This window comes from Salvelinus alpinus, chromosome 16 (genome assembly GCF_045679555.1).
Source record: "Salvelinus alpinus chromosome 16, SLU_Salpinus.1, whole genome shotgun sequence".
NCBI classification, from domain to species: Eukaryota; Metazoa; Chordata; class Actinopteri; order Salmoniformes; family Salmonidae; genus Salvelinus; species Salvelinus alpinus.
The window spans coordinates 32,972,688-33,261,045 of record NC_092101.1 but is presented as its reverse complement, the minus strand read 5'-3'; the positions used below and the strand labels follow the sequence as shown (position 1 = coordinate 33,261,045).

The 288,358-nt window shown below is 43.6% G+C and overlaps 6 protein-coding genes and 1 long non-coding RNA gene across 12 annotated transcripts; 3 read left to right on the top strand and 4 right to left on the bottom strand.

Annotated features, from left to right (window-relative positions):
* Positions 1-14,578: 14,578 nt before the first annotated feature.
* On the bottom strand, positions 14,579-21,179 carry LOC139540613 (uncharacterized). Its single transcript, XM_071344428.1, has 2 exons — positions 21,091-21,179; positions 14,579-15,146 (listed from the first exon to the last, which is right to left on the bottom strand). Exons 1-2 carry the CDS (start codon positions 21,177-21,179, stop codon positions 14,579-14,581), a joined length of 657 nt encoding a protein of 218 aa, XP_071200529.1.
* A 36,675-nt stretch (positions 21,180-57,854) lies between these two features.
* glulb (glutamate-ammonia ligase (glutamine synthase) b) lies at positions 57,855-61,624 on the top strand. 2 transcript variants are annotated; one of them, XM_071345990.1, is made up of 7 exons: positions 57,855-58,092; positions 58,802-58,978; positions 59,251-59,412; positions 59,619-59,765; positions 60,022-60,149; positions 60,352-60,551; positions 60,730-61,624. In XM_071345990.1, the coding sequence occupies exons 2-7, from the start codon at positions 58,813-58,815 to the stop codon at positions 61,046-61,048; spliced, it is 1,122 nt and encodes a 373-aa protein (XP_071202091.1). In that variant the 5' UTR covers positions 57,855-58,092; positions 58,802-58,812; the 3' UTR covers positions 61,049-61,624. The 2 variants fall into 2 exon arrangements, with proteins under 2 accessions (XP_071202091.1, XP_071202092.1); XM_071345991.1 differs by having other exon boundaries at positions 57,984-58,092; positions 58,563-58,978.
* Positions 61,625-63,491: 1,867 nt separating this feature from the next.
* Positions 63,492-64,649, bottom strand: LOC139541389 (uncharacterized). Its single transcript, XR_011668339.1, has 3 exons — positions 64,375-64,649; positions 63,882-63,980; positions 63,492-63,719 (listed from the first exon to the last, which is right to left on the bottom strand). It is a non-coding gene; the product is annotated as an uncharacterized lncRNA (long non-coding RNA).
* A 71,066-nt stretch (positions 64,650-135,715) lies between these two features.
* Positions 135,716-156,990, top strand: znf648 (zinc finger protein 648). The gene is made up of 2 exons (XM_071345989.1): positions 135,716-135,970; positions 147,444-156,990. Exons 1-2 carry the CDS (start codon positions 135,898-135,900, stop codon positions 149,084-149,086), a joined length of 1,716 nt encoding a protein of 571 aa, XP_071202090.1. The 5' UTR covers positions 135,716-135,897; the 3' UTR covers positions 149,087-156,990.
* A 3,956-nt stretch (positions 156,991-160,946) lies between these two features.
* Positions 160,947-212,974, bottom strand: sec16b (SEC16 homolog B, endoplasmic reticulum export factor). 3 transcript variants are annotated; one of them, XM_071345986.1, is made up of 27 exons: positions 212,850-212,974; positions 212,335-212,403; positions 207,035-207,454; positions 205,939-206,030; positions 204,335-204,437; positions 204,160-204,247; positions 203,846-203,987; positions 203,453-203,604; positions 203,120-203,181; positions 202,742-202,880; positions 200,876-200,972; positions 200,526-200,671; positions 198,522-198,619; positions 197,756-197,837; positions 197,382-197,499; positions 195,554-195,665; positions 191,397-191,502; positions 191,029-191,166; positions 178,192-178,311; positions 175,950-176,034; positions 175,269-175,550; positions 175,048-175,076; positions 174,546-174,725; positions 174,129-174,233; positions 171,284-171,395; positions 162,468-162,492; positions 160,947-162,386 (listed from the first exon to the last, which is right to left on the bottom strand). In XM_071345986.1, the coding sequence occupies exons 3-26, from the start codon at positions 207,412-207,414 to the stop codon at positions 162,473-162,475; spliced, it is 2,988 nt and encodes a 995-aa protein (XP_071202087.1). In that variant the 5' UTR covers positions 207,415-207,454; positions 212,335-212,403; positions 212,850-212,974; the 3' UTR covers positions 160,947-162,386; positions 162,468-162,472. The 3 variants fall into 3 exon arrangements, with proteins under 3 accessions (XP_071202087.1, XP_071202089.1, XP_071202088.1); XM_071345988.1 differs by lacking the exon at positions 171,284-171,395; XM_071345987.1 differs by lacking the exons at positions 160,947-162,386; positions 162,468-162,492 and adding an exon at positions 170,410-170,799.
* An 807-nt stretch (positions 212,975-213,781) lies between these two features.
* On the top strand, positions 213,782-216,715 carry gadd45ab (growth arrest and DNA-damage-inducible, alpha, b). The gene is made up of 4 exons (XM_071345982.1): positions 213,782-213,941; positions 214,241-214,342; positions 214,547-214,760; positions 215,813-216,715. Exons 1-4 carry the CDS (start codon positions 213,892-213,894, stop codon positions 215,921-215,923), a joined length of 477 nt encoding a protein of 158 aa, XP_071202083.1. The 5' UTR covers positions 213,782-213,891; the 3' UTR covers positions 215,924-216,715.
* Positions 216,716-218,704: 1,989 nt separating this feature from the next.
* gng12b (guanine nucleotide binding protein (G protein), gamma 12b) lies at positions 218,705-288,139 on the bottom strand. Of its 3 annotated transcripts, XM_071345981.1 has the most exons (4): positions 287,807-288,139; positions 234,628-234,884; positions 227,523-227,631; positions 218,705-221,509 (listed from the first exon to the last, which is right to left on the bottom strand). In XM_071345981.1, the coding sequence occupies exons 3-4, from the start codon at positions 227,613-227,615 to the stop codon at positions 221,384-221,386; spliced, it is 219 nt and encodes a 72-aa protein (XP_071202082.1). In that variant the 5' UTR covers positions 227,616-227,631; positions 234,628-234,884; positions 287,807-288,139; the 3' UTR covers positions 218,705-221,383. The 3 variants fall into 3 exon arrangements, with proteins under 3 accessions (XP_071202082.1, XP_071202081.1, XP_071202080.1); XM_071345980.1 differs by lacking the exon at positions 234,628-234,884; XM_071345979.1 differs by lacking the exons at positions 234,628-234,884; positions 287,807-288,139 and adding an exon at positions 228,634-228,740.
* Between the last annotated feature and the right edge of the window lie 219 nt (positions 288,140-288,358).

Below are 288,358 nucleotides of genomic sequence, written 5' to 3'. Positions count from 1 at the left end.
GACCAGCCTTTCAAAGCACTTCATGGCTACGGACGTGAGTGCTACGGGTCTGTAGTCATTTAGCCAGGTTGCCTTAGTGTTCTTGGGCACAGGGACTATGGTGTTCTGCTTGAAACATTTTGGTATTACAGACTCGGACATGGAGAGGTTGAAAATTTCAGTGAAGACACTTGCCAGCTGGTCAGAGTGTGCTCGCAGTACACGTCCTGGTAATCCGTCTGGCCCTGTGGCCTTGTGAATGTTGACCTGTTTAAAGGTCTTACTCACATCGGCTGCGGAGAGCGTGATCGCACAGTCTTCCGGAACAGCTGATGCTCTCATGCATGTTTCAGTGTTATTTGCCTCAAAGCGAGTGTCACTGGGCAGCTCTCGGCTGTGCTTCCCTTTGTAGTCTGTAATGGTTTGCAAGCCCTGCCACATCCGACGAGTGCCAGAGCCAGTGTAGTACGATTTGATCTTAGTCCTGTATTGATGCTCTGCCTGCTTGATGGATCATCGGAGGGCATAGAGGGATTTCTTAGAAGCGTCCGGATTAGATTCCTTCTCCTTGAAAGCGGCAGCTCTAGCCTTTAATTCAGTCCGGATGTTGCCTGTAATCCATGGCTCCTGGTTGGGGTATGTATGTATGGTCACTGTGGGGACGACGTCATCGATGCACTTATTGATGAAGCTAATGACTGATGTGGTGTACTCCTCAATGCCATCGGAGGAATCGCAGAACATATTCCAGTCTGTGGTAGCAAAACATTCCTGTAGCTTATCATTTGCTTCATTTGCTTCATCACCCCTTTTTTATTGATTGAGTCACTGGTGCTTCCTACTTTAATTTTTGTTTGAAGGCAGGAATCAGGAAGATAGAATTATGGTCAGATTTTCCAAATGGAGGGCGGGGGAGAGCTTTGTATGCGTCTCTGTGTGTGGACTAGAAGTGGTCCAGAGTTTTTTCCCCCCCTCTGGTTGCACATTTAACATGCTGATAGAAATTTGGTAAGACGATTTAAGTTTCCCTGCATTAAAGTCCCGGCTACCAGGAGCGCCGCCTCTGGGTGAGCATTTTCCTGTTTGCTTATGGCGTAATACAGCTCATTCAGTGCGGTCTTAGTGCCAGCATCAGTCTGTGGTGGTATGTAGACAGCTATGAAAAATACAGATGAAAACTCTCTAGGTAGATAGTGTGCTCTACAGCTTATCATGAGATACTCTACCTAAGGCGAGCAAAACCTCAAGACTTCCTTAGATATTGTGCACCAGCTGTTATTTGCAAAAATACATAGTCCTCCGCCCCATCTTACCAGACGTCGCTGTTCTGTCCTGCTGATACAGCGTATAACCAGCCAGCTGTATGTTGATAATGTCGTCGTTCAGCCAGGACTCCGTGAAGCATAAGATATTACAGTTCTGAATGTCCCGTTGGTAGTTTAATCTTCCGCGTAGGTCATCGATTTTATTTTCCAAAGATTTGCTAACAGAATGGAAGGATGTGGAGGTTTATTCGATCGCCTACGAATTCTCAGAAGGCAGCCCGCCCTCTGGACCCTTTTTCTCCGCCTTCTCTTCACGCAGAGGATGGGATCTGGGCCTGTTCACCGGGAATCAGTATATCATTCACGTCGGGCTCGTCGGACTCGTTTAAGGATAAAAAGGATTCTGCCAGTCCGTGGTGAGTAATCGCTGTTCTGATGCCCAGAAGCTATTTTCAGTCATAAGAGACGGTAGCAGCAACATTATGTACAAAATGAGTTACAATAAAACTGAAACATGACATTTGCATAAGTATTCAGACCCTTTACTTAGTACTTTGTTGAAGTACCTTTGGCAACAATTACAGCCTTGAGTCTTCTTGTGTATGACGCTACAAGCTTGGCACAACTGTATTTGGGGAGATGCTACCATTCTTTTCTGCAGATCCTCTCAAGCTCTGTCAGGTTGGATGGAAAGCGTTGCTGCACAGCTATTTTCAGGTCTCTCTAGAGATGTTGAATTGGGTTCAAGTACGGGCTCTGGCTGGGCCACTCAAGGACATTCAGAGACTCGTCCCGAAGCCAGTCATGCTTTGTCTTGGCTGTGTTCTTAGGGCTGTTTCCTGTTGGAAGGTGAACCTTCGCCCCAGTCTGAGGTCCTGAGCGCTCTAGAGCAGGTTTTCATCAAGGATCTTTCTGTACTTTGCTCCGTTCATCTTTGCCTCGATCCTGACTAGTCTCCCAGTCCCTGCTGCTTAAAAACATCTCCACAGCCTGATGTTTCACCATGTTTCACCGTAGGGACGGTGCCATGTTTCCTCCAGACGTGACACTTGGCATTCAGGCCAAAGAGTTCAATCTTGGTTTCATCAGACCAGAGAATCTTGTTTCTCATGGTCTGAGAGTCTTTAGGTGCCTTTTGGCAAACTCCAAGCGAGCTGTCATGTGCCTTTTACTGAAGAGTGGCTTCCGTCTGGCCACTCTACCATAAATGCCTGATTGGTGGAGTGCTGCAGAGATGGTTGTCCTTCTGGAAGGTTCTCCCATCTCCACAGAGGAACTCTAGAGCTCTGTCAGAGTGACCATCACATTCTTGGTCACCTCCCTGACCAAGGCCCGTCTCCCCCGATTGCTCTGTTTGAGAGTATTGGTGTAACAGATGACATTCATATTCTGATTATCTCTGAAACTCACTGAGATAATACCTTTGATACAGTGGTAGCAATACATGGGTATAACATCTACCAAAAAGACAGGAATGCCAACGGAGGCGGTGTTGCTGTTTATATTCAGAACCACATTCCTGTAAAGCTTAGAGACAATCTAATGTTAAATACTGTTGAAGTAATATGGCTACAGGTTCATCTGCCTCACCTAAAGCCCATTCTTGTGGGAAGCTGCTGTAGACCACCAAGTGCTAACAGTCAGTATCTGGATAATATGTGTGAAATGCTTGATAATGTATGTGACATCAACAGAGAAGTATATTTTCTGGGTGATTTAAATATTGACTGGCTATCATCAAGCTGCCCACTCAGGAAAAAACTTCAAACTGTAACCAGTGCCTGCAACCTGGATCAGGTTGTCAGTCAACCTACCAGGGTAGTTACAAACAGCACAGGAATTAAACCATCAACATGTATTTATCACATTTTTACTATCGCTGCAGATATTTGCTTTAAAGCAGTATCCAAATCCATTGGACGTAGTAATCACAATATAATAGCCATATCTAGGAAAAACAAAGTTCCAACGCTGGGCCTAATATAGTGTATAAGAAGCCATACAATAAGTTTTGTAGTGATTCATTTGTTAATGATGTAAAAAATATTTGCTGGTATGCAGTGTGTAATGAAGAGTAACCTGTCAGCGATTGGGTGCAGAGATGTAGCAAAGTCAGGCGCAGGACACAGTTTAGAGTAAAACAAACGAGTTTACTCAATCAAACAAACAGGCAATATTCCAATATGGAAAATACAAAAACTAACACCAACGACAATCACTAAGACACCAACAATCACGGACAAAACAGAAAGGTATGCCAGAGGGTTAAATAAGGAACATGATATGGGAATTAGAAACAGGTGTGTGTAATACAGACAAAACAAAACGAAAATGAAACATGGATCGGTGGTGACTAGAAAGCCGGTGACGTCGACCGCCGAACACCACCCGAACAAGGAGAGGGGCTGACTTCGGCGGAAGTCGTGACAAACCAGATGCTGCACTTGATGCATTTATGAAACTACTTATTCCAGTTACTAATAAGCATGCACCCATTAAGAAAATTACTGTAAAAACTGTTAAATCCCTTTGGATTGATGAGGAATTGAAAAATTGTATGGTTGAGAGGGATGAGGCAAAAGGTATGGCAATTACGTCTGACAGCCCAACTGGCTGGCAAATGTATTGCAAATTAAGACGTCATGTGACTAAACTAAATAAAAATACAAATAAACTACACTATGAAACAAATATAAATTATATAAAGAATGATAGTAAAAAGCTTCGGGGCACCTTAAATGACATTTTGTGAAAAAAAGCCAACTCGGCTCATTCATTTATTGAATCAGATGGCTCATTCATCACAAAGCCCACTGATACTGCAAACTACTTTGATGACTTTTTCATTGGCAAGATAAGCAAACTTAGGGATGACATGCCAGCAACAAACGTTGACACCACATGCAAGTACACTGCTCAAAAAAATAAAGGGAACACTAACATAACACATCCTAGATCTGAATGAATGAAATATTCTTATTAAATACTTTTTTCTTTACATAGTTGAATGTGCTGACAACAAAATCACACAAAAATGATCAATGGAAATCAAATTTATCAACCCATGGAGGTCTGGATTTGGAGTCACACTCAAAATTAAAGTGGAAAACCACACTACAGGCTGATCCAACTTTGATGTAATGTCCTTAAAACAAGTCAAAATGAGGCTCAGTAGTGTGTGTGGCTTCCACGTGCCTGTATGACCTCCCTACAACGCCTGGGCATGCTCCTGATGAGGTGGTGGATGGTCTCCTGAGGGATCTCCTCCCAGACCTGGACTAAAGCATCCGCCAACTCCTGGACAGTCTGTGGCGCAACGTGGCGTTGGTGGATGGAGCGAGACATGATGTCCCAGATGTGCTCAATTGGATTCAGGTCTGGGGAACGGGCGGGCCAGTCCATAGCATCAATGGCTTCCTCTTGCAGAAACTGCTGACACACTCCAGCCACATGAGGTCTAGCATTCTTGCATTAGGAGGAACCCAGGGCCAACCGCACCAGCATATGGTCTCACAAGGGGTCTGAGGAGCTCATCTCGGTACCTAATGGCAGTCAGGCTACCTCTGGCGAGCACATGGAGGGCTGTGCGGCCCCCCAAAGAAATGCCACCCCACACCATGACTGACCCACCGCCAAACCGGTCATGCTGGAGGATGTTGCAGGCAGCAGAACGTTCTCGACAGCGTCTCCAGACTCTGTCACGTCTGTCACATGTGCTCAGTGTGAACCTGCTTTCATCTGTGAAGAGCACAGGACGCCAGTGGCGAATTTGCCAATCTTGGTGTTCTCTGGCAAATGCCAAACATCCTGCACGGTGTTGGGCTGTAAGCACAACCCCCACCTGTGGACGTCGGGCCCTCATACCACCCTCATGGAGTCTGTTTCTGACCGTTTGAGCAGACACATGCACATTTGTGGTCTGCTGGAGGTCATTTTGCAGGGCTCTGGCAGTGCTCCTCCTGCTCCTCCTTGCACAAAGGTGGAGGTAGCGGTCCTGCTGCTGGGTTGTTGCCCTCCTACGGCCTCCTCCACGTCTCCTGATGTACTGGCCTGTCTCCTGGTAGCGCCTCCATGCTCTGGACACTACGCTGACAGACACAGCAAACCTTCTTGCCACAGCTCGCATTGATGTGCCATCCTGGATGAGCTGCACTACCTGAGCCACTTGTGTGGGTTGTAGACTCCGTCTCATGCTACCACTAGAGTGAAAGCACCGCCAGTGTCGGTGTTCCTCAAGGTTCCGTTTTAGGACCACTATTGTTTCCACTATATATTTGACCTCTTGGTGATGTCATTCGGAAACATAATGTTAACTTTCACTGCTATGTGGATGACACACAGCTGTACATTTCAATGAAACATGGTGAATCCCCAAAATTGCCCTCCCTGGAAGCCTGTGTTTCAGACATAAGGAAGTGGATGGCTGCAAATGTTCTGTTTTTACACTCAGACATAACAGAGATGCTTGTTCTAGGTCCCAAGAAACAAAGAGATCTTCTGTTGAATCTGACAATTCATCTTGATGGTTGTACAGTCGTCTCAAATAAAACTGTGAAGGTCCTCGGCGTTACTCTGGACCCTGATCTCTCTTTTGATGAACATATCAAGACTGTTTCAAGGACAGCTTTTTTCCATCTACGTAATATTGCAAAAATCAAAAACTTTCTGTAAAAAAATGATGCAAAAAAAATAACCCATGCTTTTGTCACTTCTAGGTTAGACTACTGCAATGCTCTACTTTCCGGCTACCTGGATAAAGCACTAAATAAACTTCAGTTAGTGCTAAACACGGCTGCTAGAATGTTGACTAGAACCCCAAAAATGTATCATATTACTCCAGTTCTAGCCTCTCTACAATTGCTTCCTGTTAAGGCAAGGGCTGATTTCAAGGTTTTACTGCTAACCTACAAAGCATTACATGGGCTTGCTAATACCTATCTTTCCGATTTGGTCCTGCCGTACATACCTACACGTATGCTACGGTCACAAGACGCAGACCTACTTACTGTCCCTATAATGTCTAAGCAAACAGCTGGTGGCAGGGCTTTCTCCTATAGAGCTCCATTTTTATGGAATGGTCTGTCTACCCATGTGAGAGACGCAGACTCGGTCTCAACCTTTAAGTCTTTATTGAAGACTCATCTCTTTAGTAGGTCCTATGATTGAGTGTAGTCTGGCCCAGGAGTGTGAAGCTGAACGTGAAGGCACTGGAGCAACGAACCGCCCTTGCTGTCTCTGCCTGGCCGGTTCCCCTCTCTCCACTGGGATTCTCTGCTTCTAACACTATTACAGGGGCTGAGCCACTGGCTTACTGGTGCTCTTCTATGCCGTCACTAGGAGGGGTGCGCCTCTTGAGTGGGTTGAGTCACTGACGTGATATTCCTGTCAGGGTTGGCACCCCCTCTTGGGTTGTGCCATGGCGGAGATCTTTGTGGGCTATACTCGGCTTTGTCTCAGGATGGTAAGTTGGTGGTTGAAGATATCCCTCTAGTGGTGTGGGGCTGTGCTTTGGCAACGTGGGTGGTGTTTTATACGGCCTGTTTGACCCTGTCCAGGGTATCGTCGAGGGCCACAGTGTCTCCCGACCCCTCCTGTCTCAGGCTCCAGTATTTATGCTGCAGTAGTTTATGTGTCGGGGGCCTAAGGTCAGTCTGTTATATCTGGAGTATTTCTCCTGTCTTATCCGGTGTCCTATGTGAATTTAAGTATGCTCTCTCTAATTCTCTCTCTCTTTCTCTTTTTCTCTTTTTCTCTCACTCTTTCTTTCTTTCTTTCTTTCTCTCTCTCGGAGGACCTGAGCCCTAGGACCATGCCTCAGGACTACCTGGCCTGATGACTCCTTGCTGTCCCCATTCCACCTGGCCATGCTGCTTCTCCAGTTTCAACTATTCTGCCTGCGGCTATGGAACCCTGACCTGTTCACCGGACGTGCTACCTGTCCCAGATCTGCTGTTTTCAACTCTCTAGAGACATCAAGAGTGGTAGAGATACTCTGAATGATCGGCTATGAAAAGCCAACTGACATTTACTCCTGAGGTGCTGACCTGTTGCACCCTCGACAACCACTGTGATTATTATTTTTTGACCCTGCTGGTCATCTATAAACCTTGGCCATGTTCTGTTATAATCTCCGCCCGGCACAGCCAGAAGAGGACTGGCCACCCCTCATAGCATGGTTCCTCTCTAGGTTTCTTCCTAGGTTCTGGCCTTTCTATTGAGTTTTTCCTAGCCACCGTGCTTCTACACCTGCATTGCTTGCTGTTTGGGGTTTTAGGCTGGGTTTCTGTACAGCACTTTGTGACATCAGCTGATGTAAGAAGGGCTTTATAAATACAATTTGATTTTAAATTGGATTTGATTCCGCTACACAAGAATAGTAAAGCCCCCTTTACTGGCTCAAATATCCGACCAATCAGCCTGATACCAACCCATAGTAAACTTCTGGGAAAAATGGTGTTTGACCAGATACAATGCTATTTTACAGTAAACAAATTGACACACAGAATTTCAGCATGCTTATAGGGAAGGACATTCAACAAGCACAGCACTTACACAAATGACTGATGATTGGCTTAGAGAAATTGATGATAAAATGATTGTGGGGGCTGTCTTGTTAGACTTCAGTGCAGCTTTAGAAATGATCGATCATAATCTACTGCTGGAAAACATATGTGTTATGGCTTTACACCCCCTGCTATAATGTGGATAAAGAGCTACTTGTCTAACAGAACACAGAGGGTGTTCTTTAATGGAAGCCTATTAAATACAATCCAGTTAGAATCAGGAATTCCCCAGGGTAGCTGTTTAGGCCCCTTGCTTTTTTCAATTTTTACTAACAACATGCCACTGACTTTGAGTAAAGGCAGAGTTTCTATGTATGCGGATGACTCAACACTATACACGTCAGCTACTACAGCAACTGAAATGACTGCAACACTCAAGAGCTGCAGTTAGTTTCAGAGTGGGTGGCAAGGAATAAGTTAACCCTAAATATTTCTAAAACTAAAAGCATTGTATTTGGAACAAAACACTCACTAAACCCTAAACCTCAACTAAATCTTGTAATAAATAATGTGTAAATTGAGCAAGTTGAGATGACTAAACTGCTTGGAGTAACACTAGATTGTAAACTGTCATGGTCAAAACATATTGATGCAGTAGTAGCTAAGATGGTGAGAAGTCTGTCTATAATAAACAACACTATCAACAAGGCAGGTCCTACAGGCCCTAGTTTTGTCACACCTGGACTACTGTTCAGGTGTGTGGTCAGGTGCCACAAAAAAGGACTTAGGGAAATTGCAATTGGCTCAGAACAGGGCAGCACGGCTGGCCCTTGGATGTACACTGAGAGCTAATATTAATAATATGCATGTCAATCTCTCCTGGCTGAAAGTGGAGGAGAGATTGACTTCATCTACTTTTATTTATGAGCGGTATTGACATGTTGAATGCACCGAGCTGTCTGTTTGAACTACTGGCACACAGCTCGTATACCCATGCATACCCCACAAGACATGCAACAAGAGGTCTCTTCACAGTCCCCAAGTCCAGAACAGACTATGGGAGGCACACAGTACTACATAGAGCCATGACTACATGGAACTCTATTCCACATTAGTAACTGACGCAAACAGTAAAATTAGATCTAAAAAACAGATAAAAAAACACCTTATTGAACAGCGGGGACTGTGAAGCATCACAAACATTGGCACAGACACACGCACAGACACACGAACACACACACACACACACACACGATAAAATACGCACTATACATACACATGGATTTAGTCATGTAGATGTGTGGTAGTGGTGGAGTAGGGGTCTGAGGGCACACAGTGTGTTGTGAAATCTATGAATGTATTGTAATTTTTTTTAATGGTATAAACTGCCTTAATTTTGCTTTGGCAGCAGCTAATGGGGATCCATAATAAATACAAATACAAATGCTGCAGAAATGTTTTGGTCTGTGCCTCAACACAATCCTCTCTCGGAGTTCTACAGACAATTCCTCTGACCTCATGGCTTGGTTTTCGCTCTGACAACTGTGGGACCTTATATAGACAGGTGTGTGCCTTTCCAAATCATGTCCAATCAATTGAATTTACTACAGGTGGACTCCCATCAACTTGTAGAAACATCTCAAGGATGATCAATGGAAACAGGATGCACGTGAGCTCAATTTGGAGTCTCATATCAAAGAGTCTGAATGCTTATGAAAATAAGATTTTTTCTGTTTTTCAAAAACCTGTTTTCACTTTGTCATTATGGGGTATTGTGTGTAGATTGCTGAGGATGTTTTATTTATTTTGTCCATTTTAGAATAAGGCTGTAACGTAACAACATGTAGAAAAAGTCAAGCGGTCTGAATACTTTCCGAAGCCACTGTATAAGGGCAGTTTTTTACAGTAAGCTCTGCCATCTCGATAGACTGCCTACTATTTACAAGATTCTGTATTTTAACGCAAAAAGTGTTGTGTCTGTCACAATTTTATCTCTCTGAGTCTGCCTCAATACTGTATAATACCTTGTTAAAGCCACTCGGGTGTGAAATAGTGTTTGGAAATAAATGAAACCGACCAGGAAAGCGAGGAGAGGGGGAATATCGCCATGTCAAACTGACAGACAAGCGGTGAAAATGTAACAAGAGCTATCATATTAAGGAAAATCGTATTAAATAAGGACTTACGACCATCGGTGCATCTCCGGCCCTGGTATTGACAAGTCGCTGGTGGGGGCCATTTTTCATTGTCTCACCAAGACCATGCATTATGGGAGATCAATCTCTCTTCTCTCATCTCTATCCCTGCATCAGATAGGCACCTGGTCGCCTGTCGGTGTAGAGTGGCTGGGTGATGCTGCTTTTATTATGCCTGGTGGAGATTCAGTTAAAGCTTAAGACATTTTGGAGTGGATGAATGGTACCTGGCTGTCTCAGTTGTGGTCTCCTTGAGTGCCTGTAGTGTGTGTTGATTCTCAGGGACTCTGTCCAAGCCGATACCAGTCCAGTTGATCTCCTGCAATGTTGCTCCATGGATCTACAGTATCCTAAATTAGTACAAGCGTACTCAGAAGCAGATAATTTTAACAGATCAGATTTACAACTTGCATTACTAGTCAATTGTCTATTTTAATATAACAAATCATTGCCAGTGCCAAGCCACCTGATAAGAGTTAAGAAATTAAGAAAATAAAGACCAAAATCAAGATTCAGACTTAGCCATGTGTTGGCCTCTTCCATTCTGAACCGTTCTGAACCATGAGAAAATAAACCAACCACAGCACAGTCCTAACCAGTCTGTCCCTTCTCTCTATGCTGACATAACTAGCACAACATACCCCGTTACACAACCCTACCAAAACAAAAGTCTTCATTTGTCTTTTGGTCTGTTGGAGTAAGAGGATAGAAGCAGCTCGGCTAAAAATAATTGCGACATAAATTCATATATCATAGGTGTTACATTGAGAACATGTATTTCTTTATATGCTCTTAAAATGATTACCCCAATTTGTTAAAATTTTCACCTAAAATGAATGTATTAGAATATAACAAAATAGATCTGGTAAAAGATAATACAAAAAAAGAAAAAAAAAAAAACATTATTTTGTATTATTTTTATTTTTTTGTATTTAAAAAAAAATGTTACCCCCTTTTCTCCCCAATTTCGTGGCATCCAATTGTTAGTAATTACTATCTTGTCTCATCACTACAACTCCCGTACGGGCTCGGGAGAGACGAAGGTCGAAAGCCATGCGTCCTCCGAAACACAACCCAACCAAGCCGCACTGCTTCTTAGTAGCGGTAGCGTCCCACTTGGCCAAAATCCAGATGAAATGTAGCGCGCCAAATTCAAATATATTACTATAAAAATCTATCTTTCATGAAATCACACACGAAAGACACCAAATTAAAGCTACACATGTTGTGAATCCAGCCAACATGTCTGATTTCAAAAAGGATTTACGGGGAAAGCACACCAAACAATTATGTTAGCTCAGTACATAGCCACAGAAAAACACAGCCATTTTCCCAGCAAAAGATAGTAGTAACAAAAACCAGAAATAGAGATAAAATGAATCACTAACCTTTGAACATCTTCATCAGATGACACTCATATGACATCATGTTACACAATACATTTATGTTTTGTTCGATAATGTGCATATTTATATCCACAAATCTCGGTTTACATTGGCGCCATGTTCAGAAATGCCTCCAAAATATCCGGAGTAATTACAGAGAGCCACGTCAAATAACAGAAATACTCATCATAAACTTTGATGAAAGATACATGTTTTACACATAATTAAAGATACACTTGTTCCTAATGCAACCGCTGTGTCAGATTCTTTTTTTTTATTACGTAAAAAGCACACCATGCAATAATCTGAGACGGCGCTCAGATAGTAACAACATTTCTCCGCCATCTTGGAGTCAACAGAAATACGAAATTACATCATAAATATTCCCTTACCTTTGATTATCTTCATCAGAATGCAGTGCCAGGAATCCTAGTTCCACAATAAATCGTTGTTTTGTTCGATAATGTCCATTACTTATGTCCAATTAGCTAATTTTGCTAGCATGTGTAGTGCACGTGTCCAAACGCTCGCGCAGATGCAGGCAAACGTCGGACGAAAACTTCAAAGGTTATATTCCAGGTCAAATAAACTGGTCAAACTTAGTAGAGAATCAATCTTCAGGATGTTGTTATCATTTATATCCAATAAGGTTCCAACCGGAGAATTCTTTTCAGTCTCTATAAGTAATGGAACGCAAGACGATATAATGAGGAAAGCACGTGACCAAGAACTGGCAATCTGCCAGACCACTGACTCATTCCCCTCCCATCTGGTCCCACAACACAGCATAAGCTTCATTCCACGTTCTACTGACTGTTGACATCTAGTGGAAGGCGTATGAAGTGCAAACATATCCATATATTACAGGGAATTGAATAGGCGATGACTTTAACAACGACCACTCTCAGAATTTTCACTTCCTGTTTGGATTTTTTCTCAGGTTTTTGCCTGCCATATGAGTTCTGTTATACTCACAGACATCATTCAAACAGTTTTAGAAACTTCAGAGTGTTTTCTATCCAATAGTAATAATAATATGCATATATTAGCATGTGGGACAGAGTAGGAGGCAGTTGACTATGAGCACGAAATTCATCCAAAAGTGAAAATGCTGCCCCCTATACCAAAAAGTTAATGTTGTAAATGACTATTGTAGCTGGAAAGTCTCAACGACAACAGGGAAGAGGCGACTCCGGTATGCTGGGCTTCTAGGCAGAGTTCCTCTGTCCTGTGTCTGTGTTCTTTGCCCATCTTAATATTTTCTTTGTATTGGCCAGCCTGAGATATGGCTTTTTCTTTGCAACTCTGCCTAAAAGGCCAGCATCCCGGAGTCGCCGCTTCACTGTTGACGTTGAGACTGGTGTTTTGCGGGTACTATTTAATAAAGCTGCCAGTTGAGGACTTGTGAGGTGTCTGTTTCTCAAGCTAGACACTCTAATGTACTTGTCCTCTTGCTCAGTTGTGCACCGGGGCCTCCCATTCCTCTTTCTATTCTGGTTAGAGCCCGTTTGTGCTGTTCTGTGTAGGGAGTAGTACACAGCGTTGTACGAGATCTTCAGTTTCTTGGCAATTTCTCGCATGGAATATCCTTCATTTCTCAGAACAAGAATAGACTGACAAGTTTCAGAAGGAAGTGCCTTGTTTCTGGCCATGTTGCTGATAATGAACCTCTGTGCGCCTACGTAGATATTCCATTACAAATCTGCCGTTTCCAGCTACAATAGTCATTTACAACATCAACAATGTCTACACTGTATTTCAGATCAATTTGATGTTATTTTAATGGACAAAAATGTGCTTTTCTTTCAAAAACAAGGACATTTCTAAGTGACCCCAAACTTTTGACCGGTAGTGTATATCTTCATCCCTTTTTGTTTGCTCATCCAGAGTTAGTTGTTAAGGTCTTGCTTTTGGCCCTGTTGATCCACTATAACTTATAGGAGGGTACTATAATTACTTTATTATAACCTGTTTCCACAGACAATGATAGTTTAAAAAAACGCATTGCAATACCAGCTCCCCTCCATGCAAATGTGAACACAACATGCTTCTTGGTTCCATCTGAAACATAAACAAACTACTACCCTCATCCGTCTCCACCAGTGAGCTCCACAACCCAGCTATTCCCCAGAGGGCCTGCCCTGAATGTGTCCAAATAGCAGCATATTCACTATATACTGCCATTTGGGAAGCGGCCCCCGACTGCACTACAGACCCCAATGGTGTAAACCTTATAGCCCCACAGGGAGTTAGCCATGGGGCTTTGACTTGGCCTGTTGATTGCACTTTGGCTGATCATTTCCTTGAACCACTCCAGAATGTCACATTCGAGGAGGTTTCTGTTCGTCTCGCCAGAGCATACAAAGCTTTCACTCAGCGCTCTATTAAGTACCCCAAGTCAAAGCACGATCAAAGAGGAACGATCATGTCACTCTGCCTCACTTCACGGTTAGAATGTCATCATTAATCTTTGTATCATTATAGAGGAAAAAACAACATAATTTCCCCGTTGTGTTTAGACTGCACTGCCCGCCCAGCCTACCATATGTGACTAATAAAGACTAAAACATATACCCTCTCTAAAGCAATTACCTATTCATCTGGCATACACTATACTTAAGCAGTAAGGCCTAGGAGGTGTGGTATATGGCCAATATACCAAGGTTAAGGGCTGTTCTTCGCATTACGCAACGCACAGTGCATTTAAAAAGTATTCATACCCCTTGACTTATTTCATATACCACAAATCCCGAGGTGCCTTATTGCCATTATAAACTGGTTACCAACGTAATTAGAAGAGTAAAAAGTCATGTTTGGTCATACCCGTGGTATACAGTCTGATATGAACAGCAATGTTTTTCTGCATTAACCAAAGCCAATCCAGAGATAACCTCTTCCATATCTCTAGACTAGCTACATGTGATCTGTTACACTTTGTAAAGAAAGCATTCTATTTTATTGATGAACATCATCTTCCATCATTCTTTGAAAAACCTTATCTTCTAAAACAGCAAAATCATGAAGAGTTTTGTTCACCATAATAGCTGACAATAAAAGCAACCCCAGCCTGCCCTTCCTGAGCCTCATCTGAGTTGGTTGGTTTGTAAGGATTAAGATGTTTGACAAGCTAGCCTGCAGCTAGCCTGCAGCTTGCCTGCCCTGCCCGACGAGGCGAGGGAGGCGGTTTCTGTCAACAAATAAACATCAGTCTGGACGGTGGTGTCCCAGTGCTCCGGCCTGCACACAGTCAACTACAGGAGCGCATCAATCACAGCTGGGCTGAGCTGGGTCTGGGGCCTAGAGCTGGGGGCTGGAGGGGGGCCTGAGGCTGGGGGCTGAGGCTGGGGGCTGAGGCTGGGGCTGGAGGTGGGGCTGGAAGTTAGGCTTTGGCTGGGGGATGAGGCTGGGGGTTGACCTGGGGGCTGGAGGGGGGTTTGAGGCTGGGGGCTGAGGGCTGAGGGCTGAGGGCTGAGGCTGGGGATGGAGGTGAGGCTGGAGGTTGGGCTTTGGCTGGGGGATGAGGCTGGGGCTGGTGTTTGAGCTGGGGGCTGGAGGGGGGCTGAGTCTGGGAGCTGGGGGCTGGGGCCTGGAGGTGGGGCTGGAGATGGGGCTGGGGGCTGGGGGCTGGAGGTGAGGCTGTGGATTGGAGCTGGAAGTAGGGCTGGAGCTGGAGTCTGGAGGTTTGGCTGGTGTCTAGAGGTGAGGCTGGGGGCTGAAGGTAGAGCTGGGGGCTGGAGGTGGGGCTGGGGGCTGGAGGTGGGGCTAGGGCTGGGTCCTCCCCAAGGCAGAGCACAGGAAAACAGTGTGAACCAGCTGCTTCTTGCTCACGAACCGATGCGCAGACGCACACATACAAAGACAGAGAGATGTACGCATCGGTGACTCACACACACACCCACACACACAGAAACAGATACACACATGTGGCCAGGCTTAATAATACCCTTTCTACGGCTGAACTGATAGACACCCTGTCCCCGACAGAGAGAGAGAGAGAGAGAAAGAGAGAAAGAAAAGAGAGAGGGAGAGGAGAGAGAGGGATAGAAAAGAAGAGGGAGAGAGAGAGGGATAGAAATGAGAGAGGAAGCAAGGGGGAGAGGGAGAGGGATAGAAATGAGAGAGGAAGAGAGGGGGAGAGAGAGGGAGAGAAAGAAAGAAAAGGGAGAGAGAACGAGAGAGAGAGAGTGGAGAGAGGGATAGAAAAGAGAGAGGAAGAGGGATAGAGATGAGAGAGGCGAGAGAGAGCAAAAGAGGGAAATGAAAGAGAGGGAACTAAAATAAAGGAATGGAGAAGGAGAAGGAGAGAGGGAGAGGGGTGATATAAAAGAGAGAGGGAAAGGAGTATCATATGAAGTCAATAGTTTAGACTAAACTAGTCATTAGCGGAAGACTGTATCTGTGGTTTTTCTGTTGCCTATTTTGCTTTCAGTCACCTGCGCACCATCCATTCATTTGTGATCATAATGTCAATGAATTCAGTCAACTCACATCTGATATTGTGGGCTAAATATTTAACAAAAATACCTTTCCATATGTAAGCTATTGTAATTCTGTGAACCTTTTTTTTCTAGATTAGGGTTCACATAATTACAATAGGCTACAAGGGGAAAGGGATTTATGATCATAAATATTGAACAAAATCCCTTATAAATCTGTGAAGGTTTTTCTACCACCTCGCTGAGAAATAATACAGTGTGTGAGATTATACAGTGCCTTCAGAAGTATTCATACCCCTTGACTTATTCCACATTTTGTTTACAGCCTCAATTCAAAATGGAATAAATATATTTTTTCTCCCCTGTATACACACCATACCCCATAATGACAAAGTGAAAACATGCTTTTTGAAATTTCTTGAGTATTTTACACCCCTGAAGTCAATACATGTTAGAATCAACTTTGGCAGTGATTACAGCTGTGAATCTTTCTGTGCACATCTAGATCTAAAAAATTATTCAAGCTCTGTCAAGTTGTTTGTTGATCATTGCTAGACAGACATTTTCAAGTATTGCCATAGATTTTCAAGCCGATTTAAGTCAAAACTAGAACTAGGCCACTCAGGAATATTAAATGCTGTCTCGGTAAGCAACTCCAGTGTATATTTGGCCTTGTGTCATAGGTTATTGTCCTGCTGAAAGGTAAATTTGTCTCCCAGTCTGTTGGAAAGCAGACTGAACCTGGTTTTCTTCTAGGATTTTGCCTGTGCTTAGCTCTATTCCATTTATTTTTATCCTAAAAAAAATCCCTAGTCCTTGGCAATGACAAGCATACCCATAACATGATGCAGCCATCACCATGCTTGGAAATATGAAGAGTGGTACTCACTGCTATGTTGTGTTGGATTTGCCCCGAACACAACACTTTGTATTTAGGATATGAAGTAAATTTCTTTGCCGCATTTTTTGCAGTTTTACTTTAGTGCCTTATTGCAAACAGGATGCATGTTTTGGAATATTTTTATTCTGTACAGGCTTCCTTCTTTTCACTCTGTCATTTAGAGTAACTACAATGTTGTTGATCCATCCTCTGTTTTCTCCTATCACAGCCATTAAGCTCTGTAAAGGTTTACTTCCTCTCTGGCAACTGTGTTAGGAAGGACGCCTGTATCTAAGTAAATTTTTACTGCTGAACTTATTTAGGCTTGCCATAGCAAAGGGGTTCAATACTTACTGACTCAAGATATTTCAGCTTTTCATTTTCAATGAATTTGTAAACCAATTCTAAAAACATAATTCCACTTTCACATTATGGGGTATTTTGTGTAGTCCAGTGACACAAAATCTCAATTTAATCCATTTTAAATTCAGGCTGTAACGCAACAAAATGTGGAAAGAGTCAATGGGTGTGAATACTTACTGAAGGCACTCTAATGTACCCTGATATCAGGGATGTGAGAGAACAATTCTGCTTTGATCAGCTTGATATGATGAAAAGTATACTCGCATACCTCATCCCTTGTTAATTAAAATGATTAAATTAATTCATACAGGAAAATGAAAATATGAACCCACTGTGTTTTCGCTAGCCTACTATGAGTCCTTTTCATTATTAAGTACTAATAAGTAATGCTTATTCATGAATGCATAAATCTGGTCATATTCAGTGACTTAGTAATTGTTTTCAAAATGTTATATCTAATTTGTATTTGATTCTGAACTTATCTCTCCTCCCTCCCTCCCTCCAGATGTTGAACGTGATTTGAAAAGAAAAGGAGGGATGGGGGGGATTGGTGGAGTGTGTGTGTGTGTGTGTATTTATGTGTATTTGTGCGTGTGTTTGTGTGTGTAGCGGCAGCAGCAGCAGCTGTAGAAGACGAAGGGGACATCAAAAACTGAACAAATGAAAGGTATTGTGTTATTTCATTCTGTAATCATATATTGGACAGTTAATAGCAAATGTGAAATTACATCATGATGTATGTCCAAATTAGGGAAATGTATTTGGCCCCTGAATTCTTAACTTCTTTATTTGTTAAAATAGAATTATGCGAAAGTAAACACTCGCCAAAAGAAAAAAAGAAAAAATCCTGATGTGCAACCTTGAGAGCTTTCAAAGAATGTTAACCTATTTTTACTGTATTTGCCGTTTTGAGATAATGTAAAAGCTATTGAGGGTTGTGGTGGAAGACATTGTCACTTGAAGATCTTGGCCTGATGTTCTTCTGTTGTTCCCTGTACTTGGGGTGGAGGAAAGATCAACTGATCACCTCTCTGGGTTATACTGCCCCCTGGCAGACAGACTGTGCAAATGGCCACTGACAGTAGCTGACATTACTATTGCATTAAAAGTCTAAAGAAAAACGAAATTTAAAGTAATATAGAATAACATATATTGCTAATACAATGTATGACCTATTATCAGGATTTGAAACAACAGCCCTTCAGTTTCTTTCACATTATGTAGCGTGAGTATTCTGGTCATTGATCTCTCTCTGGGACTTCATGTTAGCAGTTGCAGCTGAGGAAAATGTGTAATAACGCAAGCAAATTAATCTGTGCAATCTGCACAAACAGCAAAGCTCTACCAAATTGCTAAATATTCAGTTCTCAGAATAACGCAGTGTGAGCAAATTAAAGAGCTGATCTCAGCTACTGCTGCACTGAATTGAAATCTGATTGTCATTGATTGATTGATATCTCTTTGTCACAACTGTAAGTAGTCCTACCCAGACAGACTGAGGGAAGACTTCCCTTACAAACGTGAGGCCGAGGATGATTTAACGCACGATATAAAATAAAGACCGCCGTTATGGTAACAAAAAAAACTTTGGTGTATTTTCATGAATGCACTAGATTTTGCATGTTTTTCTAAAAGTAAAACATGTCATATTTTATATGAAATAGTTATTATGTTATGGATAATTATTACCATGAAGTAAATGTTTTCTATAACCAAATAAATAAGTAAAATGACACACAATCCATATCCCTATGTTTTCTTTATACATTAAGCTACGGTCTCGTGAGTAATGACCTACAAATGCTTTTTACTGATTAAAGTTCTAAAATGGAAACTGGTTATAAGGATACATAATTAGTAACGGATTCTTCCCTCCAAGCTCCCCTAGTATTAACATCGGCCATACAAACCACTTCATGTAATTGATATTGTGAAAGAATATCATAAAATCTACCTAAATCAAATAAAAATTGTTAATTGGCAGAGTTATTACATTCCGGAGTCTATCATTAAGAATTATACTCAATGACACCTCCCTTTCTCATCATTCCTTTCTGAGGCCGGTAATTGAATTTGTAATAGAAAACGTCGTTTTTGAAATGACCTTTTTCCAATAATGGTTCTTTAATTGAAAATGTAAAAAAATATATATATCATTGGATATCATTTAATTAAACTAAGCAATATAGGACAGTCCGACTTTGAAGCTATATGCAGGTCTTACAATCAGATATTTTCAGAGAAAAGAACATCTCAACACCATTGACACTAGACATTTTCAGTTATATTATGTGACACTGACAACCTTGACAATAAAAAATTCTATATTAGGCTATACATTAGCATTATTAGTGATACTAATCATTATTACAATCATAATAATGTTTAAAATGATAAGAGGAGAAATAACTTAGTCCATACTTAGACAAATTCACAAACATATGCATTGAGCATGCAGTTTCAGCCTCTTACAAGTACCCATAGCCACGTCCTAGCCATAAGTTGATAATAGTCTGTTGCCCTTGTCGCTGTACTGAGAGCTACTGTATCAATGACAGCACAGACCTTCCCAGGATTCCAAATCAATCACCACACAAATAGCTACAGTATGACCAGGAAAGGTCCAGGTGTCACCTCATGCTCAATCCATGGACATAATTGTCTCAAACACAAAAACACTTGATAAAAACAGCAGTGTCACTTCAGGACCTTCGCTTACCCCAAAAACAACTCTATCTTTTAAAAAATGCCTCCTATAGCATTGATACATCAAGGACAGATACAGATTTACATATGGAGCCAACAGAAATGCAACACTGTAAAACAACCGAAGCCAACATGTTCCACATCATGTAGTACCACAACAACAGCATTAGTTGTGTGTTTCCTGTTGCTGACAGAAATCAGAAAATCAATATTTAAAGAGAATAATAAGACAAGAGGGTCCCTGTCATGAGGGTCTCATCAACCACAACAAGATCTGACAAACACTTTTTAAATTTAATTAATTGGTCGTTGCAGCCGCAGCCCCAGATTTAGACCTATCTATCTCACAATAATTCCTGATGTCCGCTTCCTCTTCTACAGGTGCTGTTGCTGCCGCTTCACACACACAAACACACACGCACAAATACACATAAATATACACACACACACTCCACCAATCCCCCCCATCCCTCCTTTTCTTTTCAAATCAAGTTCAACATCTGGAGGGAAGGAGGAGAGATTAGTTCCTCGGCCCATAACTCTCTTTTGTTCTCCCCATCTTAATTAGCCAAGGATGCGTACCAAATATACCCTGATACCAATATAATGCACTACTTTTGACCAGGGCCCATGAGTACTATATAGGGGATAGGGTGTCATTTGAGACACATGCCATGACTGGATGCAGTTGAGTCTTTACAGGAGCCTCCATTTAGCCCTAATATGGTCGATGAGTTTCAGGAGTGGTCAATTGAGGGACACTGACTTTTCCTGGGGACAGGCTACTGAATCATATTTTTGAATTTCCCAGGTCAGTTCAGAATGGACTAGACATTATAACACTACATGTATTTAATTCTGTACTGGAACAAGCTCTTACTCATTTTATTAGCTTATTCTGGTCACACTCTTGGGACATAAAAGGGAAACATTTAATGTGATGTTCTACTGCACAAAGCGTCATTTAGCAGATGCTCTTATCCAGATCGATATACAGTAGTGAGTGCATATATTTTTTGCAATGGTCCCTTGTGGGAATCAAACCCACAACCCCAAGGTTGCAAGGGCCATGCTCTACCAACTGAGACACGCGGGACTTATAGTCCCACATCATCCAGTAGCGTATTCACACTGTAATGAAATCAGCTTAATAAAGGGGGCCAACTTTGGTCCCCGAGCTCAAGTCTAAGAGGTATAGATATGTGACAGTACTAACAGGGACTAATAACTAGAGGAAATACACTCTGGATTACAGATCCCAGATCCGAGGAGAGAGTTGTTTGTTTCGGGAATAGGCATTGTATATACTATACTATATCATCCCTCTAAACATGGGATGTATTTACATGCAATCTGACAAGACTTGTTCTATTCTTACCTTCTGCTCCTGTGGCTGTTGGTGGGAGGTGAGGGAGGAGGGAGGATGCTGGTGGTTGATCGCCTGCCTGAAGAAGTAGCATCTGACATGGCCTTCCTCTCCTTTCCTCACTCCTTCCTCTCATCCTCCTCTCTTACTCCCTCTCATCCTCCATCTCCTCCTCCTCGACGAGGAAACACGCAGCCATCTGCCTGAGATCTGCCACTACCCCTTCCTCCCTCCTTCCTTTCCTAACGACCGGCTGCATCACACTGACAACAAGGCAACAAGCTAATTAGGAGATTTACTGTGCTTACTACATATGCAAGACAAGTGTTGAGACTGGAGCTGGACAGAGATTTCTATTTGGGGAATCTGGCTCAGTGGCTCTGTCTTATGTTCTGATTTACCCTGCAATTAAAAGCAAATGTAGCATTTACAAACTGTACGGTTGTCTTCCTTCCTGTCTCAGTGTGACGCTCACTAAGGCCGGCACCTGACAGACAGCTGGAATGGCTGCGGGCCACCGGACTACTGAGGGCTGTAAGGAGAAGATACATCCACTGACCCCTGGTCTCCACAGCCTCTGGCTGGAACCTAAAGTGAGATACTAGTTCACCAGAATGAATGGGGATGGATGCCAGACAATCCATAGACCCTAATGTTCAGATGGTAACACAAAGCCTCAACATGCACCGTGACTATTTACAGCCTTGTAACTCTAGTGCACAGAACACAATTAAGAAATTTCTATGATCTGTGTCAAATCAAATCAAATGTTATTTGTCACATGCTTCGGAAACAACAGGTGTGGATTAACAGTGAAATGTTTACTTATGGGCCCTTCCCGACAATGCAGAGAAAGAAAATAGAGAAATAATAGAAAAGTAAAACACGTAATAATAGATGCACAATGAATAACGATAATTTGGCTTCATACAAGGGTACCAGTACCAAGATGATGTGCAGGGGTACGAGGTCACTGAGGTAAATATGCAGATATAACTAGGAATAAGTGACAGATAAAAAATAGTAGCAGCAGAGTATCTAATGAGTCAAAAAAGTTGGTGAAAAAGGGTCAATGCATGTAGTCGGCATAGCTATTTGGTTAACTATTTAACTAACTATTTAGGAGTCTTATGGCTTGGGGGTGGAAGCTGTTCAGGGTCCTGTTACATTTACATTTACATTTAAGTCATTTAGCAGACGCTCTTATCCAGAGCGACTTACAAATTGGAAAGTTCATACATATTCATCCTGGTCCCCCCGTGGGGAATGAACCCACAACCCTGGCGTTGCAAGCGCCATGCTCTACCAACTGAGCCACACGGGACCTTATGTGTGTTGGTTCTAGACTTGGTGCATTGGTACCGCTCGCCGTGCGGTAGCAGAAAGAGCAGTCTATGATTTGGGTGTCTGGAGTCTTCGACAACTTTATTTGTCACATGCGCCAAATACAGCAAGTGTAGTCCTTACCGTGAAATACTTACTTACAAGCCCTTAACCAACAGTGCAGTTCAAGAAGAGTTAAGAAAATATTTACTAAATAAACTAAAGTAAAAAATAATAAAAAGTAACACAATAAAGAGGCTACATACATGGGGTACTGGTACCGAGTCAGTGTGCAGGGGTACAGGTTAGTTGAGGTAATTTGCACATGTAGGTAGCGGTGAAGTAACTACGCATAGATAATAAACAGCGAGCAGTAGCATTGTACAAAACAAGTGGAGGGGAGGGGGGTCAATGTAATAGTCCGGTGGCCATTTGATTAATTGTTCAGCAGTCTTATGGCTTGGGGGTTGAAGCTGTTAAAACTTCTTATGGCTGCAATCCCGTTAACGGGATTGATATGACAACAGCCAGTGGAAGTGCAGGGCGCCAAATTCAAACAACAGAAATCTCGTAATTAAAATTCCTCAAACATACAAGTATCTTATACCATTTTAAAGGTAATCTTGTTGTTAATCCCACCAAAGTGTCCGATTTCAAATAGGCTTTACAGCGAAAGGACCACAAACGATTATGTTAGGTCACCGCCAAGTCACAGAAAAATGTAGCCATTTTTCCAGCCAAAGAGAGGAGTCACAAAAAGCACAAATAGAGATAAAATTAATCACTAACCTTTGATGATCTTCATCAGATGACACTCATAGGACTTCATGTTACACAATACATATATGTTTTGTTCGATAAAGTGCATATTTCTTTAAAAAATCTCAGTATACATTGGCGCGTTATGTTCACTAGTTCCAAAAACATCCAGTGATATTGCAGAGACCCACATCATTTTACAGAAATACTCATTATAAATGTCGATGAAAATACACTTCTCCTTAATGCAACCGCTGTGTCAGATTTCAAAAAACCTTTACGGAAAAAGCAAACCATGCAATAATCTGAGTACAGCTTTCAGACAACAAAGCAGCCAAAAAGATATCCGCCATATTGGGTAGTCAACAGAAGTCAGAAATAGCATTATAAACATTCACTTACCTTTGATGATCTTCATCAGAATGCACTCCCAGGAATCCCAGTTCCACATTAAATGTTTGATTTAGTTCGATAATGTCCATCATTTATGTCCAAAGAGCTACTTTTGTTAGCACGTTTGGTAAACAAATCATGAAGCGCGTTCCCTAGTTGCAGACGAAATGTACAAAGGTTCCGTTACTGTCCGTAGAAACATGTCAAACGATGTATGGAATCAATCTTTAGAATGTTTTTAACATAAAACGTCAATAATGTTCCAACCGGAGAATTCCTATGTCTGTAGAAAAGCAATGGAACGAGAGCTAACTCTCTCGTGACCGCGCCTCAGAGCCTGTGGCAATCTGCCAAACACCTGGCTCATTCCTCTCTCATTCGCCCCCACTTCACAGTAGAATCCTCAAACAAGTTTCTAAAGACGGTTGACATCTAGTGGAAGCTTTAGGAAGTGCAACATAACCCATATCCCACTGTGTATTCAATAGGGTCTGGGTTGAAAATCGACCAACCTCAGATTTCCCACTTCCTGTTTGGATTTCTTCTCAGGTTTTTGCCTGCCATATGAGTTCTGTTATACTCACATACATCATTCAAACAGTTTTAGAAACTTCAGAGTGTTTTCTATCCAATACTAATAACAATATGCATATATTAGCAACTGGGGCTGAGGAGCAGGCCGTTTACTCTGGGCACCTCTGGGCACCTTTCATCCAAGCTACTCAATACTGCCCCTGCAGCCATAAGAAGTTAAGGAGCCTTTTGGTCCTAGACTTGGCGCTCTGGTACCGCTTGCCGTGCGGTAGCAGAGAAAACAGTCTATGACTTGGGTGACTGGAGTCTCTGACAATTTTATGGGCTTTCCTCTGACACTGGCTATTATATAGGTCCTGGATTGCAGGAAGCTTGGACCCACTTATGTGCTGGCCCATACAAACTACCCTCTGTAGCGCCTTACGGTCAGATGCCGAACAGTTGCCATACCAGGCGGTGATGCAACCGGTCAGGATACTCTCGATGGTGCAGCTGTGATCTGGGGAACCATGCCAAATCTATTCAGTCTCCTGAGAGGGAAAATGTTTTGTCGTGCCCTCTTCACGACTGTTTTGGTGTGTTTGGACCATGATAGTTCGTTGGTGATGTGGACACCAAGGAACTTGAAACTCTCGACCCGCTCCACTACAGCCTCGTTGATGTTAATGGGGGCCTGTTCGGCCCGCCTTTTCCTGTAGTCCACGATCAGCTCCTTTGTCTTGCTCACAATGAGGGAGAGGTTGAGGTCCTGGCAACACACTGCCAGTTCTCTGGCGCTATGGTGTTGAACGCTGAGCTGTAGTCAATGAACAGCATTCTCACATAGGTATTCCTTTTGTCCAGGTGGGAAAGGGCAGTGTGGAGTGTGATTGAGATTAAGTAATCTGTAGATCCGTTTGGACGGTATGCGAATGTGAGTGGGTCTAGGGTATCCAGGAGGATGCTGTTGATGTGAGTCATGACCAGCCTTTCAAAGCACTTCATGGCTAATGACGTGAGTGCTACGGGGCGGCAATCATTTAGGCAGGTTACCATCGCTTACTTGGGCACAGGGACTATGGTGGTCTGCTTGAAACATGTAGATATTACAGACTCAGTCAGGGAGAGTTTGAAAATGTCAGTGAAGACACTTGCCAGGTGATCCGCGCATGCTTTGAGTACACGTACTGGTAATCCATCTGGCCCCGCGGCTTTGTGAATGTTGACCTGTTTTAAGGTCTTGCTCACATCGGTTACCGAGAGCGTTATCACACAGTCATTCAGAACAGCTGGTGCTCTTGTGCATCCTTCAGTGTTGCTTGCCTCGAAGTGAGCATAAAAGGCATTTAACATGTCTGGTAGGCTCGCGTCACTGGGCAGCTCGCGTCTGGGTCTCCTTTTGTAGTCTGTAATAGTTTTCAAGTCCTGCCACATCCAATGAGCGTCAGAGCCTGTAATCCTGTAGTGACGCTTTGCTCGTTTGATGGTTCGTCTGAGGGCATAGCAGGATTTCTTATAAGCGTCCAGATTAGAGTCATGCTCCTTGAAAGCGGCACTAGCCTTTAGCTCGATGCAGATATTGCCTGTAATCCATGGCTTCTGGTTGGGATATGTACGTACAGTCCCTGTGGGGACAACGTCGTCAATACACTTATTGATGAAGCCGATGACTAAGGTGGTATCCTCCTCAATGCCAATGCCATCCCGGAACATATTCCAGTCTGTGCTAGCAAAACAGTCCTGTAGCGTAGCATTAGAATTAGAATTATGGTTAGATTTGACAAATGGAGGATCGGTGTGAGCTTTGTATACATCTCTGTGTGTGGAGTAAAGGTGGTATAGAGTTTTTTCCCCACTGGTTGCACATGTGACAAGCTGGTAAAAATGTGGTAAAACTGATTTATGTTTGCCTGCATTAAAGTCCCCTGCCACTAGGAGCATGCTTCTGGGTGAGTATTTTCTTGTTTGCTTATGGCTGTCACGCCCTGGCTATAGAGAGGCTTTTTATTCTCTATTTTGGTTAGGCCAGGGTGTGACTAGGGTGGGCAGTCTATGTTCTTTTTTCTATGTTGTTGTGTTTCTATGTGTTTGGCCTGGTGTGGTTACCAATCAGAGGTGGCTGTCTATCGTTGTCTCTGATTGGTAGCCTGTTCCAACCAGTGTTTGTGGGTAGTTGTTTTTTGTTTCGTATTCTGTACCATACAGAACTGTTTCGGGTTATCTTTTTTGTCATTTTCGTGTTTAGTGTTCGGTTATTAAATTAAATATGAACACGCACTATGCTGCACCTTGGTCCTCATCATCTTCTCTTGAATGCCGTGACAATGGCCTTATAGAGTTGGTTGAGTGAGGTCTTAGTGCCAGCATCGGTCTGTGGTGGTAAATAGATGGCTACGAATAATATAGATGAGAACTCTCTTGGTAGATAACTTGGCATGCCAAGCAGTTGCCATGCCAAGCAGTTGCCATGCCAAGCGGTGATGTATCCAGTCAAGATGCTCTAAAGGGTACAGCTGTGTAACTTTCTGAGGATCTGAGGGCCCATGCCAAATATTTTTAGCCGCATGAGGAGGAAGAGGTGTTGTCGTATCCTCTTCATGACTGTGTTGGTGTGTGTGAACCATAATGGATCCTTAGTGATGTGGACACCGAGGAACTTGAAGCTCTCGACCCATTTCATTATAGCCACGTCGATGTGAATGGGGGTATGCTCGGCTTTCTGTTTCCTGTAGTCCACGATCAGCTCCTTTGTCTTGCTGACGTTGAGGGAGAGGTTGCTGTCCTGGCACCACACCACCAGGTCTCTGACCTCCTCCCTATAGGCTGTCTTATCGTCGTCAGTGATCAGGCCTACCACCGTCGTGTCGTCGGCAAACTTAATGATGGTGCTGGAGTAGGGAGTACAGGAGGGGACTAAGCATGCACCCCTGAGGGGCCCCCATGTTGAGGGTCAGCGTGGCAGATGTGTTGTTGCCTACCCTTACCACATGGGGGCGGTCCATCAGGAAGTCCAGGATTAAGTTGCAGAGGGAGGTGTTCAGTCCCAGGATCCTTAGCTTATTGATGAGCTTGGAGGGCACTATGGTGTTGAACGCTAAAGCTGTAGTCAATGAATAGCATTCTCACATAGGTGTTCCTTTTGTCCCGGTGGGAAAGGACAGTGTGGCGTGCAAAAGAGATTGCATCATCTGTGGATCTGTTGGGGCGGTATGCAAATTGGAGTGGATCCAGGGTGTCTGGGATGATGGTGTTGATGTCAGCCATGACCAGCCTTTCAAAGGATTTCATGGCTACAGATGTGGATGGTATGCCTCCTGCATACCACACATCCTGGTGTGTTAAATTAAGCATATGACTGTGTCTGAAAAGAGACAAAAATTTGACACTCAATCTAATCAGATAATAGCTGAATACGACAGAGTGAGTTAAACAGGTACTGCTCAGTATCTTGGTCCTGTACATGTCACCACCACCACCGCCATGTACCAGGGTCAAGTAGGCCGACACTGGGGCCAGGGTTATACCAGCAGCCCCTGCTACTATGTAACCATTCTACAGGAGCCACATCACCCTCGTTACTGGTAGTACTAAAGACAATAACAGCCTGGAGAGTGGGACCAGAGACAATGGCCGCTACCCAAATAGCACCCGATTCCCAATGTAGTACATTGGATTATAGGGAATAGGGTGCCATTTGGAACAGACTAAAATAAGGTCTGGAAACACCGCAGGGTCTGTAAATATTAATGAACTCCTCCTCACACAGGGAATTCTATGACAGTCTCACCCCTTTCCCTTTTTCCTCTTTTTATGGTCGTTGGTTTAATTAATGGTGTGTTTTAGGGAAATTAGATGTTCGATGTCTAAAGCCTCTGGCAGGTCCCTCTCTCTCTCTCTTTCTCACTCACCAAGACTACAAACTGGAGACTGCTGATATTTAGCTGAGAAGATGAGAGGAAAGAAGAGGGGGTTGCAGGGCAGACTGACTGGATTGAGGCAAGAGATCACATATGAAACACTCAGTGAGTGTAGAGATCTTTATAGAAATATTCTGTGGTGTGTACTCATTCTGAACATATCAGTATTATTAAGGTATAAGTACACATTTCTAAATACTATAATAATAATAATGTTAACATTTGATGATTTAAAATTCACAGTTATACACACTACTGGCACTCATGAATTCCAAATGTAAATACGTGTATTTAACAGAATACCATATCTGGTAACACTTCATTTTAAGGGGTCCTTATTACAAGTATTGTAATTAATTGTAATAATACATAGTTACACTTTAATAACAACATGTAACTGTGTTACAGTGGCGTAACAACGAATGCTTGTAACCATGCGTGTTACAAATATTACATTTTCCGATTGCATCCCAACCATATTTCAGCCAACACAAACCATGTGATAAGTGTTAGCCAATTTAAAACTGACCACCTCATTGACACAAATTGTCACGCCCTGACCTTAGAGAGCCTTTTTATGTCTCTATTTTGGTTTGGTCAGGGTGTGATTTGGGGTGGGCATTCTATGTTTTGTTTTCTATGTTTCTTTATTTCTATGTTTTGGCCGGGTATGGTTCTCAATCAGGGACAGCTGTCTATCGTTCTCTGATTGGGAATCATACTTAGGTAGCCCTTTTCCCTCCTTTCAGTGTGGGTATTTGACTTTTGTTAGTGGCACTTAGCCCTGTAAGCTTCACGGTTGTTTTCTTCGTTTGTTGTTTTGTTGGCGTCATTTTTCTAAATAAAAGGATTATGTACGCTCACCATGCTGTACCTTGGTCCACTTCTTTCAACGGCCGTGACACAAATCTGCAAAAGGTTTAGATTTTAGATTCTTCAAAGTAGCCACCCTTTGCCTTGATGACAGTTTTGCACACTCTTGGCATTCTCTCAACCAGCTTCCCCTGGAATGCTTTTCCAACCATCTTGAAGGAGTTCCCACATATGCTGAGAACTTGTTGGCTGCATTTCCTTCACTCTGCGGTCCGACTCATCCCAAACCATCTCAATTTGGTTGAGGTCGGGGATTGTGGAGGCCAGGGAATCTGATGCAGCACTCCATCACTCTCCTTCTTGGTAAAATAGCCCTTACACAGCCTGGAGGTGTGTTGGGTTACTGTCCTGTTGAAAAACAAATGATAGTCCCACTAAGCCCAAACCAGATGGGATGGCGTATCGCTGCAGAATGCTGTGGTAGCCATGCTGCTTAAGTGTGCCTTGAATTCTAAATAAATCACAGACTGTGTCACCAGCAAAGCACCCACACACCATCACACCTCCTCCTCCATGCTTTACGGGGAGAAATACACATGCGAGATCATCCGTTCACACACACACCGCGTCTCACAAAGACACGGCAGTTGGAACTAAAAAAAATTGGGCTGCAGACCAAAGGACCAATTTCCACCGGTCTAATGTCCATTGCTCGTGTTTCTTGGCCCAAGCAAGTCTCTTCTTCTTATTGGTGTCCTTTAGTAGTGGTTTCTTTGCAGTAATTCGACCATGAAGGCCTGATTCACAGTCTCCTCTGAACAGTTGATGTTGAGATGTGTCTGTTACTTGAACTCTGTGAAGCATTTATTTGGGCTGCAATTTCTGAGGCTGGTGTAACTAATGAACTTATCCTCTGCAGAAGAGGTAACTCTGGATCTTCCATTCCTGTGGCAGTCCTCATGAGAGCGAGTTTCATCATAGCGCTTGATGGTTTTTGCGACTACACTTGAAGAAACTTTCAAGTATTGACTGACCTTCATGTCTTAAAGTAATGATGGACTGTCGTTTCTCTTTTCTTAATTGAGCTGTTCTTGCCATAATATGGACTTGGTCTTTTACAAAATAGGGCTATCTTCTGTATACCCCCCTACCTTGTCACAACAAAACTGATTGGCTCAAACGCATTAAGAAGGAAGGAAATTCCACAAATGAACTTTTAACAAGGCACAGCTGTTAATTTTAAATGCGTTCCAGGTGACTACCTCATGAAGCTGGTTGAGAGAATGCCAAGAGTGTTCAAAACTGTCATTAAGACAAAGGGTGGCTACTTTGAAGAACCTCAAATATAAAATATATTTTAATTTGTTTAACACTTGTTTGGTTACTACATGATTCCATATGTGTTATTTCAGTGTTGATGTCTTCACTATTATTCTACAATGTAGAAATACTAAAAATAAAGAAAAACCCTTGAATGAGTAGGTGTTCTAAAACATTATAAAAATATATAGAAATCAAAGAAAAATATCTCAAATGAATATGCAACCATTTAAATAACTGCATTAGCATAAGAAGCAACAACATATTTTACTTACAGATCTAAAAGTTGATCTTCTCCTTCCAAAAACACTTATTCTGCGCTGGAATCAAAACTGTGCTCACTCACACAGACCTCATCCATTCGTTCTGTTTCACTCTGGTCAATTTCTGCAATAATCTCATTCAAATTTGTATCCTTGGACTTCAATTTAGCTTTCCACTCTGAGTAGCCATGTTTTCATTTTTTCAGATTTGAGAAAAGTTTGTAGAAGAGAACGAACCGCTGCGTAATGTAAACTACCGTGTGTTCTGTTTGCTTTCACCTGAGAATTAACACTGTTGCGCACAGCTCTAGCATGATGACTGTTTGTCGTACAAAGGGTGTTCATATACTGCTGGAAAGCCCAGCTCATTGGCTATCTAGCTAGCTATCTTTCCAAATGATAGGTGGTCATTGAACCAAGACACTGTCAATCAAGTGAACACCACTCATCTCATTGGTGCGTAATGATGGCTGACCTTCTTGGGCTAATTGACGTGTTGTGTAGCCAATACATAATGTAGAATGATGAAACAATTTTGGTTGGCTTCTAGAGTGTCTGAGGATTGCACCGGAACCGAACTTGACCGGGTTAAACAACGTTTTGACGATTAGATTTCATACATTGTTTTGTTGCAAGTTTAAAGAGTCAGAATTCATGCAAAACATTGTGTACAACATGGATCCTTTTAGGATATAAAAATTGATTTTATCTAACAAAACTATGCCAACTTTTATCTCTGGGACCCTCAGGATGACAAATCAGAGCAAGATTACTGAATGTAAGTACATTACATACAGTCAGAGGTGAATGTATCAAACCAGTTGCCGTGATAAAAGTGTTTTGTTGTTGTGCACTATCTTAAAACAATAGCATGATATTTTTTAGATGTAAAAGCTACTGTAAATTGGACACTGCAGTTAGAATAATAATCATTGAAACTTTCTGACGATATAAGACATGTCTATGTCCCAGAAAGTTGGCTGTTGTTTACAACCAGACTCCCTCTGGTTGCATTTTCTAAACTACCTCATAATATTGTACACTACCCTCATAAAATACCTTTCGGTTTCAAGTCCTACAAACACGTGCTTGTTACTGTTAGGATGGTAAGAGCTGTGGGATTCTGATAATTGTGACTACTACAGAGCCCGAGATACAGCAGATCAAAAAACCAGAAGGATTTACATATGAGAAGAAAGCCTATCCACTGAATTCCCTTCAGACCAGCTTACCTCGATTACCACGAGAGGGCTAAGGTTTGAGGAGAAACCATAAACCTGAGTATAAGCTAAGGTTGTAATGGTTGTTGAAACTCTGAGACTATCGATACCGACAGAATAAGAGCAAATCTTTGATACTAATTACTAGTCTACAGCTAGGAATTCTATACCATTGAATGCGAAGGCCAACAACCGCCGAAACACCTATTCTATAACAACATTGCTGAATGTTACTCTGAACTAACCATTCTAACCACAGAACAGAGAGAAAGAGGGCGGACAAACTCTCCAACAGAAAGACGGACGATCCCAACAGAGATCACGACGACACACTGAGCGTAAATATATATATTGATTGCAATTATTCCCGAATGAGTGAGCGTTCATGTGCAAAGGATTAGCATTTCAATGAATATGATTATCAAGTGTGTAGTGATTCATTTGCGTAATTCCCGCCTTTCTCAGTCTACACCCAATTCCCTTTTGTCCACCAAGCCGTAATACCAGGTTAGCCCACTAGGGCACATCCCCTATCATTTCCTTGTAGCCATATCTACTTTGTTTGTTTGTGTGTGCATTTCTGAGATCATTTACTTAGTTAATAAATAAATGATTGAGACAATTGATGTATGGATGACTTATAGTGAAGACTGGGTTCGTGCAGAAAACCAATAATTTACGACGTTTGGAATGAGTCTAACGTGAGGTAAAGAATAACTCATTAATTAAAAGACTAATTGATCAGATATTAAAATATATTAAGTTATATTAGGAAAATTATAACTTTGTAATCTGAATATTTTCCTTGGTGCCCCGACTTCCTAGTTAATTACATTTAACTGATTAGTTAATCACGTAATAATAATTACAGAGAATTGATTTGATAAACTAACAGTCTTCAGTTTAATGATGCCAAAGACACGACACTGTGTTTTCTGTCTGTCTGTTGCCAGTTCGTCTTGTCTCGTCAAGCATACCAGTGTGTTTTTCCGTACTCCTGTTCTCTTTAGTCCCTGTTTTCTGTACCTTTTGACACTGGCCTGGATTACTGACCTCTGCCTGCCCTGACCCTGAGCCTACCTGCCGTTCTGTACCTTACAGACTCTGCCCTGGATTAATGACCTCTGCCTGCCCTTGACCTGTCATTTGCCTGCCCCCTGTTTTGTAAATAAACTTCTGTGCTTCGAACTGTCTGCATCTGAGTCTTATCCTGACTTCTGATAGTACGAACTGACCATGACTGACCCAGCAGACTCGGACCAGCTCCGCAACGCTGTCTCCTCCCAAGGAGCCACCATTGGGAGACACGAGGAGTTACTTTGAGGTCTTATGGAAGGATTCCAGACCTTGGCGGAACACCATGACCGTGCCTTGAATACATTGCCGGAGCAATTCCACGGATTGTCTGTTAGGCAGCCAGCCACAACAGTAACCTCCTAGCCCCTCAGTAACCCGCTGTCAGCTGCGCATCTCTCCAGGCCACTCCAGCTTCCCGAGAACCCCGCTTACCTCCTCCGGAACGATTCGCTGGAAAGTCAGGAACCTTTCGGGCGTTTCTCTTCCAGTGTCCCCTAATCTTCGAGCTGCAGCCCTCGTCCTTTCCCTCAGACCGATTGAACATAGCATACCTCATAGCGGGAGGGCCCTTGCTTGGGCTATGGCTGTGTGGGAACCACAATCTGCCATGTGCTTCAGTCTGGAGGAGTTCGTGGCTGAGGTGAAAAAGGTTTTTGATTATCCGTTGTCCAGGAAAGAGGCTGCCCGGGAGTTACTCCAGCTTCGTCAAGACTCCCGCAGTGTGGCAGACTATGCTGTTGATTTCCGCATGTTGGCTGCCGAGAGTGCCTGGAACCCGGAATCCCTGTTCGACACGTTCCTCCATGAATTATAGGAGGAGGTTAAAGACGAGCTCGCAGCCCGGGAATTGCCTACGGATCTCGACTTTCTCATCGCCTTGACCATCCGGATTAATGGGCGGCTACAGGAACGTAGGAGGGAGATGAGGTCTGATTCGGGTCCCACTCGCTCGCCCAAGGATCCCACCTCACCTCAGAGGAATCACGGAAGTCCCCAGCGTCTACGTTTCCGAGAGAATCCGAGGTTACCCGAGTTCCCCCGAGAGTCTCCGAGGTCTGCCGACTCGCCTCTTCCAGAGCCGATGCAACTCGGCAGAGCTAGGTTGTCTCCAGCCGAACGTTTACGCAGACTTAACACCAAAGTTGTCTGTATTGTGGGACAACCAGTCATTACGTGTCTACCTGTCCATTAAAAGACCAGGCTCATCAGTAGGTACGAGTTCTCTGGTGGGCCATACAGAGAATTCTCCTTCTTTCCTTACTTGTACCCCTCTCCATGCCATCCTGCGGTGTGGCGACCAGTCGAAATCTCTCAAGGGTACTCATTGACTCTGGGGCTGATGAGAGCTTCATTGACACTACCCTGGTGTCAGAGCTGGGCATCTCCACTCAGCCCCTCTCCATTCCCATGGACGTTAGAGGTGCTGTATGGGCGCTCCATAGGCAGAGTCAGCCACAATACCACTCCTATCAACCTGTGAGTGTCAGGGAACCACAGTGAGACTATGCAGTTCGTGCTCATCAAGTCTCCTCAGTTACCCGTGGCATTGGGATTTTCATTGCTCCAGCGGCACAATCCCCTCATCGACTGGACTGCTGGTGCTATCATGGGCTGGAGCCCGTTCTACCTCGCTCATTGCATGAAGTCGGTGCAACCTGCCCCGGGACGTCTTCTTGTGGGCTCGGAAGAAGCCTCGGACCTCTCCGCTATTCCCGCGGAGTACCAGAACCTCCGGGAGGTTTTCAGCAAGGCCCGGGCCACTTCGTTTCCTCTGCATCGACCCAATGACTGCGTGATTGACCTTCTCCCGGGCACTACACCACCCCGGGGACAGCTGTATTCACTGTCGGGTCCGGAGACTAAGGCTATAGAAATGTATATCGAGGACTCCCTGGCTGCAGGGTGTATCCGTCCTTCTGCCTCCCAGTGCAGGGTTAATCTTTGTGGAGAAGAGGGACAAAACCCTTTGCCCATGCATCAACTACCAGGGCCTCAATGGCATCATGGTTAAGAACCACTAGCCGCTACCACTCATCGCCTTGGCTTTTGAGCCACTCCAGGGGGCCACCATTTTCACTAAGTTGGACCTGTGGAATGCCTACCATCTGGTGTGGATACAGGAAGGTGACGATTGGAAGACAGTCTTCAACACGGCTAGCGGACACAACAAATACCTGGGGATGCCATTCTATCTGACCAACGCTCCTGCTGTGTTCCAGGCTCTGGTAATTGACGTTCTCCGCAACATGTTGAACCGTTCATGTTCGTCTACCTCGACAACATCCTCGTCTTTTCCCGCTCGGCTCAAGAACACGTTCTCCACATCAAACAAGTCATCCAGCGTCTCCTGGAGAACCATCTTTTTGTGAAAGCAGAAAAATGGGAATTATATCACTCCCCAATCTCCTTCCTTGGATACATCATCACTGCTGGTAATGTGCAGATGGATCCCGGAAAGGTGAGAGCGGTGGTGGATTGGCCCCAACTCACGTCCAGAGTGCAGCTGCAACGCTTCCTGGGATTTTCCCATTTCTATTGCCGTTTTATCCGAGGTTACAGCATCCTGGATTCCCCCTTTTAGCACTCACCTCTCCCAATGTCCCGTTCACATGGTCCCCAGCTGCTGACCGGGCGTTCCTGGATTTTAAGCACCGCTTCACCATAGCTCCCATATTAATCTATCCAGACCCGTCCCGTCAGTTGGTGGTGGAGGTCGACGCTTTGGACGTCGGAGTCGGGGCTGTCCTGCCCCAGCGTTCTGCCCTGGACCTCAAGCTGCATCCCTGCGCCTTCTTCTCCCATCGTCTTAACGCCACGAAGAGGAATTACGATGAGGGAAATCGAGAACTACTTGCGGTGAAGATGGCATTGGAGGAGTGGAGGCACTGGTTAGAGGGGGCAGAACATCCATTCATTGTGTGGTCTGATCACAAGAACCTGGAATATCTCCACACCGCCAAGCGACTCAACTCCAGGCAAGCTCGATGGGCCCTACATTTCACTCGGTTCACCTTTACCATCTCCTACCGGATCCATGGACTTCCGGTGGACATGGTTTCCGACCGTGGTCATCAGTTCTCGTCCCAGTTGTGGAAGGCGTTCTGCACACTCATTGGATCGTCGGCCAGCCTGTCCTCCAGTCCAATGGCCAGTCGGAGCAAGCCAATCAGGACCTAGAAAAGACTCGTCGCTGCCTCGTCTCCGCCAATCCCACCACCTGGAGCCAGCAACTCGTGTCGGTGGAATACACCCGTAACACCCTACCCTGCTCAGCCACTGGTCTCTTGCCTTTCGAGTGTTTGATGGGATATGAGCCCCCGCTCTTCCCTGAGCAAGAGGAAAAGGTCAGCATACCCTCAGCCCAAATGTCCGTCTGTCGCCGTACCTGGAAGAGAGCCCGGTCTGCTCTTCTCAAGACCACCTCCAGGTATCTACGACAGGCGGACAGCTACCGGACCCCGGCACCCCACTATTGTCTCGGGCACAGGGTATGGCTGTCCACTCGGGATCTGCCCCTCCGGGTGTAGTCCCACAAACTTTCCCCCCGTTTTATCGACCCTTTCCCCATCTCTAAGATTCTTAGCCCCTCTGCTGTTCATCTTCTGTTGCCCCGCACCATCCGTATACATCCCACTTTTCATGTATCACGGATTAAATCTCTGTCTCCTCTTTCTTGTCTCATCAAGCCTACCAGCGTCTTTTTCCGTACTCCTGTTCTCTTTAGTCCCGGTTTTCTAGTTCTCCTTGTTTTGACCAATCTGCCTGCTCTGACCCTGTCTGCCGTTCTGTACCTTTTGACACTGCCCTGGATTACTGACCTCTGTCTGCCCTGACCCTGCCTACCATTCTGTACCTTACGGACTCTGCCCTGGATTACCAACATCTGCCTGCTACGTTGTGTAAATACATTTCTGTGATTCGAACTGTCTGCATCTGGGTCTTATCCTGAGTGCTGATAATAGCGCATGATATATGGTCTTTATGGGGGGAGGTGGAGGAGGGGGAGATTCTTATGACATTGCCAGCAGTAAGATTTGAGTTCGATTTCCAAAAAGACAAGGCCTGTAGATTTCAAATGATATGGCACTTTCTATTTTCTGATTGAAAAAAAAACACCTGTACAGGTCCCAAAGCAACGGCTCAGTGTTTAACAGGCTAGGTAGCAGGCATAAACTATAGAAATCATGATGATGATAACTAGTATAGTTTTTTTTTTCTCTACTACAGATTCCCACAAGGTTTCACTCTAGGATGGGAAAATGCTTATAAGAAAGAAACAGATGAAGTCAGAGAGATTGTTGATTTCCATTGTTAATTGTAATATTAAAAAAGGAAGAAAAACATAATCCATTTTTCTAAATTAGCTATATAGGCTACTACTCAACACCACTAGAATTGTTTTTTTTATCTAATTGAGTAGCCCGATAGCTTTGTTTCTAATGAATCAAAGTATGAATCTAACAATAAAAATCCTTGTAATTGTGTAAGAAATGTAAGGTCTTTTTACCTGTTGCAATAAAGTTGACTAAAGGAGAAGCATATATTTTGTTAGTAGGTATTTTCACTTGTTAATGAGAAGTAAGTAATTATATAGAAATTGCTCATAGGTAACTATAAGGTTACGCTTAACTTTAAATAGCTAAATCCTGTGTTACAACTAGCGACGACTTTGTACGTGCAGATATGTACTCTGTAGTCTATAAGTGTGTTTGTTTTCTCACTAGGATGGTTCTTTCTGAAGCTGACGATTAGATTGTCAGGATGGGTAACATACTTTGTAGGCAGTGGTGGAAAAAGTATTCAATTGTCATACTTGAGTAAAAGTAAAGATACCTTAATAGAAAATGACTCAAGTAAAAGTGTAAGTCACCCAGTAAAATACTACTTGAGTAAAAGTCTAAAAGTATTTGGTTTTAAATATACTTAAGTTTCAAAAGTAAATGGAATTGCTAAAATGTACTTAAGTATCAAAAGTATAAACCATTTGAAATTCCTTATATTAAGCAAACCAAACGACACAATTTATATTTTTTATTGACCGATAGCCAGGGGCACGCTCCAACACTCAGACATAATTTACAAACGAAGCATTTGTATTTAGTGATTCCGTCAGATCAGAGGAAGTAGGAATGACCAGGGATGTTCTCTTGATAAATGTGTGAATTGGATCATTTTCCTGTCAAAATGTAACGAGTTCTTTTGGGTGTCAGGGAAAATGTATCGAGTAAAAAGTATATTATTTTCTTTAGGAATGTAGTGAAGTAAAAGTAAAAGTTGTCAAATATAAATAGTAAAGTAAAGTACAAATACCCCAAAAAACGAATTAAGTAGTACTTTAAAGTATTTCTCCTTAAGTACTTTACACCACTGTTTGTAGGTACACAATAACTAAATCAAATCAAATGTATTTATATAGCCCTTCTTACATCAGCTGATATATCAAAATGCTGTACAGAAACCCAGCCTAAAACCCCAAACAGCAAGCAATGCAGGTGTAGAAGCACGGTGGCTAGGAAAAACTCCCTAGAAAGGCCAAAACCTAGGAAGAAACCTAGAGAGGAACCAGGCTATGAGGGGTGGCCAGTCCTCTTCTGGCTGTGCCGGGTGCAGATTATAACAGAACATCGCCAAGATGTTCAAATGTTCATAAATGACCAGCATGGTCAAATAATAGTAATCACAGTGAACAGGTCAGGGTTCCATAGCCGCAGGCAGAACAGTTGAAACTGGAGCAGCAGCACGGCCAGGTGGACTGGGGACAACAAGGAGTCATCATGTCAGGTAGTCATGAGGCATGGTCCTAGGGCTCAGGTCCTCCGAGAGAGAGAAAGAGAGAATTAGAGAGAGCATACTTAAATTCACACAGGACACCGGATAAGACAGGAGAAATACTCCAGATATAACAGACTGACCCTAGCCCCCCGACACATAAACTACTGCAGTATAAATACTGGAGGCTGAGACAGGAGGGGTCAGGAGACTCTGTGGCCCTATCCGATGATACCCCCAGACAGGTCCAACTACAAATACCACTCAAGATACTCTTTATTTTAACTAGCTAAATCATGTGTAACACCTAGTAATTATAAAGTACTTATGCAGATATTACATGTACTCTGTAGTGTACTACTGTTTTTATTTTCTCACTTGGATGGTGCTTCCGGAAGATTTACAATTAGGACCTGGTTGTCAGGATGGGTAATGTAATATAAGTACACATTAATTACAAATATGTACTCCTCAAGATATGCTTCATTTTAACTAGCAAAATCCTTTTTAACACTTGGTAATTACATCGTACTTATACAGATATCACATGTACTCTGTGATGTACTAGTGTGTTTATTTTTTTCATTGGATGGTGCTTCCAGAAGCTTTGTAATTAGGGCCAGCCAGGTAGTCTTCATGGATCCACCTGTACCCGAATACCCCAGACCCAATCCTGGACTCGAGTGGGTCCAGCTCCAGAATTCTAAACAATGTCATGGGTCTGGGACGGATCTAATAGGATTGTCACGGGTCTCTGGTGTGTGTAATTTTAACAGATTTTTCTGGAAGGTCCAGATCCGAAAGCAACTGCTTCAGTGGAGAGAAATGTTATATGCTGCTGCTCTTGCTTTTCACGAGAGTGAAGCATAGCGCTTGTTGTTGTTGGCCAATCATAAGTCATCAAAGTGGCAATAGGCTACAGTCATAGAGCCTCCTTGTGTAACAAGGTCAGGAGACTGTATCTATTCAATTAAAATTACGGAATTAAAAGTTAAAGGAGAAGGATAAGCTACAACGACCAAGCGCCAAACGGTAGGCTGCTAACGTTACTTAATATTCTGAAATGAGTTGTTATTTGTAACTGTAGGATGAGAAAGCGCATGCATTGCTTCCTCAATTAGCATAGCTAGCTAACGTTAGGTAGTTTAACTAGCTCCTCACGGTTTGATGCAGTCAAAACAGGTACGACGTTATTATATTTGATGATAAATAACCTAGATATGGCAGTTATTAGTCTACTGGTCTCTCGTCTCTGTCTCCCTCTTCCCTGTTCCACGTGTCACTCGCTGACGTTACGGCCTCTTGCCTGCTAGAGTGGCATTTCTCTCTCCTTCCTCTCGCGCTTTATCAGCTCTGGTTAATAAAGTAGCTTAGAAAACGACCTTTCTGCAGTTTCTGTCACTGGGGTCGGATCGGATCAGAAAGGGTCTAATTGTCCTCAGGTCCGTTCGGGAACGGTCTCTATATTTAAACATTGTATTATTCATGTCTGGTCCAGGTGGGAAAGCCTCAGGTCTATTTCCGAATGTGTGCAACTCTTTGGAGCCGTGAAGACCTCTAGGGCCTGGTTGTCAGGATGGGTAATGTACTATATAAGTACACATTAATTACAAATACCCGTCAACTTACACTTCATTGTAACTAGCTTAATATGCCCTGTAACACAGGTGTAACACAAGGTCTAGTGGTCTAGTAATTACATTGAACTTATGCAGATATTACATGTACTCTGGTGTACTAGTGTGTTTATCCTCCCACTTGGATGGTGCTTCTGGAAGCCTTAAAATAAGGGCCAGGTTGTCAGGATGACTAATGTGCTATATAGTTCACATTCATTACATTTTAACTAGCAAAATCCTGTGTAACACCTAGTAATTACATTGTACTTATGCAGATTTTAAATGTACTCTGTGGTGTACTTGTGTATTTATCCTCCCACCTGAGGAGGACACCCATATGGTAGAACACAGTCAGTGAGATTGACCTACATCTTATCTGTTTTTGTAAACTAAACCAAGTGAACCCAGATGGTAGGATACACTTTATTGAGGCAATTGCGAGCAACAAAATTGAGTGGTAATTTTGAAGAGTGTGCATTCACGGGTAGGTAATTAGAGCCTATCTAATCTTGGGACACCCACAAGAGATTGTGATAGTTATTACTGAATCGGATTCAGCTGAGAAGAAACTATACACTAAATTGGTGAATTTAGTGGTAACAAGCATTTGTTGTTATACCTCTGTAATTAGACTGCAATTACCACCAGTTACAGGTTATTACAGTGTAACTATGAGTCACTCAGATGAACTACAACACGTGTTTCAGTGTAATAAGGACCCCTTCAAATGTTAAAATACATTTTAATTACTACATGTTTTCCCATATTCTAGGCAGAGAACAAACACACAAACTGAACATTGACAGCAGCAGCGCCACATAAAAGTGTAATATGAGGAAGTTAAATAAAAAAAACGACTTCACTATACTTAATAAAAACAGGGCCTAAGGCAGCTTTCAGATTCCCAATGTGCAGACCATCATTTTTAATAACTCTGACAAGGTATCAGACTCATCTTCTCTGTAACAATAATGCACAGAATCAGGATTTCTGTAAATCATTGGCGTCGCCAAGAATTAGTGGCAGGCAGCGACTCTGTTCAAGTGTTCCCCAGTCAAACATTTCCCTCCTCTCAGACTTTAATTCACTCAAAAGGCACAATATAAATGGGCCTGCTCTTTAATTTAAACGGAGTGGGCACTAGGAAATGTTTTTATTTTTCTTTAAAAAATATATAAATTACACGGAGGCGCTGACAGTTTCTTGGAGAATAGAATCACTCAAATCCCCAATGTTTTAATTGCTTTTCAACAGTGGTAACAAAGGAGTTAATTTACAAGGAGCCCAGACCACATACAATAACCATTCTCTACTGGCCTTGCCTAGTTATTACCTGTTTTAATTTTTACTTTTTAATTCAAACCGCTGTGTAGATTAATTTCTGATATGTACAGCATTGTTTTGCACACTGATTTGACATCGTTTTTATTGTTGCAAAGCAAGGCTTTTCACTGAGGCTTAATTAACAGGGATAGTAAGGGATTTTATTGCACATGTTACAGCTGAAATATGACAATTACCATTTATGTTAGCAGGAGAAAATGACCAATGTTGAGTCTGGATTCTCATTTACAGGGCCTTTTTACTGGTTATTAATTCTGCCTTTAAAAAATAAGCTGTACAACTATCTACTTATGATCTTGTTTTATTTAATAGAAATTGTGTGAAACAAATTAGCAAAAGTATGTTCCAATATCTTTGTGATCTTAGCATTTGAAAAAATAAAATAAGAATATCTAATTCATGAGTAAATAAGTATTGTTTTCAACACAACTGGCTGCTCTCATGTTTGTCACTGATCAGAGAGGATCCGTATGTGCTTATGCTGCTCTCTGCTGGTGGCGGGTGTGAACTACAACCACAAAGGCAATGACTAACTAATAATTTAGGCATTCTCTAAAATAAATCAGACAAGTAGCAAGTTTGAGAGTGGTGTGGTACTCTTGTCGACGGAGAGATAAAAAATAAAAATAAAAGACAGATTCTCATGTCACTTCTCAAACGACCAACCTGAGAGTCTTTAGCCAAACTGTTTGTACTCTATACATGTCTAAATATTATCTACAGTGCCTTTGGAAAGTATTCAGACCCCTTGACTTTTTCCACATTTTGTTATGTTATAGCCTTATTCTAAAATTGATTAAATGTGGGTCTCAGCTATGTTTAGCTAAAAACAATTAAACACAGAGTTACCGTATGATATTAACCCTAACACGACATGGGATATAAAAGACACCCAATGGGACTGCAGATGAGAATAAGCACTATAGCTCTAATCTGATGCAATGTTACACTCAACAAATTACCTGTGGCGAAACAGATTCACTAGACAAAAAAAATATAAACATATAAAACATCATATCATATAAAAGTAGTCCTAATCTGAGATTGGAAGATGCTACATCAGAATGCTGATATGCTAATCAAGCTCTTCCAAGCCATCACTGTGCCTGAATCTGCCAGGTACCTAAACCTGCAACAAAACGACAACAACAGAAACAACAACAGGTTAGAGAGGCGTCAAGACACAGGGACAAAACAGGGACAGAAACATACATTAACAGCACAAACATAACTATTAACTTTTAACGGCACAAAACCAACATACACTGGAACTATGCAAACAACACAAATACTAAGCTAAAATTGCTTAAAGGTAGACTCAGCTAAATTACGTTGCCATGAGCAGAACCGGTGATATTACAGTTTTTTTTGATTGCTTAAGCACGATTTTCAAAACAGGGCCCGTGTTTACAAAACACTACACACAATTACCACAACCACACACCCAATTAGCAAAACACTACAGATCCTTTGCAAAATTAAACACTCTTGTAAAAACTATACACTTCTTTTTAAAAACCACACTTTGTTACCATATGAAATACACACGTTTCACATTACTATACTCTGTTTGCACGAGTTACACTCTGCTGTGATAAACCTAAAACACTTTGAGCACTTCTACTTCCCTATGATTAGAGTAGGCTACTATCAACAAAGTACAAATATAATGTACATTCACCAAACACTACACAAGACCAATGTTGCAGACTGAAGAAACTCATTTATTTCTCAACACGCCCAAAATGTTGACATGGAGATTCATAATACTGTAACCAAACGTCACTTTACGTATTGTAAGTTCAAAAAAAAATTAAAAAAAATAACTAGACATTGTCTCTTCGCCTAGCTGGATCTGGCCAGAGAATTTCATCAACATCGCAGGCAATGTTGTCATTAGCAAGACACCTTGGAAAGAAACGTCTTGAATGACGAATCCATCCTTGCATTGCTGCTACCTTCATCTGGTCACAGGCCTCCTTCATGGCTTGGATGAGGGGTACCTCAGCCTGGAGACGGAGATCATATACCTTCCACCGCCATGCCGAGAAAAACTATTCTATAGGGTTGAGGAATGGAGAGTATGGTGGAAGATATAGGACGGTGAAATGTGGATGTTGCTGAAACCAGTTCTGAACCAGAGCAGAGCGGTGGAAAGACACATTGTCCCAGACAACAATGTATTGCATATGATCGATTTGATTTGCTGCTGTTATGTTGTGCAATTGGTCCAAGAATGTAAGTATGAGTGCTGTGTTGTAAGGGCCCATATGGGCATGGCGGTGGAGGACCCCATTCTGTGTAATGGCTGCACAGAGTGTTATATTACCCCCACGTTGCCTTGGGACATTGACTATAGCCCTGAGGCCAATGATGTTTCTTCCCCTCCTTCGTGTTCTCATCAGGTTGAACCCAGCCTCATCTACGTAAATGAACTCATGCTGGATCTCCTCTCCATCCATTCGTAAAACTCTGAAAAACAGTGTCAGGCAAAATTGTGTAGTTCAGTGTAGATCTAGTATACATATTACAGTACAGTAAAAGATTATGAGACAGTATGCAAGATCACACTGCTAAAGTGAATACATACCTCTGCATAATCATGCCGCAGTCGTTTCACCCTTTCGGAATTGCGCTCGAATGGCACTCGATAAATTTGCTTCATTTGAATATGTTTTTTTTTATTTTTATGCTTGCCAGTGTTGATGTTGAGACCTGATGGATATCGTTGAAAATGCCGTGGTTATTGACAATGTTAGCTTGGAGCTGCTTGAGTGTTATAGCATTGTTGTCCAAAACCATGTTTACTCTCTTGCTGTTCTGTGAACATAGGAGGCCTTCCCCCTTGTCGTCCCTGACCCTCAATCCTATGTAGAAAAAAAAACACTATACAATAGTACAGTAATTTCACAGGAAAAGGTAACAGAAGTGCTGATAGTGCATAGAATACAGTACTGTAAGCAGTTACTGAAACCGTGCAGATGTTTTTGATATGATGATATTTTTACAATACCTATTTTCCAGTCGAAATGTTCTCATCACACTTGCCACTGTATATCGGCTTAGATTTGGCTGTACTCGCAGTCCAGCCTCAGGCCGTGGTTGACAACGTGGTCAACCAGTGTTGCGCGGATCTCATTTGTCAGATTCGGTCCTCTTTGAGCACCTTCTTGTCTTCCTCCTCCTCCTCGTCCTCCTCGTTCTCCTCGTCCTCCTCGTTCTCCTCGTCTTCCTCCTCGTCCTCCTCGTTCTCCTCGTCGTCCTCCTCCTCCTCGTCTTACTCTTTCTCTGACTCTTTCCATTGTGCTTGAAGACCGATGAACTCACCTGCTGCTTTTTATAGTGCTTATACACCTGATTGGTGTGTCTACAATTAAGCAAACGAGTGTTTGCACACCTGATGACTGTGTTGAACCAATTGGTTGGACGGTGTGGTAATTTGACAGTCAGTGCTTTGGTATTGCAAGGATGTGACTTCGTGATAGATTTTTGTGTGTAATGTATGTTAAGTGTGTTTAGTGTTTTGCAAATCACTGTGTGTAGAGTTTTGCAACAAGTGTGAGGTTGACAATGTGCTTATAGTTGTGCAAATATGGGCTGATGTTTTGCTTCTTGAGTGTAAGGTTTTGCTAATAGTGTACTACTTTTAATTGTAGTGTGTAAGCAATCCAAAAAAACTGTAAGATGAGCGAGATGCAACACTTCGCTCTCACACGGTCACACACAGTATATGCGAATGTGCACATGTATACAGAGTGGTAGACACAAGACCAAAACAGCTGAGAAGTTAAGCCTTGCGCTTCAGCACTCTTAGTTATTGTGGAAATTGACCGACTATGCTGTTTACTTTCTGCATCTACGTCATATCGCTGAGTCTACCTTTAAGCTCAATCTGTCAATAAAATGTTGACACAAATTGAATGTCAATAATGTAAGAAGGAAAACATATTTGTGAACTTGTGCGGTGGTTCAATCTTACCTCTCACTCTCCAGGTAGAAAGACAGATCGTTGATGAGGAAGTCAATGATAATGTCTTTACAATTAATGACCCGTCTCTTCGTGTGGGATGCACCCCCCTCTTCTTTAGGAGGGGCAGGGGAGTCTGACGTTTGAGTGGTTGGGGTAATCACCTATGCTATAGGAGAGAATATCAACTAAGGGGTGTATACTGCTAGCACCAGACTTCATCCAAAAGGAATTGTAAAATTCTCAAAGCACCTCCGCGATGCTGCCTAAAAGGCCAGCATCCCGGAGTTTCCTCTTCTCTGTTAACGTTGTGACTGGTGTTTTGGGGGTACTATTTAATGAAGCTGCCAGTTGAGGACTTGTGAGGCATCTGTTTCTCAAACTAGACACTCTAATGTACTTGTCTTCTTGCTCAGTTGGGCACCGGGGCCTCCCACTCCACTTTCAATTCTGTTTAGAGCCAGTTTGCACTGTTCTGTGAAGGGAGTAGTACACAGCGTTGTACGAGATATTCACTTTGTTGGCAATTTCTCGCATGCAATAGTCTTCATTTCTCAGAACAAGAATAGACTGATGAGTTTCAGAAGAAAGTTATTTGTTTCTGGCCCTTTTGAGCCTGTAATCAAACCCACAAATGCTGATGCTCCAGATACTCAACTAGTCTAAAGGACAGTTTTATTGCTTCTTTAAATCAGCACAACAGTTTTCAACTGTGCTAACATAATTGCAAAAGGGTTTTCTAATGATCAGTTAGCCTTTTAAAATGATAAACTAACACAACGTGCCATTGGAACACAGGAGTGATGGTTGCTGATAATGGGCCTCTGTATGCCTATGTAGATATTCCATTAAAAATCTGCGTTTCCAGCTACAATAGTAATTTACAACATTAACAATGTCTACACTGTATTTCTGATCATTTTGATGTTATTTTAATGGACAAATAATGTGCTTTTCTTTCAAAAACAAGGACATTTCTAAGTGACCCCAAACTTTTGAACGGTAGTGTATATATCAACCTGCTGTCTTTACCTTACAGACCTCATGTTTAGCTGTGCATATCCACTGCATGCGTGCTCCAGAGGGCAGGGGTCTACGGATCTGCCTGCTGGTGTCACTCTTCAGGAGGCCTACCCTCTCTACCCTCTCTCCCTCAGGTACAGGTAACTGCCAAAATAAAGGAAACACCAACAGAAAGTGTCCTTTAATAGGGAATTGGGCCACCATGAGCCGCCAGAACAGCTTCAATGCACATTGGCATAGATTATACAAGTGTCTGGAAATCTATTGGAGGGATGTGACACCATTCTTTCACAAGAAATTCCCTCATTTGGTGTTTTGTTGATGGTGGTAGAGGCCACACTCCAGAATCTTCTGTGTTCAATTGGGTTGAGATCTGGTGATTGAAAAACCCTTTAAATCCCATATAAGACCCCTCTTTCAAAGTCACTGAGATCTCTTCTTCTAGCCATGATAGCCGAAATAATGGGCAACTGTGCATTTGTATACATGACCCTAAGCATGATGGGATGTTAATTGCTTAATAAACTCAGAAACCACACTTGTGGAAGCACCTGCTGTAGGTTTGTGTGATCCTTCTGGCCACCACCTGTCTACTATCAAGTAATGGATAGTTTACAAAAGTAAAGAGTCATCACTACCAATAACAAATCATTATTAGCACATAAATACAACAATGTTTTTTATGTTAACCATAGCACATTTTACAAGCATACAGTATTTCTTGCTTTGGGTATATTCACAAACTGTGATTTGAATGTTGCATTCAGTATTTTCACAACAACATATAATTTGTTTGTGAATCATTATTCATTCATTTACATTATTTTGACGGCAATCTATCTCCATACCTGAGCACCAGGCTGATCATGACATGCCCCAACTAAACAATCTGTTTATTCATAGGGAAGAGTTGGGTAAGTTGAGCCATTTTTTACATTCAGCATCACTACCTCAAGGGAAATATAGGATTCTTTCTAACAAAGATATCTACATATTTGAAAAAAAAGTATACCCAAATACTCAGGTGCTCGACTGAGGGACTTAAAAATCCCCCAAAACATTCCTTACCCCAGGACACTTCAACTGGTGACTATCATTCCTTACCCCAGGACACTTCAACTGGTGACTATCATTCCTTACCCCAGGACACTTCAGCTGGTGACTATCATTCCTTACCCCAGGACACTTCAACTGGTGACTATCATTCCTTACCCCAGGACACTTCAACTGGTGACTATCATTCCTTACCCCAGGACACTTCAACTGGTGACTATCATTCCTTACCCCAGGACACTTCAACTGGTGACTATCCGGGAGAATAAAGGTAGAATAAAGCACTCTGTTCCTGGGTAAATCAGCAATAATCAAATGAATTGTGGAATTATACCTAGGCTAAAAATAAGCCTTCCAGAAGCAGAAGATAAGATTTAAAGCTGGCTTTTTCTACAGAAACAGATCATGCCTTTCTATAAGCAGTAGGAAGCAGATTTTTCAGTCAACCATTTTTTTCTGTTCTTGATTATGGTCATATGATTTATCAAAGTGCAGCTGCTACTACTCTTAAAAATCTTTGGATGCCATCTACCATAGTGCCATTTGTTTTATTACAGGAGACGGTTTCATTACTCATCACTGTATTCTTTACCAAAAGGTTGGATGGACCTCTTTCAAGTCACGTAGATCACATCATTACGCTCTTTTTGTTTACAAGCTTCCGACTTACCTAAATTCACTGTTAAGATTTAAAATGACAAGTTATCAAAGCTGTTCACAGGGTTGGTTAACTCTGGAGTCTAATTTTTTGTCTACAGAGTTAGGTAAGTCAGCCTTTAGTTTTCTTTCTCTACATGATTAGAATGATCTCCAAAAAAGATTTAGAATTCATGTGTTAGTGTCCCTAGGGCAGTTCAGGCAGCAGACAGAGGATTTCTATAATGAAGAATGTGTTTGTTTTAGTTGACTGGGTTTTGTGTATATTGTGTGTTTTGTGTATATTGTGTACATTTGTTTGTCTGTTCAATATGTGTTGTGCTGTATTTTATTTGTTTTATATTGTATTGTATTTTTTATGCATTTTATGAAATTGTACAGTGCCTTCGGAAAGTATTCAGACCCCTTGACTTTTTCCACATTCTGTTACGTTACATCCTTATTCAGTGGCGATTTTAGCATGTAAATCTTGGTGGTGCAAACTCCACTTTTTTTATGCATGCCAGCAAAGACACCACACAACACATTCATTGCAATATAACGGCGACAAGCGGTGCCTACAAACTGTTTGGGCCTACATAAAGCTGTCTCCATAGCAGAGCTTTCTTTCCAGCACAATGGAGTGGATATTTACCACGGCTACATCTGACTATCACCTGAGCCTTGTCTGGCAGAGAAACAATTCATTCAGCCCCGTTTACTGTATCTAAAAAAAAAAAGCATAGCTGATATGTCTGACTTGCTTAAACAAATGTGCTTTCTACTGACAATTGAGATGTACAAACTGTGGCATAAGGGAACGATGAGTGGATAAGAGGCATTTCATAATTTCGATTAAGACATTAATGAGCTAGCTACAGTAAGACGGACGTAGTCAATATAACTATGTGTTCAGCACTTTTGAAATGTACAGCGACAGAATGCAGACCATGGGCTGCTCTTACAGTATTTTCCCTGTACAGTCGTGGCCAAAAGTTTTGAGAATGACACAAATATTAATTTCCACAAAGTTTGCTGCTTCAGTGTCTTTAGATATTTTTGTCAGATGTTACTATGGAATACTGAAGTATAATTACAAGCATTTCATAAGTGTCAAAGGCTTTTATTGACAATTACATGAAGTTGATGCAAAGAGTCAATATTTGCAGTGTTGACCCTTCTTTTTAAAGACCTCTGCAATCCGCCCTGACATGCTGTCAATTAACTTCTGGGCCACATCCTGACTGATGGCAGCCCATTCTTGCATAATCAATGCTTGGAGTTTGTCAGAATTTGTAGGTTTTTGTTTGTCCACCCGCCTCTTGAGGATTGACCACAAGTTCTCAATGGGATTAAGGTCTGGGGAGTTTCCTGGCCATGGACCCAAAATATCGATGTTTTGTTCCCCGAGCCACTTATTTATCACGTTTGACTTATGGCAAGGTGCTCCATCATGCTGGAAAAGGCATTGTTCGTCACCAAACTGTTCCTGGATGGTTGGGAGAAATTGCTCTCGGAGGATGTGTTGGTACCATTCTTTATTCATGGCTGTGTTCTTAGGCAAAATTGTGAGTGAGCCCACTCCCTTGGTTGAGAAGCAACCCCACACATGAATGGTCTCAGGATGCTTTACTGTTGGCATGACACAGGACTGATGGTAGCGCTCACCTTGTCACCGTGCCCCGATCCCGCAGCTGAATCAACTTTAGGAGACGGTCCTGGCGCTTGCTGGACTTTGTTGGGCGCCCTGAAGCCTTCTTCACAACAATTGAACCGCTCTCTTTGAAGTTCTTGATGATCCGATAAATGGTTAATTTAGGTGCAATCCTTGCCTGTGAAGCCCTTTTTATGCAATGCAATGATGACGGCACGTGTTTCCTTGCAGGTAACCATGATTGACAGAAGAAGAACAATGATTCCAAGCACCACCCTCCTTTTGAAGCTTCCAGTCTGTTATTCGAACGCAATCAGCATGACAGAGTGATCTCCAGCCTTGTCCTCGTCAACACTCACACCTGTGTTAATGAGAGAATCACTGACATGATGTCAGCTGGTCCTTTTATGGCAGGGCTGAAATGCAGTGGAAATGTTTTTGGGGGATTCAGTTCATTTGCATGGCAAAGAGGGACTTTGCAATTAATTGCAATTCATCTGATCACTCTTCATAACATTCTGGAGTATATACAAATTGCCATCATACAAACTGAGGCAGCAGACTTTGTGAAAATGTAGATTTGTGTCATTCTCAAAACTTTTGGCCACGACTGTACACCAAGTCAGAACCGTAGGATAAATAAAGCAGGCATATAAGCAGACAATGAAACCTCTTACAATATTAGATGATGAGGTGAAAATAGACTAAATTATTAGGGTGAGTCACATGGTCTACTAGCAGCTTACTACACAACATACACCTAGTATTACTTTCTTAACTACAGTATACATATCTCCCTAGCATATTACATAATTTATGCAGCAGCATACAAGACATTTTTGGACTCACCTTGGCTTGTGATGTGTTGACTTAAACATGAAGGTGATGCGGCGGTCCTTTGTGGGCAAATTTTGTCATCAAACTTTGTCACCAGTCTGACATTCTCTGGATTTATGGTGGAAACACAGCCACTTCATTGAATAGCAGGCTACTGGTTGCTTTGCAATGCTTGCAGTTAGCCACTGATTCCTTCCAATTGACTCATTGTTGAATTTGCGATTTCCAACTTGTTTAATCTTTATGTCCAATGGCCGATGAGCACCGAAACGTTTTATCTATAATTTCTCTTCATTATTTCTCTTCATATGACAAGGATTAAAAAGGATTTGCCAACTTGTCGACTTGTTTCATGATGTTGACTGCTAGCTAAGACTTTGAAAGAAAGATGTTGACATGATCAGATCAATCAAAGCTACTGTACATATAACGTGATTTCACATCATTTTATCTGTGGCCAATGATCTTGAGCCTTCTTGGAAAGGCACTTGTAATATAACTCTATGGCAGGACCCAAAGGGTGAAATTTTGGATGTCTATGCTTGCTAAGGATTTAAACTTGGCGATGTAGTGTCCCCATGAGTGACAGAACACTGAGCCAATGACGGCGCAATGCTCCTATTTTTGTTGGCTTGCACCACCACCACAGAAAGCATTGAGCTAGGCTGCATTTTGGAGCTGCCTTACTCAAGAAACAAAAAAGAGACCATGTGTGTACATTTTACATTTTACATTTAAGTCATTTAGCAGACACTCTTATCCAGAGCGACTTACAAATTGAGTATGCGGCTTTATTAACTCAATGATCTTTTTTTTTCTTCCGTTGTTTGCAAACTGATATGTGACACATATTAATGCCAAAATAACATGTAAAACAGGCAACCCCACTCCCCATTTTTATATATATATTATAATAATATTATTTATTTATGTTTTCTTTTCTTAAAGATGTGGGGCTCAAAACAGTTGGGGCTCCTCTAAAATGGATTAAATCAAATAACTTCCTCAGCAATCTACACACAATGCCCCATAATGACAAAACAAAAACAGTTTTTCTGAAATATTAGAAAATGTACTAAAAATAAAAAACAGAAATACCTTATTTACTTAAGTATTCAGACCCTTTGCTATGACACTTGAAATTGAGCTCAGGTGGATCCTGTTTCCATTAATCATCCTTGAGATGTTTCTACAACTTGATTGGAGTCCACCTGTGGTAAATTCAATTGATTGGACATTTGGAAAGGCACACAACTGTCTATATAAGGTCCCACAGTTGACAGTGCATGTCAGAGCAAGAACCAAGCCATGAGGTCGTAGGAATTGTCCATGGAGCTCCGAGATAGGATTGTGTCGAGACACAGATCTGGGAAAGGGTAGCAAAATATTCTGCAGCATTGAAGGTCCCCAAGAACACAGATGCCTCCATCATTCTTAAATGGAAGATGTTTGGAACCACCAAGACTCTTCCTAGAGCTGGCCGCCCAGCCAAACTGAGCAATCGTGGGAGAAGGGCCTTGGTCAGGGAGGTGACCAAGAACCCGACAGAGCTCTAGAGGTCCTCTGTGGAGATGGGAGCGTAGCCTAATGGTTAGAGTTTTGGACTAGTAACCGAAAGGTTGCAAGTTCAAATCCCTGAGCTGACAAGGTACAAATCTGTCATTCTGCCGTCTCATTCTGCCTCCCAATCGCTTTGGGTCTGAATACTGATGTTTAAAAAATAAAAATAAAAAAATTATAAATTAGCAAACATTTCTAAACCTGTTTTTGCTTTGTCATTATGGAGTAATGTACATCGATTGATGAGGAAAAATAACAATTTAATCAATTTTAGAATGAGGCTGTAACGTAACAAAGTGGAAAAAGTCAAGGGGCCTGAATGCTTTCCGAAGGCACTGTATATACTGGGCTCCCTCATAAAAGAGACACTGGTCTCAATGTTTACACCCTGATTAAATAAAAGTAAATAATAAGACCTACTAATAATCCAATGATTTCATTAAAATAGTTTAAGGCTGTCTGTCTTTTCCAAGCTTAAAATGATAAACATTCAACATCGGCCATGCTGTCAATCCAGCATGATTTCTGCCACGATCAAAACAACCGTTAACTCAGAACTGGGAAATCTGACTTCAGTGAATTCAAGACAACTGGGAACTCGGGAAAAACTAGCTCCGACTGCCAAAATACGTTTTGAACAGTCAACTCGGAGTTGTAAGTCGTGAACTGCCGCGCCACCTTCATGTTCAAGTGAGCAGAGCACAAGGTGAGTCCAAAAATGTATTGTTGGCTGCTACATAAATGATGTAATATGCCAGGGAGATATGTATGCTGTAGCTAAGAAAGTAATACTAAGTGTATGTTGTGTAGTAAGCTGTTAGTAGCCATGTGCCTCATCCTAATAATTTGGTCTATTTTCACCTCATAATTCTGCCTACTGTTGTGTACACATGTAGCCTATAACCTCTTTTAGAGAAATGTAATCATTGAATATTGTAAGAGGTTTAATTGTCTGCTTATATGCCCACTTTATTTATCCTATGGTTCTGACTTGGTGTACAGGAAAAACACTGTAAGAACGGCCCATGTTCTGAATTCTGTCGCAGTACATTTAAAAAGTGCTGAACAAATAGTTATATTGACTACGTCCGTCCTAGCTCGCTCATTAATGTCTTAATCAAAATTACGGATTGCCTCTTATCCGCTTGTTGCCCCCTTATGCCATAGTGTGTACATCTCAATTGTCAGTAGAAACCCCATTTGTTTAAGCAAGTCAGCCATATCAGCTATGTTTTTTTAAAAGGCAGTAAATAAGGCTGAATTAACTTGTTTCGCTGCCAGACAAGGCTCCGCTGATAGCTAGGAGTAGCAGTGGTAAGGTGTTGGGCTCTGCTGTTTATGTTGGCCCTAACAGTTTGTGGGCACCGTTTGTCCCCGTTATAGTGCTGTCATGACGTTGTCCTGTTGGATGAGGTTTATGACCCCCCCCATAAATACCTTTCCCCCTTTTCTTTCCACTCTACAGAATGGACTCTTGGAAAGCCCTGTGTTACCACAGAGAAAGTATGGTAATATCAAAAGGTTGGGGAATGGAACAATATTTACCTTTCTCAACCAGTTGATGTCAGATGATACCATATGATGTCAGATCAGTTGTTGTCGACATTATATCTGATAGGATTACATAAATTGTGTCTTGGAAAGTCTACACATTCTAGTTATCAGATTCACATAGAATTGTTGTGCAATTTAAATGTTTAAATATTAAACTATTTGTGAGAAGATGAAATGTGATTTTAGCTTTTAAATGAGAGTGAACAGACATTGGTTGAGAACTATGAAACACGCCCTTCTCTCCCCCAGTACAAAAGAAGTCAACCTCAGTTCCCGATGACGAGCGAACTGCTGTCCTAACGTTTAAAAGGGCGAATTTGTATGAACATAACAAGAGTCAACAACTGAGACATAAACTGAACAAGTTCCACAGACATGTGACCAACAGAAATTGAATAATGTGTTCCTGAACAAAGGGGTGGTCAAAATCAAAACTAACAGTCAGTATCTGGTGTGGCCACCAGCTGCATTAAGTACTGCAGTGCATCTCCTCTTCATCAACTGCACCAGATTTGACAGTTCTTGCTGTGAGATGTTACCGCACTCTTCCACCAAGGCACCCCCAGACATTTCTGGGGGAATGGACCTAGCCCTCACCCTCCGATACAACAGGTCCCAGACGTGCTCAATGGGATTGAGAGCCGGGCTCTTCGCTGGCCATGGCAGGACACTGACATTTCTGTCTTGCAGGAAATCACGCACAGAACGAGCAGTATGGCTGATGGCATTGTCATACTGGAGGGTCATGTCAGGATGAGCCTGCAGGAAGGGTACCACATGAGGGAGGAGGATGTCTTCCCTGTAACGCACAGCGTTGAGATTGCCTGCAATGACAACAAGCTCAGTCCAATGATGCTGTGACACACTGCCCCAGACCATGACGGACCCTCCACCTCCATATCGATCCCGCACCAGAGTACAGGCCTCGGTGTAACGCTCATTCCTTCGACGATAAACGCGAATCCGACCATCACCCCTGGTGAGACAAAACCACGACTCGTCAGTGAAGAGCACTTTTTGCCAGTCCTGTCTGGTCCAGCGACGGTGGGTTTGTGCCCATAGGCAATGTTGTTGCCTGTGATGTCTGGTGAGGACCTGCCTTACAACAGGCCTACAAGCCCTCAGTCCAGCCTCTCTCAGCCTATTGCGGACAGTCTGAGCACTGATGGAGGGATTGTGCTTTCCTGGTGTAACTCGGGCAGTTGTTGTTGCCATCATGTACCTGTCCCGCAGGTGTAGATCATCTGGCTTATGGTTAGCCTCATATACATTATCTACTGGTATCATTTAAAATTGAGAACATATAGTTACTGTAGCTCATCAAAATGCAAAAGATGTGTGAGTTAAGCTATTTTCTGCTTCAGATGTACAATGACAAAGGGCACATTGATTGCACATGCCAATTAGGCCAATAATGTCCTCATACTGTATGCCATCACACTGGCATGCATTGGTGATGCATGCTATTATTATAAGCTGAGTGACAATTAAATCTGAGTGACAGAGTGATAATCAAATGAAAAATGAAAAATGGGGAGTGTTGTAATTCTACCTAGTTTGTTTGAGAATGATTTTAGAATACAGAGACAAGATCAGAAGGTCAATGGCATGGAGGAGGATTGCAGAGATGTTGGCTACCAGACGGCTACCACCCGGTTAATCAACCCTGCACCTTAGAAGCTGCCGCCCTATGTACATAGACATGGAATCACTGGTCACTTTAATCATATTTACATACTGCGTTACTCATTTATTATGTATATACTGTATTCTATTCTACTGTTTTTTGTCAATGCCACTCTGACATTGCTCATTCGAATATTTATATATTTCTTAATTCTATTCTTTACTTTTAGATTTGTGTGTATTGTTGTGAATTGTTAGATACTACTGCAATGTTGGAGCTAGGAACACAAGCATTCCGCTACACTCGCAATAACATCAGGTAAATATGTGTATGTGACCAATAACATTTTATTTCATGGTGGGTAAAGAGATATTTGCACAACAATGTTTGCAGGTCAAAGCCACAATTTCCTTTACCCAAAGTTCCCATTCATGTCCATGTAGGCCTATGTATTTTACAGAAAGTGAGCTTTAATTATCAATGTCATGACACCAGTCTAATGAAAGAGCCATAAACTATAATATATGAGAATCGTGTTAAAATACCATAATCCAACAGGTAGCATATTACATGGGAAATTCGTGCTTAGTGTATAATGTACACTGTTATAATGTGTGTTACTGGTGATTTCTACCCTTTGGGGGGCAAATTTCACAATTTAATTTAGTCAACACATTCACAACTGGTGGCTTTGATCGCAGTTTTGAAGTTTAGTTTGCTTGATGTTCATAGCTAGCAGGCAGCATGAACAAAAATGTGTTGTGCAAGTCTCTCTTCACCTACCATCAGCGCCAACAACCTATGCAATCCTACTCCATGCCATTGACTTTATGATTTGTGTCTGTATTCTTACAAAGCAAAATCATATAGAATTGGAAAACCAGACACAGCGATGATTGGCTTTCCTCCATATGTTTTGGGTTGTGCTTGGCCAAAACTAATGACAGGCGGAACTATGTTTTATGAAGGGAAGATTTTCAAGCAAACATCTGCTCCTCACCTGATGGTTAACAGCTGCGGTGGCCGCATGCAATTTGCATAATGTAGAGCAGAGCTGAACTTTTTGTATCGCTCACACCTTCCCATTGCTCCGCGTGCCCCTGTTGAAAATGAATAGGGGCGGCCTTCATCTGGCGAATTCGGAAGAGGTGGAAACCCTATGTAATCTTGATGTTCACAGGCGATGGTGCATGGGACAGAGAACAAAAACGTGGCGCTCTCCTGATTCCTTTCAGCGTCCCAACCTGTGATGTCAAACCTAACGCTTCGAACACACCGACTGTGTCATTGCGTTTCGAGACACCAGAAGTACATTCATTTCCAATGGAACGCTGCATTTGCCTTGCAGCATTGCGTTCTGTGTGGTGCATACGTTCGATAAATCGAACGTATGCATCAAATTGTATGAGTGGACTTGACAGAAAGTAGCAAAATATGAATGTCGTTTTTTTTTTGCATACACATTCAGTAAAAATTTGTGATTACATAAAAACAGTTTGATTGCATAATTTCTTTACATTTTTTATAAATTTATTTGCCAAGTATATTATTTATTCGATGACATCCTCAAATTAATTGTGAGAGCCTATAATATAATTTCCCTCAAATGCAGTTTTGGAGCGAAATGCAATAATAAATAGTAAAGATAGGCAGAGTAGGCTCTTTCAACAATGAGACCAACGTTGAGGAAGGTGGTCTTGATCGCGCTGTTGGGCCGGGATCAGCCCCGCCGAAAGCGCAGGTCTGTGTGGGTCTGCTAGCTAACGCTAACTAGCCACATCTAGCACAAGCTCACTACTAAACTGACCTGGCAATCCTACTATCGTGGACACTTGTCTCCAAGCAGCATTTTGTGTGTTTATGTCCCTGTAGCTGTCAGCAGTTGTGTCAAAAAGACAGGTTTTGAAGATACTGCGAAAATTATTCTCTCCTCCATGTGTCCAACCGCATGCGACCATTTGCAAAAGGTACCTGCATCAGTATAGTTGCCTAGCTGCGCAAAATGTTATGCAGCAGTGATGCCTTACACAGTCGGTGTGTTCGAAGCGTAACCCGCACCCTAACCACATTGCTAACCTAGCCTAACCCTAATCTTAAATGAAGACCAAAAAACAAATGTTTGTTTTCGTGAATTTTTACAATATAGCCAATTTTGACTTTGTATCTGTGATATCTAGTGTAATCCTAATCTTAACTATAACCCTTAACCATTTTAAAGGTCAATTTCAGTGGGGTAGAAGTAGGGAGGTCCCAATAACCCGGATAGCAGGATAGCACGGACAATCATTAATTTCATAAATAATTGTTTTCATGCCGCCAGGGGGCGTCATCATTCATCGTTCCCTATAGTTACCATATTATAGAAATTATTCAATGGATTGTCTTTTTCCCGTTTCATATATTTTTTTTATATCCTAATATTAACAAACTTATTTGAGGTTTAGTTAACGATATTTAGCATTAATTTAGCAAACAAATAGTTGTTTTGAGCCTTTCAACAAAGATTTATTTGGGCTGGATTGTGGCCATGATATTGAAACAAACTGCTGATTTTTCGTGCCGACCAATGAATGCAACCCATGAGCTCTACATTACTTTAGCACGAAGGGATCACGTTTCTCTCCAGCCAATCCGAGGCAAGGGGATCCCATCTCCCTTTTATAAATCGGACTGTTTTTTTTGTAAGCGAATGAAAGGTAACCATTTAGGATTACACAGGACATTTACTGAAGGCTGTACAAGGGTTTTAATCCTATTCTTTACTTGATATAAGGTAATTATTTCTGAATAATTTTCAAAAATCTAGGACTAACTATGACAATTTCATTGTGTATGTTTATCAAATTGCACTAATTGGTGTTTAGTTTTGCATCTCTTAGCCTAATTATTAGGTATTTTATTAAATCCTATTACTATGGTTGTTGACCTCCTAGTTATATGATTGTGTGCCGCTTTTTATTGTGTTAATCTGATGGGTAGTGTGTTCTAGACGTATGTTTGCCTGACGACAGAAACCACAGAGCGCTTTAATTTCCTTTATTGTAAACTGGGATTAGTAACGTTGTAAATAACCATGACCACACAGCGGTTTGCAGCATGCTTTCATGCATGTTACAAACCTTCATGGATTTGACTCGATATTACCAGGATGTGGATAGTGATCTCATTTATAACACGTTGGTGCAATTTTAATTTGGCAGCTACTCTTACAAAACATCCGCATATAAATCCTTTTGTTTTTAGTGTTAAGATTAAATCCCTGGTTGCTGACCAAGCTGTCTTGAAGCAGGATTGTGAAGGAGGGGAAGCATCAGGTGTAGCGCATATGCATGGACTCGTCTGTTTAGGGCTCACATATTGTCTGGTTGTTTTGAGTATATTACATTTTCACTATATCACTGGACAGGCACAATATAATAACTGTAGACCTCAAATGTTTCAATTCTAAGAATCAAATGCATGTATTGCTCTTTGTTTTCAAGGCTCAGTGAAAATGGCCACTTCAGAGAGTGCCAGTTTGAGTAAAGCTGTGAAGCAGCAGTATATGGCTCTTCCTCAGGGAGACAAGGTTCAGGCCATGTACATCTGGATAGATGGGACTGGAGAGGGGCTCCGCTGCAAGACCAGAACTCTGGATTCTGAACCCAAGACCATTGATGGTACATTTAGCAACCCTTTAAGAAAAACAAATGGCCAATGGGAACTCCTTCCCCATAATGTGATGGGATTGAGATGCATAAGATCAGATGTTTACCTTCATAGATCTTAACAAATGTTTAGGCTTACTTCCCTAATACATTCTGTGTTTTATACAGATGGCATACTCATCGACTGATCAAATTCTGATTGATGATAGTCCTTACATTACCCTGAACTTAAAGAGTAGTTGAGTCCCTTTAGTTCTGTTAATTTCACAGTTCCCCCTCTCCAGATCTTCCAGAGTGGAACTTTGATGGTTCCAGTACGTACCAGTCAGAGGGCTCTAACAGCGACATGTATCTGATCCCTGCTGCTATGTTCAGAGACCCCTTCAGGAAAGACCCCAACAAACTGGTTCTGTGTCAAGTGCTCAAATACAACCGCAAGCCTGCAGGTAAGCCTGAGCGGTAAAGTGACCTTGGGACATAAATGTTTGAAAGAAAATTCATATTAGTGTTTCTTATTGGACAAGTTCAGAATTCTACTGACAGTTAATGTCTTTCATTTTGTGCCTACTGAACACAGCCCTCCCTTAAATGAGCATTGAGTCCAGTCCCAATTGGCTCAGTGTAATGTATTCCTATATTTGTCTCCCACCAGAAACCAATCTCCGGCTGATGTGTAAGAAGATCATGGAGATGGTAGAGAACCAGGTCCCTTGGTTCGGTATGGAACAGGAATACACCATCCTGGGCACAGACGGACATCCTTTTGGTTGGCCTTCTAACGGCTTCCCTGGTCCCCAAGGTCAGTTTGAGAGTTGTCTGTGTCCCAAATGGCACCCAATTCCTTATATAGGGCTCAACATTTGACCAGATGTATAGGGGAAAGGGCTGCCATTTCGGACATAGCTTTGGTTTTTCAGCAGACTCTTATCCAGCGTGACTTGAAATTGGTACATTCAACTAAAGTACTTAGGTTTGAGAGTTTAAACTGTTCACTGTTTTAACCAATGCCAAAAAACCACTGGCATTAATCCTGTTGATGTGTTGTTTCTGAACAGGTCCCTACTACTGTGGAGTAGGCGCAGACAAGGCGTACGGTAGAGACATCGTAGAAGCCCACTACAGGGCCTGTCTTTATGCCGGGGTTCAGATATGTGGCACCAATGCTGAAGTCATGCCAGCTCAGGTAGGAAACACTGCACATTATATCAAAATAAATCCTATTGGGGCCAATTCTTACCACAGATACAGATTAAACCTGCCTTTTTAGTCCTGGACTAGGCTTAATTTGTGACTGGGAAACGGCCCAGTGTTCTAAAACCTTTAAACTTTCAAGCTAGAGTCTCTCATCCCTAAGCCTCATGTACAGTCTGTATTGTGTCTTCCAGTGGGAGTTCCAGGTGGGTCCTTGTGAAGGGATCAACATGGGAGACCACCTCTGGGCAGCTCGGTTCATCCTGCACCGGGTGTGTGAGGATTTTGGTGTAGTGGCCTCATTCGACCCCAAGCCCATCCCTGGGAACTGGAATGGTGCTGGCTGCCATACCAACTTCAGCACCAAGGAGATGAGAGAAGATGGTGGGTTGAGGTAGGCATGAATTGAGTTTGTGCTGGAAATGCATTAAGGGACATTTTCCCTGGACCCATATTAATCCTAGGGCTTGACTTCAATGGCATTTTGCTAAATCTGTCTGGGAAACCGGCATAAGGTTTTTAGGCTTAAATCTCTTTAGTGGTGGATTAACCCCCCCCCCCTATCCACAAAGGGCCATTGAGGAGTCGATCGAGAAGCTGGGAAAGAGACACCGCTACCACATCTGTGCCTACGACCCCAAAGGGGGGCTGGACAACGCGCGCCGGTTGACCGGTCACCACGAAACATCCAATATCCATGAGTTCTCAGCCGGTGTGGCAAACCGTGGCGCCAGCATCCGCATCCCCCGCTCAGTCGGTCAGGACAAGAAGGGCTACTTCGAGGACCGCCGCCCATCAGCAAACTGTGACCCATATGCAGTCACAGAAGCCATGATACGCACATGTTTGCTCAGTGAAGTGGGGGAGGAGCCTACAGAATACAGCAAATAAACTAGGTACTCTGTTGGACTGAAATAATCCCCCTTCTCTCCTCTTGAGCTATGCCTCATGAAGTGTCATTCCCAGTACTGTTTTGTCTGTGGCTTTGGAAACCCCTTGTAAATTGCAAGTCTTGACCATCCATGTAGGGCTTGCTTTTTAGCCATTAAAAAATATATATATTTTACTTGAGATGAATGAGTATGCTTGATGTATTCTGCCGTGTGTTCAGGGAAGCGTAGTCCCTACCTTTTTTTAGCTTGATCACTGCCAATATTTCCATATAATTGATGCTAAAGAATGATTCCAGACATGTCAGTTGAGGAGGGTGAAATGTTTCCTATGTAAAGGATACACAAAACTAGACAAGTTGCTACTCATGTTTAACATGATATACTAACCAAGATGCTGTAGATTTATGACTATGCCATGTGTGGTCTGGCTCGTGTGGTACACAAACCCAAAAGGATCCAAGGTGCATCTGTGTTTTTATACATGTGTGGATCTCTATTGTCTACCATTTAGTAGAAGTTGTATCAAGAACCCATTTTCTTATTTGGAAGATTAAAATATATTTTTACAATCTGATTCTTCAATTGTACAGTATATAATTTGTTCATGTTAAAGTAAACGGTAGAGCTCAAACAAATGTATTTTTGTAGAGCTTTTAAAAATATATATATTTTTACATGAAGCAGTTGTCAAAGTGCAGAGATTAATTTTGGTTTACATGCAATCTTTTGTAAGAATTTACTGTAAAGGTAACCTTGTCAGATCAACACTGAGGTGACGTGCTTCTCAATTTAGCCTTTAATCAGGAGCACAACCTTGGCTCAATGTGGTGGAGTCATTTATTTCTTGTCCATTCAGGTGGGTCTTTGGACCGCTTGACTGTTCCCTAGTTTTAAGAGACTGAATGAACTTAGTGTAATGACTTACTGTAGGAAATGTCAGCGAGCAATTTATTTCAAGTCCCTTTTAACTAGAGATGTCTGGGCAGTAGGTAGCCTAGCAGTTAAGTGCATTGGGCCAGTAAGTAACCCAAAGGTCCCTGGTTCAAATCCTTGAGTGGACTAGGTGAAACAGCTGTCAATGTGCCTTTGAGCAAGGCATTTAATCCTAACTGCTCCTGTAAGTCTCTCTGGATAAGAGTGCTAAATGACAAAAGTACAAATGAGATTGATGAATACTTATGATGGCAAAGAACATACTTGCTTAAATTGATGCCTATTTAAGTCAACGTTTACATAATCTCTATTTCAAAACGTTAAGAATCAGTGGAGGAGACAGTATCTGATTATGTGACTGAAGACAATGGGCACTTGGTAGTCACCTTTCTGCAGTTCAGACATTGCTTTTGTCAGAGTTATTCTGCCTTGTCAGCATTATCAGTGCTGCCTAACTGCACATTGCAAATGAACTGCACTGACCCTGACCACACTTTTCTTTTGTTTTTTTTTTCATTTCTAGTGAAGCTTTGGCACAAACTTGTGCTACCAATTCTTAGTATACTTTAACTTTCATGGAGTGCTCTTGGTGATCCTTATCTTAATTTCTTTATCAGTGAAGGTGATGTCATATGTTTGAATGTTCTTGTAAGTGTACATTGTGCCAAGAAGGCTAGTGTTTACTTGTTGAGGACAGGACACGGCACATTTAATGAGAGAGCTTCCAAAGTCCAATTCCCTGTTATGGAAATCCTTATTCCCATGAGACTAATTTGAACCCTGGTACAAATACAGGCAATTACAACACCATTAGGATAGAGGGGCAGGTGTGTTACCCACATCACAGGTGGAAGAAAAAGGAAACACTGCTCCTGTTCGAACTCAATGTGAGCGAGAATCTTGACTGACATGTTTTTGTATAATTGACACCAGAGACGTACCAGTATTTGAACTACCATGTGTCTCTGAGTCACGTTCTGACGGTGAGATTGATACACTTGGCAGGCGAGGGAAGCAGGTCTGTTTTGATACCTTTAACCTACTTCTGCAGGCCCAAAGTAAAGAGAGGTGTGCCTGTTCCTGTACCACCCAAAAGGCTGCAAGGAAACCTGGAAACTAGCCACGGGGAAAACATCTTTCAAACTGCCTGTCACTTTGTTCCAATTTAAAGATATTTTGCCAGGTTCAAGTGTTCACTGTGCCACACCAAAAACAGATGTAATGCATCGCACAGTTATGTGTAGAGCCATCGTGGAATGCTCTGCCACCAGAGGTTACTCAGGCAAAAAGCAAGTTTAGCTTTAAAAAACAGATACAAAAAAAACATATTGTACCACAGAGCCTCTCTAATTTAACTAAACTATATAAGAATATGAATAGTGTGTAAATAGTATTTTTGTTGTCTCTTGGTGTCTTTCCTATATATAACATCTGTCTTATTACTGTCACAAGTTTTCTCCTAATGGTCACCACTGTAACTGGAGCAAAGCCAAATCAGTGAATACACATTTGTTTTTTATGTAACCTTTATTTAACTAGGCAAGTCAGTTAAGAACAAATTCTTATTGACAATGACGGCCAAACCCGGACGACGCTGGGCCAATTGTGCGCCGCCCTATGGGACTCCCAATCACGGACGGATGTGATACAGCCTGGAATCGAACCAAGGACTGTAGTGATGCCCCTTGCACTGAGATGCAGTGCTTTAGACCGCTGTGCCAATATCTCTGGAAACCCTGTAGATATTGGTGTACAGAAATATGACATCACTAAAGAAATGGTAGGGGTGAAAACAGTTACTTTCAATCTTCACACACACAAAGAGAAAGAGTGGGGTTATGTAGGGGTCACGTGTGAAATTAGTAGGATTTGATATAAAATAGTGTATTCATATTTACCCTCCCCCTCATGTCCTCAGGTCTGGTACAGCGCATGACTGAGACGAGACGTCTTTATGCAGTTGTTATGAAATCAAACATTCCACTACTGTAAATAGGCTATGGGACAGTGAAAATGTTAACCTCTATATTCTGATATCATAACGTCAGATGTTTTCCTATCAACCTGTAGTGAACCATGGAAATTGTTACAGAGGGCCAGTCCTAAATGGCACCCTATACCATTCATAGTGCAGCCATAGTGCACTACTTTTGACCAGAGCCCTGGTCAAAAGTAGTGCACTATGGCTAGGTTTACACTGGCAACCCAATTCTGATATCTTTCCACTTATTGATATTTTGAGAATAATTGGGGAAAAGACCAGAATTGGACTGCCTCTATTAACGAGGCCCATGTAGGGAATGTGGTGCCATTTGGAGACAGCTTGCTCTTCTTTGACAGTCTTGTTCATGAAAAAGTCAAGTTTTTGGAAGTGTGTATTCTCTTACTGACCTGAGCTGCAGTAGTTTACAGCTGTGTACTCCTTTGTTCTGTCTCCAGCAGAGGAGTGGAACGTCAGGACTTGTGGGACTGTTTCTTACTGAAAGGGATCTTTTTATCATGGTAGTTTGTTCCAAGTTCTTCCCAACTTGTTTGTTTGAACAGGTCAACAACTCTCACGCTCTCCCCCTCCTTTGGTGTTGTCCACTACAGCTGGGATGATGACATCATCGAGAAGTTATCCACATACACTACCGTTCAAAAGTTTGGGGTCACTTAGAAATGTCCTTGTTTTTGAAAGAAAATCACATTTTTGTCCATTAAAATAACATCAAATTTAGCGGAAATACAGTGTAGACATTGTTAATGTTGTAAATGAATATCTACACAGGTGTACAGAGGCCCATTATCAGCAACCATCACTCCTGTGTTCCAATGGCATGTTGTGTAGCTAATCCAAGTTTATAATTTTATAAGGCTAATTGATCATTATAAAACACTTTTGCAATTATGTTAGCACAGCTGAAAACATTTGTGCTGATTAAAGAAGCAATTAAACTGGAGCTTCAACATTTGTGGGTTCGATTACAGGCTCAAAATGGCCAGAAACAAATACCATTCTTCCCGAAATTCGTCAGTCTTTTATTGTTCTGAGAAATGAAGGCTATTGCATGCGAGAAATTGCCAAGAAACTGAAGATCTCGTACAACGCTGTGTACTACTCCCTTCACAGAACAGCGCAAACTGTCTCTAACCAGAATAGAAAGAGGAGTGGGAGGCCCCGGTGCACAACTAAGCAATAGGACAAGTACATTAGAGTGTCTAGTTTGAGAAACAGACGCCTCACAAGTCCTCAACTGGCAGCTTCATTAAATAGTACCCGCAAAAAAACAGTCTCAACGTCAACAGTGAAGAGGCGACTCGGGTATGCTGACCTTCTAGGCAGAGTTGCAAAGAAAAAGCCATATCTCAGACTGGCCAATAAAAATAAAAGATTAAGATGGACAAAAGAACACAGACACTGGACAGAGATATGGCTTTTTCTTTGCAACTGCCTAGGCCAAAATCCCGGAGTCGCTTCTTCACCTTGAGCAAGGCACTTAACCATAATTGTTCCTGTAATTCGCTCTGGATAAGAGAGTCTGCTAAATGACTAAAATGTAAACCGGTGGGGTATGTCTGTTTGAAGTGCATGAAAAATAGATTTTACAAGTGGTTGGGCATTTTCAACACACAAATGTTTCTTAAGAAGACTAGAAGAGAAGTAGTCAATTTCCCCTCAACCATGAAAGACTATCAAGCTTGGTACACCTGTATTTGGGGAGTTGCTCGCATTCTTCTCTGCAAATCCTCTGAAGCTCTGTCAGGTTGGATGGGGAGCGTCGCTGCACAGCTATTTTCAGGTCTCTCCAGAGATGTTCGATTGGGTTCAAGTCCGGGCTCTGGCTGGGGTAATCAAGGACATTCAGAGACTTGTCCCGAAGCCACTCCTACGTTGTCCTGGCTGTGTGCTTAGGGTCGTTGTCCTGTTGGAAGGTGAACCTTTTTTCCTGTTGGAATTTATTTTTATTTTTTATTTTTTTCTTCGGGTTAATAACCCTAACCCTAATTTGACAAATTAATGTTATCTATTTTATTTATATTTTTTTATTTATATTTATTTTATATTATTTCATGTTAACAAACTATAGTTTTGGCAAGTCGGTTGGGACATCTACTTTGTGCATGACACAAGTAATTTTTCCAACAATTGTTTACATACAGATTATTTCACTTATATTTCACTGTATCACAATTCCAGTGGGTCAGAAGTTAACATACACTAAGACGACTGTGCCATTAAACAGCTTGGAAAATTCCAGAAAATGATGTCATGGCTTTAGAAGCTTCTGATAGGCTAATTGACATAATTTGAGTCAATTGGAGGTGTACCTGTGGATGTATTTCAAGGCCTACTTTCAAACTCAGTGCCTCTCATGGGAAAATCAAAAGATATCAGCCAAGACCTCAGAAAAAACATTGTAGACCTCCACAAGTCTGGTCTATCCTTGGGAGCAATTTCCATACGCCTGAAGGTACCACGTTCATCTGTACAAACAATAGTATGCAAGTATAAACGCCATACTTTGGTGCGAAAAGTGCAAATCAATCCCAGAACAACAGCAAAGGACCTTGTGAAGATGCTGGAGGAAACAGGTACAAAGTATCTATATCCACAGTAAGACGTGTCCTATATCGACATAACCTGAAAGGCCGCTCAGCAAGGAAGAAGCCACTGCTCCAAACCCGCCATAAAAAAGCCAGACTACAGTTTGCAACTGCACATGGGGACAAATATCGTACTTTTTGGAGAAATGTCCTCTGGTCTGATGAAATAAAAATAGAACTGTTTGGCCATAATGGCCATTGTTATGTTTGGAGGAAAAAGGGGGATGCTTGCAAGCCGAAGAACACCATCCCAACCGTGAAGCACGGGGGTGGCAGCATCATGTTGTGGGGGTGCTTTGCTGCAGGAGGGACTGGTGCACTTCACAAAATAGATGGCATCATGAGGTAGGAAAATTATGTGGATATATTGAAGCAACATCTCGAAACGTCAGTCAGGAAGTTAAAGCTTGGTCGCAAATGGGTCTTCCAAATGGACAATGACCCCAAGCATACTTCCAAAGTTGTGGCAAAATGGCTTAAGGACAACAAAGTCAAGATATTGGAGTGGCCATCACAAAGCCCTGAACTCAATCCCAAAGAAAATTTGTGGACAGAACTGAAAAGCACGTGCGAGCAAGGAGGCCTACAAACCTGACTCAGTTACACCAGCTCTGTCAGGAGGAATGGGTCAAAATTCCCCCAACTTATTGTGGGAAGCTTGTGGAAGGCTACCCGAAACGTTTGACCCAAGTAAAACAATTTAAAGGCAGTGCTACCAAATACTAATTGAGTGTATGTAAACTTCTGACCCACTGGGAAAGTGATGAAAGAAATAAAAGCTGAAATAAATCATTCTCTTTACTATTATTCTGACATTTCACATTCTTAAAATAAAGTGGGGATCCTAACTGACCTAAGACAAGGACTTTTTACTAGGATTAAACGTCAGGAATTGTGAAGAACTGAGTTGAAATGTATTTGGCTAAGGTGTATGTAAACTTCCGACTTCAACTGTATTGTTAACCATCTACCAATCACTGCTCTTCTTTACGAGGCTTTGAAAAGCTCCCTGGTCTTTGTAGTTGAATCTGTGCTTGAAAATTCAATAAATTACTGAGAGACCTTACAGATGTTGTATGTATGGGGGACAGAGGAAGGGGTATTAATTCAAAAATCATGTCAACTCCTACAACATCTGAACTCATTTAGGCTTGCCTAAACAAAGGGGATGAATAATTATGCAACAGCTATATTTGAGATATTTAGGTTTTATTTATTTGTAAAAATTTCTAGAATTTTCTATTTACTTTGACATTATGGAGTATTTTGTCAAGATCAATGACCGAAAATGAATTTAAATCTATTTCAAGCCGACTTTGTAACGCAACAAAATGTGAAAAAGGTTAAAGTAGGTGTAGACTTTCTATAGGCCCTGTCTGTAATAGGACACCAGGTCAAACGCATAGCCTGCATCCCCCTCCTCGAACACAAAACCTGCATCCTCCTCCTCTAAACATATAGCCTGCATCTTCCTGATCTAACGTATAGCCTGCATCCCCCTCCTCTAACACACTGCCTGCATCCTCCTCCTCTAACATATAGCCTGCATCCTCTTCCTCTAACATATAGCCTGCATCCTCCTCCTCTAACGTATAGCCTGCACCCTCCTCCTCTAACGTATAGCCTGTATCCCCCTCCTCTAACATAAAGCTTGCATCCCCCTCTCTAACATATAGCTTGCATCCTCCTACTCTAACGTATAGCCGGCATCAACCTCCTCTAACATATAGCTTGCCTCCTCTAACATTAGCCTGCATCCTCCTCGACTAACATATGGCCTGAATCCTCCTCCTCTAACGTATAGTCTGCATCATCCCTCCTTGAACATACAGCAAGCATCCCCCTCCTCTAACATATAGCCTGCATCCCCGTCCTCTATCATATAGCCTGAAACCCACTCCTCTAACAAATAGCCTGCCAACTCTAATATATAGCCTGCATCCCCCTCCTCTAACGTATAGCCTGCATCCTCCTCCTCTAACATATAGCCTGCCTCCTCCTCTAACATATAGCCTGCATCCCCCTCCTCTTACATATATCCTGCATTCCCCTCCTCTAACATATAGCCTGCCTCCTCCTCCTCTAACACATAGTCTGCATCCACCTCCTCTAACACAAAGCCTGCCTCCTCTAACATATAGCCTGCATCCCCCTCCTCTAACATATAGCCTGCATCCCCCTTCTCTAACATATAGCCTGCCTCCTCCTCCTCTAACATGTAGCCTGCATCCCCCTCCTCTAACATATAGCCTGCCTCCTCTAACATATAGCCTGCCTCCTCCTCCTCTAACATATAGCCTGCAACCCCCTCCTAAAACGTATAGCCTGCATCCCCCTTCTCTAACATATAGCCTGCCTCCTCTAACATATAGCCTGCATCCCCCTCCTCTAACATATAGCCTGCATCAATCTCCTCTAACATATAACCTACCTCCTCTAACATGTAGCCTGCCTCCTCCTCCTCTAACATATAGCCTGCATCCTCCTCCTCTAACATATAGCCTGCATCCTCCTCCTCTTACATATAGCCTGCATCCCCCTCCTCTAACGTTTAGCCTGCATCGTCCTCCTCTAACGTGTAGCCTGCATCCTCATCATCTAACGTATAGCATGTATCCTCCTCCTCTAACGTATAGCCTGCCTCCTCTAACGTATAGCCTGCATCCCCCTCCCCTAGCATATAGCCTGCATCCCCTTCCTCTAACATATAGCCAACCTCCTCTAACATTAGCCTGTATCCCCATCCTCAAACATATAGCCTGCATCCTCCTCCTCTAACATATAGCCAGCCTCCTCTAATATATATCCTGAATATCCCTCCTCTAACATATAGCCTGCATCCCCTTCCTCTAACATACAGCCTGCATCCCCCTCCTCTAACGTATAGCCTGCATCCTCCCTCCTCTAACATAAAGCCCGCATTCTATCTCCTCTAACATATAGCCTGCTACCTCTAACATAAAGCCTGCATCCCCCTCCTCTAACGTATAGCCTGCAACATAAAGCCCGCATTCTATCTCCTCTAACATATAGCCTGCTACCTCTAACATAAAGCCTGCATCCCCCTCCTCTAACGTATAGCCTGCATCTTCCTTCTTTAACACATGGCCTGCATCCTCCCTCCTCTAACATAAAGCCTGCATCCTCCTCCTCTAACATATAGCCTGCATCCCTATCTTCTAACATATAGCCTGCATCCCCTTCCTAAAAAATATAGCCTGCATCCCCCTCCTCTAACATATACTCTGCCTCCTCTAACATATAGCCTGTATCCCTCTCCTCTAACATATATCCTGCATCCCTCTCCTCTAACACATAACCTCCCTCCTCTAACAAGTAGCCTGCATCCTCCTCCGCTAACATATAGCCTGCATCCTCCTCCTCTAACAGATAGCATGCATCCTCCTCCTCTAACATATAGCCTGCCTCCTCTAACATTAGCCTGCATCCCCCTCCTCTAACATATAGCACGCATCCTCCTCCACTAATATATAGCCTGCATCCTCCCTCCTCTAACACATAGCCTGTATCCTCCCTCCTCTAACATAAAGCCTGCATCCTCCTCCTCTAACATATATTCTGCATCCCCCTCCTAAAACGTATAGCCTGCATCCCCCTCCTCTATCATATAGCCTGCATCCTCCTCCTCTAACATAGAGCCTGCATCCTCCTCGTCTAACAGATATTCTGCATCCTCCTCCTCTAACATAAAGCCTGCCTCCTCTAACATATAGCCTGCATCCACCTCCTCTAACGTGTAGCATAAATCCTCCTCATCTAACATATAGCCTGCCTCCTCTAACATATAGCCTGCATCTCCCTCCTCTAACATATAGCCTGCATCCCCTTCCTCTAACATATAGCCTGCATCCCAATCCTCTAACGTAAAGCCTGCATCACCTTCTTCTAACATATAGCCTGCATCCCCCTCCTCTAACGTATAGTCTGCATCCCCCTACTCTAACGTATAGCCTGCATCCTCCTCCTCTAACATAAAGCCTGCATCCTCCTCCTCGAACATATAATATGCATCCCCATCCTCTAACATATAGCCTGCATCCCCCTCCTAAAACGTATAGCCTGCATCCCCCTCCTCTATCATATACTCTGCCTCCTCTAACAAAGAACCTGCATCCCTCTCCTCTAACATATTACCTACCTCCTCTAACAAGTAGCCTGCATCCTCCTCCTCTAACAGATAGCCTGCATCCTCATTCTCTAACATATAGCCTGCCTCCTCTAACATTAGCCTGCATCCTCCTCCTCTAACATATACTCTGCCTCCTCTAACATATAGCCTGCATCCCTCTCCTCTAACATATAACCTACCTCCTCTAACAAGTAGCCTGCATCCTCATCCTCGAACATATTGCCTGCATCCTCCTCCTCTAACATATAGCCTGCCTCCTCTAACATTAGCCTGCATCCTCCTTCTCTAACGTATAGCCTGCATCCTCCTCCTCTAACATATAGCCTGCCTCCTCCTCTTCTAACATATAGCCTGCATCCCCCTCCTCTAACATATATCCTGCATTCCCCTCCTCTAACATATAGCCTGCCTCCTCCTCCTCTAACATTTAGCCTGCATCCCCGTCCTCCAACACAAAGCCTGCCTCCTCTAACATATAGCCTGCCTCCTCCTCCTCTAACATATATCCTGCATCCCTCTCCTCTAACACATAACCTCCCTCCTCTAACAAGTAGCCTGCATCCTCCTCCGCTAACATATAGCCTGCATCCTCCTCCTCTAACAGATAGCATGCATCCTCCTCCTCTAACATATAGCCTGCCTCCTCTAACATTAGCCTGCATCCCCCTCCTCTAACATATAGCACGCATCCTCCTCCACTAATATATAGCCTGCATCCTCCCTCCTCTAACACATAGCCTGTATCCTCCCTCCTCTAACATAAAGCCTGCATCCTCCTCCTCTAACATATATTCTGCATCCCCCTCCTAAAACGTATAGCCTGCATCCCCCTCCTCTATCATATAGCCTGCATCCTCCTCCTCTAACATAGAGCCTGCATCCTCCTCGTCTAACAGATATTCTGCATCCTCCTCCTCTAACATAAAGCCTGCCTCCTCTAACATATAGCCTGCATCCACCTCCTCTAACGTGTAGCATAAATCCTCCTCATCTAACATATAGCCTGCCTCCTCTAACATATAGCCTGCATCTCCCTCCTCTAACATATAGCCTGCATCCCCTTCCTCTAACATATAGCCTGCATCCCAATCCTCTAACGTAAAGCCTGCATCACCTTCTTCTAACATATAGCCTGCATCCCCCTCCTCTAACGTATAGTCTGCATCCCCCTACTCTAACGTATAGCCTGCATCCTCCTCCTCTAACATAAAGCCTGCATCCTCCTCCTCGAACATATAATATGCATCCCCATCCTCTAACATATAGCCTGCATCCCCCTCCTAAAACGTATAGCCTGCATCCCCCTCCTCTATCATATACTCTGCCTCCTCTAACAAAGAACCTGCATCCCTCTCCTCTAACATATTACCTACCTCCTCTAACAAGTAGCCTGCATCCTCATTCTCTAACATATAGCCTGCCTCCTCTAACATTAGCCTGCATCCTCCTCCTCTAACATATACTCTGCCTCCTCTAACATATAGCCTGCATCCCTCTCCTCTAACATATAACCTACCTCCTCTAACAAGTAGCCTGCATCCTCATCCTCGAACATATTGCCTGCATCCTCCTCCTCTAACATATAGCCTGCCTCCTCTAACATTAGCCTGTATCCTCCTCCTCTAACGTATAGCCTGCATCCTCCTCCTCTAACATATAGCCTGCCTCCTCCTCTTCTAACATATAGCCTGCATCCCCCTCCTCTAACATATATCCTGCATTCCCCTCCTCTAACATATAGCCTGCCTCCTCCTCCTCTAACATTTAGCCTGCATCCCCGTCCTCCAACACAAAGCCTGCCTCCTCTAACATATAGCCTGCCTCCTCCTCCTCTAACATATAGCCTGCATCCCCCTCCTCTAACATATAGCCTGCCTCCTCTAACATATAGCCTGCATTCCCCTCCTCTAACATATAGCCTGCCTCCTCCTCCTCTAACATTTAGCCTGCATCCCCTCCTCCAACACAAAGCCTGCCTCCTAAAACGTATAGCCTGCATCCCCCTTCTCTAACATATAGCCTTCCTCCTCTAACATATAGCCTGCATCCCCCTCCTCTAACATATAGCCTTCATCAGTCTCCTCTAACATATAACATACCTAATCTAATATGTAGCCTGCATCCTCCTCCTCTAACATATAGCCTGCATCCTCCTCCTCTAACAAGTAGCCTGCATCCTCCTCCTCTAACATATAGCCTGCATCCTCCTCCTCTAACAGATAGCCTGCATCCTCCTCCTCTAACAGATAACCTGCATCCTCATCCTCTAACAGATAGCCTGCCTCCTCTAACATTAGCCTGCATCCCCCTCCTCTAACATATAGCACGCATCCTCCTCCTCTAACATATAGCCTGCATCCTCCCTCCTCTACCACATAGCCTGTATCCTCCCTCCTCTAACATAAAGCCTGCATCCTCCTCCTCTAACATATAGCCTGCATCCCCATCCTCTAACATATGGCCTGCATCCTCTTTCTCTAATGTATATTCTGCATCCCCCTCCTAAAACGTATAGCCTGCACCCCCCTCCTCTATCATATACTCTGCCTGCTCTAACTATTATCCTGCATCCCCTTCCTCTAACATTTTGCCTGCATCCCCCTCCTCTAACAAGTAGCCTGCATCCTACTCCTCTAACATATAGCCTGCATCCTCCTACTCTAACATATAGCCTGCATCCTCCTCCTCTAACATATAGCCTGCATCCTCCTCCTCTAACATATAGCCTGCATCCTCCTCCTCTAACATAAAGCCTACCTCCTCTAACATATAGCTTGCATCCACCTCCTCAAACATGTAGCATAAATCCTCCTCATCTAACATATAGCCTGCCTCCTCTAACATATAGCCTGCATCTCCCTCCTCTAACGTATAGCCTGCATCCTCCTCCTCTAACATATAGCCTGCATCCCAATCCTCTAACATAAAGCCTGCATCCCCTTCTTCTAACATATAGCCTGCATCCCCCTCCTCTAACGTATAGCCTGCATCCCCCTACTCTAACGTATAGCCTGCACCCTCCTCCTCTAACATAAAGCCTGCATCCTCCTCCTCGAACAAATAATATGCATCCCCATCCTCTAACATATAGCCTGCATCAACTTCCTAAAACGTATAGCCTGAATCCCCCTCCTCTATCATATACTCTGCCTCCTCTAACAAAGAACCTGCATCCCTCTCCTCTAACATATAGCCTGCATCCCTATCCTCTAACATATTACCTACCTCCTCTAACAAGTAGCCTGCATCCTCCTCCTCTAACATATTGCCTGAATCCCCCTCCTCTAACGTGTAGCCTGCATCCTCGTCATCTAACGTATAGCACGTATCCTCCTCCTCTAACGTATAGCCTGCCTCCTCTAACGTATAGCCTGCATCCCCCTCCTCTAACATATAGCCTGCATCCTCCTCCCCTAACATATAGCCTACATCCCCTTCCTCTAACATATAGCCAGCCTCCTCTAACATTAGCCTGCATCCCCATCCTCAAACGTATAAACTGCATCCTCCTCGTCTAACATATAGCCGGCCTCCTCTAATATATATCCTGAATCCCCCTCCTCTAACATATAACCTACCTTCTGTAACCAGTAGCCTGCATCCTCCTCTAACAGATAGCCTGCATCCCTCTCCTCTAACATATAACCTACCTCCTCTAACAAGTAGCCTGCATCCTCCTCTAACAGATAGCCTGCATCCTCATCCTCTAACATATTGCCTGCATCCTTCTCCTCTAACAGATATTCTGCATCCTCATCCTCTAACATATAGCCTGCATCCCCCTTCTCTAACATATAGCCTTCCTCCTCTAACATATAGCCTGCATCCCCCTCCTCTAACATATAGCCTTCATCAATCTCCTCTAACATATAACCTACCTCCTCTAATATGTAGCCTGCATCCTCCTCCTCTAACATATAGCCTGCATCCTCCTCCTCTTACATATAGCCTGCATCCCCCTCCTCTAACGTGTAGCCTGCATCCTCGTCATCTAACGTATAGTACGTATCCTCCTCCTCTAACGTATAGCCTGCCTCCTCTAACATATAGCCTGCATCCCCCTCCTCTAACATTAGCCTGCATCCCCATCCTCAAACGTATAACCTACCTCCTGTAACAAGTAGCCTGCATCCTCCTCTAACATATAGCCTGCATCCCTCTCCTCTAACATATAACCTACCTTCTGTAACCAGTAGCCTGCATCCTCCTCTAACAGATAGCCTGCATCCCGCTCCTCTAACATATAACCTACCTCCTGTAACAAGTAGCCTGCATCCTCCTCTAACAGATAGCCTGCATCCTCATCCTCTAACATATTGCCTGCATCCTCCTCCTCTAACAGATATTCTGCATCCTCATCCTCTAACATATAGCCTGCTTCCTCCTCCTCTAACATAAAACCTGCCTCCTCTAACATATAGCCTGCATCCAACTCCTCTAACATGTAACATAAATCCTCCTCATCTAACATATAGCCTGCCTCCTCTAACATATAGCCTGCATCTCCCTCCTCTAACGTATAGCCTGCTCCTCTAACATAAAGCCTGCATCCTCCTCCTCGAACATATAATATGCATCCCCATCCTCTAACATATAGCCTGCATCCCCCTCCTAAAACGTATAGCCTGCATCCCCCTCCTCTATCATATACTCTGCCTCCTCTAACAAAGAACCTGCATCCCTCTCCTCTAACATATTACCTACCTCCTCTAACAAGTAGCCTGCATCCTCCTCCTCTAACAGATAGCCTGCATCCTCATTCTCTAACATATAGCCTGCCTCCTCTAACATTAGCCTGCATCCTCCTCCTCTAACATATACTCTGCCTCCTCTAACATATAGCCTGCATCCCTCTCCTCTAACATATAACCTACCTCCTCTAACAAGTAGCCTGCATCCTCATCCTCGAACATATTGCCTGCATCCTCCTCCTCTAACATATAGCCTGCCTCCTCTAACATTAGCCTGCATCCTCCTCCTCTAACGTATAGCCTGCATCCTCCTCCTCTAACATATAGCCTGCCTCCTCCTCTTCTAACATATAGCCTGCATCCCCCTCCTCTAACATATATCCTGCATTCCCCTCCTCTAACATATAGCCTGCCTCCTCCTCCTCTAACATTTAGCCTGCATCCCCGTCCTCCAACACAAAGCCTGCCTCCTCTAACATATAGCCTGCCTCCTCCTCCTCTAACATATATCCTGCATCCCTCTCCTCTAACACATAACCTCCCTCCTCTAATAAGTAGCCTGCATCCTCCTCCGCTAACATATAGCCTGCATCCTCCTCCTCTAACAGATAGCATGCATCCTCCTCCTCTAACATATAGCCTGCCTCCTCTAACATTAGCCTGCATCCCCCTCCTCTAACATATAGCACGCATCCTCCTCCACTAATATATAGCCTGCATCCTCCCTCCTCTAACACATAGCCTGTATCCTCCCTCCTCTAACATAAAGCCTGCATCCTCCTCCTCTAACATATATTCTGCATCCCCCTCCTAAAACGTATAGCCTGCATCCCCCTCCTCTATCATATAGCCTGCATCCTCCTCCTCTAACATAGAGCCTGCATCCTCCTCGTCTAACAGATATTCTGCATCCTCCTCCTCTAACATAAAGCCTGCCTCCTCTAACATATAGCCTGCATCCACCTCCTCTAACGTGTAGCATAAATCCTCCTCATCTAACATATAGCCTGCCTCCTCTAACATATAGCCTGCATCTCCCTCCTCTAACATATAGCCTGCATCCCCTTCCTCTAACATATAGCCTGCATCCCAATCCTCTAACGTAAAGCCTGCATCACCTTCTTCTAACATATAGCCTGCATCCCCCTCCTCTAACGTATAGTCTGCATCCCCCTACTCTAACGTATAGCCTGCATCCTCCTCCTCTAACATAAAGCCTGCATCCTCCTCCTCGAACATATAATATGCATCCCCATCCTCTAACATATAGCCTGCATCCCCCTCCTAAAACGTATAGCCTGCATCCCCCTCCTCTATCATATACTCTGCCTCCTCTAACAAAGAACCTGCATCCCTCTCCTCTAACATATTACCTACCTCCTCTAACAAGTAGCCTGCATCCTCCTCCTCTAACAGATAGCCTGCATCCTCATTCTCTAACATATAGCCTGCCTCCTCTAACATTAGCCTGCATCCTCCTCCTCTAACATATACTCTGCCTCCTCTAACATATAGCCTGCATCCCTCTCCTCTAACATATAACCTACCTCCTCTAACAAGTAGCCTGCATCCTCATCCTCGAACATATTGCCTGCATCCTCCTCCTCTAACATATAGCCTGCCTCCTCTAACATTAGCCTGCATCCTCCTCCTCTAACGTATAGCCTGCATCCTCCTCCTCTAACATATAGCCTGCCTCCTCCTCTTCTAACATATAGCCTGCATCCCCCTCCTCTAACATATATCCTGCATTCCCCTCCTCTAACATATAGCCTGCCTCCTCCTCCTCTAACATTTAGCCTGCATCCCCGTCCTCCAACACAAAGCCTGCCTCCTCTAACATATAGCCTGCCTCCTCCTCCTCTAACATATAGCCTGCATCCCCCTCCTCTAACATATAGCCTGCCTCCTCTAACATATAGCCTGCATTCCCCTCCTCTAACATATAGCCTGCCTCCTCCTCCTCTAACATTTAGCCTGCATCCCCCTCCTCCAACACAAAGCCTGCCTCCTAAAACGTATAGCCTGCATCCCCCTTCTCTAACATATAGCCTTCCTCCTCTAACATATAGCCTGCATCCCCCTCCTCTAACATATAGCCTTCATCAGTCTCCTCTAACATATAACATACCTAATCTAATATGTAGCCTGCATCCTCCTCCTCTAACATATAGCCTGCATCCTCCTCCTCTAACAAGTAGCCTGCATCCTCCTCCTCTAACATATAGCCTGCATCCTCCTCCTCTAACAGATAGCCTGCATCCTCCTCCTCTAACAGATAACCTGCATCCTCATCCTCTAACAGATAGCCTGCCTCCTCTAACATTAGCCTGCATCCCCCTCCTCTAACATATAGCACGCATCCTCCTCCTCTAACATATAGCCTGCATCCTCCCTCCTCTACCACATAGCCTGTATCCTCCCTCCTCTAACATAAAGCCTGCATCCTCCTCCTCTAACATATAGCCTGCATCCCCATCCTCTAACATATGGCCTGCATCCTCTTTCTCTAATGTATATTCTGCATCCCCCTCCTAAAACGTATAGCCTGCACCCCCCTCCTCTATCATATACTCTGCCTGCTCTAACTATTATCCTGCATCCCCTTCCTCTAACATTTTGCCTGCATCCCCCTCCTCTAACAAGTAGCCTGCATCCTACTCCTCTAACATATAGCCTGCATCCTCCTACTCTAACATATAGCCTGCATCCTCCTCCTCTAACATATAGCCTGCATCCTCCTCCTCTAACATATAGCCTGCATCCTCCTCCTCTAACATAAAGCCTGCCTCCTCTAACATATAGCTTGCATCCACCTCCTCAAACATGTAGCATAAATCCTCCTCATCTAACATATAGCCTGCCTCCTCTAACATATAGCCTGCATCTCCCTCCTCTAACGTATAGCCTGCATCCTCCTCCTCTAACATATAGCCTGCATCCCAATCCTCTAACATAAAGCCTGCATCCCCTTCTTCTAACATATAGCCTGCATCCCCCTCCTCTAACGTATAGCCTGCATCCCCCTACTCTAACGTATAGCCTGCACCCTCCTCCTCTAACATAAAGCCTGCATCCTCCTCCTCGAACAAATAATATGCATCCCCATCCTCTAACATATAGCCTGCATCAACTTCCTAAAACGTATAGCCTGAATCCCCCTCCTCTATCATATACTCTGCCTCCTCTAACAAAGAACCTGCATCCCTCTCCTCTAACATATAGCCTGCATCCCTATCCTCTAACATATTACCTACCTCCTCTAACAAGTAGCCTGCATCCTCCTCCTCTAACATATTGCCTGAATCCCCCTCCTCTAACGTGTAGCCTGCATCCTCGTCATCTAACGTATAGCACGTATCCTCCTCCTCTAACGTATAGCCTGCCTCCTCTAACGTATAGCCTGCATCCCCCTCCTCTAACATATAGCCTGCATCCTCCTCCCCTAACATATAGCCTACATCCCCTTCCTCTAACATATAGCCAGCCTCCTCTAACATTAGCCTGCATCCCCATCCTCAAACGTATAAACTGCATCCTCCTCGTCTAACATATAGCCGGCCTCCTCTAATATATATCCTGAATCCCCCTCCTCTAACATATAACCTACCTTCTGTAACCAGTAGCCTGCATCCTCCTCTAACAGATAGCCTGCATCCCTCTCCTCTAACATATAACCTACCTCCTCTAACAAGTAGCCTGCATCCTCCTCTAACAGATAGCCTGCATCCTCATCCTCTAACATATTGCCTGCATCCTTCTCCTCTAACAGATATTCTGCATCCTCATCCTCTAACATATAGCCTGCATCCCCCTTCTCTAACATATAGCCTTCCTCCTCTAACATATAGCCTGCATCCCCCTCCTCTAACATATAGCCTTCATCAATCTCCTCTAACATATAACCTACCTCCTCTAATATGTAGCCTGCATCCTCCTCCTCTAACATATAGCCTGCATCCTCCTCCTCTTACATATAGCCTGCATCCCCCTCCTCTAACGTGTAGCCTGCATCCTCGTCATCTAACGTATAGTACGTATCCTCCTCCTCTAACGTATAGCCTGCCTCCTCTAACATATAGCCTGCATCCCCCTCCTCTAACATTAGCCTGCATCCCCATCCTCAAACGTATAACCTACCTCCTGTAACAAGTAGCCTGCATCCTCCTCTAACATATAGCCTGCATCCCTCTCCTCTAACATATAACCTACCTTCTGTAACCAGTAGCCTGCATCCTCCTCTAACAGATAGCCTGCATCCCGCTCCTCTAACATATAACCTACCTCCTGTAACAAGTAGCCTGCATCCTCCTCTAACAGATAGCCTGCATCCTCATCCTCTAACATATTGCCTGCATCCTCCTCCTCTAACAGATATTCTGCATCCTCATCCTCTAACATATAGCCTGCTTCCTCCTCCTCTAACATAAAACCTGCCTCCTCTAACATATAGCCTGCATCCAACTCCTCTAACATGTAACATAAATCCTCCTCATCTAACATATAGCCTGCCTCCTCTAACATATAGCCTGCATCTCCCTCCTCTAACGTATAGCCTGCATCCTCCTCCTCTAACATATAGCCTGCATCCCAATCCTCTAACGTAAAGCCTGCATCCCCTTCTTCTAACATATAGCCTGCATCCCCCTCCTCTAACGTATAGCCTGCATCCCCCTACTCTAACGTATAGCCTGCACCCTCCTCCTCTAACATATAGCCTGCATCCTCCTCCTCAAACATATAATATGCATCCCCATCCTCTAACATATAGCCTGCATCCCCCTTCTCTAACGTATAGCCTTCCTCCTCTAACATATAGCCTGCATCCCCCTCCTCTAACATATAGCCTTCATCAATCTCCTCTAACATATAACCTATCTCCTCTAATATGTAGCCTGCATCCTCCTCCTCTAACATATAGCCTGCATCCTCCTCCTCTTACATATAGCCTGCATCCCCCTCCTCTAACGTGTAGCCTGCATCCCCATCCTCAAACGTATAACCTACCTCCTGTAACAAGTAGCCTGCATCCTCCTCTAACATATAGCCTGCATCCCTCTCCTCTAACATATAACCTACCTTCTGTAACCAGTAGCCTGCATCCTCCTCTAACAGATAGCCTGCATCCCGCTCCTCTAACATATAACCTACCTCCTGTAACAAGTAGCCTGCATCCTCCTCTAACAGATAGCCTGCATCCTCATCCTCTAACATATTGCCTGCATCCTCCTCCTCTAACAGATATTCTGCATCCTCATCCTCTAACATATAGCCTGCTTCCTCCTCCTCTCACATAAAACCTGCCTCCTCTAACATATAGCCTGCATCCACCTCCTCTAACATGTAACATAAATCCTCCTCATCTAACATATAGCCTGCCTCCTCTAACATGTAGCCTGCATCTCCCTCCTCTAACGTATAGCCTGCATCCTCCTCCTCTAACATATAGCCTGCATCCCAATCCTCTAACGTAAAGCCTGCATCCCCTTCTTCTAACATATAGCCTGCATCCCCCTCCTCTAACGTATAGCCTGCATCCCCCTACTCTAACGTATAGCCTGCACCCTCCTCCTCTAACATATAGCCTGCATCCTCCTCCTCAAACATATAACCTACCTCCTGTAACAAGTAGCCTGCATCCTCCTCTAACATATAGCCTGCATCCCTCTCCTCTAACATATAACCTACCTTCTGTAACCAGTAGCCTGCATCCTCCTCTAACAGATAGCCTGCATCCCGCTCCTCTAACATATAACCTACCTCCTGTAACAAGTAGCCTGCATCCTCCTCTAACAGATAGCCTGCATCCTCATCCTCTAACATATTGCCTGCATCCTCCTCCTCTAACAGATATTCTGCATCCTCATCCTCTAACATATAGCCTGCTTCCTCCTCCTCTAACATAAAACCTGCCTCCTCTAACATATAGCCTGCATCCACCTCCTCTAACATGTAACATAAATCCTCCTCATCTAACATATAGCCTGCCTCCTCTAACATATAGCCTGCATCTCCCTCCTCTAACGTATAGCCTGCATCCTCCTCCTCTAACATATAGCCTGCATCCCAATCCTCTAACGTAAAGCCTGCATCCCCTTCTTCTAACATATAGCCTGCATCCCCCTCCTCTAACGTATAGCCTGCATCCCCCTACTCTAACGTATAGCCTGCACCCTCCTCCTCTAACATATAGCCTGCATCCTCCTCCTCAAACATATAATATGCATCCCCATCCTCTAACATATAGCCTGCATCCCCCTTCTCTAACATATAGCCTTCCTCCTCTAACATATAGCCTGCATCCCCCTCCTCTAACATATAGCCTTCATCAATCTCCTCTAACATATAACCTATCTCCTCTAATATGTAGCCTGCATCCTCCTCCTCTAACATATTGCCTGCATCCTCCTCCTCTAACAGATATTCTGCATCCTCATCCTCTAACATATAGCCTGCTTCCTCCTCCTCTAACATAAAACCTGCCTCCTCTAACATATAGCCTGCATCCACCTCCTCTAACATGTAACATAAATCCTCCTCATCTAACATATAGCCTGCCTCCTCTAACATATAGCCTGCATCTCCCTCCTCTAACGTATAGCCTGCATCCTCCTCCTCTAACATATAGCCTGCATCCCAATCCTCTAACGTAAAGCCTGCATCCCCTTCTTCTAACATATAGCCGGCATCCCCCTCCTCTAACGTATAGCCTGCATCCCCCTACTCTAACGTATAGCCTGCACCCTCCTCCTCTAACATATAGCCTGCATCCTCCTCCTCAAACATATAATATGCATCCCCATCCTCTAACATATAGCCTGCATCCCCCTTCTCTAACGTATAGCCTTCCTCCTCTAACATATAGCCTGCATCCCCCTCCTCTAACATATAGCCTTCATCAATCTCCTCTAACATATAACCTATCTCCTCTAATATGTAGCCTGCATCCTCCTCCTCTAACATATAGCCTGCATCCTCCTCCTCTTACATATAGCCTGCATCCCCCTCCTCTAACGTGTAGCCTGCATCCTCGTCATCTAACGTATAGCACGTATCCTCCTCCTCTAACGTATAGCCTGCCTCCTCTAACATATAGCCTGCATCCCCCTCCTCTAACATTAGCCTGCATCCCCATCCTCAAACGTATAACCTACCTCCTGTAACAAGTAGCCTGCATCCTCCTCTAACATATAGCCTGCATCCCTCTCCTCTAACATATAACCTACCTTCTGTAACCAGTAGCCTGCATCCTCCTCTAACAGATAGCCTGCATCCCCCTCCTCTAACATATACCCTACCTCCTGTAACAAGTAGCCTGCATCCTCCTCTAACAGATAGCCTGCATCCTCATCCTCTAACATATTGCCTGCATCCTCCTCCTCTAACAGATATGCTGCATCCTCATCCTCTAACATATAGCCTGCTTCCTCCTCCTCTCACATAAAACCTGCCTCCTCTAACATATAGCCTGCATCCACCTCCTCTAACATGTAACATAAATCCTCCTCATCTAACATATAGCCTGCCTCCTCTAACATGTAGCCTGCATCTCCCTCCTCTAACGTATAGCCTGCATCCTCCTCCTCTAACATATAGCCTGCATCCCAATCCTCTAACGTAAAGCCTGCATCCCCTTCTTCTAACATATAGCCTGCATCCCCCTCCTCTAACGTATAGCCTGCATCCCCCTACTCTAACGTATAGCCTGCACCCTCCTCCTCTAACATATAGCCTGCATCCTCCTCCTCAAACATATAACCTACCTCCTGTAACAAGTAGCCTGCATCCTCCTCTAACATATAGCCTGCATCCCTCTCCTCTAACATATAACCTACCTTCTGTAACCAGTAGCCTGCATCCTCCTCTAACAGATAGCCTGCATCCCGCTCCTCTAACATATAACCTACCTCCTGTAACAAGTGATGCATCCTCCTCTAACAGATAGCCTGCATCCTCATCCTCTAACATATTGCCTGCATCCTCCTCCTCTAACAGATATTCTGCATCCTCATCCTCTAACATATAGCCTGCTTCCTCCTCCTCTAACATAAAACCTGCCTCCTCTAACATATAGCCTGCATCCACCTCCTCTAACATGTAACATAAATCCTCCTCATCTAACATATAGCCTGCCTCCTCTAACATATAGCCTGCATCTCCCTCCTCTAACGTATAGCCTGCATCCTCCTCCTCTAACATATAGCCTGCATCCCAATCCTCTAACGTAAAGCCTGCATCCCCTTCTTCTAACATATAGCCTGCATCCCCCTCCTCTAACGTATAGCCTGCATCCCCCTACTCTAACGTATAGCCTGCACCCTCCTCCTCTAACATATAGCCTGCATCCTCCTCCTCAAACATATAATATGCATCCCCATCCTCTAACATATAGCCTGCATCCCCCTTCTCTAACATATAGCCTGCATCCCCCTTCTCTAACATATAGCCTTCCTCCTCTAACATATAGCCTGCATCCCCCTCCTCTAACATATAGCCTTCATCAATCTCCTCTAACATATAACCTATCTCCTCTAATATGTAGCCTGCATCCTCCTCCTCTAACATATAGCCTGCATCCTCCTCCTCTTACATATAGCCTGCATCCCCCTCCTCTAACGTGTAGCCTGCATCCTCGTCATCTAACGTATAGTACGTATCCTCCTCCTCTAACGTATAGCCTGCCTCCTCTAACATATAGCCTGCATCCCCCTCCTCTAACATTAGCCTGCATCCCCATCCTCAAACGTATAACCTACCTCCTGTAACAAGTAGCCTGCATCCTCCTCTAACATATAGCCTGCATCCCTCTCCTCTAACATATAACCTACCTTCTGTAACCAGTAGCCTGCATCCTCCTCTAACAGATAGCCTGCATCCCGCTCCTCTAACATATAACCTACCTCCTGTAACAAGTAGCCTGCATCCTCCTCTAACAGATAGCCTGCATCCTCATCCTCTAACATATTGCCTGCATCCTCCTCCTCTAACAGATATTCTGCATCCTCATCCTCTAACATATAGCCTGCTTCCTCCTCCTCTAACATAAAACCTGCCTCCTCTAACATATAGCCTGCATCCACCTCCTCTAACATGTAACATAAATCCTCCTCATCTAACATATAGCCTGCCTCCTCTAACATATAGCCTGCATCTCCCTCCTCTAACGTATAGCCTGCATCCTCCTCCTCTAACATATAGCCTGCATCCCAATCCTCTAACGTAAAGCCTGCATCCCCTTCTTCTAACATATAGCCTGCATCCCCCTCCTCTAACGTATAGCCTGCATCCCCCTACTCTAACGTATAGCCTGCACCCTCCTCCTCTAACATATAGCCTGCATCCTCCTCCTCAAACATATAATATGCATCCCCATCCTCTAACATATAGCCTGCATCCCCCTTCTCTAACGTATAGCCTTCCTCCTCTAACATATAGCCTGCATCCCCCTCCTCTAACATATAGCCTTCATCAATCTCCTCTAACATATAACCTATCTCCTCTAATATGTAGCCTGCATCCTCCTCCTCTAACATATAGCCTGCATCCTCCTCCTCTTACATATAGCCTGCATCCCCCTCCTCTAACGTGTAGCCTGCATCCTCGTCATCTAACGTATAGCACGTATCCTCCTCCTCTAACGTATAGCCTGCCTCCTCTAACATATAGCCTGCATCCCCCTCCTCTAACATTAGCCTGCATCCCCATCCTCAAACGTATAACCTACCTCCTGTAACAAGTAGCCTGCATCCTCCTCTAACATATAGCCTGCATCCCTCTCCTCTAACATATAACCTACCTTCTGTAACCAGTAGCCTGCATCCTCCTCTAACAGATAGCCTGCATCCCGCTCCTCTAACATATAACCTACCTCCTGTAACAAGTAGCCTGCATCCTCCTCTAACAGATAGCCTGCATCCTCATCCTCTAACATATTGCCTGCATCCTCCTCCTCTAACAGATATTCTGCATCCTCATCCTCTAACATATAGCCTGCTTCCTCCTCCTCTCACATAAAACCTGCCTCCTCTAACATATAGCCTGGATCCACCTCCTCTAACATGTAACATAAATCCTCCTCATCTAACATATAGCCTGCCTCCTCTAACATGTAGCCTGCATCTCCCTCCTCTAACGTATAGCCTGCATCCTCCTCCTCTAACATATAGCCTGCATCCCAATCCTCTAACGTAAAGCCTGCATCCCCTTCTTCTAACATATAGCCTGCATCCCCCTCCTCTAACGTATAGCCTGCATCCCCCTACTCTAACGTATAGCCTGCACCCTCCTCCTCTAACATATAGCCTGCATCCTCCTCCTCAAACATATAACCTACCTCCTGTAACAAGTAGCCTGCATCCTCCTCTAACATATAGCCTGCATCCCTCTCCTCTAACATATAACCTACCTTCTGTAACCAGTAGCCTGCATCCTCCTCTAACAGATAGCCTGCATCCCGCTCCTCTAACATATAACCTACCTCCTGTAACAAGTAGCCTGCATCCTCCTCTAACAGATAGCCTGCATCCTCATCCTCTAACATATTGCCTGCATCCTCCTCCTCTAACAGATATTCTGCATCCTCATCCTCTAACATATAGCCTGCTTCCTCCTCCTCTAACATAAAACCTGCCTCCTCTAACATATAGCCTGCATCCACCTCCTCTAACATGTAACATAAATCCTCCTCATCTAACATATAGCCTGCCTCCTCTAACATATAGCCTGCATCTCCCTCCTCTAACGTATAGCCTGCATCCTCCTCCTCTAACATATAGCCTGCATCCCAATCCTCTAACGTAAAGCCTGCATCCCCTTCTTCTAACATATAGCCTGCATCCCCCTCCTCTAACGTATAGCCTGCATCCCCCTACTCTAACGTATAGCCTGCACCCTCCTCCTCTAACATATAGCCTGCATCCTCCTCCTCAAACATATAATATGCATCCCCATCCTCTAACATATAGCCTGCATCCCCCTTCTCTAACATATAGCCTTCCTCCTCTAACATATAGCCTGCATCCCCCTCCTCTAACATATAGCCTTCATCAATCTCCTCTAACATATAACCTATCTCCTCTAATATGTAGCCTGCATCCTCATCCTCTAACATATTGCCTGCATCCTCCTCCTCTAACAGATATTCTGCATCCTCATCCTCTAACATATAGCCTGCTTCCTCCTCCTCTAACATAAAACCTGCCTCCTCTAACATATAGCCTGCATCCACCTCCTCTAACATGTAACATAAATCCTCCTCATCTAACATATAGCCTGCCTCCTCTAACATATAGCCTGCATCTCCCTCCTCTAACGTATAGCCTGCATCCTCCTCCTCTAACATATAGCCTGCATCCCAATCCTCTAACGTAAAGCCTGCATCCCCTTCTTCTAACATATAGCCTGCATCCCCCTCCTCTAACGTATAGCCTGCATCCCCCTACTCTAACGTATAGCCTGCACCCTCCTCCTCTAACATATAGCCTGCATCCTCCTCCTCCAACATATAATATGCATCCCCATCCTCTAACATATAGCCTTCATCAATCTCCTCTAACATATAGCCTTCCTCCTCTAACATATAGCCTGCATCCCCCTCCTCTAACATATAGCCTTCATCAATCTCCTCTAACATATAACCTACCTCCTCTAATATGTAGCCTGCATCCTCCTCCTCTAACATATAGCCTGCATCCTCCTCCTCTTACATATAGCCTGCATCCCCCTCCTCTAACGTGTAGCCTGCATCCTCGTCATCTAACGTATAGCACGTATCCTCCTCCTCTAACGTATAGCCTGCCTCCTCTAACATATAGCCTGCATCCTCCTCCTCAAACATATAACCTACCTCCTGTAACAAGTAGCCTGCATCCTCCTCTAACATATAGCCTGCATCCCTCTCCTCTAACATATAACCTACCTTCTGTAACCAGTAGCCTGCATCCTCCTCTAACAGATAGCCTGCATCCCGCTCCTCTAACATATAACCTACCTCCTGTAACAAGTAGCCTGCATCCTCCTCTAACAGATAGCCTGCATCCTCATCCTCTAACATATTGCCTGCATCCTCCTCCTCTAACAGATATTCTGCATCCTCATCCTCTAACATATAGCCTGCTTCCTCCTCCTCTAACATAAAACCTGCCTCCTCTAACATATAGCCTGCATCCACCTCCTCTAACATGTAACATAAATCCTCCTCATCTAACATATAGCCTGCCTCCTCTAACATATAGCCTGCATCTCCCTCCTCTAACGTATAGCCTGCATCCTCCTCCTCTAACATATAGCCTGCATCCCAATCCTCTAACGTAAAGCCTGCATCCCCTTCTTCTAACATATAGCCTGCATCCCCCTCCTCTAACGTATAGCCTGCATCCCCCTACTCTAACGTATAGCCTGCACCCTCCTCCTCTAACATAAAGCCTGCATCCTCCTCCTCAAACATATAGCCTGCATCCTCCTCCTCAAACATATAATATGCATCCCCATCCTCTAACGTATAGCCTGCACCCTCCTCCTCTAACATATAGCCTGCATCCTCCTCCTCAAACATATAATATGCATCCCCATCCTCTAACATATAGCCTGCATCCCCCTTCTCTAACATATAACCTACCTCCTCTAATATGTAGCCTGCATCCTCCTCCTCTAACATATAGCCTGCATCCTCCTCCTCTTACATATAGCCTGCATCCCCCTCCTCTAACGTGTAGCCTGCATCCTCGTCATCTAACGTATAGCACGTATCCTCCTCCTCTAACGTATAGCCTGCCTCCTCTAACATATAGCCTGCATCCCCCTCCTCTAACATTAGCCTGCATCCCCATCCTCAAACGTATAACCTACCTCCTGTAACAAGTAGCCTGCATCCTCCTCTAACATATAGCCTTCATCAATCTCCTCTAACATATAACCTACCTCCTCTAATATGTAGCCTGCATCCTCCTCCTCTAACATATAGCCTGCATCCTCCTCCTCTTACATATAGCCTGCATCCCCCTCCTCTAACGTGTAGCCTGCATCCTCGTCATCTAACGTATAGCACGTATCCTCCTCCTCTAACGTATAGCCTGCCTCCTCTAACATATAGCCTGCATCCCCCTCCTCTAACATTAGCCTGCATCCCCATCCTCAAACGTATAACCTACCTCCTGTAACAAGTAGCCTGCATCCTCCTCTAACATATAGCCTGCATCCCTCTCCTCTAACATATAACCTACCTTCTGTAACCAGTAGCCTGCATCCTCCTCTAACAGATAGCCTGCATCCCGCTCCTCTAACATATAACCTACCTCCTGTAACAAGTAGCCTGCATCCTCCTCTAACAGATAGCCTGCATCCTCATCCTCTAACATATTGCCTGCATCCTCCTCCTCTAACAGATATTCTGCATCCTCATCCTCTAACATATAGCCTGCTTCCTCCTCCTCTCACATACAACCTGCCTCCTCTAACATATAGCCTGCATCCACCTCCTCTAACATGTAACATAAATCCTCCTCATCTAACATATAGCCTGCCTCCTCTAACATGTAGCCTGCATCTCCCTCCTCTAACGTATAGCCTGCATCCTCCTCCTCTAACATATAGCCTGCATCCCAATCCTCTAACGTAAAGCCTGCATCCCCTTCTTCTAACATATAGCCTGCATCCCCCTACTCTAACGTATAGCCTGCATCCCCCTACTCTAACGTATAGCCTGCACCCTCCTCCTCTAACATATAGCCTGCATCCTCCTCCTCAAACATATAATATGCATCCCCATCCTCTAACATATAGCCTGCATCCACCTCCTAAAACATATAGCCTGAATCCCCCTCCTCTATCATATACTCTGCCTCCTCTAACAAAGAACCTGCATCCCTCTCCTCTAACATATAGCCTGCATCCCTATCGTCTAACATATTACCTACCTCCTCTAACAAGTAGCCTGCCTCCTCCTCCTCTAACAGATAGCCTGCATCCTCATCCTCTAACATATAGCCTGCATCCTCCTCCTCCAACGTATAGCCTGCATCATCCTCCTCTAACGTGTATCATGCGTCCTCTTCCTCTCATGTATATCCTGCATCCCCCTCCTCTAACATATATCCTGCATCCCCCTCCTCTAACATATATCCTGCATTCCCCTCCTCTAACATATAGCCTGCCTCCTCCTCCTCTAACATTTAGCCTGCATCCCCGTCCTCCAACACAAAGCCTGCATCCTCCTCCTCTAACATATAGCCTGCACCTCCTCCAATCCTCTAACATATAGCCTGCATCCCCCTCCTCTAACATATAGCCTGCATCCCCCTCCTCTAACATATAGCCTGCATCTCCCCTCCTCTAACATATAGCCTGCCTCCTCCTCCTCTAACATTTAGCCTGCATCCCCCTCCTCCAACACAAAGCCTGCCTCCTAAAACGTATAGCCTGCATCCCCCTTCTCTAACATATAGCCTTCCTCCTCTAACATATAGCCTGCATCCCCCTCCTCTAACATATAGCCTTCATCAGTCTCCTCTAACATATAACATACCTAATCTAATATGTAGCCTGCATCCTCCTCCTCTAACATATAGCCTGCATCCTCCTCCTCTAACAAGTAGCCTGCATCCTCCTCCTCTAACATATAGCCTGCATCCTCCTCCTCTAACAGATAGCCTGCATCCTCCTCCTCTAACAGATAACCTGCATCCTCATCCTCTAACAGATAGCCTGCCTCCTCTAACATTAGCCTGCATCCCCCTCCTCTAACATATAGCACGCATCCTCCTCCTCTAACATATAGCCTGCATCCTCCCTCCTCTACCACATAGCCTGTATCCTCCCTCCTCTAACATATAGCCTGCATCCTCCTCCTCAAACATATAATATGCATCCCCATCCTCTAACATATAGCCTGCATCCACCTCCTAAAACATATAGCCTGAATCCCCCTCCTCTATCATATACTCTGCCTCCTCTAACAAAGAACCTGCATCCCTCTCCTCTAACATATAGCCTGCATCCCTATCGTCTAACATATTACCTACCTCCTCTAACAAGTAGCCTGCCTCCTCCTCCTCTAACAGATAGCCTGCATCCTCATCCTCTAACATATAGCCTGCATCCTCCTCCTCCAACGTATAGCCTGCATCATCCTCCTCTAACGTGTATCATGCGTCCTCTTCCTCTCATGTATATCCTGCATCCCCCTCCTCTAACATATATCCTGCATCCCCCTCCTCTAACATATATCCTGCATTCCCCTCCTCTAACATATAGCCTGCCTCCTCCTCCTCTAACATTTAGCCTGCATCCCCGTCCTCCAACACAAAGCCTGCCTCCTCTAACATATAGCCTGCCTCCTCCTCCTCTAACATATAGCCTGCATCCCCCTCCTCTAACATATAGCCTGCCTCCTCTAACATATAGCCTGCATTCCCCTCCTCTAACATATAGCCTGCCTCCTCCTCCTCTAACATTTAGCCTGCATCCCCCTCCTCCAACACAAAGCCTGCCTCCTAAAACGTATAGCCTGCATCCCCCTTCTCTAACATATAGCCTTCCTCCTCTAACATATAGCCTGCATCCCCCTCCTCTAACATATAGCCTTCATCAGTCTCCTCTAACATATAACATACCTAATCTAATATGTAGCCTGCATCCTCCTCCTCTAACATATAGCCTGCATCCTCCTCCTCTAACAAGTAGCCTGCATCCTCCTCCTCTAACATATAGCCTGCATCCTCCTCCTCTAACAGATAGCCTGCATCCTCCTCCTCTAACAGATAACCTGCATCCTCATCCTCTAACAGATAGCCTGCCTCCTCTAACATTAGCCTGCATCCCCCTCCTCTAACATATAGCACGCATCCTCCTCCTCTAACATATAGCCTGCATCCTCCCTCCTCTACCACATAGCCTGTATCCTCCCTCCTCTAACATATAGCCTGCATCCTCCTCCTCAAACATATAATATGCATCCCCATCCTCTAACATATAGCCTGCATCCACCTCCTAAAACATATAGCCTGAATCCCCCTCCTCTATCATATACTCTGCCTCCTCTAACAAAGAACCTGCATCCCTCTCCTCTAACATATAGCCTGCATCCCTATCGTCTAACATATTACCTACCTCCTCTAACAAGTAGCCTGCCTCCTCCTCCTCTAACAGATAGCCTGCATCCTCATCCTCTAACATATAGCCTGCATCCTCCTCCTCCAACGTATAGCCTGCATCATCCTCCTCTAACGTGTATCATGCGTCCTCTTCCTCTCATGTATATCCTGCATCCCCCTCCTCTAACATATATCCTGCATCCCCCTCCTCTAACATATATCCTGCATTCCCCTCCTCTAACATATAGCCTGCCTCCTCCTCCTCTAACATTTAGCCTGCATCCCCGTCCTCCAACACAAAGCCTGCCTCCTCTAACATATAGCCTGCCTCCTCCTCCTCTAACATATAGCCTGCATCCCCCTCCTCTAACATATAGCCTGCCTCCTCTAACATATAGCCTGCATTCCCCTCCTCTAACATATAGCCTGCCTCCTCCTCCTCTAACATTTAGCCTGCATCCCCCTCCTCCAACACAAAGCCTGCCTCCTAAAACGTATAGCCTGCATCCCCCTTCTCTAACATATAGCCTTCCTCCTCTAACATATAGCCTGCATCCCCCTCCTCTAACATATAGCCTTCATCAGTCTCCTCTAACATATAACATACCTAATCTAATATGTAGCCTGCATCCTCCTCCTCTAACATATAGCCTGCATCCTCCTCCTCTAACAAGTAGCCTGCATCCTCCTCCTCTAACATATAGCCTGCATCCTCCTCCTCTAACAGATAGCCTGCATCCTCCTCCTCTAACAGATAACCTGCATCCTCATCCTCTAACAGATAGCCTGCCTCCTCTAACATTAGCCTGCATCCCCCTCCTCTAACATATAGCACGCATCCTCCTCCTCTAACATATAGCCTGCATCCTCCCTCCTCTACCACATAGCCTGTATCCTCCCTCCTCTAACATAAAGCCTGCATCCTCCTCCTCAAACATATAATATGCATCCCCATCCTCTAACATATAGCCTGCATCCACCTCCTAAAACATATAGCCTGAATCCCCCTCCTCTATCATATACTCTGCCTCCTCTAACAAAGAACCTGCATCCCTCTCCTCTAACATATAGCCTGCATCCCTATCGTCTAACATATTACCTACCTCCTCTAACAAGTAGCCTGCCTCCTCCTCCTCTAACAGATAGCCTGCATCCTCATCCTCTAACATATAGCCTGCATCCTCCTCCTCCAACGTATAGCCTGCATCATCCTCCTCTAACGTGTATCATGCGTCCTCTTCCTCTCATGTATATCCTGCATCCCCCTCCTCTAACATATATCCTGCATCCCCCTCCTCTAACATATATCCTGCATTGCCCTCCTCTAACATATAGCCTGCCTCCTCCTCCTCTAACATTTAGCCTGCATCCCCGTCCTCCAACACAAAGCCTGCCTCCTCTAACATATAGCCTGCCTCCTCCTCCTCTAACATATAGCCTGCATCCCCCTCCTCTAACATATAGCCTGCCTCCTCTAACATATAGCCTGCATTCCCCTCCTCTAACATATAGCCTGCCTCCTCCTCCTCTAACATTTAGCCTGCATCCCCCTCCTCCAACACAAAGCCTGCCTCCTAAAACGTATAGCCTGCATCCCCCTTCTCTAACATATAGCCTTCCTCCTCTAACATATAGCCTGCATCCCCCTCCTCTAACATATAGCCTTCATCAGTCTCCTCTAACATATAACATACCTAATCTAATATGTAGCCTGCATCCTCCTCCTCTAACATATAGCCTGCATCCTCCTCCTCTAACAAGTAGCCTGCATCCTCCTCCTCTAACATATAGCCTGCATCCTCCTCCTCTAACAGATAGCCTGCATCCTCCTCCTCTAACAGATAACCTGCATCCTCATCCTCTAACAGATAGCCTGCCTCCTCTAACATTAGCCTGCATCCCCCTCCTCTAACATATAGCACGCATCCTCCTCCTCTAACATTTGGCCTGCATCTTCCCTCCTCTACCACATAGCCTGTATCCTCCCTCCTCTAACATAAAGCCTGCATCCTCCTCCTCTAACATATAGCCTGCATCCCCATCCTCTAACATATGGCCTGCATCCTCTTTCTCTAATGTATATTCTGCATCCCCCTCCTAAAACGTATAGCCTGCACCCCCCTCCTCTATCATATACTCTGCCTGCTCTAACTATTATCCTGCATCCCCTTCCTCTAACATTTTGCCTGTATCCCCCTCCTCTAACAAGTAGCCTGCATCCTACTCCTCTAACATATAGCCTGCATCCTCCTACTCTAACATATAGCCTGCATCCTCCTCCTCTAACATATAGCCTGCATCCTCCTCCTCTAACATGTAGCATAAATCCTCCTCATCTAACATATAGCCTGCCTCCTCTAACATATAGCCTGCATCTCCCTCCTCTAACGTATAGCCTGCATCCTCCTCCTCTAACATATAGCCTGCATCCCAATCCTCTAACATAAAGCCTGCATCCCCTTCTTCTAACATATAGCCTGCATCCCCCTCCTCTAACGTATAGCCTGCATCCCCCTACTCTAACGTATAGCCTGCACCCTCCTCCTCTAAAATAAAGCCTGCATCCTCCTCCTCGAACATATAATATGCATCCCCATCCTCTAACATATAGCCTGCATCAACTTCCTAAAACGTATAGCCTGAATCCCCCTCCTCTATCATATACTCTGCCTCCTCTAACAAAGAACCTGCATCCCTCTCCTCTAACATATAGCCTGCATCCCTATCCTCTAACATATTACCTACCTCCTCTAACAAGTAGCCTGCATCCTCCTCCTCTAACATATTGCCTGAATCCCCCTCCTCTAACGTGTAGCCTGCATCCTCGTCATCTAACGTATAGCACGTATCCTCCTCCTCTAACGTATAGCCTGCCTCCTCTAACGTATAGCCTGCATCCCCCTCCTCTAACATATAGCCTGCATCCTCCTCCCCTAACATATAGCCTACATCCCCTTCCTCTAACATATAGCCAGCCTCCTCTAACATTAGCCTGCATCCCCATCCTCAAACGTATAAACTGCATCCTCCTCGTCTAACATATAGCCGGCCTCCTCTAATATATATCCTGAATCCCCCTCCTCTAACATATAACCTACCTTCTGTAACCAGTAGCCTGCATCCTCCTCTAACAGATAGCCTGCATCCCTCTCCTCTAACATATAACCTACCTCCTCTAACAAGTAGCCTGCATCCTCCTCTAACAGATAGCCTGCATCCTCATCCTCTAACATATTGCCTGCATCCTTCTCCTCTAACAGATATTCTGCATCCTCATCCTCTAACATATAGCCTGCATCCCCCTCCTCTAACATATAGCCTTCATCAATCTCCTCTAACATATAACCTACCTCCTCTAATATGTAGCCTGCATCCTCCTCCTCTAACATATAGCCTGCATCCTCCTCCTCTTACATATAGCCTGCATCCCCCTCCTCTAACGTGTAGCCTGCATCCTCGTCATCTAACGTATAGCACGTATCCTCCTCCTCTAACGTATAGCCTGCCTCCTCTAACATATAGCCTGCATCCCCCTCCTCTAACATTAGCCTGCATCCCCATCCTCAAACGTATAACCTACCTCCTGTAACAAGTAGCCTGCATCCTCCTCTAACATATAGCCTGCATCCCTCTCCTCTAACATATAACCTACCTTCTGTAACCAGTAGCCTGCATCCTCCTCTAACAGATAGCCTGCATCCCGCTCCTCTAACATATAACCTACCTCCTGTAACAAGTAGCCTGCATCCTCCTCTAACAGATAGCCTGCATCCTCATCCTCTAACATATTGCCTGCATCCTCCTCCTCTAACAGATATTCTGCATCCTCATCCTCTAACATATAGCCTGCTTCCTCCTCCTCTAACATAAAACCTGCCTCCTCTAACATATAGCCTGCATCCACCTCCTCTAACATGTAACATAAATCCTCCTCATCTAACATATAGCCTGCCTCCTCTAACATATAGCCTGCATCTCCCTCCTCTAACGTATAGCCTGCATCCTCCTCCTCTAACATATAGCCTGCATCCCAATCCTCTAACGTAAAGCCTGCATCCCCTTCTTCTAACATATAGCCTGCATCCCCCTCCTCTAACGTATAGCCTGCATCCCCCTACTCTAACGTATAGCCTGCACCCTCCTCCTCTAACATATAGCCTGCATCCTCCTCCTCAAACATATAATATGCATCCCATCCTCTAACATATAGCCTGCATCCCCCTTCTCTAACATATAGCCTTCCTCCTCTAACATATAGCCTGCATCCCCCTCCTCTAACATATAGCCTTCATCAATCTCCTCTAACATATAACCTACCTCCTCTAATATGTAGCCTGCATCCTCCTCCTCTAGCATATAGCCTGCATCCTCCTCCTCTTACATATAGCCTGCATCCCCCTCCTCTAACGTGTAGCCTGCATCCTCGTCATCTAACGTATAGCACGTATCCTCCTCCTCTAACGTATAGCCTGCCTCCTCTAACATATAGCCTGCATCCCCCTCCTCTAACATTAGCCTGCATCCCCATCCTCAAACGTATAACCTACCTCCTGTAACAAGTAGCCTGCATCCTCCTCTAACATATAGCCTGCATCCCTCTCCTCTAACATATAACCTACCTTCTGTAACCAGTAGCCTGCATCCTCCTCTAACAGATAGCCTGCATCCCGCTCCTCTAACATATAACCTACCTCCTGTAACAAGTAGCCTGCATCCTCCTCTAACAGATAGCCTGCATCCTCATCCTCTAACATATTGCCTGCATCCTCCTCCTCTAACAGATATTCTGCATCCTCATCCTCTAACATATAGCCTGCTTCCTCCTCCTCTCACATAAAACCTGCCTCCTCTAACATATAGCCTGCATCCACCTCCTCTAACATGTAACATAAATCCTCCTCATCTAACATATAGCCTGCCTCCTCTAACATGTAGCCTGCATCTCCCTCCTCTAACGTATAGCCTGCATCCTCCTCCTCTAACATATAGCCTGCATCCCAATCCTCTAACGTAAAGCCTGCATCCCCTTCTTCTAACATATAGCCTGCATCCCCCTCCTCTAACGTATAGCCTGCATCCCCCTACTCTAACGTATAGCCTGCACCCTCCTCCTCTAACATATAGCCTGCATCCTCCTCCTCAAACATATAATATGCATCCCCATCCTCTAACATATAGCCTGCATCCCCCTTCTCTAACGTATAGCCTTCCTCCTCTAACATATAGCCTGCATCCCCCTCCTCTAACATATAGCCTTCATCAATCTCCTCTAACATATAACCTATCTCCTCTAATATGTAGCCTGCATCCTCCTCCTCTAACATATAGCCTGCATCCTCCTCCTCTTACATATAGCCTGCATCCCCCTCCTCTAACGTGTAGCCTGCATCCTCGTCATCTAACGTATAGCACGTATCCTCCTCCTCTAACGTATAGCCTGCCTCCTCTAACATATAGCCTGCATCCCCCTCCTCTAACATTAGCCTGCATCCCCATCCTCAAACGTATAACCTACCTCCTGTAACAAGTAGCCTGCATCCTCCTCTAACATATAGCCTGCATCCCTCTCCTCTAACATATAACCTACCTTCTGTAACCAGTAGCCTGCATCCTCCTCTAACAGATAGCCTGCATCCCGCTCCTCTAACATATAACCTACCTCCTGTAACAAGTAGCCTGCATCCTCCTCTAACAGATAGCCTGCATCCTCATCCTCTAACATATTGCCTGCATCCTCCTCCTCTAACAGATATTCTGCATCCTCATCCTCTAACATATAGCCTGCTTCCTCCTCCTCTCACATAAAACCTGCCTCCTCTAACATATAGCCTGCATCCACCTCCTCTAACATGTAACATAAATCCTCCTCATCTAACATATAGCCTGCCTCCTCTAACATGTAGCCTGCATCTCCCTCCTCTAACGTATAGCCTGCATCCTCCTCCTCTAACATATAGCCTGCATCCCAATCCTCTAACGTAAAGCCTGCATCCCCTTCTTCTAACATATAGCCTGCATCCCCCTCCTCTAACGTATAGCCTGCATCCCCCTACTCTAACGTATAGCCTGCACCCTCCTCCTCTAACATATAGCCTGCATCCTCCTCCTCAAACATATAATATGCATCCCCATCCTCTATCATATACTCTGCCTCCTCTAACAAAGAACCTGCATCCCTCTCCTCTAACATATAGCCTGCATCCCTATCGTCTAACATATTACCTACCTCCTCTAACAAGTAGCCTGCCTCCTCCTCCTCTAACAGATAGCCTGCATCCTCATCCTCTAACATATAGCCTGCATCCTCCTCCTCCAACGTATAGCCTGCATCATCCTCCTCTAACGTGTATCATGCGTCCTCTTCCTCTCATGTATATCCTGCATCCTCCTCCTCTAACATATAGCATGCATCCTCATCCTCTAACATATAGCCTGCCTCCTCTAAAATATAGCCTGCATCCTCCTCCTCTAACGTATAGTCTGCATCCTCCTCCTCTAACATATGGCCTGCATGCTCTTTCTCTAATGTATGTTCTGCATCCCCCTCCTCTATCATATACTCTGCCTCCTCTAACAGATAGCCTGCATCCTCATCCTCAAACATATTGCCTGCATCCTCCTCCTCTAATATATAGCCTGCCTCCTCTAACATTAGCCTGCATCCCCCTCCTCTAACATATAGCCTGCATCCTCCTCCTCTAATGTATAGCCTGCATCCTCTTCCTCTAACATATAGCCTGCCTCCTCCTCCTCTAACATATAGCCTGCATCCCCCTCCTCTAACATATAGCCTGCATCCACCTCCTCTAACATATATCCTGCATTCCCCTCCTCTAACATATAGCCTGCCTCCTCCTCCTCTAACATATAGCCTGCATCCCCCTCCTCTAACATATAGCCTGCATCCACCTCCTCTAACATATATCCTGCATTCCCCTCCTCTAACATATAGCCTGCATCCTCCTCCTCTAACATATAGCCTGCCTCCTCCTCCTCTAACATATAGCCTGCATCCCCCTCCTCTAACATATAGCCTGCATCCACCTCCTCTAACATATATCCTGCATTCCCCTCCTCTAACATATAGCCTGCATCCCCCTCCTCTAACATATAGCCTGCATCCCCCTCCTCTAACATATATCCTGCATCCCCCTCCTCTAACATATATCCTGCATTCCCCTCCTCTAACATATAGCCTGCCTCCTCCTCCTCTAACATATATCCTGCATCCCCCTCCTCTAACATATATCCTGCATCCCCCTCCTCTAACATATAGCCTGCATCCCCCTCCTCTAACATATATCCTGCATCCCCCTCCTCTAACATATATCCTGCATTCCCCTCCTCTAACATATAGCCTGCATCCACCTCCTCTAACATATATCCTGCATTCCCCTCCTCTAACATATAGCCTGCATCCTCCTCCTCTAACATATAGCCTGCATCCTCCTCCTCTAACATATAGCCTGCATCCCCCTCCTCTAACATATAGCCTGCATCCACCTCCTCTAACATATATCCTGCATTCCCCTCCTCTAACATATAGCCTGCATCCCCCTCCTCTAACATATATCCTGCATTCCCCTCCTCTAACATATAGCCTGCATCCCCCTCCTCTAACATATATCCTGCATTCCCCTCCTCTAACATATAGCCTGCCTCCTCCTCCTCTAACATATAGCCTGCATTCCCCTCCTCTAACATATAGCCTGCCTCCTCCTCCTCTAACATATAGCCTGCATCCCCCTCCTCTAACATATATCCTGCATCCCCCTCCTCTAACATATATCCTGCATTCCCCTCCTCTAACATATAGCCTGCCTCCTCCTCCTCTAACATATATCCTGCATCCCCCTCCTCTAACATATAGCCTGCATCCCCCTCCTCTAACATATAGCCTGCATCCCCCTCCTCTAACATATATCCTGCATCCCCCTCCTCTAACATATATCCTGCATTCCCCTCCTCTAACATATAGCCTGCATCCACCTCCTCTAACATATATCCTGCATTCCCCTCCTCTAACATATAGCCTGCATCCTCCTCCTCTAACATATAGCCTGCCTCCTCCTCCTCTAACATATAGCCTGCATCCCCCTCCTCTAACATATAGCCTGCATCCACCTCCTCTAACATATATCCTGCATTCCCCTCCTCTAACATATAGCCTGCATCCCCCTCCTCTAACATATATCCTGCATTCCCCTCCTCTAACATATAGCCTGCATCCCCCTCCTCTAACATATAGCCTGCATCCCCCTCCTCTAACATATATCCTGCATTCCCCTCCTCTAACATATAGCCTGCCTCCTCCTCCTCTAACATATAGCCTGCATCCCCCTCCTCCAACACAAAGCCTGCCTCCTCTAACATATAGCCTGCCTCCTCCTCCTCTAACATATAGCCTGCATCCCCCTCTTCTAACATATAGCCTACCTCCTCTAACATATAGCCTGCCTCCTCTAACATATAGCCTGCATCCCCCTCCTAAAACGTATAGCCTGCATCCCCCTTCTCTAACATATAGCCTGCCTCCTCTAACATATAGCCTGCATCCCCCTCCTAAAACGTAAAGCCTGCATCCCCCTTCTCTAACATATAGCCTGCCTCCTCTAACATATAGCATGCCTCCTCTAACATATAGCCTGCATCAATCTCCTCTAACATATAACCTACCTCCTCTAACATATAGCCTGCATCCTCCTCCTCTAACATATAGCCTGCATCCTCCTCCTCTTACATATAGCCTGCATCCTCCTCCTCTAACGTATAGCCTGCATCCTCCTCCTCAAACATATAGCCTGCATCCTCCTCCTCTAACATATAGCCTGCATCCTCCTCCTCTTACATATAGCCTGCATCCTCCTCCTCTAACGTATAGCCTGCATCCTCCTCCTCAAACATATAGCCTGCATCCTCCTCCTCTAACATATAGCCAGCCTCCTCTAATATATATCCTGAATATCCCTCCTCTAACATATAGCCTGCATCCCCTTCCTCTAACATACAGCCTGCATCCCCCTCCTCTAACGTATAGCCTGCATCCTCCCTCCTCTAACATAAAGCCCGCATTCTATCTCCTCTAACATATAGCCTGCTACCTCTAACATAAAGCCTGCATCCCCCTCCTCTAACGTATAGCCTGCATCTTCCTTCTTTAACACATGACCTGCATCCTCCCTCCTCTAACATATAGCCAGCCTCCTCTAATATATATCCTGAATATCCCTCCTCTAACATATAGCCTGCATCCCCTTCCTCTAACATACAGCCTGCATCCCCCTCCTCTAACGTATAGCCTGCATCCTCCCTCCTCTAACATAAAGCCCGCATTCTATCTCCTCTAACATATAGCCTGCTACCTCTAACATAAAGCCTGCATCCCCCTCCTCTAACGTATAGCCTGCATCTTCCTTCTTTAACATATAGCCTGCCTCCTCCTCCTCTAACATATAGCCTGCATCCCCCTCCTCTAACATATAGCCTGCATCCACCTCCTCTAACATATATCCTGCATTCCCCTCCTCTAACATATAGCCTGCATCCTCCTCCTCTAACATATAGCCTGCCTCCTCCTCCTCTAACATATAGCCTGCATCCCCCTCCTCTAACATATAGCCTGCATCCACCTCCTCTAACATATATCCTGCATTCCCCTCCTCTAACATATAGCCTGCATCCCCCTCCTCTAACATATAGCCTGCATCCCCCTCCTCTAACATATATCCTGCATCCCCCTCCTCTAACATATAGCCTGCATTCCCCTCCTCTAACATATAGCCTGCCTCCTCCTCCTCTAACATATATCCTGCATCCCCCTCCTCTAACATATAGCCTGCATCCTCCCTCCTCTAACATATAGCCTGCATCCCCCTCCTCTAACATATATCCTGCATCCCCCTCCTCTAACATATATCCTGCATTCCCCTCCTCTAACATATAGCCTGCATCCACCTCCTCTAACATATATCCTGCATTCCCCTCCTCTAACATATAGCCTGCATCCTCCTCCTCTAACATATAGCCTGCCTCCTCCTCCTCTAACATATAGCCTGCATCCACCCTCCTCTAACGTGTAGCATAAATCCTCCTCATCTAACATATAGCCTGCCTCCTCTAACATATAGCCTGCATCTCCCTCCTCTAACATATAGCCTGCATCCCCTTCCTCTAACATATAGCCTGCATCCCAATCCTCTAACGTAAAGCCTGCATCACCTTCTTCTAACATATAGCCTGCATCCCCCTCCTCTAACGTATAGTCTGCATCCCCCTACTCTAACGTATAGCCTGCATCCTCCTCCTCTAACATAAAGCCTGCATCCTCCTCCTCGAACATATAATATGCATCCCCATCCTCTAACATATAGCCTGCATCCCCCTCCTAAAACGTATAGCCTGCATCCCCCTCCTCTATCATATACTCTGCCTCCTCTAACAAAGAACCTGCATCCCTCTCCTCTAACATATTACCTACCTCCTCTAACAAGTAGCCTGCATCCTCCTCCTCTAACAGATAGCCTGCATCCTCATTCTCTAACATATAGCCTGCCTCCTCTAACATTAGCCTGCATCCTCCTCCTCTAACATATACTCTGCCTCCTCTAACATATAGCCTGCATCCCTCTCCTCTAACATATAACCTACCTCCTCTAACAAGTAGCCTGCATCCTCATCCTCGAACATATTGCCTGCATCCTCCTCCTCTAACATATAGCCTGCCTCCTCTAACATTAGCCTGCATCCTCCTCCTCTAACGTATAGCCTGCATCCTCCTCCTCTAACATATAGCCTGCCTCCTCCTCTTCTAACATATAGCCTGCATCCCCCTCCTCTAACATATATCCTGCATTCTCCTCCTCTAACATATAGCCTGCCTCCTCCTCCTCTAACATTTAGCCTGCATCCCCGTCCTCCAACACAAAGCCTGCCTCCTCTAACATATAGCCTGCCTCCTCCTCCTCTAACATATAGCCTGCATCCCCCTCCTCTAACATATAGCCTGCCTCCTCTAACATATAGCCTGCATTCCCCTCCTCTAACATATAGCCTGCCTCCTCCTCCTCTAACATTTAGCCTGCATCCCCCTCCTCCAACACAAAGCCTGCCTCCTAAAACGTATAGCCTGCATCCCCCTTCTCTAACATATAGCCTTCCTCCTCTAACATATAGCCTGCATCCCCCTCTAACATATAGCCTTCATCAGTCTCCTCTAACATATAACATACCTCCTCTAATATGTAGCCTGCATCCTCCTCCTCTAACATATAGCCTGCATCCTCCTCCTCTAACAAGTAGCCTGCATCCTCCTCCTCTAACATATAGCCTGCATCCTCCTCCTCTAACAGATAGCCTGCATCCTCCTCCTCTAACAGATAACCTGCATCCTCATCCTCTAACAGATAGCCTGCCTCCTCTAACATTAGCCTGCATCCCCCTCCTCTAACATATAGCACGCATCCTCCTCCTCTAACATATAGCCTGCATCCTCCCTCCTCTACCACATAGCCTGTATCCTCCCTCCTCTAACATAAAGCCTGCATCCTCCTCCTCTAACATATAGCCTGCATCCCCATCCTCTAACATATGGCCTGCATCCTCTTTCTCTAATGTATATTCTGCATCCCCCTCCTAAAACGTATAGCCTGCACCCCCCTCCTCTATCATATACTCTGCCTGCTCTAACTATTATCCTGCATCCCCTTCCTCTAACATTTTGCCTGCATCCCCCTCCTCTAACAAGTAGCCTGCATCCTACTCCTCTAACATATAGCCTGCATCCTCCTACTCTAACATATAGCCTGCATCCTCCTCCTCTAACATATAGCCTGCATCCTCCTCCTCTAACATAAAGCCTGCCTCCTCTAACATATAGCTTGCATCCACCTCCTCAAACATGTAGCATAAATCCTCCTCATCTAACATATAGCCTGCCTCCTCTAACATATAGCCTGCATCTCCCTCCTCTAACGTATAGCCTGCATCCTCCTCCTCTAACATATCGCCTGCATCCCAATCCTCTAACATAAAGCCTGCATCCCCTTCTTCTAACATATAGCCTGCATCCCCCTCCTCTAACGTATAGCCTGCATCCCCCTACTCTAACGTATAGCCTGCACCCTCCTCCTCTAACATAAAGCCTGCATCCTCCTCCTCGAACATATAATATGCATCCCCATCCTCTAACATATAGCCTGCATCAACTTCCTAAAACGTATAGCCTGAATCCCCCTCCTCTATCATATACTCTGCCTCCTCTAACAAAGAACCTGCATCCCTCTCCTCTAACATATAGCCTGCATCCCTATCCTCTAACATATAACCTACCTTCTGTAACCAGTAGCCTGCATCCTCCTCTAACAGATAGCCTGCATCCCGCTCCTCTAACATATAACCTACCTCCTGTAACAAGTAGCCTGCATCCTCCTCTAACATATAGCCTGCATCCCTCTCCTCTAACATATAACCTACCTTCTGTAACCAGTAGCCTGCATCCTCCTCTAACAGATAGCCTGCATCCCGCTCCTCTAACATATAACCTACCTCCTGTAACAAGTAGCCTGCATCCTCCTCTAACAGATAGCCTGCATCCTCATCCTCTAACATATTGCCTGCATCCTCCTCCTCTAACAGATATTCTGCATCCTCATCCTCTAACATATAGCCTGCTTCTTCCTCCTCTAACATAAAACCTGCCTCCTCTAACATATAGCCTGCATCCACCTCCTCTAACATGTAACATAAATCCTCCTCATCTAACATATAGCCTGCCTCCTCTAACATATAGCCTGCATCTCCCTCCTCTAACGTATAGCCTGCATCCTCCTCCTCTAACATATAGCCTGCATCCCAATCCTCTAACGTAAAGCCTGCATCCCCTTCTTCTAACATATAGCCTGCATCCCCCTCCTCTAACGTATAGCCTGCATCCCCCTACTCTAACGTATAGCCTGCACCCTCCTCCTCTAACATATAGCCTGCATCCTCCTCCTCAAACATATAATATGCATCCCCCTCCTCTAACATATAGCCTTCATCAATCTCCTCTAACATATAACCTACCTCCTCTAATATGTAGCCTGCATCCTCCTCCTCTAACATATAGCCTGCATCCTCCTCCTCTTACATATAGCCTGCATCCCCCTCCTCTAACGTGTAGCCTGCATCCTCGTCATCTAACGTATAGCACGTATCCTCCTCCTCTAACGTATAGCCTGCCTCCTCTAACATATAGCCTGCATCCCCCTCCTCTAACATTAGCCTGCATCCCCATCCTCAAACGTATAACCTACCTCCTGTAACAAGTAGCCTGCATCCTCCTCTAACATATAGCCTGCATCCCTCTCCTCTAACATATAACCTACCTTCTGTAACCAGTAGCCTGCATTCTCCTCTAACAGATAGCCTGCATCCCGCTCCTCTAACATATAACCTACCTCCTGTAACAAGTAGCCTGCATCCTCCTCTAACAGATAGCCTGCATCCTCATCCTCTAACATATTGCCTGCATCCTCCTCCTCTAACAGATATTCTGCATCCTCATCCTCTAACATATAGCCTGCTTCCTCCTCCTCTCACATAAAACCTGAATCCTCTAACATATAGCCTGCATCCACCTCCTCTAACATGTAACATAAATCCTCCTCCTCTAACATATAGCCTGCATCCCAATCCTCTAACGTAAAGCCTGCATCCCCTTCTTCTAACATATAGCCTGCATCCCCCTCCTCTAACGTATAGCCTGCATCCCCCTACTCTAACGTATAGCCTGCACCCTCCTCCTCTAACATATAGCCTGCATCCTCCTCCTCAAACATATAATATGCATCCCCATCCTCTAACATATAGCCTGCATCCACCTCCTAAAACATATAGCCTGAATCCCCCTCCTCTATCATATACTCTGCCTCCTCTAACAAAGAACCTGCATCCCTCTCCTCTAACATATAGCCTGCATCCCTATCGTCTAACATATTACCTACCTCCTCTAACAAGTAGCCTGCCTCCTCCTCCTCTAACAGATAGCCTGCATCCTCATCCTCTAACATATAGCCTGCATCCTCCTCCTCCAACGTATAGCCTGCATCATCCTCCTCTAACGTGTATCATGCGTCCTCTTCCTCTCATGTATATCCTGCATCCTCCTCCTCTAACATATAGCATGCATCCTCATCCTCTAACATATAGCCTGCCTCCTCTAAAATATAGCCTGCATCCTCCTCCTCTAACGTATAGTCTGCATCCTCCTCCTCTAACATATGGCCTGCATGCTCTTTCTCTAATGTATGTTCTGCATCCCCCTCCTCTATCATATACTCTGCCTCCTCTAACAGATAGCCTGCATCCTCATCCTCAAACATATTGCCTGCATCCTCCTCCTCTAATATATAGCCTGCCTCCTCTAACATTAGCCTGCATCCTCCTCCTCTAACATATAGCCTGCATCCTCCTCCTCTAATGTATAGCCTGCATCCTCTTCCTCTAACATATAGCCTGCCTCCTCCTCCTCTAACATATAGCCTGCATCCCCCTCCTCTAACATATAGCCTGCATCCACCTCCTCTAACATATATCCTGCATTCCCCTCCTCTAACATATAGCCTGCCTCCTCCTCCTCTAACATATAGCCTGCATCCCCCTCCTCTAACATATAGCCTGCATCCACCTCCTCTAACATATATCCTGCATTCCCCTCCTCTAACATATAGCCTGCATCCTCCTCCTCTAACATATAGCCTGCCTCCTCCTCCTCTAACATATAGCCTGCATCCCCCTCCTCTAACATATAGCCTGCATCCACCTCCTCTAACATATATCCTGCATTCCCCTCCTCTAACATATAGCCTGCATCCCCCTCCTCTAACATATAGCCTGCATCCCCCTCCTCTAACATATATCCTGCATCCCCCTCCTCTAACATATATCCTGCATTCCCCTCCTCTAACATATAGCCTGCCTCCTCCTCCTCTAACATATATCCTGCATCCCCCTCCTCTAACATATAGCCTGCATCCCCCTCCTCTAACATATAGCCTGCATCCCCCTCCTCTAACATATATCCTGCATCCCCCTCCTCTAACATATATCCTGCATTCCCCTCCTCTAACATATAGCCTGCATCCACCTCCTCTAACATATACCCTGCATTCCCCTCCTCTAACATATAGCCTGCATCCTCCTCCTCTAACATATAGCCTGCCTCCTCCTCCTCTAACATATAGCCTGCATCCCCCTCCTCTAACATATAGCCTGCATCCACCTCCTCTAACATATATCCTGCATTCCCCTCCTCTAACATATAGCCTGCATCCCCCTCCTCTAACATATATCCTGCATTCCCCTCCTCTAACATATAGCCTGCATCCCCCTCCTCTAACATATATCCTGCATTCCCCTCCTCTAACATATAGCCTGCCTCCTCCTCCTCTAACATATAGCCTGCATTCCCCTCCTCTAACATATAGCCTGCCTCCTCCTCCTCTAACATATAGCCTGCATCCCCCTCCTCTAACATATATCCTGCATCCCCCTCCTCTAACATATATCCTGCATTCCCCTCCTCTAACATATAGCCTGCCTCCTCCTCCTCTAACATATATCCTGCATCCCCCTCCTCTAACATATAGCCTGCATCCCCCTCCTCTAACATATAGCCTGCATCCCCCTCCTCTAACATATATCCTGCATCCCCCTCCTCTAACATATATCCTGCATTCCCCTCCTCTAACATATAGCCTGCATCCACCTCCTCTAACATATATCCTGCATTCCCCTCCTCTAACATATAGCCTGCATCCTCCTCCTCTAACATATAGCCTGCCTCCTCCTCCTCTAACATATAGCCTGCATCCCCCTCCTCTAACATATAGCCTGCATCCACCTCCTCTAACATATATCCTGCATTCCCCTCCTCTAACATATAGCCTGCATCCCCCTCCTCTAACATATATCCTGCATTCCCCTCCTCTAACATATAGCCTGCATCCCCCTCCTCTAACATATAGCCTGCATCCCCCTCCTCTAACATATATCCTGCATTCCCCTCCTCTAACATATAGCCTGCCTCCTCCTCCTCTAACATATAGCCTGCATCCCCCTCCTCCAACACAAAGCCTGCCTCCTCTAACATATAGCCTGCCTCCTCCTCCTCTAACATATAGCCTGCATCCCCCTCCTCTAACATATAGCCTACCTCCTCTAACATATAGCCTGCCTCCTCTAACATATAGCCTGCATCCCCCTCCTAAAACGTATAGCCTGCATCCCCCTTCTCTAACATATAGCCTGCCTCCTCTAACATATAGCCTGCATCCCCCTCCTAAAACGTAAAGCCTGCATCCCCCTTCTCTAACATATAGCCTGCCTCCTCTAACATATAGCATGCCTCCTCTAACATATAGCCTGCATCAATCTCCTCTAACATATAACCTACCTCCTCTAACATATAGCCTGCATCCTCCTCCTCTAACATATAGCCTGCATCCTCCTCCTCTTACATATAGCCTGCATCCTCCTCCTCTAACGTATAGCCTGCCTCCTCTAACATATAGCCTGCATCCTCCTCCCCTAACATATAGCCTGCATCCCCTTCCTCTAACATATAGCCAGCCTCCTCTAACATTAGCCTGCATCCCCATCCTCAAACGTATAAACTGCATCCTCCTCGTCTAACATATAGCCGGCCTCCTCTAATATATATCCTGAATCCCCCTCCTCTAACATATAGCCTGCATCCCTCTCCTCTAACATATAACCTACCTCCTGTAACCAGTAGCCTGCATCCTCCTCTAACAGATAGCCTGCATCCCTCTCCTCTAACATATAACCTACCTCCTGTAACCAGTAGCCTGCATCCTCCTCTAACAGATAGCCTGCATCCTCATCCTCTAACATATTGCCTGAATCCCCCTCCTCTAACATATAGCCTGCATCCCTCTCCTCTAACATATATCCTGAATCCCCCTCCTCTAACATATAGCCTGCATCCCTCTCCTCTAACACATAACCTACCTTCTCTAACCAGTAGCCTGCATCCTCCTCTAACAGATAGCCTGCATCCCTCTCCTCTAACATATAACTTACCTCCTCTAACAAGTAGCCTGCATCCTCCTCTAAGAGATAGCCTGCATCCTCATCCTCTAACATATTGCCTGCATCCTCCTCCTCTAACATATAGCCTGCATCCCTCTCCTCTAACATATAACTTACCTTCTCTAACCAGTAGCCTGCATCCTCCTCTAACAGATAGCCTGCATCCCTCTCCTCTAACATCTAACTTACCTCCTCTAACAAGTAGCATGCATCCTCCTCTAAGAGATAGCCTGCATCCTCATCCTCTAACATATTGCCTGCATCCTCCTCCTCTAACATATTGCCTGCATCCTCCTCCTCTAACATATAGCCTGCCTCCTCTAACATTAGCCTGCGTCCCCCTCCTCTAACATATAGCCTGCATCCACCTCCTCTAACGTGTAGCATAAATCCTACTCATCTAACATATAGCCTGCCTCCTCTAACATATAGCCTGCATCTCCCTCCTGTAACTTATAGCCTGCATCCTCCTCCTCTAACATATAGCCTGCAACCCAATCCTCTAACGTAAAGCCTGCATCCCCTTCTTCTAACATATAGCCTGCATCCCCCTCCTCTAACATATAGCCTGCATCCCCCTCCTCTAACATATAGCCTGCATTGCATCCCCCTCCTCTAACATATAGTCTGCATTGCATCCCCCTCCTCTAACATATAGCCTGCATTGCATCCCCCTCCTCTAACGTATAGCCTCTATATGCCCCCTTCTAAACAAAGACCTCTAGTTAGATGGACCATATATTTGACGTTCAAAAACAACAACAACAATATAGTGTCTTTTGTACTCAGCGGGCAGTAGGTACCCTAGCGGTTAAGAGTGTTGGGCCAGTAACTGAAAGGTCGCTGGTTCACATCCCTGAGCCGGCAAGGTGGAAAGATCTGCCATTCTGCCAACTGCCCGAGACAGTTAACCCCCAACAACAACTGCTCCCTGGGCGCTGATGACGTGGACCTCTGATTCAGAGGGTTGGGTTAAATGCGGACGACACATTTCGGTTGAATGCATTCAGTTGTGCAACTGACTAGGTACCCCTTTTCCCTTATAATGCTACAGTAAACAAGATCTACTGGGTTCAAATTAAAGTCAGATAGTTTGAACACAAATGAGGCCCCATCATTAGTCTGGGTCTGTATTTGTATGGAGGAGAAAAGGCTTCACTATGACTGTGCCATTGCTTGTGTCCCGAATGATACCCTATTTCCTATATAGTGCACTACTTTTAGTGGGCAACTAAAGAGCCCTCCAGCCACCACTGATCATGTTGTTGACAACAGACTGGTCTGGTGTTGTTTGTGAACAATCCCCCAGTCCCAATCTCTCCTAGAGCAGTCTGTTGTGAAAATGACCATGGCAGGGCCGCACACACACACACACACACACACACACACACACACACACACACACACACACACACACACACACACACACACACACACACACACACACACACACACACACACACACACACACACACACACACACACACACACACACACACACACACACACACACACACACACACACACACACACACACACACACACACTGAGATAGTTAGTGTTGGGAAACGACAGCAGCTGTAAAAGCAGACACATGTCGTGGTGGTTTGGGAGAGATCAAGGGACAGCTATAACGCTATAGGGGACACCACCACCGACCACCTTACTCAGGACCCCCATAGTGAACATTTCAGCAATGGTCTGAGAAAGCTGTGTTTTCATCACGCTTGAAATACGAACACAACAAATCTTCCAGATACTCTATCTGAAAGGGAAGGGTACCACCATCTTTTTCTTATTTCTTACTCAGGCTTTCTGCTTACTTCGATAAGTCTGGAGTCCTAACTTAAGTTTGCACGTGTAGCCCGAGTTTTTGTACGCATCTCACATTGACCTCAATGCATGATTTACATAAAAGTGATCCTATCTTAGTTAGGACAAATAAAATGTATTGTTGTTTACTCCGCTGTACAGCTGTAAACATCTAAATGGGAGAGGGAGGATGAAGCAATGTGAAAATAAGTAAAGGCATTGTGTTTGTGTTGATACCATGGAGAAGATCTGGGTCAAGTCTGTTGACTGACCACACACACACAAACACACGATGTTGACTGAAAACACTGTAGACCACAGCATGTGCAGCTGACTGACTGGGAGATAAGGGACAATGAACACAAGAGAGGTGAAGGAACACGGTAACATGGTAATGCACACACATTCACACACACACACACGCACACGCACACACACACACACACACACACACACACACACACACACACACACACACACACACACACACACACACACACACACACACACACACACACACACACACACACACACACAACACTTCAATGGAAGAAGGAGAATAGACCTCCGATGCTCTCAAGACACACCTCTCCGGGAGCTTCTGAATGAGAGAAAGATACTGGCATCAAAGAAAGAGACAAGGTGAGAAGTTTTACTCTGCCCAAAATCTGTCCATGAAAAATAAGCCCAAGAATTTAGGAATTTTTCTACAGAGGTCAATGAGAGAGTGTCAAATTTGGTCAACAAAACATAGAATCACTACTTTGCTACGTGAGGCTTATTTTATCTAATATAAGTTTTCTAATGATTAGGTTGTTACGAATGCACTGATATGGAAGTACCTGGAAGCACGTTGCATTTTGACAACTTTAAAAAAACAACTTTATATTGGAGTTGTGCCTGTTGTCATAGAGATAGAAGACTCATCATGGTTATAACCCATTTTAACATGGACATTGCCATTGAGGGCTTCCACCATTTTAAAGTAATCAACTGGGTGGGAATTCCTATGAATTACGAGCAATCAGTTAACGAAGAAGAACAAAATTGACTACAGTAAAATGGAGATAGACACTATTGTGGTGAAGCTGTGGGACAGCTTGTAAGGAAAGATGTTGCCAAATCATGAACTACTTGCCTGCTCCTGCTTGCAAAACTCTGCCCGGGACTCTTAGAAACTGATATAAGGCAGGGCCGAGAGCTAGAGCTCTACTTCCCGACCCGAGCCCGACGGGTTAGGGCCGGGTAGGGTCTGGTCTTTAGGTTAGGGTCTTTAGGTTAGGGTCTTTAGGGTAGGGTCTTTAGGTTAGGGCCGGGTAGGGTCTGTATTTTTAATCAATAACTAGGGTACGGGCAGGGCTCGGGTATCACTAAATTGATCACTAACATTTTGAAGCTGAGCCATTTGCATGTGCTCTGCTGTCCAGTACAGTCATATCTGACTAAGATCATAACATGGTGTCAGAGGTGCTTCAACCTCGTCAAATATAAGACGAGAGATTATTTCACAGAAAATAATAATGTTCCTTGAATTTTGTCTGAGCGAAATATAGCTAACAGCTACATGTAACTGCTCTCTCATGTCTCTTCACTGAGCAGAGCCGTTGCTATGGGCATTCACAGACTCAGAGCCGCCATGAGCTCAGAGCCACCAAGTATAGCCTAGTTGTTGCTCCTGTCCAGTTTATTGTAGCTTATTCAGTGCATCGTAGATACTACTGCCGGTCTGCAACTATCCATGCTGGCTGGTTCAATGATGGAGCACACGCCCAAACCCCATGGGGGAGTCCCGTCAGCTGGAGAAGTGACATTTTTTTAATGAAATGTTAGCAAAAATTTTGCACACACACACACACACACACACACACACACACACACACACACACACACACACACACACACACACACACACACACACACACACACACACACACACACACACACAGTTTTATCACTTTTCTACCCGCCTTGACAATTTCTCGCCGTTCCTCTCCTCCCCAGATTAGAGGGACCTTGGAAGGAGCCTCTTTCCTGTTGTCCTTTGTTCTCTCAACTCTCACATTACTACATAGTAACTCAATGGTCTAGTCACACATATTATGGAACTATGACTCTTAACACATTTCATACAATTATATGATTTCAGGGTGGAATCCTTTAGTCATTACTTTAAACATATACATTCCCTCATCAGTATGACGCTACAAGCTTGGCACACCTGTATTTGGGGAGTTTCTCCCATTCTTCTCTGCAGATCCTCTCAAGCTCTGTCATGTTGGATGGGTTAGTGTCGCTGCACAGCTATTTTCAGGTCTCTTGATCGAGTTTAAGTCCGGGCTCTGGCTGGGCCAATCAAGAACATTCAGAGACTTGTCCCGAAGCTACTCCTGCATTGTCTTGGCTGTGTCCTTCGGGTCTTTGTCCTGTTGGAAGGTGAACCTTCGCCCAAGTCTGAGGTCCTGAGCGCTCTGGAGCAGGTTTTCATCAAGGATCTCTCTGTACTTTGCTCCGTTCATCTTTCCCTCGATCCTGACTAGTCTCCCAGTCTCTGCTGCTGAAAAACATCCCCACAGCATGATGCTGCCAGGTGATGAGTGGTGCCTGGTTTCCAACAGACGTGACGCTTCGCATTCAGGCCAAAAAGTTAAATGTTGGTTTCATCAGACCAGAGAATCTTGTTTCTCATGGTCTGAGAGTCCTTTAGGTGCCTTTTGGTAAACTCCAAGCGGGCTGTCATGTGACTTTTACTGAGGAGTAGCTTCTGTCTGGCCACTCTACCATAAAGGCCTGATTGGTGGAGTGCTGCAGAGATGGTTGTCCTTCTGGAAATTTCTCCCATCTCCACAGAGGAACTCTGGAGCTCTGTCAGAGTGGCCATCGGGTTCTTGGTCACCTCCCTGACCAAGGCCCTCCTTCCCCGATTGTTCAATTTGGCCAGGCGGCCAGATCTAGGAAGAGTCTTGGTGGTTCCAAACTTCTTCCATTTAAGAATGATGGCCACTGTGTTTTTGGGGACCTTTAATGCTGCAGACATTTTTTGGTACCCTTCCCCAGATCTGTGCTTCGAGACAATCCTGTCTCGGAGCTCTAAGGACAATTCCTTTGACCTCATGGCTTGGTTTTTGCTCTGACATGCGCTGTCAACTGTGGGACCTTGTATAGACAGGTGTGTGCCTTTTCAAATAATGCCCAATCAATTGAATTTACCACAGGTGGACTCTAATGAAGTTGTAGAAACATCTCAAGGATGATCACATTCAATTAACTGTATGGTCCCTCAGTCGAGCAGGGAATTTCAAGCACAGATTTAACCACAAAGACCAAGGAGGTTTTCAAATGCCTCACAAAGAAGGGCACCTATTGGTAGATGGGTAAAAATAAAAAAAGCAGACATGGAATATCCCTTTGAGAATGATGAAGTTATTAATTACACTTTGGATGGTGTATCAATACACTCAGTCACTACAAAGATACAGGCGTCCTTCCTAACTCAGTTGACAAAGAGGAAGGAAACCGCTCAGGAATTTCACAATGAGGCCAATGGTGACTTTAAAACAGTTCAATCTGCTTTCCACCAGACACTGGGATATAAATTCACCTTTCAGCAGGACAACAACACAAGACCAAATATACACTGGAGTTGCTTACCAAGAAGACAGTGAATGTTCCTGAGTGGCCGAGTTACAGTTTTGACTTAAATCTACTTGAAAAACTATGGCAAGACCTGAAAATGGTTGTCTAGAATGATCAACAACCAATTTGACAGAGCTTGAAGTATTTTGAAAAGAATAATGGGCAAATGTTGCACAATCCAGGTGTGGAAAGACTGTAATCTGTAATCGCTGCCAAAGGTGCTTCTACAAAGTATTGACTCAGGATTGTGAATACTTACAGTATGTGAATTAGATATTTCTGTATTTCAATTTCAATACATTTGCAAACATTTCAAAAAATATGTTTTCCCTTTGTCATTATGGGGTATTGGTAATCCTTTTTTAATTCAGGCTGAAACACAACAAATGTGGAATAAATCAAGGGGTATGAATACTTTCTGAAGGCACTGTAAGTAGCAGTTAGTATTGCTATTTAGCTGTTTGATGTTTTCCTTTTGCAACCAGGGCAGAAGAGAGCAACATTCACCTTCATAAATACTGTTTACATTGATATCCATACAGAATAAAGCACTTAAGGGACCTCATGGGCACCCTTAACTTTATCACTTAATTTAAGGGGGAAATTCACCTTAATGTTTTATGCAACCGGGCCAAGGTCTCTATCTATATCTATGGCCTGTTGTTCACACAAGTATCTGCCCTCTCATTGGATAGAATGGTCCTACCTGATCTCCTGATCTCCTCCCGCCTACCTTCCATCTTTGAGGACATGTATTTTCATTGTTAGAGGGGTCAGTCAACTATCTTGTCAATATAATAGACAATCTTTGCAGACATCTAACTTGATAGAGTCCGTAGTTACTTGGCATTCTAACAATGGGTGTTAGAGCCCCGCCCCTTTGATTACAGGGTGACACAACTGGAAATGTATAGTAGCAACACACTGATGTATACACACCATAGGAGGCTGCTGAGGGGAGGACGGCTCATAATAATGGCTGGAACGGAGCTAATTGAATGGCATCAATGTACACTATATATACAACATTTTGTGGACACTCCTTCAAAGTAGTGGATTAGGCCATTTCAGCCACACCTGTTACTGACAGGCATATAAAATCGAGCACACAGCCATGCCATCTCCATAGACAAACATTGGCAGTAGAATGGCCTTGCTGAAGAGCACAGTGACTTTCAATATAGGATGTCACCTTTCCAACAAGTCAGTTCTTTACATTTCTGCTCTGCTAGAGCTGCCCCGGTCAACTGTAAGTGCTTTTATTTTGAAGTGGAAACGTCTAGGAGCAACAATGGCTCAGCCCCGAAGTGGTAGGCCACACAAGCTCACAGAATGGGACTGCTGAGTGCTGAAGCGCATAGTGCGTAAACATTGTCTGTCCTCGGTTGCAACACTCACTACAGAGTTCCAAACTGCCTCTGGAGGCAACGTCAGTATAAGAACTGTTCCTTAGAGAGCTTCATGAAATGGGTTTCCATGGCCGAGCACAAGCCTAAGATCACCATGCACAATGCCAAGAGTCGGCTGGAGTGGTGTAAAGCTCGCCGTCATTGGACTCTGGAGCAGTGGAAACGTGTTATCTGGAGTGGTGAATCACGCTTCACCATCTGGCAGTCCGACGGACAAATCTGGGTTTGGCGGATTCCTGGAGAACGCTACCTGCCCCAATGCAAAGTGCCTACTGGAAAGTTTGGTGGACCACGAATAATGGTCTGGGGCTGTTTTTCATGGTTCGGGCTAGGCCCCTTAGTTCCAATGAAGGGAAATGTTAATGCTACAACATACAATGACATTCTAGACGATTCTGTGCTTCCAACTTAGTTTAGTTTATTAATTTGACCATTTGCAAAAAATCAAGCACACATAAAAGTTGAAAAAGCCATACATGCAAATGAGTCAAATCATTGTGGATAACACACAATAAAGTCTGGGACTTATTTCCATTGTGGTCCTCTTGAAACAAGATGGCTAGTCAAGATCGAACACGGTTGAACACAGTATGACAGCGAGATAATAAAACAAAAAACAAAGAAGAAGAATATCTACCTCAACATTGCATTTACATCATAGGGGTCATTCATATGGGCACAGAAGACATCAACCCGTTTTTTACTTTATTTTTAAAGCTGCCCAGAGAGGATCTCGTTTTTATGGGCAAAGGCAACTCATTCCACTCTGAGGCTCCAGTATACAAGAAAGTACCTTTCCCAGCATTACTCCTGAACCTGTATAAGAACACATTAGCAACACCTGATCTGGTGCTGTGATTGTGTGCATCCCTAACATGGGAAAAGTAAACAGTTAGATATCTGGGCGCAGAACCATAAATAGTCCTGTAAACCAAACCCATTGTAATCTGGGATACCCTAGCCTCAACAGGCAGCCAGTTGAGTTCCTGAAAGCAGCTCCTGCCTATGTGAGTACGTTGACTCACATTCTACCCTGATCAGCTTATTCTGGGCTATCTGGAGCTTCCCTTCATAAGCTTAGATAAGCCCCCAAACCAGGAAGTACTAGGTGCTTAACTTTGTGGCAACAGTTTGGGGAAGGCCCTTTCCTGTTTCGGCATGAAAATGCCCCTGTGCACAAAGCGAAGTCCATACAGAAATGGTTTGTCGAGATCGGTGTGGATGAACTTGACTTGCCTGCACAGGCCCCTGACCTCAACCCCATCGAACACCTTTGGGATGAATTGGAACGCGAGCCAGGCCTAATCGCCCATAATTAGTGCCCGACCTCACTAATGCTCTTGTGGCTGAATAGAAGCAAGTCCCTGCAGCAATGTTCCAACATCGAGTGGAATGCCTTCCCCTTAAGAGTGGAGGCTATTATAGAAGCAAAGGGGGGACCAAATCCATATTAATTACCATGATTTTGGAATGTTAGACAAGCAGGTGTACACATACTTTTAGTCATGTAGTGTATATGATACCATTCTACTAATCCCGCTCTAGCCATTACCACGAGCCCGTCCACCCCAATTAACGGGCCACCAACCTCCTGTATTACACACCCATGTTACATCACGTTGATGTCAGTGCTTCAAACTTTATATTTTGTAACTTATGAGTAACATACCGGTATCCAAAAATATTCTGTATGCAACCCAGACTGGTACAGAATACGGCCGGATGGTTCATCCCAACCCAAATATGATAATGCTGGTTCAGCTGTTTATTAAATCACCAAAGGTTTCTCATCATTTGGTCTCTATAGGCTGGTGTTTTTTATGAGAGGTCTGGGTTTTGCACAGTCACACTCTGTTTAGACTTTACAGCCTCAGGGAAACTGCTTATGTTACAGGTTAGAGTTCAGAGGTCTGGGAAGAAAGACGCTAGGAGGTCATTAAGAACAGGTCGTGAAAGGCCATATGTTGTTTTCAGTTAAGCCAATATTTCAATATTTGGGCAAGCAACAAATATTGATGAAAGCAACAAATAGTCTCTCTCTTTCTTCTTTACAGTAAATCTAATCTGTGGTGATAATGCTAGTAGGGATGTCTAATGTCTTCCATACAGGCTGCCCTATGCTCCTTTAAAAGGCTGCTGCCGCCACTGGAGGTTGTAAACATCTATTTCCCTCAACTGTGGATGGTGAAAGTTGACAGGTTGTACTTCTTCTGTTTCTGCTCCTCCACCATCTCCACCTCTTCCTCCTCCTCCACTATCTCCATATTTTCCTCCATCTCCACCTCTTCTTCCTCCTCCACCATCTCCCCCTCTTCTTCCGCCATCTCCCCCTCTTCCTCCTCCTCCACCACAATCTCCACCTCTTCCTCCTCCTCCACCATCTCCACCTCTTCCTCCTCCTCCGCCATCTCCCCCTCTTCCTCCTCCTCCACCACAATCTCCACCTCTTCCTCCTCCTCCACCATCTCCACATCTTCATCCTCCTCCACCATCTCCACCTCTTCCTCCTCCATCTCCACATCTTCCTCCACCACCTCTTCCTCCTCCACCATCTCCACCTCTTCCTCCTCCATCTACACCTTTTCATCCTCCTCCACCATCTCCACCTCTTCCTCCACCATCTCCACCTCCTCCTCCTCCTCCACCATCTCCACCTCTTCCTACTCCACCTCCTCCTCCTCCACCATCTCCACCTCTTCCTCCTCCACCTCCTCCTCCTCCACCATCTCCACCTCTTCCTCCTCCACCATCTCCACCTCTTCCTCCTCCTCCTCCACCATCTCCACCTCTACCTCCTCCACCATCTCCACCTCTTTCTCCTCCACCTCTTCCTCCTCCATCTACACCTCTTCTTCCTCTTCTCCTTCTCCTGTACCTCCCCTTTTCCAGGCAGTTTTTTTTTCTTCCATCCTGTTTTTCTGTAAAACCCCCTGGTGTCAGATTGCTCACCCTCAATGGGAACAAAATGTTCTCACTCATGCATTTGTGTAACTGTTCCCCTTGCAACTGAACGCCTATGAGTTTTCTGGATTGCAACATTGTGTCGGATCTTTGTGAGCCTTACATATACACTGAGTGTACAAAACATTAGGAACACCTTCCTATTACTGAGTTGCACCCCTTTGGCCCTCAGAACATCCTCAATTTGTCAGGGCATGGTGTCGAAAGCGTCCCATGAGGATACTGGCCAATGTTAACTCCAATGCTTCCCACAGTTGTGTCAAGTTGGCTGGATGTCCTTTGGGTGGCGGACCATTCTTGATACACACGGGAAACTGTTGAGCGTTAAAAACCCAACAGCGTCGCAGTTCTTGATACACTCAACTTAATTTTTTTACCTTTATTTAACTAGGCAAGTCAGTTAAGAACAAACTATTATTTACAATGATGGCCTACCGGGGAACAGTGGGTTAACTGCCTTGTTCAGGGGCAGAACAACATTTTTTTTTTCTTACCTTGTCAGCTCAGGGATTCAATCCAGCAACCTTTCGGTTACTGGCCCAACTCTCTAACCACTAGGCTACCTGTCACCCCTCATACTGGGACGCCTGGCACCTACTGTTCAAAGGCACTTAAATCTTTTGTCTTACCCATTCACCTTCTGAATGGCACATACACAATCCTTTTCTCCATTGTCTCAAGGCTTAAAAATACTTCTTTAACCTGTCTCCTCTCCTTCATCTACTTTGATTGAAATGGATTTAACAGATAACATCAATAACATATTATAGCTTTTATTTGGATGTTGTTTTGGACACTCGGGCGGCAGTTAAGAGCTTTGAGCCAGTAACCGGAAGGTCACTGGTTGGAATACCCGAGCCGGCTAAGTGAAATCTGTTTATGTGCCCTTGAGCAAAGGCACTTAACCCTAATTGCTCCTGTAAATTGCTCTGGATAAGAGCTTCTGCTAAATGACAAAAATGTAAATGTAAAAATGTGTATAAAGGCGGGCATAGAGAGGGTATGTGGGCTAAACATACACGACCGTGAGTTCAAATCAAATTAAATTGTATTTGTCACGTGCCAAATACAACAGGTGTAGATTTTACCATGAAGTGCTTATTTTACGAGCCCTTTCACAACAATGCAGAGTTAAAAAGTAAGAAAAATGTGCTCAAAAGGAAATACTAACACAATAATGAGACTATATACAGGGAGGACCGGTAACAGTCAATGTGCAGGGTACGAGGTAGTTGAGGTAATTGAGGTAGTATGTATATGTAGGTAGGGGTAAAAGTGACTAGGCAATCAGGATAGATAATAAACAGAGTAACATCAGCATATGTGGACATCTTCTGCTTCTGCTCCTCAACCATCTCCACCTCTTCCTCCTCCTCCACCATCTCCAATCATACATAGTGTGTCTATGTATGATTGTGTATGATTGTGTTGGAGTGTCTGTGTCAGTATGTGTGAGTGTGTGGGTAGAGTCCAGTGAGTGTGCATAGAGCAGGTGCAAGAGAGTCAGTGCAAATACAAAGGGGGTCAATGAAAGTAGTCAGGGTATCCATTTCAATAACTGTTAAGCAGTCTTATGGCTTGGGAGTAGAATCTGTTCAGAAGCCTTCCTTAGTGTGTAAATATATCATGGCTTATGTGTGTCACACACACTGAAATAGTGTCACCCTTCTAGTTTTTGACACAAAAGAGATCAGGCCTATGTTGACTGTCTGTTTGTCTCTCTTCCTGTATCTTTGTAATAACTGCAGACAGAAATGTTCATAATTTCACTGATGAGTATTGACACCACTCTCAATGCTAAAAACAACCTGAGATCTCCAGTATTTTTCCACTTGCCTTAACTTGTTTTCCTGGTGGATTTTAAAGACAGCCCATCCCCCATTTTACACCTCCCCCTTCATCCTCCTCCTGCTTCCTGGCACCATCCCCTAATTTACTACCAACCCCCCCCCCCACCCACCCCTCTGCCTTGGAGCATGGTCTGCAGATGGCTCAGAGCCGGCTGGAAGGCAGTTTGATTGGCTGGCTGGTTCTTTTTTTTCCTTACTATGGAGTGCAGCTGCAGTGAAAGAACAGCAGACCTCTCAGTTTCAGTTGAGTTAATGAAAGCAGTGCAGAGGTGGAAAATGGCTAGGTAACTGCTGTTTGATTTGACAGGAAACTAAACTAGAGTTTTTAATCCCGGTGCTGAGCTACTGTGTAGCAGTATTGTTGTAGGCTATGGCATGTATTTATTCCAGAATGTTATGTATGTCCCTTAGTAGGCTGTCATTGTAAATGGCAATTTGTTCTTAACTGACTTGCCTAGTTAAATAAAGGTTCAATTAAACATGTAGGTGAGGTGAATGAAGCTACAGCTGTCAAGTTATTTTAAGGTCTCCCGAGTGGCGCAGCGGTCTAAGACACTGCATGTCAGTGCTAGAGGTGTCACTACAGACCCTGGTTTGAATCCAGGCTGTATTTTATTTCACCTTTATTTAACCAGGTAGGCTAGTTGAGAACAAGTTCTCATTTGCAACTGTAACCTGGCCAAGATAAAGCAAAGCAGTTCGACACATACAACAACACAGAGTTACACATGGAACAAACAAACATACAAAAAATAATACAGTAGAAAAATCTATATACAGCATGTGCAAATGAGGTAGGATAAGAGAGGTAAGGCTATAGGCTATGGTGGCAAATTATTTACAATATAGCAATTAAACACTGGAATGGTAGGATGTGCAGAAGATGAATGTGCAAGTTGAGATACTGGGGTGCAAAGGAGCAAGATAAATACATAAATACAGTATGGGGATGAGGAAGATTGGATGGGCTATTTACAGATGAGCTATGTACAGGTGCAGTGATCTGTGAGCTGCTCTGACAGCTGGTGCTTAAAGCTAGTGAGTTAGGTAAGAGTCTCCAGCTTCAGAGATTTTTGCAGTTCGTTTCAGTCATTGGCAGCAGAGAACTGGAAGGAGAGGCGGCCAAAGGAAGAATTGGCTTTGGAGGTGACCAGTGAGATATACCTGCTGGAGCGCGTGCTACGAGGGGTGCTGCTATGGTGACCAGTGAGCTGAGATAAGGCAGGGCTTTACCTAGCAGAGACTTGTAGATGACCTGGAGCCAGTGGGTTTGGTGACGAGTATGAAGCGAGGGCCAGCAAACAAGAGCATACAGGTCGCAGTGGTGGGTAATATATGGGGCTTTGGTGACAAAACGGATGGCACTGTGATAGACTGCATCCAATTTGTTGAGTAGAGTGTTGGAGGCTATTTTGTAAATGACATCGCCGAAGTCGAGGATCGGTAGGATGGTCAGTTTTACGAGGGTATGTTTGGCAGCATAAGTGAAGGATGCTTTGTTGAGAAATAGGAAGCCGATTCTAGATTTAATTTTGGATTGGAGATGTTTAATGTGAGTCTAGAAGGAGAGTTTACAGTCTAACCAGACACCTAGGTATTTGTAGTTGTCCACATTTTCTAAGTCAGAACCGTCCAGAGTAGTGATGCTGGATGGGCAGGCAGGTGCGGGCAGATGCGGGCAGCGATCGGTTGAAGAGCATGCATTTCGTTTTACTTGCATTTAAGAGCAGTCGGAGGCCACGGAAGGAGAGTTGTATGGCATTGAAGCTCATCTGGAGGTCAGTTAACACAGTGTCCAACGAAGGGCCAGAGGTATACAAAATGGTGTCGTCTGCATAGAGGTGGATCAAATAATCACCAGCAGCGAGAGCGACATCATTGATGTATACAGAGAAGAGAGGCGGCCCGAGAATTTAACCCTGTGGCACTCCCATAGAGACTGCCAGAGGTCCGGACAACAGGCCCTCAGATTTGACATACTGAACTCTATCGGAGAAGTAGTTGGTGAACCAAGCGAGGCAATCATTTGATAAACCAAGGCTGTTGAGCCTGCCAATAAGAATGTTGTGATTGACAGAGTCGAAAACCTTAGCCAGGTTGATGAATACGGCTGCACAGTCACTTATCGATGGCGGTTATGATATCATTTAGGACCTTGAGCGTGGCTGAGGTGCACCCATGACCAGCTCTGAAACCAGATTGCATAGCGGAGAAGGTACGGTGAGATTCGAAATGGTCGGTAATCTGTTTGTTAACTTGGCTTTCAAAGACCTTAGAAAGGCAGGGTAGAATAGATATAGGTCTGTAGCAGTTTGGGTCTAGAGTGTCTCCCATTTTGAAGAGGGGGATGACCGCAGCAGCTTTCCAATCTATGGGAATTTCAGATGATACGAAAGAGAGGTTGAACAGGCTAGTAATAGAGGTTGCAATAATTTCGGCAGATCATTTTAGAAAGAGAGGGTCCACATTGTCTAGCCCGGCTGATTTGTAGGGGTCCAGATTTTGCAGCTCTTTTAGAACATCAGCTATCTGGATTTGGGTGAAGGAGAAGTGGGGAGGTTTGGAAGAGTTGCTGTGGGGAGCGCAGGGCTGTTGACCGGGGTAGGGGTAGCCAGGTGGAAAGCATGGCCAGCCGTAGAAAAATGCTTATTGAAATTCTCAATTATTGTGGATTTATCGGTAGTGACAGTGTTTCCTAGCCTCAGTGCAGTGGGCAGCTGGGAGGAGGTGCTCTTATTCTCCATGGACTTTACAGTGTCCCAGAACTTTTTTGAGTTTGTACTACAGGATGCAAATTTCTGTTTGAAAAAGCTAGCCTTAGCTTTCCTAACTGCCTGTGTATATTGGTTCCTAACTTCCCTGAAAAGTTGCATATCACGGGGGCTATTCGATGCTAATGCAGAACGCCACAGGGTGTTTTTGTGCTGGTCAAGGGCAGACAGGTCTGGAGTGAACCAAGGGCTATATCTATTCCTAGTTCCATTTTTTTTTAATGGAGCATGCTTATTTAAGATGGTGAGGAAGACACTTTTAAAGAATTACCAGGAATCCTCTACTGACGGGATGAGGTCAATGTCATTCCAGGATACCCCGGCCAGGTCGATTAGAAAGGCCTGTTCGCTGAAGTATTTTAGGGAGCGTTTGACAGTGATGAGGGGTGGTCGTTTGACCGCAGACCCATTACGGATGCAGGCAATGAGGCAGTGATCGCTGAGATCTTGGTTGAAAACAGCAGAGGTGTATTTGGAGGGCGAGTTAGTTAGGATGATATCTATGAGGGTGCCCGTGTTTACGGATTTGGGGTTGTACCTGGTAGGTTCATTGATAATTTGTGTGAGATTGAGGACATCAAGCTTAGATTGTAGGATGGCCGGCGTGTTAAGCATGTCCCAGTTTAGGTCACCTAGCAGCACGAGCTCAGAGATAGATGGGGCAATCAATTCACATATGTTGTTCAGGGCACAGTTGGGGGCAGAGGGTAGTCTATAGCAAGCGGCAACGGTGAGAGACTTGTTTCTGGAATTTTTAGTAGAAGCTCGAATTGTTTTGGTACAGACCTGGATATTAAGACAGAACTCTGCAGGCTATCTCTGCAGTAGATTGCAACACCGCCCCCTTTGGCAGTTCTATCTTGGCGGAAAATGTTATAGTTATGGATGGAAATTTCAGGGGTTTTGGTGGTTTTCCTAAACCAGGATTCAGACACGGCTAAGACATCCGGGTTGGCAGAATGTGATAAAGCAGTGAATATAGCAAACTTAGGGAGTAGGCTTCTAATGTTAACATGCATGAAACCAAGGCTTTTACGGTTACAGAAGTCAACAAATGAGAGCACCCGGGGAGTAGGAGTGGAGCTAGGCACTGCAGGTCCTGGATTAACCTCTACATCACCAGAAGAACAGAGGAGAAGTAGGATAAGGGTGCGGCTAAAGGCTAGAAGAGCACGTTCGGAACAGAGAGTAAAGGGAGCAGGATTCTGGGCACGATAGCATAGCTTCAAGGTATAATGTACAGACAAAGGTATGGTAGGAAGAGAGTACATTGGAGGTAAACCTAGGCATTGAGTAATGATGAGAGAGATATAGTCTCTAGAGACGTTTAAACCAGGTGATGTCATCGCATATGAGGGAGGTGGAACAACATGGTTGGCTAAGGCATATTGAGCATATTGAGTATCACAAACAGCCGTGATTGGGAGTCCCATAGGGCAGCGCACAACTGGCCCAGCGTTGTCTGGTATCCTGGCATGTCTTCAAGTGAAGACAGCATATGGAGTCCTACTCTTACATAACCATGCTCACACCATGACTGTACCTTCATTTTGATTACAGCATAACTCCGGCCAAACCCGGACAACGCTGGGCCAATTGTGCGCCGCCGTATGGAACTCTCAATCACATCCGGTCATGATTAGGAGTCCCATAGGGCAGCACACAATTGGCCCAGCATCGTCCAGGTTGGCCGGGGTAGGCCGTCATTGTAAATAAGAATTTGTTCTTAACTGACTTGCCTAGTTAAATAAAAGGGGCAGAAAGAATTACAATGGGATGCTAAAAGTCAAGAACTCCGTATGTCGTACTTGAATACAGAAAGTATTTACTTCAAGCACATTAATAAACCTGCTGCTGAGTCTTGCTGTGGCAGCATTTTCCCAAGGTCTACACTCTACGTGATGGCAACATGCTGATAAACCTCTCTTGGGCAAATTCCAGCTCGCCCTGAGGAGCTGGCACATAGGCAGCAGACTTCCAGTGAAACGTCATGTCTGGGACAGCCCATGAGAACAGATGACGCAGGCAGGTGATGCAGGTACCGGCTAAAACAACACATAAGCTCACAGAACTCAGGTGTGTACCAGGACTCTGGTGTGACTGACAGCCTCCGCCAGCAGTTCCTGTTCCTGATGGAGCTAATCAAATCAGGAACACAGACAGACAGAACAGTACAGACCACCACTGACTGACTGATCAATGTGGTTTCAGGTAAATTCATATTATTCTGTATGTAAATCTGTGAACTCCATGTAGTATGATATTTATGTAATGTAGGTTACATTATGAATGGAATAGCGGTCGTACAATATAATATGATTTAGAGGACATATAATGTCATTCGTCTTACCCAGTCGTACAATAGCATATGAATTGGATGGCGTAACTTATCACACGTCTTGGAGGACGTATAGTATTGCACGTCTTTATCTGAGACCAGGTTCCTTGTTACACTGTAACAACAAAGAAGAATTACAGGGAGAATTTACGTTGGCGGCTAATTCCCTTCCAATTGCATAACTACATAAAACCTGTCTAATTTGATATCCTGGCTTGGCTTCAAGTGAAGACAGAATCTGATGTGCAATGTCCTACTCTTACATAATCATGCTCACACCATGACTGTACCTTCATTTTGATTACAGCATCCCTGTGAAAAGACATGGGAGAAAGGTACACTGTGACAGATTTCCATAGAAATATGCTACATTGCAGCAGAAGTCAATTATAATTTTTCTCGAATATGATAATAATCTACAGTATGTTAATAAGACTCCCAACATCTTCTATAAATATATACATTTATGAAATGACAAGGAAGAAGATTACACCCCTATGTCAAATGGGAAAGATGACGTCTGGTCTCCTTAGATGATGCGGAAGGTGGGCTAAAAGCCTTTTGAGAAGGAGAATAATCCTAGATCTAAGAAGACGTACTCTCTTGTTCCCATGACGTCATAGTGACCTGACCTCACAGGCTTTTCTCTCTCTCCTCATCCTCTCTCTGCCTGTCTCTCTCCTCTCTCTGCCTGTCTCTCTCCTCTCCCTGCCTCTGTCTCTCTTTAGTCTCCCTAGACATCCGCTTTGCCTCCCTCAATTTTCAAATGCTCTCTACTAGCTATGTTTACCTCGGCTGAGGACCTTTTCTAGTCTACACAGTGGTTATGTCTCAAATGGCACCCTATTCCGTAAATAGTGCACTACTTTTGACCCTATGGAGCCTGGTTAAAAGTAGTGCACTACATAGGGAATAGGGTACCATTTGGGATACAAAGAGTGTCTTCAGCTTTAGTGAACTGTAGCCATAGCCAGTTACATAACTATTCCTCCCACTCTGTGGTTGTGGCGTTGCCAACAGTGGAGGCTGCTGAGGGGAGGACGGCTCATAATAACGTCTGGAACGGAGCAAATGGAATGCCCTCAAACACATGGAAACCATGTTGTATTTGATATCATTCCACACATTCCACTCCAGCCATTACCACAAGCCCGTCCTCCCCAATTAAAGTGCCACCAACCTCCTGTGGTTGCCAACTATCCTCCGCCTTGCTCCACGTGAGACTGATGATGGTTCACGCCTCAGAGGCGTCCTGATAAGACACGGGATTCGTCCAAAATGGAATCCTATTCCCTATCTAGTGCATTAATTTTGACCAGGGCCCATAGCGTAGTGCACTATGTACTATAGGGAATATTGTGCCAGATGGGACACAACCAGGGAGCAGGAGAGTGCCACGTTTTTGTTCTCCGTCTCTGTCCCATGCGCCATCGCCTGTGAACATCAAGATTAGACTGCCCTCAGGCCACAATGATCAGCAGCCTCTCTGCGCAAACACTGTGTTATACTTCTGTCTTAGATCAATATGGAATCTTTGGCACATGACCTTAGGGGGTACAGAGGTTAACCTCTTGACGCTAGGGGTCATATATACAGTATATATTTTTTTAAGTAACGTTCCCAAGGTAAACGGACTATTTCTCAGGTCCAGATCGTAGAATATGCATATAATTTACAGATTAGGATAGAAAACACTCCAAAGTTTCCAAGACTGTCAAAATATTGTCTGTGAGTATAACAAAACTGATTCTGCAGGCGAAAACCTGAGAAAATCTGACCCGGAGGTGATTTTTTTTTTTTATCTGTGTTTCCTGGCCCGTCTTTCTTCCATTTAAAGGGGTATCAACCAGATTCCTTTTCTAATGGCTTCCTCAGGCTGTGACCAGGCTTCAGACATAGTTTCAGGCTTTTATTTAGAAAAATTTGCGCGATTTTTCAAAACTAGTCAGGTGTCCTCTGATTAGTTCCTGCGCACGAGAGGTAGCTCTCCATTTTCGTTTTCTCTCTTATTGAATAGGTTACGGTCCGGTTGAAGTATTATCGATTATGTTTGTTAAAAACAACCTGAGGATTGATTATAAAAAACATTTGACATGTTTCTACGACCATTACGGATACTTTTTGGAATTTTTGTCGAACGGAACGAGGCTTTGGTTTTCTGAACATAACGCACAACCCAAATGGCGTTTTTTTGTTATAAAAGTAATATTTATCGAACAAAAATAACATTTGCTGTGTAACTGGGAGTCTCGTGAGTGCAAACATCCGAAGATTATCAAAGGTAAGCGATTAATTTTATTGCTTTTCTGACTTTCGTGACCAAGCTAACCAAGCTAATATAAGGCTAACTGTTCTAGCATTGATTGATACACTCTCAAAAGCTTGGATTTCTTTCGCTGTAAAGCATATTTTCAAAATCTGACACGATAGGTGGATTAACAACAAGCTAAGCTGTGTTTTGGTATATTTCAATTGTGATTGCATGATTATAAATATTTTTTGTAATATTTTGCGCCCTGCAATTCAGAAAATGATCCCGTAAAAGGGATCCGTAGCGCAGAGAAGTTAACTAACAGCAACTTGTTTTTGTCTTTCACTCTCATGTACAATAACCACTGAATGCCTTTTACTATCATGTCCAATAGCCATTGAAATAATTTCTTTGAGCACTCTGTTTTGCTTTTAGATCTACATGATAATTGTAAGGATGATGGAAAACATCTTGGCCAACATGTTGACACTCATTGGATGCATCCTAAATGGCACTCTATTGTCAATATAGTGAACTGCTTTTTGCAATAGCCTAACCATAGGGCTCTGGTCAAATGTAGTGCACTATATTGTCAATAGGGTGCCATTTGGGACACAGTCTCATTGTCTAAAGCACAGAGAACTCTATCCTCAAGACATTAGTTGGGGGATAGAAGCATGCCTAACCTATCCATTCCAATGTCTTGTCTTGCATCAACTCTCAATGATACTAACCACCTATTCAAGTTACAGCATTGTTGTTTGGTGGAAGTTTGTGAAACTTGCATGGATTTCGACATAAAGCGTGGGTTGCCAATTCGAGAGAATGTTGTGTCTTGATGAATACAAAATTCAATGTTGTGTGTGTGTGTATTTATTAGTATGCAGGCATGTTGCGCAACCATTAGGCCAACACTGTTGGAGAAAAACATAATTTCAAGATTGGAGGAGATTGTCAGTATAGAGTTGTGTGGTCAACTGGTCATAGTACTTTATATTTCACTTATACCTTAATGTAATCTATTTCTGGTTTTAAATGGTATAGTATTAGGAAGACAAGTGACAGTGTGTGTAGATGTAGGTCAAGGGTTTACGTAACTGCATGTTTTGGTCATTTATTCTGTAATGTACCCCGTAACCACCAATTTCTAAACTGCTCTTGCAGAAGTGGAGAACTGTGGAAAATTCCATTTCCAGGACAGGGTATGTTCTCAATTAAGGCCCAGTCTCCTTGACTGCATAATTCAAGAACCAGCCCTAGCTAGGATGACTTTGCACTTTTTGGTGAGCAATATATTCCAGTATAGCTACTCATTTATGTTTCTTAGACTCTTTCTAACCCTATTTCACATAAACTTCAAGTTAAGAAATGTTTGTATCATTACAAGATGCTTCTAAACCTGAAATTCAACTCACCTTATTCTGTTACAATACATGCACAATGAAAACAAGTCTATACGTAGCTTTAGTCTTGGTATCAAAAATCTAGACAGGTACATTTAAAAATAAAAAAACATTTTAGTCATTTAGCAGACACTCTTATCCAGAGCGACTTACAGTAGTGAGTGCATACATACAGGTGCAGTACATGCAAACCAGTCTGACCAAAACAGCTAGCTGGACCAAACAAACCTGACCAAAACAGCTAGCTGGACCAAACACACCTGACCAAAACAGATAGCTGGACCAAACAAGCCTGACCAAAACAGCTAGCTGGACCAAACAAGCTGACAAAACAGATAGCTGGACCAAACAAGCCTGACCAAAACAGATAGCTGGACCAAACAAGCCTGACCAAAACAGATAGCTGGACCAAACAAGCATGACCAAAACAGATAGCTGGACCAAACAAGCCTGACCAAAACAGATAACTGGACCAAACAAGCCTGACCAAAACAGCTAGCTGGACCAAACAAGCCTGACCAAAACAGCTAGTTGAACCAAAACAACTAGGATCAAAACAAACTCACCTAAGGGTGAACTTTTACTTGACTATCGGACCATGTACAACCTCTACATTCCCAGCTGGCTGTAAAATGATCCTAAGATCTACTAGAAACAGAAACACTCAGTACACTAACACTCATCCATTGGATCTATCAAAACAACCGGGACCTCCTCAATGAAACATATGAGATTTTCTTTCCTGGGCTGCATCCCAAATGGGACCCTATTCCCTTTTTAGTGCACTACTTTTCAAAAGCATGTATGTAGGGAATAGTTTTCCATTTGGGATGCATACCCAGTTGTTAGTTCAGCTTGGACAACTTGCTGAGCTGTGCTTATAGCTGACCAATATGACCACAGAGTCACAGCCCCCTTCTGACAGCTTTGTTTACACAGCTTCCTAATGACATATTCAGCATTGTGGAAAAATGAATATTCTACCTCTTTATCCCTGTTTTTTTATTAATTTTTTATTTAACCTTTATTTAACCAGGTAAGCCAGTTGAAAACAAGTTCTCATTTACAACTGTGACCTGGCCAAGATAACGCAAAGCAGTGTGACACAAACACAGAGTTACACATGGAATAAACAGACGTACAGTCAATAACACAATAGAAAAGTCTATATACAGTGTGTGCAAATGAAGTAAGATTTGGGAAGTAAGGCAATAAATTGGCCATAGTGGCGAAATAATTACAATTTCGCAAAAAAACACTGGAGTGATAGATGTGCAGAAGATGAATGTGCAAGTAGAGATACTTGGGTGCAAAGGACAAAAAATATATATATGCACTGCTCAAAAAAATAAAGGGAACACTTAAACAACACAATGTAACTCCAAGTCAATCACACTTCTGTGAAATCAAACTGTCTACTTAGGAAGCAACACTGATTGACAATAAATTTCACATGCTGTTGTGCAAATGGAATAAACAAAAGGTGGAAATTATAGGCAATTAGCAAGACACCCCCAATAAAGGAGTGATTCTGCAGGTGGTGACCACAGACCACTTCTCAGTTCCTATGCTTCCTGGCTGATGTTTTGGTCACTTTTGAATGCTGGCGGTGCTTTCACTCTAGTGGTAGCATGAGACGGAGTCTACAACCCACACAAGTGGCTCAGGTAGTGCAGCTCATCCAGGATGGCACATCAATGCGAGCTGTGGCAAGAAGGTTTGCTGTGTCTGTCAGCGTAGTGTCCAGAGCATGGAGGCGCTACCAGGAGACAGGCCAGTACATCAGGAGACGTGGAGGAGGCCGTAGGTGAGAAACATCCCAGCAGCAGGACCGCTACCTCCGCCTTTGTGCAAGGAGGGGCACTGCCAGAGCCCTGCAAAATGACCTCCAGCAGGCCACAAATGTGCATTGTGTTACATTGTGTTGTTTAAGTGTTCCCTTTAATTTTTTGAGCAGTGTATATAAATAAAATAAATAACAATATGGGGATGAGGTAGTTGGATGGGCTATTGGGCTATGTACAGGTGCAATGATCTGTAAGCTGCTCTGATAGCTGATGCTTAAAGTTAGTGAGGGAGATATAAGTCTCCAGCTTCAGTGATTTTTGCAATTCGTTCCAGTCATTGGCAGCAGAGAACTGGAAGGAAAGGCGGCCAAAGGAGGAATTGGGGGTGACCAGTGAAATATACACCAGTGAAATATTTGAACTTACATTCACTCCCAGAGTGAAGCACACCACAGACAGACAAGGATTTTGTCCCAAATGGCACTGTATTCCCTTTATAGTGCACTACTTGTGCAAAATATAGAAAATAGGGTGCCATTTGGGATACAACCAATGTGGTTGGTTAAGCTTAAAGTCATTGTCAGTAGATGCTGTGATGAGAATAGTTTAATCTTAATGGTCTAATTGGATTAAGGCAAAGGGCCTAATTGTCATGACATCATCAAAGGAGACAAAGACGCACTTCATTCTCCCCGCTTCAGGTGTTGAGCAACCTGATCTTGCATGGGAAGGGACGTTTCTGGGTAAGTGGTAGCAGTATTGCGAAACAGGGAATCCTTTCTTCAAAGGATGAAAATGTTTTCATCAACCTGTTTGACATGGGCCCTGGTAAAAAATAATGCACTATATAGGGAATTGGGTGCAATTTGGGAAGCATACAATCCATTGGAAAGAGCTTGACAAAGAACACAGTCCTGCTCTCCTCCCTTAAGCTTTAATTGAGTTGTAATTGAGTAGCCTTGTCTCTCTGTCTCTCTCACGGAAAGTTAAATTACTTAACAGGGCCTCCTCCTTGTCTGTGTCCTAAATGCCACCTTATTCCCTATTTAGTGTATTACTTCTGGCCAGGACCTATATGTGATAAGGGCAAGGGTATTTAAGGGTATTTATATACAGGCTCCTTGTGGGGAATAGGTTAGTCTAGTTCCAGATCCGTTCATGATGTCTTGTCAACGCTTGGTCATTGTCACACCAAATGCTATCACGTTTCAGGTAAGACCCAAATGCAGACTGTGTCGAAGTAACAATGTTTATTACAGCAACAGTGGCAGGCAAACGACTGGTCCCAGACAAACCATGAAAAACAGAAACAATAGGCAAGACAGGAGCAGGAGGAAAACCGCTGGTGGGTTTGATGAACAAAAAGAACTGGCAACAGACAAACAGAGAACACAGGTATAAATACACAGGGGATAATGGGAAATGCCCGACAGGTGCTTGGCTCTCCATTGAAGCATTCCGGGGGAGGTAAGCGGGGCTTCCGAGAAGGTGGAGAGACCGATGAGATGGTGCAGCTGAGTTATTGAGGGGCTGTGGGGTTACCACCGTGGTAGGCTGCCTCCCAGACAACCCATGGAATTGCTCCAGCAAACTGTCCAACGCCCGGTCATGCCGTTCAGCCAACGTTTGGACCCCCTTCATAAGGTCACGAAGCAATTCCTTGTGCCTACCGATGTTGGCTCCTTGGGAGGAGATGGCGTCGCACAGCTGGCCCGGGTCTGCTGGGTCAGTCATGGCCAGTTCGCACTATCACGTTTCAAGTAAGACCCAAATGCAGACTGTGTAGAAGTAACAATGTTTATTACAGCAACAGGGACAGGCAAACGACAGGTCAAGGCAGGCAGGGGTCAAAAATCCAGAGTAGTGGGGCAAAGGTACAGGACGGCAGGCAGGCTCAGGGCGGGCAGAAAGGTCAAAACAGGGCAAGACAGGCTCAAGGGGAAAACTGCTGGTTGGTTTGATGAACAAAACAAACTGGCAACAGACAAACAGAGAACACAGGTATAAATACACAGGGGATAATGGGATGATGGGCGTCACTTGGAGGGGGGTGGAGACAATCACAAAGACAGGTGAAACAGATCAGGGTGTGACAAATGCTGCATAACAATAGGAGTTGACTACACAGCACAAAGTGATCTGGAACCAGGCTAAAATCAATTGTGCTTTTTCATGAATAAACTGTTCAATTAATGAATAGTTAAAGATTCTATTTTTCATTCATTCTGAGCTGTCCCTAGGTCTTCAGAAAACAAAATTATAAAAGCCAGATATATTGAAACAGTGAGTCCTCTAGTGGTTATGAGTGGTACTGCATGTTGTTTTCCTCGCCTGTTGGAAGATCCAGAGCGCTTCTGGACTATAACCAAAGTAGGAAACTGTGGATATTCAGAACGGGTGAAACTGTACGGAATGTTCTCTCCATATGGCACAATTCTAGTCTACTGACACCCCTCCTCCTTCCTCATGTTGGTTATACTGTGGTGTAACATTGTTTCTCAATTTATAAAACACATACTGTACCTATGCTAATTTAAAACAGAGACTCTGAATAGCAACCTTGTGGATATAATGTAAATGAATGTCCGAATGCTATGAAATGCGTTGGTCTCATTCTGACATATTGCGAACTGCATTGATTTCTCTATCTTTTTGGTGTGATTAAAAAGAAGGGAAATGAAAATGTATTTCTGTCACTAATAGTTTTGCATATCTTAGTGCAAAACCAGCATGGGAACATCAGCTATGAAGATGCAATGTGTGCCAGAAATCTGTTTTTAAGGCAATTATGTTTTAAGTGAATGATTTATTTATTTATTTATTAAGTAAGTGACTTATTACTGGAATATCTCAAAGGGTTCTCAAAAAGTTTGACTGTTGACACTTTATTTTTTTATAATACATGCTGTTGACCAATTGTGTATTTTTTTAATGTAGATTATAAACAATTCCGCTGTGTAATCCAGATTTTTTCTCCGGAAATGTCTTTATGAAATAAATCCACATGGTGGCAGTCTGTTCTAAGGATGGGCTGCAAGTGTTGTTTTCTTGGCTGAATGTCTCCCTGTCCTCATTAGTAGCTGTAGTACGACAACACATGAGGAGCAGTGACCGCAGTCAGGAATATGCATTACACTGCAACCTTCTAGTTACATGAGCCTGTGAGCCTGTGACATGTCTTCCGCTTTTGGACGTAACAAGGAAACTCCATCTTAACTCCTCCACATTTACTGAATTTGTTGAACAATGCAGAAGAGAACCTCCCCTGAGAGGTTTTTTCTTCTCATATTTTTGATTTACATTGAGTTGAGTTGTCAAATAAAGTGAAATTAACATGAAATCAACAAAACATTTCAGCACGACTTTGGATTTAGATAAAAAATTTGTTGAAAAATGTATTACTAATTAAATAATAATTGTGGCTCCTTCTCTCTGTCAGATAGGATTTGTGGCGTATCATATAGAGCCCCATAGTAGAGGTGTCATAATACCCATAAAACCTAGCGGCCAAATATATTGATAAATGAATGGTGGAAAAACAATTGAAACCATTTCTGCGTTTGACCGCTAGGTTTATGGGTATTATGAAACCTTTACTGTGGGGCTCTATATGATACAACACAAATCCCATCTGAAAGAGAGAAGGAGCCACAATTATTATTTAATTAGTCACACCCTCACATGAAGTCTATGAAGCGAGCACAGCTTCTGCACTGCAAGCCGTACCGGTGCATCATGTCTGACAACAACAGGCTCTTGAACAGCTTTTATCTCCAAGCAATAAATAGCTAACAAAATAGCTACATGGACTATCTAAGTTAACCTTTATTTATTATCTTATTTTTATTTTTGCAGTCTCTATTCACACTCACAAGGCCCTACACACACACTGTCACTTCAACACACACACACACACACGCACACGCACGCACGCACACACACACACACACACACACACACACACACACACACACACACACACACACACACACACACACACACACACACACACACACGCACACACACACGCACACACACACACACACGCACACACACACACACTCCATCATCTGCTCACTCACACATAATATGCACATACATTTATACTGACTCTACACACATGCACACCCACTCACATACAAGTTGCTGCTACTCTGTTTATCTTGTATCCTGTTGCCTAGTCCCCTTACCCCTGTACATATCTACCTCCATCACTCCAGCATCCCTGCACATGTAAATATGGTATTGGAACTGACCCTGTATGTTACTTACTTATTGTGTTCTTCTAATTTCTTGTGTGTTTTTTCTAGTATTAGGCTACATTGTTATTGATTATTGCATTGTTGGGTTTTGAGTTGGTAAGAAAGGCCTTTCACTGTACTTGTGAACATGACATTAAAACTTTCATCTTTAAATAAAGAAAATACTATAAGGTTGACTATTTAGGTCTACATAGTACACTTTGTGATGATTAGGCTATGTAGGCCTAACTGTGTAACAAGCAACATTCATTAATCTGTCTCACTTCTAGGCTATGTATAAATAAAACAATTAACGAAATTGCTGTGAATACGATATATAGAGAGTCTATATACAGTATGTATAAGTTAATACAACCTATAATAAAGTCAATCACTGTAAAAATACGGACAAATGACGGGAGAGACCGCAGTGTCAATATGTCTTCATCAAATATGGGTCAGTGGGTCACATAAATACCCTGGTATAGGCATACAGATCATGAACTAGGATCATGACTTAATGTTGGTGTCGGCTTGCAAGAGTCTAATGGTGCATTCAGGACAACTGGGAACTCGGGGAAAATGAGGTCAAATAATGACGTCAGTGATCTTCACGTCGGAAAGGAGGAGCTCTGGAAAGATTCCGAGTTTCCGAATTGTAATTCCGAGTTGGATGAACGTTCACATGGTTTTTTCCAGAGTTCCTAGTTGTCTTGAACGCTCTAAAGTCGACTTCCAAGTTCCAAATTGTTTTGAACGCGGCATAAAACTGCTTACTAAAGGCGTAAGTGACACTGCTGTCCCCACGTTCTTTCACTTTGACTCCGCCCACTCCGAGTGGGCATCTCTAAATGACTATGGTTCGCACGCCGACAGGAGGATGCTTATGGTTTGCCTACGGGGAGATAGGAGGACGTTGTCGAGGTAAGCGGCAGAATGCAGCCTATGACTGAATGAATGGACAGATCAAGCTCTGATGACTAAACGTTGTAGTGAGAAAGAGATGGCATGTATGCTGACAGTTTATGAAATGGCCTGTAGGCGCTGAGCTTCTTATTTATTATAGTCTTATATAGATTTTAAGGATCACCAGTGCATGTATTATTTATTAGGATCCCCTCCACCCCCATTACTAGGATACCCCTCATCAGCGGTTAAACATAACTTGCCCATAACTTGCCCGGTCTCTCCCGTCATCAGCGCATTTGACTGCTGTCATTATTGTCGTTTATATCTAAGTAGCGTATAAGCAAACAGTAGCCTTTTATTGAGAAATTTTACATACGGAATTAATATTAGCCTACAATAGAGTAAAATCGGATGAAACTTATTAACATCATAGACGTTGCATTATATAGAGTTCATCGCATGGGGTCCCCACCAAATAAGAGTTGGGCAACCTGTTGGTTTACTGTAATTTAAGATATTTATTGTCCAAATGTGATTTATTTCTGCACTGCATTTGACTTAAAGTATGTTATAAATTCTAATTATGCACATTATGTCTACATTGTGTTAGAAATGCGTTGTATGCATTGCATGACTTTGGGCCAGTGCCACAGAAGCTTTGGGAACTGTATGAGGTTACTGTTAACCTCCTAGTCAAAAAATCTAGCCCTGTTAAGAATAATGGCGCTATTATTCCTTACGTCCTAGTCATTGCCATTGACGTCCTGCTCGTGTAACCCTGCGACCATTTCGTACATAAAACATCCTCCATTCAGGCTGTAAAGGTTGGTTTCCTCCTTAACTTGATTTATTAATGGCCCACAGGACTAAAACAAATGGGGGAAATATGCGTAGGGGAGAGTGGGGTATTTTGCACAATTTTTTACATTTTTACATTTAATTTTTTACATCTTTCTAACAAATATATGTACATATATTTCAGGATGTTGTGTATCCCTTGAAATAATCTGAATTAATATAAACATAACAGTTTTGAAAACATAGCTAGTCCCAAAAAAGTGGTCTCTTGGCACAACTTGGTGTATGTATGGTGTAAATTAAGCATAGGGACAGGGTAAATTGAGCCACCTTGGGGTAAGTGGGTAATGTTGTCCTGTGATGCTGCTAGTAGGCCAAAGTTAATTAATGGAATGGCATTATGGTGTATTGCATATATTAAATATATGCCTACGTTCAGATATACAGTGCCTTCGGAAAGTATTCAGACCCCTTGACTTTTTCCACATTTTGTTATGTTACAACCTTATTCAAAAATGTATTAAATATTTTTGCCCTCATCATTCTACACACAATACCTCATAATGACAAAGCAAAAACAGTTTTTTAGAAATATTTGCTAATTTATTAAACATAAATACTGAAATATCACATTTACAAAAGTATTCAGACCCTTTACTCGGTACTTTGTTGAAGCACCCTTGGCAGCGATTACAGCCTTGAGTCTTCTTGGGTATGACTCTACAAGCTTGGCACACCTGTATTTGGCGAGTTTCTCCCATTCTTCTCTGCCGATCCTCTCAAGCTCTGTCAGGCTGGATTGGGAGCGTAGCTTTACAGGTCTCTCCAGAGATGTTCAATTGGATTCAAGTTCAGGCTCTGGCTGGGCCACTTAATGACATTCAAAGACTTGTCCCGAAGCCACTCCTGAGGTGTCTTGGCTGTGTGCTTAGGGTCGTTGTCCTGTTGGAAGGTGAACCTGTGCCCCAGTCTGAGGTCCTGAGCGCTCTGAAGCATTTTTTCATCAATGATTTCTTTTTACTTTTCTCTGTTCATCTTTGCCCCGATCCTGACTCGTCTCCCAGTCCCTGCCGCTGAAAAACATCCCCACAGCATGATGCTGCCACCACAATGCTTCACCGTAGGGATGGTGCCAGGTTTCCTCCTGACGTGGCGCTTGGCATTCAGGCCAAAGAGTTCAATCTTGGTTTCATCAGGCTTTCTCATGGTCTGAGAGTCTTTAGGTGCCTTTTGGCAAACTCCAAGCGGGCTTTCATGTGCCTTTTACTGAGGAGTGGCAAGTGTCTTGCACTGACCAGCTGGCAAGTGTCTTCACTGACATTTTCAAACTCTCCCTGACCCAGTCTGTAATACCTACATGTTTCAAGCAGACAACCAGAGTCCATGTGCCCAAGAACGCCAAGGTAACCTGTCTAAATTACTATCGCCCCGTAGAAGTCACATCTGTAGCCAAGCAATGCTTTGAAAGGCTGGTCATGGCTCACATCAACACCATAATCCCAGACACCATGGATCCACTCCAATTCGCAAACCGCCCCAACAGATCCACAGATAACGCAATCTCTATTGCACTCCACACTGCCCTTTCCCAACTGGACAAAAGGCACACCTACATGAGAATGCTGTTCTTTGACTACAGCTCAGCGTTCAACACCATAGTGCCCTCCAAACACATCACTAAACAAAGTACCCTGGGATGGGCCCTCAGATCCTCAAAAAGTTCTACAGCTGCACCATTGAGAGCATCTTGACTGGCTGCATCACCGCTTGGTATGGCAACTGCTTGGCATCCGACCACAAGGCACTACAGAGGGTAGTGCGTACGGCCCAGAACATCACTGAGGCCGAACTCCCTGCCATCCAGGACCTCTATACTAGGCGGTGTCAGAAGAAGGTCCTAAAAATTGTCAAATACTCCAGCCACCCATGTCATATACTGTTCTTTCTGCTACCGATGCACCAAGTCTGGAACCAAAAGGAACCTGAACAGCTTATACACCCATGCCATAAGACTGCTAAATAGTTAACCAATAGCTACCCAAACTATCTGCATTGAACCTTTTTGCACTAACTCTTTTCACTCATCAGATACGCTGCTGTTACTGTTTATTATCTATCCTGTTGCCTAATCACTTTATCCCTACGTATATGTATATATCTACCTCAATTATCTTGTACATCGGCACATCGACTCGGTACTGGTACCCCGTGTATATAGCCAAGTTATTGTCACTCATTGTGTATTTATTCCTCATTGTAACGTCTGCTTCCAACTCACACCCTCAAACACGTAGATCCCCTGAACGCAGCTCACTTTCCAGCTCACACTCTCAAACACCTCGATCCCCTGAACGCAGCTGAATTACATGAATTACCTGAATTATAATCACCTGTTCACACACCTGTATGTCATTATCACACACAATTTAGTTCAGTTCTTTGCACCCCATCACTGTGAGGTATTGTTTGTTTTGTGACACACGGCTTTCGGAGTTCTGTGGTTTCCCTTGATTTACTCCTCCCGTGTATGATAGTTTTTGCCTGCCTCACTAACGACACCTTTTGCCTATTCCCTGCCTGTACTTTAGCCTATCGGATTTCCTGTTATCTACCTATTGCCTGATCTCCCGGACTACGTTACTAGCCTTTTCCTTGCCTGCACTGTTGCCCTTTTGGACCCCATGTGTATGACCTTCTGCCTGCCCCTCGACCCAGCTACCTGCCTCCTCCGGTGGTCCTTTGCAATAAAAACCAGGGGTCTGGTCCCCCTTGAGGTTCTTGAGAGAGCAGTCAAGGAAGTCAAATCAAATTGTATTTGTCACATGCTTCGTAAACAACAGGTGTAGACTAACAGTGAAATGCTTACTTACCCTTCCTAATTGGAGTTTTACTTATAAGGTTAAGGTTAAGGCCCTTCCTAACAATGCAGTGAGAAATAATATAAAAATAATAACATGAGCGTAATGAACACGAGGGGAGACAGAGAGCTGGTTTCAAGCACAGGGCGATTGGGTAGCTGCGCTTGAAACCAGCTCTCTGTCTCCCCTGCTTGTTTCGTTTATGGGGCATGATAGCTGATCTGTAACAATAAAAAAAAGCACTATCTTGAGTTCATAAAAATTACATATTGCTAAAATACTATGCATATTATGCATAAAACGGATTTTGTTTATCATCATTTGAATGGGTATGGTGGCCATTGGCTCAACTTACCCCATGGCCAAGTGCTCAATATACCCCAAGGCAAACATTTTGACTATATTAGCCCACACAGCTACAAGGATGCACTTTCATGCTAGGTTTAGGACCTCATATTGTAGCTTATAGAGACCCCAACTGATGTATAAAACAATCTTAAAACAATCTACTTTGGTTTAGATACAAGGATCGTGAAACCTATAACACAATAAATTCATTTGACTTTGTACAAATAATTTTGGGGGAACGAACTTGCTTACCACTTTTTCCATGTTTCTTCCATCACAGATTCCATGAAATTATGACCTTTTCCAGAATATTTGGTCAAATTATAAATGTTTTGTATGGTTTCCTAGGAACAATGGGTGGCTCAACTAATCCCTTGGCTCTCCAACTCTCCCTTACTTTCTTATCCCACTCTCCCCTACTTTCTTCAAGTTACAATATGTACATTTTTGGGCGATCCTCCAAATTCACATAGAAATATGAGTTATAGATCTGTCATTATCATTGAAAGCAGGTCTAAGAAGTGGTAGATCAGTCCTATGTGCACTCTTATGTGTCTTTTACTTTCAGTTTTGTACACCAGATTCAAAAAGCTGAAAATACAATATTTGGGGTTATTGAAAATATATGTTTCAGCGGTTTAGATGGTACAATGATTCTGTACACTATACATTGCTTGTTTTGGCCCATAAACTGAAATTAGGCAAACTATTAGAATTTTAGCAACCAGGAAATGGCGAATCAATTTCTGCATATTGCAACTTTAATTTAAAAAAAATGCTACTTCCTGATGTTGCGCACCTTGTTCAGCCAGGGGTAAACAAGACTGCTGCAACTGAATGTCTGAACGTGATATACAACATAAGGAAGCTGGCAGAAAATTCGAAAGCGGTGGTGGAAAATGTTGCATATTTTCTGTTTTTTTGACCAGCGAGCAATTAAATCGAGTTAAGCAGGAAACAGACGCATTTGCAACCCGAATGGAGGATGTTTTATGTATGAACCGGTAGACAGGGGACACGAGTGTATTACCAGCTGGAGGGCAATGACAATGCCATACTAGCCTAACATATGGAATTGTTTTTATTGCAATTTGTTGTACATTTATGCAACGTTTTACTCCTGAATCTATTTAGGCCTTCCATAACAAATGGGTTGAATACTTATTGAATCAAGATAAATAATTACTAGACATATAACGTTGACAAATAATTAGTCAAAAACAACTTTGCCATCATTATGTGGTCAAGTTTACTTTAGAGAGACGGCTATGTTACCATGAGCTAGCAAAGTTCGTCAAAAATAGCTAGCAATCCTAACGTTAGCTAGCTAAAATGTCGGTGCTCTCCCCTTAATCTTAGCCAGCTAGCTAAAGTTATACTGCATCTTCAATCAATCTGGAGACATCACAATGATGACTAAAGCTTGTCCTACTAATTATTTGCCTCCTTTTGAAATGACATCGTGTTTCCAAGCCACAGTAATGCACTTTAGATAAAATCTTCATCAGCATCAATTGATACGGCATTGAGTAGAATGCTCAGCTGGGCATCAGTCCCAAAACTAACGTTCAAACTAAATTGTGACGAAATGTGCAATACATGAATAGATAGTTAATTAATTCCGGATTCCGGAGCCACAGAGACAGCTAGAGCCATAGGCTAATGTGCATATATACTTAAAGTAGCTAGACTGTTATGTATTTAGAAACATATGGAGCAAAATGCCAGCTTTTGGCTTAAGTGACATGTGGGCAGTATTGTTTTGAAATCTGTCAATAAGCACTGTGTAATAAAGTCATTGGTTTTGTTTCAGTTCAGGTAAATTGTGCCCCTTATTTATTTTTATTTCATATGCAGTACGAGTCAAAAGTTTGGACACACCTACTCATTCCAGAGTTTTTCTTTATTTTTTACTATTTTCTACATTGTAGAATAATAGTGAAGACTTCAAAACTATGAAATAACACATATGGAATCATGTAGTAATCAAAAAAGTTAACAAATCAAAATATATTTTCTATTTGATATTCTTCAAAGTAGCCACCCTTTGCCTTGATAACAGCTTTGCACACGCTTGGCATTCTCTCAACCAGCTTCATGAGGTAGTCCTCTGGAATGCATTTCAATTAACAGCTATACCTTGTTAAAAGTTAATTTGCGGAATTTCTTTCCTTCTTAATGTCATGCTGGTATGAATGATTCAGGAGACAGGTGCATGAATGCGTAATAGGCTTTTTTATTTCTTACCCAAATTACGGCGTGCCGTGTAAAGGCACGGGAACGAAGACCAAACAAACACATATACAACACACAGGGGTGAAACCCAAACAAAAGTGCGAGGAGTACCTCAAATAAATAACACTAGCGCACAACACGGGACGAGACCCATTATCATCTGCGCAATCCACAATGGCACGAAAGCCAAAACACACAGTACAGGTACTCACGCACCAACGGACATTGCAACAATAATCGACAGGACACTGGCAGGGAAGTCAGACGCAGGAGAGCAGAACTTGGTAATAGCCGGAGCAGTTTAATAGCAAAACCCACGGCATAAAAATAACAAGAATAATTGGGTACAAAAACCCGTCGCGCACCAAACAACACGTGCACATGCACTTACAATAAACAAATCCACACAAAGACATGGGGGGAACGGAGGGTTAAATACACAACAAATGATTGAGGGAATTGAAACCAGGTGTGAGGAAAAACAAGAAAAAACACATGGAAAATGAAAAGTGTATCGATGATGGTGACACCGACCGCCAAACGCTGCCCGAACAAGGAGAGGACCCGACTTCGGCGGAAGTCGTGACACTTATACAATTTCTAATCACTGGGAATAGGGGTCAGGTGTGCGTAATTCAAGTTTCTGAGGGATCTGTGACACTTAATGTGTTCGAGCCAATCGGTTGTGTTGTGACAAGGTAGGGGTGGTTTTACAGGCAACATCTGCATCGAGCTAAAGGCTAGAGCTGCCGCTTTCAAGGAGCGAGACACTAATCCGGACGCCTATAAGAAATCCCACTATGCCCTCAGACGAACCATCAAACAAGCAAAGCGTCAATACCGGATTAAGATTGAATCCTACTACACCGGCTTTGACGCTCTTTGTATTGTAGCAGGTCATGAAAACTATTACGGACTACAAAGGGAAATCCAGAAAGGTCAAACTTTAAACAGGTCAACATTCACAAAGCCGCGGGGCCAGATGGATTACCAGGACGTGTACTCAAAGCATGCGTGGACCAATTGGCAAGTGTCTTCAGTGACATTTTCAACCTCTCACTGACTGAGTCTGTAATACCTACAGTTGAAGTCGGAAGTTTACATACACTTAGGTTGGAGTCATTAAAACTCGTTTTTCAACCATTCCACAAATTTCTTGTTAACAAACTATAGTTTTGGCAAGTCTGTTAGGACATCTACTTTGTGCATGACACAAGTAATTTTTTTGACAATTGTTTACAGACAGATTATTTCACTTATAATTCACTGCATCACAATTCCAGTAGGCCCGAAGTTTACATACACTAAGTTGACTGTGCCTTTAAACAGCTTGGAAAATTGGATGTATTTCAAGGCCTACCTTCAAACTCAGTGCCTCTTTGCTTGACATCATGGGAAAATCAGAAGAAATCAGCCAAGACCTCAGAAAAAAAAAGTGTAGACCTCCACAAGTCTGGTTCATCCTTTGGAGCAATTTCGAAATGCCTGAAGGTACCACGTTCATTTGTACAAACAATAGTACGCAAGTATTAACACCATGGGACCACGCAGCCGTCATACCACTCAGGAAGGAGACGCGTTCTGTCTCCTAGAGATGAACGTACTTTGGTGCGAAAAGTGGAAATCAATCCCATAACAACAGCAAAGGACCTTGTGAAGATGCTGGAGGAAACAGGTACAAAAGTATCTATATCCACAGTAAAACGAGTCCTATATCGACATAACTTGAAAGGCCGCTCAGCAAGGACGAAGCCACTGCTCCAAAACCGGCATAAAAAAACCATACTACGGTTTGCAACTGCACATGGGGACAAAGATCAAACTTTTTGGGAGAAATGTCCTCTGGTCTGATGAAACAAAAATAGAACTGTTTGGCCATAATGACCATTGTTATGTTTGGAGGAAAAAGGGGGAGGCTTGCAAGCTGAAGAACACCATCCCAACCGTGAAGAACAAGAGCGGCAGCATCATATTGTGGGCGTGCTTTGCTGCAGGAGGGACTGGTGCACTTCACAAAATAGATGGCGTCATGAGGTAGGAAAATTATGTGGATATATTGAAGCAACATCTCAAGACATCAGTCAGGAAGTTAAAGCTTGGTCGCAAATGGGTCTTCCAAATGGACAATGACCCCAAGCATACTTCCAAAGTTGTGGCAAAATGGCTGAAAGACAACAAAGTAAATGTATTGTAATGGCCATCACAAGCCCTGACCTCAATCCTATAGGAGATTTGTGGGCAGAACTGAAAAAGCGTGTGCGAGCAAGGAGGCCTACAAACCTGACTCAGTTACACCAGCTCTGTCAGGAGGAATGGGACAAAATTCATGTTTCAAGCAGACTACCATAGTCCCTGTGCCCAAAGAAGCCAAGGTAACCTGCCTAAGTGATTACCGTTCCGTAGCACTCACATCAGTCGTCATGAAGTGCTTTGAAAGGCTGGTCATGGTTCACATCAACAGAATCCTCCCGGATACCCTAGACCCACTCCAATTCGCATACCGCCCCAACAGATCCACAGATGATGCAATCTCAATTGCACTCCACTCTGCTCTTTCTCACCTGGACAAAAGGAACACCTATGTGAGAATGCTGTTAATTGACTACAGCTCAGCGTTCAACACCATAGTGCCCATGAAGCTCATCACTAAGCTAAGGACTCTGGGACTAAACACCTCCCTCTGCAACTGGATCCTGGACTTCCTGACGGGCCGCCCCCAGGTTGTAAGGGTAGGCAACAACACGTCTGCCGCGCTGATCCTCAACACTGGGGCCCCTCAGGGGTGTGTACTTAGTCCCCTCATGTACTCCCTGTTCACCCATGACTGCGTGGCCAAACACGACTCTTACACCCTCATTAACAGTGGTAGGCCTTACTACCGACAACGATGAGACAGCCTATAGGGAGGAGGTCAGAGAACTGGCAGTGTGGTGCCAGGACAACAATCTCTCCCTCAATGTGAGCAAGACAAAGGAGCTGATTGTGGACTACAGGAAAAGGCGGGCCGAACAGGCCCCCATTAACATCGACGGGGCTGTAGTGGAGAGGGTCGAAAGTTTCAAGTTCCTTGTTGTCCAGATCACCAACAATCTATCATGGTCCAAACACACCAAGACAGTCGTGAACAGGGCACGACAAAACCTTTTCCCCCTCAGGAGACCGAAAAGATTTGGCATGGGTCCCCAGATCCTCAAGAAGTCATACAGCTGCACCATCGAGAGCATCCTGACTGGTTGCATCACCACCTGGTATGGCAACTGCTCGGCATCTGACCATAAGGCGCTACAGAGGGTAGTGCGTACGGCCCAGTACATCACTGGGGCCAAACTTCCTGCAATCCAGGACCTATATAATAGGCGGTGTCAGAGGAAAGCCCATAAAATTGTCAGAGACTCCAGTCACCCAAGTCATAGACTGTTTTACATTTACATTTAAGTCATTTAGCAGACGCTCTTATCCAGAGCGACTTACAAATTGGAAAGTTCATACATATTCATCCTGGTCCCCCCGTGGGAAATGAACCAACAACCCTGGCGTTGCAAGCGCCATGCTCTACCAACTGAGCCACACGGGACCACTGCTACCTCACGGCAAATGGTACCGGGGTACCAAGTCTAGTACCAAAAGCTCCTTAACAGCTTCTATCCCCTAGCCATAAGACTGCTGAACAATTAATCAACCCCCCCTCCATTTGTTTTGTACACTGCTGCTACTCGCTGTTTATTATCTATGCATAGTCACTTCACCCCTACCTACATGTACAAATTACCTCTAACCTGTACCCCCGCACACTGACTCGGTACCGGTACCCCCTGTATATAGCCTCGTTATTGTTATGTTATTGTGTTACTTTTTATAATTTTTTACTTTAGTTAATTTGGTAAATATTTTCTTAACTCATCTTGTACTGCACTGTTGGTTAAGGGCTTGTAAGTAAGCATTTCACGGTAAAGTATACACTGTATTTGGCACATGGGGACAAAGATCAAACTTTTTTGGAGAAATGTCCTCTGGTCTGATGAAACAAAAATAGAACTGTTTGGCCATAATGACCATCGTTATGTTTGGAGGAAAAAGGGGGAGGCTTGCAAGCTGAAGAACACCATCCCAACCGTGAAGAACAAGAGCGGCAGCATCATATTGTGGGCGTGCTTTGCTGCAGGAGGGACTGGTGCACTTCACAAAATAGATGGCGTCATGAGGTAGGAAAATTATGTGGATATATTGAAGCAACATCTCAAGACATCAGTCAGGAAGTTAAAGCTTGGTCGCAAATGGGTCTTCCAAATGGACAATGACCCCAAGCATACTTCCAAAGTTGTGGCAAAATGGCTGAAGGACAACAAAGTAAATGTATTGTAATGGCCATCACAAGCCCTGACCTCAATCCTATAGGAGATTTGTGGGCAGAACTGAAAAAGCGTGTGCGAGCAAGGAGGCCTACAAACCTGACTCAGTTACACCAGCTCTGTCAGGAGGAATGGGACAAAATTCATGTTTCAAGCAGACCACCATAGTCCCTGTGCCCAAAGAAGCCAAGGTAACCTGCCTAAGCCTAACTCTAACATGTGACAAATAAAGTTTGATTTGATCTGATTTGAAATGAATATAGCATATTATGTTATGGTTGAGTGAATGCCAAGAGTGTGCAAAGCTGTCATCAAGGCAAAGGGTGGCTACTTTTGATTTGTTTAACACTTTCTTGGTTACTACATGATTACATATGTGTTATTTCATAGTTTTGATGTCTTCACTATTATTCTACAATGTAGTAACAATAAAGAAAACCCCTTGAATGAGTAGGTGTGTCCAATATTCTGTACATTTAATTGATTTCATAAAGTCATCTATATTTTATTACATATTTCATTTCTCTTCTATTTTGAACCACCACATCCACATCTTCTTCGGCCGACACTTGGTTATTTCACGACAAACAGCACCAGTTATTGGAATTCATATGCTTCATATGAGCCTGTTATGAGCTGCACACAGACAGCTTGTCTCTTCTTAGGCCGTTTGGTATAGTGGCAGTTTTCGCAGAGCACTAAAACTTTAATAAACCCTTCATAGATGCGTTACAAACATTCATAGATGCTTCATAACACTTACTAAACTCATATTTTGCATGTGTGATGAACTCAATAACATTACTACTTATTGTGAAACCTTTGGTCATATAGCATTACAATTTTTATCCTCACTGTGGTGGATAGTTAACTGTATTTGTTTTTGTGTTTTTCTTCCAGGCACTGCCAAGGAGGTGAGTTCAGGGAAAATCCCTTTTCAGCCTCAAGCCACGTTCACCACCTCTATAATATCCAGTATGGCTGAAGAAATGCCTTCATGGACCTCAGAAAGGTTTGTTGATAAAGTGTACATTTCAAAGAGAAGTATCAGGAAAAACTTAATAAACAAAATGCACTACGTTTCCCACGTGCCCTCAGAGAGTGTAAAAGTCAACACTGCTCACAAAGTGGAAAGTGACTCTAACCCATCTGATAATGACGATACTGACTCCCTCTCAGGTAGTAGCTACACTGGGATGATTTATTTAAACCCACAAACACCTACATGGACTCTGGCTGAGAAGTTTGCTGGGCTCAACTCTGGAAAAGACAAGAGACTGTCTCCCAATCAGGACCTCTGTAGTCCTCCAGGTTCACCCGCAGCCATTGAACATAATGTTGCCAATAGGAGAGGTTCTACAGGTCTGGAGGGGGTCTACTCAGACTCGTCACAACAGGAGGAAGGCAACATCAAGAATGGTACTAAAAGACTTCTGCAGAGGAAAGTGTGTAGCGGTGATCCTTCTGATCTGAAGCTGCGTCTGGTGAGAGAGATCAGGCCCAAAACCAAGGAGGTTCTGTCTGATGTTCGTCATGATGTGCGCGATGTACGTGGGAACAAGGGGAATTGGAAGGGTGGAGAACCGCTAGTCATTCCCCCTCCACTAAACAAGGCTATGGCCATGATTGATGCCTGTGAGTATAAGGTGCCTATAGTGTTTGCTGCCATGAAGAAACGTGGAGTGGAGGGAGACACAGAGAACCGGCCCTACAAGTGCACTCACTGCAACTGGGCCTTTAAGAAGTCCAGCAATCTGCAGAGTCATCTGGATACTCATAGTGGCCTGAAGCCTCATATATGTGACCTGTGTGGCAAAGCCTATTCTCACCAAGGCACACTGCAGCAGCACAAGCGCCTGCACACTGGAGAGAGACCGTACCACTGCCCCTTCTGTGAAAAGACGTACATCTGGTCCTCTGATTACCGCAAGCACATTCGCACGCACACCGGAGAGAAACCGTACGTTTGCGAGACCTGCAGCAAGGACTTTGTGCGCTCCTCGGACCTGCGGAAGCATGAGCGCAACATGCACACCAATGAAAAACCCTTCCCGTGCACGCAGTGCGGCAAGACCTTCAACAAGCCACTGTCCCTGCTCCGCCATGAGCGCACTCACCTGGGCGAGCGGCCCTTCTGCTGTCCCATCTGCGGGAAAGCCTTTGCCGTGGCCAGCCGCATGGCAGAGCACCAGAAGGTGCACACCGGGGTGAGACCCTACACCTGCCTGGTCTGCACCAAGTCCTTCACCAAGTCCTCCAACCTGCTGGAGCACCAGGCCGTACACAGCGGCATCCGCCCCCACAAGTGTCCTCAGTGCGGGGTGGCATTCGCCATGGTGTCCCGCCTGGTCCGTCACCAGCGTGTCCATACCGGAGAGAGGCCCTACGACTGCACAGGCTGCAGCATGTCCTTCAGCCGCACGGCTGCTCTGAAGCGCCACCAAGAGCAGACGTGTGCCGGGAGGATCTTTGTCTGTGTGGAGTGTGACAAGGCTTTCCAGTGTGCCTCTCAGCTCACAGAGCACATGGTGAGCCATGAATGACCCTACTGCTGCTGCTGCTACTGCTGCTGCTGCTTCTGTTGTTGAAAACACTGAAGACTTATTTATGCTGTTTGGGAGCTACCCTCTCATACAGTACAAACAGTTGGTCTAATCAACCTTACTGATCTCTACATGCTACGCTCTCAGAAAAAAGTGTTCCCAAAGGGTTCTTCGGCTGTCCCCATAGGATAACCCTTTTTGGTTCCAGGTAGATAGCACCTTTTTTGAAGGAAAACATCCTGCTAGGCTGCTAAGCCTTAAAATACAGTGCCTTCAGAAAGTATTCACACCCCTTTCCTTTTTCACAAGTGCCCTCAGCCGGTATGATGCATTTTGCATCAAATTATGTTGCAATTTGCATCATATGATGCTCAATGCATCATACACGTTGTGTTTCTGTATTTTATCTTGAAGTTGTATATCTTGAAAACTTGATTGCTGACATGGAAAACATTTTGGGACTGTATAAAAAATGGACTAATGAAACAAATACCAAAAGATGGTTTTGGGGTGGAACTTTCCTTTTATGGCTGTGATAGGAGAAAACTGAGGATGGATCAAGAACATTGTAGTTACTCCACAATACTAACCTAAATGACAGATTGAAAAGAAGGAAGCCTGTACAGAATAAAAATATTCCAAATCATGCATCCTGTTTGCAATAAGGCACTAAAGTAAAACTGCAAAAAATGTGGCAAAGCAATTCACTTTTTGTCCTGAATACAAAGCATTATGTTTGGGGCAAATCCAACACAACACATCACTGAGTACCACTCTTCATATTTTCAAGCATGGTGGTGGCTGCATCATGTTATGTGTATGCTTGTTATCGGCAAGGACAAGGGAATGGAATAGAGCTAAGCACAGGAAAACCTGGTCCAGTCTGCTTTCCAACAGACACTGGGAGACAAATGTACCTTTCAGCAGGACAAAAACCTAAAACACAAGGCCAATAACCTAAAACACAAGGCCTTGCAAAAGTATTCACCCCCTTGGCATTTTTCGTATTTTGTTGCATTACAACCTGTAATTTGAATGGGTTTTTATTTGGATTTCATGTAATGGACATACACAAAATAGTCAAAATTGGTGAAGTGAAATGAAAATAATAACTTGTTTCAAAAAACTCAAAAACAGAAAAGTGGTGCGTGCATATGTATTTACCCCTTTTGCTATGAAGCCCCTAAATAAGATCTGGTCCAACCAATTACCTTCAGATGTCACATAATTAGTTAAATAAAGTCCACCTGTGTGCAATCTAAGTGTCACATGATCTGTCACATGATCTCAGTATATACAGTAATCCCTCGTTTATCGCGGGGGTTACGTTCCGAAAATGACCCGCGATAAGTGAAATCCGCGAAATAGAAAACTTTTTTTTTTTTTACAATTAGCAACTATTACATGTATACAAATACAGTGACTCACGTGTAGGCCGTTTCGTCGACATTATGGGTTTAGGAGATGTTCGAAATTACAAGATAATTTGGCCAACTTAATGTAAATTTGCCAAGCTGTTTTATGTACGTACACATAACTGCACGAGACGACAAAATGATAGCACAATTCGTAGCATGTTTTGATACAAGAAGCGGGAGTGAGTTTTTAGCGAATCAGAATGCAGAGCACAATGCACCAAAAAAAAAAAAAAAATGCATTATGAAAATCCGCGAAATAGCGAATCCGCGATAAGTGAACCGCGAAGTGGCGAGGGATCACTGTATACGTATTCTGAAAGGCCCCAGAGTCTGCAACACCACTAAGCAAGGGACACCACCAAGCAAGTTGCACCATGAAGACCAAAGAGGTCTCCAAACAGGTCAGGGACAAAGTTGTGGAGAAGTACAGATCAGGGTTGGGTTATAAAAAAATATCAGAAACTTTGAACATCCCACAGAGCGCCATTAAATTCATTATTTAAAAATGGAAAGACTATGGCACCACAACAAACCTGCCAAGAGAGGGCCGCCCACCAAAACTCACGGACCGGGCAAGGAGGGCATTAATCAGAGAGGCAACAAAGAGACCAAAGATAACCCTGAAGGAGCTGCAAAGCTTCAGAGCAGAGATTGGAGTATCTGTCCATAGGACCACTTTAAGCCGTACACTCCACAGAGCTGGGCTTTATGGAAGAGTGGCCAGAAATAAGTAAACATGTTTGGTGTTCGCCAAAAGGCATGTGGGAGACTCCCCAAACATATGGAAGAAGGTACTCTGGTCAGATGAGACTAAAATTGAGCTTTTGGCCATCAAGGAAGATGTTATGTCTGGTGCAAACCCAACACCTCTCATCACCTCGAGAACATCATCCCCACAGTGAAGCATGGTGGTGGCAGCATCATGCTGTTGGGATGTTTTTCATTGGCAGGGACTGGGAAACTGGTCAGAATTGAAGGAATGATGGATGGCGCTAAATACAGGGAAATTCTTGAGGTAAACCTGTTTCAGTCTTCCGGATTTGAGACTGTGACAGAGGTTCACCTTCCAGCAGGACAATGACCCTAAGCATACTGCTATAGCAACACTTGAGTGGTTTAAGGGGAAACATTTAAATGTCTTGGAATGGCCCAGTCAAAGCCCAGACCTCAATCCAATTGAGAATCTGTTGGATTGAGATTGCTGTACACCATCGGAACTCATCCAACTTGAAGGAGCTGGAGCAGTTTTGCCTTGAGGAATGGGCAAAAATCCCAGTGACTAGATGTGCCAAGCTTATAGAGACATACCCCAAGAGACCTGCAGCTGTAATTGCTGCAAAAGGTGGCTCTACAAAGTATTGACTTTGGGGGGGTGAATAGTTATGCACGCTCAAGTTTTCAGTTTTTTTGTCTTATTTCTTGTTTGTTTCACAAGAAAAAATATTTTGCATCTTCAAGGTGGTAGGCATGTTGTGTAAATCAAATGATACAAACCCCCCAAAAATCTATTTTAATTCTAGGTTGTAAGGCAACAAAATAGGAAAAATGCCAAGGGGGGGTGAATACTTTCGCAAGCCACTGTATACAATGGAGTTGCATACCAAGACGACATTGAGTGTTCCTGAGTGGCCTAGTTACAGTTTTGACTTATATCGGCTTGAAAATCTATGGCAACTTGAAAATGGCTGTCTAGCAATGATCAACAACTTAACCGAATTTTAAAAAGAATAATATGCAAATACTGTACAATCCAGTTGTTTAACGCTCTTAGAGACTTACCCAGAAAGACACAGCTGTAATCACTGCCTAAGGTGCTTCTACAAAGTATTGAATCAGGGATGTGAATACTTATGTAAATGAGTACATTTGCAAAAAAATCTAAAAAGATGTTTTCACTTTGCCGTTATGGGGTATTGTGTGTAGGTAGATGGGTGAGAATAAAATCTATTTAATACATTTTCAATTCAGGCTGTAACACAACAAGATGTGGAATAAGTCAAGGAGAAAGATTTTTATGAAATACGACCTGTAATTAATTACAATATGAGTGAAAAGGTTTTCCTTCCAAAAAATGCTAATTTTAAAAAGCAGTTTTTCTGTGTTAGAATGGTGTGGGCGTACCCCAACAACAGAGCGGTGTGGGTGTATACCAGTCATAAAAAATATTCATGCAAGTAGACTCATTCCCTATAAGGAAATAACAAGCATTTTTTAAATGGTCTGTTTGAGATACAAGTCTGAGGTGTAGTTTAAAAAATATATTTTTTAATTTTTATGCTTTGGCCACAAATACGAGTATAGGATGAGTCAACAACATCATTTGGGTATGAGTTAACAGAATATGAACGTTTAAAAGGGAGATTTTCACTGGACAGTTACTTAAGCATCCTCTGAAAATATTCTAAAATCTATATTAAAAAACTTCTGCTAATGCAAGCATGAGTTTGTCTGAAAAAAGCTAAATTGTTAAGGAAGATGTATGATGTTCAGGAATTATATGCCGCTTTCTATAATATTTGTGATCTCTTATATAAGAAATGTGGTAAAATACCCACAAAAATCAACTGTCATCTGTCATCCTCAATGATGGAGAGTATTGGATTTAGTTTACTACACTGTGGTTACATAGTTTATTTATTCTGTGTGAACTTGACAAAGACTGTCTGAAAAATATATACTACCAGGAATTACTTTGCCCTGAATGACAGTTGAGTGTATCAATATGTTTGAAATGTACTTTGTTTTTTACCTGTTCTTATAAAATAGATCACTCTAGTTAATTGACACAAGCAACAGCTTGTTTTCATCAATTTATTTTTTAAAGTATGTCAGTTTGTTCTTGTTTTCATCATTTGAGCATGCCTTCTTTCTGGTGACCCATAGTTCTATTCAAATCTCTATTATTCTGCAATACAGTATTTGACTTGGAATGGAGTAGACTAGAATACAATACAATTCATCTTTATTGTCCCCAAAAAGCAATTCAGTTGCATCAAAATTGGACAGTTTAGTAGTTTGACAGCATGTAGCTTATGGTAGGTTAGTGAAGGCTAAACTTTAGAGGAGTGATTATACAATCGTGGCCAAAAGTTTTGAGAATGACACAAATATTAATTTCCACAAAGTTTGCTGCTTCAGTGTCTTTAGATATTTTTGTCAGATGTTACTACGGAATACTGAAGTATAATTACATGCATTTCATAAGTGTCAAAGGCTTTTATTGACAATTACATGAAGTTGATGCAAAGAGTCAATATTTGCAGTGTTGACCCTTCTTTTTAAAGACCTCTGCAATCCGCCCTGGCATGCTGTCAATTAACTTCTGGGCCACATCCTGTCTGATGGCAGCCCATTCTTGCATAATCAATGCTTGGAGTTTTTCAGAATTTGTGGGTTTTTGTTTGTCCACCCGACTTTTGAGGATTGACCACAAGTTCTCAATGGGATTAAGGTCTGGGGAGATTCCTGGCCATGGACCCAAAATATCGATGTTTTGTTCCCCGAGCCACTTAGTTATCACTTTTGCCTTATAGCAAGGTGCTCCATCATGCTGGAAAAGGCATTGTTCGTCACCAAACTGTTCCTGGATGGTTGGGAGAAGTTGCTCTCGGAGGATGTGTTGGTACCATTCTTTATTCATGGTTGTGTTCTTAGGCAAAATTGTGAGTGAGCCCACTCCCTTGGTTGAGAAGCAACCCCACACATGAATGGTCTCAGGATGCTTTACTGTTGGCATGACACAGGACTGATGGTAGCGCTCACCTTGTCTTCTCCGGACAAGCTTTCCGGATGCACCAAACAATTGGAAAGGGGATTCATCAGAGAAAATGACTTTACCCCAGTCCTCAACAGTCCAATCCCTGTACCTTTTGCAGAATATCAGTCTGTCCCTGATGTTTTTCCTGGAGAAAATTGGCTTCTTTGCTGCCCTTCTTGACACCAGGCCATCCTCCAAAAGTCTTCGCCTCACTGTGCGTGCAGATGCACTCACACCTGCCTGCTGCCATTCCTGAGCAAGCTCTGTACTGGTGGTGCCCCGATCCCGCAGCTGAATCAACTTTAGGAGACGGTCCTGGCGCTTGCTGGACTTTCTTGGGCGCCCTGAAGCCTTCTTCACAACAATTGAACCGCTCTCCTTGAAGTTCTTGATGATCTGATAAATGGTTGATTTAGGTGCAATCTTACTGGCAGCAATATCCTTGCCTGTGAAGCCCTTTTTGCGCAAAGCAATGATGACGGCACGTTTTTCCTTGCAGGTAACCATGGTTGACAGAGGAAGAACAATGATTCCAAGCACCACCCTCCTTTTGAACCTTCCAGTCTGTTATTCGAACTCAATCAGCATGACAGAGTGATCTCCAGCCTTGTCCTCGTCAACACTCACACCTGTGTTAATGAGAGAATCACTGACATGATGTCAGCTGGTCCTTTTGTGGCAGGGCTGAAATGCAGTGGAAATGTTTTTGGGGGGGATTCAGTTAATTTGCATGGCAAAGAGGGACTTTGCAATTAATTGCAATTCATCTGATCACTCTTCACAACATTCTGGAGTATATGCAAATTGCCATCATACAAACTGAGGCAGCAGACTTTGTGAAAATTAATATTTGTGTCATTCTCAAAACTTTTGGCCACGACTGTACACATGAGCACCTCTAAGAAGAACACCTAGTAGCCTATCAAGTGCAGTGTGCATCCCAAATGGCACCTTTAGGTCCTGGTCAAAAATAATGTACTATATAGGAAATAGGTTGCCTTTTGGCAAGCACACCTAGTAGCATATGAAGTGGAGATCAGTAATGAGGGTGCAGTTCTAAGGTTAATCGTATGGGAACAATCTGAATCTTTGAAAGTACAATATGGAATGTAATTTATAACATTTTTGTTTGTTATGGATTTGGCAGGTTTTGTTTTTGTATTTTTTACCTGTGTTTTTGGTGTTCTTTGATGAAGAGTATGGACACCTTGATTGCAAAGGAGTGCAGAATAACATAATGCAGAAAGCGCCATCCTTTTCTGAAAATCTAGACCAGCAAGATTGAATTCAATGGACGTCCTTTGAAGCACTTTAAAGCTCACAGCAGGGACCTTAAGTGGGTTTGAAAGTCCAGTAATTTGTCTTACTAAGACCTGGTGATCCGTTGTGAAAATTGGTCCCCCAATACCTCTGTAGCACAGGAGGCTGCTAACGGGAGAACGGCTCATAATAATGGCTGGAATGGAGTGAATGGAATGGTTTGATGTGTTCGATACCATTCCATTTATTCCCTTCCAGCTATTACTATGAGCACGTCCTCCCCAATTAAGGTGCCACTCGCTGCCTGTGCTCTGTAGTTAACCTTAAGTCTTACTACAATCCACAACTTACTCAATAATACAGTTTTGATACCATCAGATACCATCAGTGCCATCCAGGCACATGAGAATATACAGTAAGAGACTCACTCACTATTTCTATGCAATAATCAAGAGATTGGGTTGAATGAAAACCAGAGCGGCGTCATTCAGAGCTGCTGTCCGACTAATGGTCATTAGGAGTTCATGTGATACTACAAAAGTGCTGTTAATACCTGGTGCTAACAAGCCCCCTTTGTCCTGATTGTGTCCACATCCTGATTGTACCCACATTTGTAGACGATCAAAAGACACATTGTGATCTGATTGTGATCTTCCTGACCACCTCCAGAGGTAGACAGGCACATAGCCGTGGGAAGTAGGGGTGCTGAGGGTGCCGCAGCACCCCCTCATTTTTTCTCCACAAAAGTAGTGCACTGGGCCTTTACTAGTACGATATTAACGGACTTATATAGCCGTCTGTAGTGCAGCACCCCCACCCTCAAACATCTTCCTACGGCCTGCATTGTGTCTGGATATCTTACAAATGTAGACATATCTAGACAGTGAAACCATTTGAATCAAAATTATCCCACCTTCTAAAATCATTGACAGGTGGCACCCTTGACTTTAGACATCAATTTTTGTTTTAAAATAAATACATTTATATTATTTTGAAAGAAAATTAATCAAATAATTGGATGCATGTTAGCGCCCGGTATAAACAAGGCTCTGGTCACTAGTGTGTTCACTTCCTAGTGTGTTCACTTCCTAGTGTGTTCACTTCCTAGTGTGTTCACTTCCTAGTGTAGATACATTAGTGAGAAAAAATCTTGACACGAGGCATCCTTGCCCTCTTGCCCAGGGTGGCACATTTTATGTTTGTTTATATGTGTCAAGAAATATTGTGTGAATATTTGCTAGATGTCAGAAAAATGTTGGATCTTATTTCAGGTGTCAAGTTGATATTCTATTTGAAGACCAAAGGTCTACCGAATATTGCGGGAATGAAAAAAATATATAATTTGTACTGTACAAGCTGCAAGCTGATTTCTGTAGCTGTCTGCTGCAGTAACACATAGATGTTATGTGTATAATTGGATTTGAGTAAAAGAGAACAAGAATTTAAATAAAAGAGAATGCGAATAACAATCAATTGTTTGTGTTTTTTGAGAATGTTTAATGTAAACATTATAGTACATTTTATTTTTAAAGCGCTGAAATGTTCATTAACAGTACAAGCAGAAATCTCTAAGCATAAATCATGATAAGTTATTGATTCAGTGGAATAATTTTTGGTTTTGAGAATTCTCGTTCAACTATGACACACAGTTACATTGGCAATGGAGCTTGTATTACTTATAAGTTATATTGGACAAGACGTTTGACAGGAGTTGGGAATTTGAACCCCAGCAACCCACCAGAATCAGAACTAATCTTAATTTAGTTTTTTCTCTTGCTGATGATCCTTGTTAGTGACAGGTTTCATTTCTCAAACTACATTAGCACATATCCATTACCACAGACATACTTTCAATGTACACACATACATTTATACAGTTCAAGAGTCACTGCAGAGTAGACATTACAGAATCTATGGAACTGGTGACATGCACAACATACATTTCCCCCTATAAGACCCTGAAAATAAAATGAGGGGGGAAGGGTTCTAATCTCATATATTGAATCCTTTAAAAAAAAGGTCATACCATGGATCATTTAGCTATTTGATTTGGAATTTTAGGACCCCTTTAGGTAAAAAAAGTTAATTATTGTCACGTTCTGACCTTAGTTTCTTTTTTATGTCTTTGTGTTAGGTTGGTCAGGGCGTGAGTTGGGGTGGGCAGTCTATGTTCTTTTTTCTAGGTTATTTGTTTTCTATGTGTTTGGCCTGGTGTGGTTCCCAATCAGAGGCAGCTGTTTATCGTTGTCTATGATTGGGAGCCATATTTAGGTAGCCTGTTTTTCATTGTGTGGTGTGGGTGATTGTTTCCTATTTTCCGTTTCAGTGTTTGCACCATTCGGGACTGTTTCGGTTTTCATTTTGATTCTCTTGTTCTTTTTGTATTTTGTATTCATTCTAATTAAAAGATATTATGGATACGAACCACGCTGCATTTTGGTCCTCCTCACCTTCCACCAACGAAAGCCGTTACAATTATTTGATAAAATATTGAATTTGACCTTTACTACTGGCCCATGAATAACACATTCATGAATGGCAAAACAGACAATCAAAAAATGTATCATAAGGAATAAGGTTTTGAATTGTCTGTCCTATATCTTGGAGATATAAGAAAGATCAGGAATTTTATATTTTTTTTTACACATATTTAACCCCTTATTTTTGTTGGCACAAAACTACCTCCATACTTACATTCGTTGTATGGGTTACCTTTAGATGAGTCTAAAGGCCAAGCCGTTCGGATGCTACAAATGTTTTTGTGAGAAGACAGATTTTCGAAATGCCTCCTGGTCTGACAAATAGCGCTGTAGCTCTGCCACTTGTCACCGCAGATGTGGAAGGGCGACATAGGCGGATGTGGTGGATTGAGAAGCAGCCCATTAAAAAAAACTGATACTGTATCTCTAGCTTAAACTGATGGATTTTGATGGGGATTTTTTTATTATGTTACTTAGATTTATGCATCGGTGCGTCAATAGACTAGGGGTTTAAATGGAAGCTTCTCTAATGTTAAACATGTAAAGTGTGGTGTATCGCAGGGCAGCCCTCTTGGCCCTCTACTTTTCTATGTTTTACCAATGACCTGCCACTGGCATTAAACAAAGCCTGTGTGTCCATGTACTGTATGCTGGTGATTCATGCCAGTCTCTCTTGGCTAAGAGTTGAGTAAAGACTGACTGCATTGCTTCTTGTTTTTCTAAGAAACATTGTGTTGGAAATTACAAATTGTTTGTATAGTCAACTTACACACAGCACTGACACACACTTACCCCACCAGACATTCCACCAGGGGCCTTTTACAGTCCCCAGGTCCAGAACAAATTCAAGGAAACATACAGTATTATACAGAGCCATGGAACTTCCTTCCATCTCATATAGCTCAAGTAAACAGCAACCTGGTTTCAAAAAACAAACAAAGCAACACCTCACGGCCCAATGCCTCTCCACCATGTGACGTACTTGTTGTGTATGTACTGACATGTATGTGGAACTGATAGATGCACACACACATACTACATGTTAAGGTTTTACATGTATGTCAGTTGTAATGTTTGTTATGTGTTGGACCCCAGTAAGACTAGCTGTCGCCATTGGCGTCGGCTAATGGGGATCCTAATATCCCCATTACGTCAATTAGCTCGTACCCCTGCACATTGACTATCTAACAGTACTCCTTGTATATAGTCTCGTTATTTTTGTTTTATTGTGTGACTATTTACTTTTTTATTTGTACCAAATATTTAGTACTTTTTAACTCAGCATTGTTGGGATAGGGCTTGTAGGTAAGCATTTCATGGTAAACACTTGTTGTATTTGGCGCATGTGACAAATAAAATTAGATTTGATTAATAAAATCTAATTATTTTTATTTTATTTGTTCACCCATAAAACACTCTCACATGACAACACAGGATTGCATATAGCAATATGCCTTTTTATAAATTATTTATGTACATTTTGTTCATAAGTGTGTTATACCGTTTCCATTGTGGAACTTACTTTAGAATTATCGGCACCATTGCCATCTTATTTGTTTACCAATGAAATACTCTCACCTGACAACACAGGATTGCATTTAGTCAGTGTCCGCCCTTTTGGCACATGGAAATAAGCCAAATCTTACTAGTGGCTGTCTCTCCAGCTCTAGGGCTGAGAATAGTGACCCAGTGTCAAGCAAATGTGTCCTACACTGGCAGCCTCAGTAGACTTGTACGAGCCTTGGTTTGAGATCTCAGTGACTTGGAAAGAAGGGATTGCCAGAAGTGGAATGGCCACCCCTCAGAGCCTGGTTCCTCTGTAGGTTTCTTCCTAGGTTCCTGCCTTTCTAGAGAGTTTTTCCTAGCCACTGTGCTTCTACATCTGCATTGCTTGCTGTTTGGGGTTTTAAGATGGGTTTCTGTATAACACTTTGTGACATCTGCTGATGTAAAAAGGGCTTTATAAATACATGTGATTGGATTTGATTGCATTTATTCAGTATCCCCCCTTTAACACATGGATAAATGTCAAATGGTACACTATCTCCTACATCATCCAGCATATTGTGGGCCACTTTATATGTATATTTAAAAAGCCAAGTTTTGTCACGCCTTCTTTAGGGTGATGCAAAACAACAAAATCAGGAATGAGGGATAGTTTTCACTGTTGAGATGTGGTCCAAACCGGTGACTTGGCTGGGAATCTTACTAGCAGCTGTCTCTCCTGTCTCTCTGGCTCTAGGGCTGAGAATAGTGACCCAGTGTCCAGCCATGTGTCCTGGCCCCCACCCATTACACTGGCAGCCTGAGTAGCCTAGCACGAGCCTTGGTTTGTGCGGGCCGGAACTGGTCATAGGAACAGGCGCCTATCTCTTGTTTCTGTAGCGTGAGGCAGCTTGATGTACAAGTACACCCACTGGACAGGACACTGTCTATCCACAATCTATCTAATTAAAGGAAAACTCCACAAAAAAACTATCTTTTGGTATTTGTTTCATTAGTCCATTGGTGACATAGTCCCAAAATGTTTGGCTTGTCAGCAATCAAGTTTTCAAGATTTGTAACTTTCAAAATACATAAATCATCCCCTTATGATGCATTTTGCATTATATGATGCATAACGCATGATATGAGGAAAAATGCATCATACAGGGATGATTTATGTATTTTGAAGACTTTATATCTGACAAGCAAAACATTTTGGGACTAAGTCAACAATGGAGTTTTCGTTTAATGCTGAGTGCCAGGCAGAGACACATCTGGTCTAATATTTACAGTTTTTGGTATGACTCAGCTGGGGATCAAACTCCCAACATCAGGGTGGACACTAACCACAAGGCCACTGAGTTAGTGTGTCTCAGGCTGTGTCACAAATGGCACTCTTTTCCCTACATAGAGCACTACTAAAGTAGCACTGAAGTAGAAAAATACCATTACCACACATATACTTTAAATGTACACACGTTCATTTTCAGTTCAAGAGTCACAGTACAGTAGACATTACAGAATTTATGGAACTGGTGACAGGCACAACATACAGGTAACTGCCAAAATAAAGGAAACACTTGATTAAATGAGGGATGCAAAGTGTATTGAAAGCAGGTAATTCCACACAGGTGTTGCTCCTGAGTTAATTAATTGCTTAGGATCATGTATAAAAATGCCCAGTTGCCCATTATTTTGACTACCATGGCTAGAAGAAGAGATCTCAGTGTCTCTGAAAGAGGGGTCTCAAAGAGGATGTGTAGGTGTGGGGGGGTGTGTCTGCGTGCGTGCGTGCCAGTCACCAGATCTCAACCCAATTGAACACTTATAGGAGATTCTGGAACCACACCTGATAAAGCAATTTCTACCACCATCAACAAAACACCAAATTCTGACATTTTTCATGGAAGAATGGTGTCTTATCCTTCAAATAGAATTCCAGACACTTGTAGAATCTATGACAATGTGCATTGAAGCTGTTCTGGCAGCTCATGGTGTCCTTGGCCCAGCACCCTATTAAAGGCCCTATTAAACATAATTTTTCTGTCTTTTATATATATATATATATATTTCCACATTATGAGGTTGGAATAATACTGTGAAATTGTGAACATTATGATAATGCCCCTTTAGTGTAAGAGCTATTCGAAAAGACTGCTTGAAATTACAGCTTGCTTTGGTGGGATGGAGTTTTGGCCTGCCTAGTAACATTGCCAGGTGGTAAATTAGTTAATAGACCATTAAGCTAGTTTTCAGTTTTCCCCCTCCCACTCAGACCACTCCCAGACAGTCCTAGCAACATTCTTGCTTGAGAAATTTATCTTAGCTAAAAACCTATTTTTGTTTCTTTTTGACTATTTTAATTGAAAACAATCACAGTAAGGTACTTAATTGTTACCCAGAAATGATTAGATATTTAAATAAAAACAGCTGCATTTGTCACGTTCCTGACCTGTTTTATGTTATTTTTGTATGTGTTTAGTTGGTCAGGGCGTGAGTTGGGGTGGGCATTCTATGTTTTGTGTTTCTATGTTTAGGTCACTTGTAATTAGCCTTATATGGTTCTCAATCAGAGACAGGTGTTTGACGTTTTCCTCTGATTGAGAACCATATATAGGTTGGCTGTTCACACTGTTTGTTTGTGGGTGATTGTCTTCCGTGTCTGTGTCTGCGCACCACACGGGACTGTTTCGGTTGTTCGTTCGTTTGATGTAGTCTGTTCCTGTTCGTGAGTTCTTCGTGTAGTTATGTAAGTTCCATGTTCAGGTCTGTCTACGTCGTTTTGTTATTTTGTAATTTTCCAAGTGTTTTTCGTGTTCGTCTTCGTCTTTAAATAAATTTCAATATGTCATCACACCTCGCTGCATTTTGGTCGAATCCTTGCTCCTCCTCTTCGGATGAAGAGGAGGAGGAGAACCGTTACAGCATTGGACCTTTAAGACACTTAATTGTTGGCATGTGTTTATTTCAGCTGTTACCTGTACATTTATTTCACCCTACAAGACCCTGAAAATAAAGATGAAAGAAAAAAGAAAGAATCATATAACAATAGGCCTTTTTATAAGTGTGTTATACATTTTCCATTGTGGAACTTACTTTATAATTACCAGCACCGTTGCCATCTTATTTGTTTATCCATGAAATACTCCCACGTGACATCAGAGGATTGCATTTAGTCAGTGTCCCCCCCCCCTTTAAAACATGGAGACAACACTACATCATCCAGCCCATGTAGGCTACTTTATATCAGTCTATTTAAAAAGTCACATTTCGCCACGCCTTCTTTAGGGTGATGCGAAACAACACAATCAGGAATGAGGGATAGTTTTCACTGTTGAGATGTGGTCCAGACCAGTGACATGGCTGGGAATCTTACTAGCAGCTGTCTTTCCTATCTCTAGTGCTGAGAATAGTGACCCAGTGTCCAGCCAACGTGTCCTGGAATCCATTACACTGGCAGCCTCAGTAGCCTAGCACGAACCTTGGTTTGTGCCAGCCGAAACAGCTCATAGGAGCAGGTCCCTGTCTCCTGTTTCTGTAGCGTGAGGCAGCTTGATGTGCACAAAACATTAGGAACAACTGCTCTTTCCATGACATAGACTGACCAGGTGAAAGCTATGATCTCTTATTGATGTCGCTTGTTAAATCCACTTCAATCAGTGTAGATGAAGGGGAGGAGACAAGTTAACCCTTTACTGCAGTGGGCTAGTTAAAATCTACTTTGAAACAAAGTCACCTCACACATGGTTATGGGCTTAAAAAAAAGAAGACACCTGTACCGTGTCAGATATAGAGTTGAAATGTATTCAATGTTGAGTTTGCACTTACTGTACATCACAAAAGACTGAAATATAGCAAAACCGTTTTTTATATATAATGTTTATTGATGCTTAAATTATGAAAAATTTGAACAACATTCCACCAATGAGGGAACTAGAGGGCGTTTTGGTCATTTGACTGCAGGAAAGGGCTACGGATTTTTAAGCATTGAGACAATTGAGACATGGATTGCGTATAATGTGCCATTCAGAGGGTGAATGGGCAAGACAAAATATTTAAGTGCCTTTGAAGAGGGTATGGTAGAGTGTGTTAAAAACTGCACCGCTGCTGGGTTTTTCACGCTCAACAGTTTCTCGTGTGCATCAAGAATGGTCCCCCACCCAAAGGACATCCAGCCAGTTTGACACAACTGTTGGAAGCATTGTAGTCAACATGGGACAGCATCCGTGTGGAACGCTTTCAACACCTTGTAGAGTCCATGCCCCAATGAAGTGAGGCTGTTCTAAGGGGGGTGTGCAACTCAATATTAGGAAGGTGTTCCTAATGTTTTGTACAATCAGTGTATAGTGCACTACTAAAGTAGCATTGGAGTAGAAAAATGGGAATAGTGTTCATTTTGGACACATCCTGAGGCTGCCAGTGTAACGGGTGGGGGCCTGAACACGTTGGCTGGACACTGGGTCACTATTCCCAGCCCTAGAGCCAGGAGTGTTGACTAATGGTAAAAGGAGATGGGACCAGGCATAATTTGAAATTCTTCACTCCTGCTTGAAAGGCATCATATGACATTTAATTTATGGACTTGCTATTCCCATGTAAATTAACATTTTCACAAGATTCAGTTTCACTGGGCCTTAACTGCAATATATTTCTGTAAAACACAGTGGTAAATAATTGTCTATCATAAATAGATATAGTAACATGATTGAATAACACTTCTAAGTATATCAAACCAAAGTTAAAACACTTGTCAATTAATATTTCTTGTAAAACATAACCAAGAGATTTAATGAATAAGGTTCTGTATTAAGCAAACCATATACAAATTACTATGGCCATAAATGACTTACCTAAAATATAATACATGTTTGCACATTGGTTTCTGGGCCTATACTTGTCTGATTAAATTAAATAAAAAACATTGATAAGACCCTGAAGGAAATTCCTTACATTTACAAATACAATGACAAGGCATTGTTTTCTGAGAGAAATACAATGAAAATAATCATACATATTGCATATCCCTTCTAGTGATAGGCTAGTTTAGATTACCTCTATGGAATAATATCCTGTTAATGGTACCTGTTTTGTAGGCCATGTGGTCAGGGCCAGACTGTTCCACATGCGTATGTGTATCTGTGTCACAGAATACAGTTTATAGTGTGTGACTTTCTTCATTTTTATATACAGTACCAGTCCAAAGTTTAAACACACCTACTTATTCCAGGGCTGTTCTTTATTTGTACTATTTTCTACATTGTAGAATAATAGTGAAGAAATCAAAACTATGAAACAACACATATGGAATCATGTAGTAACCAAAAAAGTGTTAAACAAATCAAAAGTATATATTTTAGATTTCAGATTCTCCATACTTTTGACTGGTACTGTAGATTATTCTCCGTTAGTCAGCACCTTTACAAATATTTTGGGGTGTGTCAGCTCATGCTTTTTATAGAATACAGTTTCCCCTCAATCCTAACATGTGCCATACTGTCTCAGAGCCAGATTTATATTTTGGCTGATACTGTGGCACATACCCCTAAGGAAAAGTTTGCCCTTGTGGTCCTGGCTGTTTGGCCTCATTATACAGGCTCCGGTTGATCAATAGGGTTTGGATGGTGTCCTGATTGAGGCACAGTATATCCAAACCCTGTACTACTCCCACTACTACGCACCATCCAATGTCACCAAAGGGAAATCTTCTCTGACGTCACGTCACCACTCCTGACATAACCAGAACATTTCTCAGGGGGGCCCTGACCTAAGCCTTAGTGTGAGTTATAAACAAACTAAATAAAAATGTTCAGTCCTATACACAATACCTAGGGTATCTATCCTGTAACCAGGATTACAACAGACATGTAAAATAACAGAACTGATGCTGAGGTAAAGCTGAGGTGGCTGTTATTACACATCACAGGCTCTTTCTCTTTCACTATCGTTTTTTCCCCTATAAACTCTGTCCTCTCCTCAACTCCATTGCACTAATCTGAAAGAACTGACCAGGTGAAAAGAGACAGCCTGCCTAATTATGAACTTTCACCTGTCAAGACTTTTCCATTTATGTATGTTGGCCTGTGTCTGTTTAACTGTTTATTCCATGTCCCTGTTTAGTTGTGAATGTAACGCATTGCATTATCTGTACGAAAAGTACATTTCTGTGAACGTTTACATATTTGTCATATAGCAGGCCCTCATCCAGATTGATTTACAGTAATGCACTCATCTTAACAACAAGACAATAGGGTATATCTAATAATGTAATATACTATACAGTAATCAGTGCAGATGAAGGAGGACAGCTTTTTTGACAATTGAGAAACAACCATAGACCATGGTCTATTAAAATCAGTCTCAATCTTGATGTCTAGGGGAAAAACATCCACCTATACAGAACCTGCTGAAAAGAAGTTCCTGTATAGATCTATTTTCAACCAGCAACTATCATAGAATCACACTGATCATATTTTTTATACTATAGCGTGTTAGCATCATCAGCTATTTACTTTTAATTAAACTTCAAATTATAATTTGCAGCTAGGCAGCAACTACAGTGCACAAATCTTTCAGCCAATAACCAACATAAAGGCCTTTCAAGGTCAAGATATCAGAATAATTCATGCAACCGTCGACACCTAAGATAATATGGTCCTACTGAATAAAAATATACAGTGCCTTCGGAAAGTATTCAGACCACTTGAACTTTTCACATTTTGTTAACCTTATTCCAAAATGTATGAAATAGTTTTTTCCCTCATCAATCTACGCACAATACCCCGTTTGGAGAGTTTCTCCCATTCTTCTCTGCAGATCCTCACAAGCTCTGTCAGGTTGGATGGGGAGTGTTGCTGCACAGCTACTTTCAGGTCTCTCCAGTGATATTCGATCAGGTTCAAGTTCGGGCTCTGGCTGGGCCACTCAAGGACATTCAGAGACTTGTCTCGAAGCCACTCCTGCGTTGTCTTGGCTGTGTGCTTAGGGTCGTTGTCCTGTTGGAAGGTAAACCTTCGCCCCAGTGTGAGGTCCTGAGCACTCTGGAGCAGGTTTTCATCAAGGATCTCTCTGTACTTTGCTCCGTTCATCTTTCTCTCGATTCTGACTAGTCTCCCAGTCCCTGCCGCTGAAAAACACCCCCACAGCATGATGCTGGCACCACCATGTTTCACCGTCGGGATGGTGCCAGATTTCCTCCAGACGTGGCGCTTGGCATTCAGGCCAAAGAGTTCAATCTTGGTTTCATCAGACCAGAGAATCTTGTTTCTCATGGTCTGAGTCTTTAGGTGCCTTTTGGCAAACTCCAAGCGGGCTGTCATGTGCCTTTTACTGAGGAGTAGCTTCCGTCTGGCCACTCTACCATAAAGGCCTGATTGGTGGAGTGCTGCAGAGATGGTTGTCCTTCTGGAAGGTTCTCTCATCTCCACAGAGGAACTCTAGAGCGCTGTCAGAGTGACCATCGGGTTCTTGGTCACCTCCCCAATTGCTCAGTTTGGCTGGGCGGCCAGCTCTAGGATGAGTCTTGGTGGTTCTAAACTTCTTCCATTTAAGAATGATGGAGGCCACGGTGTTTTGGGGACCTTCAATGCTGCAGACATTTTTTGGTCCCCTTCCCCAGATCTGTGCCTCAACCCAATCCTGTCTCAGAGCTCTACGGACAATTCCTTCGACCTCATGGCTTTGTTTTTGCTCTGACATGCACTGTCAACTGTGGGACCTTATATAGACTGCTGTGTGCCTTTCCAATCATGTCCAATCAATTGAATTTACCACAGGTGGACTCCTATCAAGTTGTAGAAACATCTCAAGGATGATCAATGGAAACAGAATGCACCTGAGCTCAAGTTCGAGTCTCATAGCAAAGGGTCTGAAACTTATGTAAATAAGGTATTTCTGTTTTTTATTTGAAATAAAATTTGCAACAATTTCTAAAAACCTGCGTTCACTTTGTCATTATGGGGTATTGTGTGTAGATTGCTGAGGATTTGTTTTTATTGAATCCATGTTAAAATAACGTAACAAAGTGTGGAAAAAGCCAAGGGGTCTGAATACTTTCCGAAGGCACTGTATACAGCTAGAAATTGATAGCTTGACTTATCACACAGCAGGATTTACAAGCTTGCATTGGAGTTTGTCGTAAAAGTGTTATTTTATGTATAAAATGCATTGGCAACTACACATGAGTTAACGCAAATGTCTAGAAGATACTGAATTACCAAGAACTTGAGACTTGGGGCATAAAACGTTAGGACTTGCACTTGCCTTGATTTGAGCTTACAATTCACAACTTGAGACTTTTTCTACATAACTTTTCTTGGACTTTAGGACTTGAAATTAACTTGTGACTCGAAATCAATGATTAGACAAAGATAGGTCTATCTAAACATGAGTCATTGTTGCATATAGCTGCAAAATATGACCAATGAGACCTGAGACTTGCTCCAAAAATAACTTTTCTTGGATCCTTTACTTATGACTTGAGATTTTAGGTGAGATTTACTTGACCAGCTTTACTACTTTCACTACTTTGCAGCGTCCGATGCTGGCCATTTCCCCATCTGTCAGCTCAGGGGAACCAGATCTCAGCTGTTAAGTTATCTCAGTGAACACTGAGCCCTTAAAAGCCCACTCACTCCCCCTGCCTGCCTGCGTAGCCTACCAACTCAACACATGATGTCAAAATACTGTCCGGCTGAAAGGGCATCTGAGAATAGATATGTGGGTTGTGGCCTGGTTGGCATTGGGGTCCTGCACAGTGTTCATACATTCATACAATCCCAGTTCAGACATTTAAGGGGTCAGTATGCTGGCCTTCTGTAGATTTTGTTGTGCTTCTCTTCCGGTTCAGGGTTATTCCTGAGTGATATTGAGCTCTATTGTATATGAGATGTATACACTAGCGTTCAAAAGTTTGGGGTCACTTAGAAATGTAATTGTTTTTGAAAGAAAAGCACTTTTTTGGTCCATTAAAATAACATCAAATTGATCCGAAATACAGTGTAGACATGGTTAATGTTGTAAATGACTATTGTAGCTGGAAACGGCAGATTTTTTTATGGAATATCTACATAGGCGTACAGAGGCCCATTATCAGCAACCATCACTCCTGTGTTCCAATGGCACGTTGTGTTAGCTAATCCAAGTTTATCATTTTAAAAGGCTAATTGATCATTAGAAAACACTTTTGTAATTATGTTAGCACAGCTGCAAACTGTTGTTCTGATTAAAGAAGCAATAAAATTGGCCTTCTTTAGACTAGTTGAGTATCTGGAGCATCAGCATTTGTGGGTTCACTTACAGGCTCAAAATGGCAAAGATCTTTCTTCTGAATTCTTCTGAGAAATGAAGGCTATTCCATGCGAGAAATTGCCAAGAAACTGAAGATCTCGTACAATGCTGTGTACTACTCCCTTCACAGAACAGCGCAAACTGTCTCTAACCAGAATATAAAGAGAAATGGAAGGCCCTGTCGCACAACTGAGCAAGAAGACAAGTACATTAGAGTGTCTAGTTTGAAAAACAGACGCTTAACAAGTCATCAACTGGCAGCTTCATTAAATAGTACCCGCAAAACACCAGTCTCAACATCAACAGTGAAGAGGCGACTCCGGGATGCTGGCCTTCCAGGCAGAGTTGCAAAGAAAAAGCCATATCTCAGACTGGCCAATAAAAATAAAAGATTAAGATGGGCAAAAGAACACAGACACTGGACAGAGGAACACTGCCTAGAAGGCCAGCATCCCGGAATCGCCTCTTCACTGTTGATGTTGAGACTGGTGTTTTGCGGGTACTATTTAATGAAGCTGCCAGTTAAGGACTTGTTAGTCGTCTGTTTTTCAAACTACACACTCTAATGTACTTGTCCTCTTGCTCAGTTGTGCACCGGGGCCTCCCACTCCTCTTTCTATTCTGGTTAGAGACAGTTCTCTGTTCTGTGAAGGGAGTAGTACACAGCATTGTACGAGATCTTCAGTTTCTTGGCAATTTCTCACATGGAATAGCCTTAATTTCTCAGGACATGAATAGACTGACGAGTTTCAGAAGAAAGAGCTTTGTTTCTGGCCATTTTGAGCCTGTAATCAAACCCACAAACGCTGATGCTCCAGATACTCAACTAGTCTAAAGAAGGCCAATTTTATTGATTCTTTAAATCAGAACAACAGTTTGCAGCTGTGCTAACATAATTTCAAAATGGTTTTCTAATGATCAATTAGCCTTTTAAAATGATAAACTTGGATTAGCTAACACAACGTGACATTGGAACACAGGAGTGATGGTTGCTGATAATGGGCCTCTGTACACCTATGTAGATATTCCATAAAAAATCTGCCGTTTTCCAGCTACAATAGTCATTTACAACATTAACAATGTCTACACTGTATTTCTGATCAATTTTATGTTATTTTAACGGACAAAAAATGTGCTTTTCTTTCAAAAACAAGGACATTTCTAAGTGACCCCAAACTTTTGAACGGTAGTGTATGTGTGTGTAGAGTGTGTGTGCTGGCGTGTGTGTGCGTATGTGTGTGTGAATATCACACTCATGTTGGACATAGGAAAAACATTTCCTTGGCTGCAACTTATCTAGATTAATGACAGAATGTATGGTACTTAAAAAGTATTATTAGATTGGTTAAAGTTTTTTTTTACAGTATGTGTTGCAGAGTTTGTCAGGGTTATGCAGGGTAGTGCAATGGTTGAAATGCATACTTTGCTCCAGATTCAAAGCTCAAAGGGCAGCAATGATTTAGCAACAAGTTGTATACAACTTGTTTGTGAATAATATGACAATTATAATCCATAGTTTAAACAAGTTAACCATATTCATCTATAGTTTAGATAATGATAAAAGGGAGGGATACTCATAGAAATCAAGGTTATGTCTCATATACAATAGTATTCAGGTCAAATAGCACATGAGCACTGTTTTCTGATTGAGAAAAATATATTCACAAAAAAGCATTGTTATAAACCATTTGTATTTCTCTGTTGTACTCATTCTGTTGTTTAAAAACTACTGAAAGGATTCTACAGCAGACCAAAGTTCAGACAATCACTCAATGGCACTAACACTCGAAGCACTAACACTATCAATGGAAGCACTATCACTATATGGCAGAGCATGTTGGGTATTTCATTACAAAAGAAGCACCAGTCAAAATTCCTCACTTCATGTTAGCCAAGACAAGCATACAGTTGTCATTCAGCATGAATATGTCTGGTTCAAGAGCAGCCCGACAGGAAACAATATATCGGGAGCACTACAAGTATCCCACAAAAACATCCACCATCGCTCTGGAGTGGGGAATTAAAAATCTGAAAAACAGGAAAAATCCAACAAAAGAGTGTAAAATTGTTTGACGAGTCTAAGTTCCAGGCACTCCAGATGGGTTTTACATTTTAAAAGCCTTTATCTACAGGGCATAGAGCAGTTCAAAAAATGTAAAGTCCCCAACATGTTTCAGCATAGAGCCTTCATCAAAGTGTAGGTGAAAGAGAAATAGAAAACCAGCCCAAATTCGCTTCCGGGAGAATTAGATACAGTGATAAGTGAGCTTTGCAGCCTCCTGTCCACAACTCTGGACAGTATTGGACACTGTTCTGCACATTATTAATGCATTTCTGCAGTTCCAACATCCAGTAATCCATTAAATATCAATATCAATTGTCACCACAAATATTTTATTATCATTAATGATTTGTGTATGTGTACAGGTGTATGATGTATGGTGGGTGGTTGCAGAAAAACATAAAAACTTTAGTCTATGTGTTGTCCAATGCATTCCGGCCTGTTATTCACCCGCTTTCCGAGAAAAGGCGTTGATACCAGTAGATGCAGGCTGGGTAGGAAAATTGGTTGCAGGGATGTTGGTAGTGGAAGGGAAAGAAAATAGGGAAGTGGGAGGCGTCTCCTGAGGAAATACACATAAATGATGTTACATTAACGCCCAAGACCCACTGACCTAGTATTGCACAATGACGTAACCGACGAATACATACCGAGGGGCACTAAGGATGCAGATGTAGGATCTTAATTTGACCAGTATTGTCATAGCAAAATAATCCTGCAGCAACAGGATTTGAACGTTTAGTCCATAATGTTGCTTGATCGGTGGTTAGGCTATTAGCTGGACAAAAGTAGGCTACATGAAAAGTGGAATACTGTTGATTTAACCTGTGTTTTCAATTAATTTATATAAGTCACGAAGCTCATCTGCAACAAAAGAGTGATCAAATTAAGATCCTTCAGCTGTACTAAGGGGTCATCACTCGGAAAGTCAGCCACCTTACACTAAATTCATTTAACGGCACTATGATGCGTTAGGTTTGCTTATCTCTCAGAACCTCCAGTTTAAGGGGCATACATAGACTCAATAGCTTCTCCATGGTGAGTTTTGAGAGTTTACTGTCATTGACATAAGGAAAGCTACTTGTTTCTGATTATGTAATCATGTATTTAAGATGTTTCTGAAAAGCTTTACTTTGACAATTGGTAGGTTATATTTGCATTGTTAAAAACTATGTTTAACTTACAACAATTTATCAGCCCGTTAGTCTCAAACATTTTAATATACTGTTATCACTTAATAACAAAAAACAATCAAATCCTTCAAATTACTTGTGACTTGACTTATTGGCATATTTAGAGCAAGTTTTAAAAATCACTGTTTTAATCTAAATTGCATGATACAATGCTCTCAGGAAAGTAGTAGTTAAACCTCTACCATTTATGACACAAATAGTTATTGTATCATTGTAGCTTATGCTTTATCATTGTAACTTATGGATCGTAGCTGTACAATTCAGATGCTATGGACAACAAAATAGCTAAACTACCGTATTTATGCAGAATGTGTTGCAAACATTGCCATTGAACTGGAAAGAGTTGGTTGACCGACAGCAAATACCATACCCTACTTAGAGCTAGTGCTTAAAGGACAGCAAATACCATACCCTACTTAGAGCTAGTGCTTAAAGGACAGCAAATACCATACCCTACTTAGAGCTAGTACTTAAACGACAGCAAATACCATACCCTACTTAGAGCTAGTACTTAAACGACAGCAAATACCATACCCTACTTAGAGCTAGTACTTAAACGACAGCAAATACCATACCCTACTTAGAGCTAGTACTTAAACGACAGCAAATACCATACCCTACTTAGAGCTAGTGCTTAAAGGACAGCAAATACCATACCCTACTTAGAGCTAGTACTTAAACGACAGCAAATACCATACCCTACTTAGAGCTAGTACTTAAACGACAGCAAATACCATACCCTACTTAGAGCTAGTACTTAAACGACAGCAAATACCATACCCTACTTAGAGCTAGTACTTAAACGACAGCAAATACCATACCCTACTTAGAGCTAGTACTTAAATGACAGCAAATACCATACCCTACTTAGAGCTAGTACTTAAACGACAGCAAATACCATACCCTACTTAGAGCTAGTGCTTAAAGGACAGCAAATACCATACCCTACTTAGAGCTAGTACTTAAACGACAGCAAATACCATACCCTACTTAGAGCTAGTACCTAAACGACAGCAAATACCATACCCTACTTAGAGCTAGTACTTAAACGACAGCAAATACCATACCCTACTTAGAGCTAGTACTTAAACGACAGCAAATACCATACCCTACTTAGAGCTAGTACTTAAACGACAGCAAATACAATACCCTACTTAGAGCTAGTACTTAAACGACAGCAAATACCATACCCTACTTAGAGCTAGTACTTAAACGACAGCAAATACCATACCCTACTTAGAGCTAGTACTTAAACGACTGCAAATACCATACCCTACTTAGAGCTAGTACTTAAACGACAGCAAATACCATTCCCTACTTAGAGCTAGTACTTAAACGACAGCAAATACCATACCCTACTTAGAGCTAGTACTTAAACGACAGCAAATACCATACCCTACTTAGAGCTAGTGCTTAAAGGACAGCAAATACCATACCCTACTTAGAGCTAGTACTTAAACGACAGCAAATACCATACCCTACTTAGAGCTAGTACTTAAACGACAGCAAATACCATACCCTACTTAGAGCTAGTACTTAAACGACAGCAAATACCATACCCTACTTAGAGCTAGTACTTAAACGACAGCAAATACCATACCCTACTTAGAGCTAGTACTTAAACGACAGCAAATACCATACCCTACTTAGAGCTAGTACTTAAACGACAGCAAATACCATACCCTACTTAGAGCTAGTGCTTAAAGGACAGCAAATACCATACCCTACTTAGAGCTAGTGGCTAACCTTCATTAAAAAGGTTCAATGGGTCTACATTCAAACTAAACATCGTCACCACCTCCAATGGGTCTTATGAGAGGTACAAGGAGATCAAATTATCTGAATATCATAATAATAATAATAGCCAAAACTGCCTTAGTGGTTAATTTGAAGAATCCTTTTCATTTTAAAAGATTGTTTTCAACTAAGTTCATAATTTTCTTGCCCATCATCATCAAAATAGTATTATGTCCATCGACATCATTTGTTGGACTGTAAACTACAAAACCTAAACTTGAGATCACTGACTTGACAGCGCACGCTGTTATGTCCCCCATCTAACAGCTAGCTAAGAGTTAACAGTAGGTCTGCTTGACCCTTACCATAGTGGGAACTGGGTCAGCTGAGTCTGCATCCTGAGACGCCTCACTTTGCTCCTCTTTGGGTTTGTGTTTGAACCAGCCGCTAAACCACCCCGACTTGATGCTCTGATCAGACACAGACACAGAGAGAGACAGAGAGAGAGACAGAGAGAGAGACACAGAGAGAGAGAGAGAGAGAGATGGACACACAGAGATACACAGAGAGAGAGAGAGAGAGGAGATGGACACAGAGAGAGAGAGAGAGAGAGAGAGAGAGAGAGAGAGAGAGAGAGAGAGAGAGAGAGAGAGAGAGAGAGAGAGAGAGAGAGAGAGAGAGAGAGAAAAGAGAGAGAGAGAGAGAGAGAGAGGCTTATTAAAACAAATTCTGGTTCTTATCTGATGCTGTCGACATGACGACAGGCATCAGGCTCCACCCACCTGTTTTGGTTGGATTTTGTCCAGCTCTGAGTCCTTGCCCTCCTGCCTGATGGTGGCCTGGTGCCCTCCCTGCTGCCATGCCTGCTGATCTCCATAATCATACTCCTGGCCATAGTGCTGACCATACTGCTGACCATACTCTGCCACTGGCATCATGCCAGCATTTATATGGACCCCTATCTGCATAGGAGAGACAGATATACAGACTGTCATTTGACATCTCGATGGACACAAACAAGACACATGACCTCATCTGAGTCTCACAAATACATTTATCAAACGATTTCACATGCTTGATCCGTTTTTTGAAAGTTTTTATTTGTTTATTTATTTATGTTTTACATATAAAATACAGCACCACTGACAGAAACAGCAGGTGCTCAGGAATAAATCACTGGAAATCTTTACAGAGATTAAATTTGTATGCCCCAATAGGGGGTATGTTCGTGTATATACATGTAATGTATGTTTGGTAGCCAATAAAACTCTCCTGAGCACTCACCATGCCTGGGCCAGCAGAAGGATCAGCCCCTAGAACAATACAATGAAATCAAAGCATGAGGTCCTCATATCACAGTTAACAGAAACATGTAAGAAGATTCATAAAATGAGTAAAAAGGAGTTACATTAAATGAGCATGTTTCATTGTAAACCACCAGAAACAGGGTTGAATCACTAGTATGTTTGATCAATCAAAACCAGGGCCTTCATCCATTTTCTCACCTTCCCCTGCTGAAGGAGGACAGTCCAGTGTAGGATGCTGAGGTGAAGGCTGAGGTGGAGGCTGTGCAGTGTCTGTGTAGTAGTAACTGTGGTCCTGGCCTCCCACCACAGGTGACACTGCAGGCTGAGTGTTAGAAGCCATGACCGGCAGCGGAGGCTGGGTGTTGATCTGCTGTGGCTGCACGTGCTGTTGTTGTTGCTCTTCTGCTGCTTTGTGGGAGAGGAATTTAGCATCCAGTCCCTGGTCATCTCCCCTTGCAGAAAGATCACCAGTGTCTGATTCTACAGCGAAACCAAAGGAGTGAAGACAAAAATTACAACACTGGAGTGCGTCCCAAATAGCACCCCATTCCCTATCAAATCACTACTTTCGACCTGGGACATGGTTCAAACACTGTGCAACTGGTTGATAGGAGGAGCCCTCTGATGAGTCATCATGCAACTCTGATACATGAGACACTCCCCCCAGGTGGAATAAGAGGGTACCACACCATACAGACACAGACACAGAGCAGAGAAATACTGGATGTGGCACAAATGGTGGCCATACATCACCCAAGTGGATGAAGTGAGTTCCCCCTTACTATGTAACCTCTTTGAGCATCAGGAAAAGTGCTATATGAGTCCAATAAATTGTTATTAATTGTCCATTGAAATAATGATCTGGGACTGTAGGTTTACCTGAATACACTCTGCTCTCCTCATGGGCCAATGCACTCCCGTCTGCTGGTGACTGGTATGTATCACTACAACCACTGCTCCCCATCTAAGCAAATAGATACGTTTTAACCATAGCATCATAATGTGTAGAGAATGTTTTGGAAGAGACAAAAAATACACAATTAAGATCATATGAGCCAATTGAAGAATTTCAAACGGTCTGGTATTGTTTGAAATATATAATTTAAATGGTACAAAGGGATTCTAATGTAGTAATACAAATGTTACCAGTGTCTATGTAAGGTCAACCATTGTGCTGACTGAGGCAAGTTAAAAACCTGAGTCTAGTCTTGCCAGCTGGACTATAGTAAGTACTTACCACCTAAGCAACCTTGACAAAAGTGCCAACTGACATAATTTCACTCACTTGACAACCTACCAGTACCAGTGGATTATAGGCTAATACCAATTTAGGTGAATCTTAAGATCCAACTACAGTGAGTCCCATTTACTACCATTATTCAATCAACTCTATACAAGGATGTTTATACCCAGTAAATACAGTGGGGCAAAAAAGTATTTAGTCAGCCACCAATTGTGCAAGTTCTCCCACTTAAAAATATGAGAGAGGCCTGTAATTTTCATCATAGGTACACTTCAACTATGACAGACAAAATGAGGGGGAAAAAATCCAGAAAATCACATTGTAGGATTTTTTATGAATTTATTTGCAAATTATGGTGGAAAATAAGTATTTGGTCAATAACAAAAGTTTATCTCAATACTTTGTTATATACCCTTTGTTGGCAATGACAGAGGTCAAACGTTTTCTGTAAGTCTTCACAAGGTTTTCACACACTGTTGCTGGTATTTTGGCCCATTCCTCCATGCAGATCTCCTCTAGAGCAGTGATGTTTTGGGGCTGTTGCTGGGCAACACGGACTTTCAACTCCCTCCAAAGATTTTCTATGGGGTTGAGATCTGGAGACTGGCTAGGCCACTCCAGGACCTTGAAATGCTTCTTACGAAGCCACTCCTTCGTTGCCCGGGCGGTGTGTTTGGGATCATTGTCATGCTGAAAGACCCAGACACGTTTCATCTTCATTGCCCTTGCTGATGGAAGGAGGTTTTCACTCAAAATCTCACGATACATGGCCCCATTCATTCTTTCCTTTACACGGATCAGTCATCCTGGTTCCTTTGCAGAAAAACAGCCCCAAAGCATGATGTTTCCACCCCCATGCTTCACAGTAGGTATGGTGTTCTTTGGATGCAACTTAGCATTCTTTGTCCTCCAAACACGACGAGTTGAGTTTTTACCAAAAAAGTTCTATTTTGGTTTCATCTGACCATATGACATTCTCCCAATCTTCTTCTGGATCATCCAAATGCTCTCTAGCAAACTTCAGACGGGCCTGGACATGTACTGGCTTAAGCAGGGGGACACGTCTGGCACTGCAGGATTTGAGTCCCTGGCGGCGTAGTGTGTTACTGATGGTAGGCTTTGTTACTTTGGTCCCAGCTCTCTGCAGGTCATTCACTAGGTCCCCCCCGTGTGGTTCTGGGATTTTTGCTCACCGTTCTTGTGATCATTTTGACCCCACGGGGTGAGATCTTGCGTGGAGCCCCAGATCGAGGGAGATTATCAGTGGTCTTGTGTGTCTTCCATTTCCTAATAATTGCTCCCACAGTTGATTTCTTCAAACCAAGCTGCTTACCTATTGCAGATTCAGTCTTCCCAGCCTGGTGCAGGTCTACAATTTTGTTTCTGGTGTCCTTTGACAGCTCTTTGGTCTTGGCCATAGTGGAGTTTGGAGTGTGACTGTTTGAGGTTGTGGACAGGTGTCTTTTATACTGATAACAAGTTCAAACAGGTGCCATTAATACAGGTAACGAGTGGAGGACAGAGGAGCCTCTTAAAGAAGAAGTTACAGGTCTGTGAGAGCCAGAAATCTTGCTTGTTTGTAGGTGACCAAATACTTATTTTCCACCATAATTTGCAAATAAATTCATTAAAAATCCTACAATGTGATTTTCTGGATTTCTTTTCTCACTTTGTCTGTCATAGTTGAAGTGTACCTATGATGAAAATTACAGGCCTCTCTCATCTTTTTAAGTGGGAGAACTTGCACAATTGGTGGCTGACTAAATACTTTTTTGCCCCACTGTAGGTAATCATCTCCAACACAAACAGAGGAACATGTGAAAATGTGACAGAGAGAGACATGACGAGTACAATGGTGATGCATTGTGGTGTGGTCACCTGTATGCCCTGCTGTCTGTATCTCAGCTGCTGTAGCCAGTCAGGCTCCTGTCCAGGCCTGTCGTCAGCTGTGTCACTGAGCTGTCCCATTCCCTCACACTGCTTCAGCCGCTCTGCCAGCTGGGAGGGGTGGACACACACACAAACAGGGAAAGTGCTGAGCTAACACACACACACACACAGTGTTTTTAAGACACTACTGTACATTAGTGCCTAATCTGGTACCCTCTGGAACAGGTCATTTTTGTATTTTTTTATTGAACCTTTATTTAACTAGGCAAGTCGGTTAAGAACAAATTCTTATTTACAATGGCCGGCCTGCCCCGGCCAAACCCAGACAACTCTGGGGCAATTGTGCGCCGCCCTACGGGACTCCCAATCATAGCCGGATGCGATTCAGCCTCGATTCAAACCAAGGACTGAAGTGACACCTCTTGCACTGGGATGCAGTGCCTTAGAACACTGTGCCACTCGGGAGCTCAGGTCGTTCCTGTCCATGTAATGGTATTCATTATGACCTAAAATTGAAAACTGATCCTAGATCAGCATTCCTACTCTGAGATGCTTTATGAATACAGGCCCTGAAGTGTACTACTAGGAATGCTAGTAATACAGTAGTAATATTAGTATTGTTATTGCAATACTATTAGTATTAGTATTGCATTCCTAGTAATATTACTAGGAATGCAATATGGCATTTTGTTGCCAACCTTACTTTGCTACCTTACTTTGCTACCTGACAACTTTACAGTTTTTACTTTTTAATTACCGTTTATATTTTTAGTTTTTCCCTCACTCAACTTTTTCACTCCGTACGTTTTATCTGGAAATGGTTCGTCAGGACTTCCAACAGCCGAAGCTAAGTAGTAACGTAAACTCACTCACTTTTGTACATCGCCTTGGTCCGTACAATTGACCTTATTTTAGCACCCCAAAAACGTAATACTTCCAGATCAACTGTAATGTCAATACCATTGTAAAGCACAATTTCTTCCCTTTCCAACAGAATCAATTACATGACCTAAACGCTGCCCGTTTCTGCATGATTCAAGAAGGCAATGAGCCCTGTCTGGTCTTTAAAAAAAATAAAGGGTGGGGAAGCGAAAATAATGCGTGATAGTGAGAAGGAGAGATGTTGTGTGGGAAAATTGCTTTTTCTCACTCGATCTGTCCAACTGATCACCTTATCGCCTCTAAAATGTAAATAAAACACTATAAAGAGTTTATATAATGTGTCATTATATACCTATTTGAAGGTTTGTGTCGAATTTGAATCGGGTTTTTAGGGTGGTGCCAAAGTGATCTTAGAAGTAAACAGCGGCTTTGAGAATGATGATCGCATGCAATGATGACACAAAAAATGACTAGGTATCTCCCCCTTACCCCCGTCACTGTCCATTTCTTGTTTTTAAACGATGAGAGAAGTGCTACACCTGGTGGAGAGAGATTGTAAGACAGAAATAGTTGCTTTATGCGTGCTGTACGTTACGACATGACACGTCACGATGTAACGGAGGGTCCGTTTTTTCAACTTTTCTCCAATACTATAGAGCCATGTCGATCAACGCTTGAATAGAAATGTAGTTCACACGCCCGATTTTGAAGTCAACACAGTCGCTACAGTCCCATTAGTTTTCTTTGTAGCCTCGTTTGAATGTTGCGGTTGTGCACATTTGTACGGAATGGGGTGAGTTTACGTTAACATTAACATGATGCCTTCTAATTGCAGTCGCTGTACTCATAATATACAGGAGAATGATCGCCTTACGGCGAGGATAGCTGTGCTGCAAGCCCAGCTTCAGACGCAATCGTTAGGCAAGGGTAATTTCAGTGTAAGAAAGGATGAAACAGCGTCTGTGCCACCAGTAAGTACAGATAGTAACGTTAGTATAAATCCCCTCGCACGGTCCCCGCAGCCGGACAAATTTCTCATGACTTCTGGGGGAAATGCTGTAGGAATGCTCAACCGGTGTCGCTCATTCAGCAGACAGAAACTTTCAACCGGTTCTCCCCATTGAGCAGTGAGTCGGAATCAGAGGCCGAGCCTTCTTTGGTCTCTACTCCTCACGTTACGGGGTTTGAGACGCCGAAGGCTCCCACCATTAGCTCTGACAAATTGAAAACCCTAGTCATTGGCGACTCCATTACCCGCAGTATTAGACTTCAAACGAATCATCCAGCGATCATACACTGTTTACCAGGGGGCAGGGCTACCGACGTTAAGGCTAATCTGAAGATGGTGCTGGCTAAAGCTAAAACGGCGAGTGTAGAGAGTATAGAGATATTGTTATCCACGTCGGCACCAACGATGTTAGGATGAAACAGTCAGAGGTCACCAAGCGCAACATAGCTTCAGCGTGTAAATCAGCTAGAAAGATGTGTCGGCATCGAGTAATTGTCTCTGGCCCCCTCCCAGTTAGGGGGAGTGATGAGCTCTACAGCAGTCTCACAACTCAATCGCTGGTTGAAAACTGTTTTCTGCCCCTCCCAAAAGATAGAATTTGTAGATAATTGGCCCTCTTTCTGGGACTCACCCACAAACAGGACCAAGCCTGGCCTGTTGAGGAGTGACTGACTCCATCCTAGCTGGAGGGGTGCTCTCATCTTATCTACGAACATAGACAGGGCTCTAACTCCCCTAGCTCCACAATGAAATAGGGTGCTGGCCAGGCAGCAGGCTGTTAGCCAGCCTGCCAGCTTAGTGGATTCTGCCACTAGCACAGTCAGTGTAGTCAGCTCAGCTATCCCCATTGAGACCGAGTCTGTGCCTCGACCTAGGTTGGGCAAAACTAAACATGGCGGTGTTCGCCTTAGCAATCTCACTAGAATAAAGACCTCCTCCATTCTTGCCATTATTTTTTTTTTTTTATAATATGTTTATTATTTTCCAATAAAAATAAAGTAAAAAAGACAGCAATACAAACAATGACATTCATTGTACTGTTGAATGGGATGGCCAGTTTAGAGGACAAAACAAAAGTTAACTCACACATACACAAAATAAAACAAAATCCTATTAGGTGGTACATGTATAAGAAGACAGCATATAGTCATTACAAGCAGTGTAGTTCAGCCAAAAATAAATATTGAGTGGAGTACAGCACAGAGTAGCAGCAGATCGTCAGCCCAGTTATGAAGCGGGGCTAGACCATTTATCCAGTATCGGCTGCCATATTTTGTAAAACAATGGACTTCTATTGGAGGTGTTGTATCGAATCTTTTCCATATGTATTACATTCCCTAAATCCCGTAACCACATTTCAAAGGTAGGTACAGTCTCCAATTTCCAAAATTGCAATATGAGCCTTTTGGCTAATAGAGTACACAGAGAGACAGCTTTCCCTTCCTGGTTATTCCCATCAACTGTACCAAACAGAGCGATCAATGGGTCTGGGGCTAGAACTCTATCAAAGGCCTTAGATAAGTAATCAAAAATGAGAGCCCAGTAAGCATGTAATTTAGGGCATGTCCAGAATAAGTGGGTCAACGTCCCCTCATCCTGCTTGCACCTCTCACACAGTGGTGAGGTGTCCGGGAATATTTTATGCAGTTTTACTTTTGAGTAGTGTAACCTGTGTATCACCTTAAACTGTACAAGGTTGTGTCTGGCATTCACTGAACTGTGGTTTATATTCCTGAGAGCTTCTATCCAGTCCTCATTTGAGATTTCTGAACCAAGTTCTTGTTCCCAAGCCCTTTTAATGGTGTCTGTGGATACCTCTATGTGGGCCTGTAGCACATCATACAGTCTAGAGACCGACCCTTTTGAATGGGGTTTGACAAGTATCAAGCTATCTAATGTAGGACTATTGGGCTTAATGCCATACTGTGGGATATGTGTCCTTAAGAAATTCCTGATTTGGAGGTATCTGAAAAAATGTGTTGTTGGCATGTTGAACTTTGCCTGTAATTGTTGAAATGAAGCTAACTGACCATCTATGTATAAATTACCAATTGTTGTGAGCCCCTTCTCCCTCCACTGTGAAAACACCACATCATCCAATGCAGGGTGGAAAGCATGATTCAGGCTAATCGGGCTGTCTATGTAAACAGTGGGTATGTTAAGAAAATCCCTAATCTGTTTCCAGATCCTAAGCGTATGACAAATGACTGGATTGGAGTCATAAGTGGGTTTTTTCACATATGATGGGCTATTAACAAGTGCAGGGAGTGAGGAACGTTGACAGGAGGCCTGCTCGATCAAAAGCCATGAAGGCATATCCTTCTGTCTCATCGCAGGTAAACTTTCCCTCCAGAAAGACACAATGTTCAGATTAGCAGCCCAATAATACAGTTTGAAGTGAGGAAGGCCAAAGCCCCCCTCTATCTTGTACTTGCATAAATGCTTCTTTGAAATTCTGGCTGCCTTGTTATCCCATAAAAATGGAGTTACTATTGAATCCAGTTTCTTAAAATAGCTTTGTGGTATGAAATTGGGTAGACATTGGAAGAGGTAAAGAAACCTGGGTAGGACAACCATTTTAATAGCGTTTATACGACCAACCAAGGAAATAGGCAGAGTTTTCCAGAAATCTATATTTTGTTTAAGCTGATATATTTTCATGTCCCAATTCACTTTCAATAGCTGGTCAAGGTCTCTTGTCACTACAATGCCAAGGCTTGTGAACTTGTCCCTCACTGTTCTAAACGGGGTAGATTGCAGAAATTGCATATCCACAGGCCGTGATATTGGCATCAACTCACTTTTTTGCCAGTTTATCTTGTAGCCAGAGAAGGAGCCGAATGTGTTTATCAAGTTAAGTAATGGTGGAATAGAAGTTTTAGGCTTAGACAAAAACAAAAGAACATCGTCTGCATATAGGGAAATTTTGTGCTGTGTGTCTTTTATTTTAACAGAAGCTATATCGGCACATGCCCGAATGCGAGTAGCAAGGGGTTCCATGGCTATAGCGAAGAGAGCAGGCGAAATAGGGCACCCCTGTCGGCACCCCTTGAACAGGCGGAATGACTGCGACATTTCCTGATTGGTCACAACGGACGCCATTGGGTGTGCATAAATAATTCTTATCCAATTAATAAATTCCTTTCCAAATCCGAAATGCTCCAGAACCGACATCATATACTTCCACTCAATCTGATCAAACGCCTTCTCTGCATCAAGAGCTATTACCACTGCCTCAACTTTATGATCATGATACATTACGTTGAAAAGGCGTCTCAAATTGTAGTATATATGTCGGCCCGGGATAAAACCTGTCTGGTCAGGGTGTATGATGTCGGAAATATATTTTTTCAATCGGTTTGCCAATATCTTTGTCAACACCTTGTTTTCTATGGGGAGTAACGACACGGGGCGATACGACGACATCTCCATGGAATCTCTATCTTTTTTCAAGATCAGGGCTATTGTAGCCTCATACAGTGTTTGCGGGAGTTTGGTATTTTCTTTGGATTGTTGAAACATTCGCAGCATAAGTGGAGATAGACTAGCGCAGTACTTCTTATAGAATTCTATTACATATCCATCGGGCCCAGGGGCCTTGCTGTTTGGAAATTGTGCTATCGCTGTGTTAATTTCATCTAAGGTTATCCCTGCATCGAGTGCGGCAGCTGCCCCCCTGTCTAGTTTAGGAAGTTCACATTCAGCGAGAAAGCGTTCCATAGTTTGTGGATCAGTAGCATCGCATTTTGATTGGTATAGCTCTGAGTAAAACTGCGCAAAGCATTTATTAATGTCCTGCGGATCTGTTACTATTTTACCCTTCTTGTCTTTTATTTTGTGAATAGCTCTAGATGCTTGTACATGCCTTAGCTGTCTTGCTAATAATTTATGTGGTTTGTCCCCCAGTTCAAAATAACTTTGTTGCGTTCTAGCAAGTAAAGAGCCCACCCGTTTCGAAAGGATGGTATTGTATTCATACTTTAACTTTGTGATCTTCTCAAGGACTGTATACGAGGAATTTGTCCTAAAAACGTTCTCCTGTTCCCCTAACTCTCTTTCAATTTCTCTCAGCCTAGTATTGGCACGTTTCTTCCTCTCTGATGTATAAGAAATAATGTAACCTCTAATCACAGCCTTTAGAGATTCCCAAAGGGTGGAGTCGTCAACATCCCCCGTGTCGTTAGTACTGAGGAAAAAGGCAATCTGCTCCTTCAAATACTGACAAAAAGCCTCATCTTTCAACAGGTATGCGTCTAAGCGCCACGGTCGCCGACCTGTCGACATATTGTCGAGTTTCAGCACCATGGACAGAGGAGAGTGGTCCGTAATTAGAATGGGGTGATAGGTAACCGACTCAGCTGCTGAAATTAGTTTGGAGTCCAACAAAAAATAGTCAATTCTGGAATATGATTTATGAACTGATGAAAAGAAAGAATAATCCCTGTCTGTTGGGTGCGTCAGTCTCCAAATATCGACAATGTTAAGGTTTGTCATCAATGTATTTAGACAGACACTGGCATTTGATTGTTGAAGTGACCTTGATAGCTGTTTATCTAAAAGAGGATCTAACGTACAGTTAAAGTCACCTCCAACAATAACACTTGTATCCGAGATATTTGGTATGGCCTTAAATACCCTTTGAAAAAATAATGGATCATCGAAGTTGGGTCCATATAAATTGACCAAGGTTATTGGTTTTGAATTCAGTGTACCAGCCACAATAATATACCGACCATTAGGATCTGAAATCGAGGTTGAGTAAACAAAAGGAATGTTTTTCCTTATCAGGATTGCTACCCCTCTCGCTTTTGCATCAAAGTTAGACTGGTATATCTGACCGATCCAGCCGACTCGTAGCTTGGCCTGCGCGGAGCGTTTAATATGAGTTTCTTGAAGAAGCACTATGTCAGCACCCAGTGATTTAAGATGAGAAAAAACCTTAGCTCGTTTCACGACATGCCCTAATCCATTACAGTTCCAGCTGACTATCTTTATTCCACCTGGTCTACTCTGTGCTCGGTCACTATGTGGCATTTCTTATTTTAAAGCAAATTGCTGCTGTCAAACAAAACCCTGAAGAAAAACGTCCCGCCGTGCGGGAGCTTGTCATGCCACCTGTACTAATAAACGTGAACATAAAACACAGACCCCATCCCCCCTCCCGTCCCTCCACCCGTCCCTTTACTGAGTGACTTCCCCAAACGAAGCGCTCCTTGACTAACACACAAACCTTAGGGTGTCTAGACATAAAGCTTGAACTAACTCGTCGTCTATAGATGCTCCGCATATAAACTAATATTAAATAACACTTAACTTAACTCTCACGTTAGGGGGTGAGTGGCGTTAAAACATGACATGCCAAACAATGCTATATTAGCCACAACATCTCACCTATCATATAAGTCCCAATTTCTGATCTTCTGATCGAAAAGACATAGGCCGGAAATTCAATTCACACACATTCCTGGCCTGTATTTGGCCATTTAGCCTGCTGGCACAGCCGTTCTGTATCCTCAGCCGGGGAGCTTGCTTGTCAAGAACAGATCGGCCTCTTTTGCGTTGTCAAACGTACGTGTTGATCCCTCGACTGTCACCTTAAACCGGGCTGGGAAGAGGAATCCATATCGGATGTTGGCCGCCCTGCATTTGTTGCGTACCTCATCATACTCTTTCCGTTGGTTCCTCACCTCCAAGGTAAGATCTGGGTAGAAAGACACCCTGGCTCCGTTGTAGTTAAGGGGGAACTTTTGACTAGCCAGCTTGAGGATGAGATCCCTGGTGTGGGGATAGTGCAGCCTTACAATGAATGGCCTTGGTGGCCCGCCCTTGGCCGGCTTCGTTGCCTGTGCTCTGTGTGCGCGGTCGATCAGGATGGCCGTTTTGAAGTGTTCACTCCCCAGCAATGCCGGTATCAGCTCCGAGACAAATTCAGTGGGTTTCCCTTTCTCAGTGTCCTCCTGGATCCCACATATTCGGATGTTCTGGCGTCTTGAATGCGACTCGAGCATTTCCAGTCGGGCCTTCAGGGTTTTGTTGTCATTTTTGAACGTTGCGCACTGTTTCTCTATGTCCTGTAGCCTGGCCTCGTGATCGATTGTCGTCTGCTCAACCTCGTGCACCCTTCCCTTAGTTGCCTTCACAGTTTCGGCCAAAGTCCCAATACTCTTTGAGATATCAGCCAACCTTGTGTCCACCTTCTTGCTTAGTGCGTTTATGGCAGCCAGTATGTCACTTTGAGTAGGTTCTGTGGGGAACTCTTGGAAGCTAGCCTCTTCAGCTAGCTCCTCGTGGGTCGGCGACGTTGAAATTGGTTCGTTGTCTATCTCATTCCAATTATCTTGTTTAGCGCCCCCTTTTTTGTTGCCTTTTCCTTTTGTCATATTTGTTTGAAGTTATAGGTTGTGAGAGGTTAAGATAAATATTAATTTGTTTCAAAATTGAGCGGAGCTCTAGCAATGCACGTCTACTCCATAGCACGCTCTCTAGCGCCCCCCCATTCTTGCCATTATTGAAAGAGATCGTGATACCTCACATCTCAAAATAGGGCTACTTAATGTTAGATACCTCACTTCAAAGGCAGTTATAATCAATGAACTGTAATGAAACAGCAGGGAGCAGGTCTCGAACCCTCGACCTTCTAGCCCGAGTTCCGGCGCACTATCGACTGTGTCGCAAAAGCATTATCGTGCGGCAGAGTCGATTTCCGCGCTTATAATGCCAGTGTCGTAACACTACTCCCTCCTTTCAAAGAGCGCGTCCTCCCGCTAGCTTGCGACTCTACGTCTTACAGGAACGCGCTCACCGGCCAAGCACACGCACTGTCGTGGATGCAAGGTCCGATCACTTCTGACACCAAGGTAATGAAACAGGCAGGGAGCAGGTCTCGAACCCTCGCCCTTCTAGCCCGAGGCCCGGCGCGCTATCGACTGTGCCGCAAAAGCATGCTCGTGCGGCAGAGTCGATTTCCACGCTTATAAACCCAGGGTCGTTACAGAACTAATCACTGATCATAATCTTGATGTGATTGGCCTGACTGAAACATGGCTTAAGCCTGATGAATTGACTGTGTTCAATGAGGCCTCACCTGCTGGTTACACTAGTGACCATATCCCTGGTGCATCCCGCAAAGGCGGTGGTGTTGCTAACATTTACGATAGCAAATTTCAATTTACAACAAAAAAAACTACGTTTTCGTCTTTTGAGCTTCTAGTCATGAAATCTATGCAGCCTACCCAATCACTTTTTTATAGCTACTGTTTTACTGGCCTCCTGGGCCATATACAGCGTTCCTCACTGAGTTCCCTGAATTCCTATCGGACCTTGTAGTCATAGCAGATAATATTCAAATTTTTGGTGACTTTAATATTCACATGGAAAAGTCCACAGACCCACTCCAAAAGGCTTTCGGAGCCATCATCGACTCAGTGGGTTTTGTCCAACATGTCTCTGGACCTACTCACTGACACAGTCATACTCTGGACCTAGTTTTGTCCCATGGAATAAATGTTAGGGATCTTAATGTTTTTCCTCATAACCCTCGACTATCGGATCACCATTTTATTACGTTTGCAATCGCAACAAATAATCTGGTCAGACCCCAACCAAGGAGCATCAAAAGTCGTGCTATAAATTCTCAGACAACCCAAAGATTCCTTGATGCCCTTCCAGACTCCCTCTGCCTACCCAAGGACGTCAGAGGACAAAAATCAGTTAACCACCTAACTGTGGAACTCAATTTAACCTTGCGCAATACCCTAGATGCAGTTGCACCCCTAAAAACTAAAAACATTTGTCATAAGAAACTAGCTCTGGGTGTACAGAAAATACCCGAGCTCTGAAGCAAGCTTCTAGAAAATTGGAACGGAAAGTATCGAAGAGCCCTCACTGCTGCTCGATCATCCTATTTTTCCAACTTAATTGAGGAAAATAAGAACAATCCGAAATGTATTTTTGATACTGTCGCAAAGCTAACTAAAAAGCAGCATTCCCCAAGAGAGGATTGCTTTCACTTCAGCAGTAATAAATTCATGAACTTCTTTGAGGAAAAGATCATGATCATTAGAAAGCAAATTACGGACTCCTCTTTAAATCTGCGTATTCCTCCAAAGCTCAGTTGTCCTGAGTCTGCACAACTCTGCCAGGACCTAGGATCAAGGGAGACACTCAAGGGTTTTAGTACTATATCTCTTGACACAATGATGAAAATAATCATGGCCTCTAAACCTTCAAGCTGCATACTGGACCCTATTTCAACTAAACTACTGAAAGAGCTGCTTCCTGTGCTTAGCCCTCCTATGTTGAACATAAGAAATGGCTCTCTATCCACCTGATGTGTACCAAACTCACTAAAAGTGGCAGTAATAAAGCCTCTCTTGAAAAAGCCAAACCTTGACCCAGAAAATATAAAAAACGATCGGCCTATATCGAATCTTCCATTCCTCTCTAAAATTTTAGAAAAGGCTGTTGCGCAGCAACTCACTGCCTTCCTGAAGACAAACAATGTATACGAAATGATTCAGTCTGGTTTTAGACCCCATCATAGCACTGAGACTGCACTTGTGAAGGTGGTAAATGACCTTTTAATGGCGTCGGACCGAGGTTCTGCATCTGTCCTCGTGCTCCTAGACCTTAGTGCTGCTTTTGATACCATCGATCACCACATTCTTTTGGAGAGATTGGAAACCCAAATTGGTCTACACGGACAGGTTCTGGCCTGGTTTAGATCTTATCTGTCGGAAAGATATAAATTTGTCTCTGTGAATGGTTTGTCCTCTGACAAATCAACTGTATATTTCGGTGTTCCTCAAGGTTCCGTTTTAGGACCACTATTGTTTTCACTATATATTTTACCTCTTGGGGGATGTCATTCGAAAACATAATGTTAACTTTCACTGCTATGCGGAGGACACACAGCTGTACATTTCAATGAAACATGGTGAAGCCCCAGAATTGGCCTCCCTAGAAGCCTGTGTTTCAGACATAAGGAAGTGGATGGCTGCAAACTTTCTACTTTTAAACTCGGACAAAACAGAGATGCTTGTTCTAGGTCCCAAGAAACAAAGCGATCTTCTGTTGAATCTGACAATGAATCTTGATGGTTGTACGGTCATCTCAAATAAAACTGTGAAGGACCTCGGCGTTACTCTGGACCCTGATCTCTCTTTTGACGAACATATCAAGACTGTTTCAAGGACAGCTTTTTTCCATCTATGTAACATTGCAAAAATCAGAAACTTTCTGTCCAAAAATGATGCAGAAAAATGTATCCATGCTTTTGTTACTTCTAGGTTAGACCACTGCAATGCTCTACTTTCCGGCTGCCCGGATAAAGCACTAAATAAACTTCAGTTAGTGCTAAATACGGCTGCTAGAATCCTGACTAGAACCAAAAAATGTGATCATAATTACTCCAGTGCTAGCCTCCCTACACTGGCTTCCTGTTAAGGCAAGGGCTGATTTCAAGGTTTTACTGCTAACCTACAAAGCATTACATGGGCTTGCTCCTACCTATCTTTCCGATTTGGTCCTGCCGTACATACCTACACGTACGTTACGGTCACAAGACACAGGCCTCCTAATTGTATTGTAATTGGCCTCCTAGAATTTCTAAGCAAACAGCTGGAGGCAGGGCTTTCTCCTATAGAGCTCCATTTTTATGGAATGGTCTGCCTACCCATGTGAGAGACGCAGATTCGGTCTCAAACTTTAAGTCTTTACTGAAGACTCATCTCTTCAGTGGGTCATATGATTGAGTGTAGTCTGGCCCAGGAGTGTGAAGGTGAACGGAAAGGCTCTGGAGCAACGAGCCGCCCTTGCTCTTTCTGCCTGGCCGGTTCCCCTCTCTCCACTGGGATTCTCTGCCTCTAACCCTATTACAGGGGCTGAGTCACTCGCTTACTGGTGCTCTTCCATGCCGTCCCTAGGAGGGGTGCGTCATTTGAGTGGGTTGAGTTGCTGACGTGGTCTTCCTGTCTGGGTTGGTGCCCCCCCTTGGGTTGTGCCGTGGCGGAGATCTTTGTGGGCTTTACTCTGCCTTGTCTCAGGATGGTAAGTTGGTGGTTGAAGATATTCCTGCCTGTTTGGCCCTGTCCGGGGGTATCATCGGATGGGGCCACAGTGTCTCCTGACCCCTCCTGTCTCAGCCTCCAGTATTTATGCTGCATTAGTTTGTGTCGGGGGGCTAGGGACAGTCTGTTATATCTGGAGTATTTCTCCTGTCTTATCTGGTGTCCTGTGTGAATTTAAGTATGCTCTCTCTAGTTCTCTCTGTCTTTCTCTCTCTCTCTCGGAGGACCTGAGCCCTAGGACCATGCCTCAGGACTACCTGGCATGATGACTCCTTGCTGTCCCCAGTCCACCTGGCCGTGCTACTGCTCCAGTTTCAACTGTTCTGCCTGCGGCTATGGAACCCTGACCTGTTCACCGGACGTGCTACCTGTCCCAGACCTGCTGTTTTCAACTCTCTAGAGACCGCAGGAGCGGTAGAGATACTCTTAATGATTAGCTATGAAAAGCCAACTGACATTTACTCCTGAGGTGATGACTTGTTGCACCCTCGACAACTACTGTGATTATTATTATTTGACCATGCTGTTCATTTATGAACATTTGAACATCTTGGCCATGTGCTGTTATAATCTCCACCCGGCACAGCCAGAAGAGGACTGGCCACCCCTCATAGCCTGGTTCCTCTCTAGGTTTCTTCCTAGGTTTTGGCCTTTCTAGGGAGTTTTTCATAGCCACCGTACTTCTACACCTGCATTGCTTGTGGTTTGGGGTTTTAGGCTGGGTTTCTGTACAGCACTTTGATATATCAGCTGATGTAAGAAGGGCTATATAAATACATTTGATGATGTGTATTTGTCAGAGTATCATGATAAAGATAAGAGCGTCTGCTAAATGACTTAAATGTAAATGTAAATAAAGTGTTCTACCTTGATAAGCTCCCCCAGCAGCACCATGCTGGGCTCCTGCAGTCTGAGTAAAGACATCCCTATCACCTCACAGTAGTGGAAGGCCTGGGACGCCAGCCCAGCATCCAGCAGACGACACGCATACAGGAACTTATACACCTGGGAATGACACAACAGGTTGTAACAAGACAACAACACAACAGCACAATCTACGGTAGCCACATGGAAAAAGCTAAACATAATTTCACTGTGTCCTGGACTAGAGAAAGCTTAATAACAAAATACCGATGGAATCAAAACTCTGTACTGACTTATGAGTTCCAAATCTGGCAAATTATGGACGAATCATACTAGTCATAAAAAAGCACAAAAGAATTTATATAAACTACCTGGAAGGGGGGGATACAGAAGAATTTATCTCCAAGTCTCTGGCAGTACTCGAATAACTCTGTGCACCGAATGGCAGAATTCTGAGCAAACTCTTTGAATGGCAGACTGTAGGGGAGGAAATACATTCAGTTCTTAGCAGACGTTGTTTTAAACATTAAAAAGTTACCATTGGGACTACTACTACTTGCTACCTACTAGCTTCCCGACTAAGTCTTAAAGTAACTGTCCAGTGAAAATCTCACTTTTAAAAGTCCATATTCTGTTAACTCATACCCAAATAATGTTTTTGACTTGTCCTATATTCGTATTTTTGGCCAAAGCATACAAAAAAAACACTTCAAATATCCCACCTCAAACTTGTCTCAACAACACCGTTTCCTCATAGAACATGTCATTTTAAGAGCCTGTATACACCCACACCATTCTGTTGTTGGGGTACGCCCACACCATTCCAACACAGAAAAGCTGCTTTTTAACATACTTAATTAAAAACGTTTGGAAGGAAAACTATTTCACTCATATTTTTATTAATTATAAGTAATATTTAATAGAAATCTGGAAACACGAGACAGTTACTTTAAAACCGTGTTAATCTCAATATCAAATGATTTCTGGGTAACAATTAACTACCTTACTGTGATTGTTTTTAATTAAAATGCTAAAAACGAACATAAATTGATTATTAGCAAAGAGCAATTTCTCAAGCAAGAATTTTGATATGACTGTCTGGGAGCTGTCTGAGTGGGGAGGGGAAAACTGAACCCTGTTGACAGAAAGGTTTAGAACTCTTATTGGTCTATTAACTCAGGGTTTCCACATTTAGTTATGTTACAGCCTTATTCTAACATTTATTAAATTGTTTTTCCCCCTCATTAATCTACTCACCATACCGCATAATGACAAAGCAAAAACAGTATTATAAATTTTAAAAAACTGAAATACCACATTTACATAACTATTCAGACCCTTTACTCAGAGCTTTGTTGAAGCACCTTTGGAAGCGATTACAGCCTCAAGTCTTCTTGGGTATGATGATAAAAGCTTGGCACACCTGTACTTGGAGAGTCTTCCATTCTTCTCTGCAGATCCTCTCAAGCTTTGTCAGGTTGGATGGGTGTCGCTGCACAGCTATTTTCAGGTCTCTACAGAGATGTTAGATAGGGTTCAAGTCCGGGCTCTGGCTGGGCCACTCAAGGACATTCAGAGGCTTGTTACTCCTGCGTTGTCTTGGCAGTGTGCATAGGGTCATTGTCCTATTGGAAGGTGAACTTTCGCCCCAGTCTGAGGTCCTGAGCACTCTGGAGCAGGTTTTCATTAAGAATCTCTTTGTACTTTGCTCCGTTAAACTTTGCCTCGACCTCCCGGGTGGCGCAGTGGTCTAGGGCACTGCATCGCAGCGCTAGCTGCGCCACCAGAGTTTCTGGGTTCGCGCCCAGGCTCTGTCGCAGCCGGCCGCGACCGGGAGGTCCGTGGGGCGACGCACAATTGGCCTAGCGTCATCCGGGTTAGGGAGGGTTTGGCCGGTAGGGATATCCTTGTCTCATCGCGCTCCAGTGACTCCTGTGGCGGGCCGAGCGCAGTGTGCGCTAACCAAGGGGGCCAGGTGCACGGTGTTTCCTCCGACACATTGGTGCGGCTGGCTGCCGGGTTGGAGGCGCGCTGTGTTAAGAAGCAGTGCGGCTTGGTTGGGTTGTGCTTCGGAGGACGCATGGCTTTCGACCTTCGTCTCTCCCGAGCCCGTACGGGAGTTGTAGCGATGAGACAAGATAGTAATTACTAGCGATTGGATACCACGAAAATTGGGGAGAAAAGGGGGTAAAATGTATTTATTTTAAAAAATTAAAAATTAAAAAATTTAAAATTAAAACTTTGCCTCGATCCTGACTAGTCTCCCAGTCCCTACCGCTGAAAAACATCCCCACAGCAGGATGCTGCCACCACCATGCTTCACCGTCGAGATGGTGCCAGGTTTCCTCCGACGTGACGCTTGGTATTCAGGCAAAAGAGTTCAATCTTTGTCTGAGAGTCTTTAGGTGCCTTTTGGCGAACTCCAAGCGGGCTGTCATGTGCCTTTTACTGAGGAGTGGCTTCTGTCTGGCCAGTCTACCATAAAAGCCTGACTGGTGGAGTGCTGCAGAGATGGTTGTCCTTCTGGAAGGTTCTCCCATCTCCACAGAGGAACTCTACAGCTCTGTCAGAGTGACCATCGGGTTCTTGGTCACCTCACTGACCTAAGCCCTTCTCCCCCGATTGCTCAGGTCACTGTGTTCTTGGGGACCTTCAATGCTGCAGAAATGTTTTGGTACCCTTCCCCCGATCTGTGCCACGACACAATCCTGTCTCGGAACTCTACGCACAATTCCTTTGACCTCATGGGTTAGTTTTTGTTATGACATGGACAGTCAACTGTGGGACCTTATATAGACAGGTGTGTGCCTTTTCAAATCATGTCCAATCAATTGAATTTACCACAGGTGGACTCCAATCAAGTCAAGAAACATCTCAAGGATGATCAATGGAAACAGGATGCACCTGAGCTCAATTTAGAGTCTCATAGCAAAGGATCTGAATACCTATGTAAATAAGGTATTTTTTTTATTTTTAATACAAATCTAAAAACCTGTTTTTGCTTCGTCATTATGGGTTATTGTGAGTAGATTACTGAGTTTTTTATTTTTATTTAATCAATTTTAGAATAACACTAATGTAATAAAATGTGGAAAAAGTCAAGGGGTCTGAATACTTTCCGAAGGCAGTGTATAAAATAGGAAAATCTAGTTTTTGGCTGTGCTGGGCCTTTAAGTAGGACGAAGTAGTTTTCATACCAGTATTGCTACGATAATAGCAGCATTATGTTGTGGCATTAGTTCCCGCAATCAATAGCTATTACTTTCATGCCTATAGGGGCATCCCCCTCACATCGACACCTCCATCGTGTATACCACTAAGAATTGGGTGCATGACGTCCCTATTCTGCTTTTCCAAAATTAGCAGCTCGTTTCCTTTCAGCATGGCAAGACTGTCACTTGTGCTCCCTCTCCGGCCTCTAGGTCACCAGGCTGCTTGTTATGGCGCACATCTGTCACCATCGTTATGCGCACCTGCGCGTCATCAGACTCACCTGGACTCCATCACTTCCCTGATTACTTTCCCTATATACGTCACTCCCTTTGCTTCCTTCCCCAGGCATTATTGTTTCTGTTTCAGTTAACTGTCTGTGAGTTGTTTGTGTTTTGTTCATTTGTTTATTCAATTATGCACTCCCTGAACTTGCTTCCCGACTCCCAGTGTACTCTTTACAGAATAACGCCTCACCAAAGGGAACCATCAGGGGGGCTTTTAATCTGTATTTGTTTTTGTGTTGGAGGTGATGTCGGGTCTGGGTGTCCGAACCGGAGCAACCTGGGAGGCCTCAGCCGGTTTGTCGGCTTCTCCTGCCTCAGCTGGCTCGACGGGTCTCCATACCTCAGCGGGCTCAATAGGCTCCAGTGCCTCGACCGAGGCAACCGGGGAGGTCTCAGCCGGCTCATCAGGCTCTCACGCCTCAGCCGGTTCGTCAGGTTTCTGGCGACCGGTCCACTCCGGATCCCCGGGATTGTCCCTTTGGTTGGCGTCCTGCGTCTGGAGCCGAATGCGCCGGGGAGGGGGTATATGTCAAAGGGGGGGGGGGGGGTATATGTCACTCCCTTTGGTTCCTTCCCCAAGCGTTATTGTTTCAGTTTCCTGTCTGTGCATTGTTCGTGTTTCGTTCATCTGTTTATTAAATTATGCACTCCCTGAGCTTGCTTCCTGACTCCCAGTGCACTCGTTACAAATGCATTGCTGTGCTGTTCTACTGTGAGTCCCAGAGGACACCTTGTTAAGAAAACATTACAGGGATCACCCAAATACTGATACCCGCAATCAGGAACTATAACTGTATAACCCAATTTAAAAATAGGTGTCCTCTTCTTCCAACACAAGCAGCTCCTTTCTATTCATGGTGCGAGATTGGTTGCGTCTCAAATGACTGTTGCTGTGCTGTTCAACAGTGAGTCCCAGAGGACATTCCCAGTCGTTAGGAAGACATAAGAGTGAAAGAGGGGATCACCACCCAGAAAGATGACAAGTGAAAGGAGCGTTAATAGAATATGGGTCATATTACAGCTGAGCTCACCTGTTGCAGTTGCCCAGAAGCACCAGTCTCTCGGTCTTGGCTGTGTAGACGCCAAAAGGAGCGTAAGCTGTCAGATAGCAGATATGAGCAGCATGTAACAGCCCTCTGGAGGCTGGGGAGAGACAACACTAAGGTTATGTAACAAATGGCACCATATTTCCTATATAGTGCACTATATAGGAAGAATGGCACGATTTGGGACTCAGACAAAACCTTTAAGGAGAATAGAAACACAGCCACTATATTCAAGTAGAAATGTGTGTGTGTGTCTGTGTGTGTGTGTGTATGTCTGTGTGTGTGTATGTACAGTTGAAGTCGAAAGTTTACATACACCTTAGCCAAATACATTTAAACTCAGTTTTTCACAATTCCTGACATTTAATCCTAGTAAAAATTCCCTGTCTTATGTCAGTTAGGATCACCACTTAATTTTAAGAATGTGAAATGTCAGAATATTAGTAGAGAGAATTATTTATTTCAGCTTTTATTTCTTTCATCACATTCCCAGTGGGTCAGAAGTTTACATACACTCAATTAGTATTTGGTAGCATTGCCTTTAAATTGTTTAACTTGGGTCAAACGTTTTCTATAGAATTGAGGTCAGGGCTTGTGATGGCCACTCCAATACCTTGACTTTGTTGTCCTTAAGCCATTTTGCCACAACTTTGGAAGTATGCTTGGGGTCAATGACCATTTGGAAGACCCATTTGCGACCAAGCTTTAACTTCCTGACTGATATCTTGAGATGTTGCTTCAATATATCCACATAATTTTCCTCCCTCATGATGCCATCTATTTTGTGTAGTGCACAAGTGCACCCCCACAACATGATACTGCCACCCCTGTGCTTCACGGATAGGATGGTGTTCTTCGGCTTGCAAGCCTCCCCCTTTTTCCTTTAAACATAATGATGGTCATTATGGCCAAAAAGTTATATTTTTGTTTCATCAGACAAGAGGACATTTCTCCAAAAAGTACGATCTTTGTCCCCATGTGCAGTTGCAAACCGTAGTCTGGCTTTTTTATGCCGGTTTTGGAGCAGTGGCTTCTTCCTTGCTGAACGGCCTTTCAGGTTATGTTGATATAGGACTCGTTTTACTGTGGATATAGATACTTTTGTACCGGTTTCCTCCAGCATCTTCACAAGGTCCTTTGCTGCTGTTCTGGGATTGATTTGCACTTTTCGCACCAAAGTACGTTCAACTAAAGTAGACAGAACCCGTCTCCTTCCTGAGCGGTATGACGGCTGCATGGTCCCATGGTGTTTATATTTGCGTACTGTTGTTTGTACAGATGAACGTGGTACTTTCAGGCATTTGGAAATTGCTCCCAAGGATGAACCAGACTTGTGGAGGTCTACAATTTTTTTCTGAGGTCTTAGCTTATTTCTTTTGAGTTTCCCATGATGTCAAGCAAAGAGGCACTGAGTTTGAAGGTAGGCCTTGAAATACATCCACAGGTACACCTCCAATTGATTCAAATGATGTCAGTTAGCCTATCAGAAGCTTCTAAAGCCATGACATCATTTTCTGGAATTTTCCAAGCTGTTTAAAGGCACAGTCAACTTAGTGTATGTAAACTTCTGACCCACTGGAATTGTGATACATTGAATTATAAGTAAAATAATCTTTCTGTAAACAATTGTTGGAAAAATGACTTGTGTCATGCACAAAGTATATGTCCTATCCAACTTGCCAAAACTATAGTTCGTTTACGAGAAATTTGTGGAGTGGTTGAAAACAAGTTTTAATGACTCCAACCTAAGTGTATGTAAACTTCTGACTTCAACTGTATGTATGTATGCGTGTGTATGTGCGTGCGTGTATACCTAGCGTGTCTCCCATGGTAATGATGCTCTTCTGGTGCCCGATTGGATCTCCCGTCTCATTGGACAGCATGACGGCCAGGTGAGGCTCCCAGTCTCTCCATTTGTCACTTCCACAGCACTGAGGACACACACACACTGTCAGTCTATTACCAGATTTTTATATTACAATTTGGTGCAAAATACTGTAAATGTACTGTACGTGGTTAGCATAATTACCAACTACAGTACAATAAACATAACAGCCACTGAAAACATGAACTGGTCAACTACAGTAAATGTGCCAAGACCAGCCCCAATTACACAAGGAAAGGCACAATAGAATAGACAACTATTGTACTGTGGTATGTTTATGTATTTATTAAGCATTGTTTTACCGTGGAAACAGCAGGGATCCTTCCAGAGAGCATTTGAAACAGGGTCTGTAGGGGGTCGTTGGGAGCTAGCTGGCCTGTAAACCTGCCATAGAGATGACCACGTCATGGAAATATTAAATATGTAATATTCAATATTTATATGTAATAGATATGAATATGTAAGGTCATTGTACATGGAAAGAATCCCGCCCCTGCATAGTTCCAGTCACTGAGTGCTGCAAATAGAACCACCCACGAAATGGAAATTCAGAATACTGAATATGTAATGTGATATTAATATGTAATTGATATGAACATGTAAGGTTACACTGTACATGGAAAAATCCAACCCTGTTCAGGGTAATAGAAATAGAAAAGCTCATGTTTTTTGTTTATTGAAAAAAAAAGTCAAGTAAAATATTACAAAAAAGAAACGCCTACCGAAATACTGAATATGTAATGGTATATGAAACACTGCGCTGTGTGCTGAGTATGTTGACAACCCCGACACCGACCATCAGATCATGTAAGTGAGGATGTGGATTTTTCCCACAGAACTGCAAACAAACTGCGTGAGGTCCAGACCAATGATCTGCCATGAGACCAAGCATTCCTCCATCCTCCCCGTCCCTATCCCTCACCCCAAGCTTCACTCCTCATTCCCGCAGTCTTCCCCTATTCCTTACCCCCCCCCCATGTACACCCAACCCACTAACCTTGGATCAATAGTGAATTATCTCTAAAAGCACTGTATTGTCTCAAAGATAATGTTGCCCCATGCGCTTACCTGTTCAACACAGTGGTATAGGACCTGTTGTCCATCTTGCTGGCCAGGAACAGGGCGTGGCCCCAGAGTCCACTCTTCATGGCCGACTCGAGGGCCTCCTGTGAAAGAACCATAAAGGAGGTGTGGAGGAGATGTGAGTGAGAGGCGGAGGAACCGTGGGAGAAGGCATAGGGGAGGTTTGGGGAGGTTTGGGGAGGGATGAGGAGGCTTAGGGAGGGGTGAAGGAACAGTTGGGGAGGCACGGGGAGGCAAAACTCTGTGAAACTCAAGCCTGAGCCTTTTTATTTCACCTTTATTTAACCAGGTAGGCCAGTTGAGAACAAGTTCTCATTTACAACTGCGACCTGGCCAAGATAAACCAAAGCAGTGCAACACAAACAACAACACAGAGTTACACATGGAATAAACAAACGTACAGTCAATAACACAATATAAAAACATCTATATACAGTGTGTGCAAATGAGGTAAGATTAGGGAGGTAAGGCAATAAATAGGCCGTAGTGGCGAAATAATTACAATTTAGCAATTAACACTGGAGTGATAGATGTGCAGAAGATGAGTGTGCAAGTAGAGATACTGGGGTGCAAAGGAGCAAAATAAATATATAACAATATGGGGATGAGGTAGTTGGATGGGCTATGTACAGATGGGCTATGTACAGGTGCAGTGATCTGTGAGCTGCTCTGGCAGCTGATGCTTAAAGTTGCAATTCGTTCCAGTCATTGGCAGCAGAGAACTGGAAGGAAAGGTGGCCAAAGGAGGAATTGGCTTTGGGGGTGACCAGTGAAATATACCTGCTGGAGCGCGTGCTACGGGTGGGTGCTGCTATGGTGACCAGTGAGCTGAGATAAGGCGGGGCTTTACGTAGCAAAGACTTATAGATGACCTGGAGCCAGTGGGTTTGCGACAAATATGAAGCGAGGGCCAGCCAACGAGAGCATACAGGTCGCAGTGGTGGGTAGTATATGGGGCTTTGGTGACAAAATGGATGGCACTGTAATAGACTGCATCCAGTTTGTTGAGTAGAGTGTTGGAGGCTATTTTATAGATGACATCACCGAAGTCGAGGATCGGTAGGATAGTCAGTTTTACGAGGGTATGTTTGGCAGTATGAATGAAAGTTGCTTTGTTGCGTGAGTCTGGAAGGAGAGTTTACAGTCTAACCAGACACCTAGGTATTTGTAGTTGTCCACATATTCTAAGTCAGAACCGTCCAGAGTAGTAATGCTGGACGGGCGGGGCAGGTGCGGGCAGCGATCGGTTTGAAGAAGGGGATGACCGCGGCAGTTTTCCAATCTTTGGGAATCTCAGACGATACGAAAGAGAGGTTGAACAGGCTAGTAATAGGGGTTGCAACAATTTCGGCTGATAATTTTAGAAAGAGAGGGTCCAGATTGTCTAGCCCAGCTGATTTGTAGGGGTCCAGATTTTTCAACTCTTTCAGAACATCAGCTAACTGAATTTGGGTGAAGGAGAAATGGGGGAGGCTTGGGCAAGTTGCTGTGGGGGGTGCAGGGCTGTTGACCAGGGTAGGGGTAGCCAGGTGGAAAGCATGGCCAGCCGTAGAAAAATGCTTATTGAAATTCTCAATTATTGTGGATTTATCGGTGGTGACAGTGTTTCCTAGCCTCAGTGCAGTGGGCAGCTGGGAGGAGGTGCTCTTGTTCTCCATGGACTTTACATTGTCCCAGAACTGAAGTATCTGGAGGAGACATGAGGTGTGGGGGAGGAGTGGGAGAGTTATGGGCGAGGCATAGGCAGGGGTGAAGGAAGTGTGAAAGAACATGGAAGAGATATGGAGAAGTTGTAGAAGAACACTGGCTCAAGGGTCAGTGTTGGAGGAGTAAGAGGATAGCCCTGGTATAACATTAGTCAGACAGCTATCACTATGCTGTCTCCATGGTGTTAATCATAGACACTATCTATTCATTTCAGAATAAATAGGAGATTACTTTACCATTTTAAAATATATTATTATATGTTGTTCAAGAGATCACCCTGACCTTCTTCCGTCCAGCCAGGAGAAGCTTGGTGTATCCCTGCATGTCCTTCTCTGTGGACTCAGCCGTACAGGCGCTAGTGGCTGTCCCTGTCAACAGATCTGCTCCATCCAAGGGGTCTGTCTCAGGACTGGGGCCCTCACTCAGGTCTATGGGTGGTATAAAAAGTGAAAAAAAGGCCAGGACTCACTTAGATATCATTTGCAATTATTTACAAGCTTTGTTTGATTTATTTTTTAACTCATAGCAACATGTCCAACAGACAAAAAACAACATGTCTTCCTCAGTACGTGTGGTGTAGAGTCCTTTACCTATATATGCCATTTAGCAGACGCTTTAAAAAAAGGTTTTACCTATGAGTGTAGGGGCCTCTGATTCACTTCCCCCTGAACCACCATGGCCCTGAGAGTTCCTCATCAGCAGCTCTGCTATGTCTGAACCAACGATACGCTGAATGAATCCAGGGAGATAAAAAAGTAAGGCAATGTTAGAATGAGTATCTGGGCGTTTAGTTTAGTTTTGGACCATCTTGGCCAACTCTTGAGATTTCAAGAGTGCTAAGACAAAAGGGTTTTCACCTACTATAAGAGTGTGAGGAGATATATAGTACACCTACTATAAGAGTGTGAGGAGATGTATAGTACACCTACTATAAGAGTGTGAGGAGATATATAGTACACCTACTATAAGAGTGTGAGGAGATGTATAGTACACCTACTATAAGAGTGTGAGGAGATATATAGTACACCTACTATAAGAGTGTGAGGAGATATATAGTACACCTACTATAAGAGTGTGAGGAGATGTATAGTACACCTACTATAAGAGTGTGAGGAGATATATAGTACACCTACTATAAGAGTTTGAGGAGATGTATAGTACACCTACTATAAGAGTGTGAGGAGATATATAGTACACCTACTATAAGAGTGTGAGGAGATGTATAGTACACCTACTATAAGAGTGTGAGGAGATGTATAGTACACCTACTATAAGAGTGTGAGGAGATATATAGTACACCTACTATAAGAGTGTGAGGAGATATATAGTACACCTACTATAAGAGTGTGAGGAGATATATAGTACACCTACTATAAGAGTGGGAGGAGATGTATAGTACACCTACTATAAGAGTGTGAGGAGATGTATAGTACACCTACTATAAGAGTGTGAGGAGATGTATAGTACACCTACTATAAGAGTGTGAGGAGATATATAGTACACCTACTATAAGAGTGTGAGGAGATATATAGTACACCTACTATAAGAGTGTGAGGAGATGTATAGTACACCTACTATAAGAGTGTGAGGAGATATATAGTACACCTACTATAAGAGTGTGAGGAGATATATAGTACACCTACTATAAGAGTGTGAGGAGATATATAGTACACCTACTGTAAGAGTGTGAGGAGATATATAGTACACCTACTGTAAGAGTGTGAGGAGATATATAGTACACCTACTATAAGAGTGTGAGGAGATGTATAGTACACCTACTATAAGAGTGTGAGGAGATATATAGTACACCTACTGTAAGAGTGTGAGGAGATATATAGTACACCTACTAGCAGAGTGTGAGGAGATGTATAGTACACCTACTATAAGAGTGTGAGGAGATATATAGTACACCTACTATAAGAGTGTGAGGAGATATATAGTACACCTACTATAAGAGTGTGAGGAGATATATAGTACACCTACTATAAGAGTGTGAGGAGATATATAGTACACCTACTGTAAGAGTGTGAGGAGATATATAGTACACCTACTAGCAGAGTGTGAGGAGATGTATAGTACACCTACTATAAGAGTTTGAGGAGATATATAGTACACCTACTATAAGAGTGTGAGGAGATATATAGTACACCTACTATAAGAGTGTGAGGAGATATATAGTACACCTACTGTAAGAGTGTGAGGAGATATATAGTACACCTACTAGCAGAGTGTGAGGAGATGTATAGTACACCTACTATAAGAGTGTGAGGAGATATATAGTACACCTACTAGCAGAGTGTGAGGAGATATATAGTACACCTACTATAAGAGTTTGAGGAGATATATAGTACACCTACTATAAGAGTGTGAGGAGATATATAGTACACCTACTAGAAGAGTGTGAGGAGATATATAGTACACCTACTAGAAGAGTGTGAGGAGATATATAGTACAACTACTAGAAGAGTGTGAGGAGATACAGTCTATAGTACACCTACTCCATTCTGTCTGCACAGCAGTACCAGTAGATTCCAAAGGAGGGCGGCAGAGCCCTTGTCTTGTAGTTTTTCATCTTTCATGCAGGCTTCTGCCTTCTGGTGGGCAAAAGAGATGGCATCTACTTTGTGCAGGTCTTCCCTTTGAAGGAGGAGAAAAAATGCCAGTTGAAAGAAATACACACATAATACTAATAGCCGCCATTATGACAGTAAACCTTCGTTGTTGTCAATCCATTTTGTGTGCCTGTTTTTATTGTCTCTAGAACAGTTTTATGTAGTTATTTGGTCAGTGTCTCCTACTTTGCATGCATAGACAATACATCACCACATACAGAGTAGCATGGATGTTTGGATATTGTGTTTAAGAGTGTAAAATACCTAGCCAGTGGCCCAGGAAATTCTCTCATGTCCTGCTGCTCCTGTGTTTCCCCAAGAATGATCTGCAGACAGAACATAGACAGCCTCTCAGTAACACATTAACAGAAACTTCTCACACACCAGCTCAATACTGATAAAAACAGCTCAACAGTTCCTCAAAACCGAAACTAATAGCCCAGTAATTTAGCCATTCCTTGATGATTACTCTATTCACAAGAATGATTGCGGCCTCTTCCTATAACCTGCTAGTTCACCACAACACTTCTGCCATGTAGATATATCCTACTATTCTCCGTACTGATTCTGTCCTGCTCTTTTAACCTAGAACTATACCTCGAGACTGTGTAGTTCCACCTTCCCTGGGTCTCCCTGCATGGCCAGACCAGGACTGACCCGGATCAACTGTCCGGCTGGACCAAAGCTGACCAGAGCATGGGGCAAAGTGTATTTCAGAGGGGCAGTCACCTGGGGAATAGCTGCATACTCTAAGGAGAGAACATGCATTATTATCATTAATAATATTATCACTTTCATGGGAGATATTCATTGTGCTGTAATGACTGTTCATTAGACTTGAGGATGGCCAGTTAGCCTCATTGTGCTCTTTTGTTATTAGCGGAATACAATAACACAACAGAGAAGAGCATGACATTAGAATGTGACCCCTGTTTCTAAGAGACAGACCTATAGTATCTGGGCGGAGATTACATGTAACTCAATGATTACCTGTGTCTGCTGTGCTCCAGGTGGTTTGTGGGGCAGGGTCATTCTGTTCAGCACCGTTGATGTACTGGCTCAACTCATAGCTACTGGAGGACAAGCCTGAGGCCTTGGAGATGGCCAGAGCCCCTTCGGCAAAACAGCAGTCCTGGAAAACAAAATCAGTCAACTCAAGATAGGAGAATGGGCAGGGATGGAGAACATCATATGACCAAGTTCCCAAAGTAAATATTCACCAAAGTGGGCAAACAGCAACACAGATCTGTATCTTTGTCATAAGAAATGTATATAATTATTAATCATAATATTTAGATGTTTACATCTCCACCAGCATCCCCATTCTCTTTAGAACAATCTTCATCAGAGCCTCTGAAGTCATGCTGAGAGCTCGCTCTTCGCTGGTCATACCTGAAAAATAATTAGAAGAAGAAATAGGGTTGAATTCATGCCCTTCAATGAAAGGAATATCATGAATCTCACATCTTTCTGTCTAACCTTTGTTGTTCTGGGTAGCCACTGCCAGACTGGTCCTGCTCATATCTCCTCTCCTGATACTGGTCAGATCTCCACTGTTCCTGGGGAGGCCATTGACCTGCATCTGGATCATATCAATTACAGAGAATTGTATCAATCATGTTGCTTTACTTGCACATAGTTATTGTTTAGTTTTGTTTCTTTACACATTAATTACTTTTGTACTGTGGTGCATATGTTGAAATAAAATCAAATGTTATTGGTCGCGTACACATGTTATCGTAGGTGCAGCGATATGTTTATGTTTCTGTGAATATATATGTATATGATTGTGTGTATAGAGAGTATGGACAGTATATGAATAGGAAAGGTGTGTACAGCAGTAGTTATATACGATGAGCCATGACTAGAAAATAGTATATACATATGAAGTGGGTAAAACAGTATGTTAGCATTATTAAAGTGACCAGTGTTCAATGACTATGTACATAGGGCAGCAGTCTCCAAGGTACAGGGTAGAGTACCGGGTGGTAGCCGGCTAGTAACAGTGACTAAGTTTAGGGCAGGGTACTGGGCAGAGGCCGGCTAGCGGTGACTATTTAACAGCCTGACGGCCTGGAGATAGAAGCTGTTTTTCAGTCTCTCAGTCCCAGCTTTGATGCACCTGTACTTTCTCCGACTTCTAGATGGTAGCGGGGTGTACATGCCATGGCTCAGGTGGCCGAGGTCCTTGATGATCTTCTTGGCCTTCCTGTGTCATGGAGGGCAGGCACTGTGCCCCCAGTGATATGTTGGGCTGAACGCACCACCCTCTGGAGAGCCCTATGGTTACGGACGGTGCAATTGCCTTACCAGGCGGTGATACAGCCCAACAGGATGCTCTCAATGGTGCATCTGTAGAAGTTTGTGAGTGTCCTAGGGGCCAAGCTGAATTTCTTCAGCCTCCTGAGGTTGAAGAGGCATTGTTGCGCCTTCTTAACTACACTCTCTGTGTGGAAGGACCATTTCAGGTTGTCAGTGATGTGCACACCAAGGAACTTGAATCTTTTCACCCTCTCCACTGCAGCTCTGTGCTCTCTCTGCTGTCTCCTGAAGACCACGATCAGCTCCTTTGTTTCAGTTAACGTATTTTTCTGGCACCACTCTGCCAGGGCCCTCACCTCCTCCCTGTAGGCTGTCTCGTCATTGTTGGTAATCAGGCCTACTACTGCTGTGTCGTCTGCAAACTTGATGATTGAGTTGCTGACGTGCGTGGCCACGCAGTCATGGGTTAACAAGGAGTACAGGAGGGGGCTGAGCAAGCACCCTTGTGGGGCCCCCATGTTGAGGATCAGCGTAGCGGAGGTGTTGTTGCCATTTAGCAGACGCTCTTATCCAGTGTGACTTACAAGAGCAATTAGGGTTAAGTGCCTTGCTCAAGGTGACATTGACAGATGTTTCACCTAGTCAGCTCGGGGGTTCAAACCAGCAACCTTTCGGTTACAGTCCGAACGTTCTTAACCATTAGGCTACCTGCCACCCTTTTTATAACTCTGATAATAGCTTAAGTTGCTTGGCAAGCAGGAGTGCAATACTTGAGTAATATAATCCATCAGTGTAATCCACTGATAACAATATGTCAGTACCTGGGTAATGTCCGTTGTAATAGCCCTGGTCATAGTAGCCATAGTCCTGACTATGGTCCCAGTAAATCTGGGGTGGGTAGTCATATGCTTGCCTGTAAACAATAAGATAATATAAAGATATCATAGATCCATTTCTGATCATATAAAGATGAATAATTTATTAAAAACTGTATCTTACATGCTGACCACACCACTCGAGTTGCAAAATACATTTACACATACATATTATTCAATCATTGCAACCCACACTGCTCGCGTGTGTAAATGACCATCTACGTAGCCAGGCACTAAAATAGAACTTGGTTCTATTTGTGACACTTGACGCGCTGCAAGTCCCACCTCCTCATTGGTTTTTAGGAGCATATACCCACGTGGGTGATTGAAAGATGAACTGAGGTCCACACTCCAGTCGAGTTGGTTGTGGTAATGCACCTTAAAGTTGGTTGCCAACCGCCATCTAAAGTCCAAAGAAGAAGAAGCTTGAAGGAGGAGAGATTACAAGAAACAAACTCGGTTTACCCTTTTATCTGTGGATTAATTGTCGGAGTAGAGGACCTTGTTATTTTACCAGAAATGCACAACCCAATGTTTATATCCCTGGACAAATGATCTAGCAACAGCAAGCTAGCTAGCTAAATAGGACAAGCTAGCTAGCTAAATAGGACAAGCTAGCTAGCTAAATAGGACAAGCTAGCTAGCTAAATTGCCATATATGTTTAATGCTTTTCAACCTGTCCCCAAATTAGTATAGTTGGTTCAGAGTTAGTTTTGATATTTCAACCTGCGTGTCCTGATCACGTCTGGTGTGGGGGGACAAAATCAACATGGGCACGATGGCGGACGCGTGCGCGAGCGGTCTGGTCAGCATGTTAAGGTCCACATAATAAAAAGCTGGCATTTCACAAGTGTCACCACCAATCCACATCAAATAATACTGAGATCCAATAGTTTAACATTTTCCTCAATGAATAGTGGACAGTTACAGTCAGTGTTTTCTTTTTTTAAATACTTTATTTGTAACTTTTCAAATTGAGACATAGAGACATTGACATTTGACAATAATATAATAAGTAACAGTCAGTTTCTGTGAACAAACCTTGAGTGGGGTCTGGAGTGTTGTGGCTCTGGTCTGATGTAACCCATCGTGGAATGGGGTCTGTCGTAAGCTGTTCTGGAGTGGGGAGTGCTGTAAGAGCTGTGTGAGAACTCTAGAGGTGGTCTGGAAGGGGGAGGGCTGGTGAGGTAGACCCTGTAGCGAGGGTCCTGGTGGGACCACTGCCTCTCCCTCTCCCTGGGGTCCGGTGGTGGTGGGTAGTGCCCAGTGATAGCGTCCCCAACATTTGGTGCTGGTGGGTAGTGCCCGGTTCCAGTCCCCTGGTGAGGGTGAGCAGGCCTATGGTAGTCCTCTCTCTCCCTGGGTCTCTGTGGGTGACGACCAGGGCCTGGCTCGGTCCAGTGGTAACTTCTGGGGTCCATGATGACCACTCTTTATGTTGAGAGGAGAATGCTTCAGTACCTGAGAAGAATAATGGATCATCAGTATTTTCACATGAAAAGGATTGGTAGAGCTCTCTGAGGAAGATCTCTGGAGCATTACAATCAATTAAGGACAGATCAAAATGTACTTGGGTGGAGGGCTGGTCCAAAATAGGGGAAGGTTGACAAACTTTTGGGGAGGGTAGTGCCTTTTTGGTGTGTCATTGAGCATTAAAGATCAGTCAAGACATGAGACATGCAGCTCAAAAAGCTCCCCTATTGATCTCTAAATTGACTATATAGCAGATGCCCCTCTTCACATTTCTCAAAATAGTAAAAAAAATATTATAATAATTTGATTTATATGAAAATATTATTTTTAAATGATTCTTTTTGACAAATTGAATGATGTGCTTCGCAATTGTAGTAGTTGGGGATCGGTTCAATTGTGCTGAATTGAATCATAGGAATCAAAATAATAATTTGTGAATTGAATCATAGGAATCAAAATAATAATTTGTGAATTGAATCATAGGAATCAAAATAATAATTTGTGAATTGCAAACAGTAGCTTGGTTTTCATCCAATTGGTGACAGATTCCAAAATCCGCATAAAAACAATTTGCACATTTTCCCACCAGATGGGAAATGTGTTTCCATCAAATTGACTTGTGCGGATAAAAGGCTGTGCATGATGACAGAGTGCACATAAAAATAACTTTTGCGGTTAAATTCCCATGTACCGAATAAAAAATAAAGTCAAATGTGTTTCCATCGCATTTTCAAGTCTACTGATTGTTTTTTTTGTTATATAGTGAGTGTGCTCACTCTGGTATTGGCATGTGCGCTCTAGCCAGCCAACAGCGTGCAGGGCGCAGATTGGGTGCTGTTGGCTAGAGTGCACGTATAGACTACATTATGAGATTATTATGGGCAAAAGACCAAGATGATTTTTATTTGTCAAATGGCAGACAAGCATTGATCATCACATCACCAGAATAAGACCGTCAATATGTATTGGAAAGGAGCATCAAGCTCATCACCTTTCACTTTCACCACCCTGTGAAGTTCATCATCATTTATTTACTCTGGAGCCTAATAAACTGCATGTTTTCCCAGAGGAGTCGTAGTGGGAGGACCACACTACATGTCATCCCGTGACTCCAAGCTTACTTCGATATGAGTGTTATTATATCAATATTTCAACATAAAAGCATTTCCACCGACATTTCACGCACAATTCCTTTTACCAACAGAAAAAGATCACACCTTTTCTAGTGTACTTTGTTTTGTCGACATTTGGCAAGTTTCCATCAGGCCTGTCATGACATTGTGTTATTCAAAACGCACTTTGTTCGCGTAAAAAGTAGGAGGCAGTGTTGCAAACCTTGCTATGAGCCACGTTACAAATCCAAGCAAGTGGGTTAACCCTATTGGCATGATGCGTAGGGTGTTTGTCTTTCACATCAGCGACCCAAATTGTAATCTCGACAGATTTTAAGCTCTAGAAAGGAACAGTAGAGGACAGTCTGGCTGTATTTTAACTTCTGATACGCTGCCTGTTACCGATCATCATTCTCCCAAGTTGTCCTATATAGTGCAGACACATAGGCCTATTTTCCCATCAGGCCCAGATATTCAGGAAAGGGATTACTGTTCTCCTAGCAGCAGGATATTATGCTGGCATCACAATCGCAGATGTTTTTCCTCAAAATAAGAGTCCCCCTGCAAAGACACACTGAATTTAGGGAATATTGATTTTCTTTAGCACTCTAGTGCAGTGCGTCAGCCTCCTGTCCAATCAGAGAGGCTATTCCTCGACCTAGAACCTAATCCTTCAATATAGCCTAAATATTTGTAGTTTAACTTTTAAAATGTATTACCTTTTCTGTGTAGCATAAACACAACCAGTTATAATGCAATACACTGTAATAAACTGCACATGGGATAAATATTGGCTTGTAGAGAGATACGTTTTCTACCTGTCTCAGCTAAAGTGGGGTGGGAAATACTCAGTAGAGTCTCTACTTACGAATGATGTGTAGTTTTGGAGGGGGACTGTGTTATAGACATATGCATTTGTCCTGCATGTTATATTAATCCCAAAACAATAACTGAATGTACTGTTGTTGTGTTGAATATCAGTTGTAAAGATAAAATACAAGGGATTATTACGTTATTAATCCGGTGTTTCTATGTCAAATGGTTTTTATATTTTTCAGACTTCTGTGATGTATATAAAGTGCAATTATGTAATGCAAACTCAAAATGTAATACATTTCAAATCTATATCTTACATGGTACAGGTGTCTTCTTTTTTAAGACCATAACCATGTGTGTGAGGTGTATACTTTTGTTTCAAATGAGATTTGTTTAAGACTACCAAGAAACACTCGGTGTGACCCTGATTTAACCCACTTCAGAAAAAGGTTAAGCAATGACTACAACTGGTTCAATGACCGAATACTTGAGGGGTACAATGGTCTTTTGAAGTCGCATCTCAAGGAACAATATGCGTTAATGTCCCCTGTGTCTTTTCCGAGTCAGGAATTACAGAGTCTTTTTTGTGAGAGCAAAGAGGTTATGCCAAATGTGCCTGGAACGGTAAAAAATTGGTGTCATTTTGAGCATGTGATATTGCCTGTGAATGTAAAGTCACATTAGACAGTTATAGTCATAGATATGCAACACCTTCCTAATATCAATTAGTCGGGGCATGAACGAAAGCGTTCCACAGGGATGCTCGCCCATGTTTACTCCAATACTTCCCTCTGTTGTGTCAAGTTGGCTGGATGTTCTTTGGGTGATGGACCATTCGTGATACACACGGGAAACTGTTGAGCGCTCAAAGACATTTAACATTTTTTGTCTTTCCCCATTCACCCTCTGAATGGCACATACACAATCCATGTCTCAATTGTCTCAAGGCCTAAAAATCGTTATTTAACCTGTCCCCTCCCCTTCATTAACAGGTGACATCAATAAGGGATCATAGCTTTCACCTACAGTAGAGTCACCGGGTCAATCTATGTCATGGAAAGAGCAGGTGTTCCTAATGTTTTGTGTAATCAGTGTATTTAGTAGCAGTAATTGCATTACATTAAATCTTAAAATGATGGATTCCTTAAGCCAGAAAGAACGAGAATTAAAGGATACACTACTTTTACTTCAGAAATACCTGGCATTACAGTATCTGGCAATGCATGGCGTTGTGGTAGATGTGACATTTTCTCATCGGCGCCCCTATTTTAGAAAACAGTCAGATGGTAGTAGTTGTGGTGTTTATGTGTGCTTATTCTCATAAACAGTCTTAGAGGGAAACGTGAATACACTTTGTCACAATGGCATGCGAGAGAATGTTTTATATGACTGATCAGAGACAAAATTACAACGTAATACATTTTAAACTCTACAGAAAATGCCTTTGCTGACCTTGATAGATAATCATCACATATCTGTTGTATGTATTATCATGCAATCTTGTCTCTGATAATGGTTTTTAAAACTTGGTTAATAGGCCTTAACTGTATACTGCTAACATTGATAGAGATGCAAAACATAGAGGCATATAACTTGTAAATAATGTTCTCCATTGTTGTTCTGAAAGCTTGATTATACTGTATACTGTTAGCCTTGTAGCCTTGTTGTCTCATGTAACGCATTTTAAACTCTACAAAAGTGCCTTTTCTGACCTTAATCAATAATCATTACAATATAGCTTGTAAATAATCTTGTCTCTGTTATAATTTGTAAAACTATTTAATAGGCCTAATAACCTTCATAGATAAGCAGTACATATTGGCCTACAACTTGTAAATCATTTTCTCCATTGCTGTTTAGAAAGTGTGATTATACTGTTTCCTAATAGCCGGGTTAATATTCATTACATTTAACATATAAATAAAATAGATTTTCATTTTGATAAAATAGTGTTGCTTTAGTGTGTGTTTTTTGTTGTTGTCTGTATTGACGTCAGGACCATGGATAGCACCAGATCATTTAAAGCTGTGTTGCTGGATATGTATGACACAGTCCCCCTCCAAAACTACACATATTTGGTTAGTAGAAACCCTACTGAGTAGTTCCCACCCCACTTTAACTGAGACAGGTAGAAAAGTTATCTCTCGACAACCCAATATGTATCCCATGTACAGTATTACAGTGTATTGCATTGGGGGCTATGGAAGGGGTGGAGAACAAAGTGCTGTTGGATATGTAGGACACAGTACCCCTCCAAAACGAACCATATTTGGTTATTAGAGACCCTACTGAGTATTTTCCACTTTACTATAGCTGAGACAGGTAGAAAAGTTCTCTACAGACCAATATTTTCAACATACCAGTGCCAACATAGTACTTTTTTCATTAATGGTAAAAATATGTTTAAACCATATTTGTTATTTGTTTTAATAAATTACTCATTGCCTTTTCTTGTTGGCAAAATAAAAGTGTCCATTGATTAAAATTACATGTATTTTGAATGAGTTATCCACGTTGCAATGTTTTGAAATGCGGGCTTTTATTTTGAAGGTTAGCTCATTACCATACAAACTTGACATCATCATTTGTGCTCCTGGCAGAATACTAGTGCTACATGGTTAGGCTAATTTAGACCATAATATAGCAACACGTTCACATTTGGTCAATATCATGTGTAGCCTACAGATAATGAAATAAAAGCCTGTGAAAGGCATTTGTCCTTTGTCTAAACGAGAGATATCTTGAAATTGAGATTGACAGTTCTCTCTCGAAAATAGGTTCTCAATCTTGATTTCTGCAACATAAACCAACAAGGCTATAGCTACCTACCAATACATACATGCACATGTACTTTGTCTTTCCTTGACAGCGCATTTAACATTCTATTAATAATTTTCTTAACAAAAAAATACCAAATATATTTGTAAAGTTCAAACTTACAGTTCACATCTGTTCAAAGCGCTTCCACCCAGCCAGTCGCAGTCAAAGTTCATCTGCCACATAATTTCACTGGAAAAGAAACACACAACATTAAATAAACCGACCCGAACCTGACAGATAAAGTTCTCAGGGGTACAAAGTCCAACAGTCCAAATGAGCCGGTAAATAAAAGCATGGCGTAAGCGAGGTATTTTCATTGGATAACAAGGGCCAAATTGCGCATTACAATTAGAGCTTGGCTTTGCGCACATGTAATATAGTTTCAGACATATATATATATATATATATAAAATAAACGTTTCATTGATAGAAAATATATATATAAAATATTGTACCCATCTATCAAAATGTATTTCTAAACAAATGTCTAATCTGTGGCCCCGACAAAATCCCGATGCACGTTGTTCAAACAATTGTTAGTAAACATATATTGGCAAACACCCTTGACAGCAGAACCGTTGTAATAAACATGATATTACTTTTAAGAAGAGATTAGGCTACTTTGAATTACTTACATCATGTCTCTATATCTATCATTTGCGATATTTTGTGTCTGTGAAAGATAACTGTATCCATTTCCATGTTTACATTTTTTATTTTATTTGGATGTCTGGACATGCCACGTTGCGTTGAACCCCGGGCGGTTGACAGTGGAAATGGAAAAAAACAAGCCACCAGCGCATACCATTTAGCTGGAGATTGGTATCCTAAAACCTCCATATTGGGAAGGGAAAACGTTAGAGGCTGGCTCCCACATAAGTGAGGACCTGAAAGCACAGAGTGGCTATGAAATGAGACTAGGGAGAACCATGTGTAGGCCTACTGGTGTCTTCTGTGGACAAATCACTATGGACTTTTGCATAGCTGTTATTATATCAAGTGTATATCAAATATCTTAAAAGAGTGTGCTGACCAAATTTAAATGAGCTATTTCAAGCGAAGGCAAGGAGTTTCAAAACCATAGGCCTTCTGTACACTCTTTGGCAAGGCGTCTTGTATACATCCGCTATGAGATCATTGTTGGAATCACAGCAAATGGAGATAACATCTATTTGATGTGCTCTACTTGAGTTTCTCCCCACTCATTGGTTGAATCAACGTTGTTTCCACGTGATTTCAGAAAGTTTATGTTGTTGAATTAGCCTTCAAAGCAAACGGGTATAAAATATGTTGGCTATAATAACAAGTGTAAATAAAAATTATTGTCCACAACTCTGCACACTATCAACAGTCTTGCATTTACCACGAATATACAATGAAATAGTTAGCCACTGATCAATTTCATCGTTTTTCCAGCAGTCGTCGCAGTTTACCAAGGAAGTTACATAGGTGTACTGATACCTTGAGGGGCGCTCTTCATTCACTTGAAACACCGTGAAAATTAGCATGTGACCAATGGGGTTTGATATGCAAATATGAGGCGCTCGAACTCCAACTTCCACGGTGAACTGCGGGGAAATATGAGAAAAAGAGCAGACAACACAAGGTCGCGAACTTAACTGGGACGTGAAGAGAGACCATCTGTGGATATCCTGTCTTCAACGTGGATATTTTCTAATGTGCAATATGACTTTTGAGGAAACCAGCGGAGAAAACTCTACAGAAAGGTAGCTAGCTGAGATTATTTTTTGCAAATTGTTGAAAATTAAAGCTTCAGTTGTCAGCTAAATTTACTTCATTTGGCAAGCGATCCAGTTATAGCAGCTATGTGATGTCAATGTCCCGGTATGCACGAGCGTTTGGCTGAGCATGTCTAAGCTAACCTAGTTAGCTATTTAGTTAGCTAGATAGGTAGGTAGTTATATACTTTCTATAATGTTGCATGCTGACTAAATATCGATACTTAGTGTTTTGGTCTATGTATCACCCACCATCAATATGCTTCTTTGTTGTTGTGCAACCACAGGATGGATTCGGTGGCTAAAGCACTGGAGGAGGTCCTCAGCTCCGCGTTACCTCAGGGTTGCATCACTGTCGGGGTATACGAGGCAGCCAAGTCACTCAATGTGTAAGTAGATAGCAAATGAAGCACATTCAGCAATATTATAACGTTATTAGCTAGTAATAAATCCATTCTGAAATAACTAAATGCAAGGAGTGAAGTACATTATGTTTCAATATATTCTTACGCAATGAAACTAATAAACATTCTGGCAACTAAATTAATATATACTGCTTGTTTAACAAATTGTGTTGTCATTTAAATCATCAGTGACCCGGATAATGTGGTGTTGTGCCTCCTGGCTACGGACGAGGAACAGGTAGAAGACGTGGCCCTCCAGATCCACTTTACCCTTATCCAGGCGTTCTGCTGCGAGAACGACATCAACATCCTGCGGGTCAGCAACATGAGGCGCCTCGCTGAGATCCTTGGAGGAGTGAAGCCAGGAGGAGAGCCAATGGACATGCACTGTGTACTAGTTACTGTATGTGTCATTACATTATTCATACTCCCCATATCCCTGCACTAAACAGTGCTAGACCTTTATATCAGTTAATCAGCTGGGGTCTCTGCAGGTGTGGCACTTTTAACCTGGACCGAGTTCATTATGCCAGCTAGGTTATTAAACATTATTTGTGGATGCTAAAGATTTGCAGGTCAAGAGCATTGAATACAGAATCAAAGGCCTAGATGCGTACAAATATTCGATTTTAATGGCCACAACATCTGGTCTAGTAGTTTTATGTCTTCATTCATTGCTCTGCTCTTTTAGATTTAATCCAGCTGACTGCAGCCACCTGATCTGTAGTGATGTGGGTTGCGTAGTGGTCTGACGTAGCTTACGCTGGCTGCAGTACTGCAAGTGATCTAAAAATAAATAAAGCTGAGCTCATAGGAGAAAGAGGATGAATGATTGCATGTTTGCAGAGCGATTCTTAGAATGCAGAAGTCAGCATGGAGACATTTTTATGCCCTGCTCATACACTTCCTTAGTAGTGATCTGATCTATGAAGCACACTAGCAGGCCATACAGATCATATAGGATCTTAATTTGATCCCCCTGTTGCAGAACCTTCCTGCAATTCAAGAAATGTAAAACTTGTAATGTATTTGAGGTTTAAAAAGGCTTCTCAAGTTTAGTCATTTCTACTTGTATCAACCCCTACAAAAATGTCTATTAATTATAATCCACATAATACTTTACATTTCCTGTTGCTGCAGGAATATTTTTCCTGCTGTAGCAAACTGGCTCTACTTGTCACTGTAACCACACCAGTTGCAGAGAACCCTTATCTTATTATGGTTGTTAGAAATGACTTTTTATCCCTATATTTGATGAATACATTTAGAAAGCACAGCAGTAGATGTGTGCGAATTAACTGTGTGAGCAGTTATGGTAACCATACTCACTTGCAGAGAACCCCTTAGGCCTAACTGATTAGGGTTGTTCTTACACATTTATTAGGTCTGTATTTGAATGCATACGTTTTTAGAAAGCAGCATTAGCCTGACTGTGTTTTCCCTTCCTCTTCACAGAACCCCCAGTTGACCACATGGAAGGACCCAGCTCTGAGCAAAGTGAATCTCTTCTGTAGAGACAGTCGAATCCTGGACCAGTGGGTTCCCATTATCAACCTACCTGACTGATGACTCTACCCATGTTGTGCACTTTATATGGAAACATTGCACACTGCACTAGATCTGTGTAATAACCCCTTTGTTGGACCTCTCATGAACAACCTTGATTCTGCCAGAGGAAGATAGAGGACCAGGACATCTCCCAGAAAATAACAACAAAATCTCCAACTCCAACAAAACTTGCTGGATCAGTGTGGATTGTAATGCAGAGGTTTCAGCTGAGGAAGAGTGATTCAGCGTTCTGGGTTCCAAGACTGCCATGGTAACAATGATGACTGTAATTACAAGGCAACGGTTGGTCATTGGTATGACTGTGCCCTCCTTGCCGGGAAGAAAGCCATTACAGGAAGCTGAATCATGTGAGCACACACAGCAGAACACACTAGACACAGGTGGTGGTGAGCAGAGCAGAGAACACTAGGCAGCAGGGGATTGGAATCTACTGGAGGATCAGACAACTGACTCCAAGGACTGGACCGGACTCCATTTAACCGGACAGGATTTTACTGAACTGGACTGGAGTAGTCTGGACTACAGGTTGGATAATGCCTCAAGGAAAGTGGACAAATCTCAACTGTAATTTATATGATGTTGATCATCTCTGAATTTTTGTTTTGAGAATTATTTAAATAAAAAAGGGAAGATATTGTCAGGACAAAGCAATGTATTGTCTTAAACATTAACTTGTTGTTTTGTTTTAATTAATATGTTTGCGTTAATTTAATTAATTGTATTTATGTTGCAATGTTCATCAACAGCTACCTTTGTGGAGAAATAAACTGAACTGAACTAAACATTTAATTGTTTTGCTTGTTTGGAATTAATGCAGTGAGTTATGGGTATAATTCTGCAGGTTTTTGATTAACCTGTAAGCAACATCACTCACAGGACTAATAATACCTCTCTGTCAAGGCAGTGGAAAACGGGCTTTGAACAAGGATTCTGTTTGCACCAAGCTTGGTCAAAGAGGCTTTTCACCGAGGTCGCTAGATAATTCAGTGAGGTCACTAGATAATTCAGCACAATTCCAGCTGCAGCACCTTTTGTCATTTCTCGTAGGTAGTGTTTTTTTTCTCAGCTGCAGGTGTTAACTGCAAGCCTCAGTTCAGGGGAATGGAATGGCATGCAACACTTTCAAGTGATCTTTCATATTCAGCTGAATAAAGAAAGGTGCACTGTTTAACCGGGTGCAAAAAGCTAGTACATAGTTTTGCGTGTATTTATTATGTAACATACACCATGTCTCAACAATACATCACTCCATTGACACCAATGGTAAACACTACAGTGTTGGTTATTTACATCCAAGGACACAAAGCCCTGCATTCACATCAAAAATGTTTTATAAAAACGTCACACAGGAGGGAGAAGGAGAATTTCCACATACATATAGTTTCCTTGTGTGATGAGCAGCATCAGGGTGTTTGTGTGATCACCATGACAACCCTTGCTGTCACCGAGGCCCTCTGTTCGAACACAGAAACACCCTCTGTTCAAACACCTGTCAGGGACAAAAATAGCCAGAGAGGAAAGAAAATATATATTACTAACCAGCACACTCAGAGGACACCAGAAGTGATTGTGTGTGTGTGTGCAGCAGAGCAAAGCAGGGGGACAAAGCCCTCAAAGAGCAGCTGATGAAACAATGTGTGTGACTGAGTCAAGGCCCATTCACACCCTCACAGTGGGGGTACTACTGACCACTGATTTCATCATGGCTATAAATAGACCCTATGAATGGAGGTGATGCAATCACACTCACAGTGACGCACTGATAGTAATAATAGTGTTACTAATTAGAAGGCAACACAAGCAGTGCAGGCTGTTAACCACAAACCACCTAATGTCACGTCAGCATGATGACCTGAAATGTAGCTGTACTCCTGTGGCATCTTAACACAATGGAGCATTCAATGATACAAATTTGTAATTTAGCTTTCCCAACCTTTCCGGGGGCCATAACCACACATTTTACTGGTTGGTAGGTGTTCAAATACTTATGTCATGCAATAAAATGCAAATTAATTACTTAAAAATCATACAATGTGATTTTCTAGATTTTTGTTTTAGATTCCGTCTCTCACAGTTGAAGTGTACCTATGATAAAAATGACAGACCTCTACATGCTTTGTAAGTAGGAAAACCTGCAAAATCGGCAGTGTATCAAATACTTGTTCTCCTCACTGTATATGGCCTGACCTGGTTTTTGCCTGTAACATCAGACCCTGAGAGAGAGAGAAAGAGAGACTGACAGACAGAGAGACAGAGAGAGAGAAAGGCCACTGAAGCACAGGGATCGTTACATAACAACCAGACCTGCCTGGACATTGGGGCAGAGAACAGGACAAAATATGGCAGAAATCAGAGCAAAATGGGAATGTTTACAGATAGGTGACTCACTGACGTGGCACTAGCTAGTCTATTAGTGGTTTTGACAATTCAACAATCTATCCTCTCCACTTGTTCAAATGTATCTGATAATCATTGTAAGACAAGTATTTTTTTCTACACACTTTTTATTGTGCCAGATGCATTTACAAATCACTACTAAATCATTAAAATTGTGTATTTAAATAAATTCATTAAGATCTACTAAATTTAAGAAGGCAAAATTGGGAATAAAATTGTAATCACTTGAAATAGGAAATATATCCACATAGACAGTACGTACTAGAGACCAAATTAGCATCCGGTATGTGTCACAGAGGTAAATAAACATGTTTTTCTTTAAAACTGCAAAATCCATTTGCAACATGAATTAAGTTGGCAAAAATCAATGCAGCACATGCATCAAAATACCACAGGCCTTTTATTGTAAATGTAAATGGAGTGACATAACAGTGAGAAGAAGCAAGTGCAGAAACACATCATACAGGAACACGCAACTTTAAGCGAGCTTTCAAAGCCACACAGAATATAATCTCTTGTGGACAGACTACTTAACGTAAATAGTATTTTACGTGAGATTTTCGATTGTAGGTTGCCAAGATTACACAGAATATGGAGGCAAATAGCCTACTATGAGGGGACATTTCAGTTGGTGCTGCCGTCTGTCTCTATATATAGCAGTCTATAGTAATTATAGGCTTTAACCCACAGGTGTAAGAGCAACTTATTGTATTGCCAATAATGATACTGACAGATGAATAGCGACAAGCACTTCAAAGATGTGCTCCCTGCATCCACTGGGAATGTATTGATTCAGTTGTTCACAGTATTAGTATAGTGTTGTTTGAGGAGTGTGGCTAAAAAGGTGTAGTGAGATGTAGAAACGAGACTACTTTAATACTAAGGCCCTGGCTGGTTAAGCTGGGTCATGTTCATAAGGTAGAAAACAAAGCGAACCAGGTATGTACTACCTGAACTTGTCTAATTGTTTTAGTTTTCGGTTTTGCTATTGTCCGCCCTAATGAACACGACCATGGTCTCCGAGTTGCCTTCGACAGTCACGTGCACAGACAAAAACAAATATTCTCCCAAACACACAATAACAATTATTATTCAACGCATGACCATTCTGAGAGTTGAAAAGAAGACAATGGAGCAGCTATTGTAAACATGGAATGTTCACACTCAAGAAGAGATCATAATAACAGTTGTCACAAATTTCATGTTGGATCACAGAATCCTTGTCAGAATAGAAGTCGTACATCTATCAATAAAAAGTTATTACAGTGAAACACTTTAAAAGCACTGGCAATAAAATACAAATCAGAAAACCTTTACATTTCTAGCTTGGTACCAGATCTGTTTGTGCTCTTGCTTACTCCATTGATGTCCTTGTCAAGCCAGTTTTTATCTTTGTTTGCCACTACAATGTGTGAAGGAGTTGGCATGATAGCACAAACAGATTAGCATCCAGTTTCCTCTGGTGCTGGTACAGATGTAGGATCGTAATTTGAGCAGTTTTTCACAGCAGGAAAATAATCCTGCAGCAACAGGAAATGTGAATTATTATGTGGATTATAGTTAATGGACATTTTTGATACATTTTTAGTTAGGGCAAATCCAATCTGACATTTTAAAGTGAAAATTACAAACTTTAGAACCTTTTTAAAACCTCAAAAACACTGCAAGTTTGCTGTGCAGGAAATGTCCTGTAACAACAGGGTGATCAAATTACGATCCTACATCTGTACATTGGATAGACGTGATTGTGATCTTAACTTCTTCTCCTTCAGCCAAGTAAAGACATCATTATGGAACAACAACTTTTACATCAATGTAAGGCATAGTAAAATCATTTAAAGGGGTTACATGGTATCTGCAACACTTCATATTGATGCTACATTACCTATCTACTGTACTACATACAAATAAGACAACTATGCAAAGTCACAAAGTTTGGTTTCTAAGGCAAAGGCATGGCAAATTCACAAGAGATAAATATTAGTATTAAAGTTTAAAGAGTCATTCTTTCATAACAAAAGACATAGAAGTGGGATAGTTCGAATCTACCCCCACCTGAAAATGAAACGATCTCTGACATCTTTGCAGAAACAAAACAATGCTGGTTAAACCTGCCAGTTCATGAGGCTATTGCTGCAAGCCATACGCTTTCCCTTACAAAACGGCACCCTCTCCTGTTGTGACGGGACATTCACAGTCTGAGTCCCAAATGGCACCCTTTTCCCTTCAGAGCACACATTTTAACCAGGGCCCATAGGGCTCTGATCAAAAGTGGTTCACTCTATAGGGAATAGGGCGCCATTTGGGACACAGACATAGCTTACCAGACCATCAGCACTGGTTTTAGAGTCCTCCTGTGTCATGGGACTGGGTGATTTACATCATGGGGTTATTACAGGCTTATCAGTAATATACAAACTAGACTGATTGTTTCCCAAAGAAGCTACTGTGTGGGGACTGATGACGCAATCAGGAGCTGAAAGGTTTAACTAGAGTGTGGTGCAAGTGCAATGCTTTATACTTTTGGGCCATTGGCATTATTTATGCTCTGGCTGATGTGAACATTACAGAGTTGGGAACCCCTAGTTTGAACCAAGCTAGTATTTAGTCTGCATAACATGAGATAACAATCTAAAAGAACACCAGTCTCTGTTGAGAGGAGCCTCAGAATGAGCTTTCATTCTTTCATGACTGATTGAACTAAACTAAAACATTGTTTCTGGGTTACCAATGACCTGTTACATTTTGGCTCATGGTGCTATTTGGTCTTAGTTGTATCTGATTAGGAGAGAGCACACCAATGATTCTGATCCTACCAAAATGGCACTTGTTTATAAGAGTCCAAAAATGGCACCCTATTCCCTATATAGTGCACCATTTTTTTACCAGAGCCCTATGGGCCCTAGGATAACATTTGGGAATCAACCGAAAGCACAAGGAAATAGGGGGAGTGGGGCTGGGCTGGCCTTAAGGCAAATAGTGTATCGGTATTAATGTCATATTTCTCTCTATAAAATAATATACAAATAAAAAAGCAAAGAGATTTCAGCTGTCCCGCTACTATAATATAGTGCACGGCTTCTTGTCTTTGAAGGGGTTTTCAGAGGCTGGGATGCCCATGAGTAGAGGGTCGTATTTAGCATGTTCTCCACAATAGTGCATCAGGTCTGCTGAGGCCTTGGACACCTACGGGAGAGAATCATACAGCAGGTTACTATCGACCTCAGATGAACACAAAGAAACAGTCAGGTGGCTCACCAAGGAATGTAGTTTGTGTCCCTGAGAGATGCACATCCTTGGTAAAGACTGACTACCCTAAATCGATCCTCAACAGTTTATGTAGTGGAAATATACACTTGCTTACTACTTATTATGAACCAATGTACTGGGGATGCATTCTAAATCTGACCACAACTCCATTTTGCTCAATCCCTTCCTATAGGCCGAAAATCAAACAGGAAGTACCCATGCTAAGGACTATTCAACGCTGGTCTGACCAATCGGAATCCACGCTTCAAGATTGTTTTGATCACGCGGACTGGGATATGTTCCGGGTAGCCTCAGAGAATAATATAGACGTATACGCTGATTCGGTGAGTGAGTTTATAAGGAAGTGTATAGAAGATATTGTACCTACTGTGACTATTAAAACCTACCCTAACCAGAAACCGTGGATAGAGGGCAGCATTCACGCAAAACTGAAAGTGCGTACCACTGCATTTAACCATGGCAAGGCGACTGGGAATATGGCCGAATACAGAGTAGTCATTCCCTCCGCAAAGCAATCCAACAAGCAAAATGTCAGCATAGAGACAAAGTGGAGTTGCAATTCAATGGCTCAGACACGAGACGTATGTGGCAGGTTCTACAGACAATCACGGACTACAAAAGGAAAACCAGCCACGTCACAGACACCGACATCTTGCTTCCAGATAAACTAAACACTTTCTTTGCCCACTTTGAGGATAATACAGTACCACCGACGCGGCCCGCTACCAAGGACTGTGGGCTCTCCTTCTCCGTGGCTGATGTGAGTAAGACATTTAAATGTGTTAACCCTCGCAAGGCTGCCGGCCCAGATGGCATCTCTAGCCGCGTCCTCAGAGCATGCGCAGACCAGCTGGCTAGTGTGTTTACAGACATATTCAATCTCTCCCTATCCCAGTCTGCTGTCCCCACATGTTTCAAGATGGCAACCATTGTTCCTGTACCCAAGAATGCAAAGGTAACTGAACTAAATTACTATCGCCCCGTAGCACTCACTTCTATCATCATGAAAGGGCACTGCGTTCATCCACCTCTGGCCTGCTCGCCTCCCTACCTCTGAGGAAGTACAGTTCCCGCTCAGCCCAGTCAAAACTGTTCGCTGCTCTGGCACCCCAATGGTGGAACAAACTCCCTCACGACGCCAGGTCAGCGGAGTCAATCACCACCTTCCGGAGACACCTGAAACCCCACCTCTTTAAGGAATACCTAGGATAGGATAAAGTAATCCTTCTAACCCCCCCCCCTTAAAAGAGTTAGATGCACTATTGTAAAGTGGTTGTTCCACTGGATATCATAAGGTGAATGCACCAATTTGTAAGTCGCTCTGGATAAGAGCGTCTGCTAAATGACTTAAATGTAATGTAAATGTATGAAGTGCTTTGAAAGACTAGTCAAGGATCATATCACCTCCACCTTACCTGACGACACAACAGTAGTAGGCTTGATTACCAACAACGAGACAGCCTACAGGGAGGTGGTGAGGGCTCTCGGAGTGTGGTGTCAAGAAAATAACCTCTCACTCAACGTCAAAGGAGATGATCGTGGACTCCAGGAAACAGCAGAGGGAGCACCCCCCTATCCACATCGACAGGAGAGCAGTGGAGAAGGTGGAAAGTTTTAAGTTCCTCTGCGTACATATCACTGACAAACTGAAATGGTCCAGCCACATAGACAGTGTGGTGAAGAAGGCACAACAGTGCCTCAGACACAACAGTGCCTCAGACACAACAGTGCCTCTTCAACCTCAGGAGGCTGAAGAAATTTGGCTCCCCACCTAAAACCCTCACAAACTTTTACAGATGCACAATTGAGAGCATCCTGTCAGGCTGTATCACCGCCTAGTACGGCAACTGCACCACCCACAACCGCAGGGCTCTCAAGAGGGTGGTGGGGTCTGCACAATGCATCACCGGGGGCAAAGTACCTGACCTCCAGGACATCTACAGCACCCGATGTCACAGGAAGGCCAAAAAGATCATCAAGGACAACAACCACCCGAGCCCCTGCCTGTTCACCCCGGTACCATCCAGAAGGCGAGGTCAGTACAGGTGCATCAAAGCTGGGACCGAGAGACTGATAAACAGCTTTTACCTCAAGGCCATCAGACTGTTAAACAGCCATCACTAGCACAGAGAGACTGCTGCCTACATACAGAATTGAAATCATTGGCCACTTTAATAAACGGAACACTAGTCACTTTAATAAAGCCACTTTAACTTCTTATCGCTGGGGGCAGTATTGAGTAGCTTGGATGAATAAGGTGCCCAGAGTAAACTGCCTGCTACTCAGTCCCAGAAGCTAAGATATGCATATCATTAGTAGATTTGGATAGAAAACACTCTGAAGTTTCTAAAACTGTTTGAATGATGTATGTAAGTATAACAGAACTCATATGGCAGGCAAAAACCTGAGAAAAAATCCAACCCGGAAGTGGGAAATCTGAGGTTTGTAGGTTTGCCTATCCAATATACAGTGTCTATGTGGTCATATTGCACTTCCTAAGGCTTCCACTAGATGTCAACAGTCTTTAGAACCTTGTTTGATGCTCTACTGTGAAGGATGAGGGAATAAGAGCTGATTGAGTCAGGTGTCTGGCAGAGTGTCACGCGCTCACTCAGGCGCGCCCCGTGAGAGTTAGCTGCGTTCCATCGCATTTCTACAGACAAAGGAATTCTCCGGTTGAAACATTATTGAAGATTTATGTTAAAAACATCCTAAAGATTATTTCTATACATCGTTTGACATATTTCTACGAACTGTAATGGAATGTTTTGACTTTTCGTCTGGCCTGCGCGTCATCAATTTGGATTTTGGAACTAAACGCGCCAACAAAAAGGAGGTATTTGGACATAAATTATGGACGTTATCGAACAAAACAAAAATGTATTGTGGAACTGGGATTCCTGGGAGTGCATTCTGATGAAGATCATCAAAGGTAAGTGAATATTTATAATGCTATTTCTGACTTCTGTTGACTCCACCACATGGCGGGTACCTGTATGGCTTGTTTTTGTGTCTGAGCGCCGTACTCAGAATATTGCATGGTGTGCTTTTTCAGTTAAAAAAAATTGAAATCTGACACAGCGGTTGCATTAAGGAAAAGTTTATCTAAAGTTACATGTATAATACTTGTATCTTTAATCAATGTTTATTATGAGTATTTCTGTAAATTGATGTGCCTCTCTGCAAAATCACCGGATGTTTTGGAGGCAAAACATTACTGAACATAACGGGCCAATGTAAACTAAGATTTTTGGATATAAATATGAACTTTATCGAACAAAACATACATGTATTGTGTAACATGAAGTCCTATGAGTGTCATCTGATGAAGATCATCAAAGGTTAGTGATTAATTTTATCTCTATTTCTGCTTTTTATGACTCCTCTCTTTGGCTGGAAAAATGGCTGTGTTTTTCTGTGACTAGGTACTGATCTAACATAATCAGATGGTGTGCTTTCGTCATAAAACCTTTTTGAAATCGGACACTGTGGTGGGATTAACAACAAGTTTATCTTTAAAATGGTGTAAAATACTTGTATGTTTGAGGAATTTTAATTATGAGATTTCTGTTGTTTGAATTTGGCGCCCTGCACTTTCACTGGCTGTTGTCAAGTTAATCCCGTTAACGGGATCTCAGCCATAAGAGGTTTTAATAATGTTTACATATCTCGCATTACTCATCTCGTATGTACACTAATGTTCAAAAGTTTGGGGACACTTAGAAATGTCCTTGTTTTTGAAAGCAAAGCACACATTTAATAGACAAAAGAAGGCCAGCATCCCAGAGTCGCCTCTTCACTGTTGACGTTGAGACTGGTGTTTTGCGGGTACTTTTTAATGAAGCTGCCAGTTGAGGACTTGTCTGTAGCCTTTTAAAATTATAAACTTGGATTAGCTAACACAACGTGCCATTGGAACACAGGAGTGATGGTTGCTGATAATGGGCCTCTGTACGCCTATGTAGATATTCCATAAAAAAATCTGCCGTTTCCAGCTACAATAGTCTTTTACAACATTAACCATGTCTACACTGTATTTCGGATCAATTTGATGTTATTTTAATGGACTTTTCTTTTTCAAAAACAAGGAAATTTCTAAGTGACCCCAAACTTTTGAACGGTAGTGTATATACTGTATTCTATACAATCTATTGCATCTTAGCCTATGCCGCTCTGACATTGCTCATCCATATATTTATATATTCTTATTCCATTCCTTTACTTAGATTTGTGTGTATTAGGTATTTGTTGTGGAATTGTTAAAGAGAAGGTCAGCGAAGGCAGTTCTTGCAGGATGAAAAATGTAATATCATATACAGTGGGGAGAACAAGTATTTGATACACTGACGATTTTGCAGGTTTTCCTACTTAGAAAGCACGTAGAGGTCTGTAAAAATCCATAAAATCACATTGTATGATTTTTAAGTAATTAATTTGCATTCTATTGCATGACATAAGTATTTGATACATCAGAAAAGCAGAACTTAATATTTGGTACAGAAACCTTTGTTTGCAATTACAGAGATCATACGTTTCCTGTAGTTCTTGACCAGGTTTGCACACACTGCAGCAGGGATTTTGGCCCACTCCTCCATACAGACCTTCTCCAGATCCTTCAGATTTCGGGGCTGTCGCTGGGCAATACGGACTTTCAGCTCCCCCCAAAGATTTTCTATTGGGTTCAGGTCTGGAGACTGGCTACGCCACTCCAGGACCTTGAGATGCTTCTTACGGAGCCACTCCTTAGTTGCCCTGGCTGTGTGTTTCGGGTCGTTGTCATGCTGGAAGACCCAGCCACGACCCATCTTCAATGCTCTTACTGAGGGAAGGAGGTTGTTGGCCAAGATCTCGCGATACATGGTCCCATTAATCCTCCCCTCAATATGGTGCAGTCGTCCTGTCCCCTTTGCAGAAAAGCATCCCCAAAGAATTATGTTTCCACCTCCATGCTTCACGGTTGGGATGGTGTTCTTGGGGTTGTACTCATCCTTCTACTTCCTCCAAACACGGCGAGTGGAGTTTAGACCAAAAAGCTATATTTTTGTCTCATCAGACCACATGACATTCTCCCATTCCTCCTCTGGATCATACAGATGGTCATTGGCAAACTTCAGACGGGCCTGGACATGCGCTGGCTTGAGCAGGGGGACCTTGCGTGCGCTGCAGGATTTTAATCCATGACGGCGTAGTGTGTTACTAATGGTTTTCTTTGAGACTGTGGTCCCAGCTCTCTTCAGGTCATTGACCAGGTCCTGCCGTGTAGTTCTGGGCTGATCGCTCACCTTCCTCATGATCATTGATGCCCCACGAGGTGAGATCTTGCATGGAGCCCCAGACCGAGGGTGATTGACCGTCATCTTGAACTTCTTCCATTTTCTAATAATTGCGCCAACAGTTGTTGCCTTCTCACCAAGCTGCTTGCCTATTGTCCTGTAGCCCATCCCAGCCTTGTGCAGTTCTACAATTTTATCCCTGATGTCCTTACACAGCTCTCTGGTCTTGGCCATTGTGGAGAGGTTGGAGTCTGTTTGATTGAGTGTGTGGACAGGTGTCTTTTATACAGGTAACGAGTTCAAACAGGTGCAGTTAATACAGGTAATGAGTGGAGAACAGGAGGGCTTCTTAAAGAAAAACTAACAGGTCTGTGAGAGCCGGAATTCTTACTGGTTGGTAGGTGATCAAATACTTATGTCATGCAATAAAATGCAAATTAATTACTTAAAAATCATACAATGTGATTTTCTGGATTTTTGTTTTAGATTCCGTCTCTCACAGTTGAAGTGTACCTATGATAAACATTACAGACCTCTACATGCTTTGTAATTAGGAAAACCTGCAAAATCAGCAGTGTATCAAATACTTGTTCTCCCCACTGTACGTACAGTCTATTTAGGTCATTCAAGTTATGGGTTATGTTTGAGAAGCATACCTTAATCCTCTCAATGCTGGCCTCTATTCTCAGCTGCTGGACTGTCCTCCTGGCATGGGCTATGTTATTGGAACTCTGCATCTTTGAAGACATGATGGTCTTCACACACCTGTGTTAAAACACACATACTGGACTCAGTACTGTATAACACTATGGAAAAGAATGACTGACAATAAATGAATGAATTAATACATGAATATTGTGGCAATTTTTCTGTGTGGCTTTATCTGGAAAAACTAAAGAAAAGCACAATAAACCATCATTAAGTCATAATTTGTACATCCATATAGGGCAGCAGAACAGACAGTCCCTGTATAACAGTCTCATAAAAGATATCCCAGCTACATCAGCAGGCACTTCTTACATCTTTGCAAAGCAGATGGTGTGTTGGAGAATAACTCAAGATGGTTAAGTGCCAGGAACAGAACTTTGACAAGCTGTCTAAGCTGTTACTCCACTGTCCTTCCTCTCCAGAGTAACTTTCCAAAAGTGACAGTCGGAAGTTAATCTGCAATTTACTACTCAACCAACAACCTACAAACAAGCTAACACACATAATCACGCACAGACTGGCATAGACGAAAGTGGTTGCACAACCCACACACAACATGGGAAGTCTGCATTAGTCTTAGCATTGCACGGTATACCAAAACTTAGGTAGTATTTCAATACAAAAAAATAACATTCGATACTTCTGTCAAATGTGTCTCACGTGATTGAGAGGATCAAGTCTGTGTATAAATGCAGCCCCTTCATAGCGTGAAGAGCAAAGTGCCTGCTCCACTCCATTCATTGCTAGAGCTGTCTGGGCTGCATTGTTAGCTCCCCACTCATGCTGCACAGAAATTAACACACTTCAATAATGCAACACGGCATGTAGAAGTGTTGAAACTGTTCACAAAACAATGTCCATACAGGCTAGAACAATGCAAGACGATACCGGTAGCTTCCGGTTTTAATTGTAGGCTAATGTTCCTTGCTAGCTTACAGCTGAAGCAACATCAATTCACTACCCTAGCTTTGTTTGTGCAAACCATACTGCAAAATATGCTGATTTCAAAGCTGATTGATTGTCACAAAAAACTTTGTTAATTCACTTCATCTCCCTCACCACCAAAAACTCATTCACTTCTTCACTCCCACGCTTCCAGTCTGGTTTCCAGTAGAATCCAATAGTGTGTGATTGCGGGCTGCAATTCGGGGTGTTCCTGTATGTGGGCATACAGGAACACCCTTGAGCATCCCATTGGTTCCTTCATAAACATCCCCCCTCGAGCATCCCATTGGTTCCTGCATAAATGCCCCCCCTCGATCATGACATCTTCATGCTTGTGTTACACTTTTGAATGTGGGTCAAAAGGAAAATACAAGCATTATCGCCCCCGCCTCCTATGTACTGGAGTCCTCCTTACTAGCTAGTGGGAGGCAGGGGCAACACCGGTAGACAGTGTCCTTCGCTCTTGCCTGCCGAACACCTGCCCTCACATTCGTTAAGAGAACTGCGGAAAAACAGTGCCCGACATGCAAGGGCAAAGGATACTGTCTACCGGTCTCCCCGCCTCCCGCTAGCTACTCCGGTATGTGGGAGGCAGGGGAGCGACACCGTGTGTTAGATAACTAGCTAGCTTGTTAGTTAGCGACACCGTGTAATAGCTTGCTAGTTAGCACACGGTGATCAATTTTGTTGATCAGTACAATGAAATAATATGTTCTCCTAGCAGTAGCCATTGAAATAGATCCTAAATGTGGCCCCATGAAATCAGATAAAACAAGCTCAATACTCAATGCACACACTCCTAGTGAATAATATGCATTCACCTGTATTGTGAAAAGACCTATGCTACATCTTGATTTACTCAGTTTATCAATATCTTTACCTATTAAATAAATGAATACCATTATGTTGTTTTGTTGTTAGATTGGTAAAAACAAATTGATTGTATGATTGTATAATTGATTCATTAATGCATCCATGGTTGTCAAAAAAAAAAAAAGACATACAAATGTTCAAATGTAATGGTATTGAACTCAAAAGATGCCCAACGATTGAACAGACCAGTAGCTGAGTTTATCTGTCTGGATCAAGTGCCATTTGGTGACTTTGGCTAATATGGGTTCTTTTTTTGTTGTAGTATCGTTTTGGAATCAAGTATCGTGACGGTATCGAGTATTATGATACTAAACCTGGTATCGGTATCAAAGTAAAAATTCTGGTATCGTGACAACACTAATTGGTCCATAGCAATAAAGAAATTGCCTGAGAGGACAGGGCTGTAGGGGGTCTGTACAGTATGTAGTAAGAAAGAGACTGCCCGGGTGCTGGGACTGTTTAAAGAAGAGCGACCAGTCTGCCAGGTTTCACGCTCACCTTGGAACATGTGGATCCAGACTGACTGCACGCACACACACACTCTGGCACGCCCGCACACACACCATGCAGGTCATTTGAGAAGCATCAACAATAACCTTCGTATTGAGGTCATCAATATGTGATCGCACTTCTATTACAATGGCTGAGAGGTTTATGGAGGAGGAAGACGCACGGAAGGAAGCTGAAATGGAACAAAGTAATCTGCAGCCAGCCACAGCGCAGCTGAGTACAAACTGGATGGAGAGACCTCCCTCGGAAGCATACATCTCTCTAATCACCCTACCAACCCACTCCTTTCCTCTCCTCCTTCCCTTCCTTTCCCTTCCTCCCTCCTTCATTCACAGGAAGATGTATCCCCAGCCAGACAACCAGTTCAATTCCCCTCTGAAGTATAAATTATTAAATATGTTCCGGTTTTAAAAATAGAAGAAAGCGGAAGAGGAGAGAGCTGCAGAGGTGGTTAGTCACCCAAACAGACAGGAACATAAAGATTTAGTACCACAAGGAGTAAGTATAGGAATAGAAACAAAGTATCCTGACAAATAAACACTTCTCAACCGTCTCAACCACAGTCTCAACACTCTTTCCTTCACGTGAGGATCTTGAAATAATCAAAGACACTTCATCCTCTTACACACCACAGCTTTCCTTGAATTAATTCATCATACAATGCTCTGAGACACTTCAAGAGCCCTTCAACCTCATGTCTGCCTCAGTGCCTTTTGTGTGCTTGGCTTGGCTAGACACAGGAGTGGTTTAATGTGCATATCTCTGTTATTTGCGCAACAGTGGGTTTTAAAACACAGCCAGAACACTACACTGACCAGGCGATGGTAGAGTGAACACAGGAAGAAGGCCATAATCGGAGGGCTGGGTCAGACAAGGGCTACTAACCCAGTGTCTAACTAATGTCTGCACCAGACTGAACGTGACGCTAGCAGCTAGGGCTTGGACCATAAAGAGGAGGTGCTTGAGGGTCAATGGGCTGAGTGCCACTGTGTGCAACACTAACAACTAGCTTTTGTCTAGTCAACTCAATGAAGTGTGTTCAGTTGGTGCTACTTTGTCTTGACCTTTATTTTGTCTGACCTCTCAGTGATGTCATAGTAAAGGAGGCTAGATGTATGGATCAGGTTAATGCTGTAGGCAATACCAAAGTCAGACTAAAAGGAACTGTAGAGGCTTCAAATCTAATCATATCTTATATCTACTTAAAGAAAGTACAGAAGAGTATTAGTATGTGCAGTATTAGTGAGTGCCTAAAATGCCACCCTATACCCTATGTAGTGCACTACTTTTAACCAGAACCATATGGCCCTTGGTCAAACGTAGTGCACTAAATAGGGACTAGGGTGTCATTTGGAACGTAGTTTTCGAGTCATTCTGTGAAACAGCTGGGTTTCATTGTGCATCTGTTTTTAGATGGTCACGACCAGGGGTTCATAGGATTTATACCGGATAGACCCTCCACACCTGATCAGACCACCTAAGAACATGGTCCACAAGGATACTGTAAGAGGCCCACTTGGCACAGCTAAGCTGGCAGCAGAGGTGCCTACCACCACCAGACCACACATACACGTCTGGGTTGGCAGTGGCGTTTCCCTGTGGCTTTGATACTGAAAGCTGTTGTCCATAGTCTTGCTAATGCTTCAGTAGGAGTAAAAAGTTAAAAAAAGTAAGTTTGACACCAGCCGTGCTGATTGGCTTTCCTCTAGGAACCGCCTGGTTGTTTCCCAAACGGCACCCTATTCCATATTTAGTGCACTACTTTTGACCAGAGCCCTATGGCTCTATGGCACCCTATTCCCTATATAGTAAACTGCTTTTGCCCAGGGCCCTATTCCCTATTTAGAGCCCTATGGGGCCTGGTCAAAAGAAGTGCACCGTATATAGGAAATAGGGTGCCATTTGGGACATAAGTCCTGACTCACTGAGGTCCTTCCCAGGCCTCTGATGTACCCTGAAATAACTCTCTGTTCCTGGGCAGGAAATAGCCACAGTTGGGCGACCCCTGTCGGAAGTGCTGGGGGGACTAAGTCTAGGGATTCACAGATTCTCACTTTACAAATAATAGCCAGTCAATAGGACCACCTCCCTGCTTTGCTCTCTTGTCCAGGAAAGGCAGCCAAGGGTCAGGGATTGTCTGTAGGAATGCCATAGCTAGCATCCCATCCTGCTACCCAGCCACCTCTCTGGACCACAGATTGGAGTCTTTAGTAATGCCATCTACTACAGCACACTGCATCATTGATACTATTCATATACTGCTCTGAGACCACTGAGGCACTGCTTTCATGTGGCTGTAATGTGGCTGCTGTAGTGTGACTCTGGTGTGTACACAAGTGGGTTGTCACTACACCAGAACAAGCAGGTTTCTGAGAGGTCAAACGAATGACGAGCTCTGACCTGTGGTATGACGAGCTCTGACCTGTGGTGTGACGAGCTCTGACCTGTGGTGTGACGAGCTCTGACCTGTGGTGTGACGAGCTCTGACCTGTGGTGTGACGAGCTCTGACCTGTGGTGTGTATATAATTATGACACTACCTGCTTCTCTTTGGACATTACTACACAGATAAACCACATCAACGGTTGAGATACCTAAGACCTACTTTGGTAAAACTATGGTCTTTAATATGGTTACTTGTTATAGATATTATCAATGACTTTATTGCTAATACACTGTGTGAAATAGACACTAGCTATATTCAGAGATTGAGGGATAATTGTAGGAAGAGAGAATTGGCTGAGCTGTGAGAACAAATCTCATATCATCTATTATCAGCCTATCTATCCTCTGCACTACTACTGAATCAGAAGCTAACCCTGCCACCGTTACACAGTCCCTAACCGCCAGTTCCTAACTGGTAGGCCAATGGGACAACCAGTCCCTAACTGGTAGGCCAATGACCATGAGAGAATAAGCAGGTCCTTTATCTATCCTCCGCACTACTAAACTGCCTAGCAACAAGATGGCTTGGCCTTAAGCCTGGGCCTAAAAATGTGTCTGAAACCTGATACTACAATGATAGTACAATGAGCTCTCAAGGCTCGGGGGACATTAGAGCCCCACAGGAACAATACAGACGTGTTATCAGTGCGACTAGATGCTTGATGCTGCCGGACTGACAGTGGGTGATGTGCAAAATGGAGGGACCAAAAATAGGGTCCGGGAGTAAAAAAAAAAAAAAGGAAAGTTGAACTGCACCCTCATGGGTGCTAATCTCAGACAGCCTGATGCTATCTGGGACTGGGAGACAGAGCAGGCAGCTAGTTAGCCGTGCAGGGAAAAGACACAGGCTCTCTGATCTAGTGTAAAAGCACCACCCATAGAAAAACAAACATAGTACACTCAGAAGAACCTTAAATGGGATGGTTCTTCGAAGAACCACACACACTCAACACCTTATTTTATGCAAATAAAGTATTGATCCTTATTTGCATATTTCCCAGGGTACCATTCGAGTGAATATTTTAGTTACCAATACCACCCAAGACTGTGTTTGCTACTGACAGACATGGTGGTTGCATTCATTCATTTTCAGTCCTGTGGCCTTTGCCAAGTGAGATCCTAAGTGAATATATCATTAATAATTCAAGTTAAATTCTTTAAGACAATACAATGCATATTACAATGCATATAGATCTTATTTTGATGGCCTAGTTTTAGCCTAATACAGTGGCCTGAAATGCATGGTTTACAGGCCACATCATGCCTTGCAAGTCACAGTATGCTGGCTTGCAAAGTGATGTCTAACTCATATTGGAATCTAGCCAGAGAGGGGATATCCAACATTTTGAGAAAAATAATCACCAGCCACCTGGATTCAGAATGACTGCCAGGGTTGGGAAGACTAAGATGATACTACATATAAACTAAAGTATTTAAACTGGAATAACCATTTCAGTAACGGATGCAAGTCCAACTACTAACAGATTGGATTAGTTTAGAAAAATGTATGTTTATATTGGAGTAACATAAGATTAATAAAAAACATAGATATTGAAACAAATCATTCTAATAATCAACCTGCAATAGAGCATGCTGGGAAATATAATAAAGATGGGTGTGGTTTTGTTTCAACTCTGGTTATCAACACCAACAGTGGGGTTATTTTATGCCACTGAATGTTAATTGAACTCTTTAGTGTTCATTTAACTATTGAATCAACACTAGAAACTGAAAGATCTACACTAGTTAACACTGGCCAATTTGCTGTGTGCTATGAAAGGAACACATCTGCAGACATTTCAAGAACATTTCAGAATTCTGAAGAACTGTAGATGCAATGCAACAGGAATGACAGTCAAGCAGGTTTGAGTATTGACCGTAAGAGGTGGCATATTGATTCTAAGTGATAATGATGATGACAGATTTACTGTGCAGTTATTTGTTGTTCAGACTGTATAATGGGGAATAGTGAGGTGCCATTAGGGAGACAACAAGGTGTTTTATTTACAATCTACTCAACCGGATAGAAGGGTTCTTAGCCACTGAGTCACCAACAATGCAGTTTTAAGAAAAATAAGTGTTAAGAAAGTATTTACTAAAATAATCTGAAGTAAAAAATCTATAAAAAATCATTAAAGAGCAACAATAAAATAACAGTAGCAAGGCTATATACAGGGGATATATGTTCTTCCACAGAGCTCTGTGAAGGGAGGTAGTGAATTAGGTGGTCGGCTGAGGTTAAACCCAGAACAATAATGTCTCACACAGACTCTTTTCTCACCCTTTCCTCCGTCTCTTCCTTCCCACCTGGGCTTCATGTGAAGGCAATCAGGTTCTCTTGTCTTCCAGTTTCTGTAGTGTATCTCACCAAGAGTCACACATTCAGAGTCGTGCTGTGTGTGGCCTGTCCCACACAACACAACAGACAGATTCCCAATCAGTCAGAAAGTGATCAAAGCTTTGTGAGTAGATGTCTTTGATGTAATATTTCCTAAGACACAGCAGCAGTCCATCTATGGCTTCCAGCGCATGTACACCCTGCAGTGAGAGGGAAGGTGAACAACATCCATGGATTAAGTCTTGCTTTGAAGTGTATTTATCCTTCATATAATACATCTGTGAGCCAGTCAATAGATGGATGACAAGCAAAAGAGCAAAAGTCAAGATCCCAGGTGTGTTTACACATTGACATTGATGTGCATAATTTCCTTTCAGGAAGCATACTGTATATTTTATCTTCATTCAACATATTTGTTTTTCATTCGATCATTATCAGTGTCTTCACAAAACTGGGGTCATATGTAGCCTAGCAGTAAATATGAGATCATCTATGCACACTATTCTTTCAGCAGGCAACAGGGTGACATGTGAGAGAGAGAAGGAGAGAGTGTCTGTCTGGAGAGTAGTCAAAGGGAGAATCTGTCTGGCACAGTGTGTATGACCAGATGCCACATCAATGAAACGCTCCACCATCTGGTAATATTAATACACAGTGCACAAACACACAGACACAGACACACACACACACAAACACACAGAGGAGGAGAAAGGGCGGAGGAACGGGGAGGAGGGGTGTCATGCAAACTAAATCTGTTGCATGCAGTCCATTTACCTTGAAGCTGCGTAATGAAAAGGGCCTCGCACGCAACACTCTCTCCAGGTCCATTAGAGGCTCTTTATCTTACTTTAGAACAATCAGGACAGCTAAGCAAATTAAACAGGTTCTCTCTCTCTTTGCTACCCAGCAATGGAAAAGCTCACAAGCTGGTAAGGGTGGTGGTGAGGGACATTCATTTTCATGTGTTCCTCTATGTTTCTTACTTGCTTTAACGTCATTCGGCATACTTTCCCGAACAGCTACAATTCATAAACACCTGTAAACATTCTAGCTGTCATCATGCAGGATGACCTGAAAACAAAGGCTCAGCTCAGAGAGTATGACTGCTGCTTGGCTTGCAGAGCGAGTGATACCCTCTCGGCATGGTTGAGCATTACAGATCAGATCATGAACTTTTAGTCAACCCTGTCTGCTCTGGCACATCTCAACACTAAGCCTCAGTGCTATGCCTTATCTATTGTATCCATCACAGCCAAATGACACCACTTGCAGGGAAGCGTTTGACTGTCTCTCATCCTTTTGTTAACCTGCCCCTATCATGTGTTCTGGCGTCGGCTTTAGAGAGATAAAAGTGTGAGGGTTGAGCCAGTGTTGAGGAGGGCTGAGTAGGGGAGGGCTGAGGAGGGGAGGGCTGAGGAGGGGAGGGCTGAGGAGGGGAGGGCTGAGGAGGGGAGGGCAGAGGAGGGGAGGGCTGAGGAGGGGAGGGCTGAGGAGGGGAGGGCTGAGGAGGGGAGGGCAGAGGAGGGGAGGGCAGAGGAGGGGAGGGCTGAGGAGGGGAGGGCAGAGGAGGGGAGGGCAGAGGAGGGGAGGGCTGAGGAGGGGAGGGCTGAGGAGGGGAGGGCTGAGGAGGGGAGGGCTGAGGAGGGGAGGGCAGAGGAGGGGAGGGCAGAGGAGGGGAGGGCTGAGGAGGGGAGGGCTGAGGAGGGGAGGGCAGAGGAGGGGAGGGCTGAGGAACGCTGAACAGGGGAGGGCTGAGGAGGGGAGGGCTGAGGAGGGGAGGGCTGAGGAGGGGAGGGCAGAGGAGGGGAGGGGAGGGCAGAGGAGGGGAGGGCTGAGGAGGGGAGGGCTGAGGAGGGGAGGGCTGAGGAACGCTGAACAGGGGAGGGCTGAGGAGGGGAGGGCTGAGGAGGGGAGGGCTGAGGAACGCTGAACAGGGGAGGGCTGAGGGGAGGGCTGAGGAGGGGAGGGCTGAGGAACGCTGAACAGGGGAGGGCTGAGGAGGGGAGGGCTGAGGAGGGGAGGGCTGAGGAGGGGAGGGCTGAGGAACGCTGAACAGGGGAGGGCTGAGGAGGGGAGGGCTGAGGAACGCTGAACAGGGGAGGGCTGAGGAGGGGAGGGCTGAGGAACGCTGAACAGGGGAGGGCTGAGGGGGGGGTGACGAGGGGAGGGCTGACGGGGGGGTGACGAGGGGAGGGCTGAGGAGGGCTGAGGAGGGGAGGGCTGAGGAGGGGAGGGCTGAGGAACGCTGAACAGGGGAGGGCTGAGGAGGGGAGGGCTGAGGGGGGGGTGACGAGGGGAGGGCTGAGGAGGGAAGAGCTGAGGTGGGGAGGGGTGAGGAACGCTGAACAGGGGAGGGCTGAGGGGGGGGTGACGAGGGGAGGGCTGAGGAGGGAAGAGCTGAGGTGGGGAGGGGTGAGGAGGGGAGGGCTGAGGAACGCTGAACAGGGGAGGGCTGAGGTGGGGAGGGGAGGGCTGAGGGGGGGGTGACGAGGGGAGGGCTGAGGAGGGGAGGGCTGAGGAACGCTGAACAGGGGAGGGCTGAGGGGGGGTGACGAGGGGAGGGCTGAGGAGGGGGTGACGAGGGGAGGGCTGAGGAGGGGAGGGCTGAGGAACGCTGAACAGGGGAGGGCTGAGGAGGGCTGAGGAGGGCTGAGGAGGGGAGGGCTGAGGAACGCTGAACAGGGGAGGGCTGAGGTGGGGAGGGCTGAGGGGGGGGGGTGACGAGGGGAGGGCTGAGGAGGGAAGAGCTGAGGTGGGGAGGGGTGAGGAGGGGAGGGCTGAGGAACGCTGAACAGGGGAGGGCTGAGGAGGGGAGGGCTGAGGGGGGGGTGACGAGGGGAGGGCTGAGGAGGGAAGAGCTGAGGTGGGGAGGGGTGAGGAACGCTGAACAGGGGAGGGCTGAGGAGGGGAGGGCTGAGGGGGGGGTGACGAGGGGAGGGCTGAGGAGGGAAGAGCTGAGGTGGGGAGGGGTGAGGAGGGGAGGGCTGAGGAACGCTGAACAGGGGAGGGCTGAGGTGGGGAGGGGAGGGCTGAGGGGGGGGTGACGAGGGGAGGGCTGAGGAGGGGAGGGCTGAGGAACGCTGAACAGGGGAGGGCTGAGGAGGGGAGCGCTGGGGGGGGTGATGAGGGGAGGGCTGAGGAGGGGAGGGCTGAGGAAGGGAGGGCTGAGGAACGCTGAACAGGGGAGGGCTGAGGGGGGGGTGACGAGGGGAGGGCTGAGGAGGGGAGGGCTGAGGGGGGGGTGACGAGGGGAGGGCTGAGGAGGGGAGGGCTGAGGAAGGCTGAACAGGGGAGGGCTGAGGAACGCTGAACAGGGGAGGGCTGAGGTGGGGAGGGCTGAGGGGGGGGGTGACGAGGGGAGGGCTGAGGAGGGGAGGGCTGAGGGGGGGGTGACGAGGGGAGGGCTGAGGAGGGGAGGGCTGAGGGGGGGGTGACGAGGGGAGGGCTGAGGAGGGGAGGGCTGAGGAAGGGAGGGCTGAGGAACGCTGAACAGGGGAGGGCTGAGGTGGGGATGGCTGAGGAGGGCAGGGCTGACGGGTGGGGGCTGACGAGGGGAGGGCTGAGGAAGGGATGAGAGCTCATCTTTGTGTGTGGCAGCGTCTAGGAACTCAGGTGGTTAGTAACAAAAGGAAACGTTGTGTTTGTTCTTGTTCAGGTAGTTATTGCAAATAATGACACACTAACTGCCACCAAACTGACACAGAACACGGTGCAGCTCTCATAAATCTTCCAACTCCTCTTAAGCTCTCAAAGCCAGGGTAATACTAGTATCCTGTTTCTCAAGTCATGTAACTTTGCGAAATGTCTATAAGCACGCAGACAGCTTACTATTTACAAAACCTGTAACTCTGTAACATCTCTATTATGAGGTAGGTGTGATGAGATGTTATCACCTCTTCCAACTTGATAAGTGAGTATCTCAATCAGAAAGACAACTGAAACAGTGAGGTGATGCTAGCCTGGTTCCAGAGCTGTTTGTGCTGTCATACAACGACCCTAGGAGTTGGCTGTAAAGCACAAACAGATATGGGACCAGGCTAATATTCTGCTGCTTCTGGGTGGTGGTGTTTCATTCCTTTCCCTACAGTGATATAACTAATGTGGGTCATTAAGTGGAAAGCAGGAAATCCATGCTAAGCAGGGCAGTGAGTGACTGTAACTACTTACTGTGTGCTACACTGCCAGACCAGACTAGGCGGAGGCCACTGTTTCCTGTTGAGTAAGAGGGTTGAAAGGACTGAGGCCTCTAGTCTACTACTGGTCTGATACCGGTGACTGTAAAACCCACCTGGGCTGCCTAGCTGAGAAAAACTCCTGTGACCGCACGGCACACAGAGCTGGCTTGAAGTTACAGCAGTTTGACCGCATATGCTTAAATCCCCCAGAGGATTGAGAAATGAGCTGAGGAACCCCCTCCACACACACACAAATGTGTGCACGCACACACACGCATGCACACGCACACACACACAAAAGCAACTTCCTGTTGCCTGGAGCAGTTCTGTATTTCAGAGCAGAATTAGAGTAGTTGGATCTCAACGACCGACAGCCAATGACTCGCCTGTGTCTAGACAGATCAGAGGCCCCGACTGCAGTAGTAGCTCACTGGATAGGAATCCAGCTAGCCCACAACCCCTCATTGTTATACGACTACCTTGTGCTGCTTCTCCCACATTGGCTGCACCAGAGAGTTACTTAATTCACAGTCCTAAATGCTATAAATGGTGAACATATCTTACCCTACTACACATAAATGCTATAATGGTGAACATATCTTACCCTACTACACATAAATGCTATAATGGTGAACATATCTTACCCTACTACACATAAATGCTATAATGGTGAACATATCTTACCCTACTACACATAAATGCTATAATGGTGAACATATCTTACCCTACTACACATAAATGCTATAATGGTGAACATATCTTACCCTACTACACATAAATGCTATAATGGTGAACATATCTTACCCTACTACACATAAATGCTATAATGGTGAACATATCTTACCCTACTACACATAAATGCTATAATGGTGAACATATCTTACCCTACTACACATAAATGCTATAATGGTGAACATATCTTACCCTACTACACATAAATGCTATAATGGTGAACATATCTTACCCTACTACACATAAATGCAACCCCCCAGCTGTGCAGTACAGCTGGCAATAAATATGACCTATTTCTTAATAGCTTGATTGGACTATTTTGCTGAACTACACAATTCTGTCAGCATTATAACAAAATATAACTTTCAGTTCTTGTGTAAAATGAAGTACTGTTGAGTTCATATCTAAAGCAGAGCAGACAGGACATTCTCACTAGTTTGAATGCTAACTGAGACAAGACCGCCATGCACATACAGTGCATTCAGAAAGTCTTCAGACCCCTTGACTGTTTCCACATTTGGTTACTTTACAGCCGTATTCTAAAATGGATTAAATCAACAATAAAAAATCCTCCTCAATCAATACACACTACCCCATAATGACAAAGCAAAAACAGGTTTTTAGACAAAAACAGAAATACCTTATTTACATAAGTATTCAGACCCTTTGCTATGAGACATGAAATTGAGCTCAAGTGCATCCTGTTTCCATTTATCATCCTTGAGATGTTTCTACAAGTTGGAGTCCAAGTGTGGTAAATTCAATTGATTGGACATGATTTGGAAAGGCACACACCTGTCTATATAAGGTCCCTCGGGACCTCAGACTGGGGCAAAGGTTCACCTTCCAACAGGACAACGACCCTAAGCACACAGCCAAGACAACGCAGGAGTGGCTTCGGGACAAGTCTCTGAATATCCTTGAGTGGCCCAGCCAGGGCCCGGACTTCAAATCAAATGAAACTTTATTTGTCACATCCGCCAAATACAACAATTGTAGACCTTACCATGAAACGCTTACTTACAAGCCCTTAACCAACAGTGCAGTTCAAGAAAGAGTTAAGAAAATATTTACCAAATAAACAAAAAAGTTTAAAATTATAAAAAGTTACAAAATAAAAGAACAGGGGGTACCGGTACAGAGTCAATGTGCGGGGATACAGGTTTGTACATGGAGGTAGGGGTAAAGTGACTATGCATAGATAATAAACAGCGAGTAGCAGCAGTGTAAAAACAAAAGGGGGGGGGGGGGTCAATGTACATTTTTCGGGTGGCCCTTTGATTAATTGTTCAGCAGTCATATGGCTTGGGGGTAGAAGCTGTTAAGGAGTCTTTTAGTCCTAGACTTGGCGCTCCAGTACTGCTTGCCGTGCAGTAGCAGAGAGAACAGTCTATGACTTGGGTGACTGGAGTCTTTGACAATTTTTGGGGCCGTCCTCTGACACCGCTTAGTATATAGGTCCTGGATGGCAGGAAGCTTGGCCCCAGTGATGTATTGGGCCATACGCACTACCCTCTGTAGCGCCTTACGGTCGGATGCCGAGCAGTTGCCACACCAGGCGGTGATGCAACCGGTCAGGATGCTTTCGATGGTGCAGCTGTAGAACTTTTTGAGGATATGGGGACCCATGCCAAATCTTTTCAGTCTCCTGAGGGAGAATAGGTGTTGTCGTGCCCTCTTCACGACTGTCTTGTTGTGTTTGGACCATGATAGATTGTTGGTGGTGTGGACACCAAGGAACTTGAAACTCTCGACCCGCTCTACTACAGTCCCGTCGATGTTAATGAGGCCTGATGTGGACACCAAGGAACTTGAAAGTGATTATGCATAGATAATAAACAGCAAGTAGCAGCAGCGTACAAAACAAATAGAGAGGGGGGAGGGTGTCAATGTAAATAGTCTGGTGGTCATTTGATTAATTGTTTAGCAGTCTTATGGCTTGGGGGTAGAAGTTGTTAAGGAGCATTTTGGTCCTAGACTTGGCGCTCCGGCACCGCTTGCCGTGCGGTAGCAGAGAAAACAGACAATAGAGAGAGAGAACAGTCTATGACTTGGGTGACTGGAGTCTCTGACAATTTTTGGGGCTTTCCTCTGACTTGAACCCGAATCGAACATCTCTGCCAAAGGTGCATCAACAAAGTACTGAGTAAAGGGTCTGACTACTTATGTAAATATGCTAACAGAAGTAGTGCACTATATAGGGAATAGGGTGCCAATTGGTATACATCCACTGCCAGCAGGCTGAGGTGGGGCCATTGTTGATGACACATCATTTGGCCTTTTGGAATGGAATATGGGCATTCTGAGGATGACAACTACACACACACACATTTTTTCAGTCTCTTATCTATCATATAACATGCATGCTCAGTGTTCTTTCTGTTATCTGTCAAATGCTGTAAGTCCGATCAACATGACTATATACAGTACTAACTGGGCCGTAACTCATTTAGTTGTAAAAATGAAACGTAAAGTTACTGTAAATTGTTAGCACAAGAACATTGTCTTATATGATGCTACTTTTTATGATGGTATATGGCACAAGAGAAAATACATTTGTAAAGAGAGTGAAACAGTAAAGTATGTTTTAAAGGACCTTTTGTAAGGCTGAAACAGTAAAGTATGTTTTAAAGGACCTTTTGTAAGAGTGAAACAGTGAAACAAACAGACGCACAGTGCACAAACAAGATGAATCATGCAGATTTGATGACGCACATGCAATTAATAGTTTAGAGAAAACACAAACTCATTAAAGTGATAATGAGTACAAGTTCAAGAAGAACCTGTTCAAAGATATGTAAGGGACAATCAACGAGGTGCTATGCGTTCTATGGAAAATAATGAACTTCCATGGAGTTGTATTATTTTCCAGAGAATGCATAGAGCCCCGAGTTGATTATCCCTTTTATGCCATGGCTATAATTCTAATAATAAACAAACAAACTTGCTAGTTTAGTTAACCAAACATTAGTCCTAATCTGACAGTATGAAAATCTAATTTATCAATGCCAGTAATGTTTTCAATTCGACCTTTGCTTTCAAAAGCAGCTCAAACATAGAAGGTGTAAGAATGAACTATAGCCATTGAATTCTACCGTGCAAATATACCGTGCGTTATAGGGAAATAATACACACCTTAGAATGCCCTTCAAGCCAATCATAAACAAGTATTCAACAATGCCATGGTATGAATTTAGATACAACAACATGCTCCATAAAAACAACATTGCAGGTGGACTCCCTCTTATGGCAGTAAAACAGTCAGCTCAAAGTACAGGAGGTGCACGGTTTGAGCAGAAATGGCATGTGATAAGTTTGGATTGCTTTGCACATGTTGTACATTGTGCAATAATGCTTTGATTAAGATTTTGGGGGATTATTTGTGTGTGTGTGTGTGTGTGTGTGTGTGTGTGTGTGTGTGTGTGTGTGTGTGTGTGTGTGTGTGTGTGTGTGTGTGTGTGTGTGTGTGTGTGTGTGTGTGTGTGTGCATTGTTTGAGTGTAATCTGTGTCCATGGTTTGACTGGTTTTAGTAGTGGTGTCTTGAAGACATAAAGGTCTCCAGCTTTGACAACGGGAGGGGCTGCACCACAATCCGTGTAGCCATTTGATTAGCTGTTCAGGAGACTTATGATTTATGGCTTGAGGTTAGAAGCTGTTAAGAAGTGCACGTGCTGCCGTGCGGTAGCAGAGAGAACAGTCTTTGACTAGGGTGGCTGGACCCTTTGGACATTTTTAGGACCCTCCTCTGACACCGCCTGGTATAGAGGTCCTGGATGGCAGTGATGTACTTGGCCGTACGCACTACCCTCTGTAGTGCCGTGCTTCCGGAGGCCGAGCAGTTGCCATACCAGGCAGTGATGCAACCAGTCAGGATGTTCTCGATGGTGCAGCTGTATAGCTTTTTGAGGATCTGAGGACCCATGCTAAATCTTTTCAGTCTCGTGAGGGGGAATATGTGCTGCCGTGCCCTCTTCATAACTGTATTGGTGTGTTTGGACCATGATAGTTCATTGGTGATGTGGACACCAAGGAACTTGAGGCTCTCACCTGCTCCACTACAGCCCTGTCGATGAGAATGGGGGTGTGCTTGGTCCTCCTTTTAGGCTGTCTCATCGTTGTTTGTGATCAGGCCTACCACTGTTATGGCGTCACCAAACTTAATGATGGTGTTGGGAGTCGTGCTTGGCCATGCAGTCATGGGTGAACAGGGAGTACAGGAGGGGACAGAGCACGCACCCCTGAGGCGCCCCCGTATTGAGGATCAGCGTGGCAGATGAGAATGCACTAATGCACAGGTGCAACTTGTTTTCATTAATCATCCTTGAGATGTTTCTACAACTTGATTGGAGTCCACCTGTGGTAAATTCAACTGATTGCAAATTATTTGGAAAGGCACACACCTATCTATATAAGGTCCCACAGTTGACAGTGCATGTCAGAGCAAAAACCAAGCCATGAGGTCAAAGGAATTATCCGCAGAGCTCCGAGACAGGATTGTGTTGTGGCACAGATCTGATGAAGGGTACTAAAAAATGTCTGCAGCATTGAAGGTCCCCAAGAACACAGTGGCCTCATCATTCTTAAATGGAAGAAGTTTGGAACCACCAAGAATCTTCCTTGAGCTGGCCAAACTGAGCAACCGAGGGAGAAGGGCCTTGGTCAGGGAGGTGAACAAGAACCCGATGGTCACTCTGACAAAACTCCAGAGTTCCTCTATGGAGATGAGAGATCCTTCCAGAAGGACAACCATCTCTGCAGCACTCCACCAATCAGGCCTTTGTGGTAGAGAGGCCAGACAGAAGCCACTCCTCAGTAAAAAGGCACATGACAGCCCGCTTGGAGTTTGCCAAAAGGCACCTAAAGGATTCAGACCATAAGAAACAAGATTATCTGGTCTGATGAAACCAAGATTTAAATATTTGGCCTGAATACCAAGTGTCACTTCTGGAGGAAACCTGGCACCATCTTCTATGGTGAAGCATGGTGGTGGCAGCATCATGCTGTGGGGATGTTTGTCAGTGGCAGGGACTGGGAGACTAGTCAGGATCGAGGGAAAGATGAACGGAGCAAAGTACAGAGAGATCCTTGATGAAAACCTGCTCCAGAGTGCTCAAGACCTCAGACTGGGGCGAGGGTTTACCTTCCGACTCTAACCACACAGCCAAGGCTTCGAGACAAGTCTCTGAATGTCCTTGAGTGGCCCAGCCAGAGCCCATACTTGAACCAGATGGAACATCTCTCTGGAGAGATCTGAAAATAGCTGTGCAGCGATGCTCCACATCCAACCTGACAGAGCTTGAGAGGATCTGCAGAGAAGAATCTGAGAAACTCCCCAAATACAGGTGTGCCAAGCTTGTAGCGTCATACCCAAGAAGACTCAAGGCTGTAATCGCTGCCAAAGGAGCTTCATCAAAGTACTGAGTAAAGGGTCTGAATACTTATGTAAATGTGATAGTTTTTATTTTTTATACATTTGCAAAAATTTCTAAAAACCAGTTTTTGCTTTGTCATAATGCGCTATTGTGTGTAGATTGATGGAGAGTAAAAAACTATTGAATACATTTTAGAATAAGGCTGTAACGTAACAAAATGTGGAAAAAGTCAAGGGGTCTGAATACTTTCCTAATGCACTGTAAAATACTTCAGATCTGATTCCACACTGGGACACAGGTCAAATGTGCAGCTCACAAAGTCTCTGGTTGCCAGGCTACAACACAACAGACAGTACACAGTATGCACTAATACACAGCTACTCCAGGCATAGGAATAACATATTTTCTGGTCCTAAAGTATCTTTTCTTTTACAGGTTACACCTGAGTGAGGAAGTAAAGATTAGTGTGGTAGACCCAAGTTAAGACTTTAAAACAGTTGGCACTGGAACATTCTTTCCTTATTTGGAGGGAATGTGAAAGTCTGGAATGAGAATGAGGATGGTCTAATCATGGCATCATCAGTAGCACTCTGGGAAAAGGATGGGGGTTGGTGGGGATGCACGATACCATTCCCTATCATGCCACTGTGGAAAGAGAGATTCTCACAAGGCCTACCACCTGACTGATTCTATATCACTGCTAACAGAAGACAGAAGTAAAAAGGGGAGGGAGGGGTAGAGAATAACAAAACAGGCTGCCCTCACTGACTGGAATGCCACCCATCCTCCTCCCCCAGAGTGGACTTTAGAGCAGAGGATGGACGCTTGCTCTCTCTTTCTCTCCGTCTGTCTCTCTTTCTCTCTCTCCTTACCTTCTCTCTCCCTCCACTCTCTCTTTCTGCCCCCCCCCCCTCTCTCTGTTGGGAGGGTAAGAGGAAGGAACTGTTGTTCTCATAACAGGCCAGCATGACTTCTCTCTTCTTGGAAGCCACCTGACTGACTGCACCCTGAAATCCTGCAGAATTACTCACTGCACTCACCTCTAGCCCTGCTTACAACTTACACAAACATTCACACAAAGGACAAAGTTTGATGCTGTATACACCGCAGTGCATGCACTCAAACATATGCACGGTACACGGAGTGTACAAAACATTAGGAACACCTTCCTAATATTGAGTTGCACACCGTTTGCCCTCAGAACAGCCTCAATTAGTCGGAGCATGGACTCTACATGGTGTCGAACGCGTTCCACAGGGATGCTGGCCCATGTTGACTCCAATGCTTCCCACAGTTGTGTCTAGTTAGCGGGATGTCCTTTGGGTGGTGGTCAATTTTTGATACATACGGGAAACTGTTGAGCGTGAAAAACCCAGCAGCGTTGCAGTTCTTGACACACTCACACCAGTGCGCCTGGCACCTTCTACCATACCCCATTCAAAGGCACTTCAATCTTTTGTCTTGCCCGTTGACCCTCTGAATGGCACATATACACAACCCATGTCTCAATTGTCTCAAGGCTTAAAAATCCTTCTTTAACATGTCTCCTCCCCTTCATCTACAATGATTGAAGTGGATTTAAGGGATCATAGATTTCACCCGATTCACCTGGTCAGTCTGTCATGGAAAGAGCAGGTGTTCTTAATGTTTTGTACACAGTGTATTATGATACTCACTGATATTCAGTTAAGCAACATGGGGAAAACAAAATAGTCATGAATAAAAGAGACAAAAAATACAGACTATTTACAGTTATTTTATACAGCTATTTCTGTGCAACGTGCTAAACTTGGAATACTGTATGTGAGAGTCAGTGTGGACAAGATGCTCACATGCAGAATAAAGAGCTGTATAGGAAAACTGCCTGCCTTCCTATTCCATATACTGTACATTCAATGACACCATTCATATGAAGCTGCTAAATATGTTCCTAATTTACTGATGGTCATCTTTTCAACATTCTGTGGTCTTCGGGACTATCTGAAGATCTGTATATGTACATAGATGTGTGCACTTAACTCCGATGATCACCTAAATCATGTATTGATGTCAATGGAATATTTGTGCAAAAACTAGATATGTGCACAGATCTCAAGTTAGAAATCAGGCCTATTATACAGTGCATTCGGAAAGTATTCAGATCCATAAATTTTTTCCACATTTTGTTTTGTTACAGCTTTATTCTAAAATGTATTAAAATAAATAAAAAATCTCATCAATCTACACACAATACCCCATAATGAAAATGCTAAACTAGTGAGACTAGTCAGGATTGAGGGAAAGATAGATGGAGCAAAGTACATTGAAATTCTTGATGAAAACCTGTTCCAGAGCGCTCAGAACCTCAGACTGGGTCGAAGGTCCACCTTTCAACAGGACAACAACCCTAAGCACACAGCCAAGACAACGCAGGAGTGGCTTCGGGACAAGTCTCTGAATGTCCTTGAGTGGCCCAGCCAGAGCCCATACTTGAACCAGATGGAACATCTCTCGGAGACCTGAAAATAGCTGTGCAGCGATGCTCCCCATCCAACCTGACAGAGCTTGAGAGGATCTGCAGAGAAAAATCTGAGAAACTCCCCAAATACAGGTGTGCCAAGCTTGTAGCGTCATACCCAAGTAGACTCAAGGCTGTAATCGCTGCCAAAGGAGCTTCATCAAAGTACTGAGTAAAGGGTCTGAATACTTATGTAAATGTGATATTTCAGTTTGAAATGTTTTATAAATTTGCTCAACTTTTTCTAAAAACCTGTTTTTGCTTTGTCATTGTGTGGTATTGTGTGTAGATTTATGAAAACAACGTCATCCATTTTAGAATAAAGCTGTAACGTAACAAAATGTGGAAAAGGTTAAGGGGTCTGAATACTTTCCGAATGCACTGTATGAAGTGAGGATGTTGTGCAGATCAGTCTGAACCTTGTCGTTGACTTCAATATCACATGGATCATGGCCAAGCATTTTTCATTTAGTTTCTTGGAAATCATCGCATGACTCGAGCAAACTGAAAACAAAACAGTTCCTCAAACTGAACCGGGTGGGCCAATATCCCTTTTCTCCCAGTGAGACGGAGAGTATCAGGTTACACGTAGAGGGAGAGAGAGAGAGAGAGAGAGAGAGAGAGAGAAAGATAAAGAGAGAGAGAAAGATAAACAGACAGACAGACAGACAGACAGACAGACAGACAGACAGACAGACACAGACAGACAGAGAACGATTCCCACAAAAACTAGTGCCCTTTACAGCTGTAGGATCCTAATTTGACCCAGTCTCCTACAGCTGTATGTGCACAAGATCATAGGAAAGGCTATATGAGAGAAAAAAGCATGCAGTGCCTCGTGTTGGAGACAGATAGAGATTGCGGGGAAGTAAGAATTTACATTTTCTTTTGTACGGTAGGACAGTATTGTAGTACTCGAGTCCGGTCTCAAGACCACATATTGAGTGTCTTGGTCTTGTGTAGTGTTGGATCCAATTTACTCCATTTTACTCAGTCTTGGACAATGAGGACTCGTAATTTCTTAATAATTTCGTAATAAAAACGTAGGATTATCAGCTCCCATTCAGTCAGCGCATAAAACCGCGTTTGCCATATCCACACTCCTTTCATGACTAAGTAATATCTTATCGCCTATAGAAACCTGGACTTCCTACTTTACTCGTAATATTACTGTCATTTCGTTACTTTGTCGTGCTGGTCAGAATTTCCTTGATTCGCTGGTAGGGAAGAGTGGTGGAAATTGTTTGAAAGTTGAGCACTTACTATTAGTAAGGGGAGACCAGGGGAAGTTGGAACATATTTTGTATTTGTATCTATTATAGACCTGTTCGGGGTAGTGATCATTTGTAGAGTGTCTCTCTATTTGACCTCAACATTTTTTCACCATTCTGAATGTCTAAAGAATCCATATGTTCTTCTGAAATATGAACACAGAAATACTGGACATTTTGAACTTTTATTATGGTGGCAATTTGACACAAGTACAATAACGGTCTTGACTTGGTCTCGAACCCCTCACCCCCTCCTGTTCTCGGTCTTGACTTGGTCTCGAACCCCTCACCCCCTCCCGTTCTCGGTCTTGACCTGGTCTCGGACACCTCACCCCCTCCCGTTCTCGGTCTTGACTTGGTCTCGGAACCCTCACCCCCTCCCGTTCTCGGTTTTGACTTGGTCTCGGAACCCTCACCCCCTCCCGTTCTCGGTCTTGACTTGGTCTCGGAACCCTCACCCCCTCCTGGTCTCGGTCTTGACTTGGTCTCGGACACCTCACCCCCTCCTGGTCTCGGTCTTGACTTGGTCTCGGACACCTCACCCCCTCCCGTTCTCGGTCTTGACTTGGTCTCGGAACCCTCACCCCCTCCTGGTCTCGGTCTTGACTTGGTCTCGGAACCCTCACCCCCTCCTGGTCTCGGTCTTGACTTGGTCTCGGAACCCTCACCCCCTCCTGGTCTCGGTCTTGACTTGGTCTCGGAACCCTCACCCCCTCCTGGTCTCGGTCTTGACTTGGTCTCGGAACCCTCACCCCCTCCTGGTCTCGGTCTTGACTTGGTCTCGGACACCTCACCCCCTCCCGTTCTCGGTCTTGACTTGGTCTCGGAACCCTCACCCCCTCCCGTGCTCAGTCTTGACTTGGTCTTGTACCTCTCGCTCCGGTGTCGGTCTTTGCTCAGGTGTCGGTCTTGAATCAGTCTCGCTTTAGGTGGTCTCGAACACAAACCTGGGGTAGGAGTCAGTCGACTGGGTTAGGAGTCAGTCTCTCTCACATTGTCATTATATGTAACAGGCTGAGAGCCAGGTATGCTTCCCTGATTCACATGATTTCAATTCACATCAGGAAGTAGCTATAGCAATTTGTCTCTGGCCAGAAGCCTGGCCGAAAAACACAATGATAAACAATGCAACGTTGGTTGCCTAAAGCATTACTGCAAGTCAATAGCTACTCTCATAAAGGGAAAATCCTAACTTCAAATTTTCACTATGTATCCCATTGACATCAATGCATGACTGACCAGGAGCCGGTTTCCCAAATGCATCTTAAGGCTAAGTTCATCATTATGCTTTTGGGAAACCAGGCCCTCGATAGTACCCACTGGGCAAAAACAATAATGTTTCCACATCATTTCAACCAAAAAAAGCAATGTGATGACGTTGAATCAACGTTGAAAACTGATTTTTTTTTCAAATCCAATCAACGTATTTTTTTCACCCAACGTTTTACCTAAAACATGGTGATATTTTTGGTTGATTTCATGTTGAAGTCACGTTAGTTGAAAACTCAACCAAATGTAAATAAAATCTAGACGTTGACCTGACGTCTGTGCCCAGTGGGTAAGGATTTTCCCCATAGTACGAACAGTATTGGTTCGAAGGCTCTAGCTTTGAGTCAGTGCCTAGTGGAGTGTATTACACAGGGGGGTTGTTAACAGGTTGTGATGGGGCTGCATTATACTGATAACAACCCCCAGGGGAACGAGGAGAACAGAGAATAGCCCCCCCACAGGAATGAGACTGAGAGGTCCCTCCCTCTCCCCCTACTTTGCCCTACTTTTAGTGCCAGTTGTGCATGCATCAGTGGGCTAGGAGGATGGCCTGACCTACCAAGATATCAATCCATCCATCCTACCCAAACAAAGTAGCCTACTGTTTTTTTTTATTTATTTTTTTATATATATATTTCACCTTTATTTAACCAGGTAGGCTAGTTGAGAACAAGTTCTCATTTGCAACTGCGACCTGGCCACGACTGTCTCGGTCTTGGTTTAACTATTAGAGAGTTTAAAATAGAGTTTTATTTTCAATCTAGGGTGAGATACCTCACTACAAAGCCACACAACAGGCAATGACAGACAGGCACATTCCAACAATCAAAGAACCCGTAACCTGAGCCAATGCAGTGCCTGAAGCTTTCACCTGGTCTAGAACCTGTAGGCATTAGACAGCACTCACACCAGCTAAGACCTGACAGAGACTCTCCAGGCCCAGCCATGGCAGTGGAACCAGCATGTCGCATCCACCCATCGCACATGACATGGACTTTAATGGCTCACAGTGACATGTGAGACAAAGGAGATGATTGTGGACTACAGGAAAAAGAGGACTGAGCACGCCCCTATTCTCATCGACTGGGCTGGAGTGGAGCACACTGAGAGCTTTAAGTTCCTTGGTGTCCACAAACTAACATGGTCCAAGCACACCAAGACAGTCGTGAAGAGAGCATGACAAAACCTATTCCCCCTCAGGAGACTGAAATGATTTGGCATGGGTCCTCAGATCCTCAAAAGGTTCTACAGCTGCACCATCGAGAGCATCCTGACTGGTTGCATCACTGCCTGGTACAGCAACTGCTCGGCCTCCGGAAGCAAGGCACTACAGAGGGTAGTGCGAACGGCCCAGTACATCACTGGGGCCAAGCTTCCTGCCATCCAGGACCTCTATACCAGGCGGTGTCAGAGGAAGGCCCTAAAAAGTGTCAAAGACTCCAGCCACCCTAGTCAAAGACTGTTCTCTCTACTACCGCACGGCAAGCGGTACCGGAGCACCAAGTCTAGGTCCAAGAGGCTTCTAAACAGCTTCTACCCCCAAGCCATAAGACTCCTGAACATCTAATCAAATGGCTACCCAGAATATTTGCATTGCCCCCCCTCCCCCTCCCCATATTTTACACCGCTGCTACTCTGTTGTTATCATCTATGCATAGTCACTTTAATAACTCTACCTACATGCACATATTACCTCAACTAACCAGTGCCCCCGTACATTGACTTTGTACCAGTACCCCCTGTATATAGTCTCGCTATTGTTATTTTACTGCTGCTCTTTAACTACTTGTTACTTTTATTTCTTATTGTTTTCCATATTTTTTTAACTGCATTGTTGGTTAGGGGCTCGCAAGTAAGCATTTCACTGTAAGGTCTACACCTGTTGTATTCGGCGCATGTGACCAGTACATTTTGATATGATTTGTGTGTGTGTGTGAGAGTAGTGTCTCCTCCAGATTAGACAGCATAACAGGCACGGTGCTAGCATTAGCATTCCAATGATAATGGAGTGTGACACAAACAAGCCTTGAAGCCCTGTCTGGTCTGGTTGTCTCAGATCAGCTGCCAGGGACCAGACTAAACTCTACTCAGTCAGTCAGTCAGTCAGTCAGTCAGTCAGTCAGTCAGTCAGTCAGTCAGTCAGTCAGTCAGTCAGTCAGTCAGTCAGTCAGTCAGTCAGTCAGTCAGTCAGTCAGTCAGTCAGTCAGTCAGTCAGTCAGTCAGTCAGTCAGTCAGTCAGTCAGTCAGTCAGTCAGTCAGTCAGTCAGTCAGTCAGTCAGTCAGTCAGTCAGTCAGTCAGTCAGTCAGTCAGTCAGTCAGTCAGTCAGTCAGTCAGTCAGTCAGTCAGTCAGTCAGTCAGTCAGTCAGTCAGTCAGTCAGTCAGTCAGTCAGTCAGTCAGTCAGTCAGTCAGTCAGTCAGTCAGTCAGTCAGTCAGTCAGTCAGTCAGTCAGTCAGTCAGTCAGTCAGTCAGTCAGTCAGTCAGTCAGTCAGTCAGTCAGTCAGTCAGTCAGTCAGTCAGTCAGTCAGTCAGTCAGTCAGTCAGTCAGTCAGTCAGTCAGTCAGTCAGTCAGTCAGTCAGTCAGTCAGTCAGTCAGTCAGTCAGTCAGTCAGTCAGTCAGTCAGTCAGTCAGTCAGTCAGTCAGTCAGTCAGTCAGTCAGTCAGTCAGTCAGTCAGTCAGTCAGTCAGTCAGTCAGTCAGTCAGTCAGTCAGTCAGTCAGTCAGTCAGTCAGTCAGTCAGTCAGTCAGTCAGTCAGTCAGTCAGTCAGTCAGTCAGTCAGTCAGTCAGTCAGTCAGTCAGTCAGTCAGTCAGTCAGTCAGTCAGTCAGTCAGTCAGTCAGTCAGTCAGTCAGTCAGTCAGTCAGTCAGTCAGTCAGTCAGTCAGTCAGTCAGTCAGTCAGTCAGTCAGTCAGTCAGTCAGTCAGTCAGTCAGTCAGTCAGTCAGTCAGTCAGTCAGTCAGTCAGTCAGTCAGTCAGTCAGTCAGTCAGTCAGTCAGTCAGTCAGTCAGTCAGTCAGTCAGTCAGTCAGTCAGTCAGTCAGTCAGTCAGTCAGTCAGTCAGTCAGTCAGTCAGTCAGTCAGTCAGTCAGTCAGTCAGTCAGTCAGTCAGTCAGTCAGTCAGTCAGTCAGTCAGTCAGTCAGTCAGTCAGTCAGTCAGTCAGTCAGTCAGTCAGTCAGTCAGTCAGTCAGTCAGTCAGTCAGTCAGTCAGTCAGTCAGTCAGTCAGTCAGTCAGTCAGTCAGTCAGTCAGTCAGTCAGTCAGTCAGTCAGTCAGTCAGTCAGTCAGTCAGTCAGTCAGTCAGTCAGTCAGTCAGTCAGTCAGTCAGTCAGTCAGTCAGTCAGTCAGTCAGTCAGTCAGTCAGTCAGTCAGTCAGTCAGTCAGTCAGTCAGTCAGTCAGTCAGTCAGTCAGTCAGTCAGTCAGTCAGTCAGTCAGTCAGTCAGTCAGTCAGTCAGTCAGTCAGTCAGTCAGTCAGTCAGTCAGTCAGTCAGTCAGTCAGTCAGTCAGTCAGTCAGTCAGTCAGTCAGTCAGTCAGTCAGTCAGTCAGTCAGTCAGTCAGTCAGTCAGTCAGTCAGTCAGTCAGTCAGTCAGTCAGTCAGTCAGTCAGTCAGTCAGTCAGTCAGTCAGTCAGTCAGTCAGTCAGTCAGTCAGTCAGTCAGTCAGTCAGTCAGTCAGTCAGTCAGTCAGTCAGTCAGTCAGTCAGTCAGTCAGTCAGTCAGTCAGTCAGTCAGTCAGTCAGTCAGTCAGTCAGTCAGTCAGTCAGTCAGTCAGTCAGTCAGTCAGTCAGTCAGTCAGTCAGTCAGTCAGTCAGTCAGTCAGTCAGTCAGTCAGTCAGTCAGTCAGTCAGTCAGTCAGTCAGTCAGTCAGTCAGTCAGTCAGTCAGTCAGTCAGTCAGTCAGTCAGTCAGTCAGTCAGTCAGTCAGTCAGTCAGTCAGTCAGTCAGTCAGTCAGTCAGTCAGTCAGTCAGTCAGTCAGTCAGTCAGTCAGTCAGTCAGTCAGTCAGTCAGTCAGTCAGTCAGTCAGTCAGTCAGTCAGTCAGTCAGTCAGTCAGTCAGTCAGTCAGTCAGTCAGTCAGTCAGTCAGTCAGTCAGTCAGTCAGTCAGTCAGTCAGTCAGTCAGTCAGTCAGTCAGTCAGTCAGTCAGTCAGTCAGTCAGTCAGTCAGTCAGTCAGTCAGTCAGTCAGTCAGTCAGTCAGTCAGTCAGTCAGTCAGTCAGTCAGTCAGTCAGTCAGTCAGTCAGTCAGTCAGTCAGTCAGTCAGTCAGTCAGTCAGTCAGTCAGTCAGTCAGTCAGTCAGTCAGTCAGTCAGTCAGTCAGTCAGTCAGTCAGTCAGTCAGTCAGTCAGTCAGTCAGTCAGTCAGTCAGTCAGTCAGTCAGTCAGTCAGTCAGTCAGTCAGTCAGTCAGTCAGTCAGTCAGTCAGTCAGTCAGTCAGTCAGTCAGTCAGTCAGTCAGTCAGTCAGTCAGTCAGTCAGTCAGTCAGTCAGTCAGTCAGTCAGTCAGTCAGTCAGTCAGTCAGTCAGTCAGTCAGTCAGTCAGTCAGTCAGTCAGTCAGTCAGTCAGTCAGTCAGTCAGTCAGTCAGTCAGTCAGTCAGTCAGTCAGTCAGTCAGTCAGTCAGTCAGTCAGTCAGTCAGTCAGTCAGTCAGTCAGTCAGTCAGTCAGTCAGTCAGTCAGTCAGTCAGTCAGTCAGTCAGTCAGTCAGTCAGTCAGTCAGTCAGTCAGTCAGTCAGTCAGTCAGTCAGTCAGTCAGTCAGTCAGTCAGTCAGTCAGTCAGTCAGTCAGTCAGTCAGTCAGTCAGTCAGTCAGTCAGTCAGTCAGTCAGTCAGTCAGTCAGTCAGTCAGTCAGTCAGTCAGTCAGTCAGTCAGTCAGTCAGTCAGTCAGTCAGTCAGTCAGTCAGTCAGTCAGTCAGTCAGTCAGTCAGTCAGTCAGTCAGTCAGTCAGTCAGTCAGTCAGTCAGTCAGTCAGTCAGTCAGTCAGTCAGTCAGTCAGTCAGTCAGTCAGTCAGTCAGTCAGTCAGTCAGTCAGTCAGTCAGTCAGTCAGTCAGTCAGTCAGTCAGTCAGTCAGTCAGTCAGTCAGTCAGTCAGTCAGTCAGTCAGTCAGTCAGTCAGTCAGTCAGTCAGTCAGTCAGTCAGTCAGTCAGTCAGTCAGTCAGTCAGTCAGTCAGTCAGTCAGTCAGTCAGTCAGTCAGTCAGTCAGTCAGTCAGTCAGTCAGTCAGTCAGTCAGTCAGTCAGTCAGTCAGTCAGTCAGTCAGTCAGTCAGTCAGTCAGTCAGTCAGTCAGTCAGTCAGTCAGTCAGTCAGTCAGTCAGTCAGTCAGTCAGTCAGTCAGTCAGTCAGTCAGTCAGTCAGTCAGTCAGTCAGTCAGTCAGTCAGTCAGTCAGTCAGTCAGTCAGTCAGTCAGTCAGTCAGTCAGTCAGTCAGTCAGTCAGTCAGTCAGTCAGTCAGTCAGTCAGTCAGTCAGTCAGTCAGTCAGTCAGTCAGTCAGTCAGTCAGTCAGTCAGTCAGTCAGTCAGTCAGTCAGTCAGTCAGTCAGTCAGTCAGTCAGTCAGTCAGTCAGTCAGTCAGTCAGTCAGACAGACAGACAGACAGACAGACAGACAGACAGACAGACAGACAGACAGACAGACAGACAGACAGACAGACAGACAGACAGACAGACAGACAGACAGACAGACAGACAGACAGACAGACAGACAGACAGACAGACAGACAGAAACAAACCTGCACTGGTGACTCAGCTGCAGAACATATGACATGCTTCCCTGATGCCATTCATGCAAAGAAGCTATCTTTTTTCCTTATTCTGATGGCATTCAGTTTAAACAGGAATGTGAGTCTGTCTATAACCAAGGAATGCTGCACCTGTCACATGGCCCAATGACACGGCATCTGGTTCCACAACATGCCAATCAGTGCTTTTTTAGTTCAAAAGAGTTTGTGTATAGAATGCTCAAATTCAAACTGAATGCAATCAGGAGGCAGAGTAAACACTTACATGTGCACGTATACACTCATGCACACACACACACTCCTGTCAAGAGCCAGAAGCCATTAGTCAGTCAGTGCCCCCCAGCTGTATTTTCTGAGCTGGGATCTGGTCTTATCAGACAGGAAGCAGAACCCCTCAACAGTCTGTCTCCTTCGCAATGCTACTGTAGCAGGCAGCAGCCCTGTGAACTCACACAAACACAAACTCATGCAACGTCCAGCCAAATCATCCACTGGACAGGCAGAATGGACACGTTTGAGTCGGTCAGCGAGACCAGACCCTGCTCTAAACAGGTACAGAGACGAGGGGGGAGAGACCAGACCCTGCTCTAAACAGGTACAGAGATGAGGAGGGAGAGACCAGGCCCTGCTCTAAACAGGTACAGAGACGAGGGGGGAGAGACCAGGCCCTGCTCTAAACAGGTACAGAGACGAGGGGGGAGAGACCAGGCCCTGCTCTAAACAGGTACAGAGACGAGGGGGGAGAGACCAGGCCCTGCTCTAAACAGGTACAGAGACGAGGGGGGAGAGACCAGACCCTGCTCTAAACGGGTACAGAGATGAGGGGGGAGAGACCAGACCCTGCTCTAAACAGGTACAGAGACGAGCAGAGAGTCTAACAGCTTCACTGTGTGTGGGTCTGACAGGGTGGGTGTTGGTTGTTTTATATGTCTAACTGCTGTGCCAAATACGTATCAAATTATCCTATAAACATGTTCTGAATAACCTTGCAGAAGAAGTACTCTACGACCAAGATTACACTGACCACTGATGCTTTTCTTCCTTAGGAGCAGCCCAAGTCAACCTACTCTTTATTCTTGTGCTTTTCTGTATGTTGGCATGTTCCTCCAGCATTGACGTACATAAGCTCACCACATAGTGATGCAGCTGAGGAGGATGGGTTTTCCTGGTGTTGGGTTCAAACTCCACTGGGAGTACAAGGAAGTATTCATTCAAGTTATGAGATCTCAGGGAGAAGGTATGTGAGGGCTAGTGTTGGTGGTTAGTTGGGAGTTACTGTGGCTGTGTCCCAAATAGCACCCTATTCCCTATATACTGCACTACTTTTGACCAGAGTACTATGGCACTCTATACTCTATGGGCCATGGTTAAATGTAGTGCACTAAATAGGCAATAGAGTGCCATTTGGGACGAATCTACAGTAAAACACCAATTGAACACAGTATCTGCTTCTGCAACACTCTGTTGCACCTCCCAGATTCAACCCCTAATGAACTTTTATCAAAAACTGCAAAGCTGCAAACCACCAACTCCCCAATGCTGGGAGATGGATGGAATTAAATGTAACTTATACATGGATTGCCAAATCTGGTCTGGTAGGATCTAACGGTTGATATCAGTCACAGAGTTGGAAAACAGAATCAAAAGGCAAAAGGAAAAAGCAGCTCCTGCAGGAATTCAAGGCATGCGGACGGTCGGTGGCTGGGCAGATTCTTCAGAGCCACATCAAGATCCTGATTAAGTCCCAAATGGCACTCTATTCCCAATTTAGTGCACTACTTTTGAACAGGGCCCATAGGGAATAGAGTGCCATTGGACTCTGGTCATAAGTAGTGCACTATATAGGGAATAGGGTACTATTTGGGAAAAACCCCTGACTGCTCTCTGTGCTCCGATCCGCTAGGCTGGCAGACTCTTGCCTGCGTCTGCTAGGAACTAAGTGACGCCCGACTGGACGGCAGACCCGGGACAAGTCCCACGCTGGAGAAAGGCCAAAATTCTTATCCACTTACAGACACAGATCACAAGACAGGAAGGGACTGGGTTTTAGGAGTGGACACAGTCAGGGCACGTGCACAGATAGAGGCCAGATAGAGGAGGCCAGATAGAGGTTGTGTGTAACATCAGACCATGTAGCACATAGAGTATGTGCCATAAAAAAAGTTTAATTCAGCCAAGCATCACTCCAACTTAGTCAAGCAAGACATTTTTTTCACAAACACTTTTTAAAATCTAGACAGTGTTTGACTGCCAATCCTTGTTTGTCAAAAATAAGAAGGTATTGTACAACACAAGGACATTTTAAACACAGCCTCCAAACACAGTGTATCAGTCACTAAATCATAAACCCAGGCAGTGGCATGACATTATTCTGTGAGAAAATGGCAGCCCTGGGAACCTGATCTGCTGTGACCCAGATGTACTGAGGAGTGATATAGGGCACAGACTAGACAACAGAGGGCCAGGGCCACATTTCCATCCCATGTTAATAATGCAGAAGCAGGTCTACCTGCATACATCCCATGTTAATAATGCAGAAGCAGGTCTACCTGCGTACATCCCATGTTAATAATGCAGAAGCAGGTCTACCTGCGTACATCCCAAATGGCACTCTATTCCCTTTATAGTCTACTACTTTGATCAGGGCCCATAGGGCTCAGCTGGTCAAAAGTAGTGCACTTCTTTTGACCAGGGCCCATAGGGCACTTTCAAGGGAATAGGGTGCCATATAGAACACTTCCTCCCCTAACTGGCATTGTGCAGAGGAGACAATAGCAGACTTCTCCAGGGACTTGTGTAATCCCACTATGTACAGACACAGAACTAGACCATGGGCTATTAATAAATGCTATATTTATACGTTTTTGATGATATACTGTAAGTGCATTGTCCACTGCAAACATGCATTATCACATAAAGAAAGGAAAACTTCATTCACTGCAATTCATCTTTGTAACACAGCAGTTATGTTAAATACAGTACAAAATGTCCACACAGTGAAAACCATCTGCGTTGCGCTGCACAGTACAGTAGAGTACAGGGTGTCATCTGAGTGACCTGTGGTGTAAGATAGATTTATGAAGCTGTTGCTGTGCTGTGGTGTCCTACTTCTATAAAGCCCATAGTGGACTACATTACAGCTGTGCTAAACAACGCATGCACAGGTCAAGGGCAGCGAGAGGCCAGTGTGAAAGGTTACAGAGCAGCCATCTGACACCTAGACTTCCAGTCTAAGTATACATCCCAAACGACAACCTATTCTCTATATAGTGCACTCATTTTGACCAAAAGTAGTGCACTACAGTATATAGGGAACAGGGTGCCATTTGGGGTGCACACAAAATCTCTAGAGCCTAGTTAGTGGTGCAGGTGGATATCTTACTAAGATAGAAATAGCTACCTATAACTGCACCCACAGCCTTTATATTCGAAATAAGGCCCTAGAATCTGGATAATAACTGACAAGCCCCATTTAGCACAGAGCATTTCTTCAGAGCAGAAAATTCTGAGGAAAGTAGTTCTGCAGGGGAACAGATAGTCAGCTGTTTGAACAGGGGGGACTGCTCTACTGGCCTTGTATCTCTGTGAGCCACCTGGCAGTGAGGGAGAGGGGACAGCCTCCTGTTGGCCTAACTGAGATATGTGAACAATGAGCAGCAGTGCCTCAGGGGTTTGGGGAGGAGAGGGTTAGAGAAGAGGGGTTTGGGGAAGAGAGGAGGGGTTTGGGGAGGAGAGGGGGAGAGCGGATGGGTTTAGGGAGGAGAGGGGAAGAGAAGAGGGGTTTGGGGAGGAGAGGGGAAGAGAGGAGGGGTTTGGGGAGGAGAGGGGGAGAGCGGATGGGTTTAGGGAGGAGAGGGGAAGAGAAGAGGGGTTTGGGGAGGAGAGGGGAAGAGAGGAGGGGTTTGGGGAGGAGAGGGGAAGAGAAGACGGGTTTGGGGATGAGATGGGAAGAAAGGAGGGGTTTGGGGAGGAGAGGGGAAGAGAAGAGGGGTTTGGGGAGGAGAGAAGAAGAGAGGAGGAGGGGGCTTTCTGCTCTGCTCAGTCAATCTTTTCGAGATCAAAACAGACCTATAACATCAAAGATCCACCATCATATTTTACAGTAGGTATTGGGTTCTTTTCTGCTTACGCATTCTCATTTCGACGCCAAACCCACCACTGGTGGTATTGAGGAGTATACCACCTCAGTCATATCCCAACCAGAAGCCATGGATTACAGGCAACATCCGCACCGAGCTAAAGACTAGAGCTGCTGCTTTCAAGGAGTGGGACACTAATCTGGACGCTTATAAATAATCCCTCTATGCCCTCAGACGAACCACCAAACAGGGAAAGCGTCAATCCAGGACTGAGATTGAATCCTACTACACTGGCTCTGATGCTCGTCGGATGTGGCAGGGCAGGAGGGTATGCCTTATGATTAACGAGGCGTGGTGTGATCATAACAACATACAGGAACTCAAGTCCTTCTGTTCACCTGACTTAGAATTCCTCACAATCAAATGTCGACCGCATTATCTACCAAGGGAATTCTCTTCGATTATAATCACAGCCGTATATATTCCCCCCCAAGCAGACACATCGATGGCCCTGAACAAACTTTATCTGACTCTATGTAAACTGGAAACCACATATCCTGAGGCTGCATTCATTGTAGCTGGGGATTTTAACAAGGCTAATCTGAAAACAAGACTCCCTAAATTCTATCAGCATATTGATTGCGCAACCAGGGCTGGTAAAACCCTGGATCATTGTTATTCTAACTTCCGCGACGCATATAAGGCCCTCCCCCGCCCTCCTTTCGGGAAAGCTGACCACGACTCCATTTTGTTGCTTCCAGCCTACAGACAGAAACTAAAACAAGAAGCTCCCGCGCTCAGGTCTGTTCAACGCTGGTCCGACCAATCTGATTCCACGCTTCAAGACTGCTTCGATCACGTGGATTGGGATATGTTCCGCATTGCGTCCAACAACAACATTGACGAATATGCTGATTCGGTGAGCGAGTTCATTAGAAAGTGCATAGGCGATGTCGTACCCACAGCAATGATTAAAACATTCCCAAACCAGAAACTGTGGATTGATGGCAGCATTCGCGCGAAACTGAAAGCGCGAACCACTGCTTTTAACCAGGGCAAGGTGACCGGAAACATGACCGAATACAAACAGTGTAGCTATTCCCTCCGCAAGGCAATCAAACAAGCTAAGTCTCAGTATAGAGACAAAGTAGAGTCACAATTCAACAGCTCAGACACAAGAGGTATGTGGCAGGGTCTACAGTCAATCACGGATTACAAAAAGAAAACCAGCCCCGTCGCGGACCAGGATGTCTTGCTCCCAGACAGACTAAATAACTTCTTTGCTCGCTTTGAGGACAATACAGTGCCAATGACACGGCCCGCTACCAAAACCTGCGGACTCTCCTTCACTGCAGCCGACGTGAGTAAAACATTTAAACGTGTTAACCCTCGCAAGGCTGAAGGCCCAGACGGGATCCCCAGCCACATCCTCAGAGCATGCGCAGACCAGCTGGCTGGTGTGTTTACGGACATATTCAATCAATCCTTATCCCAGTCTGCTGTTCCCAAATGCTTCAAGAGGGCCACCATTGTTCCTGTTCCCAAGAAAGCTAAGGTAACTGAGCTAAACGACTACCGCCCCATAGCACTCACTTCCGTCATCATGAAGTGCTTTGAGAGACTAGTCAAGGACCATATCACCTCCACCCTACCTGACACCCCAGACCCACTCCAATTTGCTTACCGCCCCAATAGGTCCACAGACGACGCAATCGCAACCACACTGCACACTGCCCTAACCCATCTGGACAAGAGGAATACCTACGTGAGAATGCTGTTCATCGACTACAGCTCAGCATTTAACACCATAGTACCCTCCAAACTCGTCATCAAGCTCGAGACCCTGGGTCTCGACCCCGCCCTGTGCAACTGGGTACTGGACTTCCTGACGGGCCGCCCCCAGGTGGTGAGGGTAGGTAACAACATCTCCACCCCGCTGATCCTCAACACTGGGGCCCCACAAGGGTGCGTTCTGAGCCCTCTCCTGTACTCCCTGTTCACCCACGACTGCGTTGCCATGCACGCCTCCAACTCAATCATCAAGTTTGCGGACGACACTACAGTGGTGGGCTTGATTACCAACAACGACGAGACGGCCTACAGGGAGGAGATGAAGGCCCTCAGAGTGCGGTGTCAGGAAAATAACCTCACACTCAACGTCAACAAAACAAAGGAGATGATTGTGGACTTCAGGAAACAGCAGTGGGAGCACCCGCCTATCCACATCGACGGGTCAGTAGTGGAGAGGGTAGTAAGTTTTAAGTTCCTTGGCGTACACATCACGGACAAACTGAATTGGTCCACCCACACAGACAGCGTTGTGAAGAAGGCGCAGCAGCGCCTCTTCAACCTCAGGAGGCTGAAGAAATTCGGCTTGTCACCAAAAGCACTCACAAACTTCTACAGATGCACAATCGAGAGCATCCTGTCGGGCTGTATCACCGCCTGGTACGGCAACTGCTCCGCCCACAACCGTAAGGCTCTCCAGAGGGTAGTGAGGTCTGCACAACGCATCACTGGGGGCAAACTACCTGCCCTCCAGGACACCTACACCACCCAATGTCACAGGAAGGCCATAAAGATCATCAAGGACAACAACCACCCGAGCCAATGCCTGTTCACCCCGCTATCATCCAGAAGGCGAGGTACAGGTGCATCACAGCAGGGACCGAGAGACTGAAAAACAGCTTCTATCTCAAGGCCATCAGACTGTTAAACAGCCACCACTAACATCGAGTGGCTGCTGCCAACATACTGACTCAACTCCATCTCACTTTAATAATGGAAATTGATGGAAATTGATCAAAAAAATGTATCACTAGCCACTTTAAACAATGCCACTTAATATAATGTATATGTATATACTGTACTCTATATCATCTACTGTATCTTGCCATCTTTATGTAATATATGTATCACTAGCCACTTTAAACTATGCACTTTTATGTTTACATACCCTACATTACTCATCTCATATGTATATACTGTACTCGATACCATCTACTGCATCTTGCCTATGCCGTTCTGTACCATCACTCATTCATATATCTTTATGTACATATTCTTTATCCCTTTACACTTGTGTGTATAAGGTAGTAGTTGTGGAATTGTTAGGTTAGATTACTCGTTGGTTATTACTGCATTGTCGGAACTAGAAGCACAAGCATTTCGCTACACTCGCATTAACATCTGCTAACCATGTGTATGTGTCAAATAAAATTGTATTTTATTTTATTTTATTTGGCTTGCAAACTATTACGGACTACAAAGGGAAACCCAGCCGCGAGCTGCCCAGTGACGCAAGCTTACCGGACAAGCTAAATGCCTTTTATGCTTGCTTCGAGGCAAGCAACACTGAAGCATGCATGAGAGCAACAGCTATTCCGGACGACTGTGTGATCACGCTTTCCGTTGCCAATGTGAGCAAGACCTTTAAACAGGTCAACATTCACAAGGCCGCGGGGCCAGAAGGATTACCAGTGCATGTACTCAGAGCATCCGCGGACCAACTGGCAAGTGTCTTCACTGACATTTTCAACCTCTCCCTGGCCGAGTCTGTAATACCTAAATGTTTCAAGCAGACCACCATTGTCCCTCTGCCCAAGAATGCGAAGGTAACCTGGCTAAATGACTTCCGCTCCGTAGCACTCACGTCGGTAGCCATGAAGTACTTTAAAAGGCTGGTCATGGCTCACATCAACACCATCATCCCTGAAACCCTAGACCCACTCCAATTCGCATACCGCCCCAACAGATCTATAGATGACGCAATCTCAATCGCACTCCACACTGCCCTTTCTCACCTGGACAAAAGGAACACCTATGTGAGAATGCTGTTCATTGACTACAGCTCAGCGTTCAACATTTACATTTACATTTAAGTCATTTAGCAGACGCTCTTATCCAGCACAATAGTGCCCACAAAGCTCATCCCTAAGCTAAGGATCCTGACACTAAACACCTCCCTCTGCAACTGGATCCTGGACATCCTGACGGGCTGCTCCCAGGTAGTAAGGGTAGGCAACAACACATCTGCCATGCTGATCCTCAACACCGGGGCCCTTTAGGGGTGCATGCTTAGTCCCCTCCTGTTCTCCCTGTTCACCCACAAATGCGTGGCCAAGCAAGACTCCAACACCATCATTAAGTTTGCTGACAACACAACAGTGGTAGGCCTGACAATGATGAGACAGCTTATAGGGAGGAGGTCAGAGACCTGGCAGTGTGGTGCCAGGACAACAACCTCTCCCTCAATGTGAGCAAGACAAAGGAAATTACCGTGGACTACAGGAAAAGGAGGGCTGAACAGGCCCCCATTAACATCGACGGGACTGTAGTAGAGCGGGTCGAGAGTTTCAAGTTCCTTGGTGTCCACACCATCAACAAACTATCATGGTCCAAACACAACAAGACAGTCGTGAAGAGGGCACGACAACACCTATTCTCCCTCAGGAGACTGAAAAGATTTGGCATGGGTCCCCATATCGTCAAAAAGTTCTACAGCTGCACCATCGAAAGCATCCTGACCGGTTGCATCACCGCCTGGTATGGCAACTGCTCGGCATCCGACCGTAAGGCGCTACAGATGGTAGTGCATATGGCCCAATACATCACTGGGGCCAAGCTTCCTGCCATCCAGGACCTATATACTGGGCGGTGTCAGAGGAAGGCCCCAAAAATTGTCAAAGACTCCAGTCACCCAAGTCATAGACTGTTCTCTCTGCTACCGCACGGCAAGCGGTACTGGAGCGCCAAGTCTAGGACTAAAAGACTCCTTAACAGCTTCTACCCCAAAGCCAAAGGTTGCTGAACAATTAATCAAAGGGCCACCCGGACAATTTACATTGACCCCCCCCCCCCCCCCCCCCCTTTGTTTTTACACTGCTGCTACTCGCTGTTTATTATCTATGCATAGTCACTTTACCCCTACAAATGACCTCGACTAACCTGTACACCCGCACATTGACTCGGTACCGGTACCCCCTGTATATATCCTTGTTATGGTTATGTTATCTTATTGTTGTACTTTTTATTTAAAAAATGACTTTAGTTTATATAGCAAATATTTTCTTAACTCTATTTCTTGAGCTGCATTGTTGGTTAAGGGCGGGTAAGTAAGCATTTCACGGTAAGGTCTACCCAAATCAAATCAAATGTATTTATATAGCCCTTCTTACATCAGCTGATATCTCAAAGTGCTGTACAGAAACCCAGCCTAAAACCCCAAACAGCAAGCAATGCAGGTGTAGAAGCACGGTGGCTATGAAAAACTCCCTAGAAAGGCCAAAACCTAGGAAGAAACCTAGAGAGGAACCAGGCTCTGAAGGGTGTCCAGTCCTCTTCTGGCTGTGCCGGGTAGAGATTATAACAGAACATGGCCAAGATGTTCAAATGTTCATAAATGACCAGCATGGTCAAATAATAATAATCACAGTAGTTGTCGAGGGTGCAGCAAGTCAGCACCTCAGGAGTAAATGTCAGTTGGCTTTTCATAGCCGATCATTAAGAGTATCTCTACCGCTCCTGCGGTCTCTAGAGAGTTGAAAACAGCAGGTCTGGGACAGGTAGCACGTCTGGTGAACAGGCCAGGGTTCCATAGCCGCAGGCAGAACAGTTGAAACTGGAGCAGCAGCACGGCCAGGTGGACTGGGGACAGCAAGGAGTCATCATGCCAGGTAGTCCTGAGGCATGGTCCTAGGGCTCAGGTCCTCCGAGAGAGAGAAAGAGAGAATTAGCATAATTAGCATACTTAAATTAACACAGGACACCGGATAAGACAGGAGAAGTACTCCAGATATAACAAACTGTCCCTAGCCCTCCGACACATAAACTAATGCAGCATAACAGCATACCCCTGTTGTATTCGGCGCATTTAAACAAATAACATTTGATTTGAATTTGATTTGGTGTGTGTGGCCAAAGAGCTCTATTTTCATGTCGTCATCTAACCAAAACACCAGTTCCAATCCAAGTGCCAATGCCGTTTAGCACACTCCAGACGTTTACATTTGTTGGATGACATGAAAATAAAGCTCTTTGGCCAGGTACACCAGTGGTGGGTTTGGCGTTGAATTGAGAATGCATGAGCAGAAAATAACCCCATACCTACTATAAAATATGGTGGTGTGAACTTTACTCAGTACCAGAACATTTTAGCAAAAAACCTGGTTGCCTCTGCAAGGAGGCTGAAACTTCGCCACAAGTGTATCTTCCAGCAAGACAATAACCCCAAGCACACATCAAAATCCAAAATGAAATGGTCTCCTGACTTGAAACCAATTTATAAACCTGTTAAAGAGGGCAGTCCATAAGCGCAGATGAAGGATATCATGGATCTGTGCCATTATCCTTGCAAGGTGAGGTATTGAAAACAGGGGTGTCAATAATTTGGACTCCTACATTTGAGAAAAAAATTATTTGTTGAACTAAATCTATTTCTCTGAGCAATTCTATTAGTATAAAATAATATCATTTCCATTTTTTTGCATACAATATAACTCAGTATTTGAATTATTTATTTTATACAGTTATTTTTGCTCATCTTAAATCAAGGGTGTCAATCATTTCAGACCCCACTGTATATCCAAATTCCATTGTATCTCACACAGAGGGAAGAACTCTTCCTTCCTAGAACATGCGGTTACAGGTAGGGTTTGTTACTAAGTTCCTATTAGCGCTGACAAACTGCACCACCTCCCAAAGTCAACAAAACTGGGTGGACAGGGAAAGAAAATGAGGAGTGTCATCAAATCAAATCAAATTGCATTGGTCACATGCGCCGAATACAACAGGTGTAGACTTCACAGTGAAAGGCTTACTTACGACTCCATTCCCAACAGTGCAGAGTTAAAAAGTAAGACAAATATTTGCTAAATAAAAAAATAACTAGTAACAGAATAAAAACAACAAGGAGTACCAGTACCGAATCAATGTGCAGGGATACCAGTACCGAATCAATGTGCAGGGGTACCAGTACCGAATCAATGTGCAGGGGTACCAGTACCGAATCAATGTGCAGGGGTACCAGTACCGAATCAATGTGCAGGGATACCAGTACCGAATCAATGTGCAGGGGTACCAGTACCGAATCAATGTGCAGGGGTACCAGTACCGAATCAATGTGCAGAGGTACCAGTACCGAATCAATGTGCAGGGATACCAGTACCGAATCAATGTGCAGGGGTACCAGTACCGAATCAATGTGCAGGGGTACCAGTACCGAATCAATGTGCAGAGGTACCAGTACCGAATCAATGTGCAGGGGTACCAGTACCGAATCAATGTGCAGGGATACCAGTACCGAATCAATGTGCAGGGGTACAAGTACCGAATCAATGTGCAGGGGTACCAGTACCGAATCAATGTGCAGGGATACCAGTACCGAATCAATGTGCAGGGGTACCAGTACCGAATCAATGTGCAGGGGTACCAGTACCGAATCAATGTGCAGAGGTACCAGTACCGAATCAATGTGCAGGGATACCAGTACCGAATCAATGTGCAGGGGTACCAGTACCGAATCAATGTGCAGGGGTACCAGTACCGAATCAATGTGCAGAGGTACCAGTACCGAATCAATGTGCAGGGGTACCAGTACCGAATCAATGTGCAGGGATACCAGTACCGAATCAATGTGCAGGGGTACAAGTACCGAATCAATGTGCAGGGGTACCAGTACCGAAACAATGTGCAGGGGTACAAGGCAGTTGAGGTAAATGAGGTAACACAGTATGTACATGTGGGTAGGGATAAAAGTGACTAGGCAATCAGCATATATATAATAGAGTAGCAGCAGTGTATGGGAAGTGTGAAAGTGTGTCTATGTGTGTGTGTGTGTGTGTGTGGTGTCAATTTGCATGTGTGTTTGTGTGTCTGAGCGTACAGTAAGTGTGTGTGTGTGCGTGTTGGAGTGTCAGTGTAGTATGTGTCAGTGTGTGCGTAAAGTCTAGTGAGTGTACAAGGGAATCAGTGCAAAACAAATGTTTCAAAAGTGGTGATTAAAGGAGAATGTCAACCACATCACTTCCTCCTTCGGGAGACTACGCCTGTATGTCTGCTTCACCCTTGGCTAACAGGGAGCGAGTGTGGGCGGAAGGGGGGCAGGAAGTGAACCTAGAGTGCAGGAGGAGGATGGGATGCCCATATATGAGCGTAGGCTTAATGAACAGGATGGAAACACATGCCTAGGAGGGCTAGGCCATGAGTGTGTAGGACAACAATGAAATAATGTACAATACAGTAACGTATACACCACATCCTATACATAAATTCATCACTGCACACACACACACAGAGACAGAGAGAGCGCGCTCAAGTTCTCATAGCCTCACATAAACTATTCTATTCTATTTCCTCTGCCTGACACATACACTACTCCAGGATATCCTGTGCAGAACAGTATGTATTCCCATTCGTGTGAACCTTGGCATTATGGAATTGCGAGAGTTCAGAGAGGTTCACATGACTAAATCAATCGTATCAAGGGTTTGGTAACAGTAGCTTCTAAAACAGTAGATTGCAGCTGGATTCTCAAGATCATGACACCACTACTACAATATGTATGGTATGATAACCAGACAACCACTTTAACTTTATATGAGCAACACATGCCTTACTCCTTTAAAAAACAAGACAAAAGTTGTAAATGTAAACCAATTCTAACAGGAATGACAGCTGTTTCTTGTCATCTTCAAAAAACTGCAAGGAGTCAAAGGTGCTTTGGAACAGGCTTCAGTTATTGCAAGGCTGATGACTTTGAAACATCCATCAGCATTCAGGCCAAAGACATGGGTCCCCTCTTCAGTCTGTGCAGAGAGGAGAGGCAGAAAGAGGCCTGGCTAGCCCATCCAGCCTCACACCTGTCTAGTCCTCCATGCAGGAGAAAGAGCTATTGTTGAACACCTGTACTTCTACCCTCTCACTCCTCCACTGCAATTACATGGGAGGGACACTGACACAGTACACACAATGCACGCTCCCATGGGGCTAGTCACCAGGCCAGCTGTACCTGAGTGAGAACACACCTTAAGTGTTCTCCTACAGGGTCGAGCCAAGCTGCCACATGTATTCTGCATGAGAGACTGTGGTACTCCACTATCCCAGGGGTTCCCACAATGGATTCTCCTAATCCATCACCATTCAACAGACATTATCATGCAGTGTGCAACCTTCTTACATTCAATATTCTAGGTCTAACGATCAGTGACCAAGATATTGGCATTTACAGACTTGCCTTGGGTAGCCCCTTCCTGCAGTCAAATGACCAAATCACCCTGCAATGGCCTCATGGATGGAATGTTATTCATATTTTTCACAAGTTCATAAGTAATAAACATTATTTTTAAAACCCGCTGAAAATCCGGTGTTTCTATGTCAAACAGTTTTGTTATATTTCAGTCTTCCGTGGTGTATGTAAAGTGTAATATTGGAATGCAAACTCAAAACTAAATACATTTAAACTCTATATCTGACATGGTACAGGTGTCTTCTTTTTTTAAAGCTCATAACCATGTGTGTGAGGTGTATACTTTTGTTTCAAAGTAGATTTGTTTAAGACTACCAAGAAACACTCTGTCTGATCCTGATTTAGCCCACTGTAGTAAAGTTCTTTTTTAATGTGAGTGTAGAAATCCAGGTGACTTAGTACTTACTATGCTTTTATTCACACTGTTGAGCATTTCAAGATGGTAAAGAGATATACACAAATATAGAAATTAAGTAAAAGGCTTCAAATGCACTGAAAAATATGCTGTATTGAATGCATGTCATTGTTTGGCAGGTGTTTGCTGTCCAGTGTGGGGCTATGCACTGGGACCACAACATTGAAGTTCAACTACAGCCCAATACTGCCACCATGTGGATAACAAGTTGCAGCACAGCTATGGTGACAGACATACAGTAATTCTGTTTTCCACCAGTAGAGGGCAGTGCCACCTCAGAGGTGCCTTACAGGTTGACTACACCGCTCGAGCGTTGCAAAATAAATGTAGAAATCTATATTATTCAATTATTCAATTATTGCACCCACACTGCTCGCGCGTGCCAACGAGCGTCTGCCAAGGGCTAAAATAGAAGTGTCAGTTCTATTTCTGACACAGATCGCGCTGTAAATCCTGCCTCTCATCTCCTCATTGGTTTATAGAAGCAGGTACCCACGTGCCATCTCCTTATTGGTTATACCCACGTGGGTCACTGAAAGACGAACGAGGTCGGTGGCGGTAATGCACCTAATTTGTAAAATTTGCCAATCGCAATATAAAGTCAAGAGAAAAAAAAGCCTAGAAGGAGGAGAGATGAATAGAAACGAATCGGTTGACCGTTTTATGTGTGGATTAATTGTTGGAGTAGAGGACCTTGTACATTTCAGGTAAAATAGCAACTCAATGTTAATATCCCAGGACAAATTAGCTAGCAACAGCAAGCTAGCTAAATAGGACAAATTAGCTAGCAAGTGCAAGCTAGCTAGCTAAACTGCCATAAAGGTTTCATGCTTTTCGACCTGTCCCCAAATTAATGTATTTGGTTCAGAGATTGTTATGAATTGTTTTAACCTGCGTGTCGTGATCGCATTTGGTGTAGGGGGACAAAATAAATGTATGCACGATGGCGCACACGCGCCCAAACACGGTTTGGGTTCCGTGTTATGGGAGGGACGATTCTCCTGGAAAGTGATAAATAATGTTTCTAGATTGAAAAGGATAATGTAGCCTACAGCATGTAGCAGGTCTTACAAAGCCCTGAACCACAATAGGTGGTCAGAAGAAAATATAGACTTTTTTTTTGTTGAGGTCACAGGTCATTTCAATGCTAGCCTATGGGAAATACAAATAGATAGGACCAAGATTGCAGTTCCTATGGCTTCCACTAGATGTCAACAGTCTTTAGAAAGGGTTTCATGATTGTTTTTTGAAAAATGAGCAAGTAGTTGTAGTTTTTCCAAAGTGTCTCTCATTAGAAAAGTAGTCTTTTTGGCACGTGGATGAGGTGCACGCTCTTCGTTATTTATCTTCCCTATTGAACATAATATTCTCAGTCTTAAATATTATAGTTTATTTAGATATTAGAGTACCTGAGGATTAATTAGAATCATCGTTTGACTTGTTTGGACAAACTTTACCGGTAACTTTTTGGATTTGTTTGTACGCATGTTGAACGAGTGGATTACTGAGATCATTGGTGCCAACTAAACTGACTTTTTTGGATATAAAGAAGGACATTATCGAACAAAACGACCATTCATTGTGTACCTGCGACCCTTGGAATTGCAAACAGAGGAAGATCTTCAAAGGTAAGTGATTTATTTAATCGCTATTTGTGATTTTGTGATGCCTGTGCTGGTTGAAAAAGTATTTTGATGTGGGGCGCAGTCCTCAGATAATCGCATGGTATGCTTTCCCCGTAAAGCCTTTTGAAATCTGACAAAGCGGTTGGATTAACAAGAAGTTAAGCTTTTAAATGATGTATGACACTTGTATTGTCATGAATGTTTAATATCACGATTTTTGTATTTTGAATTTCGCGCTCTGCAAATTCACCGGATGTTGTCGTAGGTGACCTGCTAGCGGTTCATGCGCCCAAACAGGTTAATCTCATTGAGAACTTGTGGTCAATCCTTAAGAGGCGGGTGGACAAACAAGTTAATTGACAGCATGCCAGGGCAGATTGCAGAGGTCTTGAAAATGAAGGGTCATTGCAAATATTGACTCTTTGCATCAACTTCATGTAATTGTCAATAAAAGCCTTTGACACTTATGAAATGCTTGTAATTATACTTCACTATTCAATAGTAACATCTGACAAAAATATCTAAAGACATTGAAGCAGCAAACTTTGTGAAAATTAATATGTGTGTCATTCTCAAAACTTTTGGTCGGGACTGTACATATGAGATGAGTAATGCGAGATATGTAAACATTCTTAAACTGGCATTATTAAAGTGACTAGTGTTCCATTTATATTAAAGTGGCCAATGATATCAAGTCTGTAGGTAGGCAGCCGCCTCTCTGTGCTAGTGGTGGCTGTTTAACAGTCTGATGGCTTTGAGATAGAAGCTGTTTTTCAATCTCTCTGTCCCAGCTTTGATGCACCTGTACTGACCTCGCCTTCTGGATGGAAGCAGGGTGAACAGGTAGTGGCTTGGGTGGTTATTGTCTTTGATGATCTTTTTGGCCTTCCTGTGACATCGGGTGTTGTAGGTGTCCTGGAGGGCAGGTAGTTTGCCCCCGGTGATGTGTTGTGCAGACCGCACCACCCTCTCGAGAGCCCTGCGGTTGTGGGCAGTGCAGTTGCCGTACCAGGCGGTGACACAGCCCGACAGGATGCTCTCAATTGTGCACCTGTAAAAGTTTGTGAGGATTTCCGGTGACAAGCCACATTTTTTCATCCTCCTGTGGTTGAAGAGGCGCTGTTGCGCCTTCTTCACCACACTGTCTGTGTGGGTGGACCATTTTAGTTTGTCCGTGATATGTACCCAGAGGAACTTCAAACTTTCCACCTTCTCCACTGCTGTCCCGTCGATGTGGATAGGGGGGTGCTCCAATTGCTGTTCCCTGAAGTCCATGATCATCTCTGTTGTTTTGTGGACATTGAGTGAGAGGTTATTTTCCTGACACCACACTCCGAGGCCCCTCACCTCCTCCCTGTAGGCTGTTGGTAATCAAGCCTACCATTGTAGTGCAAATTTGATGAGTTGGAGGCGTGCATGGCCACACAGTCATGGGTGAACAAGGAGTACAGGAGAGGGCTGAGAACGCACCATTGTGGGGCCCCAGTGTTGAGGATCAGCGGAGTTGAGATGTTGTTTACTACCTTCACCACCTGGGGGCAGCCCGTCAGGAAGTCCAGGACCCAGTTGACCAGTGCGGGGTCGAGACCCAGGGTTTCAAGCTTAATGATGAGTTTGGAGGGTACTATGGTGTTGAGTGCTGAGCTGTAGTCAATGAACAGCGTTCTTAAATAGGTATTCCTCTTGTCCAGATGGGATAGGGCAGTGTGCAGTGTGTTGGCGATCGCATCGTCTGTGGACCTATTGGGGCGGTAAGCAATTTGGAGTGGGTCTAGGGTGACAGGTAGGGTGGAGGTGAAGCATGTGGGGACAGCAGACTGGGAAAGAGATTGATTGAATATGTACCGAATCACACCAGCTAGCTGGTCTGTGCATGCTCTGAGGATGCGGCTAGGGATACCGTCTGGGCCGGCAGCCTTGCGAGGGTTAACACGTTTAAGGTCTGGGGAGTTTCCTGGCCATGGACCCAAAATATCGATGTTTTGTTCCCCGAGCCACTTAGTTATCACTTTTGCCTTAATGCAAGGTGCTCCATCATGCTGGAAAAGACATTGTTCGTCACCAAACTGTTCCTGGATGGTTGGGAGAAGTTGCTCTCGGAAAATGTGTTGGTACCATTCTTTATTCATGGCTGTGTTCTTAGGCAAAATTGTGAGTGAGCCCACTCCCTTGGCTGAGAAGCAACCCCACACATGAATGGTCTCAGGATGCTTTACTGTTGGCATGACACAGGACTGATGGTATAGCGCTCACCTTGTCTTCTCCGGACAAGCTTTTTTCCGGATGCCCCAAACAATCGGAAAGGGGATTCATCAGAGAAAATGACTTTACCCCAGTCCTCAGCAGTCCAATCCCTGTACCTTTTGCAGAATATCTGTCTGTCCCTGATTTTTTTCCTGGAGAGAAGTGGCTTCTTTGCTGCCCTTCTTGACACCAGGCCATCCTCTAAAAGTCTTCGCCTCACTGTGCGTGCAGATGCACTTTCTTGGGCACCCAGAAGCCTTCACAACAATTGAACCGCTCTATTTGAAGTTCTTGATGATCCGATAAATGGTTGATTTAGGTGCAATCTTACTGGCAGCAATATCCTTGCCTGTGAAGCCCTTTTTGTGCAATGCAATGATGACGGCACGTGTTTCCTTGCAGGTAACCATGGTTGACAGAGGAAGAACAATGATTCCAAGCACCACCCTCCTTTTTAAGCTTCCAGTCTGTTATTCGAACTCAATCAGCATGACAGAGTGATCTCCAGCCTTGTCCTCGTCAACACTCACACCTGTGTTAACGAGAGAATCACTGACATGATGTCAGCTGGTCCTTTTGTGGCAGGGCTGAAATGTAGTGGAAATGTTTTGGGGGGATTCAGTTAATTTGCATGGCAAAGAGGGACTTTGCAATTAATTGCAATTCATCTGATCACTCTTCATAACATTCTGGAGTATATGCAAATTGCCATTATACAAACTGAGGCAGCAGACTTGGTGAAAATTAATTTTTGTGTAATTCTCAAAACTTTTGGCCACGACTGTATATACTGTATACTGTATCCTTTACTATCTATTCTTTACTATCTATTGCATCTTAGCCGCCCTGTCACTGCTCACCCATATATTTTATACTTATTTAGTCTCCTCCCATTCCTTGACTAGATTGTGTGTATTACGTTTTGTTGTGGAATTTGAAAGAAATAGAAAGAAATAGATTACATTCATATCCTGTGTAACTTGTGATGATGACCCATGTCATCATCAGAGTCAAGAGAGTAGCATAGGCTGTCTCATCCTGTTTGAAGTACAGTAAACAATGACTGGTGACCACACAATTTCGGGTGGAGTCATCCTCAGCTTCAACTTGCCAGTCATTCAGAGTCTATCATTCTTCAACACATTCCAGTGAAACCAGTCAGACCAACGTCTGTTTCAGAGCTGATCCCAGATTTATCTGTAGTGTTGTGTGTGTATGCTCTCTGAATCAACACAACACTTTCCTCTTATCTATAGCCCGGAGGATCTTGTTACAGTGGAGGACATATATGGCACTCTCCATACTGAGCAAATGAAACAATGTCACTCACTTTTGAACAGTCAATGATGACAAGAGGAGCTGGGGAGAGTCTGGTGGGCCAACTGGACCATCTAAGATCTATAAGCTAAACCCATAAAACAATCAGAACAGTTATTGGGTGTTATTGGGTGCATAGGACAATTTTTGGTCCTCATTGATCTCCCATAGGTTTAGTGCAATCTCCCACGGTTCCAAAAGAGTTATTCGGCTGTCCCAATAGGGGAACCCTTTTTGGTTCCAGGTAGAACTCTTTTGGGTTCCATGTAGAACCCTCTGTGGAAAGGGTTTTATATGGAACCCAAAATAGTTTGACCTGGAACCAAAAAGGGTTCCCCTTTTTTCTCCTATGGGGACAACTGAAGAACCCTTTTAGGTTCTGGATATAAGCTTTTTTTCTTAGTGTGGGTGCAGTAAGCCTGCTGTCATTCAGTGTTTAGCACTTTGGGTCCATCTGAGCTGAAATGGCTTAAATATTCAGGACTTAATGGCCATAAATGGAGCAATTTGTTTCGGGCAAACATCTACCAACATTTTGAGTAAACCGTAACAGACAGAGCAAATCAAGAATTCAGCATCAGGGAGGTATTTTGTTTAATGGGTCAAAGATAGGTCAGTTAGTTGGAGCGGGCTACAGCAACGGAGCAACAGACATAGCAAAGCAAGTATTCAGTATCAGAGGCATTGTTTTGTTTTATGGGTCACTGGGAAGGAAAGTCCCAAAACACAGGAGAAAAAGACAAGAGTAGCCTAGTCCCTTCTGGAATGGTTACAGTTACAGTCAGAGGAGCCTTTGAGCACGTGCGTGCGTGTTTGTGTGTAAAATGCCACCAAGCTACTTCTCTAAAGGGCTGGGGCCATTTGTGGGTTTCTGGATCACTAGGAAGCGGGCAGGAAACTCGTCATGGAGACCAGAGAGAGCGCCACTCCAGATGAAACGTTTAAACAAAATAACAGGTCATAAAGTGTAATGGCTAGCAACGTTCAAATACTACACTATTATTTTACTTCAGTGATTCAAATATGATGATAGGCCACACTTTTGGTGTCTCTAGAAGGCTTGAAACTAAAATAAACTCTTCATGATAACGACAAAGTTTACATTTTCATTCCTTGTATCAACTTGAAAGGGGGAAAAAAGTAATGAATAATAAAGGGAATAATAGGGTGCCATTTGGGATGCAGGCATGGTGTTGTTCTTTCTGAATATTCCAAGAAGGACACATTATCTACCAGTAATTCATAAATATTTAGGTTCCCATATGGCAATAGAGCCCCACAGTGGAGGTGTCATAATACCCATAAAACCTAGCGGTCAAACAGGGAAATGGTTCCAATCGTTTTTGCACCATTCATTTTCCCCATAGGGGATTTTAGAAACACTTAAAATAAGGGCTGTGTTTTGTGTAGGCTTACCCTGGCATGACGTTTTGATAACCATGCAAATCTCTCTCGGACAAGGTGACTTTTAGCAATATATTTCAGCTCTATTTACTCTCAGATTCAAACATGCTAATTAGCGTCATGGAAGACTACAAATAAATCCCTGCAAGCTCCTGCTCGTCATCTCTAGCTGACACTTTTGCTAACAGGTATTAGGTCAATTTAAAACCTGCACAAGACAGTTCACAGAATTGTTTATTTAAAAAGCCATTTTACCAATTTATTAATTACAAAATGTAGCTAACATTAGATAGTTAATCCAGAGATCCATACCTTTGCCTCGATTCAGCAATCTCATCCAGATCATCATGGCATTTGTAGCTCTTTTTAACAGCCACATTAGCGTTTCATTTTTGGGGGGTAAATACAGGCGAATATATTGCTAAAAGTCACCTTGTCCTAGAGAGATTTACACGGTTATCAAAACGTAAGCATATCTGTACCAATCATAGACATCTACTGTACTGAACTGTGCTCTACTGTGCTCTACTGTGCTCTACTGTGCTCTACTGTGCTCTACTGTGCTCTACTGCAACTACTGTGCTGAACTGTGCTGTACTGTGCTCTACTGTGCTCTACTGTGCTCTACTGTGCTCTACTGTGCTCTACTGTGCTCTACTGTGCTCTACTGTGCTCTACTGTGCTCTACTGTGCTCTACTGTGCTCTACTGTGCTCTACTGTGCTCTACTGTGCTCTACTGTGCTCTACTGCAACTACGGTTTGTGACTACTATGATTTCCCGTTGTGGCCAATTCAATTGCAGTCATTCTGTTACTGATTTTTCGGTCACTCTGTTTCTGATTTTGTAACAGAGTGATGCGTTTTAATCACTTAATAATTCATAAACACAATTGTTATCAGTAAAAACACTATAACTCATTGTTAGGTCTACCTTTACTTGTTACTTCTGTGAACTTCCTCATGAGGGAGAGAAATTAGAAAATATCTGAAACATATGTGGGTTTTTGGTAACAGAATGACAAGACACTAGGCAGTGTTTTTTTAACTTACAAAAGGCAAATCATTTCTGCAAAACCAAATATAAATATTGATATTAGTTGCCTTTACTTCAACATGATTGGGTTTTTATGTATGATGTATTTCTAAGACCTTTTAAGACTTTTTCTAGTAGATGTTTTTTAAGACCCCTTTTCCATCTGTGTGACCAGAAATCAAAGCCGTAGCTTATTCCATTTTTAGAATGGAAAATAGTTGAAAAATGTATGTATGCCTTCATTTCCCAAAAATATAGACTCTTAGCTTTCATTTGACACCAAATGTTATATGCTCCTATAAATGTAACATTTTTGTGCTTATGGGTCCTTTTACATAGAAATGACCAGTAACAACATGCATTATGCCAACCCAATACAATCCAACCATGGTAACCTAGGAACAACAGGCGTAGACTAACAGTGAAATGCTTACGGGCCCTTCCCAACAATGCAGAGAGAAAGAAAATAGAGAAATAATAGAAAAGAAAAACACATAATAAAGTAATAATAGATACACAATGAGTAATGATAACTTGGCTTTATACAAGAGGTACCAGTACAAGTTGATGTGCAAGGGTACGAGGAAATTGAGGTAGAACATGAACAAATATTATGTACTTGTAACGCTCGTCGTAATCCTCCTCGTCTGAGGAGGATAAGTTAGAAGGATCGGAGGACCAAAACGCAGCGTGGTATGTATCCATATTTATTAGAATACTTTTCTAGACGAACAAAACAATAAACAAAACGAAACCAACGACGCTAACAGTCCTGAACATGTGAACAAATGAAAAACAATGAACGCACGAACAGGAACAATCACCCACAAACAAACAGTGAGAACAGCCTACCTAAATATGGTTCCCAATCAGAGACAATGTAAAACACCTGCCTCTGATTGAGAACCATATCAGGCAAATCAGACAACCCTAAACCAAACATAGAAACACATAACATAGAATGCCCACCCAGCTCACGTCCTGACCAACTAAACAAAGACTGAACAAAGGAAATAAGGTCAGGAACGTGACAGTACTGTAGTTCTTAGACTCAATCGATGTATGTATTTTATTGTAAGATGTAAAGATATTTTAATACCCACTGTGTCTGGCAGTTGCTAAGCAACCTGTTACTTCCCTTTGCTATGGCTTCTCCAGTCTTTAGTGTGCATCCAAAATAGCACCCTTTCCCTTTATAGTGCAATAAAAGTAGTGTAATATACAGGAAATAAGGTGCCATTTAAGACGCACCCTTAGCTCAGCTATTGTGGCCACCACCACGCATCCACGTAAACAGCAGCATCACCATGGCACTGGCCAGTGCCCACTGGATTCTCTGCTCTGACACGTAACAGACTTGTAAAAAACACGCAACAAGCTGTCTGTCTACTCTTGTAGTGACTGTCTGCTTCCCAAATGGCCCCCTATTCCCTATAGTGCATAACTTTTGACCAGAACCCAAAAGGCTCTACGTAGTGCACTGTGTACGGAATAGGGTACCATTTGAGATACAGCCTGAGGGTGAGTAGCATTTGGCCTAGAGATGTGTTATTAAGAGTAAGTGGCTTGCATAATACTATTTATCCAGAGCTTCATCTTTCCCACTGACCAGCTCCAATGTCACCAAGGCCTGCTCTGCTCTCAGGTGAGAACTAGTGCATGGGTGTGGCCCCTCTAAGGTTAGCTCGAGATATCTAAGAGCTGGTGTCCCGGACACCATTTAAGCCTAGTCCTAGACTAAAAAGGATTGGGGTGCTTGGGGGGGCAACCTCTTCCTGTGGTCCTGTGTGGCTCAGGTGGTAAGAGCATGGTCCTAGCAACACCAGGGTCGTAGGTTCAATTCCCATGGGGAATGTATGCACTCACTACAAGTCAGTCAGTCAAGGCCCCTACAGGTAAGCACTAATGACTCATGGGACGAAGTGAATAGGGAAAGGAGTAGTAGGAGTTAGTTAAAGAGTAAATTGTGGTGTTCTTTATTAGAGACGCACGTAGGAAACAGACTGAATGTATATAATATAACTGTGGCTGTGTGTCTGCCCAATACATTGGTCGGCAGGAGGCTGGGTCCTGGATGACGTTAGGGGAGAGGCGGGAGAGCTAGCGCAAGCACACACAAAGCAGGAGTCTATAAATACCCCATCACAACTGTGTGACAACAGCTTCCACACCGTCTGTGGTTCACAACAAGGCTCTCTGTCTGACATCGTATTGTCTGGAGGTGACCTAGCTAATGTTGAGCACTGTCAGCTACAGTACAGTACTATAGTTCAGCCATTAGTCTGCATTTACAACACACCCATGACCCTGTATTCAAAACACACCCTAGATAGTCCTGATTGACCTTCACTTAGAAGGGACCAGGATGTATGTCTGCCTCTACAGGGGAGTGACACAAGGACATCCAACAAGCAAGTGCAGAGGCTGCAGAACTGGACTGTTCTGCTTCAGCAGCTCCACCACTGCTGTCTGCAGACCACAGATGAACACATAGCACATGGACACACACACACAGTGTTTTCCATAAGCACCGGCCGTCGGCCAAATAGCCGATAACAGACTCATTGTTAGCCGGGTACTTTTTCCACTTCATTAATTAACTAGGCTTCTATTCAATTTTAACGTTTCAATTCGTTAGTCAGAAAAGTCTGTATAGCTTTCTACCGATTTTCACGGAGGGAGAGCAGGATGCTTCTTCATCGTCTCCTGTAAGTGAATTTACATGTCCCATGTAATGTACGTGGGGACAATGAGTTGAAATCTACTTAATTATTGTTTTGTGGCACATTCAATTATTTTCTTTCGCCTGTTTCATAGGTTCTACTATAGCCAGCCACGGAGTCGGGAGCATAGGCTATTTACTGTTCTTTGATTGATGACCGAACAGGAAGTGATGACTAGTTTATAAAAGGTGTCAAACTGACTGAATAAAGTTCATCTCCTATTCATAAATCATACAACGTAGATATGTCCATGGTATTGCATCAGGACAAGTAAACCAAAGATCTTGTTGTATTTTCCTAGGATTCAAAGGTGTCCACAGCAGCAGAGCAAGAAAACATCATTGTGGCAATTCATGTTAACCCGCGCAAGGCTGCAGGCCCAGTCGGCATTCCCAGCTGCGTCCTCAGAGCATGCGCAGACCAGCTGGCTGGTGTGTTTACGGACATATTCAATCAACCTTATCCCAGGCTGCTGTTCCCACATGCTTCAATAGGGCCACCATTGTTCCTGTTCCCAAGAAAGCTAAGGTAACTGAGCTAAACGACTACCGCCCCGTAGCACTCACTTCCGTCATCATGAAGTGCTTTGAGAGACTAGACAAGGACCATATCACCTCCACCCTACCTGACACCCTAGACCCACTCCAATTTGCTTACCGCCCCAATAGGTCCACAGACGACGCAATCGCAACCACACTGCACACTGCCCTAACCCATCTGGACAAGAGGAATACCTATGTGAGAATGCTGTTCATCGACTACAGCTCAGCATTTAACACCATAGTATCCTCCAAACTCGTCATCAAGCTCGAGACCCTGGGTCTCGACCCCGCCCTGTGCAACTGGGTGCTGGACTTCCTGACGGGCCGCCCCCAGGTGGTGAGGGTAGGTAACAACATCTCCACCCCGCTTATCCTCAACACTGGGGCCCCACAAGGGTACGTTCTGAGCCCTCTCCTGTACTCCCTGTTCACCCACGACTGCGTGGCCATGCACGCCTCCAACTCAATCATCAAGTTTGCAGACGACACTACAGTGGTAGGCTTGACTACCAACAACGACGAGACGGCCTACAGGGAGGAGGTGAGGGCCCTCAGAGTGCGGTGTCAGGAAAAGAACCTCACATTCAAAGTCAACAAAACAAAGGAGATGATTGTGGACTTCAGGAAACAGCAGAGGGAGCACCCCCCTATCCACATCGACGGGACAGTAGTGGAGAGGGTAGTAAGTTTTAAGTTCCTTGGCGTACACATCATGGACAAACTGAATTGGTCCACCCACACAGACAGCGTGGTGAAGAAGGCGCAGCAGCGCCTATTCAACCTCAGGAGGCTGAAGAAATTCGGCTTGTCACCAAAAGCACTCAAACTTTTACAGATGCACAATCGAGAGCATCCTGTCGGGCTGTATCACCGCCTGGTACGGCAACTGCTCCGCCCACAAGCGTAAGGCTCTCCAGAGGGTAGTGAGGTGATGCACAACGCATCACTGGGGGCAAACTACCTGCCCTCCATGACACCTACACCACCCGATGTCACAGGAAGGACAAAAAGATAATCAAGGACAACAACCACCCGAGCCACTGCCTGTTCATCCCGCTATCATCCAGAAGGCGAGGTCAGTACAGGTGCATCAAAGCAGGGACCGAGAGACTGAAAAACAGCTTCTATCTCAAGGCCATCAGACTGTTAAACAGCCACCACTAACATTGAGTGGCTGCTGCCAACATACTGACTCAACTCCAGCCACTTTAATAATGGAAAAATGTATGTAAAAAATGTATCACTAGCCACTTTAAACAATGCCACTTAATATAATGTTTACATACCCTACATTACTCATCTCATATGTATATACTGTACTCTATACCATCTACTGCATCTTGCCATCTTTATGTAATACATGTATCACTAGCCACTTTAAACAATGCCACTGTTATATGTTTACATACCCTACATTACTCATCTCATATGTATATACTGTACTCTATACCATCTACTGCATCTTGCCTATGCCGTTCTGTACCATCACTCATTCATATATTTTTATGTACATATTCTTCATCCCTTTACACTTGTGTGTATAAGGTAGTTGGTGTGAAATTGTTTTGTTAGATTACTCGTTGGTTATTACTGCATTGTCGGAACTAGAAGCACAAGCATTTCGCTACACTCGCATTAACATCTGCTAACCATGTGTATGTGAGAAATCAAATTTGATTTGATTTGATTTCATATATGTTGCAGTACAACTGTAAATATGACTTTAATTAAGATAGCCTTTTTTTAACAATAACCTTACTTAGTCCTGATCATATAGGCCTAGGCCTAAACAATATCCAAAACAACTAACAGCACACTGAATTGATACATTTTCAGTCATTTTAATTGTAAAGTCATGTCTTTCTATACCACAACTCATTTTACCAATCTGGGAGGTAAAGTCATTAAAGTATTCAATAATGTAGCTGTGTATTTCAGCTGGAATCAAGGCATTAGAATGTACCAGAGGCCACCAAAATAGAGCTTGTTCTGCAAAACACATATTGTGGGGGGCATGCCCCCTCAGACAGGAACTCCCTGGCTGGCAACTTTTTCTATTTGGCTGGCTACTCCATGTACTTACAAAAAGCACTGCACACAACACACACACACACACACACACACACACAAACAACACACACACACACACACACATACAAACAACACACACTCCTTTGCGTCCAGTCAACAGTGTGGCCCGAACACTTGTCTGTTTTAGTTTTGGAGAACTGGGGGGGGGGGGGGGGGGGGGCAAGTGCAAAGTCAGAGATGAAGAAGGAGAACAGATGCCCTGATTGGCATTTGTTTGTTTTTAGACACGATTGTGTGTGTAATTCATTCTGTACAGTAATCACAAGATCAAGAAATGCTTGTGGGAGTGCCTTTAAAGGGTGAAGAATCATGTACTGTTATTATGATGCAGTATGACCTGCCACTATTGGGTTGAACAGGTTTGGGCATACAGAGCGGCAGGGCTTGGAATTATAATAAAGCTCATTCATTGACTCAGACACAACAGAATGGCACTCCAACAACAGCACCAGATTGGCCCCCAACTTCACACTGATGTCAGCTTCCAAAAAGAACTTCCTTCCATCACCCCACCTCCCCACCTCACCCCACACACACAGTCACACACACACACCACTCCAAGTGGACTAGTCTCTTTAAATACCATTCATTCATGGGAACAGAAAGCGATTTTCACCTGTGTTCCACTAGGGAGCCCAACGTAGGTGTCACGTCTACTCCCGCTCCCCGGCGCTCGACATCGCCGTTCTACTAACCACCGGTCCTGGCAACCCATCTTTACGCACATTTGCGACTCATCATCAGTCACACCTGAACTTCATTACTCCCTGATTACTTACCCTTTATATAGCACTCTTTTATTATCAAACAGTATTGGTTATGTTTTCTTGTCAGACATTTCTTTTGTTTTGTATCGTTCTATGTTCGTTAATATTAAACTCACTAACTGCACCTGTTCCCTGACTCCCTGCGTCGACGTTACAGTAGGGATGTAACGGTAATGGAATTTTGGATGATGGTAATTGGTCAGCCAAATGACCGGGGTCTCCATAATAACCGTTCAAATAGCAAATACATTATGGCATAATGGGTGGACTGGTGGCCATTGCGAGTGTACCCATAGGAGCGAAGCAGGAAGTAAAACCAGGAAGTGTACCCATCAATATGTGCTGTGATTTGTTGATTCAACTCAACTGACGTTGCAAAAAATAGACTCCATTGCATGAGCCACATCAGATAACATCATTTGAATGAACATGCTACATTACGATGGTCAATATTGCATCACAATACCAGGCAGACATTGCGAGTGTACGCATGAGTTTATCAGTCAAATTTCCAGGGTTAGAGTTTCTAAGCCCATTTTCATCCTTTGCTACAACACTTTGCTTGTTCCAGCAAGGGGCAACAAAGTTTCATCACGTTGTTAAGAGTCAATGTTATCGCAGAAACGGACTCAACCGCACAAACACCCGGCTGTCCTGTCTTCAGTCAGCTGTTCGTTCCACACACACACACACACACACACACACACACACACACACACACACACACACACACACACACACACACACACACACACACACACACACACACACACACACACACACACACACACACACACACACACACAACACAACGCGCACACAAACAACACACACGACATACACACACGTGTGTACATGTCGTGCGTGTTGTTCTTGTGTGTGTTGTGTGTGTACCTGTGTGCGTGCGTGTGTGTGTGTGTATCTGTTGGTGTGAATGAATGGGAGACGCCCTGCTAACCCAATGATACAGATGAGGAGTGGCATGGAGGCTTTTAATTCCATCTACGCTGCTCAGTTGTCCAGGCAACGCTACCTATGATGTCATCATTCCGCCCCATTCCGGATAAAAGAGCTACGCTTTCGGAGCCCCAGGGGGAAAAGGTGAAATTGTCCGTTTTAACCCTGTTTTGGTTGCTTCCTGCTATTACAAGCTGTTTGTCATTCCTCTGTGATTCAGCAGGTTTAATCACATATTACTGACTGTAACGTCTCATAAATCACTAAACCTTTCCTCAAGTTGGATCGACAATAATCCCTAAAACCCATCAACAGGTAGACCTACATATTCAGTGGACATTAGTTCAAATAAGCTTTAGAATTTAGTGTTATTGTTATAGTCAGTGTTCAGTATGTCTGGCTGGTTGTTCCATACACTGAACTTTCTAACCACTGTAGGCCCACACAACGGCAGGGCACAGCATAATCTCTTATCTGGCTGCTTGAGGAACTCAAAACTCTTTCAGAGACTGAGAGTAAAAACAACACAGCCAAAGGAACAGTTGAGTTCACAAACAAACTAATGACACAGTGGGGTCTGACTGGGTTGTTGAGACACAACAAAAAGACCACTGAAATCTGGATGCCCTGCTGGGACTGGCTGCGATTCAAATGCTCAACTGGGGCCACCCATAAAGGAATACAGACAAACCTATAGGCTTTCCTCAACTTGCATGCAGATATATACAGTGTTTACAACATAACCCAATTCCAAAGGGCAACGATGTTTGAAATAACATCATTACAACCAGTTTACGAACATTTCAGACAGTTTTGCCCTATGGGATGCAGTTTGGCATAGGAGCTGGAGTAGCCTAGTGCAAAGGCATCACTGTAGATCATGCTTTAAAATACAATAACCTGTGAGGAGTCTGTCTATGATGAGGCTGGTTAAGTAGAAACCACTCAAAAATGTATCATTCTAACATTCTGCATGCCCAGCCTTTTGGTGTTGAACAGAGTGCTGCCTTGAGTCACAGCGTCAGAATAACTTCATCACTTTGATACACACATACACAGTGGTGTAAAGTACTTAAGTAAAAATACATTAAAGTACTACTTAAGTCATTTCTGGGCGTATCTGTACTTTACTATTTATATTTTTGACTACTTTTACTTCCCTACATTCCTAAAGAAAACAATGTATGTTTTTCTCCATACATTTTTCATGACACCCAAAAGTACTCATTACATTTTGAATGCTTTGCAGGAAAATGGTCCAATTCACGCACTTATCAAGAGAACACCCCTAGTCATCTCTACTGCCTCTGATCTGGCGGACTCACTAAACATGAAGGCTTCGTTTTTTTTATTATGTGTGAGTGTTGGAAAGTGCCCCTGGCTATGCTTACATTTTTTAAACAAGAAAATTGTGCCATCTGGTTTGCTTAATATAAGGAATTTTAAATGATTTATACTTTTACTTTTGATACTTCAGTATATTTTAGTGATTATCTATACTTTTGAACAGAGCCCTAATGCACTAGCCTATATAGGGAATAGGGATCTATTTGGGATGCAGTTTTTGAATCAGTTTGAAGTTCCTGTGATTCTGACAGGTTTTAGTTCCCCCTGCCTTAATCTGGTTTGATGATTCAGTTAACATGGCATGGATTAACAGAGATCAAACTACACATAAGGGATAACAAGGGGATGATTGTGCTAACTGTTCTTTTCCTTAATTCTCTGCCCCCATGCCCCTCTCCCACTCTTCTATTCGTCAACACCAGTTACACTGGCAAGCCACAGCTATTGGTTTAATATGAGGAGGAACATCCTTTGTTTGGTTTTGTCTGTCAACCAACCCTTGTTAGAACCTATCAGAGTCATGAACTTTGTGTGTGTGTGCAGTGGTGGAAAAAGTACCCAATTGTCATACCTGAGGAAAAGTAAAGATATCTAAATAGAAAATGACTCAAGTAAAAGTGAAAGTCACCCAGTAAAATACTACTTGAGTAAAAGTCTAAAAGTATTTGGTTTTAAATATACTTAAGTATCAAAATAAGTGCATTACATAATAGGGTGCCATTTGGGACACAAAGCCACAGGTGGTTACTCCACTTCTCGCCTGACCTTTTGATTCACCTTAAATGATCTACAGCAGTGGTTTCTAATATAATTACATTATATTTCTACATTCAAAAATCTTGCATGGCATGAACAGGCTCAGACCTTTTGAAGGTGAAAGAAGATATTAATTTCTGGTACATGTACTGTAAGTCTAGTGGGCAAAGAACACCGACACACTAATAATGGTGAATCTTCATCAGGCCTTTCAGACAGACATCATTCTGAACCAAGGTTACTGCTTTCAAGTCAACTTTGGCAACACTAGGAAACAGTTAAAGAAGATGTGCTATTCTTGTTAATTCCATTACAGGTCATCTTATAAAGTCTTGGACATGACAGTGCAGGTGTCTGAACTGGTCACAGTACCTTACAGGCTCAACCAGACCAGACTGGTGAAACAGCATTCATACACTCTCAGAAAAAAGGGTTCCAAAACAGCTCTTCGGCTGTCCCCATAGGATAACCCTTTTAAGTTACAGGTAGAACCATTTTTTGTTCCACGTAGAACCCTCTATGGAAAGGGTTCTACATGGAACCCAAAAGATTTCTACCTGGAATCAAAAAGGGTTCTACCTGGAACCAAAATGGGTTCTTCAAAGGGTTATCCTATGGAGAGAGCCAAAGAACCCTTTAAGGTTCGAGATACAGCACCTTTTTTTCTAAGAAGTTATGATCACTTCCTGAGAAGATGAAGATCTATATTTACCATTTACCAGAGATGAAAAAAAAATATCTAGATTTATAATTTAGCAGAGATGAAAAAAATATCTAGATTTACCATTTAGCAGAGATGAAAAAATATCTAGATTTACCATTTAGCAGAGATGAAAAAAAGATCTAGATTTACCATTTAGCAGAGAGGGAAAAAAACTAGATTTACCATTTAGCAGAGATGGAAAAAAAATCTTAAAACATTGAACACAGAGCAAGTTCCAGATTTGTCCATTTATCCTTGCACTGTCTCTGGAACTACACATCAACGGTCACAAGTTCAGACTCATCACATTTATTCAAAAAAGGCTGATATCCGCAGTGTGTGCTGACCCTCAAGGCACCACACACAAACATAAGGTAGAGATGGGCCATACATTGATTTATTATTAAAGATTATTATTGGTGTTTTATTCAACCCAAGACATGTGTGGGTCTGAGTTTCTCTGTAGAAGACAGCATAAAGGATAACATCAAGTTGTTCTATCCAACAGCAAAAACTCCATTACTATGCAATTACAAAAACATGTATATATTAGAAGAACATATACTATGCTGGCGCTGGAGTAAAACAGTGATGCTACACATTTGCTTAAACCCACATGGGATAAGAGACTGACCATATGGCAAGACAACGGCATCACGCAGGCAGGCGTGAGAGAAACCCGACGTGTAACAAAAAGGCAGGTATCCTAATCCTACACATCCATACCAACTATAATCTGTAGAAGTTTAGTTACATGTGCTCTTAACGCCAATATAATTAGAATGATGTATATTCTGTTCTCATTAATCTAACCCCGATAGCTCTGCACTCACCTGCTTTATGGCTGGCCTCTGTTACAAACGCAAAATCTTAAACAAAATCTTAATCTCTAGGGCTGCACAATTTTCGAAAAATCTGTTTTCATTGCCTCTTGGAATCGATAAAGTATCTTGAAGTCCGCTGAAATCGAGCCGTCGTGCTTTTCTTGGGTATAAAGTAATTAATATATTTTTTAATTAACATAAACCTACTGTTATGACCGACTAGTTCGACTTTTAGCCAACCGCGATTCCGTTGAGCTGCACGGCTGAGTGACAGACAGAAAGGAGGAACGACCTTTTTTCTCTCTGGTCTGTCTGAATACATGGAATGGTGGGAACGCTGGTTGGAGGGAGGACTGGAATTGTGCAATTTATCTCCACGTCTCCTTCTTTATATACAGGGCGCCCTCTGCCTGTGAGCCTGCCCCCCTGACTGTTCCTCAATCTCATAGCTACTGTATTAGGCTTATCGATGTGAATATTGATGTGTGTATTCGGAAAGTATTCAGACCTCTTTACTTTTTCCACAATTTGTTATGTTACAGCCAAATTCAAAAATGTATG

Coding starts and splice junctions, on each gene's coding strand:
- LOC139540613 (XM_071344428.1), bottom strand. CDS start 21,179: ATGTCAGATGCTACTTCTTCAGGCAGGCGATCAACCACCAGCATCCTC. Junction 15,147..21,090: donor AACAGCCACAGGAGCAGAAG/GTAAGAATAGAA, acceptor TTCGTGAGCAAG/AAGCAGCTGGTTCACACTGT.
- sec16b (XM_071345986.1), bottom strand. CDS start 207,414: ATGGACCCCAGAAGTTACCACTGGACCGAGCCAGGCCCTGGTCGTCAC. Junction 204,248..204,334: donor GGCTACCCAGAACAACAAAG/GTTAGACAGAAA, acceptor ATTATTTTTCAG/GTATGACCAGCGAAGAGCGA. Junction 200,672..200,875: donor AGAGGCCCCTACACTCATAG/GTAAAACCTTTT, acceptor TACCACCCATAG/ACCTGAGTGAGGGCCCCAGT.
- glulb (XM_071345990.1), top strand. CDS start 58,813: ATGGCCACTTCAGAGAGTGCCAGTTTGAGTAAAGCTGTGAAGCAGCAG. Junction 59,413..59,618: donor ATACAACCGCAAGCCTGCAG/GTAAGCCTGAGC, acceptor GTCTCCCACCAG/AAACCAATCTCCGGCTGATG. Junction 59,766..60,021: donor CGGCTTCCCTGGTCCCCAAG/GTCAGTTTGAGA, acceptor GTTTCTGAACAG/GTCCCTACTACTGTGGAGTA.
- gadd45ab (XM_071345982.1), top strand. CDS start 213,892: ATGTGCAATATGACTTTTGAGGAAACCAGCGGAGAAAACTCTACAGAA. Junction 213,942..214,240: donor GGAGAAAACTCTACAGAAAG/GTAGCTAGCTGA, acceptor GTGCAACCACAG/GATGGATTCGGTGGCTAAAG. Junction 214,343..214,546: donor GCAGCCAAGTCACTCAATGT/GTAAGTAGATAG, acceptor TTAAATCATCAG/TGACCCGGATAATGTGGTGT.
- znf648 (XM_071345989.1), top strand. CDS start 135,898: ATGACTATGGTTCGCACGCCGACAGGAGGATGCTTATGGTTTGCCTAC. Junction 135,971..147,443: donor GATAGGAGGACGTTGTCGAG/GTAAGCGGCAGA, acceptor TTTTTCTTCCAG/GCACTGCCAAGGAGGTGAGT.
- gng12b (XM_071345979.1), bottom strand. Junction 221,510..227,522: donor CCAGCATTGAGAGGATTAAG/GTATGCTTCTCA, acceptor TCTCTCCCGTAG/GTGTCCAAGGCCTCAGCAGA.